Here is a 288,358-nt window from a genome sequence, read left to right on the forward strand (position 1 = left end):
CTTGGGTTGTGAGCATTTAGTGCCTGCTTGGTCTGTAGTGGGAGCAAATGGATAAGGTAGGACAAGGCCAAAGAGAGGTAGGGTTTAGTCTGGCAATGGGGTTACATTACACTGCAGTAGCAGCCCTGGTAGATGGCAGGAAGAGAGGGAGGAACGGAGCCCGATCAGCATGTGACACCTCACCACACCTCACTAGATCTGCCTATGTTGAAGCCACTCATCTGCTCATGAGGATGAGGCACCTAGGCAGTTAGAGATCTTCTATTACTGAGATGGTGAATGAGTCTTGAGAAGATGATCATGAATGGGATTTCTTAATCGGGCTGTTTCTTCTGAATACTCCCCTTTACAAGACACTAGGGAGTGCTGCTGTGGGTGAATAATGGTTCAATGGAACATTTTGAAATAGGGGTGCGTGTTCTTTCGCCTTCTAAAAGGTCACCAATGGCTTCAGATACAAACTGTGAGATTGAGTTTGACCTACCATTTCGATTGACCTCGCTTACATTTGTGACAGGCATTTCTTCACTCCAAGCATGATTGTCCCTTTGGCCCCTTTTGTTCTCCCAGAGGGATGTCTGGGGCCTCCCTCTCTCTGCAAACAGCTGCTTTCCACTTGTGTCGACCTCACAAGGACAACCAGGACTTTTTCACCCTGCTGCTACCCTTGTGCTGTCCTGTCCTCCTTGCCTGGAGAATGACTTGGCTCTCAGCAGCCTGGTGTCTAGTGTGTCATGGTTAACAAATCCCTGACCACACAAGGCCCCTTCTAGGACTCTCAGGATAACCCAGGGCAGTTAGGTACCATTCAAACTAAAATAAATACAAGTCACTTACCCAAAGATACACTGGGGAATTTAATATATAGAGAACCTTTCTTTTGCTACTTTTTGTTGCCAGCTTTGCAAGTTATTTTCCTGTTGACAAAGTGGCCCAGCAGGAGTGCCATCGAAATTACTACACTGACAGACCCTACAGAACAATGCAAACACTCCAATAATGTTGTTGCGCAGAGGAAGGGGTAGTCTCACACAGACATCTATTTTTACTTGGAATCACCCATTTCCATTATGTAAGGGGGTGGGGTTAGCCTACACCTTGTTGCATTGCACTTTGGCCCTAAACCCATTGTGTAGTTCTCCATGCTCTTCTCGGTTGTTCGACTAACCCCTTTGACACGTTTTACTATTGTATAGAATGAGGAAGAGTGAGTCCCATAGTGAAGACTTGCTGCCAGCCACAATTCTTTGTTTTAGCCAGTTTTATGAGTTGTAGAAAAACAATTTTCCACAACAGCTATTTTAATCCATTTTAATATTTACAGATATAAATCCGGGAAGATCTTTTCTTCAAAACACCACCACAGGCACCTACAACTACCCACCACCCCAACAATATTTCACAGGAACTGCTTTTTCTAGATTACAGCAATACCTTTCCACAAATGTGTCCCTTTGCATCAAGTGATCATACCTTTAGACAAATCCTTTGCATCTTTCCTTTTTATCTATCCCCAATCCTGCGGATGTCAAATTTGAAAAATTCTCACAATACGAGGGTTGTGTGGTAGTCAAACACGTAAATGTGTAAAGACAAGAAAATGGAAAGACCAATTGTCATCCGGGCCTAAGGAAGAAGTCTGTGTTTTCTTCAAATTACAGAGACTTGGACAGTGATTCTGACAAGTCATTTAAATTTATTCTGACATGCTAAAGGGAATAAATTACATTTTTTATAGAATGTCCAGCTGTAAAATAGCTAAAGCTGGGTCAGGGGGATTATTAGGGAGGGGGAGAAACAGTTACTAGTGTGCATCTGTCTTGACTAAAGGCTGAGAGAAATCCAAATTATTCTTCCCTCAAGACTCAAAAGTATACAGAAATTAAACCCTCCAAAACTTTCTTCGCAATAACAAATAATGAAAATTAGGGAAAAAAGGTCACTACTCTAAGCAGCAGCGAAATTTAGTTGGAGAGAAATAATATTTTACAAGAGGATCTGCTTCCTCGCAGGAAGAAGAAACAAAAACACCCTTCCCCTAAAATGATCAATTCAATACAGGGAAAGACAACTCTATAAAACTGAAGGGGAAAAAAGTAGGTTCTGATTCTTTAAAAAAAAGTGTATATATATGTATGTATATAAAAATGATAACCGAAGGGTGGGTGGTGTGAGGTCCTCTCAAAAACGGAACATTGATGCCATCCAAAGCAACTCAATGAATAAAAAATAATAAAAACACGACATTTGTCGATTGACATTAACATCTTCAAAAATAAAAATAATTTGCGTCATTTTTTTAAAAATAAGCAATTTCCAAACAGGTTTAGTCAAGTGGTGCCTAATTTATAATGAATATGCTTTTGTGGAGTTGATCTTTTTTATTCATTGTTTGAGACTTCAGAATACCAAGTACAATATAGTTAATGCAGCGTTCTAAAGAGGAACCTAGTAGTCACTAGAATTGTTTTCATCTTCACATTTGAAGCTCTTCTAGCACATATCAGCAGGCAGAATCTTAATTACCCTTTTTATGAAAAGAAACTAAATAAATCCAATGTTTGCTTAGTAAATACCCAGGATTCATTCATAACAAAGAACAGTTTCCGTTTACATCTTTCATTTTGCTTGAAAATGAGGGAAAAAAAGTTGAAGAGAAAATTGTTGTTTCAAAATGTTCAATCTGACTGACGTGTGTCTGGGTCGTGCCACGCTCAGTGACTGAGGGAATGGGGACAAAGCTGCTCTGACAGGGGGCCATGAGGTGAGGCAGGCACCCGAGCAGCAGCTCAGAGGGAGAAAGTATCAAGGGGAAAGTATTGCAATGTGCACAATAACATCCACAGTGAGCCAACCATGTCTTATTTTCAGTTTTGAAGAAACACACACCAAAAAAAAAAAAATCTTCAGGGACAGGACAATAGAGACGGCTACAGCTTCGTAAAATTCCATACCAAGCCGGCTTTCTGTGTGGATATAGTATATACATACCAATATATAGATATATGCAGAGCATGTTATCTATATAGAGCAATTACATATATAGTATATGGAACGAAAGTTCTTTAACAGGAAAAAGGGTTGTCCACAATGCCTGGCAGGCTCTGGTGAATTTGATCCTGGAATCCGGGGTGTGATTGGAAGGCAAATCCTGCTACGGCCACTCGTCTTCATTTCTTTGTCTTACTGCTCAGAAACCTGCAAGAGAAACGAGAAGAGAGAGAGAGAGAGACAGAGACAAGAGGCCATAGGTTACACATCAAGTCGAACGGGTTATCTTCATCAAAAAAAGGGTTGAGCGACTATCAACAAGGCCAAGTAAATGACGGCAGTTTTCCAGCCCTGTAATAAAAAAGTGCCCAGTCATCAGTCCCGCTCTGCAGCAAGCTCGGCCCCACTGCTGCAGAGTGCCTGAGACGGGGAATCAAACATTTACTCTGAGACTCCTGTAATGAAGACATTCACCACCACCTTAAAAAGGTTCACAACTAGTGCAGGAGACAACAGCAGCTGTGTAGTGTACCGGGAGTGGGTATAGACAGAAAGACAAGTGGAAAGCGAATAAGGAAACAATGAGTCTTGTGAAAAAAATCTACTTTTAAAGGGCGTAGTTCAACCGAGATAACAAAAACACTTCTAAAAAGACAAACGGGGATGTGATCTGCCTGTGTGAGTCAACCTCCCATCATGCTTCAAGTAATCTTTACAGACAGCCATTACCCAATGACATGTATTCCCTCTCCATAGCCACACCCATGCAGCTCAGCAGCTGGCCTTTAGAGGCGCCAATCCAAAGGATAGGAACATGGGCAGAACAGGATTAGGTAACACTAAAATGTGTGAGGATTCCTCACTCTTTCTCATGGGCTTTGACAATCTTTTGTCTTCCTCAAGCAAGCCTTCACACCTTGATGATGCGTTCCGAGACTCACTGAGTGGGTTTAGATAACTGCAGCTCAAGTCTGGACATGATCTCGTCAGATCTGAGTGATATGAGAAGAATTTGACATGAACGCTCCTGAGTCACCTCCAGCTACAGCAATTCTCTCCGATGTGGTAGGATTCAAAGGAAAGGTGCAGTTTCGCTGCAGGCATTTTACATGGGAGTGTGTTCAGAGAGCCATCAGAGGATCTATCCGTCGGAGAAATAAGCAAAAGTAATGGTTCTGAATTACACATGAAAATCTCTGGACCTTTCGCTTATTTAATGGACGTCAATGTGAGTCGTTGGTTCAATGACAAAATATAACACACGGATATGAAGGAGGAGATCCCTGCCGTTTCAAGTGTCCATATTTCATTTTGTTGGGAGTGGAGGGGCCAGCTGATGTAACAGACCAGTCACACTCACAGGGGTGAAAGGGCAGCTCAATTCTCCATATGCGAGCTATTAATAGAACACGCCTCTTCTAATACAGCAAATATCCTTTAGGAGATTTCACAGCAACATGACGATGACATTTAGGCCCTACACAGACACTAAAATGACCATGTGATGATCGATATGCTTCAAAGAGTAAAGGCCTGGGTCAATGGAGTATGCTATGAGCGTTAGCTACTTGCGTTTGCCTGATTATATCAACGTGGCATGCTCTAAACAACTATCATATAATACGAGGCAATGGAGCAATAGAGGGCTGAAACGCAAACTTGCATTAACAAGGTTTCCATTGTTACAAGGCTAACAGTGGCCAAGTCAAATTGGTATCCAAGAAACCCAGCAAGTTCTTTCAAGCTCCAATACGCCGGAGCTTGACTATTTAAATTCCTGGCTGTGGCTACTCAGCACCCTTCACTTGCAGTGTTATCTTAAAGGGACAGAGAGTAGCAGAGAACAAATAACCGTCACCAGACCTTAGAAAGAGATGTCCTTTTGTATATTTTATAGCTTTGCTTGTGAGCAGGGGGTCCCTTTAACAAAAGGTCCTTTTTATTTTTTATTAAAAAAAAAAAAAAAAATCTGTTACGTAGGGAAAACTTTGATCTCGCCACCCCTGCAGGGAAGGCACATAAGCAGCGCTCAACTGTGCGCATGGAGTACACATACTAAAACAGACATAGTGCACAAAGGATTAGACCAATACCACGTCATCAGAAAATCCTATTTATAAACTAGCCTCTTCACAGCACTTGTTCACTGCCATCATTGTGTGATGTGCCTTGAAAGAGAGGGGAAGAGAAAGGAGGGCAGACAGAGTGTCCTCCTGCTTTGATTTCATATTCATATTTAATGGCTTTCAAAGCTCTTCTCGGCAGAGCGGAGACCGAACACCGTCATTAGTCGTGCCCGGAGAGGGGCAGAAGATGATTTGCCTGACATCATGGAGAAAGCATCTCATACAAGAAAAACTATAACCATCAGTAAACCCACCTAAACCAAATCCTGCCTTGTTTGGGACAGGATTTGACCAACAATACGTCACACAAAATGGTAGCCTCTCTGCTAAGTCAGAGGGGCTGGCGTGCTGGGGAAGAGCAGGACTGATACACTGAGCCCTCTCGGGGGCGCCATCCGTGTCATGTCACCAACATACATCAGGCCTCCCCCCCCCCCCCCCCTCTCCAATTAACCTGCACTCAACCCCCAAAAACATTTTTTGGTCTAATAATAAATACTTAATCCACATAGCTCAGATGATAACCATTGTGTATTGAGGACTTAATTCAGCCCTGCCTAAGCCGTCTGAACCAAGCTGGCACACATGGACTAATACACATGGAACGGAGGGAGGGCTTCATTAGAGTCCTCCATGCAGTGTGTGGATAAACGCATGGTGTGTGCGGAGCAGTGAGGTCTGATGAAGCCAATGCAACAGATATTATTAGTGGTGGTTTTAAGTAATAGGGGGTTGGCATTGACTTGAAGTAAACGTGCCTTTTACTACTAAATCTAATACAGGTCAGGTAGTTGGTATCCAACAAGGCCGCCCTGCAATTTCATGCCAGAGATTACAAATCTAAATGGGCTACAGCCTAATCCCTGTGGAAATCCTAGTCGTCACCTGATGAAAACAGCTTCAGGTTTTTTGAAAAATTGGTTTGACTCCTCCACCATCAACCCTGGGCACCCGGGATACCCTCTACGAGAGGGAGGGGGGCGACTGGAATTAAAAGAGGTCATTCAAGAGTCACATCACATGAGCACTAAAATTACACATGAAAACAGACAGCAATTTATTAACCATTGCACCAACATGTATGAAACCTTTATTGGTATGTGGTTAGAATCTCACTCCTGCTCAACCAAGTATTTTAGAGCATTCCAATAAAGATTAACAAGTGTTAGATCCAGGAACAATGATTGCGAGAAAGAGTGAATCATACACCCCATTAAGAGAAGGGGTTCATTCAAAAGAGCGAAATCACTATGATTTTAACATCCAAAGAAGATGATAAAGCCACCCCTTTGTCCCAGAGAAGAATAAAGACATTTGGGTACAAAGTTAGTAGTCAAATTTCCCAAGGACGTCTTTGCATCTGCAAGACAGACCAATTGAATTTCTCTTTATCTTTTGGGGGCCTCCTCGAACTAACACTTTTTTTCTCTCATTAATCTGGTGGGAGAGAATGTTCCAAATCCACTTGTTTTTTAGGTTTTTTTACCACTTTGAAGGGGGAACGAAAATGAAAGCAATTGGTGTCTCCATTTTTGCACTCCAAACGTCGCTTGGCTTTTTGCTACTAACCTTTCATGTTACTCTTGGGTTTGTCAGTTTGCTTGCCTGTAGGAGTTTGTGCCTGTTGCCCCTGTCCCCCTGAGGACGCGGCCTGCTGTGCTGCTTTCTGCTTCAGCATTGTCCAGTCAAACGTGTAGTCGTACTGGTGGTTCAGGGTCCTGGACAAGCACACAAACACGTTCAGACATTGTCACACAGCTCTGCTTTATTAAAAATACCTCTTTACTGTTAAGGCTGAATTTGTTTTCAGCCTTAACATACATGAAAGCAGACAGACGACATGCAAAACATAGGACGAACTGCTGTAGGCATTTATTTTTATTTTTTAAAGAACACTTCACTATTAACATTAGTACAATCTGTTATTAACACAACGTTGTTCTGCATTGTGTGTCAACACTGAGAAGAAGAAAAAACATGACTTGGTGTGTGTGTTTCAGCTCCCTTGGGGACAGAGGTAAGAGGTTGAGAAATGATGAGCACCTGAAGAGAATGCGGAACAGCTGACGCAGGTACATGTAGTCAGGCGCCTCCTCAAACCGCAGCCCACGGCAGTAGTTCAGGTACATGGCAAACTCTGCGGGGAAACCCTGAAAACAAGAGTAGGAGATTGAATGTTATCTACTTATCCATTTTTTCAACTGTTTCGGTTATTATACATTACAATGACAGTCAGCGCCTAATCAATTTCTTTACGATGTGTTTTGGTAAAATGAGGGCAATTACTGACAGAAAAAAAATTGTGAGGTTACACAAGTCACTCCACAGCCTAATGCAAGGCTTGAGCATGCACTCACAGCCAGCTACTTAAGTATTTTAATGACCAATGGCCACTATGCTTTCAGTTCCAAGGCTATGCATAACAGCCACTATTTAAAGACTGGATTAGATTAGCACCTCCAGCCACCATATCTCTGCTCTTGTACACAGAGAGAAAGCCTTCACCCGTTACAAGGCACATACTTCACTTGCTGATGTGGCCACTCGTGGACTCCAGTAATCTCTAGACTTCCATAGTATCTACCGTTCTGTCCCTGTGACCCTGACTAAAAATAGCGGCATGGCGTGTCGCAGAGTTCATCAATTTAACACAGTGGAATCCCTTTACACAGCTGATTGAAATTATCAAAAGCTTGATGATTAGTTGATCATTTGAAATCAGCGGTATAGTGCTAGGGCAAAAACATGCACCCCTTGGGGTCCTGAGGATCGAGTTTGGGAAACACTGTTCTATGGTTTCACACGCTCACCTTACACAACACCTCGACTGGAGTCGACATCTTCTTCTCGCTAATCTTCTCGTACTTCTGTTTCTTTGTGGCAGCCTGTGGAACATGTGGGCGAGAAATGAAAATGTTGTGCACCACAGTTTAACACTACCCTTTGCAGTTTTCCTTCACCCCCGGCGAGATCAGTGGCCCATAACATAACAGAATAAGGAATTTGTTTGGCCTGATGTGATTTGTAGCACTGAAAGAGCCACCTGAGGGAAATATTGGGCCATTAGAGAAAGTTGCGTTACTCTGTAATAGACTACTCATGGGTCAAGTGTGTGTACACAAGTGGTGTTTCACGACCTAATCCATCTCGCTAGGCCGGGCAATTGGGGCTGTATGCATGTAAAGAAAGGCTTGGTGCTGAAGGTAATTCAGAAAGCATTCATACCCCTTAACTTATTCCACATTTTGTTTTTATTAACCCTCATTCTACCAGGTAAGTTGTGTTACAGCCTGAACTCAAAATATATATCTCACCCATCTACACACAATACCCCATAATGACAAGGTGAACAAGTTTCTCTGCTAATTTATTACAAATGAAATACAGAAATCTCATTTACATAAGTATTCAAACCTCGGAGTCAATACTTTGCAAAGGTGTTTTTACACCTTTGGCAGCAATTACAGCGGAGTCTTTCTGGATAGATCCCTAAAAGCTTTCCACCCCTGGATTGTACATTTGCACATTATTCTTAAGCTCTGTCAAATTAGTTGTTGATCATTGATGGACAACCATTTCAGGTCTTACCATAGATTTTCAAGTAGATTTAAATGCAAACTAACTTGGCCAATCCAGAACATTCACTGCCTTCTTTTTAAGCAACTCCAGTGTAGATTTGACCTTGTGCTTTAGGTTTTGTCCTGCAGAAAAACATTTATCTCTCTGTGATGGAAAGCAAACTAATCCAGGTACTCCTCTAGGATTTTGCCTGTGCATCGCTCCATTCCTTTTCTTATCCACAGTCCTTATTACAAGCATACCCAAAACATGATGCAACACCACTATACTTGGAAATATGGAGTGTGTCACTCAATGTGTTGTATTGGATTTACCCAAAACATAACACTTTGTTTTCATCTACCAATAGGTGCCCTTCTTCCGAGGCATTGGAAAACATCCCTGGTCTTGGTGGTTGAATCTGTGTTTGAAATTCACTGCTTGACAGAGAGACCTTACAGATGATTGTATGTGTGGGGTACAGAGATTAGGTAGTCATTCACAAATCATGCTAAACACTTATTGCACACAGATTCCATGTAACTTGTGAAACACATTTTGCCTCCTTAACTTATTTAGGCTAACCATAACAAAAGGGGTACTTATTGACCCAAGACATTTCAGCTTTTCGTTATACTGAACAAAAATACAAAACAACAATTTTACTGAGCTGGGGTTCATAAGGAAATCAGTCAATTGAAATAAATTGGGCCCTAATCTATGGACATGACTGGGCAGGGGCACCCACTTGGGTACTCCCCCCCCCCCAAAATTGGCTTTATTGCTGACAGAAATACTCCTCAGTTTACTCAGCTGTCCGAGTGGCTGGTCTAAGATGCTCCCGCAGGTGAAGAAGTAAGATGGAGGTCCTGGGCTGGCATGGTTACACATGGTCTGTGATTGTGAGGCTGTTTGGAAGTACTGACAAATTCCCTAAGCAATGGAGGTGGCTTATGGTAGAGAAATGTAGATCAAATTCTCTGGCAACAACTCTGGTGGACATTCCTGCAGTTAGCATGCCAATTTCATGCTCCCTCAACTTCAGACATCTGTGGCACTGTGTTGTGTATCAAAACTGCACACTTCAGAGTGGCCTTTAATTGTCCCCAGCACAAGGTGCACATGTGTAATGATCATGCTGTTTATCAGCTTCTTGATAATCCATCCACCTGACAAGTGTGGCATATCTTGGCAAAAGAGAACTGCTCACTAACAGGGAAACAAACACATTTGTGCAGAAAATAATATTTTTGTGCATACAGAACATTTGGGATCTTTTAATTTCAGCCCATGAAACATGGACCAACACCTTACATATTGCGTTTATATTTTTGTTCAGTGTAATTTGTTCAAATTTCTAAAAACATGGGGTATTGTATGTAGGCCAGTGACAAAAAAAAGCATTTTAATTTTAGATTGAGGCTCCCGAATGGCGCAGCGGTCTAAGGCACTGCATCTCAGCGCAAAAGGCGTCACTGCAGTCCCTGGTTCGAATCCAGGCTGCGTCACATGATTGGGAGTCAGCCGTGATTGGGAGTCCCATAAGGTGGCACACAATTGGCCCAGCATCGTCCGGGTTTGGCCCAGGTAGGCCGTCATTGTAAAGAATACTGTTCTTAACTGACTTGCCTAATTTAATAAATGTTAAATAAAAAATAAAGCTGTACCAAAATGTGTAAAAAGTCAAGCGGTATGAATACTTTCTGAAGGCACTGGACCTAACACCTTGCCGAGGACTTGAGTTTCAAGCACTAGTACTGCAGGCTGCTGTTACATGTAAATTAGACAAAGGACAGGCCTTTTGTACCCCATTTAACCCTGCTCGTTGTAAATTAAGAGCCTCACTCACACTGATTTTTGCCATGTCAGAAAGGGCAAAGGTGCATTAGGTTGTAAACGCAAGTCTAGGTAAAGAGCATAAAACTGTACATTCGAGGCACCCCATTTCTCTGCAGGATATATGCATTTAAAAATAAGGTAGCTCTGGGAAGTAGCTGACCTCAAGGAACACTACAACTTGAATGGGAAGTTAGGGATAATCTACTAGTAAGACTCACTAACAAGCTACCCTGCAATGCACGAGGCACATCACACAATGTTAAATTGATTCCCTGAAGTTGTCAGAGGACAAAACTACTTAAACCATTCAGCTTGAGTAAAAAATGAATCCAATGTGAAGTCATGAAAATGGTAAAGCGGCTGAAATTGATGTTATGAGACAGGTGGGGGAAAAAATGCAAAAGAAAAAAGCCTAGTAGCAGGAGGAGGAAAAGCTGTGGCGAGTGAATTAAATATTAACCACCTATTTAGTGGACAGGGGGCCCTAGAGTACCTGCCTGGCCTACCTTTAGTCCCTGCCAGGGCAGGCTGGTTCTGTTGAAATACATCAGGACGTATCCTAGCGACTCCATGTCATCTCGGCGACTGGAAAGAAAGACATTTGGCATTCAGTACATGTACAGAGCTAATACATCTCGGTTGGTTTAAGCGCAACACATTTCACATTCATCTCAATGCCTTTTGTAACAGCTGATCTGTACCAACTTCCAGACCACTGACACCATTTTACTGGTCAAGTTGAATTACGAGATGCCAAGAGGGTGGGGTGTCTATCCTGTTAAAGTGCTTTAACACAAATTTTGTTTTAGGGGCACGGCTCAGTGAAGCAGCCACATGCTTTGTGTTTTTTCATATCCCAAGTGAATGCTTAAAATGACAACATGAAAACATAAAAAGCTTGTTTAAACAAGGGAACTATAGGATTTCTAACCATGTTAAATTCTATTATCACAAAAGGCAATGTTCGCAATGAATCAAGATTTTATGAAAATTACTGCAAGCTTAGGTTGCGGCAATGCCATAATGGTATGTCAAAAGATAAAGTAGGGGGAAAACATCTCCAGTTGACTTAATTGCTTACATTACAGCTCAATCCAGAGCAATGTGGATAAGGGGAACAAGATTGATCTGGCTAAATTACATGGCCCCATTGGTCAAAACTGGGAAGTGCAGCTGTTGGTGGCAGCTAGATTCTAGTGACCAATGGGACTAGGTTGACCATCATGAGAACAAGTCCTTCGAGAGCCACTCTGCAGTCTCAGCAGGAACAAACAAAAGCGCCTTCACACCACAAAAAAAAAAACAATGGGTGGATACCGATATAAGTGGGGAAAGAGACCCATTAACCAACATAATAAGTCCTAGGAACCTAGCCACTGTGGCCTATAAGTGTACAAACGAGGAAGATTAGAGAATATCCAGCGAAGGCTGAAATATATTACTGTGTGCTGAACTGTTCTTACCTCTGCTCGATTCCCAGATGTGCGTTGATGCTGGCATAGCGAGCTGTGCCTGTGAGGTTTTTGTCTTCTCTGTAGGGTATGTGCTGTCGTGTCCGGTTGTCCCGGTATTTTTTGGCCAGACCAAAGTCAATGAGGAACAACTGTAAAAAGGGGGGGGGGAAGAGAAAAATAAAAAATACAACACATTTTAAAGTTATCCTGATTCAGAGGAGCAGTTGACAAAATTGGAGGCTGGAGCTGTGAGAGACCATGGGTCTATTCTTCCAATTTCCTGCTTTGCCTGGTGTACCATTTGACTAGAAAAGCAGCCATTCTCAAGGCCCCTCATTGTTATCTATGAAAACAATGCTGGCCATATGACGGCAGGATCAGGAAAACACCCAGGGGTCAAAGTCTGAGGCAAATGGAATTTCTGCAGGAAACTCAAGAACGTTTCTCCCTGCCTACTAACAGGGTTGTTGAAAGTGTCGGCCTTCAAAGTCTGTCTTGGATCGGAATGACATCTAAATTTGTGGACTGCCTGCCATACTACTCCACTCTACTGCCCACGCACAACTGCAGGTTGCAGTCCCTGAGAAAATGCCTCGCCCAACAGAAGTGTTTCACTGAGGCAGCACTGACTGACGGCTGCAGTCGTATTGAAACGGATCCACTCAGCCATGCCTCTGCTTGCTTGGCTCAGCCAGGGATTCAAACATTTCCTGTTGTCAAGACAAATAGCTACGCCAACCGTAAAATGTTATTTGGACGCTTCCATCTGAAGTCTGGTCGGGAGAAAAGGCAGCTCCACACACAAGAGTCCACTTGCTGCAAACTAACAATCACTTTACCACGTTATTCATTAACGTGAGCCTTTTTCTTCCGTGCTGAGGTACCTTTTGTTCAATAGGAAGTTTATTGCAGGCAGAATGGAACATTTGAGAGTCGATAAATACACAATGTAGCAAGGCGAGTGGCATATTCCAGCTTTCATAGAACAAAAGCATGGGAGCTTCCATTAAACCTACATCGTTTAAACAGTTACCTTGCAAAAAAATACTTAGGAGCTCATCTCACAGGCCAATGACCTTCAAAATACATACATGTTGGTATCAGCTCTAACATGCCGAGTCATTGCGCTTCCTTGGATTTTGGTTCCTACTGGTCCAATTGTTGTCAACATACTGAAACATGAATCTTAAGCACAGCCATATTGACTCAACAGGCCCATCCTAACAAACCAAACTGTGAAACAAAGTAGCACAAATCTAGATACTTTTAAAGCTAAGTCAAAGTATGCATCATCATTTTCTGACTGAGGGTTCTGGTTATGCAAAGCCATACTAGTAATTAGCCTTCAAGCACAGTCTAGTTCTCTTCCAACTTGATATTGAACTGTAGGTCTGCGAGCACACAACCTAACCCCACCCATCTGCCGCGCAGGTCCTCATTCAGGCTTTTCAGGGCCTGTATTTCCAAACACTCCTTTTTTTCTGCTCATTGTGCCTCTGGCTTCTGGCCAACAGTTGGCCAGGCTAGGCAGCCTGTGAAGTCAGCAGCAGTCTCTTAACAGGCAGCTGGTTCAGACCAGCTCGAATGCTGCCACATAGCCCTCTGTTCCAGAGCAACTGGCAATCACCACAGCACAATTTTCACAGCCACATGGCCCAGTTATCCCTTCTCTGTAATGCCAAGGTGCAAGTCATATAAACCAAGTAGCTACAGTTGTACTGAGCAGACAGAAAATCTTTAGGAACTTGAAAAATTGCCGTGATCTCACCTCAATTTTAGCTGGTTTTGGCCAGCACGGTCACTTGAAATGGACACACTAGTCATAAGGGTTAGTGACTGATATTTTCCTTGGTTGAGTATTCTAAAACCCAGAAGGTGATGATAATTTGGGAAACGAAAAAGATAAAATAATCGTGTGTATAGCAGGCACTAAAAACTCAGTGAAACAGCTCCAAGGAAATGGAAAAGCATCCAAAATATTAATTAGCGCCATGACCACTTCAAATGAGAGAGCGTGTCCCTTCCCCCCAAAAAATATAGAAAATCTAGAAAATTCAACAGCATCTCCGCTACTAGTCACCATGTCCTTTATCCACCTACTCTCAGATCCCTACAATCTGGATTTGGTGTTAAAACCTCTTATGGCTGAGATCCCCGTACAGGGATCAACATCAGGGGAAATTTCAGAGTGACAACTAAAAATATGACGTCGTAACATTAAACATTCTTGAAAATGCAAGTGTCTTACATCCTTCAAAAGATTAGAATCTTGGTAATCAAACTACATTTTCCGATTTAAAATAGCTGTTACAGAGAACAAATACCATGCTTTTGTTTGAGAAGAGCGATCAACAAAAATATTTTCCGCCATGACAGTTAACACAGTCACATCTGAAGGTAAAATTATGATTTACATTCTGATATGTTGCTCTTATTTCTCTTCCTGAGGGTCCCAGTGATCAAATGAAGTGCCGTTTTCTTTGATAAAATCCATAGCCTAAATCAAAACATTTTGTAAACCGTTTGTGCCGTGAATTCCATCTCTATCAATTTTTTACGGCGCATTCGACGTAATTACACACAGTAGACAATTGTTTATCTAGTCATGGTTGATTTCAGTGCATTCCTCTGGATGTTTGCAACACAGCGGGGAGTATGTTTGCGGGGAGTATTGACCGAAGTGAACTGATTTGAAGACAACGAGCAATGACTTCATTGCGCACCAATTATTTTAGCGAAGCTTCGTTGATTGACTGTATTTCTGCCCAATGACCACTGATCTTCTTGAAATCTAGCTGGGTAGATAGCCAATGAGCTGAGGTAAACACCAGTATGTTATGGGTTGGACCACCATTCCTTGTTTGTAAAGGCACGCGTAACGAACTCCATTCTCGCCTTGACTATCAGAGGAGTTGCAGTTGTTACGCACAGCAGTATTTTGGAAAGTAGTATTTTCAACGATTTCATTGAAGACATCATGGCGAATAAATCAGGAAAAGCGAAGTCCAAGTCTACAGATTTGCACCAGATTATAGAAGAGATTGATCCGGAAACAGATAAGATTTTTTGTTTGAGGAATCTTTGAGTGTTATGATTCAAACAGGAGCTGAGGAGCTGTTTCATCAAGGACAGGACGTACTTCTGGACGGGTAAGTGCTAATGCCGTTTCATGAAATAAATATATATTTATATTTTTTTTGCCAAAAAAAATCATTTGCAATTTGCAATGAAATGTGTGTTTGTTTGGGTGTGTGTGTGTGTGTATGTATATATACAGTGGGGCAAAAAAAGTATTTAGTCAGCCACTAATTGTGCAAGTTCTCCATCTTAAAAAGATGAGCGAGGGAGGCCTGTAATTTTCATCATAGGTACACTTCAACTATGACAGACAAAATAAGAAAAAAAAAAATCAGAAAATCATATTGTAGGATTTTTAATGAATTTATTTGCAAATTATGAGGGTGGTATGAAGGCCCGACATCCACAGGTGGGGGTTGTGCTTTACAGACCAACACCGTGCAGTACGTTTGGCATTTGCCAGAGAACACCAAGATTGGCAAATTCGCAACTAGCGCCCTGTGCTCTTCACAGATGAAAGCAGGTTCACACTGAGCACGTGACAGACGTGACAGAGTCTGGAGACGCCGTGGAGAACATTCTGCTGCCTGCAACATCCTCCAGCATGACCGGTTTGGCGGTGGGTCAGTCATGGTGTGGGGTGGCATTTCTTTGGGGGGCCGCACAGTCCTCCATGTGCTCACCAGAGGCCGCCTGACTGCCATTAGGTACCGAGATGAGATCCTCAGACCCCTTGTGAGACCATATGCTGGTGCGGTTGGCCCTGGGTTCCTCCTAATGCAAGACAATGCTAGACCTCATGTACTGGAGTGTGTCAGCAGTTCCTGCAAGAGGAAGGCATTGATGCTATGGACTGGCCCGACCGTTCCCCAGACCTGAATCCAATTGAGCACATCTGGGACATCATGCCTCGCTCCATCCAACAACGCCACGTTGCACCACAGACTGTCCATGAGTTGGCGGATGCTTTAGTCCAGGTCTGGGAGGAGATCCCTCAGGAGACCATCCGCCACCTCATCAGGAGCATGCCCAGGCGTTGTAGGGAGGTCATACAGGCAAGTGGAGGCCACACACACTACTGAGCCTCATTTTGACTTGTTTTAAGGATATTACATCAAAGTTGGATCAGCCTGTAGTGTGGTTTTCCACTTTAATTTTGAGTGTGACTCCAAATCCAGACCTCCTTGGGTTGATAAATTTGATTTCCATTGATAGTTTTTGTGATTTTGTTGTCAGCACCTTCAACTATGTAAAGAAAAAAGTATTTAATAAGAATATTTTATTCATTCAGATCTAGGATGTGTTATTTTAGTGTTCCCTTTATTTTTTTGAGCAGTGTATATTCCATGTCAGATGTATATATTTTCAATTTTTTTTATTCAAATGGAATGGAGTAGAACAGCAAACACACACACATGGCCACTGTGTCTGCTACTCCTCACCCTTTCCATATGAAATAGCCATTGGGTGCTTTTCGGGGGAGGGCAGTTGAATGGAACAGCACTTCACCTTAGTGACTGTTCCCTCTGCTCTATACAATACATATCTGTTTATTTTATGTGATGATAAAAAAATATATTTGTATGAGCCTTTTATGTTTTCTTTCACAGTGATAGCGACTCCGACTGGGAGCCCCCGGTGCCAAGCTGCCCGCTCTACCTCTGCCCCCTCTACTCCTGCCTCCAGTGGTGCCACAGTTCAGTTCATATGCCACAGTTCATTACTGCAGGCATGACTGTGCCTCAGGGCCAAAAGGGCACAGCATGGAGGCGTCGTTGTGTTCTGTGTCGCATGACCTGCACCACTTGTTCAGTTTGCCTCTGCTTTACATCAGAAAGAGACTGCTGTGGGACATGGCACAGGCAGCAAAATATTGTGTAGAGGACTTCCAAAGGGTCTACTGTTTTTATTTATTTATTTTTTCTAAGAATTTTATATATTTTTTTGTGTGTTAGAATTGCCTTTTGATATGTTGTATATAGTTATTTGCACTGCTGTATATAGTTATAGGTCATTTCACCAATTCGGCCACTTGGTTACATTTAGGCAACTTGTGTGGGACACCTGGGTGACTTCATGCTAAATGTCATGTAGCTCACCCATTCCTGAAGTTATCCGTCTGAAACTTTGCACACCTAGTTTCCCTCTTGTGTTATCCATCAAAATTATCTCCAGTATCCTATTCTAGTACATGTGAAAGATGATGCTACAACAATAAAAAACAGAAAACATATGCTCTTTCTTTCTCTTTTCTTCCACCAGATCTACTGCGTTATATTCTCCTACATTCAATTAACATTTCCACAAACTTCAGAATGTTTCCATTCAAATAATACCAAGAATATGCATATTCTTGCCTCTGGGGCTGAGCTACAGGCAGTTAGATTAGGGTATGTCTTCAGGCGGAAATTGCATCCCTTGAGAACAAGGGATGCAGCCATAATTAATCTCTAGATCTGTTTAGCATGTGTGTCTGGTTTAATGCCAATACAGTGGTCATAAAATATTGACCAAATCAAATAAATAAAAAGTAGTAGTACTGCTTCTAAATGGTGTAAAAAAAAAAGGTAAAGTTTAAAAAGTAAAAAAAAAAAAAAAAAAGTCAGAATTTGGGGGAGTATTAAGAGGCGGTTGTGGTTTCAGACCTGGTTTAATCCTGAGAAAGATGGGTCCTGAGAAGAACTAACAGCCAAGCTTCTTTTCCTCTTCCCCACTGGAGATTCTAAACACTGAACAAACAATAGAGGGTGCAGTGCATCAAACAGGATAGCTGACAACCCCACAAGGCCAGCGCAGACAGGCAACACCAAGGCTCAGAAAAAGAACGGGAGGAGAGGTAGGAAAATGGGAGGGGGAGAGAAAGCCCAAGGCCATCCTTTGTCCACCAGCAAGCATATGAGCTAAAATCAGAGAGGAGTCAGACTATGGGAGGACTTCCTAGAGGAGTCAGCCTGGGCTTAGTTGCAAGCCAGTATTTAGGCTAAGCAGATGGGGGGGGATGGGGGGGGGGTTCCTGCAGAATATACAGTCCACACTGCCACACCAATTTCATTCAGAGGCAGAACTGAAGACAATATAACTGCCAAATCCCTAAGTTATTTTATCTTGCTAAAAAAAGCAAACACTTATTTCCAAACCTGTTTCACGATTTTGACTTTGCAGTGGCTTTTTGATATTGCAGCATTTAACGCTAGCAGTGCCACACCAGTGCTTTTTACAATAATCATTAAACAAATTTGGAGTAACAGTCTGTCTGGGTACAGAACACAATATGCAGTTGACTTACTGGCACAACTAGGGTTAAAAGAGGAGGGAAATAATTAAGGCCATTCCCTAAAATGGGCACTCATTTAACAATGTGTGAAAAAGCTTTGAGAAAAAAAGAAAAAAAACGCAGCCACCCAACCCCACTACCTCCTTGAGATCTCACAGGAAGCAATGACTCAAATAATTGTTTAAAAAGTTTATTCTGATGGCTTGGAAACGGTGGAAACCTTCAGTAAGGAAGAGGGTAGAATACTTTGGAAAAGCCCAATCTGGCAATGAGCAGCTCTACAGCGCAAAACAGAGGAAAGGCGTGCAGTCAGAAAGGAGCATGAATTCATCTGCATGGGGTAGATTTAGCATAGCTGCGAGAGACGCATGACAGGACAGCCTTTGTGATAGTGGCTCTTAGATTCCAATAGAGCAGCCTAAGACAAAGCAACAAAACAAGCAATTAGTTTACAATGATGCCAAGCTGAGTATCACTCTCCAAACCATAGGGAAAAAACTATTGTTGGTGAGGTGTACACTTGCAATCTATTAAAGAGTGTGTGGGAGGGGGGGTGGGGTTAAAGATAAACTATTGCTCTTTACTCTACTGTTAGTCAAATGTTAGATTTAGATCAATGGCGCTATGTCCAAATGAAGACTACTTCATAAACACACTAACTGAATTAAAGGCTTTTGGGTACAATAAGCACCATTGTAGAAGAGCAGGTTGGAAGCAGAATGCAGAGTGAGTTCAGGTGAAGAGAAAGGCAGTTGATTTAAACATCAAGAGGATAGAGTGGGGTTCGCAAAAGCTACTGCTCTGCCATGTCTTCCCATCCATTGAGTTCAGTGCACATCCTACGCAAGACTTCTCGGGCTTGGGTGTCAGAGCTTGCAGTCCAAAAGGATTGTATGTGCACCTATATAAATGTTGGTGGAGTTTAGTAAAAAAAAAAATGTTAAAAATAAAAATAAAGTGACAATTTCATGTGTATGTAAAAAAAATAAAAAAAAAATAAAAAAAAGAAGCTTGAGGCTGGCATTCACACAGACACACAATGGTAAACACTTATTCCAGACAGCACTGCCAGAAATGGTAATACAGGCTTCAACGCTCGAGTACCCAAAAGGTACTGCTTCGTTTTGATTAGACTAGCCTGTCGCTGACTGATAAGTTTATATCACATAACACTAACAACCTCCACAGTTCACGTGGACAGGTATGTGGTGAAACACACGCATTCCTGCTTTAACTTTGCCAAATGTTGCCTGTCTGCAAGGGCTCAAAATAGTAAGTTATTTAAAAACAAAATACAAATCAGGCAACTTGAATACAGTTGGTATATGAAAAAAGAATCACAAAAACGCCTTAATTATTTTCTGCAAGGGGGAAAAGAATAATTGAGATTACACATCATGCCTTTTTTTTGTCTTACTAACACCCGTCTATGATCTGAAAGAGATCCACAACTATAAGAAACCTGAGGGCTTGTATTACCTGGTCGTAAAAGCACCTTATGTGTCTACCAAAACCATTCCATCCTTAACATCTGGACTAAACCAACCACAAACAATTAGCCTTAAAATGTCCATTACCAAGGACACGTAGCCTATTCAAAGAAAATAAATCACATGATTTGCCTCACTGAGGATTATATTTTCTACAAAAGAATACTTGGCACCACCAAAGCGTACAAAAACAAGATCATTTGGGCTACTTGTATCACTTCACACAGTTGTATAAAACAAAGGCACTAACTAGGTCAGAGATTGTCAACATAATGCATCTCAGGACGGGGAAACTGCTGTAAGCTTACCTTGTTACAGTGACGGCCAATACCCATTAAAAAGTTGTCTGGCTTGATATCTCTGTGAATGAAGTTCTTTGTGTGCACATACTCGATTCTGCTGATCATCTGTGGAGCAAAAAACAGCAACCTCTCAAATGTTGTCTTGAAACTTTGGGTTTACATAAGATTTTTAGTCATTCTCCCTTTTGCAGCCAAAAAATGTGTTTTGGGTTAATCTTATTAAAAAAATGTAAAAAGCAAACAGACAAAGGGGCCACAGTGAAAGATAAGGAGCAATGATGAAACCAAGCCTTACTTGGTCTGCGAGCATTAGTACAGTTTTCATGGTGAACCGGCGCGAGCAGAAGTTGAAGAGGTCTTCCAGACTGGGTCCCAGCAGGTCCATCACTAGGACATTGTAGTCCTTTTCTTGGCCATACCACCTGCAAGACAGCACCAGCCACATGTCAATATTCATGCTAACCCATAACAAAAGTTTAAAAAAAAATGTTTTACCTTTATTTAACTAGGCAAGTCAGTTAAAGAACAAATTCTTATTTTCAATGACGGCCTAGGAACAGTGGGTTAATTGCCTGTTCAGGGGCAGAACGACAGATTTGTACCTTGTCAGCTCGGGGATTTGAACTTGCCACCTTCCGGTTACTAGTCCAACGCTCTAACCACTAGGATACCCTGCCGCCCCAGTTACGTAAACTGTACATAGTAGTTTAATAGGCCTACGCAACATAAAAGGTAATGCAATGTGTGTGGTCATAGGTCAATACCATAGCCAAACATTTTGTGGAGAGTGGAGTTTAGCAATTAGGCCTAACCAAAAGCATGGCTTTATTCACAGATGACCAGCATTTTCTGGTTAAAGAGCATAGGGTTCATCATAACCCCATCACAACCCCTGAACAAGCATTTCGCTACACTCGCATTAACATCTGCTAACCATGTGTATGTGACAAATAAATTTGATTTGATTTTAAACTCTTGTGAATTACAGAGGGAGGCTTAATTTATCATTAACAGGGTGGTTTCATTTCTCATGCGGGGCCTGGTGCTAGTTAACTTCTTGAATGTAGGGGGCAGGATTTTCGTTTTTGGCAAAAAAAAAAAAAAAAAAATACCCATTTGAAACTGCCTATTTCTCAGGCCCAAAAACTAGAATATGCATATAATTGTCAGATTAGGATAGAAAACACTCTAGTTTCCAAAACTGTCAAAACATTGTGAGTATAACAGAACTGATATTGCAGGCGAAAACCTGAGGAAAATCAAACCAGGAAGTGGCGTTTTTACTGAGAGCTCTCTGTTCCATTGGATGCCTTGCCTCCATTTAAAGGGATATCAACCAGATTCATTTTCCTATGGCTTCCTCAAGGTGTTAGTCTTCAGACATAGTTTCAGGCTTTTATTTTGAAAAATGAGCGAGAAAGAACTTCGCGTCAGTGGATAGCTGGGTGTTCGCAGAGTTTTGCTAGCGCAACAGAGTGGGGGCAGCCATTGTCTCTCCCTCTCCTATTGAAAAAGCGACAGTCCCGGTTGATATACTATCGATTATATATTTTAAAAACAACTTGAGGATTCATTAGAAAAAACACTTGACATGTTTGTGGACATTACGGATAACTATTTGGAATTTGTCTGTGATGTCGTGACCGCTCGAGCCTGTGGATTTCTGAACATAACGCGCCAAACAAATGGAGGTATTTTGGATATAAAAATAATCTTTATGGAACAAAAGGAACATTTGTGTAACTGGGAGTCTCGTGTGTGCAAACATCCGAAGATCAAAGGTAAGCGATTGAATCTATTGCTTTTGACTTTCGTGACCAATCTACTTGGCTGCTAGTGTTTGTAATATTTTGTCTACTAAGAGAGATGTTCTTACATAAACGCTTGTTATGCTTTCACCGAAAAGCTGTATTGAAATCTGACACCAGGTGGATTAACAACAAGCTAAGCTGTGTTTTGCTATATTGCACTTGTGATTTCATGAAAATTAAATATTTTTAGTAATTTAATTTGAATTTGGCACGCTGCAGTTCAGCGGGTGTTGATGAAAATGATCCCGCTAAAGGTATGGGTGCGTCAAGAAGTTAAAGAGTAATCAAATGTAATCCTCACAGCTCTGCCATTAGAGGTCAGGGGGATTCCCAACACCTCTCCAGTACACTGCCAGACCAGCAGCCGCCAGGCAACCATCTTGTCCAAGAATCCAAACAGAGGTATTGTAGGGGAACGACTATATGCACAAAAGTATGTGGACACCTCTTCAAATTAGTGGATTGGGTTATTTCAGCTACACCAGTTGCACACAGGTGTATAAATATCAAGCACAGTCATGCAATCTCAAAAGACAAATTTGGCATTCCAATGGCCTTACTGAAGAGCTCAGTGTCTTTCAACATGGCACCATCATAGGATGCCACCTTTCCAACTAGTCAGTTTGTCAAATTTCTGCCCTGCTCAACTGTAAGTGCTGTTATTGTGAAGTGGAAACGTCTAGGAGCAACAACGGCTCAGCCGAACAGTGTTAAGCCACACAAGGTCACAGAACAGGACCACGTAAAGCACGTAGAAATCGTCTGTCCTTGGTAGCAACACTCACTACAGCGTTCCAAACTGCCTCTGAAAGCAACGCCAGCACTAGAAGTTGGTTGGAAGTTTCACGAAATGAGTTGCCATGGCAGAGCAGCCGCACACAAGCCTAAGATCACCATACACAATGCCAAACATCGGCTGGAGTGGCATAAAACTTGCCGCCATTGGACTGTGAAGCAGTGGAAACGTGTTCTCTGGAGTGATGAATCACGCGTCACCATCTGGCAGCCCAATAGACAAATCTGGGTTTGGCGGATGCCAGGAGAACACTTCCTGCATAGTGCAAAGCACAAAGTTTGGTGTTGGAGGAATAATGGTCTGTGGCTGTTTTTCATGGTTCGAGCTAGGCCCCTTAGTTCCAGTGAAGGGAAATCTTTACGGTACAGCCTACATTGACATTCTAACCAGTGGTTCCCAAACTTGTTTTTTTCTCTTCAAACATTCAACCTTCAGCTGCGTACCCCCTCTAGCACCAGGGTCAGTGCACTCAAATGTTTGCTTTTTTGTTGCGATCGTAAGCCTGCAACACACACACACTACACAGTTAAACATAAGAGTAAGTGTCACAAAACAGCTCGAGGGAAGTGACAAAGAGCTCTTATAGGACCAGAGCACAAATAATAAATCAATACTTTTGCTCTTTATTCAACCATCTAACATATAAAACCGTATTTGTTCATTGAAAATTGTGAATAACTCACCACAGGTTAATGAGAAGGGTGTGATTGAAAGGATGCATATAACTGAAATGTTGGGTTGTATTGGAGAGAGTCTCAGTCTTAAATAATTTTCCACACAGTCTGTGCCTGTATTTCGTTTTCATGATAGTGAGGGCTGAGAATCCACTCTCACATAGGTACGCGGTTGCAAAGGGCATCAGTGTCTTAACTTCTCTAGGATAGGGGGCAGCATTTGGAATTTTGGATGAAAAGCATGCCCAAATTCAACTGCCTGCTACTCATCCCCAGAAGATATGCATATTATTAGAAGATTTGGATAGAAAACACTGGAGTTTCTAAAACTGTTTGAATCATGTCTATGTATAACAGAACTTATGTAGCAGGCGAAACCAGATTTTTTTAAGTTTTAATTTTTTAGGTCACCCTGTTTTCATTGAGTTTTCATTGGGAATCCAGATGTCTAAGGGACTTGCTTGCAGTTCCTACCGCTTCCACTGGATGCCACCAGTCTTTAGAAATTGGTTGAGGTTATTCCATTGTGTAATGAAGTACGGCAATCTTGAAAAAGTGTAATGTGTACTGTTTGATAGAGGCGCAAGACCAGAAAGCATGCTTGAGTTTGTCTTCCTGTATTGAACACAGATCATCCAGTCTTCAATTTTATAGATTATTTGCGTTTAAAAAATGCCTAAAGTTGTATTACAAAAGTAGTTTGAAATGTTTTGGCAAAGTTTACAGGTAACTTGATATTTTGTAGTGACGTTGGTCAAGTTGGAACCAGTGTTTTTCTGGATCAAACGTGCCAAATAAATGAACATTTTGGATATATATGGACGGAATTAATCAAACAAAAAGGACCATTTGTGAGGTTTATGGGACATATTTGAGTGCCAACAAAAGCTAGTCAAAGGCATGATTTATATATATTTTTCTGCGTTTTGTGTCGCGCCTGCAGGGTTGAAATGTTCTCTTTTGTTTACTATGCTCAGATAATAGCATTGTTTTCTTTCGCCGAAAAGCCTTTTCGAAATCTGACATGTTGGCTGGATTCACAACGCGTGTAGCTTTCATTTGGTATCTATCTTACATGTGTGATTTCATGAAAGTTAGATTTTTATAGGAACTTATTTGAATTTGGCGCTCTGCATTTTCTCTGGCTTTTGGCCAAGTGGGACGCTAGCGTCCCACATATCCCAGAGGTTAACAGCGTGATTTGCCAAGGCAGGATACTCTGAGCGTAGCCCAATCCAGAAATCTGGCAGTGGCTTCTGATTAAATTCAATTTTCACAGAACCGCTTGTTGCAATTTCGATGAGGCTCTCTTGTTCAGATATCGGTAAGTGGACTGGAGGGAGGGCATGATCATCCGTTCCGGGAAAGTAAATGCGTAATTGCGCACAACTCACTCCGGTGCTTCGCTATATCACATTTGACATCGTCAGTAAGCTTGAGTTCATTTGCAAAAATGATTTTTTTTTATTATTATCATACAATGGAAAGACCTGTGTGTTGTCCTTGTTAATGCAGACAGAAAAGAGCTCCAACTTCTTAATCATAACCTCAATTTTGTCCCGCACATTGAATATAGTGGGAAAGTCCCTGTAATCTTAGATTCAGATCATTCAGGTGAGAAAAAACATCACCCAGATAGGCCAGTCGTGTGAGAAACTTGTCACCATGAAAGCGGTCAGACAGGTGAAAATGGTGAGTAAAGAAAACTTTAAGCTCGTCTCAATTTATTTTTTTATTTTTTTAAACGTGTCAATACTTTGCCCCTTAATCAGCGCACTTCTGTAGGTTGTAAAAGCGTTACAAGGTCACCGCCCACATCATTGCATAGTGCAAAAATACACAAGAGGTCAGGGGCCCTGCTTTAACAAAGTTACCAATTTTCACTGAGTGCCCAAAACGTCTTTAACCTCTAGCGACGAGCAATCCCGTATCCGGGAGCGTAATCATAGCCTCAAGCTCATTACCATAACGCAACGTTTCCTATTCATGAAAATCGCAAATGAAATGAAATTAATATATTCAAACACAAGCTTAGCCTTTTGTTAACAACACTGTCATCTCAGATTTTCAAAATATGCTTTTCAACCAAAGCTACACAAGCATTTGTGTAAGAGTATTGATAGCCTAGCATAGCATTAAGCCTAGCATTCAGCAGGCAACATTTTCACAAAAACAAGAAAAGCATTCAAATAAAATAATTTACCTTTGAAGAACTTCGGATGTTTTCAATGACGAGAATCTTAGTTAGATAGCAAATGTTCATTTTTTCCAAAAATATTATTTGTGTAGACGAAATAGCTCCGTTTTGTTCATCACGTTTGGCTAAGAAAAAGACCGGAAAATGCAGTCACTTACAACGCCAAACTTTTTTCCAAATTAGCTCCATAATATCGACAGAAACATGGCAAACGTTGTTTAGAATCAATCCTCAAGGTGTTTTTCACATATCTATTCGATAATCTATCAGTGGTGGCAGTTGGCTTCTCATCAGAAGCAAACGGAAAAATACTGCAGCTGGAGATTACGCAATAATTGCAACAGAGGACACCAAGCGACCACCTGGTAGATGTAGTCTCTTATGGTTAATCTTCCAACGATATGCCTACAAATACGTCACAATGCTGTCGACACCTTGGGGAAGCGACAGAAAGCCTAAGCTCATTCGTGGCCCATTCACAGCCATATAAGGAGTCATTGGCATGAGGCGGTTTCAAAAAATGCAGCACTTCCTGATTGGATTTTTCTGTTTTTTTTCTGTAACATCAGTTCTGTGGCACTCACAGACAGTTTTGGAAACGTCAGAGTGTTTTCTTTCCAAAGCTGTCAATTATATGCATAGTCGAGCATCTTTTCGTGACAAAATATCTTGTTTAAAACGGGAAGGTTTTTCATCCCAAAATTAAAATAGCGCCCCCTATATCCAAGAAGTTAAAGCTGTCAGGCATTCCCTTGGAAGCAAGAGCCTCTCGGTGGATGCTACAGTGTACCCAAGTGGCGTCGGGAGCAACTGCTTGCACGCACATTACCACTGAACTAGGTCTCCCTGTCATGGCTTTTGCGCCATCAGCAGGATTCTACAGCGCAAGTATTTCATTCGCATTTGCCCATAAAAATAGATGTGTGAATCTGGAAAAAAAATTACAAGTAAAGATTACCTACCGTAATCCATTTCTACCCCGCTGCTAATTGTTTAAAAACTACAAGTCTCACATTTCTAAGCGGCATGCGCCAATCACAGTATTGTTCTGTGATGACGCAGTCCAGTCAAAGTGAGAGAAAGTCTATAAGTTAACGTGCAGACATCACTAAAAATGAGGCCCATTCAATTTTACTTAAGCGAAAAAGAGACAAGGAGAAAGAGGAATGCTGCGAGGGGGATTCACAAGGTTCAACTAATGAAACTTCTTCACAACGTTAGCGACGCTGCCGTGACCCCCGCTGTCACGTCAACAGCCTTGGAGTCAAGTGCTGCTGTCTGAGGAGAAGAGGCAGCTGAAAAATAAAGAAACATTGCATACTTCATTTGCGAAAGAAGGACCTTTCGTCAAATTTGGGCTGCTAATCAGACTACACCACAAAAATGGAGTTGACATTAATCCCACATACGCCAATGATGTGCGGAGATGATCAGTCAAATTGCTGACATAATAAGAGAGCCTGTCAGCGAAGCTGAAAGCCACAAAGTATCTTGCCGTTCTAATAAATGGAGACACTGATATATCCAACACCAAATGCGAGATTGTCTACGTGCACTTGTTGGAGGATGGCACGCCAGTCAAACTCCTAGTCGGACAACAGACCCTTGAGCACTCCCTTGCCATTCCTAAGTTGTTTCTTTTATAGCCTTTAATCTTGTATAAAGTTTAATCATTAATCATAATGAGATAGAATTTAGTTTGTCAGAATTACTTTTGTATAATATTTGTGTGTGTGTGTTGTCATTCAAGGTGTTTTGATGATTCAAGGCCACATTTGGTGCTGTTTTCCCAGAGGATGGAGGGTCATGGATAAAGAAGTGCATCTCCTTCAGGGCAGATGGTGCCTCCATGAGCATGGGCCACTGTGGGGGAGTGATTTCCCACTTGCAGAGAGCATATAATCCCAATCCACTGTATGCAACAGAATGTATTAGGTTTGTAACTATGATTTTGTTTTATTTGCTAGCAGAGAATGCTAAATACTGTGTGTGCGCGCGCTAAGTGTTGGAAAGGTAAATACCACAGAATTATTGTTTTCTGTTGACACAAGAGACAGGGGGGGAAGACGGTGAATTGTTTGGAAGATTGTTCTGACTTTCACAGGCTAGAGCTGGCAATACTGACCATTCAGAAGAAAGAGCCAATGGTTTCTGTCGTGTACAATCTTCTGAAGTGATAAGTCTTCTATCAGATTCAGCTGTAATTCCAAACAGGGAACTCTATGTTCTCGGGCAAGAGCTCAGTGTGGATATTTACACACTGTCTAGCAACAAGGGAACTCCCTGGATCCCCCATGCCCACAAAGTGTTCCTGTGGCATGGACAAGACAAGGACCTTGTCTTGTTTGAGGAGCAATCCTCACCCTGTAAGGGAATGACCTGAACCTCCCCCAAGCCACATCTGAGTTGAGGAAGACAGTGACCAGACTGGAAGCACTAAAGCTTAGGGCAAAGGCAGGAGGCATGCTGGAGAAGATCCAGATCACGCTTGCTCAGCAGCAGGGTGATGAGAGGAGATTCCAGGTGTGTTAGGATGAGAGCTTGTTAGGTTGTAAGAGAAATCAATTATTAAAATTGATGATTGAGAGATTCTCAATGTGAGAATCAATGTATTTGTTGCCCAAATAAACAGAGTTGAGGTTAAGGAGGGAAATGCAGTGGAGGGGTCTTCAAAAATATATATGGGAGAGAGACATACATTTCATGGTGTTGGTATGTGTACGTGTCTCTGTGTGTGTTATTTCTGTTAAAGGGAATAACACTGAAGGGGAATCTAAAAGGCTTCACAGACCTCACCAATCCCCAGCTGAAGCAGCACAGAGGCGGCCATCAACATCAGCGTGGATGATCTCAAAGCCAGGTTTGGTGGTTTGCTTAAGGACGAGGGTGTCCAGACCCCAGTTGAGTCTTTCAGAGTGTTAAACCCTGACACATGGCCAGAAGACCAGGCCAGCCTTCTTACCTTTGGCAATCGTGTCGCAGACCTGATGAGGCATTTCAAGGAGCCTCTAGAAAAGGTAAGAATTTATTTGACACTGCATTGCCATATGAGACAATGTTATGTTTGCATATTTGCAAACTCACTTGCTCTGTTCAATCCTGCCGATCGGGTTGCAACATGGCTCCAATCCAGGATGAGCAGCAGGGGCTGAAAATCTTGGTCAGCCACAATTTCAAGGACAAATCCTACAAAGTGTTTGAGCTAGTAATGTATGAATATTTATCTTAAATTCGCAATTACATAGCCAATGAATGAATGAATGAATGAATGAATGAATGAATGAGTATATATATATAACAACTTTAGATTTCACCCATCTCATTCTCGAATGGTTTAGACTGTTTGGAAGTTATTTTCCTCCTGCTTTGACCCGTGCAGTGCAGGTAGAAAAAGCAATTGCTGTGCCCGAAATTATCAACTTTACCCAGTATTTCAAAAATTGACCTTATACACTGATTGTTTAAAGCAAAACTAACAAAACTATTGCTGATGGTGAAACAGAACATTTAAAATAAAATCTAATGTAGCCTAAAAGTTAACAGCGCATTTGATTACAATGACCAAGCAAATGACAGTTGCGATTCCAATAATAATATTGCTTAAGCCATTAAACATTTGAATGCTGAAGGTGACATGCGGCCTACCACTCGTTTGAACAGCGCACGAAGCCGCTCACTGTTTTACTAGGCTACTGATATTGCCTGGGTTGTTCAGCATGCAAAATTACTTGATCAATGACTCACAGTTACATGCCTAGTTCGACACTTAAGGAGAGGACGCATCAGTTGTCACAAAACACAAGGAAAATTAAATTTGGGAAGGTAGAAAGTAAAAACCTGAAGGGGGGGGAAGTGAATCGGTGATTCGTAAATTTTTGAACTATTTTCGGACCGATGCGTGCTACATCCATCTTACAAATTTGAACCGGGAACTGATGCCAATCAGTGAATCGTTACATCCCTATTATCTGGAAGAAAAAAAATCTTCATTACATCAATCAGTGGGTACATTGTTCAGCAAACTACCATCACGTGCACTACAAAAACACAGCTAAACAACCTCTTACTGGTGAGCACTGGAATTAAAAAGGGTAACTACACCCAAAAATCAAAATCACGTTCTTCCCAGTCCTCAAGTTGTCTCCTGGTGTGGTTTAAGCATTTTTGCAGACTTAGAAAAACAACTTAGATGCTATAAAAATAAACTTAGATTGAGAGCGAAAACCTGAACGGGGTACACGGAAACCTAAGCAAGCGGAATTTAAGGAATAACTAACAGTCAAGCTAAAAAATAAAACCGATTAGGGCCCTGCAAGAGTCCACACTGCCATTTTTCTGCTCTGACAGATCTTTTGGAATTAGCTGAGGCAGGGCTTGACAATAATCTTTTTAGCCACTTGTCCTTAGGACAAGTAGGGTTGATTTTTCACTTGTCCAACAATTAAAAATGGACTAACAACTTTGACATTGTAGGATTTCCAGACACCACTTTAGAAAATAAAATGCATTAGGCCTACTATCTTTACCATAGAGCATCAGACAAAAACGTAGGCTAAACTCTGCCTATTTATTGGCTTCATATATATATATATATATATATATACATACACACAAGCATGTCTTTAAATACAACAATGCCCTTTAAGGCTCTCCTGGAGGATAGTTGGCCACCCTTGGTAGCCTATTGAATATTGCAACATCGAAATCCATTTTATGTCTTCATAAAATAGTTCAAAAACAGATCATTGGACAGTTCTGGGACAACAGATGCAAAATTCATACAACCACTGCACATAATTATTATATATATTTTTTAATTACCATTGAAGTTGATGTAACAGACTGTTTAGCTTAAAATGTTGCTAAAATATATATATTTTCACATTATAAGCTCAATGTGCATATGGCTGTAGGCTATGCGGGAATGTTCCAAAACCTAAGGCCTAAATGTTTAAATAATAATTCCCTCAACATATCTATGGTCTTACCTTGGCTACTTAGAAACAAAGTAATACAGTCTTCATAAAATGACAAATGGTCCAAGTTTTAAACAATTAAGTTAATGGTTAAATAGTTTCAAAATGGTGACCGCCTCCGCTCAGATTCAAAGTGGGTGATGTGCTATGCGCAACAGGCACCGACAGTCCTTCACTCGCCGGTCTTGTGACCATCTGAACAACCCGTGCCTCGAGTATGTCGACAGAATCAAGCATTTAGACGTTCATGTTAATCATCCTTCATTATTGGTTGTCAAACACGATTGGCGTTTATAGCCTATATTTGGTCTGAATTTTGGCCACATTTTCTTGTGCCTCCCCTATGCCAGCATTGGTTTGGACATGAGGCTGTAGCCAATATGCATATCTACACTTTGACATGTAGGCATTATTTATGTACATGAAAAATGTATTTAAATATTAATCTAATATTGGCCTCTCTGATACAATTCTTAGAGTAATAATAGGTTGATGTAATTTTTTTGTACTTCATTTGGACAATCCAAATCTATATTTCTTGTTTCTTTCACTTGTTCCAGCCAAGAGGACAAGCGTTAATGTCGAGCAAGTGTGAGAGTGTTGTAAGTGTGTTGGTCAACAGCACGATTTCAAAAGACCACCATGATGGCAGCAGAGCAAATGTACCTTGAATAAAGCAAACAGTTCCAAACTCTGCACTTCAAAACCCTTATACACCCCCCTGGACACAGCCTCCCAAGCACATGAGTAACAGCCAACATGTGGCTGCCAAAAAGTATGGTGATAAAATGTGGTAGGCCTATGTAAAGCTCTAGAGGTGGGTAGATCAACAATTCCATGTTGGAATATTCCAGGTCATAGCCAATTCAAATACAGAACAATTTAAAACATGCCAATCTTCAGAACACAAAACAGGAAAAACTCAATATTCTGATAAACCATGTACCTTGACATGTTGATGGTGTGCTGCTACATTTGAGCAACATGGAGAAAGTCAGAGAAAAAAATAGACTATACAAAGAACCCTGGCAGACAACTCTTTACTCAAACCATATAAAATAGTACAGACAATGTGTATGCCATCTAGGCTACACATTAAACTACAGTCAATTAGAGTCCAGGCACAATAAGCAATCCTCTAGTTGAATACTGTTCATAAAAACTGCTCAGGCAAACACATTACAGGAAACTACAGGCCTCAGACCAATTTCCTCTTTTAGGGAGGCCAACAGCATGCTGCTCAAAAACAAAAACAGGAGAAATACGGGCATAATATCAGTAGATACCAAAGCTTAAGAGACCCAATCCAACATGTAACTACAAAAAGGGACTCAATTAAGGAAAGAAACAAGAGACATGTCCTTAACGAATAGATGGGCCCTGTATTTTTTGAAGGTGGAATTAATAAAAGAGCAAGGTTTCAATCTCAATGGACCCAAGAGAGAATGCACAAGCACAAGACTTCCCTTTCTGTTGATTATAACACAGCCATACAATTGCAACAGGCAGTGTGGGGTAGGTGGGGCTTGTTCAGCAGGTTCTTCTGGCTTTGAAAAAGTTGAGCTCTTGTAATCTCCCTGCTTGGTCCTACAGTAACAACCGTTTCAAAAATTCTAACACAGCTCAATTCAAAATCGCACTTTACAGCATGTGACAATACTCACTTGGCCGCAAATTCTATACTGCCCTGCACATTAATGCAAGATTAATAAAATGTAACAAGTATTCTTTAAATGCCTGTGTAACTCCCAGTCTCTGCTAGAGGGACCAGCTGATCACCACTGCTTTCATTCATGCAAATTCAAAATCCCCCTCCTTACCTGCCAACAGTCAAGGGCTCCATGACTGGAGTTACCAAACAAAACGGGTCTATAAGGTATGTAGCTAACTCACAGAGTGCAGCTCTAGAGTCCAGGTTACCAGTAAGCCACCATGCCAAGGTCCACACTTAACCAGCATGGCTACCACAGCATTCTGCAGCAATACACCATCCTATCTGGTTTGCGCTTAGTGGGACTATAATTTGTTTTTCAACAGGACAATGACCCAACACACCTCCCTCCAGGCTGTGTAATGGCTATTTGACCAAGAAGGAGAGTGAAGGAGTGCTGCATCAGATGACCTGGACTCCAGTCACCCAACCACAACCCATTTGAGATGGTTTGGGATGAGTTGGACTGCAGAGTGAAGGAAAAGCAGCTAACAAGTTCTCCGCATATGTGGGAACTCCAACACCGTTGGAAAAGCATTCCTCATGAAGCTGGTTGAGAGAATGCAATGAGTGTGCAAAGCTGTCATCAAGACAAAGGGTGGCTACTCAAGAATCTCAAATATATTTTTATTTGTTGAACACTTTTTTGGTTACATGTATCCTTGTATTATTTCATAGTTTTGATGTCTTCACTATCATTTCTACAATGTAGAAAATAGTCAAAAATAAAGACCCTGGAATGAGTAGGTGTCCCCCCCCCCCCCCCCGGAGCTGGTTGGAGTCTCCCCTTTCGAAATTGGTGACAGTTTGCAGAGCCAACTGTTCGGTCAGGACAGTCAGTTGTTAGAAGAGACGTTACAGTATACTAACACACAGATGGCATTTGGATACATTTCCAGTGGACTTTATCTGTTGGTCTTTTATTTTTTTACTAAAGTGAAAGTTGTTTGCACAAACTCACTAGGCAGTAATAGAATGGAATTGTTTTCATGTCAATAACTTGGCTCACCACCACATAAAACCTGAGGTCAATTAAGTGGTGCCAGTTCTCCAGAATGTTTGCAGAACCCTCAGGCGAGTTCCATAACAGGAATGGCCCCAAGCGCAGAACTAGACAGGTGCACCAGCCACATGCTGATGATGTACCTGAAAACAAACAACCGGCTATGACTGTACAGAGGAAGCGTGAAGCACCCTCTTATACAACCCCCTTTCTTATTTATCCAGGCAGTCCACAGGGTACACCACCACAAAGCAAACCTAACCTGCCCACAAAGGCTTTGATTAAACTACATAACCAAGGAAGTAAGCTGTGAAACTAGCCTGCGTACTTATTGCGCTAGTATCTAAGGGCGTTAGCATGTCCTATTCAGAAATTCTCTTTACCTTATTGCTTAATCACCAAAGCTGTCTTGCTCATTTAGGGCAGTGTTCCCTTACTCATTACAAGGTTAATACCCAGGGCAGGAAACTGGAGAGGTTAGCAGATACAATTGTGTGGCAAAATGTCTACCGCACATGTTTCAGTAGTGCATAAATAGTTAGAAGCCCCTACATCACTATGGCATGGTGTGAGTTCACGTGGGAGAAAATTGATCCAGAAGGATCATGGCAGGGCCAGTAGTCCCATCTTTCTTCCATTAAATCATTGAAGCAGCCAAGCCTAATGACCAGCACCACTGTGACAGTCCAGCTTAAATCAGAGCATTAGCTATTCAGTATTAAATATCATTGACTGCCATTACTCACATATCAAAACAAATAGGCACGAAACTTAAAACGCGATTGTTTATTTGTTCAGAAGCTTTGACTACTTAATGAATTCACACATTAGTAATAGTATCCTTATGTAATTTTCCAAGTCAAATGCGAACAAGTGGTGTATTTTGTCACAACACCCTAAATTCACATAATAAATGACATCTAAACAAAATACATAACACTTATAGTAACGTTACTAATCCTTTCAACATATTTATTATCAAATATGGTTCCCAACTCAGTTCTACTGTTTTAAAAGTGCACATCCAGTTTACAGCCAGCCTCGATTCTAAATTCAGTGTCTGTGAACCAAGTCATTACCAAAGTCTCACTCTTCAATGGCCTTGTAAACGACAAAACCTAAAATAAAATACTTAAAAGGTGTTTGACGTTATGAAGTCACCTTGAGGAGACAAAACCACTAGGCCCAGATAGTTGTTTTCGCAAGCGCTGAGCCGCCATTTTCTAACAGGGTAGGAAGACATGTTGGAACAAACAAAAGAGGAGCGGCCATTTCCAACCACGAATTTTTGATTGCATGATCATTTCTTAAAAGCTGAAACAGTGAACAACCCTACATGGTTCATGGCGGATGTTGCGTTCGAATAATCTTAACGGTAAAAAGTAAATGTGCAACGTTTCCATAAGCAAAGACCAAGGAAAGCATTGCCAGCTAACGTTAGTTATACGAGCTAGCTTGTAGCTCCAGCTGGCATTTGGTAAAGTAAACTAGAAATGTGTTTGCAGGCAAGATGTAACTTTGTACAAATGTTAGACAAATATGACTCATTTTCACATACATCTCAAATATTAAACTGTGTTCAAAATACATTTACGTGTATATTACCTTATGTGTGGGATTCCAACTCCTCCTTGTAAGATTTTGTACAGTTTGCTTTCATATAACAACTGTGGGTGTCTGGCTTTCTGAGATTCCAATTTTACAGCTACCTCCTGCAATACAAAATTATCAGTTATGTAGCTTAGTACAATCTATCCAAGTTACTTTGCAGTAGCCTAATTGGCTAACTAAATAAAGATGTATTAATGCCATCCTAATTTACTATGCTAAAATAACGTTATTTACACGGTTTGCTGTAACCAATATCTACTATCTTAGATGACAGTTGGCTAGCTAGGCTAACGTAGCTATCATTCAGCATCGTTGAACAACATTTCAACAAGGCAAGTTGAAGCTAGCTAAACAATCTAATGGGGTGTATTCATGCGGCCAATTCTGTTGCAAAACGTTTAGCAACAGAATCCGTTTATCCCAAACGGAAAACTTTTGCAACGAAAACTAGATTTTCTAATGGACAAATACACATTAATTACTCCCCGTTTCGGTTGGTTCTTAAACGGTAAACCTTTCCCGTACGAATATACCCCTGTTAAATCTCGGTTAGTCAGCTAGGCTGTTGATTGACAGAGCTAAACGGTTAGCTAGTTAACATTAACAGTTACCCACTTGGTCAAATTTATATTTGAATGTTTTTTTACCTCTCCATTTGTGATGTTGATCGCCAGGTATATGTCACCAAATGACCCAGATCCAATTTTTCTGACAAGCTTGTATTTCCCACCGACAATAAATTCGGCTTTAGAGCCGCTGCTGCTTGCCATATCCTCAAAATCACGAGCAACTCCTGATCAGTTTAAAATAGGATTTTCTGGGACTGCGCCGTCGGTTTCCCTTCTCGGCCAGCTCGTTATCAGAACATACACAGAAGTCCTGGCTGCTCGTGGGCGATGTACTTGAAACAATGTAACGTTAGCCAGCTAGCTAGAACAGTGTTTCTTTTCAGGCGTTATTCGCTAGCTAGCTAGTAAAAAATATTGGAAAAAATAAAACCAACACATCACGAAAAAGGGAACACGATTCTTCTGAAAACACCCCTAACGTGCCTAGTATGTCCGTCGCCCAGTGCCTCGGGAAAGCTAGCTAACGTTAGCCCACTAAGCTATCGGACACCAGTGGAACTGCGAAATTCCGTTCGATCTGTTTGAACCACCTCCGCAAGAGGGGCAATATTCTTCTTGTTTGTCAAATTTCCGAAGCTACCTACAATTTGGATGTGATTCTCCTTTCTTCGTATAATATTTCAGGACAATCAGGGGTCGCTGCTTTCCGTCAAAGCGCAACCCAATCACTCCGCCATCTTCTTGTCACTACTTTTGATTCCACCGTCCGTCTCGAGGTGATTAGCTAGCTAGCTTCTGGGAGCGAGCGCAGAAGCAGAGACGAACGTTGACGTAAACGGTTAGTTCTTCTTCATTTGGGGGATTGGATTGGCGGATCGCATTCAGCTTTAGGTGCTTACACCGCCACCTACTGTACTGTACTGGACTGTGAGGCCAGTCACGGCTCACCTTACCTATGTACATAACATTCCGGTAAAAACAAAACTGGGAAAAAAGAAAAGTACCCTGCCAACTATTAGCCCTCAGTAAAAAACAAAACACCACCCCATTCCACTGAACATCCCATTCGGGGCGGCAGGGTAGCCTAGTGGTTAGAGCGTTGGACTAGTAACCGGAAGGTTGCGAGTTCAAACCCCCGAGCTGACAAGGCACAAATCAGTCGTTCTGCCCCTGAACAGGCACTGTTCCTAGGCCGTCATTGAAAATAAGAATTTGTTCTTAACTGACTTGCCTGGTTAAATAAAGGTAAAATAAAAATAAAAATGTTACTCCAGGCCAACCGGTCTGGGAGGACAGAACACTACCACTCAACACCCCCTGCAGCTCTTCTGCAGTAAAACCTCACAGTCCCAAGTACTTCTCACACTATTTTCTATAACTTACGTCCCGTGTCTGCTGTACAGTTGACAACCATGCTAAGAAACCAGTGGAGGCTGCTGAGGGGAGGACGGCTCATAATAATGTCTGGAACGGAGCAAATTAAATAGCATCAAACACATGGTGTATTTGATACCATTCCGCTCCAGCCATTAGTACAAGCCCGTTCTCCCCAATTAAAGTGCCACCAACCTCCTGTGTAAGAAACCTACCTTACTGAAGCATATATTATTATTATTATTATTTCTTTTGGTCCATCGACCATTTCGAATCTCACCATACCTTCTCTGCTATGCAATCTGGTTTCAGAGCTGGTCATGGGTGCACCTCAGCCACGCTCAAGGTCCTAAACGATATCTTAACTGCCATCGATAAGAAACATTACTGTGCAGCCGTATTCATTGATCTGGCCAAGGCTTTCGACTCTGTCAATCACCACATCCTCATCGGCAGACTCGACAGCCTTGGTTTCTCAAATGATTGCCTCGCCTGGTTCACCAACTACTTCTCTGATAGAGTTCAGTGTGTCAAATCGGAGGGTCTGCTGTCCGGACCTCTGGCAGTCTCTATGGGGGTGCCACAGGGTTCAATTCTTGGTTCGACTCTCTTCTCTGTATACATCAATGAGGTCGCTCTTGCTGCTGGTGAGTCTCTGATCCACCTCTACGCAGACGACACCATTCTATATACTTCTGGCCCTTCTTTGGACACTGTGTTAACAACCCTCCAGGCAAGCTTCAATGCCATACAACTCTCCTTCCGTGGCCTCCAATTGCTCTTAAATACAAGTAAAACTAAATGCATGCTCTTCAACCGATCTCTACCTGCACCTACCCGCCTGTCCAACATCACTACTCTGGGCGGCTCTGACTTAGAATACGTGGACAACTACAAATACTTAGGTGTCTGGTTAGACTGTAAACTCTCCTTCCAGACCCATATCAAACATCTCCAATCCAAAGATAAATCTAGAATTGGCTTCCTATTACGCAACAAAGCATCCTTCACTCATGCTGCCAAACATACCCTTGTAAAACTGACCATCCTACCAATCCTCGACTTTGGCGATGTCATTTACAAAATAGCCTCCAATACCCTACTCAACAAATTGGATGCAGTCTATCACAGTGCAATTCGTTTTGTCACCAAAGCCCCATATACTACCCACCATTGCGACCTGTACGCTCTCGTTGGCTGGCCCTCGCTTCATACTCGTCGCCAAACCCACTGGCTCCATGTCATCTACAAGACCCTGCTAGGTAAAGTCCCCCCTTATCTCAGCTCGCTGGTCACCATAGCATCTCCCACCTGTAGCACACGCTCCAGCAGGTATATCTCTCCAGTCACCCCCAAAACCAATTATTTCTTTGGCCGCCTCTCCTTCCAGTTCTCTGCTGCCAATGACTGGAACGAACTACAAAAATCTCTGAAACTGGAAACACTTATCTCCCTCACTAGCTTTAAGCACCAACTGTCAGAGCAGCTCACAGATTACTGCACCTGTACATAGCCCACCTATAATTTAGCCTAAACAACTACCTCTTTCCCTACTGTATTTAATTAATTTATTAATTTATTTTGCTCCTTTGCACCCCATTATTTTTATTTCTACTTTGCACATTCTTCCATTGCAAATCTACCATTCCAGTGTTTTATTTGCTATATTGTATTTACTTTGCCACCATGGCCTTTTTTTGCCTTTACCTCCCTTCTCACCTCATTTGCTCACATCGTATATAGACTTGTTTATACTGTATTATTTGTATGTTTGTTTTACTCCATGTGTAACTCTGTGTCGTTGTATCTGTCGAACTGCTTTGCTTTATCTTGGCCAGGTCGCAATTGTAAATGAGAACTTGTTCTCAACTTGCCTACCTGGTTGAATAAAGGTGAAATAAAATAAAATAAATAAATAAATTGGTCTCTGCCTTCTCAATGGGCAAGTAAGTGTTGCATGGCCGGTGCCCCAAGTGGCCGTAGTTTACACATTTTAGACCATTCCATTGGTCCTCGGGCCATGCAATCGGGCATGCAAAACAAACTGGCACAGTGAATTTGCACTTGTGAAATCGAGGTTTGCCCAGCAAGTGGACATGAGTCAATAAAAAAACATTTACCGTATTATAACTATCGTTGCATGAAATAGGGAAAATATTCAAGTTCAATGTATGTATTGTAACTAGTGTGCAAGCTAGCAAGTAGTTTCCACTGATGTTTTCAGATCAAAAGCAGCACTCTCTATCTACCTTTTAATCTAGGCCCCCATATCAAATCGGAGAGTATATCATCATATCCGTGTTGCAATTTTGATAACAGTTGTTTTGACATAGGCTAACGACGTAGTTGTAATAAGTGTCACTGATGTTACAGTGGTTCACTGGTGCCATCTATTACCTCACTGAGTCGCAGCCTATAAATATGTTTTGTGAAAGAAAAATAAATGCAAATTTGACCCAAGAAATCCTCCCTCTTAACTCTTTGATAACATACCAACATTCATTGAACAAGCCTGCCCCCAAAGTCGTCTGATAATAAAACAAATCAGAGGAAGAAAGCCTGCTGCATGTGACCTGTTGTAAAGATGCCTTAGAAATGAATAATCTACAGTACATACTAAGCCTACTCGGATTCGTCTGTTCATTCTAAAATATACACTACCATCTTATTCAATTGAAAATGTACAAAGTCTTCTGAGACTTGGTTTTCTATCTAATGGAGTCATTTGTGGATGCAAATTTTAATTTAGGGACTACAAATGACATTGACAAAGGATAACTGACATGCTGCATTGTTACTCTCTCAAAGCACAAATTACCTCTTCAGGAAGCAAGTCCAACTTTTTCCAGTCATTCAAGTCTCTCATTATCTACTGCTGAACTGTCGTTCACTTTGGTAGTTTGTAGTAAAACTGGGGTTTGTATATACAGACACAATAGAAAAATACTTATTATTCAGAAATATGTATATCCTATTTTGACAACGTGAATTGAAAAAGGGAAGATGTATATTCCATGTTAGTTTTGTAGCAGAGATTAAATAAGCATTGAGCAAATGAAAACAGAACACATACACAAGAACACAAACTGCAGTACTTTTTAGTGAGGAAGCAACCGAATAGATTGGAAAACATCAACATTGGCCTCTACTGGCCAACTCACTGCTCTGCGGCAAAACTCTGTGGCAATTATAAACAAACCAGTTGGGAGGAGAGATGGAGAGATGGAGAGGTGGGAGAAGTGGTATTTGACCGACAGGTCCCAAAAGCCCCAATTAAAAAAGACAGCCTCAAGACTAGATGACAAGGGAAACACAAATCTGCAGACTCACAAGCTCCAAGCCATATCTTCACAGAGACCATGAAGCTGACAATACTGCTCTGCTCTACCATGCTTCTCTCTCTCTCTGGTGAGTGCCATTATCATAACCAACTAGCAACAGCACTTACAAGCTGTTGTAACATGTTTTTTACATTGAATATTTCACTTATTCTGTACTTAGATCAATGAGGTTTTGGGGATTATCAGGCAACTCTTCAAATGTTAATAGCGTTGTGCTAGTTCAATTGGTTACAAGCTCTTGGGCGATTGTGGGGGAAACTCAGCCATGAGCTGCCCAGTGACACGAGCCTGGAGGATGAGCAAAATGCCTTCTATGCCATGCATGAGAGCACCAGCTGTGCCGGAAGACTGTGTGATCACAGTCTCCATAGCTGATGTGAGTAAGATCTATAAAAAGGTTAACGTTCACAAGGCAGCAGGGCCAGACGGATTACCAGGATGCATACTCAGAGCATGCGCTGACCGGCTGGTACGCGTCTTCGCTGAAATGTTCAACTTTTCCCTGAACCAGTCTGTAATACAGTACTTACATGTTTCAAGCAGATCACCATACTTCTGTGCCCAAGAACGCCATGGTAACCTGTAATAATGACTATCACCCCGTAAAACTCACATCTGTTTCCATGAAATGCTTTGAAAGGCTGGTCATGGCTTACATCAACCACCATCATCCCAGACACCCTGGACCCACACCAATTCACATAGCGCCCCGATAGGTCCTCAGATTAATCTCTATTGCACTCCACATGGCCCTCTCCAACCTGGATAAGAGAAGGACCTACGTGAGAATGCTGTTCACTGACTACATCTCAGCGTTCAACACCATAGTGCACTCCAAGCTCACCTCTAAGCTAAGGACCCTAGGACTGTGGTAGGCTGGATCACAGACGACAATGAGACAGCCTCCAGGGAGGAGGTGCGAGACCTGCAAGGGGGTGCCAGGACAACAACCTCTCCCTCAACGTCAGCAAGACAAAGGAGTTGATCATTGACTACAGGAAACGGAGGGCCGAGCACGCCCCCATTCACATCGACAGGGGTGTAGCAGAGCAGGTCGAGAGCTTCAAGTTCTTTGGTGTCCACATCACTAAGGATCTATCATGGTCCACACACACCAACACAGTCGTGAGGAGGGCACGACAACACCTCTTCCCCTTGAGGAGTCTGGAAAGATTTGGCATGGGCCCTCAGATCCTCAAAGTTCCTACAGCTGCACGATTGAGAGCATCTTGACTGGCTGCATCACTGCTTGGTATGGCAACTCCTTGGCATCTGACCGCAAAGCGCTACAGAGGGTTGTGCGTATGGCCCAGTACATTGCTGGGGTCGAGCTGCCTGCCATCCAGGACCTCTATACCAGGCGTTGTCAGCCATCCGTCATAGACTGTTCTCTCTGCTAACGCACAGCAAGCAGGACCGATGCAAGTCTGGAACCAACAGGACCCTGAACAGCTTTTACCTCCAAGCCATAAGACTGCTAACTAGTTATTTAAATACTTAACCTAATAGCTTCCCAAACTATCTGTATTGATAGTTTTTGCACGTTTTTTTGACCCATCACATTCACTGCTGCTACTGTTTATCATCTATCCTGTTGCCTAGTCACTTTATTCCTAGTTTTATGTACATATACTATATATACAAAAGTATATGGACATCCCTTCAAATTAGAGGATTTGGCTATTTCAGCCACACCCGTTGCTCATAGGTGTATAAAATTGAGCACACAGCCATGCAATCTCCACAGACAAGCATTGGCAATAGACTTTGGCAGTGACTTTCAAGATGGCACCATCATAGGATGTCACCTTTCCAACAAGTCAGTTCATAACATTTCTGCCCTGCTAGAGTTTCCCCGGTGATATGTAAGTGCTGTTATTGTGAAGTGGAAACCTCTGGGTGCAAAAATGGCTCAGTCGCAAAGTGGTAGGCCACACAAGCTCACGGAACGAGACTTCCAAGTGCTGGTGTGCGTAGCATGTAAAAATCAGCTGTCCTCGTTCGGAACAGTCACTACCGAGTTCCAAACTGCCCATGGAAGCAGCGTCAGCACAATAACTGTTAGTCGGAAGCTTCAAGAAATGGGTTTCCATGGCCGAGCAGCTAAACAGAAGCCTAAGATCATCATGTGCAATGCCAAGCGTTGGCTGGAGTGGTGTAAAGCTTGCCACCATTGGACTCTGGAGTAGTGTAAACGTGTTCTCTGGAGTGATGAATCACCCTTCACCATCTGGCAGTCTGACAGACAGATCTGGATTTGGCAGATGCGAGGAAAACACTACCTGCCTGAATGCACACTGCCAACTGCAAAGTTTGGTGGAGGAGGAATAACAATCTGGGGCTGTTTTTCATGGTTTGGGCTAGGCCCTTTAGGTCTAGTGAAGGGAAATGGTAACGTTACAGCATACAGTGAGTGATATTGTAGACGATTCTGTACTTCCGACTTTGTTGCAACAGTTTGGGGAAGGCCCCTCCCTGTTTCAGCATAACAATGCCCATGTGCACAATACAAGGTCCATACAGAAATGGTTTGTTGAGATCGGTGTGGAAGAACTTGACTGTCCTGCACAGAACCCTGACCTCAACCCCATTGAACACTTTTGGGATTAATTGGAATGCCGACTGCCATCCAGGCCTAATCGTCTAACGTCATTGCCTGACCTTACTAATGCTCTTGTTCCAACATCTAGTGGAAAGCCTTCCCAGAAGAATAGAGGCTGTTATAGCCGCAAAGTGGGGACCAACTCCATATTAATGCCCATGATTTTGGAATGAAGTTCGACGAGCAGGTGTCCACATACTTTCTGTAGTGTATCTACCTCAATTACCTCGTACCCCTGCAAATTGACTCGGTACAGGTACCGGTGTACATGGCCAAGATATCGTGACTCATTGTGTATTTATTATTGCGTGTTATTTCTTTTCTTTTATATCTCTATTTTCTTTCTCTCTGCATTACTGTTGTTTATGAAGCATGTGACAATCTGAATGTAATAATGAACTGTAGTCTATAAGCAAGTGATCACAGATCAATTATGTTAAGGATACCTACATTTAGAATAGGATACCCAGTTTAAGAGCCCACACAAATGACAAGTCAGAGCAACAACAAAAGAATACGAGGTGATATTATTTTGTCTACCCATGCATTTCTGTCTAGACTTCCTAAGGCTTTTATTAAGCTGACTGTGGGAGAGTTCATTGTGTAGGGATATATGTCACAGGACACTGGTGATAATAGGGATAACATAGTCTGAGACCCCATGCCAGTAACCCCAAGAAAAAATGATTGCCAAGATAGATACCTTGACATTGGGATTATAGGCATGTACTTCACTGTCTGTATCATCATTGAGGTACAAGATAAAACATTGAGGAGGTTCAACCAGGAACAATAAGAAGTGATTTTTCAGGTGATATTCTCTCTTGTCACGAGCACATCTGGAAAACTATAAGGTCTTTAAAGAAGTAGAATGTGATCTCTTGTTTAAAAGATCAATAACAAAAACGCATCTGTTCACAGTTGTTCAGCAACATTCATCTGAACAATCAGCCAACCTTTTATCCATACTGAAGGGAAAAAGTGAAAACCCTTTTCTTTCTTCTTCAATTGTACAGTTTTCACCACTAAGTGAGACCCCCACAGCCTGGGTGAGATACATTAGGAAAGAGTTACTCTATGGAAACAATGTCTTTACAATATATATATGAGGGTGTGTGTGTAAAAAGCACTATTAAAGTAATGACTGCTCTTCCCCTCCCTAAAATAGCCCCAGTACGAGGTGTACGAAGGCAGCAAGTGCTCCAGAGAGTTTGATACTGTGTGTGGAAGCGATGGCCACATTTACACCACTGAGTGTGTGCTGTGTTGGAAGAACAAGAATACAATAAAATAGTATTGTTGTGTACGCATATTTTGCAGATGTTATTGTGGGTGCAGCGAAATTATTATGTACATCTCCACCTCATAGATGTCACGTTCTGACCTTAGTTCCTTTGTTTTTGGTATTTGTCTTAGTATGGTCAGGGCGTGAGTTGGGGTGGGCAGTCTATGTTTGTTTTTCTATGTTGGTTTTTGAGTTCGGCCTAGTATGGTTCTCAATCAGAGGAAGCTGTCAATTGTTGTCCCTGATTGAGAATCATACTTAGGTAGCCTGGGTTTCACTTTTGGTTTGTGGGTGTTTGTTTCAGTGTGAGTGTTTGGGCCACACGGTACTGTTTCGCTTTGTTCACATCATGTAATTGTTTTGTTCCAGTGTTCAGTTTATTTATTAGAAAGACATGAACACTTACCACGCTGCACCTTGGTCCTCCTCTCTATCTCCAGACGACATCCGTTACAATGGATTGCACCAGATTTGCCAGTTCTTGCTGTGAGATGTTACCCCACTCTTCCACCAAGGCACCTGCAAGTTCTCAGACATTTCTGGGGGGGAATGGCCCTAGCCCTCACCCTCCAATCCAACAGGTCCCAGACATGCTCAATGGGATTGAGCTCTTCGCTGGCCATGGCAGAACACTGACATTCCTGTCTTGAAGGAAATCACGCACAGAACAAGCAGTATGGCTGGTGGCATTGTTATGCTGGAGGGTCATGTCAGGATGAGCCTGCAGGAAGGGTACCACATGAGGAAGGAGGATGTCTTCCCTGTAACGCACAGCATTGATTGCCTGCAATGACAACAAGCTCAGTCCGATGATGCTGTGACACACTGCCCCAGACTGTGGCGGACCCTCCACCTCCAAATCGATCCCGCTCCAGAGTACAGGCCTCGGTGTAACACTCATTCCTTTGACGATAAACGTGAATCCGACCATCACCCCTGGTGAGACAAAACCGCAAATCGTCAGTGAAGAGCACTTTTTGCCATGCCTGTCTGGTCCAGCGACCATGGGTTTGTGCCCACAGACAATGTGGTTGCCGGTGATATCTGGTGAGGACCTGCCTTACAAATCAAATCAAATCAAATGTATTTATATAGCCCTTCGTACATCAGCTGATATCTCAAAGTGCTGTACAGAAACCCAGCCTAAAACCCCAAACAGCAAGCAATGCAGGTGTAGAAGCACGGTGGCTAGGAAAAACTCCCTAGAAAGGCCAAAACCTAGGAAGAAACCTAGAGAGGAACCAGGCCTTGTGGGGTGGCCAGTCCTCTTCTGGCTGTGCCGGGTGGAGATTATAACAGAACATGGCCAAGATGTTCAAATGTTCATAAATGACCAGCATAGTCGAATAATAATAAGGCAGAACAGTTGAAACTGGAGCAGCAGCACAGTCAGGTGGACTGGGGACAGCAAGGAGTCATCATGTCAGGTAGTCCTGGGGCATGGTCCTAGGGCTCAGGTCCTCCGAGAGAGAGAAAGAAAGAGAGAAGGAGAGAATTAGAGAACGCACACTTAGATTCACACAGGACACCGAATAGGACAGGAGAAGTACTCCAGATATAACAAACTGACCCTAGCCCCCCGACACATAAACTACTGCAGCATAAATACTGGAGGCTGAGACAGGAGGGGTCAGGAGACACTGTGGCCCCATCCGAAGACACCCCCGGACAGGGCCAAACAGGAAGGATATAACCCCACCCACTTTGCCAAAGCACAGCCCCCACACCACTAGAGGCCTACAAGCCCTCAGTCCAGCCTCTCTCAGCTTATTGCGGACAGGCTGAGCACTGATGGAGGGATTGTGAGTTCCTAGTGTAACTCGGGCAGTTGTTGTTGCCATCCTGTATCTGTCCCGCAGATGTCAGGTTCGGATGTACCGATCCTGTGCAGGTGTTGTTACACATGGTCTGCCACTGTGACAACAATCAGCTGTTCGTCCTGTCTCCCTTAGGCGTCTCACAGTACAGACATGGCAATTTATTGCCCTGGCCACATCTGCAGTCCTCATGTCTCCTTGCATTATGCCTAAGGCACGTTCAAACAGATGAGCAGGGACCCTGGACATCTTTCTTTTGGTGTTTTTCAGAGTCAGTAGAAAGGCCTCTTTAGTATCCTAAGTTTTCATAACTGTGACCTTAATTGCCTAAGCTGTTAGTGTCTCAACGACCGTTCCACAAGTGCATGTTCATTAATTGTTTATGGTTCATTGAACAAGCATTGGAAACAGTGTTTAAACCCTTTACAATGAACATCTGTTAAGTTATTTGTATTTTTACCAATTATCTTTGAAAAAGTTGTTTTGTTGTTTTTTTGCTGAGTTTATATACTGTATTTATATAATGGTGTGTATTGACAGTATATGGATAGATAAGGTGTGTACAGCAGTAGTTATATAGGATGAGCCTTGACTAGAATACACATATGAAGTGTGTAAAACAGTATGTAAACATTATTAAAGTGACCAGTGTTCAATGACTATGTACCTAGGGCAACAGTCTCTAAGAAGTAGGGTAGAGTAGCAGGTGATAGCCGGCTAGTAACAGTGACTAAGGATCAGGGCAGGGTACTGGGCGGAGGCCGGCTAGTGGTGACTATTTAACAATCTGAGTGTGTAATGGAGGTGGAAGCTGTTTTTCAGTCTCTTGGTCCCAGCTTTGATACACCTATACTGTCTCAGCCTTCTAGATGGTAGCGGGGTGAACAGGCCATGGCTCAGGTGAGAGGTCCTTGATGATCTTCTTGGCCTTCCTGTGACACCAGGTGCTCTAGATGTCCTGGGGGGCAGGCAGTGTGGCCCCAGAGATGCGCTGGGCTGAACGCACCATCATTTGGAGAGCTTTACAGTTGCGGACGGTGCAATTGCCATACCAGGCGATGATACAGCCTGACAGGATGCACTGAATGTTGCATCTGTAGAAGTTCTTGAGGGTCTTAGTGGGCAAGCCAAATTTCTTCAGCGTCCTGAGCGTTGTTAGTGCCTTCTTCACCACACTGTCTGTGTGAAAGGACCATTTCAGGTTGTCAGTGGTGTGCACTGCGAGGAATTTGAAGCTTTTCACCCTTACCACTGTGGCCCTGTCATGCTCTCTCTGCTGTCTCCTGAAGTCCAAAATCAGCTCCTTTGTTTTGTTGACGTTGAGGTTATTTTCCTGGCACCACTCCGCCAGGGCCCTCACCTCCTCCCTGTAGGCTGTCTCGTCGTTGTTGGTAATCAGGTCTACCACTGTTGTGTCGTCTGCAAACTTGATAATTGAGTTGGAGACGTGCATGGCCACGCAATCATGGGTGAACAGGTAGTACAGGAGGGAGCTGATCACCCACCCTTGTGGGGCCCACATGTTGAGGATCAGCGTGGCAGAGGTGTTGTTGGTGCAAAGACAGGAAAGTGATCAAATTATTTGATATCTATATTTCATCAATATTTATTGTTAGATTGGGGTCGTCGAGCTCAACAACTCAACTCTGTTACATGAAATAAAGATAAGTAATAGTATTCTAATTTCTTAATTTCATGCATGCCATGTGGTCTCCCGTTCTTCACCAAATGAGGAGCTTTGGCCATTTTGAGTTTTCCACTCAACCCTGGTACTTGTTTGATCATAACAGGGTTGTGAGACTGTGACAGAGTTGAGTATGTCAAGTTATCCAATTATTCAAAATCATTATTATTGTTTATCTTCATTCTTATAACCACATGCATAATTGACGGTAATGTTGTCAATTTTAAGAATATACAGTAGTCCATGTGTATAAGCCTACTAGAGTCGTCACTGGAGGGAGCATTTTATTCTTGTCAATCAACATTTCTGCTTGGAACTTCACATCTCAGTCTAAAGTAATTGCCCTGAAAGTCTTTAAAGGTGGATATGCCATCTGATATATTGTGATGGATGCTGCAGGTGCTCAACTCAATTGCAAGTACTTCAACACATAGCATTTCAATTTCAGCAAGAAGTGACCAAATGCTGCGCCACAGATAGCCAGTGAAGGAAGGATACAACCACAGCCACTGGAAATCCAGTGGGCAAGTCCAGGGCTGCTTGGGCTGTGGTTTAGGCTCAGATACGACAAAGACCTAAACTACAGGTCAAACATTTTAGAAACACCTACTCATTCTAGGGTTTTAATGTATTTTTACAATTTTTTACATTGCTGAATAATAGTGAAGACATCAAGACCATGAAATAACACATATGGAATCATTCAGGAACCAAAAAAGTGATATTCTTCAAATAGCCACCATTTGCCTTGATGACAGCTTTGCACACTCTTGGCATTCTCTCAACCAGCTTCACCTGGAATAATTTTCCTGAGCATTTGATGGCTGCTTTTCCTTCACTCTGAGGTCCGACTCATCCCAAACCATATCAATTGGGTTGAGTTCGGGTGATTGTGATGGCGAGGTCTTCTGGTGCAGCACTCCATCACTCTCTTTCTTGGTAAAATAGCCCTTACACAGCCTGGAGGTGTGTTGGGTCATTGTCCTGTTGAAAAACAAATGATAGTCCCACTAAGCTCAAAACAGATAGCATTCTGCAGCGATATGCCATCCTGTGGTAGCCATGCTGGTTAAGTGTGCATTGAATTTTAAATAAATCACAGTGTCACCAGCAAAGCACGCACATACCATAACATCTCCTCCTCCATGCTTCACGGTGGGAAATACACATGCGGATATCATCCGTTCACCCACACCGCGTCTCACAAAGACACAGCGGTTGGAACCAAAAATCTCTAATTTGGACCTCAGACCAAAGGACAAATTTCCACTGGTCTAATGTCCATTGCTCATGTTTCTTGGCCCAAGCAAGTCTCTTCTTATTGGTGCCCTATAGTAGTGGTTTCTTTTCAGCAATTTAACCACAAAGGCCTGATTCACAGAGTCTCTTCTGAACAGTTGAGATGTGTCGGTTACTTGAACTCTGTGAAGCATTTATTTGGGCTGCAATTTCTGAGGCTGGTAACTCTAATGAACTTATCCTCTGCAGCAGAGACCCAGCAGACTCTGGGTCTTCCATTCCTGTCGCGGTCCTTACGAGAGCCAGTTTCAACATAGCGCTCGATGGTTTTTGCGACTGCACTTGAAGAAACTTTCAAAGTTCTTGACATTTTCTGAATTGACTGACCTTCATGTAATGATGACCTTCAAGTAATGATGGACTGTCGTTTCTCTTTGCTTATTTGAGCTCCACTTGCCATAATATGGACTTTTAACAAATAGGGCTATCTTCTGTTTTACCCCCCCCCCCCCCACCTTGTCACAACACAACCGATTGGCTCAAATGCATTAAGGAAAGAAATTCCACAAATTAACTTAGGGCGACACACCTGTTAATTGAAATGCATTCCAGGTGACTATCTCGTGAAGCTGGTTGAGAGAATGCCAAGAGTGTGCCAAGCTGTCAAGGTAAAGTGGCACCTTTGAAGAATCTCACATATGAAATAGATTGATTTGTTTAACAGTTTTTTGGTTACTGTCTTCACTATTATTCTACAATGTAGAAAATAGTAAAAATAACGAAAAAAACCCTGGCATGAGTAGGTGTGTCCAAACTTTTGACCGGTACTGTATGGAAGTATAAAGCACAAGGATATTTACCTTCTGTAAATACATTTGATAGGTATAACTGGAACAATTATATCCTACTATAGGCTATACATGTCCTGTTATGGGCTAAAGATGTAAGTATAAAGCACAAGGGTGAGATTATTTACTTACTGTAAATAGTTTCTGAAAGAGAATAATTCCTTATAGAATATCAAAGATTGATGCAGTCATTGAGCCACTTCAGTCACTAGCAAAAACTGGCAAAGTGGAGACAGACAAAACAGTAAGGTTGGGCATTACATGAATAAGAAAATATTAACCAGAAACATGTACAAATAAGATGGCGCAGGTGCACCTTGAATCAATGACACTGACCTCCCAACTTCACCACAGTTTTGGTGAGGCAACTTTGTTCTAAAAACAGATAAGGAGATGTGCCTCTTACACACCCATCGTATCTACTGACAGTGGCTAGATATTTTGTAGGGTTTGTACAAAAAAATGTTTTAAGTCTCAGTTAAAGGCAGATTATTAGCAGTGCCTTTACCCAATGGATTTATTCTTATCAAACAAGTACACAAAATACATAGTAAACACATAACTTAGACATCAGTTAAGACATTTCAAATCATTAGAATAAATTGTGTGTATTTGAAAGCTAGACTCAATATTATGCTCAATAATTCTCAGAGTTTCTGTTTACCATTTTACATTCAATCATGCTTTTTGGAATTGAAGTTGCCACATTTGAACCTTCTATTTTAAGCAGTTGATAGAACACATATCTTTTTGACAGGCTCAAACACAAGAAAGCCTTGGTCAAGCATGCAGGCATGTGTGAGGCACAAGAATTCTCTCTGGATGCCTTTCCTTCCTGCCGGAATGATGCAGTGCAATGAAGAGTATCACTGACTGGACATTGGCTTTCCAAATCAGTGGAAACCCTTAAACTAATAAAATAACGAAACATGAACCTGTAGTCTCTCATGAAACCCCATAGGGAAGTATGGAAATAGCTCCGATTTCATTACTGCTTACAGCAGGCACTGACTAGGCACACTAGTATCACAGTGGACAATCCACTAACAAGATAGATGGAGCACACTGAACAAGGAACACAAATGCCATATAAGGAGAAATACTGTCTTTTAGCCCAGCTGAATGCATTCCTCAGGGAGGACTGGAAAGCCTTATTTTGAGACACAAGCCAAGGCATGATGCATCACAGATGCAGAAAAAAAGGTGTAAGGAAGGCTAAGCAACCGAAAGGCAACCTTGTGATTTGCAAATGTGTGAACTAGAAGCACAAGCATTTCGCTACGCTCGCATTAACATCTGCTAACCATGTGTATGTGACAAATAAAATTTGATTTGACCCTATCACACAGCCGCAAAACTCGAACGCATTTCTGTAATCCTACATTCTCGTTTTTTTAATTGTCCTTTGATAAGGGTTTTCACCCAGCCCTATACTTGTTTCAGTTTCAGCACCACTGTCTCCAACAGAGCCAGGATCTCCCCAAAGTATCCATCCTCGTCACCGAGGACCTGCTCTGTGAGCACCAGCTCCTGGTACTGCTCCTGTAGGGCGCTGAGGGAGGAAGACAGGGCGTAATCCTTTCGATACTGAGTCTGGCAGTGAGGCATCATGGCCAGGATAGTTCTCAGGGCCTTTTCCTTCCAGTCGTGCTCTGGGGAGGCCAACAGTTCAGGTACCAGACTGCACCAGCCTTGCTCTGCCAAAAGTGGCTGGAGGGAGACCTGCGCATACTGCCGCAAACGCTCATTGTGAGATGCATCTGGGATGGGGTCAAGTCCAGTCTGAGAGATCAGCTCCTAGAATAGAGAATGCCATTCATATACATTTGATTTCACAAGACTAGCCTTGTATTATTGGCAAGGTTTTCGTAAAGAGCACCCCTCACCTTTTCGTTGATCATATCATAGAGTATGGTTACAATCCTCACACGGACAGCCCCACCTCCAGATGCTCGGAAAATATCCCCCAACACTTGCAGCCCACCCAGCTTCAGGAAGTGGCTTTGGGCAAAGGGGCAGTGACGTAGCAAACAGGCCAGAGCAAACAACGCCTGTATACAGGCAAACATTAGCCTTAGTTAAGTGCCAGGAAGAGAATGATTATTTACAAGTGATTGTCAGAGCTAAATTCTGTTCAGATTCTAAAACGTATTTGTAGACAGATGTGATGAAACCTTGCAGCATTAAATTGAAAGCCATCGAGTGTCTCTGCTAAAGACGGGACTATTAATCCTGCTAGATATACTGGACTGATTCTAAAATAAAAATGTATTATGAGTGAATTTTATAATGTGGGAACAGGACTTGCCCTCTTTTTAACAGACATGGGTCGTGGAGTGGCAAGTAACATTAACAGCTTCTGAAGGGTACCACTTTCAACTGCCTCCACCTGCACCACCGGGTTACTACAAAGAAGACAGTGAATGATAATGTTACTGACCACATACACACAAATACAAACAAAAACAGGCTGTCTTTTGGCTGGTATTTAGAATTCGACAGTTGGAATGGGTTAATGAAGACTGCTATACCTTGATAGAGCTGATCCCAGAACGAAAGAAGCACTCTCTTGAAGTCGATAGTCTGTGCTGTTCAATGCATCAACCACAAGCTTCAACCCTCCCCTAGATGCCAGGTTATGTGCATTGTCCACCTGACAAGACATAACAAGAAAGGAAACCGTAATTATAACTCCATTACTAGAATCAAATGAAAGTTATTTTGTGTGTTTATGTTAACCTATGTAAAAGAGGTGTTGTTTCTCCTCCCCGACTATTAGTATATACAAAAACATCCCATGCTTGGGGGGCCTCACCTGATGAACAAGGTACTCTAAGTCATGTAGAGCTTTAACCTTCTCTTCCACAGTGGCGTTAGAGCTGTTGAATTGGGACACCAGTCTACTCATAATCTGGAAGTCTGACTCCATCAGCATGTCTAGCCTGACCATGTCTTTTTTCAGCTCATCCATGGTATGAAACTGGGCCCTGAGAGCCTCCTGAACACATACACACAGGTTTGGGACCAAGATAACAATCAAAGACAGATGGGATCACAGATGCATTAGGCTCTTATCACAGCCGCTTGTTTCCACTGTGGTAAGAAACTACAGATCCATCAAATCAGGGCAAACCGTCTCTTCTTTGTCACTGGTTTTGGGATCCACTCCTTCTTTGATATTTTTCAAAGCCTTCTTCAGCTCCACAGCACTGACAGATGGGCCCTGTGTGTTCTCCTTCCCCTGTCTGACTCACAGAGAGCAAAGACTGTAGTGAGTTTGATGTAATCTCAAGCAAACATAGTAGTGTGTGTGTGTGGCCATCTAACGTACAATAGCTATATGGCAACATTTTTAGATGGTGTTTCATATGGTTGATATACAAATTTCAATAGGATCCTCAACTCATACCTTTGTCCATCTATCTGGTATTTGAGAGTCTGGTGTTCCCCAAGTTTGACCTCCCTCTGTCCAGTCTGGAGGTTGAGCCTTACTTGAGAGCCCCTTGGGACCCCATGACCTGAACAATGCCAAAATTGTACAGTGAATACCTTTGATTCTGCCATAGACCTTAATCTCCAGTACACTACCATGTAATAAAGGCACATGTGCGTTTCTGCTTTAGCAATCACCTGGTTTGAGAGTCTTCCACTTATCTGTTGGATGGAACACATCCAAATCCTCAGAATCTCCCTCTTCCACGTGGGCATCCTCCTCACCCTCCAGGCTGGCCTCAGGGCTCTCCACAACAGTCAGAGCGGAGGGAGACTATAGGGCAACGGGTATTGTATCACTCTTGTACAGGCTTATCATAATCAGCTAGGCTACACAAACTGTTTTACATTGTATTTATTAAGTAGTATAACAATTAGTATAGGTCAATAATTATTTAATTCATCATTACTCACCTTTTCGCTGAGAACATGGACGAATTGACAAATGAATACTAAGAGCATGAGTGCTACCTTCAGTCTGGTAGATTGACGTCCTCTTCTCCGGCATCCGATCAACATACTGGCTGTAGGCTAGCTAACACAACTCATGTATTAGTGGCAATATTGATATGACACAGCAAAGGGTAACCAATACAATTCACGAGTACTTCGACGCACTGCACTATTTATTTACCCAACTGCACCATTCCAGATGTCAGCATGGACGTATAACGTTGATGCGCCCAGAGATACTTTTGAGGAGATGGGAAACTCTATTGGATTCGCATTAATGTCCATTTTGCACAATGCATTCTGGGACAAGGCAAGTAAATGGGAGTCAATTGGGTGCTAGCTCAAAAACCCAACATTAGCATGAATTTAGTGATCAAGAACTACAAAATTACAAGATTAGTCGACTCATACCCTGATTTTGAGAAGAGATTGCGAGACGATTGGCTTAACAACCAAGTGACGCAGGATGACAACGTAAACGCGATTGGTCGACAGTCTGCTTGGTGGGGCGGCTCCCATTCATTGTCCGATGGGATTCCTATCTTTCGCTAATATCTCACATACTTTTCAGTAACTAGACCACTCCCACAGTACTTGTCTAGTACTTGTCTTCACGACCGGGAGCCAATCATATTTAAAAGCATGTACCTTGTATTCAAATTATATGCAATCGGATTGGCTAATGGCGATCCCCCTTATGATCCCTGTGAAGCAATTACATTACATTTCTCATAGGGTTTTTTTCCTTTAGTCCGTCCTCGCTCCTCCGTGACCCGGAAACCGTGGTCGATGAGTGTTTCAAATTCCTTAGTTGGCAAATGTAGAAAGTCCTCCCCTCCTCGATAGTCGTCTGATGGCGAGGAAGCATAAGTGTATCCTATCTGGGGACGGGCTCTTTTCTCGCCACTTCGATACAAAGTGATTTTCGAAGTATCTTAGGAGAACATACTCAGTCCCCTAACTTGCTACGTTAATTGGCCTAACCTGTTGAGTAAATTGAGCAAATTTGATTGAGAAATGGCCATAGACATCCTATTGATGGTGCGTTCAAGACAACTGGGAACTCTGAAAAAAACGAGGTCATGACGTCATGGATCTTCAAGTCAGAAATTCAGAGCTCTTGAAAGATGCCAGAGTTTCTGACTTGGATTTTCGAGTTGGATGACAGTTCAAAAAGATTTTTCCCAGGCGGTACGAGTTTTATTTCAGAATTCCTGTTGTTTTGAATGCACTAAGGTCGAAAGTAAGAGATTTCCGAGTTCCCAGATGTTTTGAACATGGCATCAGAACTTGGAGAAAAAAATGAGGTTAAGTCATCATGTCAGTGCCCTTCAGATCAAAAAGTTGGAGCTCTAGAAAGATTTTATGTTATTTTAATGGACAAAGAATTTGCTTTTCTTTCAAAAACAAGGACATTTCTAACTGACCCCAAACTTTTGAAAGGTTGTGTATAAAAGAAAACCCTGAAATATCACATTTACATAAATATTCAGACCCTTTACTCAGTGCTTTGTTGAAGCACCGTAGACAGTGATTAGAGCCTTGAGTGTTCTTGACTATGACGCTACAAGCCAGAGTTGGGACCAAGTAATTGTTTTACAAGTCACAAGTAAGTCTCAAGTCTTAGCACTCAAGTCCCAAGTAAAGACAGGCAAGTCCGAGTCAAGTCTCAAGTCAAGACCGTCAAGTTTCAAGTCAAGTCTCAAGTCCTAAACTTTGAGTTTCGAGTCCTAAACAAGTCAATGTGCTCTTCACCTAATGTAATACCATATATTTTTAACAAGAGTAATAGTTAGTATATTACATTTACTCAAATCATGAATGCTTTTAAAAATGTCTATATTTTTATTACTTTCCAAATAAACTTTATATTTCCATGGAAATATATGGTAGTCATGAGAAAGACCACCCCAATAGTGATCGACTATCGAGGATCGCAATCGGGCGATGTAGGCTTGTACACACGCACACACATGCACACACACTCTCTCTCTCTCTGTGGTTACAGTAGACAAACATATGTCAATGGTTTTAGGAACAGCAGTAACATCAGGCAGGATTTAGGCTACCAACTGCTGTCGGCTATATTAGCCACGACTTAGCATTCTTTGTGCAGCTTCAAATGTCGAACAAAGTTGGAAATTGTCTGTAAATTTCTTCCCGCATGTTTTGCAAGTTGCAATCCATTTTTTGTTGATACAGCGTCGTCTTTACATCCGAAAATAATAATTTGGGGTATCATCTTTCCAAGGTCTTCATCTGAATTCCCCCCGCCGACGTTCCTCTGCACTGCCACGCACAACTTTTTCTCAGCTGGCACAATTTGATTGGCTGCTGTCCGATTCAAACTGTAATCCATTAAATGAAGAGTAGATGCGCTTGCACACTTTTTTTAATAGCATCATTTTTAATATTTGGGCTTGGCGAGGGTATCAAGTCAGGTCGAGTCATAAGGCTCAAGTCCAAGTCAAGTCACGAGTCATTGATGTTAAAGGCAAAGTCAAGTTGCAAGTCATCATATTTGTGACTCGAATCTGACTCGCTACAAGCTTGGCACATCTGTATTTGAGGAGTTTCTCTAATTCTTCTCTGCAGATCCTCTCAAGCTCTGTCAGGTTGGTCAGGTTGGACAGCACAGCTATTTTCAGTTCGATCCAGAGATGTTCGATTGGGTTCAAGCCCGGGCTCTGGCTGGGCCACTCTAGGACATTCAGAGACTTGTCCAAAAGCCACCCCTGCATTATTTTGGCTGTGTGCTTAGGGTTGTTGTCCTGTTGGAAGGTGAACCTTCGCCCCAGTCTGAGGTCCCGAGCGCTCGCTCTGGATCAGGTTTTCATTAAGGATCTCTCTGTACTTTTCTCCATTCATCTTTCTCTCGATCTTCATCTTTTCTCCCAGTCCCTGCTGCTGAAAAACATCCCCACAGCATGATGCTGCCACCACCATGCTTCCCTGTAGGGATGGTGCCAGGTTTCTTTCAGACGTGACACTTCGCATTCAGGCCAAAGAGTTATATCTTGGTTTCATCAGACCAGAGAATCTTGTTTCTCATGGTCTGAGAGTCCTTTAGGTGCCTTTGGGCAAACTCTAAGCGGGCTGTCATGTGCCTTTTACTAAAAAGTGGCTTCCATTTGGCTATTCTACCATATATGACTGATTGGTGGAGTGCTGCAGAAATGGTTGTCCTTCTGGAAGGTTCTCCTATCTCCACAGAGGAACTCTGGAGTTATGTCAGAGTGACCATCGGGTTCTTGGTCACCTCCCTGACCAAGGCCATTCTCCCCCGATTGCTCAGTTTGGCCGGGCGGCCAGCTCTAGGAAGAGTCTCAGTGGTTCCAAACATATTCCATTTAAGAATGACGGAGGCCACTATGTTCTTGGGGACCTTCAATGCTGCAGACATTTTTTTGGTACCCTTCTCCAGATATGTGCCTCAGCCAATCCAGTCTCAGAGCTCCAAGGACAATCCCTTCAACCTCATTGCTTGGTTTTTGCTCTGACATGCACGCTGGGACCTTATATAGACAGATGTGTGCCTTTCCAAATCACGTCCAATCATTTGAATTTACCACAAGTGGACTCCAATCAAGTTGTAGAAACATCTCAAGGATGATCAATGGAAACAGGATGCACCTGAGCTCAATTTTGAGTCTCATAGCAAAAAGTGAATACTTATGTAGGCAAAAAAACAGTTTTCAAGTTTTCATTATGGGTATTGTGTTAAGATTGATGAGGAAAAACATGTATTTAATACATTTTAGAATAAGGCTGTAACGTAACAAAATGTGGAAAACGTCAAGGGGTCTGAATACTTTCCGAATGCACTATATCTCCCATTATGGTGTCTGTGAGCGCACAGGCAGCACCCAATGATGAACAGTACCACTCAAAAGTTTGGACACACCTACTCATTCAAGGGTTTTTCTTTATTTTTACAATTTGTCTGCATTGTAGAATAATAGTGAAGACATCAAGACTATGAAATAGCACATATGGAATCACGTAGTAACCAAAAAAAAGTGTTAAACAATTCTAAATATATTTTAGATTATTCAAAGTTGCCACCCTTTGCCTTGATGACAGCTTTGCACACTCTTGGCATTCTCTCAACCAGCTTCATGAGGTAGTCACCTGGAATGCTTATCCAACAGTCTTGAAGGAGTTCCCACATGTGCTGAACACTTGTTGGCTGCTTTTCCTTCACTCTGCTGTCCAACTTATACCAAACCATCTCAATTGGGTTGAGGTTGGGGGATTGTGGTTATCTGATGCAGCACTCCATCACTCTCCTTCTTGATCAAATAGCTCTTACACAGCCTGGAGATGTGTTGGGTCACTGTCCTGTTGAAAAACAAACGATAGTCCCACTAAGCGCAAACCAGATGGGCTGGCGTATCGCTGCAAAAGGCTGTGGTAGCCACACTGATACAAGTGTGCCTTGAATTCGAACTAAATCACTGACAGTGTCACCAGCTAAGCACCCCCACACCTCCTACTCCATGCTTCATGGTGGGAACCACACATACAGATATAATTTGTTCACTGTGAGATGCAGAGTAAGTGATGCGGCGGTTGGAACCAAAAATTTCAGACGAAAGGACACATTTCCACCGGTCTAATGTCTTTTGCTTGTGTTTCTTGGCCCAAGCAAGTCTCTTCTTATTATTGGTGTCCTTTCGTAGTGGTTTCTTTGCAGCAATTCGACCATGAAGGCCTGATTCAGTCTCCTCTGAACAGTTGATGTTGAGATGTGTCTGTTACTTGAATTCTGTGAAGCATTTATTTCGGCTGCAATCTGAGGTGCAGCGAATGGCCGATTTTTGAGGCTGGTAACTCTAATGAACTTATCCTCTGCAGCAGAGGTAACTCTGGGTCTTCCTTTCCTGTGGCGATCCTCATGAGAGTCAGTTTCATCATAGCGCTTGATGTTTTTTGCGACTGCACTTGAAGAAACTTTCGAAGTTCTTGAAATTTTCCGGATTGACTGACCTTCATATAATGATAGACTGTCATTATATTTGAGCTCTTCTTGCCATAATATGGACTTGGTCTTTTACCAAATAAGGCTATCTTGTCACAAAACAAATGATTGCCTCAAACGCATTAAGGAAAGAAATTCCACAAATTAACATTTAACAAGGCACACCTGTTAATTGAAATGCATTCAAGGTGACAAACTCATTAATCTGGTTGAGAGAATGCCAAGAGTGTGCAAAGCTGTCAAGGTAAAGTGGCACCTTTGAAGAATCTCAAATATAAAATAGTAAAAATAAATTAAAACTCTTGAATGAGTAGGTGTCCAAAACTTTGACTGGTACTGTATATTAACCCTGGATTGCTGGTAAAAACAAATGTTGACATTTATAAATGCATTTCTATAGATTCCATTTAAAAAAAAATTAACAATGGTGGGGAAGTATCAAGATGGAGGCAAGGCGGTTTCAAACAGCACCACTTTAGTCTGTGTTTATCAATCATTGGTAGCGCCATTGAGGCCATCTCCATTTCAGTGGTCCATTTTCTTCTACTTCTATAAATTGGCAAACAAACTTAAAGGGTGCCACCTAGTGTTTGAGCAGGTATAAAGCTAAGGCTGGCGATTTACTGCCACCTACAGAATGGAATGTTGCCACCTAGTGTTTGAACAGGTATAAAGCTAAGGCTGGCGATTTACTGCCACCTACAGTATGGAATGTTGCCACCTAGTGTTTGAACAGGTATAAAGCTAAGGCTGGCGATTTACTGCCACCTACAGTATGGAATGTTTTCTCACGACTATAATTATTTGTCTAACCCCTCCTGATGGAATCATGTGATCCGTCAACGCATAGAAATGTCTCACCCAGTTGAGTACTTTAAAATGGTGAATGCAATTTTATACCCATAAAATGCATACATGTATGACCTTTGACCCCCCCAGTGGGACCATAGAGATGTCATTATCATATTTTCTTGTGTGTTGTATACTGAAGTTAATAACACATCAATAGCTTGTTTTGAGAAGATTGCCATCTTATAACAATTCATACCATCAAGCCAGTTGGCCCAACTAAGCGCATAGCTGCCATAACATTAACCACATTTAGCAACCTCCGATAAGCGGTTATCATACGAAAATGTAACCTACAAACACAGACCTCATAGAAAATCTTTTGCCAAATTTCACATTGGTCCACTCTGGGGTGGCACTCTGGCCCATAATATTTTAAACTAAAAAAGCCCAGACTAATTTGATACAATTCATATCTCCTGACCAATTCTGTAATTTAAACACTATTAGAATAGAAGATCATTTATCAGACGGAAATCCAGATTGTCTTACTTTTATTAATGTATTAACAAACATTTTAAATATACTCTGTTAGTATTTGATTGAAGGAATATAAAAAGTGTAGACTTCAGTCTACTGCTGAGCACATTGGTTTTCCAGTGTTTTCTGCGAGGAAACATGGATGACTTGAGATTTCAGCCGTTTCTTGTCATCCCTTCTGTTCTCTTCACCTTCTTTCTCCATCTCCAGCTCCTCAGTCATGGTTTTACAGTCAGCTGATGGAGACCTAAAAGGCAAACCATTCCATTTGTGTGAAGGTGTTGCTAAATCCAAAGCCATACAGATGACATTTACAACCCAGTTGTTATCATTTCTAGTAAAATATAAAGGATTCATTTACAAAGACATTTTCTAGGCCTACGTGGTGTGGTACACCAGTCAATCAATCCTTTTAGACCTAAACTGTTTACCTTAACTCTACATGTTTTATTACATTTCAAAAAGTGCAAAGACAAGGATCAACATAGTTGAAACTGTTCCTACTGGCAGCAGACTGTAAACCATTGTTAGTACCTACATTTACATGCATCAAATACATGGAAAGGAAGATCAACACACTGACTCATGGTACAGTAAGTTACAACTGTGTTCCGCTAACAGCAATTCTAGCCTTGATCCAGGCAGTCAGCCTTGTTGGAAAAATGTCACAGAAAGTATAATACTATTCCCTGTGACAGCCCTCCCAAAAGGCAAGGGAAGGGTAGGCAATGGTGGACTAGTGGTGAGAGCCCAAACAAAGCCCAGGAAGAGGAAGACGACAAAGAAACTGAAGTTGACACAGTAAAAGAGACAGGAGTCTGAAGGACCATGGGGACACTGACCTGGGGGGGTTGGGGATAGTGGTTGGGGGCTCCTCGCAGATGCGCACACACTTGCTGTCTCGGGTCAAGGTAGAGTCAGGCTTGGGGTTGTTGGGGGGCTGCAGAGGGGCAACGGTGAGCCTCTCCTCTGTAAAAGGGTGGGCCTCTGCTTCCATTTCTTCTTTCATGTGCTTGGGGAGCTCCAGTACCATGGGCTCCTCTTTCTTCACCTCTGGAATGTCTACAGGGAGCTTCTCGCGCTTGCGCTTCTGAATATGTTTTCTATTCACCTCTAAAGACAACATAAAATAGATTTTTATCTCTTACCTAATGTCACATTTTTTAAATATGCAAGTTATCACTGCAACTGTGACCAAGTGAAACGTCACGATATAGGCTAATTTACCATTGGGCTCATATTTCAACCGGAGCTCTTCCACTTTGACTTGCAGCTTGATGTTGTCACTCTGGCTCTGTTTGTGGGCCCTCTCTGCACTGAAAAGCTTCCTCTCCAGCTCCAGTGCTCTTTGACTCTCAGAGAGTGACTTCATCCTTTGCATAGACAACTCATCCCCCAGTCGCTCTGCATCCTTCCTACACACACACAAATCAAACACTGATGCAGGTACGACAGTTCTAATCTCAACATTTGTAAGCCAAACCTTAAATGTGGAATGTTTATGGGCAAACTGAAGGTCATCACCCACCCAGCATGTAAATACTGACTGTGCCCTAAATCAAGCGATAACTCACACAGAGTTCGAAAGTTGCATTTTCAGAAGGTCAGTGTAGTATGTCCCATCCCCACTGTCTGTTTCCACCGGGGCTGAAGGGGGCTGTGCCTTCCATGTCATCTGCATAGACACAGTAACCAACAATTGTGACAACTGCACAACATTCACTTCATACGGTGTGAATCTGTTGCCTTATAACATGTTGTAGTGTACAGGATTTTAGTTGAAATGACAACAAACAAGAGGCCTTCACCTCCACTTTCTCCAGGCGACGTAGTTTTATAACAAGGGCTTGAATCTCACTGTTCTTCTCTGAGAGCATCGATTGCAGGCGCTCCAGCTGGGCAGGATCTGCTCTAGAGCCTTGCAGTTGCACGAGTGTGGCTATCTGAACCTGGAGGATCATGCATGAGGGAAATGCACATTAATGAATCCCAAGTCTAACTCGGATCAGTCTCACATTGTTTTAACTCAATCACCTAATGACATACAAAAACTTTTTTTAAATTGTCTTTAATCGTACCTTCATACGATGGAGCTGTTGTTTGGAGAAGGCATGCTGCTTCTGAAGGGATTGGTGCTGTACTTTCATACTGATCAGCTGTCTCTCCATCTCTGCTCGTTTGTCTTCAAGCTAAAAATAAATCAAGAGGCTCTATAACACAGAACGGGGAGGAGGGTGCACACCCCCAGCCACAGGGCCACAGTGGAGAGGGTCAAGAGCTTCAAGTTCCTCGGTGTCCACATCAAGAGGACTTAACAAGGCCCTCTGACACCAGAAGTCGTGAAGAAGGCACGGCAACACCTCTTCTCCTTTGGGAGGCTGAAACGATCTGTCATGGCCCCTTAGATCCTCAGCAACTATTACAGCTGCATCATTGAGAGCATCGTGACTGGTTTTATCACCGTTTGGTATGGCAACTGCACCGCCCGCCCCAGAAAGCCCTACAGAGGCATCACTGGGGGTGAGGTCCCAGCCATCTAGGAAGTACATGCCAGGCGGTGTCTGAGAAAGGCCTGAAAATTTGACATGGACTGTTCTCAGTGTTCCCGTCCTGCAGGCGGTACCAGCTCAGACAAACACTCCTAAAAAGCTTCTATCCCCTGACCATAAGACTTAAATGGCTAACAACTACTACCTTCCCTCTCTCAGACTATCCACACTGACTCTAGGGCAATCCACAGGTCTCTCAGACAACCTTCACTACTGGTAAAATGACTTAGGATTACATTACTCCTTTACACTGATGTCCATTGATTAACATTTATCCTGCTACTGGTCACTATTACTATTGTTTACACGTATATATTACCACTAGTATACAGTTGAAGTCGGAAGTTTACATACACTTCGGTTGGGGTCATTAAAACTCATTTTTCAACCATTCCACAAATGTCTTGTTAACAAACTATAGCTTTGGCAAGTCAGGACATTTACTTTGTGCAAGGCACAAGTCATTTTTCCAACAATTGTTTACAGACAGATTATTTCACTGTATCACAATTCCAGTGGGTCAGAAGTTTACATACACTAAGTTGACTGTGCCTTTAAACAGCTTGGAAAATTCCATAAAATTATAGCATGGCTTTGGAAGCTTCTGATAGGCTAATTGACATCAATTGGAGGTGTACCTAAGGATGTATTTCAAGGCCTACCTTCAAACTCAGTGCCTCTTTGCTTGACATCATGGGAGAATCAAAAGAAATCAGACCCCAGAAAAAAAAAAAAATGGTAGACCTCCACAAGTCTGGTTCATCATAGGGAGCATTTTCCAAACGCCTGACTGTATCACACTCATCTGTACAAACAATAGTACGCAAGTATAAACACCATGGTACCACGCAGCCGTCATACCGCTCAGGAAAGAGACGCGTTCTGTCTCCTAGAGATGAACGTACTTCGGTGTGAAAAGTGCAAATCAATCCCAGAACAGCAGCAAAGGACCTTGTGAAGATGCTGGAGGAAACAGGTACAAAAGTATCTGTAAAATGAGTCCAATATCGACATAACCTGAAAGGCCGCTCAGTAAGGAAGAAGCCACTGCTTCAAAACCATCATAAAAGCGCCAGATTACGGTTTGCAACTGCACATGGGGACAAAGATTGTACTTTTTGGAGAAATGTCCTCTGGTCTGATGAAACAAAAATAGGACTGTTTGGCCATAATGACTATCGTTATGTTTGGAGGGAAAAGGGGAAGGCTTGCAAGCCGAAGAACACCATCCCAACCGTGAAGCGCGAAGGTGGCAGCATCATGTTGTGGATTCTGCTTTGCTGCAGGAGGGACTGGTCCACTTCACAAAATAGAAGGCATCACAAGGAAGAAAATTATGTGGATATATTGAAGCATTGTGGATGTATTGAAACAACATCTCAAGACATCAGTCAGGAAGTTAAAGCTTGGTCGCAAATGGGTTTTCCAAATGGACAATGACCACAAGCATACTTCCAAAGTTGTGGCAAAATGGCTTAAGGACAACAAAATCAAGGTATTGGAGTGGCCATCACAAAGCCCTGACCTCAATCCCATAGAAAATGTGTGGGCAGAACTGAAAAAGCGTGTGCGAGCAAGGAGGCCTACAAACCTGACTCAGTTACAAAATTCACCCAACTTATTGTGGGAAGCTTGTGGAAGGCTACCTGAAACATTTGACCCAAGTTAAACAATTTCAAGGCAATGCTACCAAATACTAATTGAGTGAATGTAAACTTCTGACCCACTGGGAATGTGATGAAAGTGGTGATCCTAACTGACTTACTAAGACAGGGAATTTTTACTAGGATTAAATGTCAGGAATTGTGAAAAACTGAGTTTAAATGTATTTGGCTAAGGTGTATGTAAACTTCAGACTTCAACTGTAGCCATAGGTATTTATATATTCCTGCTACCAGTCCCTTTTCCAGCCCTATTCCTACTACCAGTCACATCGTATGTATAAACCCACCTCAACAACTCCAGCACAATGAAAAACGTACTGACACTACTGTATATATTCTTGCACTCTCATTGTATTTAACCCTCATCGTAGTCCTTGAGGTTTTTAATAATAATAATAATAATAATAATAATAATAATTATTATTATTATTATTATTATTATTATTATTATTATTATTATTATTATTATTGTTGGGAAAGAGCTCGCAAGGTAAGAATTTCACTGTACTGTTTTACACGTGTTGTCTCCTGTGCATGTGGCGAAAACTTTTAAATACATTCAAAGACGCTACGGAGACAGATGGCAATGTAGCACCTACCTCTCCAAATAAAGAATTTCCCTTGCTGTTGGGATCTTGTGCCTGTTGCAACAGCTGATCCAGTTGAATCTGGAGATCTTGGTTGGCCTCTCGGGCTTTCTAAAGCAAAAAAAAAGGAAAAGACATTAGTTTCCTTAGCATGAATGACTAGTGCAATGTATGCATGATATACACAACCTAAACTGCTGAAGATTATGATCTTTACCTCCAAGGTGTTGAAACAGGAGACAGCTTCTCTCTCACACTCTTCTTTCTCCTCACTGATTCTCTCCAGTTGACGTTGAAGGTTTGTGTTAGTCAGCTCCAGCTGCTGCTCTTTGTACTGGGCCTCCTGAAGTGCCAGCTCCAAGGTAGCCTGAGAGGACACATGCAATCATTGTCGACTGAGATTTAAATCAGCTAAAAGTAAACAAAGCAGAGTCTTTATGGGCCTATACTAATCTCCCGTGTACAGATGCATGTCACATCGGATGAAATCGGAGTTGGGCTGGGCCTGATATAGAATAAATTAGCTCCTCCCCTGCCACTCAAACAACAATGATGAGATCACTTCTTCCACTCTGACAAGCGGTTATTTTACTGTAATAGAGAAGTTTTTATTTCTATTGATACCCTTTTTAAATGTCTTAACTTCAAGTTGCGCACAGAGCAGACTACTAAAACGGGAGTATCAATGAACATTGATTCAGTGTTCATAACAATTTAACTGCTCTGCCTTGTTGATTGGCTAGATGCAAGTTGGCTAAACTTGAAATATAAAGATAGCTATAGAGATATACTGACTACTCATTAGCACGTGGGCTTGTGCTTGAGAGATTCTTTTTGATACCGGTGTTCATTTTCTATATTGCCGGCAACAAGAAGTGAATGTGCATTATGCAGGGTTCTGGTTAAACTTGTAAGAAAAAGGGCATTTTCAGACAGATTTAAAAACCAGATCTGGGGTTATTGCAAAAAAAGCAGGTTAAACTAATTTGATGAATTACATTTAGTTAGGCTTATGGACGGCTTAATTTAGCCTAGGTATAATTTCACAAACCATGAATTCATTAGATTATTGCTGACTGTTTGAAATGCATTATATTTTACAGCAAAGCTTAGAGACAATATTTCTACAAAAATACACACAAATTATTTTTTTAGAATTAAAAAAGAAATCAAATTGAGATCTGATTTTTAGGACATGTCACCCAGCTGTGGAGCGTAGCATCTGTCAGACTGCGGGATCAGACAACTAAGGAGCTTTTTTCCACTTTGCAGATTTTTTCGATAACGATAATTTAGCCAAAACATGATTACGCAGGTGTTCGCATCTTTCACATTTTGGAAGAGAGGGTATATTTGGCCAACAACTTGACCAAAACTTCCATTTAGGGGGTGGAGACTTTGCTAATCTTGGTAGTATCTTCTCATACATCTGACTCCAGAACTTAATTGAGCATCTGATGCAATATTTTAGTACTGGGCTCCTGAGATTATGTCTTTACAGACAGTGTGGTAGGGTACTCACCTTAGCAGCCTCAAGCTCCATCCTCTCCACCTGCAATTCCATCATCTCTGTGGACAGGGTTTCATGAGTCCGCTCTGTGACAAATCGTAGCTCCTCCATCTTGATGCTCAGGGTCTCTGTCTGGAGCTCCAGTTTATGCCTCAACTGCTTCTCACTCAGCCGCACCTCATCCAGTTCAGATCTCATTCTCTCCATCTACAGCCAACCAAAGATATCCCATTCACTACATTGACTGGGCACACATAGTATTGTCAAGAAATAAGTATTGTGTCAAAGGCAACAACTCCTAATTAAGTATGTTATTAGCAGCGATGACTTCAATGTGCATAATTCCACACAAAATAAGTACCTTTGCATCAGTGGTGTAAAGTACTTAAGTAAAAATACTTTAAAGCACTACAAAAGTCGTTTTTTGGGGTATCTGTACTTTACTATTATATTTTTGACTACTTTTACTTCCCTACATTTCTTAAGAAAATATTGTACTTTTAACTACATACATTTTCCTTGACACCCAAAAGTATTAGTTACACTTTGAATGCTTAGCAGGACAGGAAAACAGTCAAAATCACACTTCTCACCCGGCAGACTCAATAAACATAATTTACAAACAAAGAATTTGTATCTGAGTGCCCCTGGCTTTCCATAAAATGAAAACAAGAAAATGGTGCCATCTGGTTTGCTTAATATCATTATTTACACTTATATACTTAAGTATATTTTAAACCAAATACTTTTACTCAAGTATAATTTTACTTGAGTCATTTTCTATTAAAGGTATCAGGACTTTTACTCAAGTATGAGAGTTGGGTACTTTTTCCACCACTGCTTTGCATGCTATTTTTTCCCTTGCCTAGATTCAGCATATCCCCCAGTCAATGGTGTACAGGTAATCAAAACCACAATGGCTCCCCAACCGTGTTCTTGCACTCATTGAGCTCCATAGCATGATTCCTCTCCAGCTGGGATTCATGTTGCTCCCACTGCAGCCTCTGTTGGCTCTTGATCGAGTCGTGGTCAGAGCGCAAGCTGTCCAGCACACGGCTTTTCAGCGCCACTTCCCGCTGCAGGGAGTATTTCTCCTGCTCCAGGGCCTGAGAAAAGACACACAAGAGATTCATACCTCAAACATCAACCCACTCCATCTACGTTCTCATCCAAACCCTGCTCAACATTACTGTAATATCAGTTGTAACAAGATTAATTTCATAAAATATAAGGATGATTAGTAGTTGTTATGGGCAGCAGTTGTCTTATGTTGTAATGAGTTAAACTGCTACTGTCATAGCCTAGCCATCAACTGTCATGAAGACAGCAGTCTTTAGAGATGTCAGTCATTGCCCAGTGTGAATGATCACCTCCACAGCGTTGGTCATCTCTATCCGCTGCTCCTCCAGTTTGTTCTGTAGATCCAGCTGCCCATCCAGCAGCTGAAGGCCATATTGGCCTGCTTTCTGCAGCGCATCATCTGCTTCCTTCAACTTGCGTTGTAGTCGCTGGATCTCATCGTCTCCTGAAGTACACATCTTTCACAATTGAGGGGGGAGTAAAAGGGAGAGAAACTTAACTGGAGCACTTATTGAGATTGTGGGACACCCATTTACGCCCAGCGATGGTTCATATGGGGTTAGGTGGAATAGTTATTCAATTATGTAAAGAATGTGGCTACTCAGTGACCATATCTGATTAAATGAACACAACAAACAAGGATGAGAAATATAGCTATTTGCCTAATGGTGGAATAAAGTCCAACCCTGAACTAAACCTAGTTGAAAACAATGGATAAAGACTAACTAACTACTGTTCCACAACTTGGACTCGGTAATTAGGTCCTATTCAGTAGGCACGAAACGGGATAAAACAATTGTATACACGCAACGTTGTGTGTTTGCTTTTGCTAGTGAACAATACAGCATACGACTGATAAACACTAACATTAGCCAGCTTTTTCCTCCTGATATGAGCTAGCTAAGTACGTTAGATAAACTTGCACGACATAGTACTAAAAAAGTACTATAAACTTGCACGAAACTAGTACTATAAACTTGCACGACATACTGTTGATTACACAAATACAGTTACCCTCGGAAATGTGATCGTAAGAGGATAACTAGCAAGCGATTGTAAAATTACTTTTCATATTTAGCTAGCTGGTAAGCATACCTTGCCACCATGCAGTCAAAAGGGAACAGAACCACCACAACTAAAATCTTCGTTGTTTTCGACCGCTTACACAAGACGATTTGAATTCTCCTGCAACCCAATGACTGTTCAATGGGCTGACGTCAGAGTTTGGACATCCCAAGAAATGCGTTTATACTTTCTGGCCAGCCAAATATCGCGAGCGATAATGAGATGTCTGTTGGTCTGCCTTTATACAAGGGCGTGGTGACCAATGCAGTGTTGCCAATTTAGCGACTTGGTCGCTTAATTTAGCGAGTATTCAGACCCCTCTTAGCGACACATTTTCAAAAAAGCGACTAGCCACCCCCGTACCAAAGCACTCACAGACGCACCAGTTAGAGCAGGAAATGTTCACCCCTTTGTGCCCAGTGCCCAGACTGCAAATGAATAGCGCATGCCGGAAGTCGCATCTGGCTGACCCCGCCCTGGCTTACATTCAGGTTGGGATGTAAATGTAAAAAACTAAATTAAAAAAAGTAACTCCGCCAGTGTCTCTTTTGAGTCACTTTTGCCGGTCCCAAGCCAGGATAAAGGAGGAGGGTTGGAATTGTGACATTAAAAAAAACAAGAATCGACAGAAGAAAGTTAATTTGTAGTTCTAAACATATTTACAGTGTTTTTTACTCACTTTTTGTCTGTCCCACAGCATCCATCACAATTACATGCACATGGCCAATTATGCAAATTTGGCGATTACGTCATTAAGCGACTTCTAGTGACTTTTAGGACAGCCAATAGCTACTTTCCTTACTGAAGAGTTGGCAACACTGGACCAATGTTCCCTCTAACAGTGTTGCCAAGTTTTCAGTTTTCCCACGATTTGGCTACTTTCGCGGGTGATGTCGCGGGTTCGAGGTTTTTGGGCTATTTCATAGTTGCACCGCGGCCGAAAGGCATATCTCTTAAAAATATATATATTTCAATGTGACCTGATGCTGTCAGGCAGTGGTGCAGGTTGTTTCTGAGTGAGTGGTAGGGCCTCCCAGTAGTATGGTGTGTGATAAGTACCATAATTAAGCCTCGAGAAGCTACTGATACCTCTCACCATGTCAACTAACTCTTCCTAGTGCCATAAAATAAAGTCATGAATTAACATGAACTGTATGGGGAAGGTGTCAAACTGCTGGACGCGTTCACGTCACGTAGACATAGTGTAACGTTTGCTTGTAAGTTTATTATGAAAGATCTTACCATGAACGCCTTACAAACGTCTACATATACATGATGTTGTACAAAATATTTTTCATTGCCAGAGTAATCTAATCAATTTAATTTGTCGATTCAGCTAAAATAGGTACAGTGGGGCAAAAAAGTATTTAGTCAGCCACCAATTGTGCAAGTTCTCCCATTTAAAAAGATGAGAGAGGCCTGTAATTTTCATCATAGGTACACTTCAACTATGACAGACAAAATGAGAAGAAAAAAAATCCAGAAAAATCACATTGTAGGATTTTTAATTAATTTATTTGCAAATTCTGGTGGAAAATAAGTATTTGGTCACCTACAAGCAAGCAACTTTCTTCTGTCGATTCCTGTCAATTCCAACCCTCCTCCTTTATCCTGGCTTGGGACCGGCAAAAGTGACCCAAAAGAAACACTGGCTGAGTTACTTCGTTTTTTAATTACGTTTTTTACATTTACATCCCAACCTGAATGTAAGCCAGGGCGGGGTCAGCCAGCTGCGACTTCCGGCATGCGCTATTCATTTGAAGTCTAAATTGGCAACACTGCATTGGTCACCACGCCCTTGTATAAAGGCAGACCAACAGACATCTCATTATCGCTCGCGATATTTGGCTGGCCAGAAAGTATAAACGTATTTTTTGGGATGTCCAAACTCTGACGTCAGCCCATTGAACAGTCATTGGGCTGCAGGAGAATTCAAATCGTCTCGTGTAAGCGGTCGAAAACAACGAAGATTTTAATTGTGGTGGTTCTGTTCCCCTTTGACTGCATGGTGGCAAGGTATGCTTACTAGCTAGCTAAATATGAAAAGTAATTTTACAATCGCTTGCTAGTTATCCTCTTACGATCACATTTCCGAGGGTAACTGTATTTGTGTAATCAACAGTTAGAGTGCAACTTACGTTATCTAGCTAGTACTATGTCGTGCAAGTTTATTTAACGGACTTAGCTAGCTCATATCAGGAGGAAAAAGCTGGCTAATGTTAGTGTTTATCAGTCGTATGCTGTATTGTTCACTAGCAAAAGCAAACACACAACGTTGCGTGTATACAATTGTTTTATCCCGTTTCGTGCCTACTGAATAGGACCTAATTACCGAGTCCAAGTTGTGGAACAGTAGTTAGTTAGTCTTTATCCATTGTTTTCAACTAGGTTTAGTTCAGGGTTGGACTTTATTCCACCATTAGGCAAATAGCTATATTTGTCATCCTTGTTTGTTGTGTTCATTTAATCAGATATGATCACTGAGTAGCCACATTCTTTACATAATTGAATAACTATTCCACCTAAACCCATATGAACCATCGCTGGGCATAAATGGGTGTCCCACAATCTCAATAAGTGCTCCAGTTAAGTTTCTCTCCCTTTTACTCCCCCCTCAATTGTGGAAGATGTGTACTTCAGGAGACGATGAGATCCAGCGACTACAACGCAAGTTGAAGGAAGCAGATGATGCGCTGCAGAAAGCAGGCCAGTATGGCCTTCAGCTGCTGGATGGGCAGCTGGATCTACAGAACAAACTGGAGGAGCAGCGGGTAGAGATGACCAACGCTGTGGAGGTGATCATTCACACTGGGCAATGACTGACATCTCTAAAGACTGCTGTCTTCATGACCGTTGATGAATAGGCTATGACCGTAGCAGTTTAACTCATTACAACATAAGACAACTGCTGCCCATGACAACTACTAATCATCCTTATATTTTATGACATGAATCTTGTTACAACTGATATTACAGTAATGTTGAGCAGGGTTTGGATGAGAATGCAGATGGAGTGGGTTGATGTATGAGGTATGAATCTCTTGTGTGTCTTTTCTCAGGCCCTGGAGCAGGAGAAATACTCCCTGCAGCGGGAAGTGGCGCTGAAAAGCCGTGTGCTGGACAGCTTGCGCTCTGACCACGACTCGATCAAGAGCCAACAGAGGCTGCAGTGGGAGCAACATGAATCCCAGCTGGAGAGGAATCATGCTATGGAGCTCAATGAGTGCAAGAACACGGTTGGGGAGCCATTGTGGTTTTGATTACCTGTACACCATTGACTGGGGGATATGCTGAATCTAGGCAAGGGAAAAAATAGCATGCAAAGCAGTGGTGGAAAAAGTACCCAACTCTCATACTTGAGTAAAAGTCCTGATACCTTTAATAGAAAATGACTCAAGTAAAATTATACTTGAGTAAAAGTATTTGGTTTAAAATATACTTAAGTATATAAGTGTAAATAATGATATTAAGCAAACCAGATGGCACCATTTTCTTGTTTTCATTTTATGGAAAGCCAGGGGCACTCAGATACAAATTCTTTGTTTGTAAATTATGTTTATTGAGTCTGCCGGGTGAGAAGTGTGATTTTGACTGTTTTCCTGTCCTGCTAAGCATTCAAAGTGTAACTAATACTTTTGGGTGTCAAGGAAAATGTATGTAGTTAAAAGTACAATATTTTCTTAAGAAATGTAGGGAAGTAAAAGTAGTCAAAAATATAATAGTAAAGTACAGATACCCCAAAAAACGACTTTTGTAGTGCTTTAAAGTATTTTTACTTAAGTACTTTACACCACTGATGCAAAGGTACTTATTTTGTGTGGAATTATGCACATTGAAGTCATCGCTGCTAATAACATACTTAATTAGGAGTTGTTGCCTTTGACACAATACTTATTTCTTGACAATACTATGTGTGCCCAGTCAATGTAGTGAATGGGATATCTTTGGTTGGCTGTAGATGGAGAGAATGAGATCTGAACTGGATGAGGTGCGGCTGAGTGAGAAGCAGTTGAGGCATAAACTGGAGCTCCAGACAGAGACCCTGAGCATCAAGATGGAGGAGCTACGATTTGTCACAGAGCGGACTCATGAAACCCTGTCCACAGAGATGATGGAATTGCAGGTGGAGAGGATGGAGCTTGAGGCTGCTAAGGTGAGTACCCTACCACACTGTCTGTAAAGACATAATCTCAGGAGCCCAGTACTAAAATATTGCATCAGATGCTCAATTAAGTTCTGGAGTCAGATGTATGAGAAGATACTACCAAGATTAGCAAAGTCTCCACCCCCTAAATGGAAGTTTTGGTCAAGTTGTTGGCCAAATATACCCTCTCTTCCAAAATGTGAAAGATGCGAACACCTGCGTAATCATGTTTTGGCTAAATTATCGTTATCGAAAAAATCTGCAAAGTGGAAAAAAGCTCCTTAGTTGTCTGATCCCGCAGTCTGACAGATGCTACGCTCCACAGCTGGGTGACATGTCCTAAAAATCAGATCTCAATTTGATTTCTTTTTTAATTCTAAAAAAATAATTTGTGTGTATTTTTGTAGAAATATTGTCTCTAAGCTTTGCTGTAAAATATAATGCATTTCAAACAGTCAGCAATAATCTAATGAATTCATGGTTTGTGAAATTATACCTAGGCTAAATTAAGCCGTCCATAAGCCTAACTAAATGTAATTCATCAAATTAGTTTAACCTGCTTTTTTTGCAATAACCCCAGATCTGGTTTTTAAATCTGTCTGAAAATGCCCTTTTTCTTACAAGTTTAACCAGAACCCTGCATAATGCACATTCACTTCTTGTTGCCGGCAATATAGAAAATGAACACCGGTATCAAAAAGAATCTCTCAAGCACAAGCCCACGTGCTAATGAGTAGTCAGTATATCTCTATAGCTATCTTTATATTTCAAGTTTAGCCAACTTGCATCTAGCCAATCAACAAGGCAGAGCAGTTAAATTGTTATGAACACTGAATCAATGTTCATTGATACTCCCGTTTTAGTAGTCTGCTCTGTGCGCAACTTGAAGTTAAGACATTTAAAAAGGGTATCAATAGAAATAAAAACTTCTCTATTACAGTAAAATAACCGCTTGTCAGAGTGGAAGAAGTGATCTCATCATTGTTGTTTGAGTGGCAGGGGAGGAGCTAATTTATTCTATATCAGGCCCAGCCCAACTCCGATTTCATCCGATGTGACATGCATCTGTACACGGGAGATTAGTATAGGCCCATAAAGACTCTGCTTTGTTTACTTTTAGCTGATTTAAATCTCAGTCGACAATGATTGCATGTGTCCTCTCAGGCTACCTTGGAGCTGGCACTTCAGGAGGCCCAGTACAAAGAGCAGCAGCTGGAGCTGACTAACACAAACCTTCAACGTCAACTGGAGAGAATCAGTGAGGAGAAAGAAGAGTGTGAGAGAGAAGCTGTCTCCTGTTTCAACACCTTGGAGGTAAAGATCATAATCTTCAGCAGTTTAGGTTGTGTATATCATGCATACATTGCACTAGTCATTCATGCTAAGGAAACTAATGTCTTTTCCTTTTTTTTTGCTTTAGAAAGCCCGAGAGGCCAACCAAGATCTCCAGATTCAACTGGATCAGCTGTTGCAACAGGCACAAGATCCCAACAGCAAGGGAAATTCTTTATTTGGAGAGGTAGGTGCTACATTGCCATCTGTCTCCGTAGCGTCTTTGAATGTATTTAAAAGTTTTCGCCACATGCACAGGAGACAACACGTGTAAAACAGTACAGTGAAATTCTTACCTTGCGAGCTCTTTCCCAACAATAATAATAATAATAATAATAATAATAATAATAATAATAATAATAATAATAATAATTATTATTATTATTATTATTATTATTATTAAAAACCTCAAGGACTACGATGAGGGTTAAATACAATGAGAGTGCAAGAATATATACAGTAGTGTCAGTACGTTTTTCATTGTGCTGGAGTTGTTGAGGTGGGTTTATACATACGATGTGACTGGTAGTAGGAATAGGGCTGGAAAAGGGACTGGTAGCAGGAATATATAAATACCTATGGCTACAGTTGAAGTCTGAAGTTTACATACACCTTAGCCAAATACATTTAAACTCAGTTTTTCACAATTCCTGACATTTAATCCTAGTAAAAATTCCCTGTCTTAGTAAGTCAGTTAGGATCACCACTTTCATCACATTCCCAGTGGGTCAGAAGTTTACATTCACTCAATTAGTATTTGGTAGCATTGCCTTGAAATTGTTTAACTTGGGTCAAATGTTTCAGGTAGCCTTCCACAAGCTTCCCACAATAAGTTGGGTGAATTTTGTAACTGAGTCAGGTTTGTAGGCCTCCTTGCTCGCACACGCTTTTTCAGTTCTGCCCACACATTTTCTATGGGATTGAGGTCAGGGCTTTGTGATGGCCACTCCAATACCTTGATTTTGTTGTCCTTAAGCCATTTTGCCACAACTTTGGAAGTATGCTTGTGGTCATTGTCCATTTGGAAAACCCATTTGCGACCAAGCTTTAACTTCCTGACTGATGTCTTGAGATGTTGTTTCAATACATCCACAATGCTTCAATATATCCACATAATTTTCTTCCTTGTGATGCCTTCTATTTTGTGAAGTGGACCAGTCCCTCCTGCAGCAAAGCAGAATCCACAACATGATGCTGCCACCTTCGCGCTTCACGGTTGGGATGGTGTTCTTCGGCTTGCAAGCCTTCCCCTTTTCCCTCCAAACATAACGATAGTCATTATGGCCAAACAGTCCTATTTTTGTTTCATCAGACCAGAGGACATTTCTCCAAAAAGTACAATCTTTGTCCCCATGTGCAGTTGCAAACCGTAATCTGGCGCTTTTATGATGGTTTTGAAGCAGTGGCTTCTTCCTTACTGAGCGGCCTTTCAGGTTATGTCGATATTGGACTCATTTTACAGATACTTTTGTACCTGTTTCCTCCAGCATCTTCACAAGGTCCTTTGCTGCTGTTCTGGGATTGATTTGCACTTTTCACACCGAAGTACGTTCATCTCTAGGAGACAGAACGCGTCTCTTTCCTGAGCGGTATGACGGCTGCGTGGTACCATGGTGTTTATACTTGCGTACTATTGTTTGTACAGATGAGTGTGATACAGTCAGGCGTTTGGAAAATGCTCCCTATGATGAACCAGACTTGTGGAGGTCTACCATTTTTTTTTTTTTCTGGGGTCTGATTTCTTTTGATTCTCCCATGATGTCAAGCAAAGAGGCACTGAGTTTGAAGGTAGGCCTTGAAATACATCCTTAGGTACACCTCCAATTGATGTCAATTAGCCTATCAGAAGCTTCCAAAGCCATGCTATAATTTTATGGAATTTTCCAAGCTGTTTAAAGGCACAGTCAACTTAGTGTATGTAAACTTCTGACCCACTGGAATTGTGATACAGTGAAATAATCTGTCTGTAAACAATTGTTGGAAAAATGACTTGTGCCTTGCACAAAGTAAATGTCCTGACTTGCCAAAGCTATAGTTTGTTAACAAGACATTTGTGGAATGGTTGAAAAATGAGTTTTAATGACCCCAACCGAAGTGTATGTAAACTTCCGACTTCAACTGTATACTAGTGGTAATATATACGTGTAAACAATAGTAATAGTGACCAGTAGCAGGATAAATGTTAATCAATGGACATCAGTGTAAAGGAGTAATGTAATCCTAAGTCATTTTACCAGTAGTGAAGGTTGTCTGAGAGACCTGTGGATTGCCCTAGAGTCAGTGTGGATAGTCTGAGAGAGGGAAGGTAGTAGTTGTTAGCCATTTAAGTCTTATGGTCAGGGGATAGAAGCTTTTTAGGAGTGTTTGTCTGAGCTGGTACCGCCTGCAGGACGGGAACACTGAGAACAGTCCATGTCAAATTTTCAGGCCTTTCTCAGACACCGCCTGGCATGTACTTCCTAGATGGCTGGGACCTCACCCCCAGTGATGCCTCTGTAGGGCTTTCTGGGGCGGGCGGTGCAGTTGCCATACCAAACGGTGATAAAACCAGTCACGATGCTCTCAATGATGCAGCTGTAATAGTTGCTGAGGATCTAAGGGGCCATGACAGATCGTTTCAGCCTCCCAAAGGAGAAGAGGTGTTGCCGTGCCTTCTTCACGACTTCTGGTGTCAGAGGGCCTTGTTAAGTCCTCTTGATGTGGACACCGAGGAACTTGAAGCTCTTGACCCTCTCCACTGTGGCCCTGTGGCTGGGGGTGTGCACCCTCCTCCCCGTTCTGTGTTATAGAGCCTCTTGATTTATTTTTAGCTTGAAGACAAACGAGCAGAGATGGAGAGACAGCTGATCAGTATGAAAGTACAGCACCAATCCCTTCAGAAGCAGCATGCCTTCTCCAAACAACAGCTCCATCGTATGAAGGTACGATTAAAGACAATTTAAAAAAAGTTTTTGTATGTCATTAGGTGATTGAGTTAAAACAATGTGAGACTGATCCGAGTTAGACTTGGGATTCATTAATGTGCATTTCCCTCATGCATGATCCTCCAGGTTCAGATAGCCACACTCGTGCAACTGCAAGGCTCTAGAGCAGATCCTGCCCAGCTGGAGCGCCTGCAATCGATGCTCTCAGAGAAGAACAGTGAGATTCAAGCCCTTGTTATAAAACTACGTCGCCTGGAGAAAGTGGAGGTGAAGGCCTCTTGTTTGTTGTCATTTCAACTAAAATCCTGTACACTACAACATGTTATAAGGCAACAGATTCACACCGTATGAAGTGAATGTTGTGCAGTTGTCACAATTGTTGGTTACTGTGTCTATGCAGATGACATGGAAGGCACAGCCCCCTTCAGCCCCGGTGGAAACAGACAGTGGGGATGGGACATACTACACTGACCTTCTGAAAATGCAACTTTCGAACTCTGTGTGAGTTATCGCTTGATTTAGGGCACAGTCAGTATTTACATGCTGGGTGGGTGATGACCTTCAGTTTGCCCATAAACATTCCACATTTAAGGTTTGGCTTACAAATGTTGAGATTAGAACTGTCGTACCTGCATCAGTGTTTGATTTGTGTGTGTGTAGGAAGGATGCAGAGCGACTGGGGGATGAGTTGTCTATGCAAAGGATGAAGTCACTCTCTGAGAGTCAAAGAGCACTGGAGCTGGAGAGGAAGCTTTTCAGTGCAGAGAGGGCCCACAAACAGAGCCAGAGTGACAACATCAAGCTGCAAGTCAAAGTGGAAGAGCTCCGGTTGAAATATGAGCCCAATGGTAAATTAGCCTATATCGTGACGTTTCACTTGGTCACAGTTGCAGTGATAACTTGCATATTTAAAAAATGTGACATTAGGTAAGAGATAAAAATCTATTTTATGTTGTCTTTAGAGGTGAATAGAAAACATATTCAGAAGCGCAAGCGCGAGAAGCTCCCTGTAGACATTCCAGAGGTGAAGAAAGAGGAGCCCATGGTACTGGAGCTCCCCAAGCACATGAAAGAAGAAATGGAAGCAGAGGCCCACCCTTTTACAGAGGAGAGGCTCACCGTTGCCCCTCTGCAGCCCCCCAACAACCCCAAGCCTGACTCTACCTTGACCCGAGACAGCAAGTGTGTGCGCATCTGCGAGGAGCCCCCAACCACTATCCCCAACCCCCCCAGGTCAGTGTCCCCATGGTCCTTCAGACTCCTGTCTCTTTTACTGTGTCAACTTCAGTTTCTTTGTCGTCTTCCTCTTCCTGGGCTTTGTTTGGGCTCTCACCACTAGTCCACCATTGCCTACCCTTCCCTTGCCTTTTGGGAGGGCTGTCACAGGGAATAGTATTATACTTTCTGTGACATTTTTCCAACAAGGCTGACTGCCTGGATCAAGGCTAGAATTGCTGTTAGCGGAACACAGTTGTAACTTACTGTACCATGAGTCAGTGTGTTGATCTTCCTTTCCATGTATTTGATGCATGTAAATGTAGGTACTAACAATGGTTTACAGTCTGCTGCCAGTAGGAACAGTTTCAACTATGTTGATCCTTGTCTTTGCACTTTTTGAAATGTAATAAAACATGTAGAGTTAAGGTAAACAGTTTAGGTCTAAAAGGATTGATTGACTGGTGTACCACACCACGTAGGCCTAGAAAATGTCTTTGTAAATGAATCCTTTATATTTTACTAGAAATGATAACAACTGGGTTGTAAATGTCATCTGTATGGCTTTGGATTTAGCAACACCTTCACACAAATGGAATGGTTTGCCTTTTAGGTCTCCATCAGCTGACTGTAAAACCATGACTGAGGAGCTGGAGATGGAGAAAGAAGGTGAAGAGAACAGAAGGGATGACAAGAAACGGCTGAAATCTCAAGTCATCCATGTTTCCTCGCAGAAAACACTGGAAAACCAATGTGCTCAGCAGTAGACTGAAGTCTACACTTTTTATATTCCTTCAATCAAATACTAACAGAGTATATTTAAAATGTTTGTTAATACATTAATAAAAGTAAGACAATCTGGATTTCCGTCTGATAAATGATCTTCTATTCTAATAGTGTTTAAATTACAGAATTGGTCAGGAGATATGAATTGTATCAAATTAGTCTGGGCTTTTTTAGTTTAAAATATTATGGGCCAGAGTGCCACCCCAGAGTGGACCAATGTGAAATTTGGCAAAAGATTTTCTATGAGGTCTGTGTTTGTAGGTTACATTTTCGTATGATAACCGCTTATCGGAGGTTGCTAAATGTGGTTAATGTTATGGCAGCTATGCGCTTAGTTGGGCCAACTGGCTTGATGGTATGAATTGTTATAAGATGGCAATCTTCTCAAAACAAGCTATTGATGTGTTATTAACTTCAGTATACAACACACAAGAAAATATGATAATGACATCTCTATGGTCCCACTGGGGGGGTCAAAGGTCATACATGTATGCATTTTATGGGTATAAAATTGCATTCACCATTTTAAAGTACTCAACTGGGTGAGACATTTCTATGCGTTGACGGATCACATGATTCCATCAGGAGGGGTTAGACAAATAATTATAGTCGTGAGAAAACATTCCATACTGTAGGTGGCAGTAAATCGCCAGCCTTAGCTTTATACCTGTTCAAACACTAGGTGGCAACATTCCATACTGTAGGTGGCAGTAAATCGCCAGCCTTAGCTTTATACCTGTTCAAACACTAGGTGGCAACATTCCATTCTGTAGGTGGCAGTAAATCGCCAGCCTTAGCTTTATACCTGCTCAAACACTAGGTGGCACCCTTTAAGTTTGTTTGCCAATTTATAGAAGTAGAAGAAAATGGACCACTGAAATGGAGATGGCCTCAATGGCGCTACCAATGATTGATAAACACAGACTAAAGTGGTGCTGTTTGAAACCGCCTTGCCTCCATCTTGATACTTCCCCACCATTGTTAATTTTTTTTTAAATGGAATCTATAGAAATGCATTTATAAATGTCAACATTTGTTTTTACCAGCAATCCAGGGTTAATATACAGTACCAGTCAAAGTTTTGGACACCTACTCATTCAAGAGTTTTAATTTATTTTTACTATTTTATATTTGAGATTCTTCAAAGGTGCCACTTTACCTTGACAGCTTTGCACACTCTTGGCATTCTCTCAACCAGATTAATGAGTTTGTCACCTTGAATGCATTTCAATTAACAGGTGTGCCTTGTTAAATGTTAATTTGTGGAATTTCTTTCCTTAATGCGTTTGAGGCAATCATTTGTTTTGTGACAAGATAGCCTTATTTGGTAAAAGACCAAGTCCATATTATGGCAAGAAGAGCTCAAATATAATGACAGTCTATCATTATATGAAGGTCAGTCAATCCGGAAAATTTCAAGAACTTCGAAAGTTTCTTCAAGTGCAGTCGCAAAAAACATCAAGCGCTATGATGAAACTGACTCTCATGAGGATCGCCACAGGAAAGGAAGACCCAGAGTTACCTCTGCTGCAGAGGATAAGTTCATTAGAGTTACCAGCCTCAAAAATCGGCCATTCGCTGCACCTCAGATTGCAGCCGAAATAAATGCTTCACAGAATTCAAGTAACAGACACATCTCAACATCAACTGTTCAGAGGAGACTGAATCAGGCCTTCATGGTCGAATTGCTGCAAAGAAACCACTACGAAAGGACACCAATAATAAGAAGAGACTTGCTTGGGCCAAGAAACACAAGCAAAAGACATTAGACCGGTGGAAATGTGTCCTTTCGTCTGAAATTTTTGGTTCCAACCGCCGCATCACTTACTCTGCATCTCACAGTGAACAAATTATATCTGTATGTGTGGTTCCCACCATGAAGCATGGAGTAGGAGGTGTGGGGGTGCTTAGCTGGTGACACTGTCAGTGATTTAGTTCGAATTCAAGGCACACTTGTATCAGTGTGGCTACCACAGCCTTTTGCAGCGATACGCCAGCCCATCTGGTTTGCGCTTAGTGGGACTATCGTTTGTTTTTCAACAGGACAGTGACCCAACACATCTCCAGGCTGTGTAAGAGCTATTTGATCAAGAAGGAGAGTGATGGAGTGCTGCATCAGATAACCACAATCCCCCAACCTCAACCCAATTGAGATGGTTTGGTATAAGTTGGACAGCAGAGTGAAGGAAAAGCAGCCAACAAGTGTTCAGCACATGTGGGAACTCCTTCAAGACTGTTGGATAAGCATTCCAGGTGACTACCTCATGAAGCTGGTTGAGAGAATGCCAAGAGTGTGCAAAGCTGTCATCAAGGCAAAGGGTGGCAACTTTGAATAATCTAAAATATATTTAGAATTGTTTAACACTTTTTTTGGTTACTACGTGATTCCTAATGTGCTATTTCATAGTCTTGATGTCTTCACTATTATTCTACAATGCAGACAAATTGTAAAAATAAAGAAAAACCCTTGAATGAGTAGGTGTGTCCAAACTTTTGAGTGGTACTGTTCATCATTGGGTGCTGCCTGTGCGCTCACAGACACCATAATGGGAGATATAGTGCATTCGGAAAGTATTCAGACCCCTTGACGTTTTCCACATTTTGTTACGTTACAGCCTTATTCTAAAATGTATTAAATACATGTTTTTCCTCATCAATCTTAACACAATACCCATAATGAAAACTTGAAAACTGTTTTTTTGCCTACATAAGTATTCACTTTTTGCTATGAGACTCAAAATTGATCTCAGGTGCATCCTGTTTCCATTGATCATCCTTGAGATGTTTCTACAACTTGATTGGAGTCCACTTGTGGTAAATTCAAATGATTGGACGTGATTTGGAAAGGCACACATCTGTCTATATAAGGTCCCAGCGTGCATGTCAGAGCAAAAACCAAGCAATGAGGTTGAAGGGATTGTCCTTGGAGCTCTGAGACTGGATTGGCTGAGGCACATATCTGGAGAAGGGTACCAAAAAAATGTCTGCAGCATTGAAGGTCCCCAAGAACATAGTGGTCTCCGTCATTCTTAAATGGAATATGTTTGGAACCACCGAGACTCTTCCTAGAGCTGGCCGCCCGGCCAAACTGAGCAATCGGGGGAGAAGGGCCTTGGTCAGGGAGGTGACCAAGAACCCGATGGTCACTCTGACATAACTCCAGAGTTCCTCTGTGGAGATAGGAGAACCTTCCAGAAGGACAACCATTTCTGCAGCACTCCACCAATCAGTCCTATATGGTAGAATAGCCAGATGGAAGCCACTTTTTAGTAAAAGGCACATGACAGCCTGCTTAGAGTTTGCCCAAAGGCACCTAAAGGACTCTCAGACCATGAGAAACAAGATTCTCTGGTCTGATGAAACCAAGATATAACTCTTTGGCCTGAATGCGAAGTGTCACGTCTGAAAGAAACCTGGCACCATCCCTACATAATCTAAAACTGCAATGATGCTGTTCCTGATGTAAATTGATAAGACTGATGTATTTGCACAATAACAGAGGTATCGTCTGTGATCAGCGCCTCAGACAATGGCATGGTATCACCCTATGCTGCTGCTCATTTGTGTTTGAATGGGGGAGGACCCCACTCTCTGGAGATGTGAAAATGTCTTTACCCGGGCAATCAAGACTTGTAGTGCCACCAGTGTTCAAACTATTATTTTCACTGATCACAGGTAAGCAGCCTTCATCATGTACATTGTCGTCTTGAGGTTTATTGAATGTCCCTGCTGGTCCCATATTCCTGAAAGAAACAGGCCTCTGGCAAACAATTGTGGCAAGTCTTCGGGCAATTCAAGTGCAAATTAGTTTAGTGGCAAATAAATTGCAGAAACTTATGAACAACTGGCAAACAATTCTGCAAACTTGTGGCAGACATTGTACTGTTTGCTGAAAATTTGTTGCAGACTCATTATGAATATGCAAATTACATCAGGTTTTTGTTTACTTTGTATATTAACTTGCTTCTCACAAAGTACACTAAACTAAATGTACTAAATATACTAAATAAACTAAACAGCATGTATTAAATATCTTAACAGATCGAAATAAATCCAATACAATTTGAAATTAAAAGAGCAAAGACTGAATATTTCCTAGCTAAATTGTTTATTTAATATTTTTATGTATACTGAACATTAATATAAACACAACATGTAAAGTGTTGCTCCCATGTTTCATGACCTGAAATAAAATATCCCAGACATTTTCTATACACAGGAAAAAGCTTATTTCTCTCAAATGTTGTGAACAAATGTGTTTCATCCCTGTTAGTGAGCATTTCTCCTTGCCTTTGACATGTTTCTATCCCTTAAAATTGCCTGTATTAATTGCATCATAAAATGATACCCCAAGCCAGTTTCCAACAAGCTGAATGGAGGGGTTGGTTGTTTAGCAACAAAACTGATGCGTGTACAACTATGGGGCAAAACAGGCATGGTTGGCTTACATTGTTGACAATGTAAACTATATTTTGTCTCCATGTATGTTTATTGAAAACAGAAATAAATGTGCACAATGAGCACTTTTTGTCTCTCAAATACATCAGTAATGTTGTTGGTTAGCTAGCTAGTGATTTTTGCCATACTAGCATAGACGACATCAGTCAAAACATCTCAAAACAAGACATAGTATCAACAAGATAAAACTAGCTGAAATGAGACACCTACGATTCGAGAGGTTGTCAGTCGACGGGTTGACTGACAACGTCACAAAAAATTATGCGGCGCATTGATGTGGCCAGAAGCTGTGCCTTGTTATGATTCTGAATCTTTCTGAACAGTCAAGTCACTAGCAACAAGGACTGTTGCCCTGGTTTTGTCTTGTTCTTACCATTTCCTTGTTTTGAGGTGTTTTGACTGATGTCATGTAAATGCTAATATGGCAAAAATTCGCTAGCTAGCTAACGTGGAGATGGAGATGTGAAAATGTCTTTACCTGGGCAATCAAGACTTGTAGTGCCACCAGTGTTCAAACTATTATTTTCACTTATCACAGGTAAGCAGCCTTCATCATCACATTAATATAAACACAACATGTAAAGTGTTGCTCCCATATTTCATGACCTGAAATAAAATATCCCAGACATTTTCTATACACAGGAAAAAGCTTATTTCTCTCAAATTTTGTGAACAAATGTGTTTCATCCCTGTTAGTGAGCATTTCTCTTTTGCCAAGACAATCCATCCACCTGACAGGTGTGGCATATCAAGAAGCTGCTTAAACAGCATGATCATTACACAGGTGCACCTTGTGCTGGGGACAATAAAAGGCCACTCTAAAATGTGCAGTTTTGACACACAACACAATGCCACAGATGTCTCAAGTTTTGAGGGAGGAATGTCAACCAGAGTTGTTGCAGGAATGTCCACAAGAGCTGTTGCCAGACAATTTAATGTGATTTACTATACCATGAAGCCGGCTCCAACTTCATTTTTGAGAATTTGGGAGTATGTCCAACCAGCCTCACAACCACAGACCATGTGTATGGCGACGTGTGGGCGAGCGGTTTGCTGATGTTAACGTTGTGAACCGGGTGCCCCATGGTGGCGGTGGGCTATTGCATGGACAGGCATAATCTAGGGACAATGAGCACAATTTCATTTTATCAATGGCAATTTGAATGCACAGAGATACCGTGATGAGATCCTTAGGCCCATTGTCGTGTCATTCATCCGCCACCATCACCTCATGTTTCAGCATGATATTGCATGGCCCCATGTCGCAATGATCTGTACACAATTCCTGGAAGCTGAAAATATCCCAGTTTTTCCATGGTCTGCATACTCACCAGACATGTCACCTATTGAGCATGTGTGGGATGCTCTGGGTTAACATGTATGACATGTCCAGCAACTTCGCACAGCCATTGAAGAGGAATGGGACAACATTCCACAGGCCACAATCAACAGCCTGATCAACTATGCGAAAGAGATGTGTCGGGCTGCATGAAGCAAATGGTGAAAAAACCAGATACTGACTGCCTTTATTTAAAGGTATCTGTGACCAACAGATTCATATCTGTAGGGCCTAATTTATTTATTTGAATTGACTGATTTGCTTTTATGAACTGTAACTCAGTAAAATATTTTAAATTGTTGTATGTTGAGTTTATATTTTAGTTCAGTGCAGCTACAACATTTACAATGCCTTTGGAAAGTATTCACACCCTTTTACTTTTTCCACGTTTTGTTGTGTTACAGCCTGAACTAAAAATGTATTAAATTTAGATTTATTTATTTTTTTTGTCACTTGCCTACACACAATACCCCATAATATCAAAGTGGAATTATGTTTCTAAACATTTTTACAAATTAATTAAAAAGAAAAAGCTGAAATGTCTTGGGTCAATAAGTATTCAACCCCTTTGTTATGGCAAGCCTAAATAAGTTCAGGAGTAAAAATGTGCTCATAAGGGAATTTCACCCTGTGGGAATCTGGGCTTGTTTTCATCATGTCTGAGTCATTTCTAGGACAGTGACATGTGTTTTACACATAATTGCCCAATAGGAAGTTTCATGGACTCATTCTGTGTGCAATAATAGTGTTTAGCATGATTTTTGAATGACCATCTTGTACCGCACACATACAATTATCCTTAAGGACCCTCAGTCGGGCAGTGGATTTTAATCACAGATTCATCCACAAAGACCAAGGAGGTTTTCCAATGCCTCTCAAAGAAGGCAACCTACAGTATAGGTGGATCTGTAAAAATAACAGATATTGAATACCCCTTTGAGCATGGTGAAGTTATTAATTACACTTTGGAAGGTGTATCAATACACCCAGTCACTACAAAGATAACTCAGTTGCCGGAGAGGAAGGAAACTGCTCAGGGATTTCACCATGAGGCCAACGGTGACTTTAAAACAGTTACAGAGTTTACTGGCTGTGGTAGCAGAAAACTGAGGATGGACCAACAACATTGTAGTTACTCCACAATACTAACCTAATTGACAGAGTGAAAAGAAGAAAGCCTGTTCAGAAAACAAATATTCCAAAACGTGCGTCCTGTTTGCAAAAAGGCACTAAAGTAATACTTCAAAGAATGTGGCAAAGCAATTAACTTTTGGTCCTGAAGACAAAAGTGTTATGTTTGGGGAAAATCCAATACTGTGAAGGCAGATGCTGGGAGACGAGAAGCAAGTACAGGGAGTGCAGATTTAATGGATAAATGGACATATAACAAAACAAGAACAGCGTCTGGACAGGGGGAACAAAACAAGGGGGAGTGGGAGCAGGCGTGACAAATACAGCACATTATTGAGTACCACTCTCCACATTTTCAAGCATAGTGGTGGCTGCAGCATGTTATGGATATGCTTGGAATTTGTTAAGGACTGGGGTGTTTTTCAGGATAAAAAATAAAAGGAATGGAGCTAAGCACAGGCAAAATCCTAGAGGAAAACCTGGTTCAGTTTGTTTTCCACCAGACACTAGGAGATGAGTTCACCTGTCAGCAAGACAATAACCTAAAACACAAGGCCAAATCTACACTGGAGTTGCTTACCAAGAAGACAGTGAATGTTTCTGAGTGGCCGAGATACAGTTTTGACTTAAATCTACTTGAAAATCTACGGTAAGACCTGAAAATGGTTGTCTAGAAATGATCAACAATCAATTTCACAGAGCTTGAAGAATTTTCAAAAGAAAAATAGGCAAATGTTGTACAATCCAGATGTAGAAAGCTCTTAAAGATTTTCAGAGAAAGACTCACAGCTGTATTCACTGCCAGAAGTTCTGACTCGGGTGTGAATACTTATGTAAATTAGATATTTATGTTTTCATTTTTATTAAATTAGCACCATTTTCAAAAAATATGTTTTCACTTGGTCATTATGGGGTATTGTGTGTAGATGGGTGAGAAAAACAATTATTTAATCCATTTTGAATTTAGGCTTTAACACAATAAAATGTAGAACGGTCATGAATACTTTCTGAATGCACTGTACATGAGAGAAATGTAAACACTATAGGGATGTTGACCGTAGGATGTTTAAACGTGCAACTACAAAGTGATAACTGAGCAATGAGCTTTCAACCAATGAATGACCAATTCATGTTTAAAAGAGAATGAACAACATTTAAATAATTAAAACAACAAAAACAAAATCAAACCCAGTTCAGAACTATTGCCTTTTTGAGTAAACTTTGGAAGTCGTCCAAAGCTTGTTGAGTACATGCACTGTAACAATCAGAAAACACCACATTAGGAAACTGAAACAATTGCAGAAAACATGTTATATTTTGGCATCTTAAAAGGTAGACTAATGGGCGGGTTTGGCTTTGGAAAAACGGGGTCAGCTGTTACAAAGTTGCCTTGATGTTGCTATGCTTCTCACTGAAATTGGCATTCTATATATTTTTCAGCAAGGAAACTGCCTTTTGTAAATGCCATATCAACAAAAAAATTTAAATAGCATAAACTGGGACTTACATGCTGACCAGACCGGACACGTCGCATGCACGAGCGTCGCAAAATAAATGTAGAAATCTATGTTATTCAATTATTGCACCCACACTGCTCACGCGCGCCAACGTGTGTCTGTGATGCCAAGTCCTGCCTCTCCCATCTCCTCATTGGTTTATAGAAGCAAGTACCCACGTGCCATCTCCTCATTGGTTATACCCATGTTGGTGATTGAAAGATCAAACACTCCCTAAAATACTGAAGTGAGCAAGCCCTTCTAAACGACCTGGCCCGGGTATCCTGGCAGGATATTTACCTCATCCCGTCAGTAGAGGATGCCTGGTTATACTTAAAAAGTGCCTTCCTCACCATCTTAAATAAGCACGCACCATTCAAAATATTTAGAACCAGGAAAAGATATAGCCCTTGATTCTCTCCAGACCTGACTGCCATTGACCAGCACAAAAACATCATGTGGCGTTCTTTATTAGCATCGAATAGCCCCCAATATACACAGGCAGTTAGGAAAGCAAATGCTATCTTTTTCAAGCAGAAATTTGCATCCTGTAGTACAAACTCCCAACATTTCTGGGACACTGTAAAGTCCATGGAGAAAAAGAGCACCTCCTCACAGCTGCCCACTGCACTGAGGCTAAGAAACACTGTCACCACCAATAAATCCACTATAATTGAGAAATTCAATAAGCATTTTTCTACGGCTGGCCTTGCTTTCCAACTGGCTACCCCTACCCCGGCCAACAGCCCTGCACCCCACACAGCAACTCGCCCAAGCTTCCCCCATTTTTCCTTCAACAAATCCAGATAGCTGATGTTCTGAAAGAGCTGCAAAATCTGGACCCCTACAAATCATCCGGGCTAGACAATTTTAACCCTCTCTTTCTAAAATTACTGGCCGAAATTGTCGCAACCCCTATTACTAGCCTGTTCAACCTCTCTTTCGTATCGTCTGAGATTCCTAAAGTTTGGAAAGCAGCCGCGGTCATCCCCCTCTTCAAAGGGGGAGACACTCTAAACCCAAACTGTTACAGACCTATATCCATCCTGCCCTGCCTTCCAAAGTCTTCGAAAGCCAAGTTAACAAACAGATCAACGACCATTTCGAATCCCACCGTACCTTCTCCGCTATGAAATCTGGTTTCAGAGCTGGTCATGGGTGCACCTCAGCCACACTCAAGGTCCTAAACGATATCATAACTGCCATCGATAAGAGACAATACCGTGCAGCCGTATTCATCGACCTGGCCAACTACTTCTCTGATAGAGTTCAATGGGTGAAATCTTGCAGTCTCTATGGGGGCACCCCCATCAATCCAGTTGAATATTCTACCTCCTACCCCCAAAAGATCAAGCTTGATTAGCAACCCCTCCTTGTTCTTTTGGCCTTCCTGACCTCTGCTTTGACACAGAGCACTGAGTCCATAGTTCCCCTCCCCTTCCTGAAACCCACTCTGATGTGATGATACTACCCCTGTGCTCTCCAGGAAGTAAATGAATCTCTCCATAATGATATGTTCCATAATCTTACATAAATGGGATGCTATGGGTTTTGGCGATAGGTTGTTGGCCTTGTTGGGTCTTTGCCTGGCTTCCAGATTGACACCACTATTGCCTCCTTCCAGCTGCCCGGGTAGCTTCCCCTCCTCCCACATTCTGTTATACAGACCCAATACCTTATCAATTCTACAAGGTTCAATAGATTCTGTTCTCCCAGGTGTGTCAATGTGTAATTGTCTTGACAACGCATTGCTGGCGATATGGAATTGTTTGACTTGTTCAAATATAGATACAATTACAATATTTACATTGAACACTGTCTTTTAAAACATATTGTATTTTTATTCTAGGAGTTAGGATTGCTGTTGTAACCAACATACAGTCATTGAGCCAACCCGACATGCTAAACAATGTATTGATTTGGTGCTAATGGGTTGATCACCAGACACTTTCACATGCATCTCTGGGTGTGACCTAACCTTTGTGAAACATGTCTAGTGATTACATCCCCTGTTGTGGTGGAACATCCCCTTTTGTGGTGGAAATGCACCTGAATATTCAGTCTGTCACCTCAAACTGAAACCACGTAAAACCTTCCAAGTTCATGCAATCCACTAAAGCTCAGACTATAGTGACTACAGGACTAAACACTAAAACATTTAATATAAAAGAAACATTTAAAAGTAAAAGTAGCACACAAACCTCACATATAAGAACAAAACCAATGTTTACCCTGTATCGCATGGTCAACTGGATTCAGTCTTTGCAAATGTACTGTACTAATGTAATGTACTGAAGGCTTATTATTACAGGGTTCTCCCCAAAGAATGTAAGATGTGGCTGCGCAAGTATGTAAAAAAAAATAAAATTGTGGCTTGTCGTTCTCTGCAAGAAAGACATATTCAAAACAGTCTCTGGGACAGTTGTGGGACAATAGATCCCAAATTCATACAACCACTGTACATAAAAAAAAAAACATAACAAGCATTGAGGCTGATGCATCAGATCAGAACGTTTAACTTAAAATGTTGATAAACTATTATTTATTCACATAATAAGCACAGCAATGGGCACATGGCGCACAATTGGGCCAGTGTAGTCCGGGTTAGGAGAGGGTTTGGCCGACTGGGATGTCCTTGTCCCAGTGTGTCAAGAAGCAGTGCGGCTTGGCAGGGTCCTGTTTCAGAGGATGCATGGCTCTCGACCTTTGCCTCTCCCGAGTCCGTGCGAAAGCTGGGACAAAACTGGAACTACCAATTGGATATCACGAAATTAGGGAGAAAATGGGGTAAAAAGTTAAAAAATAAATAATACAAAGTAAAATAGCTTCAAAATGCTGACTGCCTCTGCTCAGATTTCAAGGTGGGTGATGGAACAGTAGGCCACATATTTAAAGGTAGATTTAGTAGGCCTAATACGGAACCCAAACCGGCTGCGCGTGTGCGCCATCGTGCACTATCGTGCATAAATTTATTTTGTCCCCCTACACCAAACGCGATCACGACACGCAGGTTAAAATATCAAAACTAACTCTGAACCAATTACATTAATTTGGGGACAGGTCGAAAAGCATTAAACATGTATGGCAATTTAGCTAGTTAGCTTGCACTTGCTAGCTAATTTGTCCTATTTAGCTAGCTTGCTGTTGCTAGCTAATTTGTCCTGGGATATAAACATTGAGTTGTTATTTTACCTGAAATGCACAAGGTCCTCTACTTCGACAATGAATCCACACATGAAACGGCCAACCATATCGTTTCTAGTCATCTCTCCTGCATCCAGGCTTTTTCATCTTTGAACTTATATAGTGACTGGCATCTACAATTTTACCACGACAACCGGCAAAACATTTCATCTTTCAATCACCAACGTGGGTATAACCAATGAGGAGATGGCACGTGGGTACCTGCTTCTATAAACCAATGAGGAGATGGGAGAGGCAGGACTTGGCATCACAGACACTCGTTGGCGCGTGCGAGCAGTGTGGGTGCAATAATTGAATAACATAGATTTCTACATTTATTTTGCGACGCTCGCGCATGCAACGTGTCCGGTCTGGTCAGCATGTAAGTCCCAGTTTATGCTATTTAAATTTTTTTGTTGATATCGCATTTACAAAAGGCAGTTTCCTTGCTGAAAAATATATAGAATGCCAATTTCAGTGAGAAGCATAGCAACATCAAGGCAACTTTGTAACAGCTGACCCCGTTTTTCCAAAGCCAAACCCGCCCATTAGCCGCTGAGTCTACCTTTTAAGATGCAAAAATAGAACATGTTTTCTGCAATTGTTTCAGTTTCCTAATGTTGTGTTTTCTGATTGTTCCAGTGCATGTACTCAACAAGCTTTGGACGACTTCCAAAGTTTACTCAAAAAGGCAATAGTTCTGGGCCTCCCGGGTGGCGCAGTGGTTAAGGGTGCTGTACTGCAGCGCCAGCTGTGCCATCAGAGTCCCTGGGTTCGCGCCCAGGCTCTGTTGTAACCGGCCGCGACCGGGAGGTCTGTGGGGCGACGCACAATTGGCCTAGCGTCGTCCGGGTTAGGGAGGGATTGGTCGGTAGGGATCTCCTTGTCTCATCGCACACCAGCGACTCCTGTGGCGGGCTGGGCGCAGTGCGCGCTAGCCAAGGTTGCCAGGTGTAGTAGTTGCACGTTTAAACATCCTACGGTCAACATCCCTATAGTGTTTACATTTCTCTCATGTACAGTGCATTCAGAAAGTATTCATGACCGTTCTAAATGTTATTGTGTTAAAGCCTAAATTCAAAATGGATTAAATAATTGTTTTTCTCACCCATCTACACACAATACCCCATAATGACCAAGTGAAAACATATTTTTTGAAAATGGTGCTAATTTAATAAAAATGAAAACATAAATATCTAATTTACATAAGTATTCACACCCGAGTCAGAACCTCTGGCAGTGAATACAGCTGTGAGTCTTTCTCTGAAAATCTTGGGGTTGAATACTTATTGACCCAAGACATTTCAGCTTTTTCTTTTGAATTAATTTGTAAAAATGTTTAGAAACATAATTCCACTTTGATATTATGGGGTATTGTGTGTAGGCCAGTGACAAAAAAAAAAGAATAATCTAAATTTAATACATTTTTAGTTCAGGCTGTAACACATATTTTCAGCTTCCAGGAATTGTGTACAGATCATTGCGACATGGGGCCATGCAATATCATGCTGAAACATGAGGTGATGGTGGCGGATGAATGGCACGACAATGGGCCTAAGGATCTCATCACGGTATCTCTGTGCATTCAAATTGCCATTGATAAAATGCAATTGTGCTCATTGTCCCTAGATTATGCCTGTCCATGCCATAGCCCACCGCCACCATGGGGCACCCGGTTCACAACGTTAACATCAGCAAACCGCTCGCCCACACGTCGCCATACACATGGTCTGTGGTTGTGAGGCTGGTTGGACATACTCCCAAATTCTCAAAAATTAAGTTGGAGGCAGCTTCATGGTATAGAAAATCACATTAAATTATCTGGCAACAGCTCTTGTGGACATTCCTGCAACAACTCTGGTTGACATTTCTCCCTCAAAACTTGAGACATCTGTGGCATTGTGTTGTGTGTCAAAACTGCACATTTTAGAGTGGCCTTTTATTGTCCCCAGCACAAGGTGCACCTGTGTAATGATCATGCTGTTTAAGCAGCTTCTTGATATGCCACACCTGTCAGGTGGATGGATTGTCTTGGCAAAAGAGAAATGCTCACTAATAGGGATGAAACACATTTGTTCACAAAATTTGAGAGAAATAAGCTTTTTCCTGTGAATAGAAAATGTCTGGGATATTTTATTTCAGGTCATGAAACATGGGAGCAACACTTTACATGTTGTGTTTATATTAATGTTCAGCATACATTAAATAAACAAAAATATTAAATAAACAATTTAGCTCGGAAATATTCAGTCTTTGCTCTTTTAATTTAAAATTGTATTGGATTTATTTGTATCTGTTAAGAGATTTAATACATGCTGTTTAGTTTATTTAGTACATTTAGTACATATTTAGTACATTTAGTTTAGTGTACTTCGTAAGAAGCAAGTTAATATACAAAGTAAACAAAAACCTGATGTAATTTGCATATTCATAATGAGTCTGCTGCAAATTTTCAGCAAACAGTACAATGTCTGCCACAAGTTTTGCAGAATTGATTGCCAGGTGTTCATAAGTTTCTGCAATCTATTTGCCACAAAACTCATTTGCACTTGAATTGGCCAAATTTGCCAAAGACTTGCCACAATTGTTTGCCAGAGGCCTGTTTCTTTCAGGAATATGGGATCAGCAGGGACATTCAATAAACCTCAAGACGACAATGTACATGATGAAGGCTGCTTACCTGTGATCAGTGAAAATAATAGTTTGAACACTGGTGGCACTACAAGTCTTGATTGCCCGGGTAAAGACATTTTCACATCTCCAGAGAGTGGGGTCCTCCCCCATTCAAACACAAATGAGCAGCAGCATAGGGTGATACCATGCCATTGTCTGAGGCGCTGATCTGTTTTTGTGCAAATACATCAGTCTTTCCAATTTACATCAGGAACAGCATCATTGCAGTTTTAGATTATGTAGATGTTTTGACTGATGTCGTCTATGCTAATATGGCAAAAATCACTAGCTAGCTAACCAACAACATTACTGATGTATTTGAGAGACAAAAAGTGCTCATTGTGCACATTTATTTCTGTTTTCAATAAACATTGGATACAAAATATAGTTTACATTGTCAACAATGTAAGCCAACCATGTCTGTTTTGCCCCATAGTTGTGCACGCATCAGTTTTGTTGCTAAACAACCAACCCCTCCATTCAGCTTGTTGGAAACTGGCTTGGGGTATCATTTTATGATGTAATTAATACAGGCAATTTTAAGGGATAGAAACATGGAGGGGAATGGCCCTAAAAATTGTCAAAGACTCCAGCCACCCTAGTCATAGACTGTTCTCTCTGCTACCGCACGGCAAGTGGTACCGGAGCACCAAGTCTAGGTCCAAAAGCCCCTGACTAGGGTGGCTGGACATCTAATCAAAGGGCTACCCAGGCCCCTGTTTTACGCTGCTGCTACTCTTTGTTTATAATCTATGCATAGTCACTTTAACTCTACCTACATGTACATATTACCTCAATTACATCGACTAACCGGTGACCAGCACATTGACTCTGTACCGGTACCCCCTGTATATAGCCTTGCTTGTTATTTTACTGCTGCTGTTTAATTATTTATTACTTTTATTTTCTAATTTTTTTTAACTTATCTATTTTTTACGTAACACTTATTTTTTTCTTAAATCATTGTTGGTTAATAAGGGCTTGTAAGTAGGCACTTCACTGTAAGGTCTACACCTGCTGTATTTGGCGAATGTGACAAATAAAACGTGATTTGATTCAATTGAATGATAGGTATAAATTCGCAAAATCACAATAAAGTGAACGAAGTTAGTCACACATAAAAAAAAGGATACTAACTACAACAGAAACATACTCTTAATTTTCAAAACGACTTTCCAACCCACACAAGAACAAAATATAATCTGTTTATTCACGAGGGTCAACTGGGGACTAAGGGGCTGCGGGAAATACACTAATCTGTCATGCATATGAATTACCTTGGCGCTAGTACTTTGGCGATTGATTTAATCTACAGATCACATAATCTCTGCGCAGCGTTTACTACATAGTGACCATCCTGAACAAACCCAATGTAAGGGGGCGTAACAGTGTTGCTGTAGTATGACGTCACTATAACGTCGGTATAAATACGGCCTGGATTCTATTTATTGACTCCACCTCTAAGCATTGCCTGTGCTTTTTTTTTTGTTTCTGTAGCGCAACGCGGTCGTTCCTGACGAAAATGGATAACTCCTCTCAACTTTGCAAACTTTTTGTTGGTGGATTGAACGTAGATACCGACGATGATGGGCTCCGCAAGCATTTTGAGCAGTACGGTCAACTGACCGACTGCGTTGTAGTTGTGAATAAGCAGCTACAGAGGTCCCGCTGTTTTGGCTTTGTAACCTACTCGAGCGCTGAGGAGGCAGATGCAGCAATGGCGGCAAGGCCACATGTCGTTGATGGCACCAACGTGGAGTTGAAAAGAGCGGTCGCTCGTGAAGATGCCGGTAAACCCGAGGCACTCGCCAAGGTCAAGAAAATATTCATCGGGGGACTGAAAGACGACATCGAAGATGAACATCTGAATGAGTATTTTTCCCAGTTCGGCGAGATCGAGAAGGCCGAAGTTATCGCAGAGAAGGAAACCGGAAAGAAAAGAGGTTTTGGTTTTGTTCACTTCACAGATAACGATTCGGCCGATAAGGCAGTGGTACTTAAGTTCCACAACATCAATGGGCACAAGGTGGAGGTGAAGAAAGCCCTCACAAAGCAGGAGATGCAAGCTACGGGCCGTGGCGGAAGGGGAGGAAGAGGCATGAGAGGAGGACAAAATGGCTTCGGAGGCGGCAGAGGTGGTTACGACAGCTACGGGGGTGGTTTCGGTGGGGGCTACGGGGGCAGTGCTGGTGGCTATGGCGGTGGCTACGGAAGTGGAGGCTACGGCGGTGCCTATGGGGGAGGCGCAAGCTACGGAGGTGGTTACGGCGACCAGATGGGAGGCTATGGTGGCGGCAATGGCTACAGTGACTTTGGCAGTGGGTACAGCCAGCAGTCCTCCGGTTATGGGCCCATGAAAGGCGGCACCAACTACGCTGGTAGGAGCCCTGCTCCCTACGCCCCCCGAGGCGGTGCAGGTGGCTACAGCAGAGGAGCGTATGGCGGCTACTAAACCGGTGGCTACGCTACGACAGACTATTTGAAAATACATCTCCACACATACCCGTCTGATCTTCAAACCGTACTCAAAATTCAGTCCACGGGCATTTGGCAAATGCGGACACTGTGACACCAAATCATTGAAGACCTCGAAACCAAACAGGTAGGAAGATCACTTCCCAGAACCTGATTTGCACGTCCAGCTCTTGCTATAGGACACGTTCGATTGCTAAATTCATTTATGTTCCAAGATGAGGGCGTGTAGCTGTCGTTAGTTGACCTGCTTTTTATTTTACGTATGCGTACATTCGTGTTTAGGTTAGTTACAGTTTGTTTTGATACTATACTTTCTCTTATCTCCATTTTAGCAAGTAGTAAGGAAATTCCCATGGATCTAGTCTAGAGGATTGGGACGCATGTGCTATATAATTGGATTTATTAGCTGACTATGTAAATGTGTATTCTGTCCACTAGCCTATAGGTTGTTGGGTACGCGTATTTGGTGGGCCGGATCCAGTTTAAACGTTTAATTTTCTTGCCAAAATGTTTTGTAAGTTAACGAAGTACGTCAGTAATTTCCCCACACAGAGCGTTCAGCTATGAGCTGACCGTTCCTTTAATTTACTACATAAATCTCATGTATATTGTATAATCTGTCTGAACATCAAACTACAATTGTTAAGCATTGGTATGCATATGTATGTTCATTTGAAATAAAGAGTTAAACAAATTTAGCTAGTTTTTATTCATTTTACTAGGATGCCATAAGTCCACTTCTGATATTGGTTATATTATGTGATATATTTGATCTTTAGTAGCTTCATGGCATTTCTTCCATTACACTTCCTGGGTGAAGGATCAGTTTTCCCATGGCCAATGCATGAAGGCGTTGTAGGTTTGCAATAACATTGTTCCATGTTACCAGGCGTTTTGAATATTGTGGACCTGGGGGCTCATTTTCTTTGATTCCTGCATTTAGGTGTTCATACTGTTATCCAAGTACGCCAAAATAGCAGTATCAGTTTGACTTTATACAGGAACCCCGTGCAATACCTGGGGTCGATTGTCATAGGATTCTGAAATATCTCTTTAGGATCACATCCAGCAAACTAGGTATGTAAATCAACCTGTCTTTACTGTGTTGGTCAAGTATTCAGATATGGTACTGAAATGTACTCGATGTCACCTATTTATAGTTCTTGCATTTATCCATAGTCGCTCTTATTTTGCCCTGTGCATCTTAGTTTACATGTTTACTGCACGCATTTGGTCCTAAATCTAAAATTAGGCTGAAGCGATTAAGTGCACATTCTACATTAATGAATCTATAAACTGGCACGTTAGGCATACCTCATGGCATAATGCTTTAACTGCAGTGTCTCATTCTTTACTCTTCCCCTCTCCGCCAGGTAGCCATGGAAACCAATCTGGCAACGACTTGGCTACATCAAGACCGGTGGTGGGGGGCACAGCTAAAGCTGTCCCACTGCCGCAGGTGATTTGGAATACCAGGACCTTATGCCCATATAAAATCGGGTTGCAGTGGCCAGCAGCTATCTACTTGTGTCAAGTCAATCTAGGTGGTTGGTGTAATTGACTTCTTTGGTTCTCTTACCCTTTGTAGGAAGACTGGGTGTGAATGTTCGATCGTGTACTATGGAAAACTGGACACTGCATTGTTGCCCTTCAAACCAGTTGGTTTGAAGAACATTGTGTTGAATGGGAGTTACAGCCTAGGGCTTGCACTCTTTACTCAAATGTTTGCAAATAACAATTAGTTACTCTAAACTTGTTAATTCAAGTTAGCTTCTCCATATTTTAGAGAAGGTAGCCAATTTGCTTTGAGCATTTCTTTCCACGTATTGTTCCTTTGCAGCTGACCATGTTTAGTAATGTTTGCAATAAAATGAGTACCTATTGTGATATTGTCTAGTCCCTGACAATTCTCAGCCCTAATGCGGGTATGCCATTAATGGGGCAGGTTCAGATTTTCTAATGTACAGTACCAGTCAAGTTTGGACATACTCATTCAAGCATTTAATTTGACTTTTCTGTATTGTTGGAATAATGGCGTTGACAAACTATGAAATATGTCATTAAGTGTACAATGACTCAATTTATATTTTAGCTTCAAAGTAGCCATCCTCCGCCTTGACATTTGTGTACTCCAGGCATTCAACAAGCTTCATGAATGCTTTCCCAACAGTCTTGAAGTTTGAACATATGCTGAGCAAGTGCTGCTCTTCCTTCACTCTGCAGTCCAATTCATCCCAAACCAACTCAATTGGTTTGAGGTCAGGTGATCTGATGCATCACTCAATCGTTCTCCTTGGTCAAATGGCCCTTAAACAGTCTGGAGGTGTGTTGGTCATTGTCCTGTTGAAAAGCAATTGAATTCTGAAATCCCCAGGAAAGCACCACACCACCTTCATGGCGGAAACCACTTGTGCAGCAGGTGGAATAAAAATGGACTCAGACCAAAGGACAGGTTTCCACTGGTCTAATGTCCATTGCTCTTTCACGCAAGTCTCTTATTGGTATTCCTTTTTTCCTTTGCAGCAATTGGACCAGGTAGGCTTGTCTGAACTCAAACATTTTATTTGGGTTGCAATTTGATGCTGGTAACAACGTATCCTCCACAGCAGAGGTAACTCAGTCTTTCCCGTGGCGGTCCTCAGAGCCAGTTTCATCAGTGCTTCGTTTTATGTTTTTTCTTTGCTTACTGTAACAGACTGTCTTACTATGGCTATTTTCTGTATACCACCCCTACCATGTCACAACACAACTGATTGGCTCAAATGCATTAAGGAAATAAATTCCACCTGTTACTTGAAATGCATTCCAGGTGACACCAAGCTGATTGAGAGAATGCCAAGTGTGCAAAGCTCTAAAGGCAAAGGTTGGTTTCTTAATCTAAAATGTATTTAGATTTTTTTTAAACACTTTGGTTACATGATTCCATGTGTCATTTCAGTTTTGATGTTTTCATTATTCTACAATGTAAAAAAATAAATAGCTGGAATGAGGTGTGTCCACGCCAAGGTTGTATGGCAAGATTGCATATAGAAATCGGTGTGTTGCACAACATTTATTCAGGAGTGCCCACTTTCTGACAATTGAATGTGCAATGCCTGGACACTGGAATGAAGTGTTGGGGTATACTACAAAGCAGGATCAAGAACATAGCTAGACGAATTTAAAATATATTTTTAAGAAATGTGCTTGGAATAGGCATTGTCTTTTTGGTTCATCAAACAAGTCAATTGACAAATTAGAAAAACTGCTATTTGAATGGAATAACCAATCAGGACTGGTGATTTATTTTACCAATCCTACGTCAGACGTCATTGCGTCAGCGGTCGCTGCATTCAAAGAGGGATACGATTTTGTCAGGGTAAATTGTATTTGCTCCATAACAACTCGGCTAGTAATCATGACGAACCAACTTTGTAAGCTGTTTGTCGGTGGATTGAACGTCGAGACTACAGACGATGGACTTCGGCAACATTTCGAGCAGTACGGCCAGTTAACTGACTGCGTAGTGGTCCAGAACCAGCAGCTACAAAGGTCCCGGTGCTTCGGCTTTGTAACCTACTCAAGCGGGGAGGAGGCCGATGCAGCCATGGCCGCCAGGCCACATGTCGTCGATGGTACCAACGTGGAGTTAAAAAGGGCGGTTGCACGGGAAGATGCCGGTAGGCCAGAGGCACTCGCCAAAGTTAAAAAAATATTTATCGGTGGGTTGAAAGACGACATAGAAGACGACCATTTGAATGATTATTTCTCTCAATTCGGGGCAATTGAGAAGGCCGAAGTAATCAGTGACAAACAGACTCTCAAAAAAAGAGGATTTGGCTTTGTCTATTTTGAAGATAATGACTCTGCCGACAAAGCAGTGGTGCTGAAGTTCCACACAATCAATGGGCACAAAGTGGAGGTGAAGAAGGCCCTCACCAAGCAAGAGATGCAGTCAGCCGGTGGTCGGGGAAGAGGCGGGCGAGGAATGAGAGGGTCTCAAAATGGCTACGACGGCGGAAGAGGTGGCGGCTACGGCAACTATGGCGGTAATTATGGAGGAAATGATGGCGGCTACGGCAATGGAGGTGGTTACGGTAACCAAGGGGGATACGGAGGAGGTTATGGAGATCAAATGGGGAGCAGTTATGGTGGGAACGGTTATAATGACTTTGGCGAAGATTACGGACAGCAGTCCTCCGGCTATGGTGCAATGAAAGGTGGTAATTATTCAGGCAGGAGCGCAGCACCGTACTCCCGTGGAGGCGCCAGTGGTTATGGCAGGGGTGGATATGGTGGTTATTAGACACCGTTGGCCACATTTGACCCAATAATTTGAAATGTTCTGATTTTCTGATTCAATGACCTGCATTTACACACGGGTCAGAGTTGCCCATTTCTTTGTTGCTACTATTTTCTTAATTAAAGTACTCGTGCCCCTCGCCCACCCTGATGTACCCTCCCCCTCCACCCGGACTCACCATTGGCCCTACTAAAGACATGGACACATTATTACCAATTCAACTTTCTGACTTGTCAATGTAGTGTAGTGATTCCTTTTCGATATTTTTTAAATTTAATTGTAGTTAACGTCGCTGCTTCCAAGACTTTGGTATGATACTGTATGTCATTAGTACCAGCCAGGTTAATAACAAGACATATTGCTTTAGCAACATGAAACTCAGGGGTATTAATGGATTTGAAAGCAGTCTTAGTGTATGCTTGTGTTTTTAAGATTATAATATTTAATGTCAAAGTATTAAGTACTTATGGTTATTGTATTATTATACTTTTTATGGTTACCTCAATGCTTTTCTCCATCCAAGATGTGCTGTTCAATACCTTGCAAAGCAATGCATTTTTGTGGAATGTTACTTAAATATTAGTTGGCTATTGAGCCTAACTCTCTTGGCTGTATTAAAGTTTTTAATGTTTGAAAGCAATCAGCGCTTATTGTCAATTTTAACCATTCTGACCTCTTGTTTCAAAAGAGAATCAAGTTAAACCTTCAGATCATTCAGCATCACAGTTCTATCATGAGGTAGTTGCATACCCTACTAACATACTATCACTGGTTACTTTCTTGTTCAGGAATGGACTAATCTGGGACTGCTATGTGGCCAACAGGCATGCATTTTTATTTTAGGCCCTCTATCATTTCCTGTGTTACGCCAATACCAAAAAGCTTTCTTGCTAATATTGTAAGCCTTTTTTAAATCACATTTTCAATGAAGGTGATTCTTGGTTTATAATCAGATATATATATTTTTAACGGGACAAGGATTTTGCAGATAACAACATATCCCATGTCAATAGACACATGTCTGACACTGGTTTGTTTTGATAATGGCAGTGAGTATTGTGATTTTTCTCCAGTACATCTGCTTTACAGTCAATCAACACTCCCATTTTTTTTGTTGCACAGGTAGCCAAAAAAAACCTGCTCCATACCATTACATATAATTGTAGGTTGTCCTTTTCAAATTACATGACAGGCCTGATTTTTTTATTTTATTTATTTAGAATATTCCAATTTACCAATGTGCACAAATATTAGGTCTGTGGTTATGGAAATGTATAAAATGTCAGCATTTACCTGTTTTGCTGTCAAAATGATAATTTTGTACTATAATAGGCCAAATATACCAACAATTTACAATAGCTTGCCAGTATGAGACCTGTACTCATTACGTCAACCCCAACCATCTGTCTCCCTCGGTGATCTATACATCTGACATTTTAGGCACCGGGAGAAGCACCGTCAAATCAGTGTTGACATAGCATAATCAAAGCGAGATACTAGAGACGTAAAATCAACTCTGCAAGCTCTTTGTTGGTGGACTAAATGATTACACCACTGACAATGGCCTTTGTAAACCATTTGAACAGTATGGCGAGCTCACAGATTGTGTAGTTATTCAGAACCTGCAACTACTGCGGTCTGGTTTTGTAACTGCTAGTGCTGTGGAGGCAGACACTGCAATGTCCGCGCGGGCTCATGCCCTGGTTTTCAACAATGTTGAACAGAAAAGTACAGTGGCACGTGAAGATGCGGGAGACCCTGGCAAACATTAAGAAACATTTATCGGTGGTTAAAGAAGCTACAGAGGATGAACTTCTGGACGAGTACTTTCAGTTCGACACTATCGAGAAGGCCGAGGTTATTATCAATAATCAAACTGGTAAGAAGAGGGATTTGTTTTTCAAAGATACTGATTATGCCGACTAAGCAGTTGTTCTTTAGTTCCACACCATTAATGGCCATAAAGTTGAGGTGAAAAAGCCCTCACCAAGCAAGAAATGCAGGCTGCTGGAACCCCGTGGCGGGAGGGAAGCAAGGTCTCAAAATGGATATGTCGGTGGCTATGGCAACTAGTGTGGGGGTGCATCAAATCTCACTCAAAGCAGTCCCATCCCCCTAGTAACTGCTGGAAAAAGTACCCAATTGTCATACTTGAGTAAAAGTGAAGATGCCTTTAAAAGAAAATGACTCAAGTGAAAGTCACAGAGTAAAATACTACTTGAGTAAAAGTCAAAGTATTTGGTTTTAAATGTACTTAAGAATCAAAAGTAAATGCAATCACTAAAATATACTTAAATTAAAAGTAAAAGTATAAATAATTTCAAATTCCTTACTAAGCAAACCACACAGTGTTTTCTTAATTTATAAAAAAATAAATAATTATGGATAGCCAGGGGCACACTTCAACACTCAGACATAATTTACAAATGAAACATTTGTGTTTAGTGAGTGTCAGATGAGGCAGAAAGGATGACCTTGGATTTTCTCTTGATAAGTGTGTGAATTAGATCATTATCCTGTCCTGCTAAGCATTCAAAATATAACAAGTACTTTTGGGTGTCAGGGAAAATGTAAGGAGTAAAAAGTACATCATTTTCTTTAGGAATGTAGTGGAGTAAAAGTTGTTAAATAAATAGTAAAGTACAGATACACCCCAAAACTGCTTTTGTAGTGATTTAAAGTATTTTTTACTTAAGTACTTTACACCACTGCCTAGTAAAAATTAACTCTTAATAACATTGTTCCGACCAAACATTCTATAATGGCACAAGAGTGACTGAATACTGAGCCCAAGTGTTTCAGACAGGAAAGTTACTACAGTATTCACTATTTAAAGCTGGCCTAAATAGGTAGCTAGAGTTACTTTGGCCATCTAGCAACTAACTACAGATACTCTTGGAGGCAGATGTCTCTACCTTCATAACTACAGTGTATTCTGACCCCTTGACTTTTTCCACATTGTTACGTTAGTCCTATTCTAAAATGGATAAAATATATATTTTTTGTCATCAATCTACCTACAATACGCCATAATGACAAAGCGAAAACAGGTTTTTAGAAATGTTAGCTAATTTTATAACATATTTACATAAGTATCAGGCCCTTTGCTATGAGACCCTTTGCTATTGATCTCAGGTGCATCCTGTTATCATTGAAAATCCTTGATGTTTCTACAACTTGATTGGAGTCCACCTGTGGTAAATTCAATTGATTGGACATGATTTGGAAAGGCACACACCTGTCTATAAAAGGTCCCACAGTTGAGAGTGCATGTCAGAGCAAAAACTAAGCCACGAGGTCAAAGGAATTGCCCGTAGAGCTCCGAGACAGGATTGTGTTGAGGCACCGATCTGGGGAAGGGTATCAACAAATTTCAGCAGTATTGAAGGTCCCCAAAAACATAGGCCTCCATCATTCTTAAATGGAAGATGTTTGGAACCATCAAGAATCTTCCTAGAGCTGTCCGCCAGGCCAAACTGAGCAATCAGGGAGAAGAGCTTGGTTAGGGAGATGACCAAGAACCCGATCACTCTGACAGAGCTCCAGAGTTCCTCTGTGGAGATGGAAGAACCTTCCAGAAGGACAACCTATGCAGTACTCCACCAATCAGGCTTTTATGGTAGATTGGCCAGATGGAAGCCACTCCTCAGTAAAAGGCACATGACTGCCCGCTTAGAGTATGCCTAAAGGACTCAGACCATGAGAAACAAGATTCTCTGGTCTGATGAAACCAATATTGAACTCTTTGGTCTCAATGCCAAGTGTCACGTTTGAAGGAAACTTGGCACAATACTTACTATTCAAGATCAAGGGAAAGATGAACAGAGCAAAGTACAGAGAGATCCTTAATGAAAACCTACTCCAGAGAGCTCAGGACCTCAGACTGGGGCGAAGGTTCACCTTCCAACAGGTCAACGACCCTAATCACACAGCCGAGACAGCGCAAGAGTGGCTTTGAGACAACGCAAGAGTGGCTTTGAGACAAGTCTCTGAATGTCCTTGAGTTGCCCAGCCAGAGCCCGGACTTGAACCTGGTCGAACATCTCTGGAAGGGACCTGAAAATAGCTGTGCAGCGACGCTCTCCATCCAACCTGACCGAGCTTGAGAGGATCTGCAGAGAAGAATGGGAGAAACTCCCCAAATACAGGTGTGCCAAGCTTGAAGCATCATACCCCAAAAGACTTGAGGCTGTAATCGCAGCCAAAGGTGCTTCAACAAAGTACTGAGTAAAGGGTCTGAATACTTAGGTAAATGTGATATTTCAGTATTTTTTTATACAGTTGCAAAAAATGTCAAACCGATTTTGCTTCGTCAATATGGGGTAGTGTGTGTAGACTGAGGGGGGGACAAAACAGTTTAATCAATTTTATAATAAGGCTGTAACAAAACAAAATGTAGAAAAAGTCACAGGGTCTGAATACCTTCAGAATGCCCAGTAAATTTCTAGACAGCGGTCTTCATGCCCATAGCAACTACAGAGCACTAGAAGGCAGATGTCTTCACTCCAAAATGTCTCATAACTTAGGTCTAAATGTCCATTGTCCACAAGTAATAGGACTACTCCTTTGGACTATTTTGTTTTGAGCAGTGGAGGACTGCAGTTTTGTATTTTGCCCAGATGTTATTGAAATTAAGTTAAATAGCCAAGTCTCTTTGCTTGTTAGTGCATTTTTTTTTCTTTAGGTAATGTGTTGTAAGTAAATTGCATTTTGTTTTAAATATTTGGATTTAAGTTGGCGTGTTATTAATATGGGACCCCATGTTTGACTGACTAGCCATGTAGTCAATTGCAGTGAACTTGATTTTAGTCATTTCCTGCATCTAATTAATTAATAGGCAACTGAAGTTATATTGGCCATAAAATATATTATTACTTGCCCCGACACTATACCAAAGTATATGATCAAATTTGCCCAATAGTGTTTGGTCTCAAAGGAACGTCTCAATGCAGTATTTAGGCTGTAAGGACTAGGTCATACTTTTTAAGTATTCTAGGTTCACTGCTGCTGTTCCCGAAATGTAGGCTATTTGTTTTAGTTTGATTTGTTATTCCCATTTAGTTTATATGTTAATAAATAATTGTATCATTAGTATGGTTATTATGCTATAGTTGTTACCATGAACATTGTCTCACTTCTCAACTACTTCAAATTCTGATAACAGATTTTTATCTAAGCGTTCCAGTTGTTCTATTTGACAGTAGAACCACAAAGGAATTCAGTAACAAGGCAAGAAATATTATGTGAACCCTTTGGAATTACCTGGATTTCTGCAAAAAATGTATCCTCATCAAATTTGATCTGATCTCCATCTAAGTCACAACAATAAACACACATAGTGTCTCCAAAAGCTAATTTGGAGTCAGGAGTCCGCTAACCTGGAGTCCAATCAATGAGACGACATTGGAGATGTTGGTTAGAGCTGCCTTGACCTATAGAAAAACTCACAAAATTTGAGTTTGCTATTCACAAGAAGCATTGACCGATGTGAACCATGTCTCGAACAAAACACCAAAGATTAAGAATGGTTGACTTGCATAAAGCTGGAAAGGGTTACAAAAGTATCTCTAAAAGCCTTGGATGTTCATCAGTCCACGGTAAGACAAATTGTCTATAAATGGAGAAAGTTCAGCACTGTTGCTACTCTCCCTAGGAGTGTTCCATTCTGCAAAGATGACTGCAAGAGCACAGCGCAGAATGCTCAAGGAGGTTAAGAAGAATCCTATAGTGTCAGCTAAAGACTTACAGAAATCTCTGGAACATGCTAACATCTCTACGACACGTAAAACACTAAACAAGAATGGTGTTCATGGGAGGACGCCACGGAAGAAGCCACTGCTGTCCAAAAACAACTTAGCAAAAGTGCACCTGGATATTCCACAGCGCTACTGGCAAAATGTTCTGTGGACAGCTGAAACTACAGTTGAGTTTTTTGGAAGGAACACACAGCACTATGTATGGAGAAAAAAAAGGCACAGCACACCAACATAAAAACCTAATCCCAATTGTAAAGTATGGTGGAGGGAGCACCATGGTTTGCGGCTGCTTTGCTGCCTCAGGGCCTGGACAGCTTGCCATCATCAACGGAAAGATGAATTCCCAAGTTTATCAAGACATTTTTCAGGAGAATGATAGGCTTTCTGTCCACCAATTAAAGCTCAACAGAAGTTGGGTGATGCAACAGGACAATGACCCAAAACACAGAAGTAAATCAACAACAGAATGGCCTCAACAGAAGAAAATATGCCTTCTGGAGTGGCCCAGTCAGAGTCCTGACCTCAACCCGATTTTGAGATGCTGTGGCATGACCTCGAGAGCAGTTCACTCCAGACATCCCAAGAATATTGCTGAAATGAAACAGTTTTGTAAAGAGGAATGGTCCAAAAAATACCTTATTTGGTACTTTGAATTAAATCATGTATAACTTAGGGTATGAAACAACAGTAAGTAACCTGCTGTGGTACGGAAAACGTAATCAGGGTTTGTACTTTTAAGCACCTTGAAATTAATTCCTAGATTTTACTGAATGTATACTTTATTCTTATTTTCTACCAACTCTTGTTTTGATAGCTATTCAAGGCAAACTATTTTATATTCAATCAATCAGATTTGGTAGAGTAATGAATAGACTATTTTGTATATCTTTCAACATATACGTATTACCTCCAGAATGTCTTATTTCTTCATAAAAGGAATTATTGAGCTCTGTTCCAACACCCTTAGTGAACAAATAGGCTGGAGATACCTAAACTGTATCCTCTACGTCATGGGAATCTCCATGGTACTCCGAGCTGTAGAATCCCAGCTGAAAGTCCATAGGATATGCTTCCATAAGACATCAGGTTTGTTACAATACTTTATACACAAGACATTATTACATAACATCAATATTTGATCTTTAACATGGAGTCCCATTGAGGGGTTAAGCTCTGTACTACAGTCAGGTTTTCACATGTTGGTCAAACATGCATGCATCTGAACAATAGCTCAACAGTCCACTAATTCCAGATAAATAAGTAAATCCATTATATTCGTACTTTCTGGAAATTGGTGTCTTCAGCTCTTATCTTAACAGTGTAAATACAACAACCTAAAAATTCAAGCTTGGATGTGATTCTGGACCTTTTTTGTTTGATAATTATAACCCATAGCCATTTTAGACAGGAGCTTGGAGTTCCTGACACATTAGTCCAGATTTTCTTTTTCCAAAAAAGTAAAGAGAACCGCGTATTATTTGCAAGGTTTGACGCTTCAGTTATTTGCCGTACATAAAGTATCCCTTCCCTCACCAACTCAGTGTTTTGCCTGTGTTCTGCTTTTGTTATCAACCATTTTACATTGGAAAGTCAATTAGTCCTGTTCTAACAGCTTCTATAGTTTTGCCCTAGGCCTAGTCTTGCATCTAAAAGTATTTTCCATAGTAGCTTAGGTTCATTTTGGTTAAATGACTGGTTCAATTTATTTTTGAAGGATTGGCTGTACACAATACATCACACACTTGACAGGTACTTGTCCTGCATTCTACCCCCCTTCCATGACGAGTTGTGATTAGTAATTATAACCACATGGCCCTTGTTCAAACATGCGTCATTGAAATATTCCTGGGCCTATTTCACTTCACTGAGAAACACATTTTTGCCTGTCTGGATGACAATTTCTAAGATGTTATTTTCTTCCACAGAATGGATAGATGACACATTCTTCTTCATAAATCCTGCTGGTTGATGAGGATCTCAAGGGATTGATTGGATCAAGATGAGGAAAGTTCCTATAAGGAGGGAAACCCTGTTTATGGCACTGGAACGGCTATGGTGACTTTACTTTTTGTACTCATTTACTTATTAGAGGAATTCTATTTACATACATGTAATTGGATATGACCTACACAATTATATTCATTCAGTGTTTATTTTCAGTCAAGGAACTTCTGTATGTTTTTGTCTTCAGCCTAAGGAGGGCAGCATTTCTTTGCTGATAAATGGTGAATGACTATCTGGTTTAAAATGTTAAATTGCCAGTGGATAGTAACTGGATACTGCATGGCTTTTAGAAATTGTTTTAATGGTGATCTAATCCAAAAAAAATTGACAGGTGTGACCCTGGACTGTGCTGATCCAGCTCCAGTGGTCCTGTCATTACAGGATGAAGAATGTCTGTGAAAAATGCGGGTGTTTTGAAGGACCTCTGGCCTAATATCCACCTGTTAGGAAGGTTGAAACTTTCAATGAATCATTAAGATATGTATCCTTGTTTTGTATTCCAGTTTGTGGAATCACATACTGCTTGTTCTGTACTGTTATATTTGTTTGTGGATTCAGTAAATATATTTTGTTTTAAACCTATAGCTACATTCTTCATTCTTTTCAAATGTAAAGCTATGTTTTGTGTGTGAGCTAATTGTATTGTAATGTAGGATGCATGCTGTTTTAAGCAACCTTGAAACAACGATGACTTAAAAAAAAAAAGAAAAGTGAAACACATTAGGCCTACATTCTCACATTTCAAATTCACTGTCACAGACCCTCCTCACACTTCTAGCCCTAAATAAGCTTCCACACATTTTTGCTAGCTAAAACTTTGGGCGATAACTATTTTGAATAGCCTAATGTTAACTCACATGTAATTAGTTCATACATCAATATTCTATATTATGTTGATATATTACCACGTTATCTAATTGATGGCTTGCTAGTTTGTAATCGACAACGAACATTGCTTGATTGGATCCTTCTTCATCGTCCTGACACGCCGTAACCTAGCAACGCGGGAGCAAGGAGAACCAAGATTTTCCTCCGGTGGAACAAAGCTTTGTCGATTGAAAATGGGGCAGGATGAAGCAGCAGTGACTGGGAAACACATTCTCTAGCCTTTCTTGCTCAGTCAGAAAATAACACATTTTGTTAATAGTTTAGGGTAGAAAGTAAATAAGCAGTAACCATGACAAGATGTCTGCTTATTAGCTAGGTTTATTTGTCAGCTAATGAATAAGTGTAGATTCGATAAGCCACCTCATGCAGTGAGTGTTGTGTTGGACTTTGAACGATTCATTTTGTGCATGGGCCCGTAGCCAACCCCGGTACAACTCATGCAGCATATCTGATATCATGGACTGTGCAACGTTGGGGTAAGTTGTCAGAGGAGTCATGATGTAAGTGTAGTCTTCCGATGAATACCGTACAGCTGTTGTCGGATATAACTTGCCAGTTGATTTATAGAGATTTGGCATTTTCCATGAATAGCTGGCTAACTTGCTAGCTAACTACTGTACTGCACGCATTTTTATGCCGATGTAGCTAGCTAACATTAGCAAGCTAAGCGAACAGCGTGAACAAAAAGCAATCCCAGGACAGCTGTACCTATCTTCTAGTTTGTCAATAAGGGTAACACATACTTATTATATCGTGGTACTAGTAACCAAGTCATAGTTAAAGATAATAACTGCCAAATTAGCTAGCTAGGTAACTAACGACCAACACATCAGCTGCTAGTAACGTTACTGTACTCTGTGTTAGCACACAGTACAGGCGTTAGCCACCTAGAAACTGTAGCCACTGTACTGAAGCATACGTTACTATACGTTGTCCTTTAAAATATATTTTGCTCAGTTATTGAGCAGTGAGAACCCAGCATTATCTTTTGAAATTACAGTTGTATTTTGTTAATGCTATCTTTGTACAAGCTGGGGTGACGATAGTTGACTAAACTCCACGGTGAAGGAAGTTTCTGATGACTAGCTCCGACCACATCGATTCGCCCAGTCAATACTTCAAAAAAAATTAAATTATGAAACGACTACCGTGTACATAGGTTTGTGCTCTGTAGTTGTGAGCCTTTTTGTTTGCTGAAATCTCTACTTTTTCAATAAACCTTAAACAAATACAACTACCGACTGTTTCCTTGTTGAGATTTAATTGGAAATTGCGCGGAGTTGCCATTTTACAGCAATGAGCAAACAGTCGGTGGGTGTATTTGATTCACGTTTATTGAAAAGTGTGGATTTCAGGAAACAAAGAAAGGAACACAACTACAGAGTACAAACATAGGTAGCCGTTTCACATACATACATACATACAAACACACACACAACCGGTCAAAAGTTTTAGAACACCTATTCATTCAAGGGTTTCTTGGAAATTTCTCGCATGAAATAGCCTTAATTTCTCAGAACAAGAATAGACTGACGAGTTTCAGAAGAAGGTACTTTGTTTCTGGCCATTTTGAGCCTGTAATTGAACCCACAAATGCAGATGCTCCAGATACTCAACTAGTCTAAAGAAGGCCAGTTTTATTGTTTCTTTAATCAGAACAACAGTTTTCAGCTGTGCTAACATAACTGAAAAAGGGTTTTCTAATGGTCAATTAGCCTTTTTAAAAACGATAAACTTGGATTAGCTAACGCAATGTGCCATTGGAACACAGGAGTGATAGTTGCTGATAATGGGCCTATGTAGATATTCCATAAAAAAATCTGCCGTTTACAGCTACAATAGTCATTTACAACATTAACAATGTCTACACTGTATTTCTGATCAATTTGATGTTATTTTAATGGACAAAAAATGTGCTTTTCTTTCGAAAACTAGGACATTTCTAATTGACCCCAAACTTTTGAACGGTGTGTGTTTGTGTGTGTATTGAATTTGGGCGAATCGATGTAGTCAGAGCTAGATTCCACAAAGCCAGGTCTCTGCTCCACTCCTTCACCATGGTGTGGAGTTTAATCCACTAGGGTTATGACTTGAGGTTAATGATCTTTGAGCTATCCTAGCTAGGTAAGTCTATTTATGTCCAGTTTATCCCTGACCAGTCAAGAATCTAGTGTCCAGCAGCCAACCTGTGACTCCGAGGAGGATGCAGTGGATGCAGGGATGCACACCTTCAACCACACCCATATGAGAAAGGCTTTTCAGCTGATGAATGACTTAAGGAGGTGGGTTGGTTTCACCCTTGCCAGGACACAGATGAGTAAATTTCTTAAATACACTAAAGTCTGGAAATGGACCTCTCTAATCCTCTTCAAGCCAGAATGTTGAATACAATTAGATTTGATACCGTGGGAGCGGATAGCGCTGTTGGCTAGAGCACACCTATAGCCTACACGATGAGATTATTATGGACAAAAGAGCGAGAATTTTTATTTGTCAAATGGCAGCCAAGCATCGATGATCATGTCACCAGAGAAAGACCCTCAATACTTATTGGAAAGGAGCATCAAGCTCATCACCTTGCACTTTCACCACCCTGTGAAGTTCATTATAACTTATTTCATCTTCAAGTTTTAATGTCACATGCAAAAGTACAGTGAAAAGCTTTTCTTGCGAGCTCTAAAACCAACAATGAAGTAATCATAATTTATTTCTGTAGCCTGAAGCCTAAGAAACTGCATGCTTTCCTTCCCAACGAGTCATAGTGGGAGGACCACACAACATGTCATTGCGTGACTACAAGTTTACTTTGATATGATGGTTATTATATCAATATTTGCTCATAAAAGCACTTCCACCTACATTTCCCACCTTCTCTAGCTTATTTTCTTTTGTCAACATTTGGAAAGTTTACCAAAACATTTTATGTTTCCATCAGGCTTGTCATGACATTTTTGATCTGACACATACTTTACTCGCATAAAAAGGTTGGATGGAAACCTGGTTAGTGAGTAAGACACAAGTAATCCAAAGACATTGTTAAAACCCACCCACGGAACCCCCACTTTTTTAAACTAGGCATGTCAGTTAAGAACAAATTCTTATTTACAATGACGGCCTTCCCCGGCCAAACCTGGACGATGCTGGGCCAATTGTGCGCCGCACTATGGGACTCCCAATCACGGCTGGATGTTGTTGGTGTCGGATTGGCGTAGGGTCTGTTTCTAAGTACAGAATCGATTTCAGAACAATTTGAGATGGTGGGTGTCATGCAAAGCGTGGTGTTCTTTTGTTTTATCTAGTTCCATAGTATCCCCTTTTTCCATCATTGAAAATAAGTATTGTAATGTGTTGATAATTTAACCCAGATAATATAACTCATTATACACATTAATAGCCTACACATTATACTTAACAGCCTATTCTTGGCATCGAGTAGCCTACTGTGCAATTACCTAATACAATGACCTTGGCACACAGCGGGAGCATTTATACATCCAGTTGACAGTTAATAAGAAATCATCAGTATGATGATTGTTGAAAACGCCGTTCATCAACAGCCAACCTTTCGGATCTTTTGTGTTTACAGTAAGAAAATGCTGTGCGACGTTCTTTTGGTGGCGGGAAACATAGAGGTGCCAGCTCACAAGTTGGTGCTAGCCTCCTGCAGCCCCTACTTCTGTGCCATGTTCACAGGTATTATTACACTTCATATAGTTCAAGGTAAATAGTGTAGTGTATGCATTTGTGTGTATAGATTACATTTGTCATCATTGTGAAAGTAATGGGTCAAGTGAAAAATGTTGTGAAAGTGAGGCCCGCTTTATTGCAACAGTGAGATGATTGTTTTCCTCTTGTCACATAAAACCTTCTCAAGTGGTTTCTCTCACTATGTGTGTGGTGGACAGGGGACATGAGTGAGAGCAAAGCCCAGCAGGTGGAGATCAGGGATGTGGATGGCCAGACACTTAGGAAGCTGGTGGACTATATCTATACAGCTGAGATTGAAGTAACAGAGAACAACGTTCAGGTGAGCTACAGCGTCCCCATCTGTGTCTCAACCAAGTTAAACTGAGTACAGCATTGGATTCCATGGATCCTTTCATGTTGCCTTTGTATTCCTTCATTGGACTCTTCAAATTTACTGGCTGTTTAAGTGGCATAGAATTGTCTCCACCTACCCGGGCCTTTCCCTTTCTCCTGCGTTGACAGTCTGCTCCTTCCTTGCTGGTGAGGCCAGTGTTTCAGCAGGCAGGGTATTTCCTGTTATTATTAGCTCAGGAAATGTGCATGGAGCGAGGGGAAATCCTCTGTGTTTGCAACATGCCTGCTTAGACGTGTGTGTGTGTTTTAGAATGGCATCCAAGTCTCGTCATAAGACTGGATAATTTTTCATTGTGTGTGTGTGGTGCTACAGTACTTTCTGTGTGGGCTCTCTCAGAATGTGTGAACCACAGCTGCGTAAAACACCCACTATAATAGTCAACCTGTAGCTCCCTGTTCAGACCTAAGGGCAACAGGCAAAAACATGAATAATCACAGGGCTTTTCAAAGAAGAGCCGAGCTAAGTGACCTAGTTTCTATGTGTTTGCACTGCGTGGGGATGTGGGCAAATGGGAGCGCTGGGCTGCCTGTTAAAGCACACAATAGTACCAACAGACTGGCAGGATGGAGGCTAATAAACCAGAGAAGCCAAATGGCTCCTTTAGAATTGACCAACATATACCACCAGTACATATTATTCCAGTTGTCTGGTTAAAGTCTGAGAAACAGCCAGGGATGCAGAGTTCTCCTGTAATCCCTGCTGTCCTTGTTTTGTGGTTTTCCCAGTTTAAGCCCTTATCCTAGTAAATATTTGTCTGTTTCCGGCCCTTTGTCCATTCTGAGTCTGGCCTCTGTTTCGGTTGCCTTCTAGTTTGGTATTAACTCTAACACTGGAATTAAATTGGAATGAGTCTGCCTCCAAAATATTCTTCAAACCGTTCAATAATATTAAAATCCTCTGAGTTCTAAATAAAGAGATTTGCTTGGCATTAGAAAAACAAGCACAATGAAATTTGTTCCCTGCTACTGTGTATTCTATTAGTTGTCCTGATGATTGTGTCTTTTATGGGCTGCTCTCTCTTTTCTCTCTCTCCCTTTTGTGGGTTGCTTAGATGTCTGTTATGTCTATAGTGTCTCCTGCTCTGTGTTCTGACCTAAGGTGTGTCTCTGTAGGTACTCCTGCCTGCAGCCAGTCTCCTGCAGCTGATGGACGTGAGGCAGGTGTGCTGTGAGTTCCTGCAGAGCCAGCTGCACTCCACCAACTGTCTGGGCATTCGAGCCTTTGCTGACCTCCACACATGCACACAGCTCCTCAACCAGTCCCATGCCTATGCTGGTGAGTGGACTCCCACCTCACTTCTAGGATTCAACAGGCAGAGCATGTGGGAATTAGGGGAGGGGATGGAGAAACTGGCCTCTGTCTTGGTCAGAAGGAAGTTAAAAAGCAAACTGCAGAAGGGTTGTGGCAAAACCAGAATCTCAATACTCGATTTTCCATGGCAAAAATTAAACCGTGGCGCAGACCAAACTCTTTGGATCTTCAAAAACTTGCTTTATGTCAAATATTGTGTGCTGTAGCTTGAAAACTGGAACTGGATGACAACATAATGATGTTTGTTTCCCGCTTCAGGTTTTCTTTCCTTGCCATACTTCTTTTATTGTATTGTGATACTGGTTTCGTCGTAACCCTATACTGTACAAAGTTGACATTTATGATAGGCTACTTTCTACCACTGTAATCTAATCCTCGGGCGGGCCGCCTAAGCTTTTTTTCCGGTCACCTAAGTCCAAATTGTAATTTTATTATAATTTAAAAATATATATTTTCGGGATGGAAAAATGGTTTCAGAGGACTCAAAGGACTAAAATCAGATAATGGACCTATATATATTTTTTATAATATAATTTTTGAGAACCAACAATCACCAAAATAAAAGCTAGATGGGGAGAACTGAAAATTCAAAAAACAATGAATTTATCAGTATTCATTTTGTTATTATGTTTGAGCAGAAGAACATAGCATTATCCATGGCAAAATGCATAGAATTGCAGGAAACTAGCTTTAAAATGGCAACATTTTCTCTCAGTTGCATGGCAAAATGTGTAGAATTGTAGGAAATTCGCTTTAAAACTGCAATTCGCTTTAAAACGGCTAAATATCTTATCAGCTCCATGGAGAAACTTGTGGAATTTCAAAAAATTCTCTACAGTGCCAAGAATGGGGGCTCTAAAATCTTTGCCGACGGCCGACCACGCTCATTGCCATGCCCCCCTACCACGCCCTCTGCCACGCCCACCACCACACCCATTTTTTATCCAGACAAAAACCTTTGGAAGTTCTTGATTAAGACTACTGTTAGAAGATATTACCCTTGTCCTGTTTTGCATGGACAGTCTTCTTCTAAAGGCCAGTATCCCAGCTAGCTGTCAAGACTGAGTATATCAAATTTGACCTTACATTGTGGAGACGTGGTAAACTACTGGAGCTTGCTGGCCATATGCTGATGACCTTTGTCATTTCTCAGGGGTGTAACATTCTGTGAGAAGCCTAGTTGTGTTGCTTAACCATATGCTTGTGTTTGTTTAACAGAGCAGCATTTCTCAGAGGTGATGCTGGGAGAGGAGTTCATGGGCCTGTCTCTACAGCAGGTGTGCAGTCTAATCTCCAGCGACAAACTCACCGTGTCCACAGAGGAGAAGGTCAGCCACCAGAACATCCCAAACTTCCCTCTGATTCTGTTCTGTTCAGTCACACACTGCAGGCTCCTATCCTATCCTATCCTATCCTATGAAGAGTACTTCACTTCCAATTACTATGCAAGACAAGTGCATTCCAGGAACTCCACTATCTGTGCTATGAATTAGCTCAGGCTCTCAAGCTCTCTCCTCCTGGTCTTATTCAGACGACACTCACCATAACAACAGACTCCTCATGACTCACTCCTGCTGTAGTAGAGGACAGCCATCTCACAAACAGCCTGATCCCCGTCCCAGAGTGACTTACCATAGAGGGAGAGAGAGCTGCTTCTGCCAGTGCTGACCAACCCACTCCAGGCCTCATGCTCCACTTGCTAATGTGCATACAAAGCAAAGCCAACCCAGACGTACACACCAACATGACACCAGCCCTGTTTCTAATGTCTCTGCCCCTGTCTCCTGTCTCTTCAATCACGGTTCTGATCCTATCTATCTTCAGGGAACGGAGCAGGTTGGATGAGCTAGAGAGAGAGAGCGAGAGATATGGCAGATGGCTGTCTGTCTGTGTGTTCAGATAGAGGGGAGTCACAGCACCGGTTAGATCCAGTTCTTGTCCTCCCCCGTAAATGTAATTAACTCTGTGTTCTCTCTCTCAGGTGTTTGAGGCCATGGTTGCATGGATAAAACACAACAAGGAAGCTCGTCTGGAGCACATGCCAAAGCTGATGGAGCACGTTCGTTTGCCACTACTGTCCAGAGATTACCTGGTGCAGGTGGGTCACACTCATCACCACCATTCATCTTGTTTTTTCACGTAGCATTAATAATGAATCAAGCTCCCAAATTCTCCAGCATAGAAATCATACTGTGAGATGTGAAAACCGGTGTATATGTTTTATTCCAGATGGTGAACTTGAAAATATTGTACACATTGTGCTTGTTTCATGTGGCTCTATTGTCTTCCTGTCTGCACTTTGTGTGTGCTCACTGTGCTGTGTCCGTGGAGTAGATAGTGGAGGAGGAGGCCTTGATCAAAAACAACAACATCTGCAAGGACTTCCTGATAGAGGCCATGAAGTACCACCTCCTGCCCTCTGATCAGCGCCACCTGATCAAGACTGACCGTACACGCCCACGCACGCCTATCAGCCTGCCCAAGGTCAGACAACACACACATGCGCGCATACACACACACGTACAGACACACACACACTGTTATTTATACACACACTGTTACACACACTGTTACATGTAGCTAAATAGGAGCCCTCTTGTTGCGTGTGTGTTAGGTGATGATAGTGGTGGGTGGTCAGGCTCCTAAAGCCATCCGCAGTGTGGAGTGCTATGACTTCAAGGAGGACCGCTGGTACCAGGTTGCTGACCTGCCATCCAGACGCTGTCGAGCAGGTAAACACACTCTGGTCTCTACTACCTCTGAAATTACACACTCCCCTCTGACTTTTCTGGTCTGCTGGGGAAACCTAAAAGCCTTTTATTGCAAGGCTATTCAACTATTGTATTATGGGGGCCAGATTGGAAGAAGGTTATTTACAGGGACATTTTCTACATGGGATTACTCTTCCTAAAACCGGTATAAAAACAATGCATTATAATTATGGATTATAATCTTATAAAGCACTTTTATTTAAATAAAATAAAAATTAACTTTAAGTGCTTCAAGATTTGCCTAATTTTGTGCATCAAATTGCTTAAACAATGGAACGCATTTGTACTTATAACGTAGTTGACCTGGATCACATGAATTCTTTTTTACTTTCCTGTTCGTTTTACGTACATAACTTCATCTTTTGTTTTCATTTACACACAGAAACCTTTTATGCACAGCATATCTCAGTTGACAAGTTTTTGTGGAGAAGGCTCTCTCCCAGCGCATCAGTAGAGAACAGGTTCCTGTAACAAACTGCACCAGCTCAATGGGGACTTCAACTCATCAAATCTCATTGCAAAGTTAGCTTTCAGTTTGTCTAAAAATGTTGACATTGATCTGTACTGATGATGACTGAATATAGTTGCGCAGTGTAGAGAAATGTAGTGTTTTTTGGGGGCTAAAATCAGAGGAGAAAATAAACTACTTTATATAGAGAAATAAATTTGTTTTTTTTCAGTCATGTGAATAACTGTTTTATCCCTCCCCTGTAGTCCCAAATGAAGTCCATTCAATTGAATGAAGATGTCACTGAAAACCCCCCCATCTGATACGAACTCCTCATCCATCATTTGCTAGATATGTGTTGGCTTTCTTGTGGCGGCAATCATGGAGAAAAGCAAATATCTCCTGCCTAAGCTCACATTTTTTGTAATAAAAAAAAAGAACCTTTGTTTAACTAGGTAAGTCAGTTAAGAACAAATTCTAATTTACAATGCCTGCCTACCCCGGCTAAACCCGGAAGACGCTGGGCCAATTGGGCGCCGCCCTATGGGACCCCAATCACGGCCGGATGTGATACAGCCTGGTTAGGCTGCTCTCATAGGCTGCTCTCTTGAGAATTATTACCTTTTGATGCAAGAAACCTCTTTTTTCCCCCACAGTAGAGCGAAACATTCATATAGTGTTAACTAAAATGAAAAGCTGTGGAACATTGAATGAAGTTTAATGTCATACTTCTCTGCTCAGGCTCATATTTCTTCTGTGCGGCAATCCGAGGGGAGCCGCGCACACGCCCGCAGTTTAGAGGGAACATTGGCCATAACTGAGTCCATCGTGTTTTTTAACTCACTGCTGATTTAAGTGCAAAGCTCGTTCTGGTGTATCAGGCAGTGTAGTGATCTCATCTGCGGTGAAAGAGCAGATAGGCGGGCAGACAGACCCTGTACCCCTGTTAGCAGTTCTTATTGGCTGTAACTGCTATGTTGGATGATATTGATTGACAGCACTTAATGGGCGGGACTACAGGAAAACAAAGGTTACGTATGTAATTACGGTTACGTGAGCTATTAGATCACTCCAATATGGTATCCTTCCGCTCGGCAGGGTACATTCTGTTTAAGAATTTCAGATTAGTCACATGTACTGGGTAGTGCTGTGGCTGGCCCCCTTAAACAGCTGCCGCCGCACTACTCCCTCCTCGTGTCCTTTTCTAGACGCCGTAGATCACCGACAAGAGGATTAGAGTGATCCAATAGCTTGCATATCCGTGGTTAGATATGTAACCTTCGTTATGTAGCACTATATTGGACACTCCAATCTGGTATCACAATGCCATATTAATCGGTGAACTAGGCATGGCCAGACGAGCAAAATCCCGTAGGACTGAGCTCAGGGCAGTCATGGTTGCCGTGTGCCTCTATCCCCCTCCAGCGAAGTGGAGGCAACACCCAACATCCATCCCGACCTGTTTGCGGCAGCAACATTGACTTGATAGTACCTAGCAAAAGTGCTGGATGCCCATCTGGCCAAATACACTTTGAAAGTAGATGACGCTCGACCCGCATCTAGCAGTGATTGTAAAAAGTGTAAAACCGTTTGTACATCACACCCTCACACCAAGTACAGAATATGCCCCACCGCATTTGATATGACGCGTTAGTGGAGGAAGCCCTGGCATTCTGCAACTTGTTAACCACTTTGTCCTGAATGACTAGACTTTCCCAATTTACGCCTCTCAGGGGCCAAGCCCAAAGCTGAAGGCTGCGTGTGTCTGGGTGCCAGAGGGTCCCTCGAGCCTGAGAGAGCAGGTCGGGTCTCAGCAGCAGCTGCCGTTGGATCCCAGAGAGGAGGGACGACAGGAGGCTGAACCATGGTCGTCTCGGGAGCATCTTGAACTTGAGCTCCTTTAAACATTTGTTGAGGCCGCGCAGGTCCAGGATCGTCCGAAAGCTTTTTCGGCACTATGAAATACCTGGAGTAGAACGCACCCAGCCGTTCTAGTGGCTCTACCTTCTTGATTGTGTCCTTGCTCAGAAGCGAGGCTATCTCCAACCGGCGTGCCACAAGGTGACCCAGATGCCCCTGTAGGAGGGCGTTCGGCATTAGAACTGGAGTTTGTATGCCCCCAGGACTGTGCCCAGTACCCAGGGAGACTCCACCTAAATCTCCCAGTTTGCCCTTTGGGCCTGGGTGAGACGGCCGGGGCCCATCCTTCTTAGCCGCATGCCGCTGCTTGTAAGGGTGGTCACGACTCCTGTCCTTGTGGTGTAAAACGCTGGTTCCCATTTCCCTGCCCCTGCTGTCTCAGTGGGGGAGGAGGGTGGCCAAGAAGTTGCTGGAGCCCTCTGCACATCCTGCCCTGTCTTCCAGCTCCTTCGAGGGGCGGTGGTGGTAGGGAGCCCAGTTACCAAGAACTCCTGCAAAGTCTCTCTATTTTTACGCAGTTTTGTAGTCTGCTTGATGATGTTGTTGGCCCCTGGCCCAAAGGTGGAACCTGGAGTGAAGGGGAGCTCCAAGAATGTTTTCTGAACTGGCGGTGGCAGTTTAGATTCTGTCAGCCAAAGATGGCGGTGTGAAGTCATCACTGAAGCCGAAGCCTTGCCGTTGGCACATACCATGTCTGTCTGGAGTAGCCTTGACACCTCTGTGACCTCCTTAAGCTCATCACGAACCCCTGGGATGCGAGGGATCAGCAGGGCAAGGTATGATTGCAGCATCGTAGCCGCGTTTACGAGGTGCACCATGATGGAGAGGGTACCGAAAGTGCTTTGCAGCCGTTCATCACTTACTCTTTCTGGTCCTGGTTTGAGGCGAGGCACCTTGCCAATGATCTCCTTGTCAGGGAGGCTGGGGGCAGATGGGGATAAGGAGCTGCTCAGATGGTGCTTCTTCCAGGGCGATAGCCACTCTTGCTAAAAGCTCCTGTGTTGCTTCCTTCACCACCGGGGGTGCCTCTGTAGCAGTGTTCCCAGCTACAAATGGCGCTGTGGACTGGGTCGATCCCTGATGTGCTCGGAACACTGAAGCACTGTCACCCAACTCCAACTCGTCTGTAGCGCGGAGAGAGAGGGCATCGTCGCCGTCATCACCCCCCCCATAAAGCATTCTTTTTGCCGTACGTTTGAGGCAGATCAACTCCTCAGCCGTACTAAGTTTGAAGGGGGCCCCCAAAGTGGCCAAAGGGGTGCTGCCGCGACGACTCATCACCTCAGAGGGGGGAATATGGTCTTCAGATGGGTAGTACTGTACTGGGGCCCTCATCCCCTCCAGGCATGTGTTCTCCAAAGGAGGTGCAGAACAAACAACTGTTGGGTTCTCTAACCACTCTCCGTGCGTGATCTAACCCAAGACAGGTCATGCAGGCAGAGTGTGCTTCCCCGTAGGCAGGGGTACCCCACATCTCTCACAATGAAACACAATAATAGTTATTTTGTTTCTCTGTGAAAGTGAAGCCAACCTTGGGATATTACTATGTCTCTATACTGTGCAATACTGTATAAGTCAGATACTATAGACCTACAGTACCAGCCTTAGTGTATGAGACTGAAGGAAAGGAGACGTGAATTGGGTATGAACTGCCTGATCGTGGGAGGAGGGGCAGAGCACACAAACTCACACGTTAGCTCAATCTTTGCTTATATAGTGCATTTGGAAAGTATTCAGACCCCTTGACTTTTTCCACATTTTATTACGTTACAGCCTTATTCTAAAATGTATTAAAGAAATGTTTTGCCTGATAAATCTACACACAATACCCTATAATGACGAAGCGAAAACAGGTTTTAAATGTTTTAAATTTAATATATTAAAAATAAAAAACAGAAATAGCTTATTTACATAGGTATTCAGACCCTTTGCTTTGAGACTCGAAATTGAGCTCAGGTGCTTCCTGTTTCCATTGATCATCCTTGAGATGTTTCAACAACTTGATTGGAGTCAACCTGTGGTAAATTCAATTGATTGGACATGATTTGGAAAGGCACACACCTGTCCCACAGTTGAGAGTGCATGTCAGAGCAAAAACCAAGCCTTGTGGCCAAAGGAATTGTCCTTGGTGCTCTGAGACAGGATTGTGTCGGCACAGATCTGGGGAAGGGTACCAAAACATTTCTGCAGCATTGAAGGTCCCCAAGAACACAGTGGCCTCCATCATTGCCTGGCCGAACTGAGCAATCTGGGGAGAAGGGCCTTGGTTAGGGAGGTGACGAAGAACACGATAGTCACTCTGACAGAGCTCCAGAGTTCCTCTGTGGAGATGGGAGAATTTTCCAGAAGGACAACGATCTTTGCAGCACTCCACCAATCAGGGCTTTATGGTAGAGTGGCCAGACGGAAGCTGCTCCTCAGTAAAAGGCACATGACAGCCTGCTTGGAGTTTTCCAAAAGGCTCTTAAAGGACTCTGATCATGAGAAACAAGATTCTCTAGTCTGATGGAACCAAGATTGAACTCTTTGGCCTGAAAGCCAAGTGTAAAGTCTGGAGGAAACCTGGCACCATCCCTACGGTGAAGCATGGTGGTTGCAGCATCATGCTGTGGGGATATTTTTCAGCTGCAGGGATTTGGGAGACTAGTCAGGATCGAGGGAAAGATGAACGGAGCAAGTACAAACTCTGCTCCAGAGCACTCAGGACCTCGGACTGGGGTGCAGGTTCACCTTCCAACAGGACAACAACCCTAAGGAGACAGTCAAGACAACTCAGGATTGGCTTCGAGACAAGTCTTTGAATGTCCTTGAGTGGCCCGGCTAGAGACCGGACGTGAACTCGATTGAACATCTCTGGAGAGACCTGAAAATAGCTGTGCAGCGATGCTCCCAATCCCAACCTGAGCTTGAGAGGATCTGCAGAGAAGAATGTGAGAAACTTCCCAAATACAGGTGTGCCAAGCTTGTAGCGTCATACCCAAGAAGACTCGAGGCTGTAATCGCTGCCAAAGGTGCTTCAACAAAGTTCTGAGTAAAGGTCTGAATACTTATGTTAATGTGATATTTCAGTTTAGAATATTTTATATATTTGCTAAAATGTATAAAAATATATTTTTGCTTTGGTATTGTGTGTAGACTGATGAGGGAAAAAAATGTTTTCATACATTCTAGAATAATGTAATGTAACAAAATGTGGAAAAAGTCAAGGGGTCTGAATACTTTCCGAATGCACTGTACGTGTGAGTCGGCTGTAACTCACGCCACGTTAGTTTATACGTGGGGGTGTTGTCAGGATGTTAAGAGTGTGCTTAGTCCTGCAGTGGTCTCCTCTTGTTAAGCTAGCTACTGCATAGTTAGTTCACTGTGGAACACACAAGAGTCTAGGCAAGATGGCTGCTCCCTGTGAGGGAGAAGTGTGGTGTACCTAGGGACACGTGACTCATTCTCCGGGGAGAACTGCAAGCCCGCCAGAGCGAAACATACACAGACTCCCGATCCTGCGGGGTTAGGTGTGGTCCCCAAGCCCGAAGGCTCCACCGGGAGGGTTCCAGTGGACAGACAAGACACAGAAAACTAGGACAAACCCTCAGCTCCATAATACTGGTTGACCAAACCGGGTGTCGCCTAGGTTGGTACAGTAGTTGCTCCAAAATAAACCTAAATAGAAACTGGTAATTGTGCACGACTTCGGTATTACTTACTAAAGCTGTTGTTACACTAAGGTTTTTATTTTATTTAGTTAGGATTATTTTGCTCTTACTGTAGTAGTGTAGGCTGCTCCTGACCGGTCACGCTGTACAGCTCCTGAGTCGCGCAACGGTCTAAGACACTGCATAGCAGTGCAAGCTGTGTTGCTACAGATGCTGGTTCAATACCCGTGCCATTCTTGTCCAGTAGACTCATGCTGTAGTTTTTTGGTTTCTGACCCTCTAAAAACTGAAATAAATTATTCCAAATAATAAGTTAGTAACAATGTCTCACCCCATGTTCAAGAATGGCCTTTTTCTTGCTCATTTTATGTTATTTGAAAATGAAATCATCTCCAAAATATTGTTATTTTTTAAACAAAGCGATTTATTATCATTCGTTTAGAATTTTATAAAAGCTCATTGGACATTCACACAGATATATTATTAACCATGTTATTAGCAGGACAATATATATTGGTCATGGCTCCCGAGTGGCGCACAATGGGATTGCCTTGCAGTTCTCCAGCTGTATCCACTGAAAGCCCGCAAGGTTCAAGGCACGAGGGCAGATGGCACGGGATGGGCCGCAGAGCCGGGCCATCCTGGCAACACTTTAAGGGGCATTGCACTAATAATGGCACTGACTAGGGAAACGTTCCCGCTGTTCTTTTCTTAGTGCCAGTCTGCACGTTCAAACTATAACAGTGTAACTAATAATGGCATTTTTATGCTTTCGTTAATAAAATAATTATAAAAATATTATTTCAAAATGCCGATGTTTATTTAGTGGATCCATAAGAAAATACTATGGGAATAAATATCACTGAATTACAGAAATATCCTCCAGTGCTCTAAATATATTATTGGCAGAGACGTCATAATTTTTCAATATACTGTAGGCCTACCGTAGGCAACTTGAGTCTCATCAGTGTTGAGTAATGTGGTGTAGGTCTTATTTATTTAAAGAGCATATTGAAGTTAGAAGCAATAGGATTTGAAGCAATAGCCTACAACTATTCTTTGCAATGTTATGCACTGCTCTGAGACCAGCATGGGGACTGGTCTTGATAAATCAATTAGATTTTTATTTTCACTGAATCTCTGTTTGGGTATTGGTTAGACTTGAATTAGGATATTATAGTGTGACCTTTTATTTAACTAGGCAAGTCGGTTAAGAACAAATTCTTATTTACAGGGACAGCCTATTCCTTCCTCCCCGTCAGAGAATTGAACCCCGATCTCCCGCATGCCCACATGATATGAGGATTCTTTAGCTAAATAGCCCAGTACTGTACACCCAACCATCACGTTGTACAACGCCATATTTTCCATTCCATCCTGACGGAAACACAGAGGGTTTTTCTTGGTAAAGGAACACCATAATATTAATCTAATTAATTAAGCAACATTTCTTAATCAGTCCCATATACTATATTCTTACAAAAAAAGGTTTTAAATTCTCCAGTACAGCCACTATTGAAGGCTATCAAATGCTTTTCAAAGATGCCCTCTGGTGGTCAAACTAGCATTAACTAGCATTAATGGTACCAGTGGTTCACACTTAAATAACGTGCCATAGAATTCTGCGGCACTATGCCGCAGTACGCTGCAACTTTTAAAGGATGAACCACTGTCACAAGTAAAGTCTTAAGGCTAGGGGGCATTATTTTGACGTCCGGATAAAAAGTGTGCCCAAAGTAAACTGCCTGTTACTAGGATAAAGTAAACTGCCTGTTACTAAGCTAGGATATGCATATAATTAGATAGATAGATTTGGATAGAAAACACTCTAAAGTTTCTAAAACTGTTAAAATAATGTCTGTGAGTATAACAGAACTGATTTGGCAGGCGAAACCCCGAGGACAAACCATCCAGGGGAAAATAAAAAATTGAGGTCATAGGATTTCCCAATAGTTTTCTATGGGAAACCCTATTTATGAGAAACCTGGTTGCAGTTCCCATGGCTTCCACTAGATGTCAACAGTCTTTAGAAATTGGTCAATGTTTTTCTTTTGAGAAATGAAGAAGTAGTGCTATTCATTCCATGTGTCACTCTGAAGGTCCCTACTATTTTGGTGTGCGTGAACAGGAACGTGCTCCGTGTTATTTTTCTTCGGTATTGGAAACAGATTATCCCGTCTTGAATTTGATCAATTATTTACTTTTTAGGATACCTGAGGTTGGATTTGGAACGTTTTTTGAAATGTTTGGACCAAGTTTATAGGTAACTTATTAGATACTTTGTAGTTATGTTGGGTGAGTTGGAACCGGTGTATTTCTGAATTAAACGCGCCAAATAAATTGACATTTTGGGGAGATAAAAAAGGAATTTATCGAACAAAACGACCATTCATTGTGTCACTGAGACATTTGGGATTGCAAAAAGAAGAAGATCTTCAAAGGTAAGGCATTTATTATATAGTTATTTCTGACTTTTGTGTCGCACCTTTGTGTCGCAAATGATTTTCATGTGCTTGTATGCGGGGCGCTGTCCTCAGATAATCGCATGGTCTGCTTTCGCCGTAAAGCCTTTTTGAAAACTGACACAGCGGCTGGAAGAAGTTAAGCTTTATTTTGATGTATTACACTTATATTTTCGTGAATGTTGAATATTGATATTCCTGTAGTTTGAATTTGGCGCCCTGCAATTTCACTGGATGTTGTCAAATCGATCCTGCTAACGGGATTGGCGCGTGAAGGGATCACTAAGAGGCTAAATACAAGGACAAAACCCAAACGAGATGGCACAAGCCAAACTGAGTGGGGGGACTACAAAGCACCTTGATGGAGAGGCTAGCTACTCCAAGTTATTGAATAGCTGTGGGTATACTTCTGCCCTTATAGACTCTAACATAGAGCCCTTACCAAGCTAATCATCTTTGTAATGAGCCGAGAAAAGGAAGAGGTGGGAGTAGTGCGGCGGCAGCTATTTAAGGGGGTCACCCGCAGCACTACCCGGTTCACGGGACTAATCTGAAATTCTTACTCAGAATGTATCCTGCCGAGCAGAAGGATACAATATTAGAGTAATCCAATATAGTGATGTATAACAGATTCTCCCATTTGGAGAATATTGAACTAGGGCTTTTTTTGGAACTAAACATGGCCCTTTTCTCATTGATCAATTCTGAACATGAATAAAAAATAATCAAAGGGCCATTCTAAATTGATAAATGGACCAGATCTGGCCCACGGGCCGCCAATTGAATAGGCCTGCTTTAATGTATGCACTAATAGACAGGGATAAGAGATTTATGCCAATATCTTTCTCTCTTTCTCTCTATCAGGTGTGGTGTTCATGGCAGGGAGGGTGTACGCGGTGGGAGGCTTCAACGGCTCGTTGCGAGTCAGGACGGTGGATGTGTATGACGGGGTGAGGGACCAGTGGACTACAGTTCCCAGCATGCAAGAGCGACGCAGCACCCTTGGGTCGGCCGTGCTGGGGGACCTGCTCTATGCCGTGGGGGGCTTCGACGGGAGCACAGGTACCTATTCTTACCCCCCCCCCCCCCCCCTTTTTTTTTTTTTTGTCACCACTGTCCCAAGATTTGTGTGTTTTCTAAGTGTTCCAGCAGGCCTTTGAGGGGCAGCGGAGTGTGTTACAGTGCGACTAAATGGAGCAGGGCGCAGTAGTGCCTCCAGAATGAATGTCTAGATTGTATGGTTAGACACAGTGGTGATGTCACCCCAACCGCATCTGATTATACTGATACACTGGAGCAGAGAGCATTAGTGTTGGGCCTCATTTCATTTGAGTATTGTGTCCTGCTTTCAGTACATTAGAGCTTTCTCCTCTCCCTCCCTCTCCCTCCTTCCCTCCCTCCATCTCAGGCCTGTCATCAGTGGAGGCCTACAACTACAAGACCAATGAGTGGATGTTTGTTGCTCCCATGAACACGAGACGCAGCAGCGTCGGAGTGGGAGTGGTAGATGGTAAGAGAAGAACAGTGTGTGTGTATCAACAGTGCTATTTGTGAACTTCTCAATTTGTCTGTCTACAGTATATCAGTGTGTGTGAGTGCTTCAGTGTCTATATAGAGCTTCTGTGTGTATCTGTGCTTGTGTATTTATCAGTGGGGGTGTTGTGTTTCTGGCAGTGGGTTCAGCATCTCTTTGTACGTGTTCCTTGTTGTATTCCTCAGTGGGTGTGTGTTGTGTTGTACAGGGAAGCTGTATGCGGTGGGCGGCTACGATGGGGCGTCGCGCCAGTGTCTCAGCACGGTGGAGGAGTACAACCCAGTCAGTAACCAGTGGGGCTACATGGCTGACATGAGCACCAGACGTAGCGGAGCAGGTACAGACCAGACCTCAGCATCAACAACCCTCTCTTGTCCTCCTCACAGACACAACAGTAGCTTCTGTCTCGAGAAGTATGCAGTGCCACCTCTCAGTGGCCTACATACACACTGCACTCCACAGGAGGCATCTCATATTAATGGCTGGAAGGGAGCGAATGGATTGACATCAAACACGTGTTTTGATGTATTTGATACAATTCAAGCCATTACCATGAGCCCATCCTCCCCAATTAAGGTGCCACCAACCTCTTGTGCTACCCTCGCATCGTCAGTGTCCACAGAGAAAACATAAGCCATGGGAGTGTTGTGACTATAAGTCCAGGGAATCTATGGAATGTGTAATGGAGCTGTACGATATGTGGTATAGGGTTGTATGTATTAGAGGTTAACCGATTTATGAGTTTTCAACGCCGATACCGATTATTGGAGGACCCAAAAAAGCCGATACCGATTAATCGGCAGATTTTTATATATATATTTGTAATAATGACAATTACAACAATACTGGATGAACATTTTAATTTTAACTTAATATAATACCTAAATAAAATCAATTTAGTCTCAAATAAATAATGAAACATGTTCAATTTGGTTTAAATAATGCAAAAACACAGTGTTGGAGAAGAAAGTAAAAGTGCAATATGTGCCCAAAAAAAAGCTACCGTTTAAGTTCCTTGCTCAGAACATGAGAACGTATGAAAGCTACTGCTTCCTTTTAACATGAGTCTTCAATATTCCCAGTTACGAAGTTTTAGGTTGTAGTTATAGCAATTATAGGACTATTTCTCTATACCATTTATATTTCATATACCTTTGACTATTGGATGTTCTTATAGGCACTATGGTATTGCCAGCCTAATCTCGGGAGTTGATAGGCTTGAAGTCATTAACAGCGCAATGCTTGAAGCACAGGGAAGAGCTGCTGGCAAACGCAGGAAAGTGCTGTTTGAATGAATGCTTATGAGCCAGCTGCTGCCTACCACCGTTCAGTCAGACTGCTCTATCAAATATCAAATCATAGACTTAATTATAATATAATAAACAGACAGAAATACGAGCCTTGGGTCATTAATATGGTAAAACCCGGAAAATATAATTTTGAAAACAAAACATTTATTCTTTCAGTGAAATACAGAACCGTTCCGTATTTTATCTAACGGGTGGCATCCCTAAGTCTAAATATTGCTGTTATATTGCACAACCTTCAATGTTATGTCATTATTATGTAAAATTCTGGCAAATGAATTACTGTCTTTGTTAGGAGGAAATGGTTGTCACATAGTGTGCAATGAGCCAGGTGGCCCAATCTGTTGCATATACCCTGACTCTGCTTGCACAGAGCGCAAGAGAAGTGACACAATTTCCCTAGTTAAAATAGATTAATGTTAGCAGGCAATATTAACTAAATATGCAGGTTTAAAAATATATATTTGTGTATTGATTTTAAGAAAGGCATTGGTGTTTATGGTTAGGTACACATTGGTGCAACGACAGTGCTTTTTTTCACGAATGTGCTTGTTAAATCATCACCCGTTTGGCGAAGTAGGCTGTGATTCGATGATAAATTAACATGCACCGCATTGATTATATCCAACGCAGGACAAGCTAGATAAACTAGTAATATCATCAACCATGTGTAGTTAACTAGTGATTATGTTAAGATTGATAGTTTTTTTGTAAGATAAGTTAATGCTAGCTAGCACCTTACCTTGGCTTCTTGCTGCACTCGCGTAACAGGTGGTCAGCCTGCCACGCAGTCTCCTCGTGGAGTGCAATGTAATCGGTGTCCAAAAATGCAGATTACTGATTGTTACGAAAACTTGAAATCGGCCCTAATTAATCGATCATGCCGATTAATTATATATATATATATATATATATATATATATATATATATATATGGGACACAATCATGAAGTGGAACGACATTTATTGGATATTTCAAACTTTTTTAACAAATCAAAAACTGAAAAATTGGGCGTGCAAAATTATTCAGCCCCTTTACTTTCAGTGCAGCAAACTCTCTCCAGAAGTTCAGTGAGGATCTCTGAATGATCCAATGTTTACCTAAATGACTAATGATGATAAATACAATCCACCTGTGTGTAATCAAGTCTCCGTGTAAATGCACCTGCACTGTGATCTCAGAGGTCCGTTAAAAGCGTAGAGAGCATCATGAAGAACAAGGAACACACCAGGCAGGTCCGAGATACTGTTGTGAAGAAGTTTAAAGCCGGATTTGGATACAAAAAGATTTCCCAAGCTTTAAACATCCCAAGGAGCACTGTGCAAGCGATAATAAATCAAATCAAATCAAATTTTATTTGTCACACATACACATGGTTAGCAGATGTTAATGCGAGTGTAGCGAAATGCTTGTGCTTCTAGTTCCGACAATGCAGTAATAACCAACAAGTAATCTAACTAACAATTCCAAAACTACTGTCTTATACACAGTGTAAGGGGATAAAGAATATGTACATAAAGATATATGGATGAGTGATGGTACAGAGCAGCATAGGCAAGATACAGTAGATGGTATCGAGTACAGTATATACATATGAGATGAGTATGTAAACAAAGTGGCATAGTTAAAGTGGCCAGTGATACATGTATTACATAAGGATGCAGTAGATGATATAGAGTACAGTATATACGTATACATATGAGATGAATAATGTAGGGTATGTAAACATTATATTAGGTAGCATTGTTTAAAGTGGCTAGTGATATATTTTACTTTATTGATTCATTTCCCATCAATTCCCATTATTAAAGTGGCTGGAGTTGAGTCAATGTGTTGGCAGCAGCCACGCAATGTTAGTGATGGCTGTTTAACAGTCTGATGGCCTTGAAAGCGAAGCTGTTTTTCAGTCTCTCGGTCCCAGCTTTGATGCACCTGTACTGACCTCGCCTTCTGGATGATAGCGGGGTGAACAGGCAGTGGCTCGGGTGGTTGTTGTCCTTGATGATCTTTATGGCCTTCCTGTAACATCGGGTGGTGTAGGTGTCCTGGAGGGCAGGTAGTTTGCCCCCGGTGATGCGTTGTGCAGACCTCACTACCCTCTGGAGAGCCTTACGGTTGTGGGCGGAGCAGTTGCCGTACCAGGCGGTGATACAGCCCGCCAGGATGCTCTCGATTGTGCATCTGTAGAAGTTTGTGAGTGCTTTTGGTGACAAGCCGAATTTCTTCAGCCTCCTGAGGTTGAAGAGGCGCTGCTGCGCCTTCTTCACGATGCTGTCTGTGTGAGTGGACCAATTCAGTTTGTCTGTGATGTGTATGCCGAGGAACTTAAAACTTACTACCCTCTCCACTACTGTTCCATCGATGTGGATAGGGGGGTGTTCCCTCTGCTGTTTCCTGAAGTCCACAATCATCTCCTTAGTTTTGTTGAGTGTGAGGTTATTTTCCTGACACCACACTCCGAGGGCCCTCACCTCCTCCCTGTAGGCCGTCTCGTCGTTGTTGGTAATCAAGCCTACCACTGTTGTGTCGTCCGCAAACTTGATGATTGAGTTGGAGGCGTGCGTGGCCACGCAGTCGTGGGTGAACAGGAGAGGGCTCAGAACGCACCCTTGTGGGGCCCCAGTGTTGAGGATCAGCGGGGTGGAGATGTTGTTGCCTACCCTCACCACCTGGGGGTGGCCCGTCAGGAAGTCCAGTACCCAGTTGCACAGGGCGGGGTTGAGACCCAGGGTCTCGAGCTTGATGATGAGCTTGGAGGGTACTATGGTGTTGAATGCCGAGCTGTAGTCGATGAACAGCATTCTCACATAGGTATTCCTCTTGTCCAGATGGGTTAGGGCAGTGTGCAGTGTGGTTGAGATTGCATCGTCTGTGGACCTATTTGGGCGGTAAGCAAATTGGAGTGGGTCTAGGGTGTCAGGTAGGGTGGAGGTGATATGGTCCTTGACTAGTCTATCAAAGCACTTCATGATGACGGAAGTAAGGTAGTCGTTTAGCTCAGTTACCTTAGCTTTCTTGGGAACAGGAACAATGGTGGCCCTCTTGAAGCATGTGGGAACAGCAGACTGGTATAGGGATTGATTGAATATGTCCGTAAACACACCGGCCAGCTGGTCTGCGCATGCTCTGAGGGCGCGGCTGGGGATGCCGTCTGGGCCTGCAGCCTTGCGAGGGTTAACACGTTTAAATGTTTTACTCACCTCGGCTGCAGTGAAGGAGAGTCCGCATGTTTTCGTTGCAGGCCGTGTCAGTGGCACTGTATTGTCCTCAAAAAGTTATTTAGTCTGCCTGGGAGCAAGACATCCTGGTCCGTGACTGGGCTGGTTTTCTTCTTGTAGTCCGTGATTGACTGTAGACCCTGCCACATACCTCTTGTGTCTGAGCCGTTGAATTGAGATTCTACTTTGTCTCTATACTGACGCTTAGCTTGTTTGATAGCCTTGCGGAGGGAATAGCTGCACTGTTTGTATTCGGTCATGTTACCAGTCACCTTGCCCTGATTAAAAGCAGTGGTTCGCACTTTCAGTTTCACGCGAATGCTGCCATCAATCCACGGTTTCTGGTTAGGGAATGTTTTAATCGTTGCTATGGGAATGACATCTTCAACGCACGTTCTAATGAACTCGCACACCGAATCAGCGTATTCGTCAATGTTGTTATCTGACGCAATACGAAACATATCCCAGTCCACGAGATGGAAGCAGTCTTGGAGTGTGGAATCAGCTTGGTCGGACTCAGCGTGGGAGCTTCTTGTTTTAGTTTCTGTCTGTAGGCAGGGATCAGCAAAATGGAGTCATGGTCAGCTTTTCCGAAAGGAGGGCGGGGCAGGGCCTTATATGCGTTGCGGAAGTTAGAATAACAATGATCCAAGGTTTTTCCAGCCCTGGTTGCGCAATCGATATGCTGATACAATTTAGGGAGTCTTGTTTTCAGACTAGCCTTGTTAAAATCCCCAGCTATAATGAATGCAGCCTCAGGATGTATGGATTCCAGTTTACAAAGAGTCAAATAATGTTCGTTCAGAGCCATCGATGTGTCTGCTTGGGGGGGAATATATACGGCTGTGATTATAATCGAAGAGAATTCTCTTGGTAGATAATGCGGTCGACATTTGATTGTGAGGAATTCTAAATCGGGTGAACAGAAGGATTTGAGTTCCTGTATGTTTCTGTGATCACACCACGTCTCGTTAGCCATAAGGCATACGCCCCCGCCCCTCTTCTTACCAGAAAGATGTTTGTTTCTGTCGGCGCGATGCGTGGAGAAACCCGCTGGCTGCACCGCCTCCGATAGCGTCTCTCCAGTGAGCCATGTTTCCGTGAAGCAAAGAACGTTACAGTCTCTGATGTCCCTCTGGAATGCTACCCTTGCTCGGATTTCATCAACCTTGTTGTCAAGAGACTGGACATTGGCGAGAAGAATGCTAGGGAGTGGTGCACGATGTGCCCGTCTCCGGAGTCTGACCAGAAGACCGCCTCGTTTCCCTCTTTTACGGAGTCGTTTTTTTGGGTCGCCGGCTGGGATCCATTCCGTTGTCCTGGTTGAAAGGCAGAACACAGAATCCGCTTCACGAAAATCATATTCTTGGTTGTACTGATGGTGAGTTGACGCTGATCTTATATTCAGTAGTTCTTCTCGACTGTATGTAATGAAACCTAAGATGACCTGGGGTACTAATGTAAGAAATAACACGTAAAAAAACAAAAAACTGCATAGTTTCCTAGGAACACGAAGCGAGGCGGCCATCTCTGTCGGCGCCATGGCAACGATATATATAATATTGAAATGGAAGGAGTATCAGAACACTGCAAATCTACCAAGACCTGGCCGTCCCTCTAAACTTTCAGCTCATACAAGGAGAAGACTGATCAGAGATGCAGCCAAGAGGCCCATGATCACTCTGGATGAACTGCAGAGATCTACAGCTGAGGTGGGAGACTCTGTCCATAGGACAACAATCAGTCGTATATTGCACAAATCTGGCCTTTATGGAAGAGTGGCAAGAAGAAAGCCATTACTTAAAGATATCCATAAAAAGTGTCCTTTGAAGTTTGCCACAAGCCACCTGGGAGACACACCAAACATGTGGAAGAAGGTGCTCTGGTCAGATGAAACCAAAATTGAACTTTTTGGCAACAATGCAAAACGTTATGTTTGGCGTAAAAGCAACACAGCTCATCACCCTGAACACACCATCCCCACTGTCAAACATGGTGGTGGCAGCATCATGGTTTGGGCCTGCTTTTCTTCAGCAGGGACAGGGAAGATGGTTAAAATTGATGGGAAGATGGATGGAGCCAAATACAGGACCATTCTGGAAGAAAACCTGATGGAGTCTGCAAAAGACCTGAGACTGGGACGGAGATTTGTCTTCCAACAAGACAATGATCCAAAACATAAAGCAAAATCTACAATGGAATGGTTCAAAAATAAACATATCCAGGTGTTAGAATGGCCAAGTCAAAGTCCAGACCTGAATCCAATCGAGAATCTGTGGAAAGAACTGAAAACTGCTGTTCACAAATGCTCTCCATCCAAACTCACTGAGCTCGAGCTGTTTTGCAAGGAGGAATGGGAAAAAATTTCAGTCTCTCGATGTGCAAAACTGACATACCCCAAGCGACTTACAGCTGTAATCACAGCAAAAGGTGGCGTTACAAAGTATTAACTTAATGGTGCTGAATAATTTTGCACGCCCAATTTTTCAGTTTTTGATTTGTTAAAAAAGTTTGAAATATCCAATAAATGTCGTTCCACTTCATGATTGTGTCCCACTTGTTGTTGATTCTTCACAAAAAAATACAGTTTTATATCTTTATGTTTGAAGCCTGAAATGTGGCAAAAGGTCGCAAAGTTCAAGGGGGCCGAATACTTTCGCAAGGCACTGTATATATATATATACTGCTCAAAAAAATAAAGGGAATGTAACTCCAAGTTAATCACACTTCTGTGAAATCAAACTGTCCACTGATTGACCATAAATTTCACATGCTGTTGTGCAAATGGAATAGACAACAGGTGGAAATTATAGGCAATTGGCAAGACACCCCCAATAAAGGAGTGGTTCTGCAGGTGGTGACTACAGACCACTTCTCAGTTAATATGCTTCCTGGCTGATCTTTTGGTTACTCTTGAATGCTGGCGGTGCTTTCACTCTAGTGGTAGCATGAGACGGAGTCTACAACCCACACAAGTGGCTCAGGTAGTGCAGCTCATCCAGGATGGCACATCAATGCAAGCTGTGGCAAGAAGGTTTGCTGTGTCTGTCAGCGTAGTGTCCAGAGCATGGAGGCGCTACCAGGAGACAGGCCAGTACATCAGGAGACGTGGAGGAGGCCGTAGGAGGGCAACAACCCAGCAGCAGGACCATTACCTCCGCCTTTGTGCAAGGAGGAGCACGAGGAGCACTGCCAGAGCCCTGCAAAATTACCTCCAGCCGGCCACAAATGTGCATGTGTCTGCTCAAATGGTCAGAAACAGACTCCATGAGGGTGGTATGAGGGCCCGACGTCCACAGGTGGGGGTTGTGCTTACAGCCCAACACCGTGCAGGACGTTTGGCATTTGCCAGAGAACACCAAGATTGGCAAATTCGCCACTGGCGCCCTGTGCTCTTCACAGATGAAAGCAGGTTCACACTGAGCACATGTGACAGACGTGACAGTCTGGAGACGCCGTGGAGAACGTTCTGCTGCCTGCAACATCCTCCAGCATGACCGGTTTGGCGGTGGGTCAGTCATGGTGTGGGGTGGCATTTCTTTGAGGGGCCGCACAGCCCTCCATGTGCTCGCCAGAGGTAGCCTGACTGCCATTAGGTACCGAGATGAGATCCTCAGACCCCTTGTGAGACCATATGCTGGTGCGGTTGGCCCTGGGTTCCTCCTAATGCAAGACGATGCTAGACCTCATGTGGCTGGAGTGTGTCAGCAGTTCCTGCAAGAGGAAGGCATTGATGCTATGGACTGGCCCGCCCGTTCCCCAGACCTGAATCCAATTGAGCACATCTGGGACATCATGTCTCGCTCCATCCACCAACGCCACGTTGCACCACAGACTGTCCAGGAGTTGGCGGATGCTTTAGTCCAGGTCTGGGAGGAGATCCCTCAGGAGACCATCCGCCACCTCATCAGGAGCATGTCCAGGCGTTGTAGGGAGCTCATACAGGCAAGTGGAGGCCACACACACTACTGAGCCTCATTTTGACTTGTTTTAAGGACATTACATTAAAGTTGGATCAGCCTGTAGTGTGGTTTTCCACTTTAATTTTGAGTGCGACTCCAAATCCAGACCTCCATGGGTTGATAAATTTGATTTCCATTGATAATTTTTGTGTGATTTTGTTGTCAGCACATTCAACTATGTAAAGACAAGAGTATTTAATAAGAACATTTCATTCATTCAGATCTAGGGTGTGTTATTTTAGTGTTCCCATTATTTTTTTGAACAGTGTGTGTGTGTGTATGTGTATATATATATATATATATATATATATATATATATATATATATATATATATATATATATATATATATATATATATATATATATATATGTGTGTGTATGTACAGTTGAAGTTGGAAGTTTACATACACTTAAGTTGGAGTCATATAAACTAATTTTTCAACCACTCCACAAATTTCTTGTTAACAAACTATAGTTTTGGCAAGTGGTTAGGACATCTACTTTGTGCGTGACATAAGTCATTTTTCCAACAATTGTTTACAGACAGATTATTTCACTTTATCACAATTCCAGTGGGTCCAAGTTTACATAACCTAAGTTGACTGTGCCTTCAAACAGCTTGGAAAATTCCAGAAAATGATGTCATGGCTTTAGAAGCTTCTGATAGGCTAATTGACATCAATTGTAGGTGTACCTATGGATGTATTTCAAGATCAACCTTAAACGCAGTGCCTCTTTGCTTGACATCATGGGAAAATCAAAAAAAATCAGTCAAGACCTCAGAAACTAAATTATAGACCTCCACAAATCTGGTTCATCCTCATTCTTAAAATAAAGTAACGTTTACATACACCTTAGCCAAATACATTTAAACTCATTTTTTCATCATTCCTGACATTTAATCCTAGTAAAAATTCCCTGTTTTAGTGTATGTAAACTTCTGACCCACTGGAATTGTGATAAAGTGAATTATAAGTGAAATAATCTGTCTGAAATAATTCGTAACAATCGGTGTGTGTTTATGTATGCATGCATGCATACTCAGCAAAAAAATAAGTCCTCTCACTGTCAACTGCTTTTATTTTCAGTATTTTAACATGCATAAATATTTGTATGAACATAACAAGTTTCAACAACTGAGACATAAACTGAACAAGTTCCACAGACATGTGACTAACAGAAATGGAATAATGTGTCCCTGAACAAAAGCGGGGTCAAAATCAAAAGTAACAGTCAGTATCTGGTGTGGCCACCAGCTGCATTATGTACTGCAGTGCATCTCCACCTCATGGACTGCACCAGATTTGCCAGTTCTTGCTGTGAGATGTTACCCCACTCTTCCACCAAGGCACCTGCAAGTTCCCGGACATTTCTGGGGGGAATGGGCCTAACCCTCACCCTCCGATCCAACAGGTCCCAGACATGCTCAATGGGATTGAGATCCGGGCTCTTCGCAGGCCATGGCAGAACATTGACATTCCTGTCTTGCAGGAAATCACACACAGAATGAGCAGTATGGCTGGTGGCATTGTCATGGTGGAGGGTTATGTCAGGATGAGTCTGCAGGAAGGGTACCACATGAGTGAGGAGGATGTCTTCCCTGTAATGCACTGCGTTGAGATTTCCTGCAATGACAACAAGCTCAGTCCAATGATGTTGTGACACACCGCCCTAGACCATGACGGACCCTCCACCTCCAAATAGATCCCGTTCCAGAGTACAGGCCTCGGTGTAACGCTCATTCCTTCGACGATAAATGCGAATTGGACCATTACCTCCGGTTGAGACAAAACCTTGACTCGTCAGTGAAGAGCCCTTTTTGCCAGTCCTGTCTGGTCCAGCGAGGGTGGGTTTGTGCCCATAGGCAACGTTGTTGCCGGTGATGTCTGGTGAGGACCTGCCTTGCAACAGGCCTACAAACCCTCAGTCCAGCCTCTCTCTGCTTATTGCGGACAGTCTGAGCATTGATGGAGGGATTGTGCGTTCCTGGTATAACTCGGGCAGTTGTTGTTGCCAACCTATACCTGTCCCGCAGGTGTGATGTTCGGATGTATTGATCCTGTGCAGGTGTTGTTACACGTGGTCTGCCACTGCGAGAACGATCAGCTGTCCGTCTTGTCTCCCTGTAGCATTGTCTTAGGCGTCTCACAGTACAGACATTGCAATTTTTTGCCCTGGCCACATCTGCAGTCCTTATGCCTCCTTGCAGCATGCCTAAGGCACGTTCACGCAGATGAGCAGGGACCCTGGGCATCTTTCTTTTGGTGTTTTCAGAGTCAGTAGAAAGGCCTCTTTGGTGTCCTAAGTTTTCATAACTGTGACCTTAATTGCCACCCGTTCCACAGGTGCATGTTCGTTAATTGTTTATGGTTCATCGAACAAGCATGGGGAACAGTGTTTAAACCCTTTGCAATAAAGATCTGTGGAGTTATTTGGATTTTTACCAATTATCTTTGAAAGACAGGGTCTTGAAAAAGAGACGTTTATTTTTTTGCTGAGTGTATGTGTGTGTGGTATGTATGTGTGTGTGTGTGGTATGTATGTGTATGTATACATACATTTATGTATACATTCATACATACATGCATGCATACATACATGCATGCATACATACATACATACATACATACATACATACATACATACATACATACATACATACATACATACATACATACATACATACATACATACATACATACATACATGCATGCATTCAGTTGAAGTCGGAAGTTTACACACATCTTAGCCAAATACATTTAAACTCAGTCCTGACATTTAATCCTAGTAAGAATTCCCTGTCTTAGGTCAGTTAGAATCGTCAGTTTATTTTAAGAATGTGAAATGTCAGAATAATTGTAGAGTGCATGATTTATTTAATCTTTTATTTCTTTCATCACATCCTCAGTGGGTCAGAAGTTTGCATACACTCAATTATTATTTGGTAGCATTGCCTTTAAATTGTTTAACTTGGGTCAAACTTTTCGGGTAGCCTTCCTTCCACAAGCTTCCCACAATAAGTTGGTTGATTCTGGCCCATTCCTCCTGACAGAGCTGGTGTAATTGAGTCAGGTTTGTAGACCTCCTTGCTCGCACACGCCTTTTCAGTTCTATCCACAAATTTTCTATAGGATTGAGGTAAGGACTTTGTGATGGCCACTCCAATACCTTGACTTTGTTGTCCTTAAGCCATTTTGCCACAACTTTGGAAGTATGCTTGTGGTCATTGTCCATTTGGAAGACCCATTTGCGACCACAATTTAACTTCCTGACTGATATTTTGAGATGTTGCTTCAATATATCCACATAAGTTTCCTACCTCATGATGCCATATATTTTGTGAAGTGTACCAGTCCCTCCTGCAGCAAAGCACCCCCACAACATGATGCTGCCACTTCCGTGCTTGACGGTGGGGATGGTGTTCTTCTGCTTGCAAGCCTCCCCCTTTTCCTCCAAACATAACGATGGTCATTATGGCCAAACAGTTCTATTTTTGTTTCCTCAGACCAGAGGATATTTCTCCCAAAAGTACGATTTTTTTTGTCCACGTACAGTTGCAAACTGTAGTCTGGCATTTTTATGGTGGTTTTGGAGCAGTGGCATCTTCCTCGCTGAGCGGCCTTTCAGGTTATGTCGATATAGGACTCGTTTTACTGTGGATATAGATAGTTTTGTGCCTGTTTCCTCCAGCATCTTCACAATGTCCTTTTCTGTTGTTCTGGGATTGATTTGCACTTTTTGCACCAAACTACGTTCTTCTCTAGGAGACAGAACGCGTCTCCTTCCTGAGCGGTATGACGGCTGCGTGGTCCCATGGTGTTTAATATTTGCATACTATTGTTTGTACAGATGAATGTGGTACCTCCAGGTGTTTGGAAATTGCTCCCAAGGACAAACCAGACTTGTGGAGGTCTACAATTTTTTTTTCTGAGGTCTTGTCTGATTTCTTTTGATTTTCCCATGATGTCAAGCAAAGAGGCACTGAGTTTGAAGGTAGGCATTGAAATACATCCACAGGTACACCTCCAATTGACTCAAATGATGTCAATTAGCATACCAGAGGCTTCTAAAGCTATGCCATAATTTTCTGGAATTTTCCAAGCTGTTTAAAAGCTCAGTCAACTTAGTGTATGTAAACTTTTGACCCACTACTCTCTGTCTCTCTCTCTTACTCTCTCTCTTACTGTCTCTGTCTCTCTCTCAAGTGTTTTTATTTTTTCTGTTTTCTACATTGTAGAATAATATTGAAGACGTCAACACTATGAAATAACACATATGGAATCATGCAGTAACCGAATTTGAGATTCTTCAAAGTAGCTACCCTTTGCCCTGTTGACAGCTTCACACTCTTGGCATTCTCTCAAGCAGCTTCATGAGGTAGTCACCTGGAATGCATTTCAATTAACAGGTGTGCCTTGTTAATTTGTAGAATTTTTTTCCCTTAATGCATTTGAACTTTTGACTGGTACTGTGTGTGTGCATATGAGTTATAATGGGCTTTTAGACCTCAACTAACCTCACACAGTAACATTTACTACCTACAGAGATTCCTGGAAATAGGAAATGTCTTGTAAATCATTTTCTCTTGCGATGGTAGCTGTGCGTCTCTCTCTTTTTCAAGAGCGCCGTTGTGTATTTTCCCTCTCGTTTTGGTAACTTTGGTATTGTGAGAGGGTCTCTGTGTCTCTCAGTCAATGTTGTTGGGAATGTGAATGAGTCTCCTGTGCTCATTGTGCAGTCTGCTCAGCTGGGCAGAGGACGTAGCACCAACACAATGCAGCCCCTTGATCCCTGGTGATGCTGCCTGGGTTCATCCAGGACTACACTGCTAACTAACTAGCTGGCAGCAGGAGCAGTGAGGGAACAGCACCACCATATCAATACCTACAACTCAATATTCACCCAAACTGGTTTTAATGTTTAATGTAACAAGCAATGTTTTCCCTGCATGAGCATATGTTAAGGTTGGGCGATCTTACAATATCGACGATAATTGACAGCCATCTTCGATGGCGACGACATCGTTATGTTCAATAAGTACGTTATATAGCCTACAGAACACAAGAGCCAGACAGAGCGAAGAATTCCACCAAAGCAGCTCCGAATGTCTAGTCAGAAAATATTGTTTCTCTGTTGGATGCATGGGCATTAGGCTATAGCCTAAACATTTTAAAGCATTTTTTGTTAATAACAGAGACTCCTTAACTATATTGACTAGCTGCTTAATGAAAAATGTAGCCTATATTCTCTTCTCTCTCAATTCGATAGGCTATATGAATATGACAGAAGGCTACACTTCATCGTTTTATGCATGAATTTCCCCCGATCAAACAATGAATCTAATGGAGTTCTAAGTTATTTGAATAGCCTAAAAACACAAGGTAGCCAGGGGACGAATAATGAGAGAGAAAAAGCTATATCAGTAGCCTGTAGAAAAACCGAATGACAAGTTCAATCAAATTGAAGCTTATTAAGAAAGAAGTGATCCGTGCGGGCCCGGGAAAAACCCTCCATGTGAGGTTGAAAACAAAATGGCCAATAAATCATCCTCCTACTAGGCATATCATACAAGTTACAGTTATGAACAGTAGCTTATAGTCTAAATATTCTAACCCACGAAGGTGTTGTCCTAAAGTTGTGGCTTTCAAGAGTAACAAGAATGAAAGTCTCTATAGCATAGGCTATTCTCAATCATAGCTTTATGAGAGAGAGAACAAACCATATTGTTTATTTTTCTATTATTTTATGAGGCAAATAAAGCAATTATTATCCAGTTCTGAAGACGGTAGACTACTTCTATCCAGCCCATGATGGAGACCTATAACCTAGCTCACTACGGATAGTCACTACTCCACCAGGTGCGCCCCACACACACACACACACACACACACACACACAAACTCTGTTCTTCTCCACCAGAAAGGAATGTTAGAAAAGATTTGCTTGTGCTTAGCCTCTGCCCAGGCTTTCATCATAAACTGATTCGTCCAGTTGCATTTGTATGCATCACAATTTTGTATGGGTACATAATCACGATAGGACAACCCTGTATACAGCGATCTAAACCGAATGAGCACTGAAATGAGATTACTGCCATAGAGGTAGAGGGTGCTGTTCACAAGAGAACTACTGGAGCTGATACTTAGCTCCAGCTTGCGGGTTATTCATGGACTACAGTAATGGCCGGCGAACATCTGTAGCGTGTTTATGTGTGAAGAGATCTAACTAGACGTGTGTTCGTGTGTTTGTGATGGTGTTTGTAGGTGTTGGGGTGCTGAGCGGGCAGCTGTATGCGGCGGGGGGCCACGACGGGCCCCTGGTGAGGAAGAGTGTGGAGGTGTACGATCCCCCTAGTAACACCTGGAAACAAGTGTGCGACATGAACATGTGTCGGAGGAACGCCGGTAAGTAGCCTAACACACACACACACACACACACACACACTAGAGACCATGAAATGCAGAATATTTGGCCATAGTGTGTGTGCGTGTCTCTAACCTCTCCCCCGTGTTCGTGCAGGAGTGTGCGCCATAAACGGCCTGCTGTATGTGATCGGAGGAGACGACGGCTCGTGTAACCTCTCCTCAGTGGAGTATTACAACCCTGCCACAGACAAGTGGAGCCTCATCCCCACCAACATGAGCAACGGCCGAAGCTATGCAGGTAACCTTTCACCTTTGACCTTTCATACCCCCTATTCAAATGCTTGTCCATGCATCCAAACTCGGGACCTTCTGATCTGAAGAATTAAGTCCTCTGTTATCTCCCCGTACAGGTGTATCCGTCATAGACAAGCCTTTATGACTATCAGCCCCCGACTACAGGACCCCACAGCCACACGCAGCAGCCAAAGGGAGCCACTCTGATGCGCACACGGACGTCTGATTTCACGGTCAACTCCTTGAAGCAACACTAGCTTGACAGGTGGCTCTGAGCATGAGCCTGGGCTGCCATAGAAAGAGAGGAGGAGAGGGAGAAAGAGAGCGGGGGGAACATTGGCTTCCATGGTCAAAGTGACCCCAAGACTCAACAATGCTGCCTGAAGCAGAGTGTCTTAAGACTGGATGCCAATGTGTTGGGCCAAGCAGGGCTGGAAGGAGACTGTTGTCCTGCAGACTCACAGGGGCCAATTTAGCTAGATTAGTATTAGGAGGGCCACACTCTCCTCATACTCCTTTACAACTGAACAGAGAGGGAGAATAAACTGGCCTTTTTTTAAAGGGATAGACTAAATGAGCTATGACCAAGAAGAAGGTTGTTGATTGGCCGAGGAAACGACACTGTGGCCAACAGAGGCCTCTCAAACCAACCATGGGCTCTTGCTATGCCATGTCGTGTTACTGCTGTAGAAATGCACGGATGATCATCAGGTCAGTCAGTCAGTCTGTCTGTTCTCTACTGGAGAGCCATGGGTGGACTGCAGACTCCAGGGTGCTGCCCACAGGCTCTCTCACTGTCTGCAGCCTGAGTGGGTCCTCTCTTTTAAATACCACCTGAGATAATTGTCGGAGGAACTCAAGACAGACTTGGAGGACCAACCTGGACCAGCATTCACCGGGAGCCACATGCCTCAAATGCATACCATTTCCAATTTGGAATCGATCATGTTTTTTTCCCTCATATTGGAATTGGGCACAATGGGGGACCATGTTAATGTGGTGTTTTAAATGCACTGTAGATACATATTTGCAAAGTGATAAGCCAATATGCTGTCAGTCTTGACTTGGCTTACTTGATGTGCCATAATGCTCTCTCATACTGTATTTGAGTGTTTGTTTGCAAACCTTTTGTATCTGAAGGATATGTGCCAAATTGACACAAAAACATTAGACAATGGACATCATGTCCAAGAATGAATGCAATAGCACTTTTTTTGTATTGTATAAAGCTAATTTCCTGTAACATAACCAAAAGACTACTGTACAACTTCTGCATCAGGCACGATAATTATGGTTAACATTATTCCAAGCTCAACACATCTTTTACCAGGGTTGGGTTCAATTTCATTTTAGCTCTCATCAATTCAGGAAGTTAATTTTAAATTCAGTTTATGAATTGGAAATGTGAAATTAGAATAAACTAAGGCACTTTTCAATGAATCGCTTGACTTGAAATGGAATTGACCCCTACTGTCTTTTTCTACTCCTCGCATATACTATCATTTTGTTCAGAGATTCTGGTATTTCTGATTGAAATTACTCTATTTACTGCACAATCCATAGGTTTACTATGGTTGTACTTAGCCACACCAGAGCGATGTTGAAATATGCAGGACATAGGCAACTTGTATAATATTAAGTATATTATATCAAGATCGGTGAACTATTTTCTAAAGTTTCTTTTATTGTGGATATTAAATTATAGTAAATATCATTTTTAATGAGCATTTGTTGTGTGTACTATGGCCACCTAGAATCCCTTTGAGCATTTTTCTTCTCGCATGTTCAAGAAGTGGATACATGGTTACCGTGGGTACATTGATCATTATAATGTATAGAACATCCGCCTCTCATCATAACATATAACCTAACCAGGCTTTTTAATTCACTTGGACTATGCAGCTGACTATGTGAGCCACCATTGTAAGATGGCATTAAGAGGGTGGATGAGAGAAGATGTATTTGTGACATCTTTTTATTTTATTTAACCAGGCAAGTCAGTTCAGAACAACTTCTTATTTACAATTACATCTGTTGTCAGGGAATGCCATTAACAGCCATGTTCGTGGCCTTGTACATTAGATTTCAGGCCACTCGTGACCCGGAATGTAGGGATAATCTCTCCATTGGTGGTAATGATAAAACTTAAAACATTTCTACTAGCTTGTCACACATCACTGACAATTCCAGACTGCATCCTCCTTAACTTCTCACAGCTGAGTCACAGGGTCCCATGTTTGAGCTGGACCACTCAGGGATCTGCACTGAGCCAGCCTAAGGACACCAGCCTAGATCTACAGACCATGAGTGTCCAAAACCCTGCATGGACCGACTGTGTCCATTCCGCCTGACAGTCTTCATATGCCTTCGGCTGCTCAGTTTATGACTGACAAAAATGGCCTTTCATTTTAAGTGGGGCCTTGAATCATTGTCTGTGCTGAACATGAACACAAGACTGGTAGGGACTGTGCGTTAGTATAAATAGCTATATGAATTAAAACATATGGATTTGGTGTCATTCTTTTTATGATATATAATTCAACAATGATATATGTATCCATTAAAAGAGCATGGCACACTAGCATGTTGAAACACCAAAGTTGTGTGCTCCATCCCCACAGGGATCAAATATACATACTAGGGTTAGGGTTAGAGCAGTCTTTGTAATTGTATTTTAAAATCATCGCTGTATATCTAATAAATCACTGTTTATTAAAATAACTCCATTTATATGTATTTTCCTGAGCCTCCTTTGGCCCCTTAAAATGCTCAGTCTGATTGTGTGGGTGTTAGGAAACAAATTTGAAGATACTTACATACACAGCCCTGATTGGCTGGTAGGATGGTCTAGAACCCACCCTCTTACCCAGACGACCAGTCATTGTTCTTTTATAATCAAATCACATTTTTAAGTTATGATTGTGGGCCAAAAGTTCCATCACACCTGAACAGGCTGAAATTCCAGGCTTAAAAAAAAAAAACAGTTCTTACACAAAAAGGGTATTATCATTGTTTGCGCAATTTCAGTGTTATTTCAACCCCATAATGTGTACATATCATAAATTAGGGTCAGGGAGGGTTGAGCTGGGGTGTGGACATGACGTTAGGGTTATGGCTAAGTTTAGGGTCAGGGTTCACGTCCTGTGTGGACATACATTTAAGGTTAGGTTTGAGGATATGAAACGTGGGTTAGGGTTAACTTTTGCAGTTGGTAGTTTGAGCTGGGGTGGATTCATTACGTCAGTTCTGTTGCAAAAAGTTTACAACAGAAACTGTTTACTCCAAATGGAAAACTAATTTCTATTGGACAAATTCAGCTAAGTCCCTTCCTGTTTTGTTCCATTTGCTGTTCGCTTCTTAAATGGTAAACAGTTTTCATTGCAAGTGGTAATGAATACACCACAGCTATTGACCATCTAGGCAGACTCTTCAAAGAAAGAGGCCCTCTCAAACTTTCATATAATCTCATAATTTTGTTTTGAAAGTGTTGCTCACGAGCCAAAAGTGGTCCCCGTTTGTGTACTACATGTTTTAATTTTGCAATTCATTTATGTTATGAATTTATTGCGCTTAAGCTCCCGAAGGCATGTTTTAAGCGTTACCAAAGCTCTTCATAAAGTGTGGTGTTACCTAAGTGTTAGTGTTGGCTGTGAACACTAGAGGGCAGCAGTAACAAAACGAAAAATACATGGCCATGCTCATTCTAGAAGTGTGTGAAAGCCAGGCAATGAAATATGTTTTTTGGGGGCTCAGGGAATCATTGACCATTCACTAAATCTTGTTAAAGATGCACATAATAAAGCCTAAAGATGGTCTGCTGATCAACATGTGCTATGGCAATTCAGGTGCCCATGAAGATGGATTTATGTGTATAGGGTGTAATATATCACTGTTTGGGTTTGTTCCAACTGCGGCTTCGCGTGCTGACCTCTGTTCTTTGCAGATTCAGGATTTTTTTTCTACTCTTATTCTGCCGGGTCATGGTCAGCCCGCCCTCACAACCATCTCTGTCCTCCATGAAAACGCATTCACCAGACTCAACTGCAAACCACCTAGCTAGTTATTGCATGCATACTGGGCGATATTGGGTGCAGTATACTTTGACATACATGAGCTATATTGACTTGTATTTCAATTGTGCATCTGGTTTAAGTAACCTTTCCCATTAGTTTGAAGACAACTTCAGCATGAGGCATGTAAATTACAAGATTTGTATATATTTTTTAAATTTCATTTTAATATACATTATTACTGATTGTACTTTATTATAATGTGTAAATGAAGGAAAACAAGCATTCACAAAAACATTTATATATATATTTATATATATATATATATATTTATATATATATATATATATATATATATATATTTATATATATATATATATATTTATATATATATATATATATATATATATTTATATATATATATATATATATATATATATATATATATTTATATTTATATATATATATATATATATATATATATATTTATATATATATATATATATATATATATATATATATTTATATATATATATTTATATATATATATATATATATATATATATATATATATATATATATATATATATATATATATATATATATATATAGATGTAAAACACAGCTCCACATACAGATAGGGAGGCTCTGTGAGCCAGTGGCTGATCGGCTAGTCAGTTGATGCAACCTGCCACCGGCTCCATGGGCCAGAAAAACAAACATGCGTGGGATGGCATGGGGCTATGAACAGGGTCAGTGTACATCCCTGTGGGCTTCACATGATTTTTACCACTTGTTGCAGGCACAACACAAAATGAGAGTTAAAAAAGCCCTTAAATTTGACATGGAAATAAAAAAAATTATCGACCAATTTCACATTTATTTTCTTTTAAAATAATACAAATTGGAATGTTTGGTCCAAATATACCTCGATCATTGTCACCACATTGATAATCTCTTCTCATTTGGTTAAAGCAGTGCCCCAGAAAACATTATGGTGACAACAAGTGGTAAAAATGCTGGTTTAGCAGACAGAAAACTGAGTCGCGTTGGAACTCTCACAGCAGTTAGTCAAGTGACAGTTTCATGGGTTGGTCTGCAAGGTAAAAAAAAAAAAAAAACAGCAGACCAAGTTAGTCCCATTAATATAGATTAAACATTAATCAGCCAATATACTCAGAAAATGCACATCGTGGGTTAACAAGGCCCCACATTCCATTGATGCTCATTTATTGCTTCATCTTCATGGCACAAAAATAGAAACAATACAAATCTTTGCCATGCAAGCGAACTACTGAGACTAGCTTATACAAAACAAAAACACAGCAGATTATTAGCCAATACAGAGGTACTACACTGTATAGATGTATTAGTGAGGGGCACATTTTTTAAAATACACAATAATGGTAATAAAAAACACATTCTCAAGTTTGAACATCACAGAAATTGAAACAAGGGGCCAAATGTGTTAGAAATAATTTAAATTCTGACATTCATCCTTCAGATATAAGTAGTGCTTCTAAAACAAGGAACAAATAGACAAACAAAACAAGGGCTGCATTCTCAGAATGCTGTGCAAATAACTTCTAGAACCTCCCCACACTGTCCACCCATACATACACCACACCCTGCCAACTCAAACAAAGGTTACATGACTTGGTTTTGACCCAGTGAGGGACCAAGGCAAAACTCTTGGTTCAGCGCAAACATCCTTCAGGCAAAATTAGATTCTCTATATTCTTGGTGTGTTGGTCTGACTGACAATATACTCCATTATTCCACCTCCTGAAGCAGATGCAGATCCTTACAGTTGGTGCCACTGATGGTGCCTTCCCATTCCGAAACAAGCAAACAGCATTAATTCCCCTCCCCACCCTAATGTGCAGAGACATTTAGTCTAAAACATCAAATGTTTTTTTGTATTTTATTGCCAGGACTAGAACTAGTCAACTGAACAGACGAAAGGTCGTTGCTCCACTCGACAAAACCAAGCAGGAGTTTTCAAGTCCAGAGAGCTTCTGAAGGATAGTGATGTAATGCTGCCACTGGGCTGCCTGCTAGTTTAGCTAGGGGTCAAAGGCTAGGATCAATGACCATTAAGGAGTGGCAGGCGACAGCACTCCGAGGCGGCATTATGCCGACAGACCAGACGCACCTCATTCCAAATATGCAAAACTTGGACTCTGTTGTTATTGTATGTGACCTTTATATTGAAGCCCAGAAGAGCTTTCGGGCTCTAGAGACATCAATACGTTGACCCTTGACGTAAATTGTCAGGGGTCAAGGTGCTGTTGGTTCTGCTTGGCCGTGGTAAAGCCTTCTCAGAGCCCTGTGGTCAGACAACTTCCCCAGGACCTGACAATGACCTGGCTCTACATTGCCTGGTCAAACACTCTGGCTCACTATGGGACATATCCCATAATGAAAAATAGACGTTTACCAACCAACCAACACCCAGCGAGAGAGAGACCCTTAGCACCAGAGAAAACATGTACAGCAATAGCCTGACATTGTGTGACTCTAGATTGAAGGAATGTAGCTCTTTTGCAGTGGGTCAGTGATTGCTAACCAAGGACACATTGAACTTTTGGTGCAACAACATACAGTAGCTAGACGTTGTGACAAGTTGTTACAAGCCAGGAAGTCAGCTGATCCTGTCCTCGGCTCGATTTGGGAACTTCCCTTTGAGACACCGTCCTGCGTACTGAAGTGGAACCTTAGACGAAGACGCCTAGTTCACCTCACACTGGACATGGGATGCATGACAACTCTTTTAGCTGCTGTTCACATTCCCCAGTGACTAAAAGGAGATTATGACATGAGGACTGTTTGTCATCTTAACCTGGGCACAGGGCTGACCGGACCTCCAGACTGACTGGCAGCCAAATGGCGATAACTTATCTATGGCTGTCCTCAAGAAGCCGGATGGTCCACCCGACCACTGTCCATCAGCACACACACACACACACACCACTGGGGGTTAAATACTGGCTGTGTGGCAGTAGGGTGTTGGTCAACATACCCGGTTGTATAACTGGGCACCTGGGAGTGTCTGTCTGCCATACTAAGAAGTGGTCCACTGACTGTAGGATGGAACGCTAGTTTAAAGTCCATTGAACAGGGCTAGGAACCGTCCATCACGCCCTAACATCGCCATATGCTGTATTTAGCATAATACTGATGAGGTTGAAACTACCTTAGCTTTAATCTCACAACCCATCCACCACCCCCATTCTGGACACCTTGCACAAAGAGCCACTCCGCAACTGAACTTTAACACGTAGAAAACAAAAATATCGATTGAAAATAAGTCAAGCAGTCTAGCTTTATTGCCAGAAAATGGAGACGGTTAAGGTACAGGAACACTAAGTGATACACCTAACTGGCTGTCCTGCCCACCTGGTGTGCCAAAACTCCTTTCAGTGACGACTGATGATCCAAATATTTGAAAAAAAAACTAAGAGAAAGGAACAGCACAACCAGTCCCAGCTGATAAAACTCACTCTAGTTTCCATTGTGGCAAAGGGAATGGAACACCACACTAACTCAGTAAGATTATTTTCAAACCCAAGAAGGAATTACTCTCCATTCAAGAAAAACAACATACTTTAACATAGAAACATTTGTGTGTACATATTGATTTACAAGAACACACACACAGTAATGATTTTTTTTCTCTCTCTCCCAAAAACTCACTCAGACCAAACACAAAAGCGTCCCAGTGTTGAAGGATGAAGATGGAGTTCGGGCAACTGAATCCATGCGAGTCTGAATGTCTGAAAAAGGATGACCAGTCTCCTCGCTCCAAGGGAGGGAGAGTTCAGTTTGTTACGTCTAAACAGGTGGCCAGGTGACTAAAATGTGCTACAAAACAGAGCTCCTGTCCTCTCCAATATGATTTCTCAGTATGAGAAACTACCGTATATGAAAAGTTCAGGGGGGGGCTACAAGAAAAACAAAACTAATGAGGAAAGGGGGAACTCCTCCGAATGAAACTGACAGAAAGAAGTTTAAAAAAAAAAGGTGTGTGTTGAGTCTTGACTGGTGGAATGAAGATGTGACTCTTCTCCCTCAGAGTCCCCAGTGAGGACCCCTTGACTGTACATGAGCTGGCGGTGGTAGTAACAGATGGGTTGTGGTGGTGAGACAGCGGCGGGACATGTGGCTGACATGCCTTCCCTCAGCGGTGCAGGTAGGGGGAGGGGTATGGGCCATGTAGGGGTGACATGTATGCCCGGGGTGAGGCAGTTGACCCTCTGTGTCCGGTGGGATGAAGGGAGGGAAGCAGGGTGAACGCTCCCTCTCTAGATGGACTTGGACGAGTCCTGCTTGCTGATGAGCACCTCCAGCAGACGCAGTTTGGCCTTGATCCGTTTATACTCTTTGTATTCATCCATCATGGGGAGCCTGTCCTCCTTCTGGACATTCCTGTAGAGGGAGAGCGAGAAGGTCTGAGACACCAGTTGGATACGGGCCCGTTCACTGCATCCCAATGGGTTGCACAATCATAAACAAAACAAGCAGTTGTTCTAAATAAGTTAGGATCAAACAGGGCTCCTGTCTGAGACCACTCAACCAATCATCTCAAGCTCTTCCTCTGTCACCAAGACTGTTGTTGACGCAGGTGCTAAAGCTTCAGCACCACTGTTAGTAGGACTGTGTATGTGTACCAACCTGCCGTTCTGCTGGTAGAACTCGTCTTCAAACTCGCGGATAGTCTTCCTCAACTTCTTCTTCTCTGCCCGGGTCTTCCACAGCTGCTCCAGGAGCTCGGGCCTATGGGATAGAGAAGGTCTACATTAGCGCACTATGTGAGGTGGCCTCATATCAAAACAGGAAGTCAGTGTGAGTTCAGGGACAGGAAATGACCTGGCAGTGGCCCTGTGTGGGCATGGAAGCAGGTCAAACTGTGGCCGGGGCATACCGAGACCAGATTACAGAGGTCAGGTTAGGTTAGGACCTAGGGTCATGGCACCTGAACCAGCCCTGCTGCCTGGGCTTAGAGCAGGCCTGGCAGCTCTCTCTGCTGCTTGCCCGGGGCTATGAGCTGGCTAACCAGATTACTGCTTTATCCTGCTTGAGCTCCTAAGACCAGCGACTGTAGTAGATATGAACCCTGTTCCAGGTGCTTTAAATAGACGTCATATGACGGCCAGAACCCATTTAACCTCCACGGCCGAACGCGTTTCAGTTGTGTTAATGTGTAGCAAACATGGCAGAGTTACACTGGTTACTGTATTAAGATTATTGAGGAGGCTGTTGTGAATTGAGTGTAGTGGATGTTTGCGAATGTGTCTGTGCTCACATGGACGAGGCGTTGGAGCTGGACAGTCGCAGGTCCAGGGCCAGTTTCCCGGAGGTCTCCTCCATCTTGGGCCTGACCAGGCTGTCTCTGTCTCTCTGGGAGCTGGTCTGGGGCTGGCACACTGGGTCTAGAGCCATGATCACCTCCGACCCTGAACTCTGGACCTCCTCGGCTATAGCCTCCTCCTCGCCCTCATCCTCCTCCTCGATTTCGTCGCAGAAGTGGGCCGTCTCGCCCTCGATGATGGGCTGCAGGGTCTGGTTGCGTCTTTTGCTGGAGGGGGAAGCGATGATGGGGGTGATGCTGACGCGGGTGAGCATCTGCTTGACCAGACGGTAGCGGTCGTACAGCGGTTTGACCACCAGCCTCTCCTCTCTGGTCACAGGTCGGCCGTGTAGTCCCTCGTAGTGCAGGAGGTTCTTCTGTAGGACCGTCTTCTCACACGAAAGCTCCTCCTTGGTCATTTTCTACATGGAGAGAAAGGAAACATTAGCAATTGGCACAATATTGATTGACGCTTGTAAATGTATGTCTGAGGACAGGACTCATTGGATTGTACAGCTGTAGGGTTCTATTCCAAGTGTCTCTACGGCCTCACTAAGACTACGGTCTCACCTTGATGTCCTCTGGCCAGCCGTCCTCCTCTCTCTTGCCCTTGACGCGGCGCTGGATGAGGTCCAGGGTCTCCTCTTTGGTGGGCCGGTGGCCCTTGGCTTCTTCAACAACCTCGTGGACTGCCAGGGTGGAACCAAAGCTCTTGGGCAAGGTGTTGCTGCGTGGCCGTGTCTGAGGAGTCAGCTCAGCCTCTTTGTGTTTGGCATCTGGGGGGGGGGAGAGAAAAGACGTGAGGGTGACTGAGGAACAGAGAGGTTAGTTCACATAGTTGAAAGTGGGCATGCAGGTGCTTGATGGGCTGTTATTGCAGCTGCCATGAGTCCTCACGTCTGTCTGTCTGCCAGAGACCCGAAAAGGGGGATAGCCCTGACGACCAACCACAGACCCACACAAACATGCCAAACTACTACAGGTCTTGTCTGAAACCACAGCAGAGGATGAATGAACAGCAAATGAAACAAACCAGTCTGTCTGCACGGAGGTATTTCTGCAACGTCAAAAAGGGATGTTCAAGGACCACGTCCATTCAAGGAATCCAGCTTTCACACTTTGGCTAGACTCCCACCCACAAAGATGTTCACCGCAGAATTCACACCCAAATAACAACACTACAGAGTACATGACATACTGCCAAACCCCTGAGACTGTGGGATATGCTTCTGTATGACCAGTGGAGCGCATCAAACAGAGAGAGACAGCGAGAGAAAGACACAGAGACAGAGAAAGAGACAGCGAGAGAAAGAGACAGAGAAAGAAACAGAGAAAGAGACAGCGAGAGAAAGAGACAGAGAAAGAGACAGAGAGAGAGAGAGAGAGAGAGAGACAGAGAGAGAGACAGAGAGAGAGAGAGAGACAGAGAGAGAGACAGAGAGAGATACAGAGAGAGAGACAGAGAGAGAGACAGAGAGAGACAGAGAGAGAGACAGAGAGAGAGACAGAGAGAGAGACAGAGAGAGAGACAGAGAGAGAGACAGAGAGAGAGACAGAGAGAGAGACAGAGACGGAGAGAGAGAGACAGAGACGGAGAGACAGAGAGAGAGACAGAGAGAGAGAGACAGACAGAGACAGACAGAGACAGACAGAGACAGACAGAGACAGACAGAGACAGAGAGAGAGAGAAAGAGAGAGAGACACAGAGAGAGAGAGTAAGAGAGAGCGAGAAAGAGACAGAAAGAGACAGAGAGACACAGAGAGACACAGAGAGACAGACAGAGAGAGAAAGAGACACCGAGAGAGAGAAAGAGAAAGAGAGAGAGAGAGCGAGAGAGACAGACAACACACAAGAGTAATAGAGGTAGAGAAAAAGAGAAAGCGAGAGGAAAACAGAGCTATAAGAAGAGAGAAAGAAGAGGCAGAGAGAGAGTCTACCTGCAGTTCAAACTTAACAAGTTGGAAGTGTTTTTGGTTTCTACTTACTGCTGTTAGAGTGTACTTACATAGGTAGGGTGCCTGTCTACAGGCAGTGAGGGGGCGTGCAAGTGTAAAATGGGATGTGTTCGGGGCGGAGGAGGGGTGGTGACGTCTGTATGACTGAAGCACCGCCTGGTGCCTCAGGGACCCTTTGGGAAAGAGATGTGGTCTTCCTGCCGATGAGGGACGTCCGTTTTTTTTTTATTTTAAAGAAGAGAGAGAAACTTATTCGGCTTTGCATCTCCTGATTGGGGGGGCGTTCATATGGAATGGATATAGATGGGTGGAGGGGGTGGGGGGACTTTCACAAATGGACCAACACAGTGAAGGAAGGCCACATGTGAGAGCCACGGTTGGTGTGTACTCTAACACGCATGCATGCAGTGATGTGAGACTGACCCAGCTCTGCCACGACTGGGCAGTCAGGCGAGCAGGTGGGTCAGGGCAGGACCAGGCTGCCCAGGGGAGGAACAGGATGGCACACAGAAGTTCACCCGCCCCGCCGAGCCCACCCCATCCCCGTCATGGAACCAAGCACCCTCCCACTCCCCCTAACGTGACCATACAGACACAGAGACTGCTCTTACCTTTTAACTGTTTGCGGATTTTGGTGAGGTCTGTCATCCACTTGAGGACCTTTGGGTTAGCTGCTCTATCTCCATGAGACGGCTTGGGGAAGTGGAGGACAGTGAATAGAAGCATCCGAGTCTAATGGTGAAGTATGACACTAGCAACACTAACTACTCAATATTTCTTAACACTAACTTGTTCCTCATATTGAAGCATTTTTCTTACCTTGTAGTTCCTCTCGTTCTCAAACTGTTCCTCAAATTGTTTGATCTTCTTCTTGAGGCTCTGTAGTTTTTTGGTGAGCTGGTGGGAGACCGAGTCGTTCCTCAAACCACTCTCTTTGGAACTGAAGGAGGCACGGCGAGGCCTAGATGAGGGGGACACAACGATGGAGGCAAGTGAGAGAGGAGGTGGTTGACCTGCACCTGCAGTCTCAATGCAAAACCCCATCTATGCTCTACATACAGTGTGTAAAGCACATATCCTCCTTGAAACACTGCTTATACCGGAATCATAACGAAGAATCGTAATGAGCCATAGGCAATCTGTTCATCAGCTAGAATAACTAAACAGGAAAACATCAAAGCTGCCTGTCATGTCTGTACAAATTACCATTCCTGATTTGTCAGTGTGTGTGTGGTCTCACCTCCCCAGGGAGTGGTGGGCTTTGGTGGGCGAGGTTGCGTCGGGGTCGGAGTGCTGCAGGAACCGTTGGCTGTGGCCAAAGTCCAGGAACCGGCGGGCCATGAGGGGGTGAGCGTCCTCCTCGTGGGGCGAGGGCACCATGCGCCCCGCCAGGGGGGACAGCTGGGCCTCGCCAGAGTCACTCTCGTCCTGCCATGACTTGTAGGCTGGCACTGGGTCTGGCCGGGACACAAAGATAAACACAGGTGAGTCTCGGAACGTAACATGAGTCATTGGTTAAGTTGGAGAAAAATGTTACCATTGCCAGCACTGTAGCTCCAGGATCTAAAGAGACAGGACACAAACACACAGATATACAGATAATGTCCCGGGATAGGGCCAGGGAAAGCACACTGTCATTCTGGACACATCTAGAGACAGGAGAGAGAAGGATGGAGAGTTGGAAGACAGCAGCAAAACACTTGTGGCCTGGTGCATCATTTGGCACTTATAACGTGCACATAAATTGAATTACTGAGGGTGGAGTTTGGGGGATTTTCAGCAAGCGGAAGTGGTGCACTGACACACATGAGGCAGTGAAGGGTCAACACTGGAGCAGGTGTGGGGCAGGAGGTGGTTTACTCTATGGGGCTAACGGGCCTTCCTCTCTGGAACTCTAAGATACTGGTGAGGTGTGATGAACTTGACTGACTCATTGTGTGATTAACAACAAAGAGAGTCAGCTAGCCCTAAGTGGGTCGCCCGGGAGGGAGATCGAGCGAGGGCGAGCTCTCTGGATTAGTCTCTCTGAAGGCCTGGATTACTAAAGAGAGGGAAGATGAGGGAGGAAGAGGGAGGGATGAATGAATGAATGATCTCCTACTTACCATGGCCTCTCGCTTGCAGGTGCATACAGTGCCTTCAGAAAGTATTCAGACCCCTTGACTTTTTCCACATTTTGTTAGGTTACAGTCTTATTCTACAATTGATTAAATAGTTCTTTCCCCCTCATCAAATTACACACAATACTCCATAATGACAAAGCAAGAACAGGTTTTTAGAAATGTTTGCAAATTAATACAACAGTTAAAACTGAAATACTACATTTACATAAGTATTCAGATCCTTTACTCAGTACTTTGTTGAAGCACCTTTGGCAGCGATTATAGTCTTGAGTCTTCTTTGCTATGACGCTACAAGCTTGGCACACCTGCATTTGGGGAGTTTCTCCCATTCTTCTCTGCAGATCCTCTCAAGCTCGGTGAGGTTGGATAGGGAGCATCGCTGCACAACTATTTCAGGTCTCTCCAGAGATGTTTGATCGGGTTCAGGTCCGAGCTCTTGCTGGGCCACTCAAGGACATTCAGAGACTTGTCCCGAAGCCACTCCTGCATTGTCTTGGCTGTATGCTTAGGGTCGTTGTCCTGTTTGAAGGTGAATATTCGCACCAGTCTGAGGTCCTGATCGCTCTGGAGCAGGTTTTCATCCAGGATCTCTCTGTACTTTGCTCCGTTCATCTTTGACTCGATCCTGACTAATTTCCCAGTCCCTGCCGCTGAAAAACATACCCATAGTATAATGCTGCCACCACCATGATTCATCGTAGGGATGGTGCCAGGTTTCCTCCAGACAGGACACTTAGCATTTAGGCCAAAGAGTTCAATCTTGGTTTCATCAGACCAAAGAACCTTGCTGAGCTCAATTTCGAGTCTCAAAGGGTCTGAATACTTACGTAAATAAGGTATCCGTTTTTTATTTTTTAATACATTTGCAAAAATGTCTAAAAACCTGTTTTTGCTTTGTCAGTATGGGGTATTGTGTGTAGATTGCTGAGCAAAGTGTTTTATTGAATCCATTTTAGAATATGGCTGTAACGTAGCAAAACGTGGAACAATTCAAGGGGTCTGAATACATCCCGAAGGCACTGTACATGTGAAGTCTATGAGGGGGAGATGGTTTAGGGATGGTGCTAATGCAGTATGGAGGGAGGGAGAGGGATATAGCAGAGAACACCGCCGTGAGCCGAGGTTTGAGGCAACCAGCTGGAGCTTAAGCTACTTTCTAACACACTTTCATACCTAGCTACCACAACCCATCATTCAAATCATTTGCATCCAGGTTTACTTGAAAATGCATTTTGATTCGTTTCAACTAACTTCACTCTATCACTATCCTAACTGTCCCCTGTGGAACATTGGTCTATAAAGCACAAAACAACAATGGTAAGAAAGTTACCTTCCCACTGGTTGTGGGGGAAGATGCGGCTGAGTTGGAGGTGGTGCGAGCTGGCAGGGTGGTAGGGGTACCCCATGGCCTCTGTGTTGGGGTTCTGGTCACACTCATCAGAGTCCTGGATGGAGAGAGTGTGTGAGAGAGGGAGAGAGATAAATAGGAGGGTTAGGCAGTGTTCAATACACATTAGTCATGTGAAGAAGAAAGGAAGGGGTTGTCAGACACTTACACAGGTGATGAGATCGGCCTGGTCCATCTTGTCACAGGATTGGCTTTCTTGCCTGCAACAAGAGAGAGAGAGGGAGAGACATGAGTACTGGCCGGTTTGAAATGCGTTTTTGCTATGGCTATTGAACACAACGCATTATGCACAATGCATCATAGTGACCATTGATCAGCTGACTGACGACTACCGACAGGCTTTTGTGCGTGTACGCTTGCTTCATTTTGACCCCAAAGATGAGCTGAGGGAGGACAAAACCCTATCCAACTGATTAGAATAGACAGCGTGTCAAGTGTCCTCCACTCAGCAGCACAAGAAAGTCTCATCAACAGAAGAACGCCTCACCACAGCAAAGTCAAACTTTTCAAAGCCATGCTATTGCTGTTTGTGTTGTACATAACTAAACAAAACAGCAACAAAATCCCCAAGTCCCGATTAGCATACAACAGTATGATTAGCTTGTTTCATTGAATGCCAGCCATCAGCCTTCTCTGGGAAGGCAGGAAATAAACTAGACAGCAAAGCCTGGCATTTAAGCAGTTGAGGTAATTGTGCTGTGTAGCAATACTGTTAAACGGTTTAAAGCCAACCTGGCAGTGTTGATATTGTTCTCTGCATCTACAAGAGCCTCTGCGGCATCCAGGTCCATTCCAGAACTCTCCTCCAGGATGGCGCCTTGGGAGTCACAATCCTCGACCTCCTAGGAGAAAAACACGCAGAAACAACATATCAAGTATTAGATTGACCTAATTTCTTGATCACAATTGACTCATTGAAGAGCATCCACTTGCCAAGCATAAAAAACAACATGAAACAGTACCCTGGAACAGACTATCAAACGGAGGCTGCATCAACAGCAAACATAAAAAATAAATTTACATTTTTTTTTTATATTTTATTTAGTTATATTGAGACGCTAGCTTGAATTCCTGGAGGGCGGCCTCTTTTTTTTTACAAAGTAGGTGGAGATGGACCTGGTTGAACTGCATACAGTGTATGTATGTATGTATGTATGTATGTATGTATGAGAGGGGTGGGAGGAGTGTTTGAGGTATGAACAGATGTTGCTGTCATTCTTTGGGGGCAAGCAGACTATTTAAAAAGAGGGTGACCCAATTCATAGAGGGTCCCACCTCTGGGCTGAGGGGCCGTGGAGCCCAGCCAGCAGCCAGGTCTGTGGTGGTGAAGAATTGGAGGAGAGGGTGGGCAGATGTCAGCGGAAACTAGCTGCCATTTTATCTAACGTTCAGCCAGCCTCTATCCAAGGTTACTAGCCAGGAGAGCTATCCCCAATCCATGACCTGTAATTTTATGCTATATAGGCTAAATCTGATTCTGTGTAGGATATCTAAAGTTCATGGAATTGTCTCTTATCGCTTATCTATGATGATGTTATCAAGATGGACTGGCTGTGCTCGGGGAGAACAGAAGACAGTCTGTATCTGACAAGGTTTCCCTTGTCCCCCACCACCTCGGCCCTCCAAAGAGAATGACATCTTTGTTATGGGTCACACAAAATGTCACACAAAACCTTGTAATAAAGTGATAGCCCCTATTCAGCGACAGGGCTCGGTATGGTAAATGTTCAATATTCTGTTTACGGCCAGAGCTTGTGGAGTTGTTTGTCTGGGATGTGTGTGTCGCTCTCCAGTGACCTGGAGTGACTGACTGACTGTATAACGGACCTGTTGGGCCTGTGGGCTGTGTTCAGAGTGGCGCTCTGTCTCTGGGGCTGACAGGGGACTGCTTGCGGGGCCCTCCTTACTCGTACACGGGCCCTCCTCTCCATGGCCATCAAATGGCCCTGGCCCCGTCACCTGCTTTTCACTGGGGCCCGCACTGTGGAAACCAAACAAGTCATTAACTAAGCAACTATCAGCATTGCACGCTGTCAACTGCGGTAACATGAACTTTCTGGAGCTGCCTGCCACCCAGTGTTAGGCAACAGTGTGGGTGACAAGGGAACGCATGTTAGTGTGTGTTGCTAAAGTGAGTATGTTCGTATGAACATGGATACATGTACATGTGTGAAAATATTTGCATCGTGTATGGGCATTATGTAGTAGTAGTAGTAGTAGTAGTAGTGTGAGATTGAGCACAAGTGTGTGTGTTCACTGCTCACCCTTGGCACTCATAGCTGCTGATCTCCTGGTCGATGGAGCTCTTGAGGTCAAAGAAGTGCTGTTCCACCGCGGCGCGGATGGTCCGCTCTATAATGCTGCGGAAACAACACAGGCACAACGTATTAACTTCTGTTGCCAAAGTAAGAACCCTCTGAATCCATCTAATAAGAAACATTAGCAGCGGCGTTAAACCGCTCGGCGACCCATTTCCTGCTCTCTGGCACGTTTAATAAGGTCAAGCAGGGAACTCTGACTAAAAAAGGGAACAGCCCTGTGCTCTAGAGTCCTGAGATACATAAATCCAGCACTATCTGAACTGAGCACCAAAACTCCCTTCTCATTTAGCTGTCCTGAACTCTACTGTATTCTTTGGCTTCTGAAGTTTAAACCCACGGATAAAGGCTTAGCTTTAGTGAACAAACACGGGACTGTGTAGTCTAAAATCTAGCTGGAAACTATAGCCTAGTGAATGCATTACTAGTCCTGAAGCTAGCCACCAGCTATAGCTAATACATAAGATTTACTATGCCTGAAGCTAGCCACCAGCTATAGCTAATGCATTACTAGCCCTGAAGTCAGCCACCAGCTAAAGCATTAGGCTACTACTCCTGGAGCTAGCCACCAGCTGTTGTACATTGCGCAAGCCTCCTTGAAGCTACAGTACAGTGGCGACCAGTCAACAGCATCACTCGCCCCTTCTCTACACCCACAGAGGAACCAGAGAAGGCTTGTCATGTGATGGATGTGCTCAAGTCTCAATGTTTTGTGACGCAAACGGTTTGGTGATGGGTTGACATGGCTTGCTCCTCCCCCTCCCGTTCCCTTCAACTCCTCCTTAGTGGATTAGCAATCAGTTTTTATCTATGTCTTTGAAAATTCCATTCTAACCAGAAAGCGGTTTACACTTTTTGGGATCCTTTGATTTCACACTTGATTTAGTTCATTAAGGTATGGCAGAAATTGTATTTTTTGGGGGACGTTGTAGCTAAGTACTTACTCTGCAGATCCTGGAAGAACGCTGATGGGGGAGATGTGTGAACTGAGAGGAAACAGAAAGCAACATTAGAACATCATGTACCACCTACTCGCTTTCGTCCTCCCTGGTCAACCAGGACCTTCCCTTCTCTGAGTGTATTCCATTGGAAACTCTGAGCAGTGGAGTGACCCATCAGGTCATGGCCTCAGTTCAGCTGGGTCCTAATCTGGGCCTGTTATGCAGCAGTTCTACCTAAGGAGGGAAAGTACATCCAACGGTCCGGGTATCAAGTGAGTTCACACACCTCTAGAGAGTACTGCATGAGAGCACGCACACACGCATGTTCTTTCCTTATGTCACTCAATTCACGCCTCTCAATAGCTACTCCCAGGCGCCGCCAAGGGTGTGCAGTGGGCGGGCACACAGGATGGGCTGGCGGGTAGGCAAAGCCCCATTTACTGTAAATAGCGTCCCCTTTCTGTACCCGCCACACAAAAACAGGGACCATTCCATTGATGTGGGCAAATGTCAAAACAGGACACAGCCTGCCTCTCATCAGGCAGTGCCGTTGCTTGTGACAGGAAGAAGGGGCCGGTTGATTCAGCAGTCTGCGCTTGTCCGCCTCATAAACAATGCCAGGAATCTGTGCTTGCATAACGCACTGGCCCTGCTGGTTATCCCGCTGCTGTTAACGCCCGTGTTGGGTTTAGCGGTCTCCTTTGGGGGGGGAGGGCAACTAACAGGGCACCTCGGGGGGACTGGCGCTCGAAAAGGTTGATATTGACAAGGTAGGTCAACTCCTCACGCAAGCAACACAAACAAACACGCGCAAAGTTGAACTGTAGTATGGTGTTGGCCTATTCCTGTCAACAGTTCCATCCACCAGTGTATAGTTAGACTCATCCTAACTATTAACCAGCTAAACCTGGGAGATGGCTGCTACCTAGAGACCGTCTAGCCGGCCCTATCTTATGCTATCCCACTGGGCCCTTAGTGGTTTCAAAGCTGTAGCTTAACTGACAGTAGGGAATATCAGACTCAGACCCGCCATAGAATGTTAGAACGTGTGGTCCATCTCCAGTATCGCTTTTCACAGCCAAGGCCCAACAGGACCTACATATGCCAATAGGATTCAGAGTGCTCCCTATCTAGTGTTAAAGATACATCCCTTTGGCTCACACGTCAGTATCTACATCTGCCCAGCAGCTCAAATCACATCAATAGCACCTTAATTATTTACACGTCACCCCTCCCCCTCTTCTTGTTTACTGAGAAAAAGGCAGCGCTTGGATTCCGCACTGACTGACATTGTGTCCTTGAAGAGCTGTAAAGAGCCGTACAGTGAGATAGTGCAGTAAGAGGCATTAAACACTGAAGCCTCAGGCTGTCAGACAACACACAGGCCAGACGCCCAGACGCCCACCATCACACCTCCTGTTCTGACAGTTAAGTTAAACATACAGCTCGACCCTGTGAGAAGAGTCACGTAAAAGTTCCAGCACACCTCCACATTGATGCCTGCATTTGGACTTTAGCCAGTGAAATTGCCAGTATGGATCAATAGAGAAAGTCAACTCTCTATTTGTCTACCAATTTTAGATGACATAACACCATTCCATCTCACCGACTCCAAGGTAGTAGTCATTTTAGTGTCAGCAATGTTCTGTAAGTCGAACCTTCTCGCTCTGCCTTGGAAACAATGAGAGCGCACTGTTGAATGTGGCCACACACAGGCCAGCGAGCACAGCACAGGGATATCTGTTACTGCATATCTCCCTCTCAAACACTCTGGGTTATTCTATTACTTGTTCTGAATCAGATCAGACTCACTCAGATCAGGCCTGATTCCCAGGCTGTGGAGAAATCAGTTTGTGTGACTAGACTGTACACCAGCCAAGGTTTTTGGAGTCAGAGACAAAAAAAAAGCTTTATCAGCTTTTAAAAAGCCCTGGAGTGCCTCACGCAATCGGCTAACCTAATGAGGTGGAATAACCGTACCAGCTTTGCCAAAGTGATTTGGATAAGGAGGAATGTCATATAATCTGCCACATAGCTCTTTGTAGTATGGTGACCTGACCTCAGGTCAAAGGGCTCTAGTGGTAGGTCAGACCAGTGTTTTCCTTTCAAAATAGAGGTAGCTTAACAGCGTCTGGCCTAGTCACGTCATGGAGAACCATGGTATGACAGATAGGGATATAATTGCAGTAAGATGAATCATAAGGGAACTGCTGATGCCTATTGTGGACTTCTGGTCCACTGACTAAGGCGGTTACTTAACAGTCCGTATTTCCTTCCACTAATAAGGTTACTTAACAGTGCCGGATGAAGAGATGTCCTAGGATACCACAGCCTGGTAACACCGACAGGAGTTCAGTAAGGTAGCTAGCTGAGGACCTACTGATGTCTATTGCTGTTCTAATGAGAGATCAGTGAGTGACCTGCTACCCAACTAAAAGATCACCAGAGGCAAAGCTCCAGGAAACCGCGAGCTTCCTCCAACTCCGCAATTTAGCTTCATCATCCCATAGTCAGCTGTCATATGAACACATACTGTAAACACACACACACAGTCCTGCTATTAGTATGAGTGGCTGAGTCGCAGCAGTAGAAGAGGTAGCCAGGTAGTTGTGATTCAGCAGAGTTGCTCTGCTCAGCACTGCGTCTGTAGGTTATGTCCTGGTTCTGGCAGAGAGTAGCGCCGCAGTGTGCTTGCCATACATCACAGTTTCAGCGGGTACTTCAAGAAAAGCCCACACACTCTCTACCAGGCATCACTCTTCAGCTCGTAAACACCTGTTTTACCCTTGATACACAATCTCTGTGTATTAAAGCTAAACGTGTCGGTTGCGCAGACTAGCATCCTCCCGTGAGATTTGTAGAATTAGTCAGTCAATCTTAAACACCCCTCCCCCCGTGATGTAATACGAACCCTTAACAAGTTCATCCGTAAAGGTTAACCGGTCATGACCCATCAGAGATACCACGGGGCTGCATTAAGTTATCATAAAACATTATACGCCACAAATAGCCTCGCATCCCCACATACTGAATACATCTCAAAAATTTAACATGACAATGTACACACACTGTTACAATCCCCCTCTCACCTTTCCCAACCTCCCCCTCCCCATGGCTTTACCTGAGCAGCAGAATTTCACACGCCATTTTCACCGGTTGTCGGTTCAGCTTGGTTAGTCGTGTTGTTTTGTTTATCAAGCCTGACGTTTTTTTGGTGGGTTCTCTGGTTATCCAGACTGAGCACTTATTGGTGATAAAGTCTGTATGAGAAGGTCGAAGAGCAAAACCTGACTCCCTGGGTACATATTGTGGAGAGCTTTGTCCACAGCTGGCTTGCTGCGTCGTGTTGGGCTCGGGACTCTCTGCTGAAAAGTGCTGCAGTAAACAATCCAGAACCCTGCTCAAATACAGGGCTGCTTGACGCAACCGGGCAACCAACACCGCTGGCCAATCACCTGACCCGAAGGGGGCAGGCTTCTCCAACCAACGGCCAGTAAAAACTGACTATAACACAGCAGCCCCCCCCCCGCCCCCCCCTGTCATCCACTGGCTTTTATATAACCTGCACATCACCCCTGTCTGCTTGGTACCCACTGACATCCTATTCAATCATAGCCCAATGACTGGGCTGGCTCACTGACAGGGCTGGCTCTTTAATAGCTCTGACTGGAGCTCACCTAGGGGGACAGGGTGGCTACTGGCCACACCCACACACTGAATCACAGGCCCTCTTTAGCAGTTTACTTCTGCTCGCTCAAATCTATGTTTGTCTCTGAGTGAACACACACACACACACACACACACACACACACAGTTACACATCACATAGTCCTGTGACCTTACTCAGGATGTGTCTGAAATGAAGATGACAGTTCAGTGAGTGCCATGTGTTCTGAGAATGCTTCACTGTGTCCACTAGCAGGAAGCGGGTCAGGTTTGCTCTTAATCCTATCTTGCTTGACCCATTTATCATTGCCACAATTAAGTTGCGATAAAAGTAATCTTTCCTGGGTGGAAAGTGTGTCAGAACTCCTAGGAATGTAAGATGAGAAGCCTGTCCAAGTACTGTGGCTGAGAACTGATAATATATGTTGTGTTTGTTATCTAGGTCGCATAGACATCATACTCCAAGCAGTGTAGTACCTGCCTATCAGAGCAATATATGCGAAATACAGTATATGGTGCCGGTGCCTATAGCCTTGACAAATCAGGTAGTGAGATGAGGTAATAAGGTTGTGAGGGGGCAGTAAGAAATAACTAAGATGCGAAGGGGATGGGAGGTAGCTGAGAGCAGTGGACATAAAATGATCAGCTACTTAAAATAAAGCAAGGAGTGGATCCCAATACCAGGAGTGGGTATATGGGATAGAAGTAGTAGGAGGCACTTGTTTTGATGGGCACAGGCCACGTTAACCATGTAAACATCTGGCTGTGTGTCCATGATGAGTGCTGGGCTATCACTCAACCGCCCTCATGAAAGAGACAGCAAGAGTTCCGTTGACACATAAGAGCGGCAGGTTTCTGTGGCATGCAGTGGCCTGAAAGCCCTCATAAATAATGTCCACAGGCTCTTCAGGACAGGTCTGGTTGGAGAAGATGGACTATGACAAGGAGAACAGGTTGGACCCAGGGGCTGTTGATCCTCTGGTTCTGACGCAGTCCCAAATGGCACCCTAGTCCCTATATAGGTGGTCCCTGGTCAAAATGTGTGCACTCTAGGGAAAAGGGTGACATTTGGGACAAAGCCACTGGCTAGGTTTACAGGTCTGCCTGGTCTGGTAGTGTTGTGAGGGAAGGCACGCAGGCTGACACTCATGAGTTGGAGAGGTGAAAGGGTGAGAGAAGGAGGACAGGTGGAGGGTAGGAGGGAGGTCTGTGACCCTGCTTTCCCTCCTCAGACAGTCATTATGGAGCAAACACCTGTTCACACATTCCCCTGTCTCAAACCTCGCCAAACAGCGTGTCTCTAGGACGCTAGTCTTCATCACTGGAGTTTATTTTTGTGCCCCATGAAAGACTTTCCATGGAGCAGGGAACAGGATGTATGATGGACGGTCCAACAGGTTTATATTTAGATTTGATGGGAGCTGTCGCTGGCAGGCTTAATGGCTATCAAGGCTCGGCACAAACAAGTCAGCAAAGCCTGCACTTTCTCCCTCTGACTAGGGTTGCAGAGGGAGGATAGATTACTGGAAACTTTAGAAGTTCACCAGTAAACTACCAAAATGTTAGTATCTTTCAAAGATGTTATGTAATAAAGTGTAGGTCCAAAATGCTCCTGAACAGCTTCTAACCCCAAGACTGCTGAACAATTTATTAAAATGGCCATCCGGACAATTTACATTGCAACCTCCCCCCCCCCCTTTCATTTTCACACTGCTGCTACTCGCGGTTTATCTATGCAGTCACACTTTACCCTTACCTACATGTACAAATTACCTCAACTAACCTGTACCCCCGCACATTGACTCGGCACCCCCTCTATATAGCCTTGTTATTTTTTACTTTGTGTTCCTTTTTAGTACATTTTTTACTTTAGTTTATTCAGTAAATATTTTCTTAATTTCTTGAACTGCATTGTTGGTAAGGGCTTTTAAGTAAGCATTTCACGGTATGGTCTACATCTGTTGTATTCAGCGCATGTGATCAATACACATTTGATTTTACATCTAGTAGCCCTTTTGGGAACTTCAGATTATCACAGGTGTCTAATTATCTCTGGCCCTGTGTGGCATTATTATGTCAAATATATTACAATTAAATAAAATGAAAAAGCTGCAAAACATTATTCTAAATATAAACCATCAACTTAGTGAATAGCATTGGTGTTTAACATGAGGGTTTAAGCAAATTATTCTTTATATACAGTACCAATCAGAAGTTTGGACACACCTACTCATTCAATGCTTTTTATTTTTTACTATTTTCTACATTGTAGAATAATAGTGAAGACATCAAAACTATGAACTAACACATATGGAACCATGTAGTAACCAAAAAAGTGTTGAACAAATCAAAATATATTTTATATTTGAGATTCTTCAAAGTAGCCACCCCTGGCCTTGATGACAGCTTTGCACACTCTTGGCATACTCTCAACCAGCTTCATGAGGTAGTCCCCTGGAATTCATTTCAATTAACAGGTGTGCCTTGTTTTAAAGTTCATTTGTGGAATTTCTTTCCTTCTTAATGCAATCAGTTGTGTTGTGAAAAGGTAGGTGTGGTATACAGAAGATAGCTCAAATAAGTAAAGAGAAATGACAGTCCATCATTACTTTAAGACATGAAGGTCAGTCAACTTTGAACATTTCTTCAAGTGCAATTGCAAAAACCATCAAGCACCATGATGAAACTGACTGTCATCAGGACCGCCAAAGGAAAGGAAGACCGAGTTACCTCTGCTGCAGAGGATAAGTTCATTTGTTACCAGTCTTAGAAAATGCAGCCCAAATAAATGCTTCACAGAGTTCAAGAAACAGACATCTCAAAATCAACTGTTCAGAGGAGAATCAGGCCTTCATAGTCGAATTGCTGCAAAGAAACCCTTACTAAAGGACACCAATAATAATAATAATAATAATAATAATAATAATAATGAGACTTGCTTAGGACAAGAAACACGAGCAATGGACATTAGACCAGTGAAAATCTGTCCTTTGGTCTGATGAGTCCAAATTTTAGATTTTTGGTTCCAACCACCGTGTCTTTGTGAGACGCAGAGTAGCTGAACAGATCGCTGCATGTGTGGTTCCCACCGTGGTGTGACGGTGCTTTGCTGGTGACACAGTCAGCAATCTATTGAGACTTCACGGCATACTTAACCACCATGGCTACCACAGCAATACACCATCCCATCTGGTTTGTGCTTAGTGGGACCATCATTTGTTTTTCAACAGGACAATGACCTAACACACCTTCAGGCTATATGAGGGCTATTTGACCAAGAAGGTGAGTGAAGGAGTGCTGCATCAGATGACCTGGCCTCCACAATCCCCCGACCTCAACCCCATTGAGATGGTTGGGGATGACTTGGAACGCAGAGTGAAGAAAAAGCAGCCAACAAGTGCTCAGCATATGTGGGAACTCCTTCAAGACAGTTGGAAAAGCATTCCAGGTGAAGCTGGTTGAGAGAATGCCAAGAGTGTGCAAAGCTGTCTTCAAGACAAAGGATGGTTACTATGAAGAATCTCATATATTTCAAAAATGTAAACACTTTTTTGGTTACTACATGATTCTTAGTAAAAAATAGTAAAAATAAAGAAAAATCCTTTAATGAGTAGGTGTGTCCAAACTTTTGACTGGTACTGTATATGAATAATTTAATTCAAGTATAGTTGACCAAAATTACAAAAGATTCTGGTAAATTACCGGTAGCTTTGCAACCCTATCAATGACCGAACCACATCGTACATGACCAATCAAGTGTTATTGTTGATCAATGACTACCTTCATGATTTCATAAGCAAGTGCGTCTACCAAAGAATAAAAAAAAAATACAAGATTTAAGACATTTATAAAATTACATAATACCACAAATTCCATCAAAGGCAGAGCTGTAACTGCATAATCCCCGGCATCACAGCAATAGTTGTGGGGATACAGGCAGCTGCCAATTCTGTTGGTTGCCATTTAATCTCTGTTAATTTCAGTGCTTGCCCCAACTCCACCCTTCTATCTACATGAGTCTGGGACTGGGCCCTAATTCTGCAGCAGCTGCCACCCAAAGCCTTTCCCTATCCCCCCCAAGCGGGTAAAGTGTTGGGCCGGTTCAAATCACCCAAGCCGACAAGGTAAACAAATATGCCAATGTGCCCTTGAGGAAGGCACTTAGCTCTAATTGCTCCTGTAAGTCACTCTGGATAAGAGTGTCTGCTAAATGACAAAAATGTAAATGTAAAGTCCAGCTACCACCCAAATCCCCTTAACCTTTACAGAACGACCAGGACAAGCACATATATTGTATTCGGAAAGTATTCAGACCTCTTGACTTATTCCATATTTTGTTACGTTTCAGACAAATCCTTAAATTGAATAAACACATTTTTTTCCCCTCAGCAATCTACACATAATACCCGAAAGTCACTCTGACATAGTTCTCCCATATCCACAGAGAACTCTGGAGCCATCTCTGCAGCACTCGACCAGTCAGGGCTTTTTGGTAGAGTGGCCAGACGGAAGCCACTCCTCAGTACAAGGCACATGACAGCCTGCTTGGAGTTTTCCAAAAGGCACCTAAAGGACTCTGACCATGAGAAACAGGATTCTCTGGTCTGATGAAACCAAGATTGAACTCTTTGGCCTGAATGCCAAGCGTCACGTCTGGTGGAAATCTGGCACCATCCCTATAGCGAAGCATGGGGGTGGCAGCATCATGCCATGGGGATGTTTTTCAGCGGCAGTGACTGGAAGACCAGTCTGGATCGGGGGAAAGATGAACGGAGCAAATTACAGAGAAATCCTTGGTGAAAATCAGCTCCAGAGTGCTCAGACTGAGGTGAAGGTTCACTTTTCAACAGGGCAATGACCCAAAGTACACAGCCAAGACAACGCAGGAGTTGCTTCCGGACAAGTCTCTGAATGTCCTTGAGTGGCCCAGCCAGAGCCTGGACTTGAACCCGATCAAACATCTCTGGAGGGACCTGAAAATAGCTGTGCAGCGATGCACCCCATCCAACCTGACAGAGCTTGAGAGGATCTGCAGAGAAGAATGTGAGAAACTCCCCAAATACAGGTGTGCCAAGCTTGTAGCATCATACCCAAGAAGACTGGAGGCTGTAATCGCTGCCAAAAGTGCTTCAACAAAGTACTGCGTAAAAGGTCTGAGAACTTAAGTAAATTTGATGTTTTTATTTTTTTATAAATTTGCTAAAAATTCTTTAAAAAAATAGTTTTTGCTTTGTCATTATGGGTATTGTGTGTAGATTGATGAGGTGGGAAAAAAAACAATTTAATCAATTTCAGAACATAACAAATTGTGGAAAAATTCAAGGGGTCTGAATATTTTCCCAAAGCACTGTACATACACCCCTACAGTTCATGTCTGACTCCTTGGTGACATGATTCAGAAGCCGGAGGCACAGAGTGAGAGGTCAAGTTAGCCGAAAAGGGCCTTCTCGGTCCTTGTTTGGCATACCATAAAGTGTTAAACACTGCAGCAGTAGGGTCCATGGGAAAACAATAGCCCAGAAGCGAGTGCCAACCCACTAGTGTCATAGTTGTTTTTCAACTCCCATGTGGGTCCAAATCAAGTCTATTGTGTGTATGGTTTGGGAAACAACCAGTAAAGACTGGTAACAAATACAGTGAGATCCAAATGTATTGGGACAGTGACATCTGTTGTTGTTTTGGCTCTGTACTCTAGCACTATGGAGTTCAAATTATACAATGACTATGAGGTTAAAGTGCAGACTTTCTGTACTTAGTCCACCCATTTTAGGGGACCAAAAGTATTGGGAAAGATTCACTTATATGTAATGTTCTCTCAAATATTTTGGGGCATTGAGCAAATGTTTGGTCTTGTGAGCATACACGTGAGAATTGTGTTCCCTTACAGTTTTAGACAGTAGCTAATAGGCTATTGTGGCTATTTGAGCATAATGTGAGCCTACCAACAAAACCAATGGAGCAAATCCCATAACATTTTCACATGGAAATAGCTTTTGATTTCTATCATATAGCCTACCGTGGCCTATATGTGGTGTTCAATGCAGGCCTACGTTGCATGAGACTCTTAAAAGTTCTTACATTATGAAGGGCTTGACATTAATTCATTTTTTACTTGATTTATAACACCATGGGCCAAATAGGTGACTGTAAATTGTATTGTATGATGCAAGAAACCACTTTACAAAATACAATTTATAATTGTTAGCATACAGAGAATGACAATATTCAAGCCTGTCTCAAAATACAACACTGCCCCTTTAATTAAGACATTAGCTTTTTACCTGACTGGCTTTTCAAAGACAGCTTGAAATGTAGCCTACACATTTTATGTTCTTGTAAGAAGCACTAACTCCCCATTGCTGACTTATACTTATAAGTGGGCTAGTAACTCGCTAACTAGCAAAGAATATCAACAAATGTGCACACGTGTGGCTCTGCGCTCTGAACTGATCTCCGTTGCTCTCTGGCTCTTCACATTGTGTTTAGAAACATTCCATTCTTATTTATTTACAATAAAAAAGTGACTCCAAAATAACAATACATTATTTACCATTCATTTAAAATTGGGCAAAAATAAATCGGAAACAGCAAATGCATCCAACAAGTTTGTAGTCACAAGCTTGATGTAATCATTGCATGCTAGGAATATGGGACCAAACTAAAGTTGACTACTTTAATACACAAGTGAATTTGTCTCAATACTTTAGGTACCAGAAAATAGGGGGGACTATGTACCAAAAGTGCTTCCTAAACAGTTCACCCAATATGGATGAAAATTCCCTTCAAATTAAAGCTGACAGTCTGTACTTTAACCTCGTAGTTATTGTATAATTTCAAATCCAAAGTGCTGGAGTAGAGACAAAACTGTCACAGTCCCAATACTTTTAGAGCTCACTGTATGTGTGGTGTGCTGTGGGGTGTGTCACTGTCTCAAGCCTTTCTAGCCATGTAGACTATTTCCCCCTGCCATGGTGCATGTGGCTGTCTGTTTGTGTGGATTAGGGATTAATGGGTTTAATCACCTTAACCCTTTACACTGGTGAGAATGGGCCTATATGGATAGGGCTACATTTAAATGTTTCTTACAGAAAAAATATATAAAGCATATGTATATCCATGGTAGCAATTGAAAGGGAACAGTTAGGAGATTACGGAAAATTATTAGACAAAAACGTGAGGACTACAGTTCACCTGACAACTGTATCCAAACATTACACGGTTGATTTTATGTGCAATTTACTGTACTTATTGCCGCATTTGTTGATACCAACATCTGAAAATACTCTGGATACATTCAGTAAAATTCTAAGAATATTAATGGAAAATATGGCACAGTGGAGCAAAAAAGTATTTAGTCAGCCACCAATTGTGCAATTTCTCCCACTTAAAAAGATGAGAGGCCTGTAATTTTCATTACAGATACACTTCAACTATGACAGACAAAATGAGGAAAAGAAATCCAGAAAATCACAATGTAGGATTTTTAATTAATTTATTTGCAAATTATGGTGGAAAATAAGTATTTGGTCAATAACAAAAGTTTCTCAATACTTTGTTATATACCCTTTGTTGGCAATGACAGAGGTCAAACGTTTTCTGTAAGTCTTCACAAGGTTTTCACACACTGTGGCTGGTATTTTGACCCATTCCTCCATCTAAAGCAGTGATGTTTTGGGACTGTTGCTGGGCAACAGGGACTTTCAACTCCCTCCAAAGATTTTCTATGGGGTTGAGATCTGGAGACTGGCTAGGCCACTCCAGGACCTTGAAATGCTTCTTACGAAGCCACTCCTTTGTTGCCCGGGCGGTGTGTTTGGGATCATGCTGAAAGACCCAGCCACGTTTCATCTTCAATGCCCTTGCTGATGGAAGGAGGTTTTCACTCAAAAATCTCACGATACATGGCCCCATTCATTCTTTCCTTTACACGGATCAGTCGTCCTGGTCCCTTTGCAGAAAAACAGCCCCAAAGCATGATGTTTCCACCCCCATGCTTCACAGTAGGTATGGTGTTCTTTGAATGCAACTCAGCATTCTTTGCCCTCCAAACACAACGAGTTGAATTTTTACCAAAAAGTTATATTTTGGTTTGATCTGACCATATGACATTCTTCCAATCTTCTTCTGGATCATTCAAATGCTCTCTAGCAAACTTCAGACGGGCTTGGACATGTACTGGCTTAAGCAGGGGGACACGTCTGGCACTGAGTCCCTGGCAGCGTAGTGTGTTACTGATGGTAGGCTTTGTTACTTTGGTCCCAGCTCTCTGCAGGTCATTCACTAGGTCCCCCCGTGTGGTTCTGGGATTTATGCTCACCGTTCTTGTGATCATTTTGACCCCACGGGGTGAGATCTTGCGTGGATCCCCAGATCGAGGGAGATTATCAGTGGTCTTGTATGTCTTCCATTTCCTAATAATTGCTCCCACAGTTATTTCTTCAAACCAAGCTGCTTACCTATTGCAGATTCAGTCTTCCCAGCCTGGTGCAGGTCTACAATTTTGTTTCTGGTGTCCTTTGGCAGCTCTTTGGTCTTGGCCATAGTGGAGTTTGGAGTGTGACTGTTTGAGGTTGTGGACAGGTGTCTTTTATACTGATAACAAGTTCAAACAGGTGCCATTAATACAGGTAACGAGTGGAGGACAGCCTCTTAAACAAGAAGTTACAGGTCTGTGAGAGCCAGAAATCTTCCTTGTTTGTAGGTGACCAAATACTTATTTTCCACCATCATTTGCAAATAAATTCATAAACAATCCTACAATGTGATTTTCTGGATTTTTTTCTCTTATTTTGTCTGTCATAGTGTACCTATGATGAAAATCACAGGCCTCTCTCATCTTTTTAGGTGGGAGAACCTGCACAATTGGTGGCTGACTAAATACTTTTTTGCCCCACTGTAGGTGCAACATAAAGATAAATTATAAGGTTTGAGTGAAAGGACTAACTGGGATGTCAGTGGCCACACACACACACACACACACACCTCTCCAAAGCGTGCACAGTTCCTAAGTAATTTCAATGCACTTTTACTCCTAGTTCTTCTTCTCCTGCGCCGTTGATGAGCTAAAGCAAGCACACTTGTAGTCGTTTTGGTTGGAACACAACACTGCATCCCCGCCATCAAAAAAAGTGTTGTTTACGAAATCCCAAAACGGTCCATTCTAAATCTCAATCTGGGTCAGGTGGGCATCAACCGATAGTAATTTTGATGCGCATAGAAAGGAGTCATGAGCGCATTCAGGTGCGTGTGACGCGGCAAATTTTCTTCACAATAAACAAACATAAGCTCGTTCTGTTCAGAACAACCCAGGGTATGACAGCATGTCATCTTGTAACGGTACATCAAACATAGTGATCATAAACGTTGACAATGTATATGACAGTTTTATTCTATGGAAATTGCACATTTGGACTAAAGGGTGTTTGGCTTACTTGTATGACATCAACGCAGTATTTATTATAATCCTCAACGTCTCACTTAAAAAATACTAATACATTTCACATGCTGTTGTGCAAATGGAATAGACAACAGGTGGAAATTATAGGCAATTAGCAAGACACCCCCAATAAAGGAGTGGTTGTGCAGGTGGTGACCATAGACCACTTCTCAGTTCCTATGCTTCCTGGCTGATGTTTTGGTCACTTTTGAATGCTGGCGGTGGGTGCTTTCACTCTAGTGGTAGCATGAGGCGGAGTCTACAACCCACACAAGTGGCTCAGGTAGTGCAGCTCATCCAGGATGGCACATCAATGCGAGCTGTGGCAAGAAGGTTTGCTGTGTCTGTCAGCGTAGTGTCCAGAGCATGGAGGTGCTACTAGGAGACAGACCAGTATATCAGGAGACGTGGAGGAGGCCGTAGGAGGGCAACAACCCAGCAGCAGGACTGCTACCTCCGCCTTTGTGCAAGAAGGAGCAGGAGGAGCACTGCCAGAGCCCTGCAAAATGACCTACAGCAGGCCACAAATGTGCATGTGTCTGCTCAAACGGTCAGAAACAGACTCCATGAGGGTGGTATGAGGGCCCGACATCCACAGGTGGGGGTTGTGCTTACAGCCCAACACCGTGCAGGACGTTTGGCATTTGCCAGAGAACACCAAGATTGGCAAATTTGCCACTGGCGCCCTGTGCTCTTCACAGATGAAAGCAGGTTCACACTGAGCACATGTGACAGACGTGACAGAGTCTGGAGACGCCGTGGAGAAGGTTCTGCTGCCTGCAACATCCTCCAGCATGACCGGTTTGGCGGTGGGTCAGTCATGGTGTGGGGTGGCATTTCTTTGGGGGGCCTCCATGTGCTCACCAGAGGTAGCCTGACTGCCATTAGGTACCGAGATGAGATCCTCAGACCCCTTGTGAGACCATATGCTGGTGCGGTTGGCCCTGGGTTCCTCCTAATGCAAGACAATGCTAGACCTCATGTGGCTGGAGTGTGTCAGCAGTTCCTGCAAGAGGAAGGCATTGATGCTATGGACTGGCCCACCCGTTCCCCAGACCTGAATCCAATTGAGCACATCTGGGACATCATGTCTCGCTCCATCCACCAACAGACTGTCCAGGAGTTGGCGGATGCTTTAGTCCAGGTCTGGGAGGAGATCCCTCAGGAGACCATCCACCACCTCATCAGGAGCATGCCCAGGCGTTGTAGGGAGGTCATACAGGCACGTGGAGGCCACACACACTACTGAGCCTCCTTTTGACTTGTTTTAAGGACATTACATCGAAGTTGGATCAGCCTGTAGTGTGGTTTTCCACTTGAATTTTGAGTGTGACTCCAAATCCAGACCTCCATGGGTTGATAAATTTGATTTCCATTGATCATTTTTGTGTGATTTTGTTGTCAGCTCATTCAACTATGTAAAGAAAAAAGTTCAGATCTAGGATGTGTTATTTTAGTGTTCCCTTTATTTTTTTGAGCAGTGTATGTTCCCTCATCTCAGCCATATGCGTGAATGTTCCAAAATGCTATTACGGGAGAACACCATTCTCAAACTCGCACCTGATGCGAGCAGTTTTTATAATTTGTCAGATGGCAGATGGACATACAGCCTAATGGTAGAAACTTAGAAAAAGAGGGAATATCTGATGATGCAACAATAGGATTGTGCCTTACTGCCTTTGGACGTTAGAATAAGAAATGTTGGTTTAAATGGCATATCAGAAAATCATAGCTTTTTTTCTATGGTTGGATTTTGGCTGTAGGCTATTAAAAGCAAGGTAAGATTGTTTGAAACCTGGACAACCTATGATATTGCTGGCTAGGCATCGCATTTGTAATTATTTTGGTTAATATAAATGTATAATATTAGACTTTCATTCCAATGTTGGGCAAATAGGCCTACTAGAATGCACATTTTACTTTCTTCCAGCCTGTTTGCGGCCTGCCGGCCCGGAGCGGAGCGGAGGTTTTGTGTGCTGGGAGTTGCTGTGGCATTTGCATTGTCTGTAGGCTATGGCTAGCTATTATGGTATTCTTGAGAATATGGCTGTATCTCCCTGACCTAAACCGAATGCACACTGTAAAATGTGCAATGTATTTCTGCCTCGCGCCGCAACACTGCCTGTCATGGCGCTGTGCGTGCGCATGTGAAGAGCAGAGTGACAAGATTCATTTTTAGAAGTGATGGATGCGCAAAGGCATAAAAGTTTGTTTAAATTACAGAATGCTGTGATATTTTGGTTAAAAGACTCAAGTCACAGAAAATGAAATTAAACAATATACCACATTACTTCTTACTAGTACTACATGTATTGTTTTAGAAACATTTCAAAGTATGCTCATCTGTTTTTTTGCATTTTGTTGGTGTGATTTTTAGCAACAACAAAAAATATTTTGCTGGTAAAAAAAATCTGAATGGCTGTTAGATTTAGCCAAATGTAGGTAGATTTTGGCATTGTCAGGCTGGGGAACACATGCATTCTTTATTGTATTTTGTTGTGTTGTGTTTAAATGGGGCAGCTGGTGGTGTAATGGAATGTCTAAGTTTATTCAGTAATCAGTTCACAATAACATTCTTTTCTCCAATATATTGTATGCATGTGGTTATCATGTTCAATTAATAAATTATAATTATTAATAATGTAATGGGTGTTTGTTTACATTAAGATGCAAAAAGGGGTTTGTAATATAGACTGTATTTATCGGTCTCCGAAATAAACCAATTCCTTTAAAAGCACTGCAAATGATCTAGATCAATGCTGGCATATCAAAACATTAAAAAAATTAATATGTTTAATAAAAAAATATGGGACGGTTCAAGTTCAGTTTGGGACAGTTGAAATTGCACTTTGGCATGGTACTGGGTGATGAAAAAAAGTTAGTTGCAAACCCTGTAGCCACTGCGTTCCAATGTAGGCGTTTATCAGTGCACAAAGGCAGAGCCACCCAAACCCACTCTGATAGAGGCAGAGCTTTACAGCTCTGTTTCGATTTAAACAGGAAGCTACACCACCAACAATCTAGGGAAAAAAGTTCCTAAGCAAAAGCGGAACATCTAGAGGCCTATGGGGCGGCAGGGTAGCCTAGTGGTTAGAGCGTTGGACTAGTAACCGGAAGGTTGCAAGTTCAAACCCCCGAGCTGACAAGGTACAAATCTGTTGTTCTGCCCCTGAACAGTTAACCCACTGTTCCTCGGTTGTCATTGAAAATAAGAATTTGTTCTCAACTGACTTGCCTAGTTAAATAAAGATTTTTAAAAAATGCTCTAAATTGGAGGCTGACTTGGATCTTTATGTTAAGTATTTTGTTTACTTTGCATTAGTTAATCTGTACTTCTTGAAACAATCCAGGAGTACAATGAGTCACTCTTAAATCCCTATTGTTCTTCATGCTCATATAATCTAATCAAAGTTTGTCACGTGCGCTGAATACAACATTTGTAGACCTTAAATGCTTACTTACAGGCTCTAACCAATAGTGCAAAAAAGGTTAGGTAAATAGGTAAATAAAGAAATAAAAACAACAGTAAAAAGACAGTGAAAAATAACAGTAGCGAGGCTATAAAAGTAGCGAGGCTACATACAGACACCGGTTAGTCAGGCTGATTGAGGTAGTATGTACATGTAGATATGGTTAAAGTAACTATGCATATATATGATGGACAGAGTAGCAGTAGCGTAAAAGAGGGGTTGGTGTAGCTTCCTGTAATGTCTGTGTTGAACAGTATGCTCAGAATGTGGAGGAGTGTGGCCATAAAAAGAGACAATTGTGTAAAGGAATGACAGACTCGCTCCTCTGAAATTGTTCTCCATTAATACGATTTAAGCAGCCTGTCATACCAGACCTGTCTGACATTTAGCTGCTGTGGTGGAGCTCTCAATAGCCCTGTTGGCGCTCTGCTGAGATCAAAGTGGGTGCAGGTGCACTGGAACTAAACAAATAGAGGCGAGGAGGAGATGAGATCAACAGAAAGACTTAGATTATCTTTCATGTCTAGACCTCCGGACTTTTGAAGGGAGACACTCATCCGTTTAGTAGAGTGGAGATCAGCACAGCTTTTACATGGCTACCTGGTCCTGAACTAGCACCATTTTGCTCAGTACATTGAATGAGAAAAAAACGTTATGATCTAATGCACTATTTTGCTCAGTGTATAGAAAATTGGGGTCAGGAGCCCACGTGGAGTCACCCGACTGAAAAATAGTTACGATCACGGTGGGAAATGAACACCCGCCAAATGCAGGTAGATTTAGGCATTGTTAGGTAAGCAATGTCTATTTCAACAACCAAAACATTTGGGAATAGTACAAATTTAAATAAAGCCAAAGCCCAGATGTAAAAGTTGGTCGAGTTGGCTAGTTACATCGTTTTGTTGTTTTTCAATATTAGTTGGGTTTGCTTCAAATGTCTGCTGCTACGGAAGAAACGGTGATTTGCATGTCTGACAGAGACGGCGTGCCCCTTTACCATGGTAACGGCCCGCCCCTTAAAGTGGCAGCAGAATTTTTTTGTCTTCCCTAAAACATTTATTCATTAACTTTAAGTAATTTCTTATCATTAAAACAGTTAAATATTATTTTTTTTTATCCTAAATGTCAAATGATTTACTCCTTGTAAAAAAATTCAGCATAGAGCCCTGAACGTTTTCCACCATGATTGCTATCACTAGTCGGCTAACACCCGGTTACGCAATCCTGCACTTTAGAGAATGCTTCCCTGTATACAGAGACATGGAATCACTGGTCACTTTAACAATGGAACATCAGTCACTTTAATAATGTTTACATACTGCTTTACCCATTACATATGTATATACTGTATTATATTCTACTGTATTTTAGTCAATGCCACTCCGACATTGCTCGTCCTAATATTTATATATTTCTTAACATTCTTTTACTTTTAGATTGGTGTGTATTGTTGTGAATTAGTTAGATACTACTGCACTGTTGGACCTAGGAACACAAGCATTTCGCTACACCCTTAATAACATCTGCTAAATGTGTGTATGTGTCCAATAAAATTTGATATGTAATAATAAATAAGCCGTTTCACTCAGCATTTTGTGGAAATTGTGATTCCAATTATGTAATACTCATGTGAGCTGACCCAATGACATTATACTATAAGAGATCTTTATGGCTTAACCCAGATACAAGAACATAGCTGTGGTGGAGCAGGCAGCTTGGTTGGAATGTGACATACATTCCCTGGATATGATCGATTAAATATTTTATTTTGAATAATTTTCTACCATGTCAGTTGTCCTGACTTGGCACTGGAAAAAAAAAAAAGTATAGAGCCCTGGCGCTAATGTAAAGTAACTGTTCATAAAAAAAGTTGTATTTCTTATCAAGCAAAATAGTTATTTATCACGATACACATCGCCCAGCTGTAGTACAGATGAATCATTGATAAATCGCACATGAACTGCCCCTTTCAATTTTTAGTGTATTTATTCCTAATTGTCTACGCTTGATATATTTTTGTATACCCAGAGCAGCAAACCAAATTACCCCATGAGGATCATAAAGTCAATCATCAACTTATCTTACCTTGAAGAGGGAGTGACCTGCGTGTTACTGTGTTGGGGGGATTCGGAGGTGGAAGGGGGGCCTTCCTCGCCCTCGCCGTCCTGGGGCAGCTCCTCACATGCCTCTAATTTCTCATCGTCCAGGAGCTCAGTGATCTGCAAGGGAGAGTGATGGGTCAGGGGACATTTTAGAAGTAGGCTAGGAGGTTTAAGTATCATCATACATGACACCTCTGACAGGACACTGAGTGAGCTATACCATCACAAACTGTGCACCCAGACAACATTATGTAATACAGCGTTAGGGGCTGACCCCAATTAGTCGACTGGTTGATTGTTCGGTCAACCTAGATTTTTTTAGTCAAGCAGTAGCAAATAAAGAAACACAGATACAAATATACACACACACACACACACTCAGCAAAAAAAGAAACGTCCTCTCACTGTCAACTACGTTTATTTTCAGTAAACTTAACATGTTGAATCTTATGTTCATACAAATATTTACACAACAGACAAACTGAACAAGTTCCACAAACATGTGACTAACAGAAATTTAATAATGTGTCCCTGAACAAAGTGGGGGGGGGGTGTCAAAATAAAAAGTAACAGTCAGTATCTGGTGTGGCCACCAGCTGCATGAAGTACTGCAGTGCATCTCCTCCTCATGGACTGGACCAGATTTTGCCCCACTCTTCCACCAAGGCACCTGCAAGTTCTCAGACATTTCTGGGGGGGAATGGCCCTCGCCCTCACCCTCCGATCCAACAGGTCCCAGACTTGCTCAATGGGATTGAGATCCAGGCTCTTCGCTGGTCATGGCAGAACACAGATATTCCTGTCTTGCAGGAAATCATGCACAGAACGAGCAGTATGGCTGGTGGCATTGTCAGGCTGGAGGGTCATGTTAGGATGAGCCTGCAGGAAGAGTACCACATGAGGGAGGAGCGTGTCTTCCCTGTAACGCACAGCATTGAGATTTCCTGCAATGACAACAAACTCAGTTCGATGATGCTGTGACACACCGCCCCAGACCATGACGGACCCTCCACCTCCCCGTCCAGAATACAGGCCTCGGTGTAACGCTCATTCAATCCAATCATCACCCCTGGTGAGACAAAACCGCGACTCGTCAGTGAAAAGCACTTTTTGCCAGTCCTGTCTGGTCCAGTCAAGGTGGGTTTGTGCCCATAGGCGACGCTGTTGCCGGTGAGGTCTGGTGTGAACCTGCCTTACAACAGGCCTACATACAAGCCCTCAGTTCAGCCTCTCTCTGCCTATTGTAGACAGTCTAAGCACTGATGGAGGGATTGTGTGTTCCTGGTGTAACTGGGCAGTTGTTGTTGCCATCCTGTACCTGTACCGCAGGTGTGATGTACAGATCCTGTGCAGGTGTTGTTACACGTGGTCTGCCACTGCGAGGATGATCAGCTGTCCGTCCTGTCTCCCTGTAGCACAGTCTCAGGCATCTCACAGTACGAACATTGCAATTTATTTCCCTGGCCACATCTGCAGTCCTCATGCCTCCTTGCAGCATGCCTAAGGCACATTCATGCCAATGAGCAGGGACCCTGGGCATCTTTCTTTTGCTGTTTTTCAGTCAGTAGAAAGGCCTCTTTCGAGTCCTAAGTTTTCATAACTGTGACCTTAATTGTCTACCACCTGTAAGATGTTAACTAGTGATCCCTTCCTGCGCCAATCCCGTTAACGGGATTGATTTGACAACACCCAGTGAAATAGCAGCGCACCAAATTCAAAAAACAGAAATACTCATAATAATAATTCATAAATCATACAAGTGTTATACACCGGTTTAAAGATGAACTTCTTATTAATCCAGCCACAGTGTCAGATTTCAAAAAGGCTTTACGGTGAAAGCAAACCATGCTATTATCTGAGGATAGCACCCCATCAAACATACACATGGAAATCATAATTCAACCCGCCAGGCACAACACAAAAGTCAGAAATAACATAATTCATGCCTTACCTTTGAAGATCTTCTTCTGTTGGCACTTCATATGTCCATTAAACATCACAAGTGGTCCTTTTGAACAATAAATTAACTCGTTAGATATCCAAAATGTCCATTTATTTGGCGCGTATGATTCAGAAAATACACCGGTTCCAACTCCCACAACATGACTACTACACATTATATAATTAGTTACCTGTAAACTTGATCCAAACATCTCAAACAACATTCCTAATTCAACTTTAGGTATTTTTAAATGTAAATAAATCGGTAAAATTTAAGATGGAATAAACTGCGTTCAATACCAGAGGAAAACAAAATGGAGCGTGCTTTCAGGTCGCGCGCCTCAACCACAACAGTACACTTTACTCGACCCTCGTTCTGGACAGCCCTACTTCTTCATTTCTCAAAGGATACTCACAGACATCATTCAAACAGTTTTAGAAACTTCTAATATGCATATCCTAGCTTCTGGGCCTGAGTAGCAGGCAGTTTACTTTGGGCACGCTTTTCATCCGGACGTGAAAATACCACCCCCTAGCCTTAAGAAGTAAGTGTCTTAACCGTTCCACAGGTGCATGTTCATTAATTGTTTATGGTTCATTGAACAAGCGTGGGAAACAGTGTTTAAACCCTTTACAATGAAGATCTGTGAAGTTATTTGGATTTTTACCAATTATCTTTGAAAAACAGGGTCCTGAAAAATGGACATTTCTTTTTTTACTGAGTTGTGTGTATGTGTGTATGTGTGTATGTATGTATGTATGTATGTATGTATCTATGTATGTATGTATGTATGTATGTATGTATGTATGTGTGTATACAGTGGGGCAAAAAAGTATTTAGTCAGCCACCAATTGTGCAAGTTCTCCAACTTAAAAAGATGAGGCCTGTAATTTTCATAATATTATATGGAAGCACACACACATACACACAGATTAGTTCACTGAGATGGGTGTACGGGCGTACGCACGCACGCACGCACGCATGCATACACACATACATTCAACCTCTTAAAAGAACTAATCCATTATAGAGGACCAGACAAAGCCGATTTATGCTTTATCCAAAAATGTGGTGGGAGGCTCCATATGGAGGGGGTGACAATTGCGGAGAGGCCAAATTGAGCTCAGTACCGCATCGCCATGCACCTCCCATATGTTGTAACAATGCGGAGGGCTCTGTATAGCTCCGCATTGACACGATTGGGGGGCGGTAGATCCTGTATAAACACAAACTCACTTCCTTGACAACTCCCCTCACAACAAACAGCTCTGTAATGCGCAAGTATGAATGCCCTGACTTCTGCAGAGCCATGTCATCGTAAATGCAACAAAATCATACAAAAATTAAATCAATGGAAATCAAATTTATCAACCCATGGAGGTCTGGATTTGGAGTCACACTCAAAATCAAAGTGGAAAACCAAACTACAGGCTGATCCAACTTTGATGTAATGTCCTTAAAACAAGTCAAAATGAGGCTCAGTAGTGTGTGTGGCCTCCATGTGCCTGTATGACCTCCCTACAACGCCTGGGGATGCTCCTGATGAGGTGGCGGAAGGTCTCCTTAGGGATCTCCTCCCAGACCTGGACTAAAGCATCCGCCAACTCCTAGACAGTCTGTGGTGCAACGTGGCGTTGGTGGATGGAGCGAGACATGATGTCCCAGATGTGTTCAATTGGATTCAGGTCTGGGGAACGGGCGGGCCAGTCCATAGCATCAATGCCTTCCTCTTGCAGGAACTGCTGACACACTCCAGCCACATGAGGTCTAGCATTGTCTTGCATTAGGAGGAACCCAGGGCCAACCGCACCAGCATATGGTCTCACAAGGGGTCTGAGGATGTCATCCCGGTACCTAATGGCAGTCAGGCTACCTCTGGCGAGCACATGGAGGGCTGTGCGGCCCCCCAAAGAAATGCCACCCCACACCATGACTGACCCACCGCCAAACCGGTCATGCTGGAGGATGTTGCAGGCAGCAGAACGTTCTCCACGGCGTCACCAGACTCTGTCACGTCTATCACATGTGCTCAGTGTGAACCTGCTTTCATCTGTGAAGAGCACAGGGTGCCAGTGGCAAATTTGCCAATCTTGGTGTTCTCTGGCAAATGCCAAACGTCCTGCACGGTGTTGGGCTGTAGGCACAACCCCCACCTGTGGACGTCAGGCCCTCATACCACCCTCATGGAGTCTGTTTCTGACCGTTTGAGCAAACACACGGAGGTAGCGGTCCTGCTGCTAGGTTGTTGCCCTCCTACGGCCTCCTCCATGTCTCCTGATGTACTGGCCTGTCCCCTGGTAGCACCTCCATGCTCTGGACACTACGCTGACAGACACAGCAAACCTTCTTGCCACAGCTTGCATTGATGTGCCATCCTGGATGAGCTGCACTACCTGAGCCACTTGTGTGGGTTGTAGACTCCGTCTCATGCTACCACTAGAGTGAAAGCACCGCCAGCATTCAAAAGTGACCAAAACATCAGCCAGGAAACATAGGAACTGAGAAGTGGTCTGTGGTCACCACCTGCAGAACCACTCCTTTATTGGGGGTGTCTTGCTAATTACCTATAATTTCCACCTGTTGTCTATTCCATTTGCACAACAGCATATGACATTTATTGTCAATCAGTGTTGCTTCCTAAGTGGACAGTTTGATTTCACAGAAGTGTGATTGACTTGGAGTTACATTGTGTTGTTTAAGTGTTCCCTTTATTTTTTTGAGCAGTGTATACATATTTTTTCCTTCAGGATATTTTCTACTTTTATTTGTTGGCTTCATGTAGGCCATTTTGACAGTTGGCAATAGAAGTTACTTTAGGTTTGTATCATTTCAATTTAGATACATTTTTTATTAACCACATGACAAAGATTGAGATAGGAAGACGTTATTATAAAATAAACTGTTCCATGAAAATGTACATATGAAAACCATAACTGGCACTCAGATTGGTAGAAATGGTAAGATAAATTGGCATTGCTATTACCGGCAACTTCAGGAGAGTAATGGCAGAATCTGAAAAAGCCAGCAGGAGCGGGAGGAGAATGCTTGGGTCAGGTTGAGTTATGAGTCTTCTCTCAAACAGTAAGTTTAAAGCATCAGACAAGCTCAATTAATTTAGTCAATTTTATTAAAACACATAGGGTATGTCTATATACCGGTATGGAAAAATCCACATTGGTCGAAAGTACAGACAACTTTTCAGTCAACCAAGATTTGTTTGTTGTTATTTTCGGGGACTGCCCTTTACAGTGGGGTCCGGAATGATTGGATCCCTTGAAGATGGGCAACAAAGGTATAAAATAAATACAAATAATGAGCTTTCGAAATAACAATGCATATGCAGAAAATTCCTCCTCCTATACTCCCCTGCTCTAAAATCAAATTGTATTTGTCACATGCGCCAAACAGGCGGTATAGACCTTACTGTGAAATTCTTACCAGCCCATAACTCTATTTTCTTGACTGGATTGTTGGTTAAGAAAATATTTACTAAATAAACTCAAGTAAAAAATAAAAACAATAAAAATATTATTAACAATAATGAGGCTAGAGTATATACAGGGGGTAAATGTGCTGGGGTACAGGTTAGTTGAGGTAAAATTGTACATGTAGGTAGGGGTAAAGTGATTATGCATAGATAATAAACAGCGAGTAGCTGTTGGGGGGGGGGGGGGGGGGGGGGAAGACAACGCAAATAGACCGGGTGACCATTTCATTAAATTGTTCAGCAGTATATAGGTCCTGGATGGCAGGAAGCTTGGCCCCAGGGATGTAATGCGCAGTACGCACGACCCTATGTAGCGCTTCACACAGGACCCAAACCGGCTGCGCGCGTGATCGTGCATAAATTTTATTTGTCCCTCTACACCAAACACGATCACGACACACAGGTTAAAATATCAAAACAAACTCTGAACCAATGACATTAATTTGGGGACAGGTCGAAAAGCTTTAAACATTTATGGAAATGTAGCTAGTTAGCTTGCACATGCTAGCTAATTTGTCCTATTTAGCTAGCTTACTGTTGCTAGCTAATTTGTCCTGGGATATAAACACTAGGTTGTTAATTTACCTGAAATACACAAGGACCTCTACTCCGACAATTAAGCCATACATAAAACGGTCAACCAAATCGTTTCTAGTCATCTATCCTCCTTCCAAGGTTTTTCCATCTTTGAACTTATATGGTGATTGGCATCTAAACTTTCATAGTATTACCAGGACAACCGGCAACACAGTTAGTCTTTCAATCACCCACATGGGTATAACCAATGAGGAGATGGCACGTGGGTACCTGCTTCTAAACCAATGAAGAGATGGGAGAGGCAGGACTTGCAGCGCGATCTGCGTCAGAAATAGGAATGACTTTTAGCCATTGGTAACGCAGATGCTCGTTGACACACGCGAGCAGTGTGGGTGCAATAATTGAATAACAGATTCCTGAATGTATTTTGTGACGCGTAGTCAGGGTATTACGGTCAGATGCTGCGCAGTTGCCATACCAGGTGGTGATGCAACCAGTCAGGATGAAACTGGCTCTCATGAGGACCACCACAGGAAAGGAAAACCCAGAGTTCTCTGTTGCAGAGGATAAGTTCATTAGAGTTAACTGCACCTCATATTGCAGCCCAAATAAATGCTTCACAGAGTTCAAGTAACAGACATCTCAATATCAACTGTTCAGAGACTACGTGAATCAGGACTTCATTGGAAAATTGCTGCAAAGAAGGACACGAAGAAGATACTTTCTTGGGCCAAGAAACATAAGCAATGGACATTAGACCAGTGGAAATCTGTCCTTTGGTCTGATGAGTCCAAATTTGAGATGTTTAGCTCCAACCACCCTGTCTTTGTCATACACAAAGTAGGTGAACGGATGATCTCCGCATGTGTGGTTCCCACTGTGAAGCATGGAGGAGGAGGTGTGATGGTGCTTTGCTGGTGACACTCAGTGATTTATTTAGAATTCAAGGTACACTTAACCAGCATGGCTACCACAGCATTCTGCAGCGATACGCCATCCCATCTGGTTTGAGCTTAGTGGGACTATAATTTGTTTTTCAACGGGACAATGACCCAACATCTCCAGACTGTGTAAGGGCTATTTGACCAAGGAGGAGAGTGAAGGAGTGCTGCAATCAGATGACCTGGCCTCCACAATCACCCGACCTCAAACCAATTGAGATGGTTTGGGATGAGTAGGACTGCAGAGTGAAGGAAGAGCAGGCAACAAGTGCTCAGCATATGTGGGAACTCTTTCAAGACTGTTGGAAAAGCATTCCATGTGAAGCTGGTTGAGCGAATGCCAAATGTGTGCAAAGCGGTCATCAAGGAAAAAGATGGCTACTTTGAAGAAACTAAAATATACAATATTTGGTTACTACATGATTCCATAGGTGTTACTTTATAGTTTTAATATCTTCATTATTATTCTACAATGCAGAAAATCATAAAAATAAAAAACCTTTGAATGAGTAGATGTGTCCAAACATTTGACTAGTACTCTATACAGTCTGCAAACAAAGCAAGCATCTCTTATGCAGGACAGGTCATGTGGGCTCAGATGTTTTCTATGTACAGTGTACACACAGAGAGACTATAAACACCAAGACATCTGTTACAATTACCAATTAGTGGTTGCTGCTGTACATTTTCAGCCAGGCTGGCTGTTCCTTGAATAGGTCCTATTGAATCAGTGGTGTTGACATCCCTTGAAATGTACCTAGCGTTAGACGTTGACACTGCAGTCGGTGCAGTAAGTGCAGAGCCTGCTGCTAATATGGTGGGAGGTATATTACATTGTACAAGATGTTCCATAAAGATCTAAAGATAGATCACACCATTCATCACCTTGGCTGAAAATTGTTCCATGCCCTATGTTTAATGTTATAATTGCAAGGAGAGAGAGACTCGGTGGGGTAACCTAACAGAATAGGAATGATTCCTAATAGATATTCTGTCTGTGTCTTTGCCTGCATTTACAGAGGCAGCCCAATTTGGCTCTTTTCTTTCACTAAGGTCTTGATTAATCAGATCAGCTCTGAAAAAGATCTGATGTGATTGGCCAAAAAAGTTCAGGATTCAGCTGCCTGTGTAAACACAGCATAAGACACCACATTCCCCCCTCCTAGTCTGAGATGTTTCAGAACCCATAAACGCTGAGTTACTCTCTCTCTCCCCCTCTCGCCAACCGCATCTGCTGCTGCCATGTCACAGCCACATTGCCATGGCAACAGCTCACTGACACCACTGATTGCATTTCAGGGTCTTGTCCCTCATTGTGTATGCAGATGGTTTTGAGTAATGGTTGTGTGTTGTCATGGCAGCGGTGTCTGTCCGCTGTCTGTAGTATAGCAACAGAAAGAGCCCAGGGGAGAGGATTCTCACACTGTTCTAACGGATTAACGGACACATTTATCCACATCAACAAAGCCCAGAACATTGAGCACTTCTCCAAAGGTTAAATATACTGAAGATATCTGAGCAGAAAAAGAGCTCACACTTAAAAAAAGGTCTCTAGCAGATGAATGGGGAGTCATAGTAACCTTCACATTTTACAACACAAGGGCCTGACAGCTGTAAATGGTCACAATGTGTTACAGAGACCATGGAACTTTCTGTATCATCTCCACAAGCTTTTCATAAACCGCAGGGTGCGGACAATGATTATTACGCATTGACAATTACCTAGAACCATTTCCCATGTCAAATTCAGATGTAGAAAGGCTTGATTCTACTCATTTTTTGTGGATTGTTTCCTCAAAAGTTCAGAATATTTTTCTCAAACACATGGAACATTTATCCAAAATATTAAGTCATAGGCTAATCAATGTTTACATCTACAGTGCCTTCAGAAAGTATTCATACCCCTTGACTTACTACACATTTTTTTGTGATATAACCTAAATTCTAAATGGATTAACTGTATTTTCTCACCTGTCTACACACAATACCCCATAATGACAAAAGTGAAAACTGTTTTTAAAAATGTTTGCACATTTATTGAAAATGAAATACAGAAATCTCAATTCCATAAGTATTCACACCCCTGAGTAAATACTTTGTAGAAGCACCTTTGGCAGCGATTACAGCTGTGAGTCTTTCTGGGTAAGTCTCTAAGAGCTTTCCACACCTGGTTTGTGCAACATTTGCCCATTATTCAAGCGCAGTCAAATTGGTTGTTGATCATTGCTAGACAACCATTTTAAGGTGTTGCCATGGATTTTCAAAACTAACTCAGCCACTCAGGAACATTCACTGTCTTTAGCAAATCTACTGTAGATTTGGCCTTTTATGTTTTAATCTCCTAGTGTCTGGTGGAAATCAGACAACTAGGTTCTCTCCTGTGCTTAGCGCCATTCCGCTTATTTTTTAATCCTGAAAAAAACTCACCAGTCCATAGCGAATACAAACACTCATAACATGACGCAGCCACCACTATGCATGACAATATGGAGAGTGGTACTCAGTAATATGTTGTATAGGATTTGGCCCAAACATAACACTTTGTATTCAGGACAAAAAGTTATTTGTTTGGCCACGTTTTGCAGTATTACTAGTGCCTTGTTGCAAACAGGCTCCCTTCTTTTCACTCTGTCAATTAGGTTAGTATTGTTGAGTAACTACAATGTTGTTGATCCATCCTCAGAGTTTAATGGCTGTGATAGGAAAAAACTATTTTAAAGTCACCATGGTGAAATCCCTGAAAAGGTTTCCTTCCTCTCCGGCAACCGAGTTAGGAAGGACGCCTGTATCTTTGTAGTGACTATTATTGAACACAGGAGGAGTCCATGCAACTTAAGCACATTTTTACTCCAGAACTTACTTAGACTTGCCATAACAAAAGGGTTGAATACTTATTGACTCAAGACATTTCAGCTTTTTTTTTATTTGTAAACTTCTCTAAAAACATAATAACACTTCGACATTATGTGGTATTGTCTGTAGGCCAGTGACAAAAAAAATCTACATTTAATTAATTTTAAATTCAGGCTGTAACAAAAAAAAATTGAAAAAAGTCAACGGGTGTGAATACCTTCTGAAGGCACTGTATATCTTAAACAAGGAGGAAGCCATGCGTTCATATTATGTAATCTTGGTTAACCCAGAACTAAGGTCTTGTGTAATTGGTCAGACGCTCGATTAAGTTATGAGTCCATACGTGTTCAATTAAAGAGTCACCCATTTTGAATGATAGTTTTTGTGGATCTCTGAGCAATGTTCTATAGATTCCCAGGGTCAATTAATTTGGGTCTCAGATATTGCAGTTCAGCAGGCAGAAATTTGGCCAGTATGACGTAGCATTGAGATATATAGCCTGTCTCACTACACGAAGTTAAAAGGAATGCAACTTTTAGTTTGTGAAAAAATCATACAAGTCAGATTTCATAAGCCATTGATCATATTTTTTGTGATACCAGTACCTCTGGAAATGTGTAATTTAACAGAGGGTATAACACATTTCTCCCATTTGTCTGCCTCTCAGTCCAGGGTGCATTGCATGGTGCCATTGTGAATGTCAAACTCCACGCTGAGGCACATCAATTTGCAGGTTGAACATGGTGAGATTGACTCCTAAATTGGCAGTGCAGTTTGTTTAGGCGATATTAAAAGATACTTAGCTACTTCACATGCTTATAATGACTTTGGTATTATTGTGTGCAGCTACGTTTGCTAGCAAGTTACCTAGCTAGCCAGCCAGTCCATAGAGAGCATTGCGGGTTTTGTAGTTAACTTTAGCTGTAACAGATTTCCACAACGATTCACACATTTTGCTCCCAACCTTATTATACAAAACAAAACTTTTGTTGACAAAATAAATTGTTCTCACATAGTGTTATGTAACACTGTAAATTATAGGAATTAGTGGTTTGGAGAGAACTTTAAGAGAACAAAGTGCCAACCTCTCTTTGCCAAGTTACAGGCAAGCCAAATGTCCCCTCCCGGAACCAATGCTGCTCGTTATCTTACGCATCCCGTTGTATCATGACAGATATACGATACCATTTATGTTTCCGTAGTCTGTCCATGAAAGATGATTACGTAACAGTATCTGCTGACTTCATCTAATTCCACCATGCCTGAAATTGTCATCAAACAGAACAGAAAGTACCAAGCAGGGAGCTCAAGAGGTGGAAAACATTGTTTCACAGTCACCTGTTACTATGAATAGGACACCTCAGAGTTTGACTAGTGAATGTGATTTCTAATATCCTAGGCTGTCGGGTAAATCCATTTGAGTTCAATCACTTTTTGACAGCATCCCTTTGGATTTAAACAAAACTTTCCAGACATTTTTGCCCATGGAAGTGGTCAGAGTGCCAAAACATTCACTGGAAATGATAAAAGGTTGGAGTTTGAAATCATTTAAAACGCTTACAAACAACAGAGTTGTCAAACTATTTTGTAAAATCACATAAGCTACAACCACATATTCACATTTTGTAACTTAGACCCTACTTTATATCGGAGGTTTCTGTGTTGTACCCTCCATCAGTTGAGACATGCTCTTAAATACAGGGTAGGTGTACTTTCAAAGTCATAGAAATTAGAGCCGGGACGATACCAGTATTACAATATTTGTTCCATGGAAAAATGAAAACACATAGCAGATCTAACTATTAGGTCCTTTAAAAACCAGCTGTCTGTAAAATATTGTGTGCTATTGCATGGAAAATAAACAAATGTGACTGCAATGACCACATAATGATGTTTGTTTACAACATTAGGGCTTTTTTTTGTGAAATCCGCCTCATGTTTTGGTTTTCTTGCCGCGATAGTAACGAATATCACAATACCGGTATCGTCCCTGCCCGAATAGAAATAGAATGGACTGATCCCTTCAGACCACTGCCACTTAGCTGATACACCATTGAAATTGAAATGTTCAATTCTAATTACTACCACAAAAGATGGCTGCCGGTCAATTTAATTGGACATGTCTATTCTATATATATGGTACTTCAGAAAGTATTCATCCCTCATGTTGTGTTACAGTCCAAAATCTAATTGGATTCAATATTTCCCCTCACCCATCTACACACAATACCCCATAATGAAAGTGAAAGCATGTTCTTAGAAATCTTTGCAAATGTATTGAAAATTAAATACAGAAATCTAATTTGCATAAGTATCCACACCTCTGAATCAATACTTAGTAGATGCACCTTTGGTGGCAAATACAGCTTTGAGTCTTGGGTAGGTCTATCAGCTTTACACGTTTGGATTTTCTCCCATTCTCCCTTGCGGATTTCCTCAAGCTTTGTTAAGTTAGATCGGCAGTGCACAGAATTCTTCAAGTCTTTCCACAGATTTTCAATGGAATTCAAGTCTGGGCGACTTCCACACTCTTGTTCTGAAGCCATTCCAGAATTTCATTCGCTTTATGCTTGGGGGCCATTATCCTGTTGGAACGTAAATCTTCACCCTCATTCTAAGGTCATTTGCACTCTGAAACAGATTCTCAATCAAGGATTTGCATGCGCTTGGCTACATTCCCTGTTCCCTCTATCCTTACTAGTCTACCAGTCCCTGCCCATGGAAAGCATCTCCATAGTATAATGCTGCCACCAGCATGCTTCACGGTGGACACAGACATAGTGCTTTTCATTCAGGCCAAAGAGTTCAACGTTTGTCTCATCAGACCACTGAATATTTTTGCCTTATGCGCTCAGTCGATCACGTGCCTTGTTCTTAGGAGAAGCTTTTGTCTGGCCATCCAGATTGGTGAGGTGCTGTACAGACTATTGTCCTTCTGACAGGTTCTCCCATCTCAGCCAAGGAACTCCGTAGTTCTGTCAGTGGTCAATGGGTTCTTGTTCACCTCGCCAACCAAGGTCCTTCTTGCCAGGTTTCTCAGTTTGATCGGACACCCAGCTCTAGGCAGAGTCTGGGAAGTTCCATATGTTTTCCATTTCCCAATGGAGATCACTGTGCTCTTGGAAACTTTCAAAACTGTAGAAATTGTTTCATACCCTTCCCCAGATATGGCTCATCACAATTCTCTCTCAGAGATCTACGGCAGTTCCTCAGACTTCATGGTATAGTTTCTGCTCTGACATGTACGGTCAATTATGGGACCTTATATAGACAGGTGTTTTTCTAAATATTGTCCAAACAATTGAAATGGCCACAGGTGTACTCCAATCAAGTTGTAGTACCATCAAGGATGATCAAAGGAAATTGAATGCACCGGAGCTCAATTTGGGGAGTCATAGCAAAGGGGAGTGAATACTTATGTAATTGAGATATTTCTTTATTTTAAAAAATTATACATTTTGTTTTCACTTTGTCTTTATGGGGTGTGTGTAGATGGTTGAGAATTGTTTTAATTTAAATCCATTTAGAATTCAGTCTGTAAAAACAAAATGTGGAATAAGTCATGGAGGTATGAATACTTTATGAAGTAACTGTACAGTGTTTATATGATTTCAATAGGTTTCCTATAGAGGATTGACAGTATCATTTACAACATTCAAACATTCTCTGATGTGTGGACCTCCATCTTTGTGGTACCATTTGAAAGTAGAAATGTCTATTTGATTCCCATTTTAGTACATTTATCAGCCAAAACATGACACCCACCCTGTATTCAAGAGCATGTGTCTCAACCGATGGCGGGCACAAGACAATAACTCCAGTTGTAAAATTGGGTCAAAGCTCCGACATATGCAAATATGAAGAAAATAATAATCATCATTTACTGTAAAAAAATCGAATACAAAAATCTAATACAACCCTGTTTGTACGCTTTCAATTACAGCAATCTCAAACGTTTATCTTTTCCAGTGATGAAGACATGGATGTCTCCTGGTGTGGTGGTGTATACAAAATAGGTAAACACTGAGCACATTTCTTTCTTGAATGTTTTGGCATTCAGGTACAAAGAGAGAGAGAGAAAAAAAACACAAAAAAAAACTGTCGGGGGAGGTTCTCTTCTGCACTGTTCAACTAACCCAGTAAAATGTGAAGTTGAGATGGAGTGTCACCTTGTTACCGCCCAAAAGCGAAAGTCGTATCACAGGCTCTTTCCATTTCCCCTGAAAACCGGATGCACACCATTTCTTCTGTCCCCGCTGAGGTTGGCTAAAGGATGAAATGTTTCAGAAAGAGGGCTCTGTGTTAGCCACTCAGCCCGAGCAAGTCTGCCCGCTCGCTAAGGACCAGTGGGTAGAGACAGCAAGGGGAGGAACAAAAGGGCATAACCTTGGCTAGGGCTAGCGCAGGGGCTCCCAAACTTTTTCCACTCGGGGGCCCCTCACGTCTATTTCTATGGCACTGTTCATGACAAACTGTTCACACCCCTCTTGGTGGTGGAGAGAATTTTGCAGGTGTAATGCTAATTTCCTGTAATTCTACACATTTTGTCATGGGGTTCAAAGTTTTTGCAGTTTTAAAGCTAATTGTCTTGCACTTCTATACATTTTTCCATGTCTAATGTGTATTCATGTGATATTTGAGTGACAAATAAATTACAACAATATCTATGGGCAAAAAATATACAAAAAAGTTAGTTGACATGGGCTAGTTGATCTGGACATTTTTGACAAGATATAAATAGCTTAAAGGTATGCAATGACTAACATGACAAGAGGAACTGATGATGCACGACCCAATTTTGAAATTGCACCTTGTGCATTCATTGTTTTATTTTGTTTAGACTACTGCAATGCTCTACTTTCCAGCTACCCGGTTAGAGCACTAAATGAACTTCAGTTAGTGCTAAAAACGGCTGCTAGAATCTTGACTAGAACCAACAAATATTACTCCAGTGCTAGCCTCTCTACACTGGCTTTCTGTAAGGCTAGGGCTGATTTCAAGGTTTTACTGCTGACCTACAAAGCATTGCATGGGCTTGCTCCTATCTATCTTACTGATTTCGTCCTGCCATACATACCTACACGTACGCTACGGTCACAAGACGCAGGCCTTGTCTCAACCTCTAAGTCTTTATTGAAGACTAATCTCTTCAGTAGGTCCTATGATTGAGTGTAGTCTGGCCAAGGGGTGTGAAGGTGAATGGAAAGGCACTGGAGCGACGAACCACCCTTGCCTGGCCGGTTCCCCTCTCCACTGGGATTCTCTGCCTCTAACCCTATTATGGCGGCTGAGTCACTGGGTTACTGGGGCTCTTCCATGCCGTCCCTTGGACGGGTGCGTATACTTGAGTGGGTTGAGTCTCTGACGTGATCTTCCTGCCCGGGTTGGCGCCCCTCCTCGGGTTCGTGCTGTGGGGGAGATCTTCGTGGGCTATTCTCGGCCTTGTCTCAGGGTAGTAGGTTGGTGGTTGAAGATATCCCTCTAGTGGTGTGAGGGCTGTGCTTTGGCAAATTGTGTGGGGGAGTTTATATCCTGCCTGGTTGGCCCTGTCCGGGGGTATATTCGGACAGGGCCACAGTGTCTCCCAACCCCTCCTGTCTCAGCCGCCAGTAATTATGCTGCAATAGTTTGTGTCGGGGGCTAGGGTCAGTCTTATATCTAGAGTGTTTCTCCTGTCTTATCCTGTGTGAATTTAAGTACACTCCCTCTAATTCTCTCTTTCTCTTCTCTCTGAGGACCTGAGCCCTAGGACCATGCCTCAAGACTACCTGGCGTGGTGACTCCTTGCCGTCCCCAGTCCACCTGGTCGTGCTGCTGTCCAGTTTCAACTGTTCTGCCTGCAGCTATGGAACCCTGAACTGTTCACCGGACGTGCTACTCTCTACCGCACCTCAACTCTGAATGCTCAGATATGAAAAGCCAACTGACATTTCCTCATGAGGTGCTGACCTGTTGCACCCTCTTACAACCACTGTGATTATTATTTGACCCTGCTGGTCATCTATGAACGTTTGAACATCTTGGCCATGTACTGTTATAATCTACACCCGGCACAGCCAGAAGAGGACTGGCCACCCCTCAGAGCCTGGTTCTTCTCTAGGTTTCTGCCTTTCTAGCGAGTTTTTTCCTAGCTATCATGCTTCTACATCTGCATTGCTTACCATTTGGGGTTTTAGGCTGGGTTTCTGTATAGCACTTTGTGATATCGGTTGATTGATTGGAGGTCGAGCCTTATATTTTATTTTCTAATATACAATTGAATAGAGGAGAGCATAATATTCACTCAAATTCCCCTGCCTTCGGTTTCACTCTTGCAAGAGCGGGTATGCGGTTTTCTCAGTTACATTTTTCCAGGTTTACATTTTTTTAAAGCTTCGCTCTCTAAAAAAAACAAAACTTTATTTTATAGAAAAAACAAAATGTGGATATTCTAAGTCCACAACAATGATTAAACCACATCAGACCACTGAGGTCTGGGAAAAATAAAGACAATTCGATTTTTGGTTGCAGCTACCCTTTAATGCAAGTGCACACCAGCATGAGACCGTTGTTTGGTTAGCGATGTTTCTTTAGCGCTCATGTGATTGCAGTGTTTGCATCAATTCAGTGGCCAATTGTGTTGCAAATGATAATTTCATTCTGCCAGGCATAGGCTACTTTGTAGTTAATATTTAATTGAGAAGGCTTTTGGAAAAGTATTTCCCACTATACTAGAAGGTTATGAATAGCATCATCGCTAAAAGGCTACACAAAGTGGTGCATTTCTGTGCCGTTTCAGAAAGTTGCAGGAAAATACTAATCATTTTGTTGAGGTCTTATGATTAACTTGGGCAAATTCATGATCTTTCTAATGAATTCAATACATTTAGTTGAATTCCTACTAAGTTTTAATTTCTGGATTCCGTGATTCCGTCTGCAGCGCTGACTTTATAGGGCACCCACAGGTGCCATATGCCTTGCCTGTAAAAAAAATAAAATAAAAAAAGCCCTATCCCAGGCTAAAGTAGAGCAGCTTCATCAGAATGGGCCAGAGAAAGGTATCTTATGTAGAACAGGCCTGGAGGGAGACGATGGGTAACGGCAATGTCCCCATCACAACCAGCCACTCCAGCAGCAGAGTAGGGAGAAGCTGAGGAGAGAAGCTGGTAGGGAACCTGAGATTTATGCCTGGATTAATTACCAGGGACCCTTGTGAGCTGTCAAGTGCTCCTCCGCTACCCTGGCTCAACTCCAACTGGGTTGCTGTTTCCTTCTCCAATTAGCTGCCTACCTTCATCACTTCCTATCCTACTCCACAGCAGTACAACACTGAACCTCATCGACCCTGCAGAGCTTCCTCAGAATAGGAGGACCCTGCCTTATTCAGATGAGTGTCACTGTGCAACAGGATGACCTTTCCTAGAAACACAGCTCAGTCCCTCGCAGTTATGACTAGCCCAACCTTGCCTCAAGGCTACTACTACTCCTGATTAAATGCAGTGAAACTGAAGGCAAGGAAGCACTTCCCCCACTCCCTATGGTCTCTGGTCAGGCAGGATGGAATAGGCACTGCTGGCTGCCTGACTGTGCGGTGTGAGTGACTTAAGACTGACTCTCCAGGCTAACACTCCTTGAGGTCCGTTGGGAAACCCAGACGTCCCCGGAGATGGCCGCAGGTGTCGGTTCCACAGCTACGTCACCATGGTTATGTAAACACAGCGGTTACACATTATTTCTTCATACAGAACAGAAAGCCATTCCTGAACAGCATTTCCCTGAACTATTTGGTCACAAAACAGAGGGAGAAGAGTCATATGGAAGGAATGTGGCTTATCAGTCAGTTTCCTGTGTAAGAGTGACTGCCTCTGGAACGCAAATATGCGGCCGCAATTGAGAATTAGGTCCAGATTTGAGAGGGTGCAGCAGCACATCTGCCTAACGCTGATCTGAAGACTGCTGTGTGTGTGTGTGTGTGTGTATGTGTGTGTCGGGGAGCCATGGCTGAGAGGAGCTCATATACACCCAATTTACCACAAAATGTTGAGAACTTCTGGAGCAACCATTGCTACTTCATAAAGGCAGGCAGATGTAATTCAGAAGCCATTTCTCAGGCTCAGGACCATGACTGAACACTTGCTACCGACACACATCTTGGCATCTCCATGGGAGTAGAAGGCTATTATAAAAAAGGCATGCAGACAATAAAGGGAACTTCAACTCCACCCCAAAGCCTCTTTACTTTCTCTATTCTCTCAAAAGTTGTCTTTGGCTTGGGGCGGAAAAACTATCCCCAACATTTGACTGCTTTGAATAAACAACACTGCAGTAATTCCATAATCTCCATTACTTAATCTCAATTTTTTTCCATGGCAGTACCAGAGTGGCTGGAATAATGTTAAAACTCTACTTCCTCATTACGGAAATTCAAATGAACATATTTTCAATCAACACATGCATGGCGGAATGGAGTTAATTATTATGTTAGGTAATAACAACCAAAGACCATTATACCTTGACGTACAGGCTCCCTACCTCCAAGCATTCAGCCTTTAACCCATGCAGCAGGGTGAGTGAGGTTTTACAGTGCATTTGGAGAGTATTCAGACCCCTTTCCACATTTTGTTAAGTTACAGCCTTATTCTAAATAGTATTACATAATTTTCCCCCTCAATCTACACACAATACCCCATAATGACAAAGCAAGAACAGGTTTGAAAATGTTTGCTAATTTATAACAAAAAAAAATTTATCACAAGAAGGCTCTGGCTGGGCCACTCAGACTTGTCCTGATCCACTCGAGTTGTCTTGGCTGTGTGGTTAGGGTCGTTGTCCTGTTGGAAGGTAAACCGTCGCCCCTGTCTGAGGTCCTCAGCGCTCTGGAGCAGGTTTTTATCAAAGATCTCTCTGTACTTTGCTCAGTTCATCTTTCCCTCGATCCTGACTAGTCTCCCAGTGCCTGCCGCTGAAAAACACCCGACAGTATGATGCTGCCACCACAATGCTTCACCATAGGGATGGTGCCAGGTTTCTTCCAGACGTGACACTCGAAATTCTGGCCAAATAGTTCAATCTTGGTTTCATCAGACCAGAGAATCTTGTTTCTCAGGCTGAGAGTTTGTTAGTGGTGCCAGGCCACTAACAAAAAGGCCTGATTGGTGGAGTGCTGTAGAGCGTGGTCCTTCTGGATGATAGCTCCAGAGTTCCTCTGTGGCGATGGGAGTATGTCAGAGTGACCATCGGGTTCTTGGTCAGCTCCCTGACCAAGGCCCTTCACCCCCGAATGCTCAGTGTGGCGGGGCAGCCAGGTCTAGGAAGTCTTGGTGGTTCCAAACTTCTTCCATTTAAGAATGATGGTGGCCACTGTGTTCTTGGGAGAAATTTAATGCTACAGAAATGTTTTGGTACCCTTCCTTAGATCTGTGCCGACACAATCCTGTCTCGGAAAATTCCTTCGATCTCATGGCTTGCACAGTCAACTGTGGGACCATTATATACATTACATACACACACACACACAAAAATGTCTACAAACATTTTAACTTTGTCATTATGGGGTATTGTGTGTAGATTGATGAGGGAAAAATGTATACATTTTAGAATGAGGCTGTAATGTAACAAATTGTGGAAAAAGGGAAGGGGTCTGAATACTTCAAATGCTCTGCTCTCTTGGGTAAATAAATGAAACTAGCTCCAGTAGACAAATAATTTTGAGTGTGAACTATATAACTGTACTGTATTATATGGACCAGAATTACACACATTATTCAAACCATGATAAAGCAGGGAGAAAACATGCGATTCTGTTGCAGTTACAAGTATCAAATGAATTTGATTTTGAAATATATTTTTGTATAGTTAGAAGGCTGACGCATATATAGCACCAGTTAAGACTCTGGACACACTTACTCATTCCTTTATCTTTACTATGTTCTACATTGTAGAATAATAGTGAAGACATTAAACTGTGAAATAAAATAAAGATTCATGTAGTAAAAAAAAAGAATTGAATCAAAATGTATTTCATATATGAAATTCTTCAAAATAGCCACCCTTTACCTTGATGACACTCTTGGAATTCCCTCAACCAGCTTAACAAGGTAATCATCTGGAATTTGTGGAATTTCTTTCCTTCTAAATGCGTTTGAGCCAATCAGTTGTTGTGTGACAAGGTAGGGGCTGACAAGGTAAAAGATCAGTCCATCAAGGTCAATCAATCCGGAACATTTTAAGAACTTTGTAAGTTTCTTCAAGTGCAGTCGCAAAAACCATCGAGCGCTATGATGAAACTGGCTCTCATGAGGGCCAATACAGAAAAGGAAGACCCAGAGTTATCCTCTGCAGCAGAGCTAAGGTCAAAATAAATGCTTCAGAGTAAAAGTAACAGACATCAACTGCTCAGAGGAGACTGCCTGAATTGGGCCTTCATGGTCAGATTTCTGCAAAGAAACCACTACTAAAAGAACACCAATAAGAAGGGGCTTGGCTGGGCCAAGAAACACAAGCAATGGACATTAGACCGGTGGAAATCTGACCTTTGGTCTGACGAGTCAAATTTGTGAGACCGGATGAACGGATGATCTCTGCATGTGTGGTTCCCACCATGAAGCATGGAGGTGGTGTTGTGATGGTGCTTTGCTGGTGACACCGTTGTGATTTATTTAGAATTCAAGGTACACTTAACCATCATGGCTAACACATTCTGCAGCGATACGCCATCCCATCTGGTTTGCACGGGTTGGACAATTTGTATTTCAACAGGACAATGACCCAACATCTCCAGGCTGTGTAAGGGCTATTTGACCAAGGAGGAGAGTGAAGGAGTGCTGTATCAGATGACCTGGCCTCCACAATCACCCGACCTCAACCCAATTGACATGGTTTGGGATGAGTTGGACCACAGAGTAAAGTAAAAACAGCCAAGTGCTCAGCATATGTGGGAAATCCTTCAAGACCGTTGGAAAAGCATTCCAAGTGAAGCTGGTTGAGAGAATGCCAATAGTGTGCAAAGCTGTCAAGACAAAGGGTGGCTACTTTGAAGAATCTAAAACACAGTTGAAGTCGGAAGTTTACATACTGATTTTAAATGTATTTGGCTAAGGTGTTTCACAATTTCTGACATTTAATCCTAGTAAAAATTCCCTGTCTTAGGTCAGTTATGATCACCACTTTATTTTAAGAATGTGACATGTCAGAATAATAGTAGAGTGCATTATTTATTTCAGCTTTTATTTATTTCATCACATTTCCAGTGGGTCAGAAGTTTGCACTCAATTAGTATTTGGTAGCATTGCCTTTGTATTGTTTAACTTGGGTCAAACGTATTTGGTAGCCTTCCACAAGCTTCCCACAATAAGTTGGGTGAATGTTGGCCCATTCCTCCTGACAGAGCTGGTGTAACTGAGTCAGGTTTGTAGGCCTCCTTGCTCGCACACGCTTTTTCAGTTCTGCCCACAAATCTTCTATGGGATTGAGGTCAGGGCTTTGTGATGGCCATTCCAATACCTTGACTTTGTTGTCCTTAAGCTATTTTGCCACAACTTTGGAAGTATGCTTGGGGTCATTGTCCATTTGGAAGACCCATGTGACCAAGCTTTAACTTCCTGACTGATGTCTTGAGATGTTTCAATACATCCATAATTTTCCTACCTCATGATGCCATCTATTTTGTGAAGTGCACCAGTCCCTCCTGCAGCAATGCACCCCCCCCCCCCCCCCCAACATGATGCTGCTACCCCCGTGCTTCACGGTTGGGATGGTGTTCGTCAGATTGCAAGCATCCCCCTTTTTCCTCCAAACATAACGATGTCATTACGGCCAAACAGTTCCATTTTTGTTTCATCAGACCACAGGGCATTTCTCCAAAAATGTACGATCTTTGTCCCCATGTGCAGTAGCAAACCGTAGTCTGGCTTTTTTATGGCGGTTTTAGAGCAGTGGCTTCTTCCTTGCTGAGCTGCCTTTCAGGTTATGTCGATACAGGACTCGTTTTACTGTGGATATAGATACTTTTGTACTCATTTCCTCCAGCATCTTGACACGGTCCTTTGCTGTTGTTTTCAGATTGATTTGCACTTTCGCACCAAAGTGCGTTCATCTCTAGGAGACAGAACGCGTCTCCTTCCTGAGTGGTATGACAGCTGCGTGGTCCCATGGTGTTTATACTTGCGTACCATTGTTTGTACAGATGAACGTGGCATCTTCAGGCGTTTGGAAATTGCTCCCAAGGATGAACCAGACTTGTGGAGGTCCACAATAATTTTTCTGAGGTCTAAGCTGATTTATTTTGATTTTCCCATGATGTCAAGCAAAGAGGCGCCAAGTTTGAAGGTAGGCCTTGAAATACATCCACAGGTACACCTCCAATTGACTCAAATTATGTCAATTAGCCTATCAGAAGCTTCTAAAGCCAGGACATCATTTTCTGGAATTTTCCAAGCTGTTTCAACTTAGTGTATGTAAACTTATGACCCAATCCAATTGTGATACAGTGAATTATAAGTGAAATAATCTGGTCTGTAAACAATTGTTGGAAAAATTACTTGTGTCATGCAAAGTAGATGTTCTAACAGACTTGCCAAAACTATAATTTTGGAGTAATGACTCCAACCTAAGTGTATGTCAACTTCCGACTTCAACTGTATATTTTATTTGTTTAACACTTTTGGTTACTACATGATTCCATGTGTTATTTCATAGATTTGATGTCTTCACTATTAAATTCTACAATGTAGAAAACGGTAAAAATAAATTAAACCCTTAAATGAGTAGGCGTGTCCAAATTTGACTGGTACTGTATAACTTTCAGAATATTTCCCTTAATGTTATTAGCCTACCTCCTCTCTCACGATTGTTGCTTCATTCCTTCCTCGCTTTCAACAGGTAAATGAAATAAGTTTTGTTGCCTTTATTTTCATCATTCTAATGACATCCTTGAATAATGCAGGACTAGATTCAGAAGGCTTTCACTTCTCTTCACGAAGATTGAAGTCTGAATAAATAACTGCTATAGCCTACCACCATCGCGCGTTCGCTCTTCTTTCAAACTACCTGTAAGTTCTATTGGCTGCTGTATATAACATTTAGTAAACAAGAGCTTGCGTCCCTCTTCAAATAGTCTACTGGTATGAGAAATGCTAAAACAAATAATGTCCAGCAAACTATTCTAGTCTAGCTTTTCCTGCATGGGACTCCAAGAGCTAAGGAGTGCTTTTTAAGGGGAGAGGCCAGCGGAGCACAGGTGCGCGCATATTGCACAAGACACAGAGGCTATAAGTTAGAAGCTTATTATGCATAACCCATCATTAGCTACATATAAGGCTAACACTGCATTGAAATGAATTACCTGAAAGAGGTAGGCTAGGACATCTATATATGGGGCTATATATTAATCTAGAACAGGATTATCACTGATTTAAAGCATTGATATTGGAGTGAAAAGGTTGTTTTTTTTAACCTGCAGCTGAAATGTAATAAAATAATCCTTACAATTAAAAAAATAAGGTGATCCCCGAAAGCCAGATGGAGATGGGTAAATTAGATGCAAATTCTGTCTTTATAGTACTGTAGCATAGACAAGGCTGCAGCAAATTCATGCCTCCAGGTCACAAGAAAAGAAAGTTACCACGAGATACAGTAGGTCTACATGCACTGTGAACTGCGCGCCATACTGAGATGGGTGGTCTGTCCCCACCCTGAGCGTTGATTCATCATGCAGAGGCAGTAGAGAAGCCAGATTTAGACATTGCATATAATTTAACAGTTCCATTTTACGCCATGCTGTTCATATAATGTATTATTATTTACTGGTTTCAAGCAGTTATTTATCCCGGGAAAAGGGAGTGGAAATCTCAATCATCGGTTTCCCGCAATTCAACCCTACTGTAGAAATGCTGCCCCAAAAGAGGGATTGAATGTTAGCAAAAATCAGTTTCGTAGATCAGCAGCCTGTTTCTCGGCTACATCGTAATGTTGGGTCAGCAGAGTGCAGCAGCAACTGATTTGGGAGGCTAATACAGTACCTAGCTAGATAGCCTTTGGTGGAAGCACAAAGCATTGTGTGTGCAGCACAATGTAGCTGGTTGGTTAGCAGCATCCCATTTGTTTTATATGAAATGTGACTGGCTGAGCTAGCAAGTTTATACTAGCTTTCAAGCACATTGAAAATCTTGAGAAATACTGCTTGTTGAAGTACAAAACTCCTTTGCTAGATATAAAATGGCACGACTAAGATTTCTTCACAAAAAAAAAAACAAAAAAAAAACATTGACAGTTATTGTTTTAGCTTAGATTAATTCAGACTGTTTAGAGGCAGAAATTGGGTTCGGCAGATGATGTAACCTAGGTAATATTTTTTAAATGTTATGACAACACGTTGTGGCCAAACTACTTCTGATCTATCCCAATACTGTTTGCGAAATACGAGATAGATAAGCGCAGGCAGAATCAACATGCTGACGCAAGACAATGGCCCAGAATAGAACATCTCTAGAGGGGAGAATAGGAGTGTCCTTACCTGTTCATTGATGGAGCTGTAGTCGGTGGTGGAAACGTCATCATCCTCCGAGTCAAAGAACTCCTCCTGATTCTCCAGCAGCTCCGCCAGAATGCGGCTAACTGACTCCTGCTCCTTCAGATCCTCCACGTCCGTGTCTAAACTAAGGTTAGAAGATATGACCTCAGATCAGCTGTTATCATAAACACACATCCGTGTCGGAACTACAATATACAGACAAGAAACGACCTTAGATCAGCTTTATCACTACCATCCCACCTTACAATAAAGTCACTCATTGCATATTTAAGTTTAACTTTAGTCTGAGTAATCTGACTACATATCAGATGACTAAGAACTGGTGCTAGTAAGTACACAAAGATAAAAAATTCATATTCAATAATTAGACTCTGGCATTGACAGAACAGCTGTTCTCTCCCTTAAGTCAACATAACACGGCTGTTTTCAGAGCATTGGCCACAGACACTCATCTAGAAGATTCTCTTACTATTATTACGCAAAGCAACCCCTCACGTGGCTGCATACATGTCTAAGCTTGATCACCAGGGTGTTATACATTTCATGATATAAATGAACATGTTACCAAATATAATTTCTGTTCTATAAGCACTTATACAGCACCATCTCCTGTGAGAATTCCAGCAACGTGAGATTGCCATTATGCAGGTATGTACACGTAAAACAAAAGTGAACGCCAAGTACTAAAGGCCTGTGGAGGTATGGGTGTATGGATAGGCGAGGTGCAGTGTTGTTGGCCTTACTGGAAGATGTCTGGTCCGAATACCGCGGCGAGGGCGCCGACGCTCCAGCTTTCCTCCTGGAGCGAGGCTACGCTGGACAGGAAGCGGCACAGGAAGCGCAGCAGGCTGTAGTTAACCTGAGGCAGCTGCTGGAGGAAGTACTTCATGTTGCGGGCGAGCTCTTCCTCGCTGCTGTAGTCTGGACAACACACAACAGGGGATTGGAGATAGATGGTGCCAAGGGAAAGAAAGTAGTAAGAGAGTCAGATGAGAGAGAGAGAAAATGGAAAAAGATGAGAAGGAATTATGTGTAGCGCCTGTATAGGGGGTACAGGTCAGACAAAACAGAAACCGAGGAGGAGGATGAAGAGGAGGAGAATAATAATGATGAAAATGAGGATGACTAAGATGAGCTTACCTTGGTAGAGCTGCAGGATGTGGGACTGCATGCCTGCAGGGATGATGGGCTCTGGGAGCTCCTGCAGGAAGAGACGCAGCAGGCTGACGGCAGAGGCCAGGTCAGCCTCCTTCTCCAGGTCCACCTCCTCCCCAGAGTCATAGCGCTGCCGCAGCCACTCCACCCGCTCCGCGTTACCATTGACTAGGAACAGCCCCTCCAAATCCAGACGCCCTGAGAGCAACAGAGACAAAGAGGACAGCAGTCAATCACTTGCTGTCTGCTAAACAGTTATATATGAATGACTCCTCTCTGTGAGCATATCCATGAGGACTGTGAGTACAGCTTTCACTTTGAGTAGAATGGCTACATTAATTTCTCAAACAGATTCCACACTGATTTTAGTACATTAAACTGATCAAGTTGAAGGCCTAATTTCTCAAATTTGTTCAGTTGTACTATAATTTGTGCAGTTGTACTAACAGCTCAATCACAGGGCATATTACATGTAAGGGAGGAAGGAATGTTATTTTACCCACAATAGATTTGGTAAACGCAACCAAAAATGGAATTGCCATGGAAACGCGTGGGGGGGAGGGTCATGGGGGAAAAGTCTTATTGCCCCTCAGCAAAATTAGCCTACATTTAGGCTATTGTTTATTTCACACTAGGTTGAGGTCAAATCAGAACATAATGCTTGCATGGATGTCAACCCCAACACATGCTAACAACTGACTACCACCACCCATTTCTGTATGCTAGCTATACTAACCAGCTTATACGAATGTGAGTTTGCATTTAGCGGTCACTTCTAAACCTGAAAAGGGACAACTTCTAAATGTTGTGCAGTTAAAACAGCCAAATATCCAAATAGGATATACAAGTAAACATATTGTGGGCCTGTTACAATACATAAATCATGACAGATGAGGAATATCCACTGTGTTAGATCAGATTTGTTGAATGTGCGCCAATCTGGTCTGCATTCCATTGACTTCTTTACCACATCTATCCCATTCAATGTGCGTTGGTTGGTCGTGCAAGTGGGAGGGGGGTGATACTATACACATATACACAAGGAAGTCTCCCAACCAGGAAGAAGAGTACACCATCATGTCATTCCGCAACTCTGGTTTCAGATCTGCAACTAGGATTTGTTCAAAGTGAGCTGCCTGATTAAGGAAAACAGTGGGTGGGCGGTAGCTGTAAGGCAGAACACCCTGGTATGTGCCATGGACCCCCACCCCCCCTTCCCTCCATGCCCACCCTAACCCCACTGGGGCTACAGCAGCAGCTCGCTGGCCTGGGCCCCTGCTGCAGCTTACAGAGGTCTCATTAAGTCACAATTATGGCATCCCGTTCTGAGTGCAAACAGACAGATCAAAGTATTTTCAATGCCTGATTAACTTCTGGACTGCACAATTATCATTAATACGGCAGCAGGGGAATGAAAGGTGGTGTGTTTGGGGGGGGGGTGTAGTGTATTACATAACCATTCAATGTCTGCTTGATGTCACATTCAGTTGACTGGAGATATACCTGGAAATGAATCAAGTTGAAACGAAGGAGGAAGTGAAAATCCCTGTCATTGAAATAAGAACTAAATAGATGTTTATGCCTCTGGAGTTGCAGCTTATGCCAGTGTAGGATTGACTAGCTCTTTTTCCCCCTGCACCAAAACTTTCAGTAGAAAGGAGTCTAAAATGTTACGCAATGGAGGAAGCACATCTTTTTGATCGCAGTGCGTTTAGAGTTCAGCGTATCAAAGAGAGGATCTCTCCAAACAACATATTTGGTTTATCGTGATTCAACAAGTAGTCTTGGTTGACTGCAACTGTTCTTTTCTGCTCGTCTTAAGCCACGCTCACTTGTTCGACTTTTTAATTTTATTTAAACTAGGCAAGAACTAATTCTTACAATGACGGCCTACCCCGGCCAAACCCTAACGACGCCGGGCCAGTTGTGCGCTGCCCTATGGGACTCCCAATCACGTCCGGTTGTGATACAGCCTGGAATCGAACCAGGGTCTGTAGTGACGCCTCTAGCACTGAGATGCAGTGGCTTAGACTGGGTGGGAAAACTGTCTCAATGGCCACGTTGGGAATTCTAAATTCACACAGACTCATTTGTCAGTCAAAATCAAGTTGCAACCCAGAAAATGAGCAGTTAATTAAAAATATAGGTCCGTTACTACATACTTCCTATCTAGTTTCAGATATTCCATTGTGGCCTGGAGTACAAAAACGTTATACATAATTTTTTACGTCCATGGGCCGTGGTTTGCACCCCCGTGGGCTAGGCTACATAGAACATGAACAGATTTTTACAAATGATAAAAATGCACACAATCATTTAATCTCTCTCTATACATCTATATCTATAAATAATCTCTGCTTTGATGTAGAACAAGTAGAAGCATCTCCAGTGGGGTTTCATACAGGAAACTGAAATTATGACAGGTAAAAGGTAATCTCTCTCTAAAGTACCTGGAGGAGCTGTCAAAACAAGCCACAACTATATAAAGCAAGACACAGTGGAAGAGTAATGGGATTTACTGAGCACGTAAAAAGATACTAAGGTAAATGTGATGCTCAAAGAGATGAATCATTTGCCAGAGAGAGAGTGCGCGTGTGTATTTTTTAGGTCCCATTCATGCAGCTCTCCTGTGTCGCACTCAGTAGATAGGCACAACTCTAAATAAGTTATTAGACAAGGCCTTCCGTTTGTTATCTAAGGAATACCTCTGCAGTTAGAAATGCAGTGCGTGTGTGCCACTCACCATGCTCCTCGATGTACTCTACGATGTGCCTGACCAGTAGGGGGACCTCCTGGCCTGGCTGGCCGCTCTGCTGCACCACATCTAGGGGAACCCCAAAAACCCTGGCTGGTGTCAGGGAGTCGCTGGGGGAAGGTGAGAGGCTCTTCCTCATCGCTTCCACAGCCGAGCTGTTTTCGAAGGTCTGGACACCCGCCAGAGCCAAACCACACAGAGGAGAGACAGATACACTGTCACAGGCTGTGCTCTTCATCCGATATACATATACAAAACAAACACACACACACACACACACAAGGCAGACGGTGGGGCAGGTCCCAGCATTATACAGATGAAATCTGACTAAATCTAATCGGGCCCTGTCTGACCCTCCCTGCCTGTGCAGCTATCAGGCCCAGCTAGCTCGGAGCAAGAGGGTTATGTAAGTATAGTGAGAGTCAACTGCAAGTGTGTCTGACAGCCATCAGAACAGGCATGTTTACCCTGCTAATAGGAGCAGGTACCTGGGCTTGGAGCACTAGCTACGCTCCATTTCAGTGACAGACTTCAATGATCTGTGCCCTATTAGACAAACACACACTGACCAGGCTAGCGGACCTCTCTAAAGATCAGCTCTGCTACAGGTCAGCCAGGGGCATATTAGGCTGTGAAAACAAATACCAATCCATCCAGACACCAATTACTGACTGCAGATTTAAAAATCACAGGAGTGTGTTGTCGGTTGTGTTGGAATGATTCACACTCCAAATGGCTTGCCATTTGTTATAGTAAACATGTTCAGGACCAGCATATTACATCAATGTTAAATGTACAGAAATGGAAATGGATTAGATTTTTAGGCTGCAATTTGACCTGTGTGTTGTTTATGTTGCTGTACTCACCGTTTAGCACTTAAAACACCCAGTAGTTCACCTTATCTTCAGCACCACTCACTAGCAGTGAATCAAATGGTCATCTATGGCTGCTTCAGGCTATGGCAAAAGATGAGCCTGTAGTTCCTCATTGACAGACCGCGAATCCTGATCAGGACTTCAGTAGCTAAGCTGCAGGGGAGAAAGGAACAAAAGTGTTGGAAAGAAGTTGCTTAGGCTCTGAAACCACAAGGCCACAATGACCACTTAATTGCCAAGAGCTGATCCACATTAAAAACAGCAAAACATGCTTATTATAGGAACTAACGAGTGGCGCAGTGGTCTAAGGCACTGCATTGCAGTTGCTAGCTGTGCCACTAGAGATTCTGGTTCGAGTCCAGGCTCTATCGCAACCGGCCGCGACCGGGAGACCCATGGGGCGGCGCACAATTGGCCCAGCGTCGTCCGGGGTAAGGGAGAGTTTGGCCGGCAAGGGGTGTCCTTCTCCCATCGCTCTCTAGCGACTCCAGTGGTGGGCCGGGCGCATGCACATTGACACAGTTGCCAGGTGTGCAGTGCTTCCTCCGACATGTTGTGTGGCCGGCATCCGGGTTAAGAAGAAAATTGTGTCAAGAAGCAGTGTGGCTTAGTTGGGTCGTGTTTCGGAGGATGTAACAGGAGTTCCAGCGATGAGACAAGACTAACTACCAATTGGATACCATGAAAATTGGGGAGAAAAAGGGGTAAATGTAAAAAATACATGCTTATTATTACTGCACGTAGCCTAGTTCAAATGAAATGTAGTTCATCATTTGGAAAAACACCAATATTTCCATCAGATATACAATAGTAGTGATGGGGCGGGGATCTATACAGTTACCCTCTGGATATTATTTGACAATATCGCAATATTATTTTTGCACTAGTTGGCTGTACCAAAACTCAAGTAATTCAAAGCCTTATTGCCTATCTTTTTAAGTTAGAGAGCCAATTTGTTTTTCAGCACTTATTTCCACGACGGATCAAAACTTGTTTGGTCGTGGCTTTCTTGTCCCTATGCAGAAGACATACACTACATAACCAAAAGTATGTGGACACCTGCTCAAACATCTCATTCCAAAATCATGGCATTAATATGGAGTTGGTTCCCCTTTTGATGCTACAACAGCCTCCACTCTTCTGGGAAGGCTTTCCACTAGATGTTGGAACATTGCTGCAGGGGACTTGCTTCCATTCAGCCACAAGAGTATTAGTAAGGTCAGGCACTGATGTTGGGTGATTTGGCCTGGCTCACAGTCGGCATTCCAATTCATCCCAAAGGTGTTCGATGGGAGTGAGGTCAGGGTTCTGTGCAGGCCAGTCAAGTTCTTCCACACCAATCAAAAAACTATTTCTGTATGGACCTTGCTTTGTGCACGGGGGCATTGTCATGCTGAAACAGGAAAGGGCCTTCCCCAAACTGTTGCCACAAAGTCGGAAGCACAGAATCATCTAGAACATCATTGTATGCTGTACAGTTAAGATTTCCCTTCACTGGAACTAAGTGGCCTAGCTCCAACCATGAAAAACAGCCGAGACCATTATTCATCTTCTACCAAACTTTACAGTTGGCACTATGCAGTCAGGCAGGTATCGTTCTCCTAGCATCCACCAAACCCAGATTAGTCAGTCGGACTGCCATATGGTGAAATGTGATTCATCACTCCAGAGAACACGTTTCCACTACTCCAGAGTCCAATGGGGGGGGGGGCAAGCTTTACACCACTCCAGTCGCCGCTTGGCTTTGTGCATGGTGATCTTAGACTTGTGTGCGGCTGCTCGGCCATGGAAACCCATTTCATGAAGCCACAGGCAGTTTGGAACTCAGAAGTGAGTATTACAAAAGATGACTAACGATTTTAACGCGCCATGCGCTTCAGCACTCGGCGGTCCCGATCTGATAGCTTGTGTGGTCTGCCACTTTGCGGCTGAGCCATTGTTGCTCCTAGACGTTTCCACATCACAATAACAGTGCTTACAGTTGACCGGGGCAGCTCTAGCAGGGCAGACATTGGATGAAATGACTTGTTGGAAAGGTCCTATGACGGTGCCACATTGAAGGTCACTGAGCTCTTCAGTAAGTCCATTCTACTGCCAATGTTTATCTATGGAGATTGCGTGGCAGTGTGTTCCATTATATACGCCTGTCAGCAACGAATGTGGCTGAAATAGCCGAATCCAGTAATTTGAAGGGGTGTCCACATACATTTTGGAAATATGTGTGTCATTCTCAACTTTTGGACACGACTGCATGTCCAAAAGTTGAGAATGACACAAATATGTCCAAAAAGTTTGCTGCTCCACTGTCTTTAGATATTTTTGTCAGATGTTACTATGGAATACTGAAGTATAATAAGTAGAATTAATCATTTCATAAGTGTCAAAGGCTTTTATTGACAATTACATGAAGTTGATTCAAAGAGCCAATATTTGCAGTGTTGACCCTTCTTTTTCAAGACCTCTGCAATCCGCCCTGGCATGCTGTCACTGGGCCACATCCTGACTGATGGCAGCCCATTCTTGCATATTCAATGCTTGGAGTTTGTCAGAATTTGTGGCTTTTTGTTTGTCCACCCGCCTCTTGAGAATTGACCACAAGTTCTCAATGGGATTAAGGTCTGGGGAGTTTCCTGGCCATGGACCCAAAAATCGATGTTTTGTTCCACAAGCCACTTAGTTATCACTTTTGCCTTATGGCAAGGTGCTCCATCATGCTGGAAAAGGTTTTGTTCATCACCAAACTGTTCCTGGATGGTTGGGAGAAGTTGCTCTCGGAGAATGTGTTGGTACCATTCTTGTTTTCTGGGGATTCAGTTCATTAGCATGGAAAAGAGGGACTTTGCAATTAATTGCAATTCATCTGATCGCTTAATAACATTCTTGCGTATACGCAAATTGCCATCATACAAACTGAGGCAGCCGACTTTGTGAAAAATTTGTATTGTGTCATTCTCAAAACTTTTGGCAAAGACTGTAGATACAAAATTATGTTGAGCAATGTGTTTGGAACTTCGAAAAGCAGTATAAAACTGCAATACATATCGTATCGGCCCCTAAATATTGTGATAATATATTGTGAGGTCCCTGGCAATTCCCAGCCCTATACAATACATTAAGATATTCAAATGATCCCACAGAAAGCTTACAGTGTTGGCATGCTAGAGAATACCTTAATACAGACATTTCATCCAGAAGCTATCCACATGCATGGGGTGTGAGAGACATGACAGCTATGTTAGAGCCCAGTGGTGCAAGGATTCTTCCAAATTAGGCTAGTGTAAGCTAGATGGTGGAACTTGAAGCTGTGCTTACTGGCCTGTCATGGCCTCCCAAATGAGTCCACCAGCTCAGGAATCATGAAGAAAAACAAAGTTGCGAAAACTGCCAATGCCTGTTGGCTAAGTAAGGGAGTTGCCTTCTCAAGGGAGAGAGTGGGGTGTTAAAATATTAACAGACTAGGCTGTACTTAAGAATGGAGCGTTGTTAAGTGCACTGTGCAGTAATGTCTTTATAAGACCGATCTATGAGGCATAAATTAGGCTAGCTTCACACTAAAAACAGTTCAATGCAGACGTTTTTTATCCTGTTTGGAATAGGGGGCAGCATTTTCACTTATGGATGAAAAGCGTGCCCAGAGTAAACTGCCTCCTACTCAGTCCCAGATGCTAATATATGCATATTATTAGTAGTATTGGATAGAAAACACTGAAGTTTCTAAAACTGTTTGAATGATGTCTGTGAGTATAACAGAACTCATATGGCAGGCGAAAACCTGAGAAAAATCCAACCAGGAAGTGGGAAATCTGAGGTTTGTAGTTTTTCAAAGCTTGGCCTACCGAATACAGTGTCTATGGGGTCAAATTACACTTCCCAAGGCTTCCACTAGATGTCAACTGTCTTTAGAAACTTGTTTCAGGCTTCTACTATAAAGGAGGGGGGGAATGGGAGCTCTTTGAGTCAGTGGTCTGGCAGACTGTCAGACTTTTGACGTGCGATCACGAGAGAGGTAGCTCTCATTCCATTGCTTTTCTACAGACAATGGAATTCTCCGATTGTAACATTTTTGAAGTTTTATGTTAAAAACATCCTAAAGATTGATTCCATACATCGTTTGACATGTTTCTACGAACTGTAAAGGAACTTTGACTGTCTGGACCTTGTGCTCGTGCCTCATGAAGATGGATTACTGGGCTGAATTCGCTAACAACAAGTGGCTATTTGGACATAAATGGACTATATGGAAAAAATCAAACATTTATTGTCGAACTGGGATTCCATGGAGTGCATTCTGATGAAGATCAAAGGTAAGTGAATATTTATAATGCTATTTCTGACTTCAGTTGACTCCAACACAGCAGATATTTCTTTGGCTGGATTGGGCTCTGAGCGCCGTACTCAGATTATGCTTTTTCCGTAAAGTTTTTTTGAAATCTGATACAGCAGCTGCATTAAGGAGAAGTATATATTTTATCAATGTTTATTGAGTATTTCTGGGATTTGATGTGCCTATCTGCAAAATCACCGGATGTTTTGGAAGCAAAATATTACTGCACGTAACGTGCCAATGTAAACAGCTTTTTGGATACAAATATGCACATTATCGAACAAAACATACATTTATTGTGTAACATGATGTCCTATGAGTGTCATCTGATGAAGATCAAAGGTTAGTGATTCATTTGATCTATATTTCTGCATTTTGTGACTCCTATCTTTGGCTGTAAAAATGGCTGTGTGTGTTTGTGACTTGTCTCTGACCTAACAAAATCATATGTTGTGCTTTCGCTGTAAAGCCTTTTTGAAATCAGACACGATTGGTAGATTAACAAGAAGTTTCTTTAATTTGGTGTATTGGACTTGTTAATGTGTGAAAGTTACATATTTCAAAATATTTTTAAATTTCGCATACTGCCCTTTCAGCGGAATGTTAGCCATAAGAAGTTCTTAACATCATAATTTCTGGGTAACAATTAAGTACCTTACTGTGATTAATTTAAAACAAAGCTGTCAAAAAGAAACAAAAATAGCCTATTAGCAAAGGTTTGAAACTCTTAGTCTTATTGAGAGCACTAATTTACCACCCGGTGATGTCACCAGGAAGGCCAAGACTCCATCCAAACAAAATAGGCTGAAATTTCAGGCTGTCTTTTCAAAAAAGCTCTAAGAGTAAAAAGGAATTATCAGCATTCAAAATTGTACAGTATTATTCCAACTGCATAGTGTGGAAATATATATAAAACACAGAAGAAGAAAAAATGATATATTCAGGTTGATGACTGCACTGGGCCTTTAAGAAACACAAATGAAGTCCCCACTCCCAGCTCGAGTCACACTGCTTCATGGTGTGACGGTCATTCTCACCTTCCAAAGGGATGCGATTAGACGTCATGCTACTATATTTTCCGTGTTCTGACCCAGGCTGCACAATTCCTGTGCACACGCCCACCTAAATCAGAGGACTGTTTCAAATTCATCTCACTATGAAAATGGAATTTCCTATCATGGAGTCAGTCCTTGCCACCCACCATGTTCCGCAACAAATGACCTACATTCAATATGAAAGTAATTTCTACAAGATGACGATGAATCGCTTGCCCCTGGCCTCTTTTTGGTGGAAAACTCAAAGAAACCCTCTTGTTCTGTACATGAAACTAGTGCAGCTCCTCAATTACTTTGCATCCCTCTTGACAAAGGGCACTTTTGTGCTCATGAGAAGCCCTACTTCTACTGTCTTACCAACCACTTAATTTCACTGCCTTGTTGAGTGTCTGCATCACAAAATACCACACTATTCCCTGCATCACAAAATACCACACTATTCCCTATGTAGTGCACTTCTTTTGATCAGGGACTATAGGGTTGTGCACTATATAAGGTGCGCTTTGGGATGCACCCTTTGTCACCAGCCACTCAATGTGGTATTTTTACAACATACCATTTCCAGTACAATCTCCAATAAGCATGGTCTTCTTAATCAGATTGCTTTGAATTAGGCGAGGGTCACAGACAGACTTGAAATAATAGGAAGATGGGCACAACGGGTAAGAAGCAAGGACAAAATGTTCCCAAATCCCCCTGTACTTGGCTTTCATGGACAGAATGGGCCAGTCTATCTTAATCCCACATATCATGCGTGACAATCTTTTCATCCACAATGTCAGCCATTGTTAGGGGAGGGAGAGGAGCCCAGACAGAACAATCAGTCAATGAGGTGGTGCATTGTTCCTGTCCGGTTCTGCATTTCATCTGCCAAGCCTAGCAGCAGTCCTCTCACTTATGCTTTGCTTTTTCAACAATTAAATCACCACCAATGCTAATGACATATCCGCAATTGGAGGGGGGGAAAGCAATTTCCTAAATCTTTCCACTTAATCTGCATAAATCCTGGGAGTTTGAAAGGTTATGGTTATTGGAGAAGCTTGCATGACTCCATTGGGACTTGAGTTCCCTTACATTACTCTGAAAGAGAGGTCTGCGAAGGACTGATTTACTCAACCTCCCGCCTGCACCCCCCAGCTTACTGTCTGACTCCCACCCGCTACCGCAAGAACTGGTCCTGAACCCAACCACAGTCCACAATGTTAATTTAGACATGTGAAGCAGCTCACTTGGCAGCAATCACTGCCATTTTGTGCCCTATAGGCAATATTAAAATGTGAAAAAATAACCTACCGAATACAGTGGCAAGAAAAAGTATGTGAACCCTTTGGAAATACCTGGATTTCTGAATAAATTGGTCATAAAATTTGATTGTCTATTGTTGTGACCTACATGAAGATCCAAACACAGTTTCCTTAAACTAACAAACAATTATATGTTTTCATGTCTTTATAGAACACACTGTTTAAACATTTACAGTGCAAGGTGGGGAAGGTATGTGAACCCTTGGATTTAATAACTGGTTGACCCTCTGGCCGCAATAACCTCAACCAAACGTTTTCCGTAGTTGCGGATCAGACCTGCACAATGGTCAGGAGGAATTTTGGACCATTCCTCTTTACAAAACTGTTTCAGTTCAGCAATATCCTTGGGATGTCTGCTGTAAAGTATAGATAAACTTGGGAATTCATTTTTCCGTCAATGATAGCAAGCTGTCCAGGCACTGAGGCAGCCCCAAACCATGATGCTCCCTCCACCATACTTTAAAGTTGGGATGAGGCTTTTATGTTGGTGTGCCTTTTCTCTTCAGTGTGGTGTTCCTTCCAAACAACTAAACTGTAGTTTCATCTGTCCACAGAATATTTTGCCAGTAGCGTTGTGGAAAATCCAGGTGCACTTTTGCAAACTTCCGACATGCAGCATTGTTTTTTTTGACAGCAGTGTCTTCTTCCGTGGTGTCCTCCAATGAACACCATGCTTGTTTAGTGTTTTACGTATCGTAGACTCGTCAGTGATGTTAGCATGTTCCAGAGATTTCTGTAAGTATTTAACTGACACTCTAGGATTCTTCTTAACCTCATTGAGCATTCTGTGCTGTGCTGTGCTGTGCTCTTGCAGTCATCTTTGCAGGACGTCCACTCCCAGGGAGAGTAGCAACAGTTCTGAACTTTCTCCTTTTATAGACAATTTGTCAATGCTTTTAGAGGTACTTTTGTAACCCTTTCCAGCTTTATTCAAGTCAACAATTCTTAATTTTAGGTCTTCTGAGATCTTTTGTTCGAGGCATGGTTCACATCGGGCAATGCTTCTTGTGTAAAGCAAACTCAAATTTTGTGAGTGTTTTATAGGGCAAGGCAGCTCTAACCAACATCTCCAATCTGGTCTCATTGATTGGACTCAAGGTTAGCCGACTCCTGACTCCAATTAGCTTTTGGAGACACTATGTGTGTTTGTTGTTGACTTAGATGGAGATCAGATCAAATTTGATGACCAATTTAAGTAGAAATCCAGGTAATTCAATGGGTTCACATACTTTTTCTTGCCACTGTAGGTTAAATTACCATTTGTTTTCAACAGTTTATCTTCGATTTAATTTAAAATATTGCGATATGCCTGGCTAGGTTTCTCCGCTTTTCACTGACAGTCGCAACTCAACAATCATCTATTTGGTATTTGCCGTGCGCGCAGCTCAAATTGCGTGCCTTTCCGACTGTAGGTTGTGAGATTTTAAACAATTCACAGCTTTTTTACCTTTTAAAGAAGCTAAATGATCCTCTATGGCCAAATCATGCTTTCTGGTGTATTAGCCTATTTTGAATGATTTTATTTATTTCTGTATAGACCGGAGTAAGCTAATTAGGCTATATAATTTTGCCAATTTAATTACATTTACACAGAAAAAATATATAAAACGCAACATGCAGAAATTTAAGATTTTACTGAGTTACAGATAAGGAAATCAGTCAATTGAAATCAATAAATTAGGCCCTAATCTATGGATTTTGGATGACTGGGAATAGTCAGTATCTGTATCAGTCAGTATCTGGTGTGACCACCATTTGCCTCATGCAGCGCAACACATCTCCTTCACATAGGGTTTATTGTGGCCGTTGTAATGTTGTCACATGCCTCTATGGCTGTGCGAAGTTGCTGGATATTGGCGGGAACTCCCGAACATGCTTAAAGGGTGACATATCTGGTGAGTGTGCAGGCTATAGCAGAACTGGATCATTTTCAGCTTCCAGGAACTGTGTACGGATCCTTGTGACGTGGGGCCGTGCAATATCATGCTGAAACATGAGGTGATGGCGGTGGATAAGTGGCACAAGAATGGGCCTCAGGATTTCACAAGTTCTATCTGTGATGGTTTCTCACAGTTTGTGCATAAATTCATCAGTTACGCAAATCCAGTTTCATCAGCTGTCTGGGTGGCTGGTCTCAGACGATCCCACAGTTGAAAAAGACGGATGTGGAGGTCCTGGGCTGGCATGGTTACACGTGGTCTGAGGTTGAGGCCGGTTGGATGTATTGTGCCAGATTCTCTAAAAAGGACATTGGCGGCGGCTTATGGTAAAGAAATGAACATTACATTTTCTGGCAACATCTCTGGTGGACATTCCTGCAGTAAGAATACAAAATCGCATGCTTCCTCAAAACTTGAGACATCTGTGGCATGGTGTTGTGTGACAACTGCATATTTTAGCATGGCCTTTGATTGTCCTCAGCACAAGGTGTACCTGTGTAATGGTCATGCTGTTTAATATGCTACACCTGTCAAGTGGAGGGATTGTCTTAGCAAAGGCGAAATGTTCACCAACAGGAATGTAAACAAATTTGTACACAACATTTGTGAGAAAAACGCTGTGTGTGTGTGTGGAACATTTCTGGGATCTTTTATTTAAGCTCATGAAACCAACACTTGTTGTGTTCATATTTTTTGTTCAGTATACTTTGGAGAAAGCTTAGCTTCCTCTAGCCTTATGGACTCACCACCTATGTATTCCATCTTTAAAATTGTTCAGTGGAATTTGGTAAAAATGACATGCCGTTGCATCCGAGTTGCATGTTCTGTTAAGATGAATTACCATAAACTAAAATGTGATTTCTGCATTCTGAGAACCGTGGGTGGACGCCCTAATCAGGTTACACAACCAATTGGTCCAGTAAATTTCTTAAAATGTTTGGTCAATTTTAATGCTGACTGTCAAGTTTCTGTCACCACATTTTCCTAACAGAAACCCTGCAATCTAGTAAACTACAGCCTAAATCATATTTATTAAGTACATTTCCTTGGAGGAACTGCCCCATGCATAGGCAGCCTACTCTCTTTCATTGAGACCGGACATACGAGGCCTACTTGATCTTGCATGCACGTATGCCCAACTAGGGGAGGAGAAGTAGGCTACTTAACTTGAAGAGAATTGAAAGTGTGAATGCAACAAATGTTTTTTATTAAATTTTTTATAGAGTGTTTCGGTGGCCGTGTGTTGAAAGCAAGTAGAGAGCTCAATAGAGACTATGTATTCCAACTAAAAACACACAAGTAATTGACTTTCACCTCGACAGACTTTCTACTGTAGGTCTGAGGTGACTGCCTCACCTAACCTCTAAAGGCGTCTGCATGCTTCCCATCCAAAACAGTTCGGAACAGTTTGTGTGTATATTACCACAAACATTTTGGTCTTCGGCAAAGGGGTTTTTCGGCTGATCGTGGACACTACATTTTTTCAGAAGCAAGCTGAAATTCATTAGCCAAAGGTCATTGGTTAACAGTAGGGATTCTTCAATAAAAAAATTATTCAACCTTTATTTAACTAGGCAAGTCAATTAAGAACAAATTCTTATTTACAATGAAAGCCTACCATTGCCAAACCCTAGGGTGATTCAATGATAGTTTTCATGCACATTTTTTCACTTTCAAATTACTGCACCAAACATCTAAGAGGTAAAGTTGCGCAACTAAGCAAAAACGGCATTTTTGCGCAAACAGCAAAAATGACAGATTTCTTGAGCTATCTTAGATTCATTCTGACTATTTTGAGGGAGTGTATACTGGCTATGGCGTCTCAAGATGGAAAAACAGTACTATTGACGCTTTTCTCTCGTTTTTCAAGCAAATATCTTAAGGGAGTATGCGAGCACACTCATTCAGTTAGGTGCCAGCCAAAATTAAGCATGTGGAAGCCTTAAGTGGCACTGGCAAGTAAAGATAATAGGAGAGGTAGATATGTTGACACCACTGAGAAACAGATTTCACAACAGGGCAGTATGATATTGACTGGAGGGAAGAGAGGAAAAGGATATAGGCTAGGAGCAGACAGAGACAACATCTGCAGAGTCAACACTACCTCTGAGTTGAACCTAATGCTAGTCCTGATGGTTGAACTCATTGACCTTAATTAGAAAATAGGCCATTGGCGATAAGTTAAGTGCTAATAATATGGGTAGAAAGAGAAAATAGGGGGTAGTAGTAGGGGATAGGAGATGCTGTGCTACTCTTGCCTTTGACACAGCAGTTGCCTGAGCATCCCATGGGACTGATTCCTTAACTAGATCTCTTTAGGGGACAGGAATGAGAAGGGCTTGTTATTTAACCAAAGGCCAGGGTGGCAGAGAGAAAAAGGTCATAGTTATCTCAGTAAATCAGCACCTATTCATAAGTTACAGTTTACAGCACTGATGTAGCCTAAATTTATACAGGGTGCCAATTTATTGTTCTGTAGATAACATACTAAGTTAGAATATGGAACAGATAATCAGTTACGACCTAGGTGTGAAATGTCTGTCACAATGCCATTTTACTGTCTGAGCATGGGCAGACCTAACCATGTATTGTGCATTTGCATACATGTTCCATCTTGGATACTGATGTCAGCTGTTTGAAGGCTTGAGGTGTGGGTGTAGGCTTGAAATGCCTGCAACTTAGCAGAGTTGGCTCGCTTGCCTTAGACAATGACATTCTGATTATGGTTTTAACGTAGATTTTATCACCTCTGTACCAGCGCAAAACAAGAATCCTATGCTTTGTTTCAAGGAACAGTCCTTCAGCATTCTCAAAAGATTGTTGTGTGTGTGTGTGTGTGTGTGGGGGGGGGGGGAGATAAACAGACCTAGTTCATGGGGGGGTGAATAATGGCTGATAATGAGAGTTGATATTTGAGAGCTATGAATAGAGGCAATGAATAACTAATGCATGGCTTAGCACATAGCAACTTAAACAACAGCAGGTCAAAAGAGAGAAATTCTTGTAAAAATATAATATCTTCAGAGAAATTAGCCTTACCTCGCCTGAGCCCACTACAACCAAGACAATGAAAAAAAATGCACATCAGAATGACTTTGCAAACTGAAGATCCCTCCTTTGCCGCTCAAAGGAAGTAACAACTGATTTATAACAAGGGTAGTGCCTCACAGAAATGAGTCATCTTGACAAAAACCTCACTGGGCAGATCAAAGACTGGAATGATACAATGGAGGAAGACAGGTTTGTGTCATCAATGTTGTGAGGCCCATTGTTTAGCAATAACCACGAAGGGTAAAGCTTCAGAACGTTGGAAAACTTCACTTACATGTTCATTTCAAGCAAAGCACATGCTATATTTGTAGGTGTAAATCATATTAATGCCATCTTAACTGGCTGTATAATACATCCTTTACTACAGCCCTACTAATATCCAACTTGAAGAATGTATTTTCTGTACTAGAAATATTTAGCTAGCTAGCTGCCCATTGTTAGCTGGTTGGATGGGCAGCTAAGCAGGTTGGTATTGCATTGCTAGCCAGCATTGAAGATCGACAAACAAAGCAAAAAAATTATGCAGGCTAGATAACACTGCTTTCAACCTTACCTAGAAGGGTTATGATACGAATGTCTCATTCAAAAATAGTTAGCCAACTAGCAGTCTTTGGGTTGCTTGAATGTCGACACATTCAAAATGCTCAACAGCTAGTAGCAACTTGATCCAGTCCTAGCCTCCAGAAATACACTGCAGTGGAGAATAAGCAAAGCAAAAACTCGATAATGTTCTTGGTCTCTCCCCGGCTAAAAAAAAATCTTAGTCAACTGAAAGTAGTCAGTTTGACCGCAGTGCGTTTAGAGTTCAGCGTATCAAAGAGAGGATCTCTCCAAACAACATATTTGGTTTATCGTGATTCAACAAGTAGTCTTGGTTGACTGCAACTGTTATTTTCTGCTCGTCTTAAGCCACGCTCACTTGTTCGGCTTTTTCAAAAATAAATAGGTTTTAACCTTTATTTAACTAGGCAAGTCAGTTAAGAACAAATTCTTATTTACAATGATGGCCTACCCAGGCCAAACCCTAACACGGACAACGCTGGGCCAAATGTGCTGTGACAGCCTGGAATCGAACCAGGGTCTGTAGTGACTCCTCTAGCACTGAGATGCAGTGCCTTAGACCGCTGCACCACTCTGGAAAAAAGAGCTTGGGAGCTCTGCTGAGCTTGTCTGATGCTTTAAGCACTGCTATTCAAAATTAAGACAAATTACTAGAGGGCACCAGAGATCAATAGGCTAATCAGAAGATAAAAACCTGTTCCTGACCCTGCTAGTCTTTGCAGATTCTGCCATTAAGTCCCTGAAGTTGCTGGTAATAGGCCACACCATGGGTCAGCAACCTTTTCAATATGGAGAGCCACGTTATCGTACCATTTCAACTGATCTGCGTGCCAGGTATGATTTTCATATGCACATTTGTGGCACAATTTAAAATGTATAATAAAGTCTTCATATCTCAAAATCAATGTCATGATAATCAAAATGATATCTAAATAAAAATGATACAAATCTAAAAGTAGCTTCTATTGCAAATATGTAAAAATTTCCTAAATAAAGCAAACAGAAGCCCACAGGTAGAAAATATCCTGAAAAAAATGAATATCCTATAAAATCACAAAGGCTATTTGCAAAACTGTATAAAAAAAAATAATAATTCTGGTCCCTCAAGGGTATCCTGTCCCAGTGAGCTCCAGACAGACATACACTGCTGTAAGGTATTTTGTGCAGGGGATAAGAAGTAATCAAGGTAGGCCTATTTTATGATGTTTCCGTTTGATCAGAGCATGCCATATTTCCCCCCTTTCATGCTGAGTGGTTGAAAGATTACAAGAGAGCTTGAAAGATTACAATGATGAACTATTATCATTCTAAATGGATGTAAAAACAGAGACTTTGTTTACCTGCCGTTCGAGGTGAAGACAAATTAACTTTGAAAAGCTCCAGTGATGGCGAGTTAAGGCAAATCAGAAAGAGTATTAGATCCCCAAATGGGCACATTTATAGGCCTACATTTGTGCGCAGGCCAGGTAGACTAGTCCTACTTCTATATGCGTAATCAGGTGTCCTTACTCACGATTGACAGGAGCGCTCCAAACAAAAGACAAAGAATTAATTTGACAACTCTTAAATGGAAATAAATAAACCAAAACTTAGTGTAGCCTAGGTTGTGCGCTCTGCAAACAACGGGTCCACTCCTACAATAACAACGGTAAGACTATAGAAAACACAAGGTTTTCTAGAAATATTTAAGCAATTTAATGCGGCACTAAAATGAATGCATTTCAATGAGAAATTCCTTTTTCTTTACCCTTTGTGGGTGTAGCCGAATCTGTTGCTAGCGTAGTAATTGTCCATAATTTTCTACATGGAGGATTTTAAACTCATTTCCTGAATTGACAAAACATTTCAACTGAATTCGCCCCTAAGAGTATCCAAGAAGCATTGGGTCGGGTGCCAAATAGGAGACTTTACTCCCAAGCTCATTTGGAGCCTATCAGTCCTGAAAGTTTGCTTTGCTGTGCTTTTTACGCCCTCTGACCTTGAGTGCGTACATACAGTGGGAAACTGATCTTGTGCCTTCAACTCCACTGCGCTCTCCACTCAATCAACAGGAAAACAAACTCAGCTCAATATAGCCTTTGGCAGACGGTGCTTCACCACAGCATGTTAATCGTGTGCTTACAAACCACTCCCCTGCCTACAGACATTAGATAATATCAAACATTACTTCAGGTTCTAACATTTCACTAATAAGGATATACAATAATAAAAAATACAAAAAAGTATTTAAATCGATCTAGTTATCACATGACACAATATAGGAAAATGTTTCACTCAATAAAAACTGATAGAGATTCACAAGACAGGCAAAAACAGTTATGTAGAGGGGATAATTCATACTGGTGCACCAACTGTCTCAGGACTGTCCAATGTCCATCTAAGCTGCCAGGGATGGCGATGGAAAGGAGAGCCTAATCCAACACCAGGAGGAGAGCTCACCAAGCAGAGAAATCCCCTGGCCTGATGGACAGCTGGTTTAGGCTGTGGTAATCTGAACAGACACACATTCAGCAGGTTTAAAGGGCAGGACACCTCAATGCATCTGCTGCAAGCATCCAGTCACAAGATAGACCTGTACCCCATAGTGGGGCCTAGGTCTATCTTGTGATCGGATTCTTACTGGACATAGGCATAGGCCTACCCAGGGGCTCCAAGAAGCCAAGTTATTCTAGCGCCCGCCTTTTTCTGTTTAGAGAACCTCTGGGGTTAGCCCGGTTCATTTAATTCTGCTGCGAACACATCGGTTTCTGGCCTTTTGGACGTCCTGTCCTAGGCTCATCTGACCAGATTTGGTTATGCTTGGCCCGTTTGCGTCACAAAACAATCCTCTAGCAACAACAATCTCACATGGCAGGAGGCTGTGCACTCGAGTGACTTTATTTTCCTTTCCTGACATTCCCTCAAATGCTAAGGTACCATTAAAAGCTTGCCTGCAGATAAAACTCATTAACTATCTGTCTGACATAGAAGTAATTGAAGAGAGAGGAGATGACATTCAGTAACGTAGCAGGCAGCTAAACATTCTGGTATTCATTTTAAAACAATTAAAAAAAGATTAGGCCTAAATGTAATACAGTAGTTTGTAGAATCTAAGTCAATAGCACCAGCGTGGACATGGCCTAGTTATAGCTCTCCATCATCAGAGCATCACTGCTGCTGACCTTCGGATCCCACATATTTGCAGTACTTCACAATCTCAAGCTGGTGTTAGCTTTATTGAGGTGGGCCATTTTCATTCAGCTTGGCATTGATTAAGCCGAATAAAATGGAATTGCAGAGGACAACAATGCATTTTAATCACAATATTATTGTTGGATGAGGGAGACAGACTTGTTGCTTTTGCATTGCAAACTATTCTTAGAGATCATTCCATCATATTTCAGGCATCCACCATGCAATAAATAAGCTTGGTGTTTTTCTTTAGAGGCCATGTCAGAAGTTAATCAGACGTATAAAGAAAATAGCCAAATTAAAAACTCAATCACACATAGAAAAAAAAAAAGTGTCAACCCAGAACAAGAAAAGCATAAAATTAGCATGCAACTGTGGCACTGTTGATGGTGACCACTGAATATGCTTTAGCTAGTTAAATAACATGCATTGCTAGATGAAGAACAGGCAGCACCTTTGTGTGTGAATTTTATATACTTTTTAAAAATTCGGCTAATCAAAAAAAAATAAACAGGTGTGGATTGTTCTCCATCCATCCTCTCCTGATTCAGACTATACCAATTTCATGGCATCCTTGGTTCAATAGCTACTGACGAGAGAAAACCGAATATCCAATATAAAACAACCTTGAAAGTACCTACCAGCTCTCTAAAAAGTCGGGTAAACAATACTACTATGTTTTATAACGTATAACTAGCTTTATTCCTGTGGCTGTGTGTGTCTAAAATTTCAAGCAGCTAAAGGACAAACCTCACAGACAACCGTCATTCTATTCAACGTTCTGGTTTGAAAAGGAAAGAACATTTACACGGTTTTGTAGCTATTCATTTCAGGCTGTTTACATAACAATGTGTGTATTACAGTCTGATTAAGACTTGCCAATTCACTGTAACGTTTACTAAATTGCAATAGAAAAATAAACTATTGAATAAGCATTTGTGAGAAAACGAAAATGCTAATTGTGGTCATGTCTAACATTCGTATTAGCTAACACGAAACCGAAATTAAACCAATCTCTGGCAGGATTGACCGTGGAAAGCTAGCTAGCTTTCTGGTTAGCATATACTAAATTGTAGCAGGCTAACTGGCAGAAACTGCTTTTCACCTAGTTAACGTTAGCTAGCATCAAATTCTTGGCAATGGGTTAAATTAAAACAAATGAACATCGCTAGTAGGCGTTTTAGCACATTCATACCCATCAGCCTGCGGACGTGACTCCAGAATAATGCAATTATTTAGTCAAACAAAAACACCTGAACAAATAATTAGGAAATGTTAGCATGCTAACAATGTTAGCTAAACTGGCGAGCAAATGTTGTGAACCTACCAGATTAAATCCAACAGGAACGGAGAGCGATGACCATCAATTACCGTTTTGAGTTTTTAAATTGAGGTCTTACCGGACGACAAATTTTATCAAAATGAAACAGATAGTAGCAAAACAAACAATTGGTAACATAGCTAGCTATTTGAAAACAATTCGGTTCCCGTTTGTTGAAATTCAGATACCGTTTGTAGTTCGTTGCTATAACGTCTCAGCTCACACCCACAAGAGATGAAGCTGCCAAATTTTGTCCCCGCCTCTCCCATTGCTCGGGGTTGTATTAATTGGGCACCAAACTTAATCAAACATACTAAAACAGGGAGGGACTTTATGGAATTGTCCAATAAAAATAGCTTATTTTCGTGTTCCGTCGAAAAATGTTTGAAACGTTTTTCTACGTTGTGTTCTAATGAATACCACCAGTAAAGCAAGCGGAAAACTTCCTCATCCATCCACATCGCATCTCACATCTCTAGAAGCAAGAATGTCAGATACAGTAGCAGTTTATGATATAGCATATTATATAATCGCTAGCTACATGTTGCCATTACATATTATGAAGAGACAGTCACAGTGCAGACAGCTAGATGTTTCATTAGAAATGTTTTCAAGGTAAAATTACATAAATTCAAGTGGTTTACAAACAACCTTCCATGTGAATAAATACTCAAGTATCACCTTGTCTATACAATCGCAGCAGTTCACAAATCATGTTGATTAAATTAAAACATGGCTTGAAAAGAATGATTAAAACATACATAGCATGAACATGTTGGCTACTGCTCATTCCCCTTTTTGGCTAAATTATTTGACTTTTCAGACTGTTCCAACCTGAATATCGTGGATAAATTTATTCAAAATTATTTAAAATGTTCAAACAACGATGACTTTATCTGATACGATGCATCTTGGATTTGAAATTTGGGACTGTCCATAATGATCGAAAAGAAAGAGTTTGTGCGCCATCTACTGGGAGAAATACTACAGATTGTTTTTGCTGTTGTGGCTCTTGCTCGATAACAAGGATGTGATGTGATAGCTAGAACGAGCTGTGGCTCAAAGCAGACAACTAAACGTTTTTAGTCAGACATTCGCGTTTGCCGTATAGAGTTCAAATATCTAGCCAATACATCTTCAATTGAATAACACTGCGTGTAAGGTGCTTGTCAGAACTGCAACGATTTTACACTTTCGTAAGTATAAACTAGTAGTAGTCATTGCTCTTGCTCGAGAGAACAAATTCTGGATGATTCGATACGTCATCGTCTCACTGGCTTGTTCTCTGGAGAGCTTTCATTGGCTATTGCTGATCGCCGTTCTCAAATCTTGCTGTTGCATATCTCACACTACAAGAGCATCGCTGATTTTGTGCGGGAAAAAATCAAGCATGCTTGAAAATATCGGGATGTCTGTGACTGCTCAAAAGACGGGATCAAAAGCTCTCAGATGGCGTCTCTTTGAGCCGCTCACATTAAACGATCGACGATGACGGCCGAGCGTCCCGAGTAGGAAACAACATGTGTATTTTGTGTCTGATCTCAAAAACATGTCTGGGACTGTTAAATCGGGGACAAAATCGGGTAGTGTACAGCAGCTTTTAGACAACCATCATCTTTCTATGACAAAATATATTCTTCATCAGTGTCTCTATCAGAGGTAAACGGCCAAACGTGTTTAATTTTTGTTGTTGTTTTTGTTTTATTGGTGGCCACAGTGTTACATGTAGTGTTTGTGATGCAGACATTTCTGCATTTCTCAAATCAAAATCAAATCACATTTTATTGGTCCATACATATGTTTAGCAGATGTTATTGCAGGTGCAGTGAAATGCTTGTGTTTCTAGCTCCAACAGTGCAGTAATATCTCACAATACACACAAATGTAAAAGTAAAAACATGGAATTAAGAAATATTAAGATGAGCAATGTTGGAGTATGGAGTATATATATATATATATATATACAGTACCAGTCAAAAGTTTGGGACAATCCTACTCATTCCATAGTTTTTCTTTATTTTGACTATTTTCTACGTTGTAGAATAATAGTGAAGACATCAAAACTATGAAATAACACATGGAATCATGTAGTAACCAAAAAAACAGCTTCACCTGGAATGCTTTTCCAACAGTCTTGAAGGAGTTCCCACATATGCTGAGCATTTGTTGGCTGCTTTACCATCACTCTGCGTTACAACTCGTCCCAAACCATCTCAATTTTGTTGAGGTCGGGGATTGTGGAGGCCAGGTCAGCTGATGCAGCACGCCATCACTCTCCTTGTTGGTCAAATGGCCATTGCATAGCCTGGAGGTGTGTTTGGTCATTGTCCTGTTGAAAAACAATTGATAGTCCAACTAAGCACAAACCAGATGGGATGGCATATTGCTGCAGAATGCTGTGGTAGCCATGGTGGTTAAGTGTGCTTTGAATTCTAAATGAATCACAGACAGTGTCACCAGAAAAGCACCATCACACCTCCATGCTTCACAGTGGGAACCACACATGCGGAGATCATCTGTTCACCTACTCTGCATCTCACAAAGACACAGCGGTTGGAACCAAAAATCTCAAATTTGGACTCAAAGGACAGATTTTCACCGGTCTAATGTCTATTGCTTGTGTTTCTTGGCCCAAGCAAGTCTTTTCTTATTATTGGTGTCTTTAGTAGTGGTTTCTTTGCAGCAATTCGACCATGAATGACCCAAACTGCTACAGACCTATATCTATCCTACCCTGCCTTTCTAAGGTCTTCGAATATATATAAATAAATATCTTGATTTAGTAATTAAGATAAAATATCAAGGAAACAATGAAAGGGCTGTTTTCAGACAGTTTATTTTATTGCTGTGCTTGTTGATTCACACTCCTTGGAATATTTTGAATGTGTGCTTGGTGAGTCAGTCCAAACACAGATACGTAACATTTGTTACCGAATGAACATTTAAATAGCAAAACAGTAACACAATAAATTACACTAGAAAGTCTTAGAAGAATTCTCACAAAAAGAATACAACATTTGTATGTATATATTAAACAAGAGGAATGCACATTCTTTGAAGAAAATGTATATTGAGCATTCTGTTTGGTGAAATAAAAAGTCAACTGTCATTGTAGCAACGTATATCAATAGCTTACAAAACAGTCACACCTTTTCAAAGGTCATCATTCAAAAAGTGTTGGATAATATCATGCTCTATAATTAAACACTTATGAAACAATTTCATGATTGAATGTCTTGATTCTTATGAGGGTTACAATGAGATATTTCTTAAAAATGTTTATTTTCCATAGGTAATGATGAAGACTTTTTTCTAAAATTAAACATGTTGATGAACTCTAGTCTTCGTAGAATTACACCATAAGAAAACATCAGGACAAGGATACAAATGAGAGTAAATGGGAAACGTATAATACCATTGCTGTTTACAATTGTTCATATCAGGTACAGAAAATATATGTCTTACAAGATCTAAATGAACAGGTTGACTTTATATACTGCTCATAATAAACTACAACTTAATGATTGCATATGGGAATGGCATGGCACCAATGAAATCTAAAATGACTACACATTGACCTGGGTGTGTTTTTCTTGTGTCCAATTTCTCTTCTTTGAATGGACTCAAATTTACAAAATTATTGACATACATTTGGGTGCTTGGTCTGAGTAATTCATAATTCCCTTCATCACATTCCCTACACATGTATACAGTATGCTGTGTTTAACACTTCTGGAAGCACACCAAGATACAGAAGTACCAGTATACAATAACAAGAATACCATGACCCCTTTATGTTACAAGACATCAACCTACAATAGACCTTGGAACAAACAGATGGTTCAAGGGCAAACATCTCCTATCCAAAAAACAACATGGGCCAGATTCATCAAGGACCTTTCTCACAGCATTTCCTCCATGATCCTATTCCACTGGTAAACAGCCTTGAACGTTGGCATTGGAGAAATACTACCATTATTACAGTTGAAATGACTTAAGTGAGTAACAATAATTAGCCTGATGGCCAACTAAAACGGCACCAGCAAACTAGAAATCTCTTATATGCGTGATAAATCTCATTCCAAGACGAAGTACTGATTGCTCGGAGATTATGTCTTGTACTTCATAAAAACAGTCTTATTAATGGCGTTTTTTTCCACTTCTTCCCCTTTGTGCACATAATCCATGGTTTAAGCTTCATACACCCTGCTAAGAGAGAAGGGAACATGTTGTTAAATACAGCCAAATATACAGTACATGATTACTTAGCTATATAGATTCCTATAACCATACTTTCCATAGCGGGAGAAGCTACACGGACACACCTGGTGCCCAAATTGATGACGCATATCGCATTGTGAGAGTCGACGAATGGATTCGGTTGAGTCTGTTCAGTCAAATGTGTGTGTAAGATGTATGTAATATATATATATATATATATATATATATATATATATATATATATATATATATATATATATATATATATATATATATAATATATGTAATATATGTGTGTGTAATATATAAATACATTTTAAAAATGTTTTTTAAGTAGCTAGACATTAATGCCATAGTTTTGTGTGAAAATCACTACAATAAATGTGCCTTAGCTGTCACCCTTGCCTCTAGTACAAACTGTTCAGTCTATCCATATTACCGCTTCATCTTATTCTTTGTATTTCTATGGCAGATTCGCAGCTACAATTTATGGAAAACACTTGGAGATAATAGATGGCGAAGTGCAAGATAGTGGTTTTCCCAACCCATCTGTGGTGAAGTTTTCCCTAAATGCTTATGACAAATTCAGCTCCAGAACCAGCCATAGCCTAGCCAGCTTACTAATATTTTGAATATGCTGTAGCAACAGAGATCATTAGCTAGGTAGATAAGGTTAGCATGTTAGCTAGCTACACTGACAGCTGTCAGTTACTTATTGTTCTTCCTCCACTCAATGTGGAAATCACCACAACGTTCCCACCCCCAATTCGTGAATATGTATTAACAGCCTGTATCATTCGTCGGAGGTAGAACCTAAACAAGAATTTCAGCTATAGGATAGAAATTACATCGAAATACAGACGGTAATTGCCCTCTAGTGGGGGCCATTCAAATCATGGAGTGGGATGACCTCTCACCTATGCTTATCCTTCCAGATCCGGAACCACTTGACCAGGTTTTTGGTACTCTGCAGTTTAGGGTGCAGACAGTACTCCTGACCTTTGAAGCGCGCCACGTTCTCCATGGTGACACTGACGAACAAAAGGAAAGAGTGTAAGAGAAACCAGCTAATCCACATTACTGCATGAACAGGCTTTAAAAACAGCACTGGGTATACATGATCTCGGAGCCTGGCTAGATGAACCCATTGACATTCAGAGCAGCAGTTGGAGAGACCGTCTGTATGGCATTTTTGAGCCAGCCGTGACATGTGCTGTGTGTTGTGCTCAGAGCTCTGCAGGGGCTTCTCAAATCAATCTCTTATAGTTTGTCTGCTTCTTAATTAATTATTCACCTGCCCAGCCAACAGAGGCCTTGGATAATTTCTAACTCTTGGTTGGAGTTGGAGGCACTGCTGTGACAGTGGAGGTGGCCCCGCAGAATGTTAAATTCTGAGACGTGAGCCATGCCAGCCAACAGAGAGAAGGGGCACTGTTTCCGGAGCCTGCTGAGTCTCATTTTTCACTTAGGTCAGTGGCCAGCAGCCACTATTTTATGCAAATAGACCAGCTTTAACTGTTTGGTGTTCAACTAAAATGTATCACATTGGCCCCAGGATATAAGATCAGTTTAGTGGTCCAAGGAGCCAACAAATCTGTTGGATGGACCCTAAGGCCTTTTGATAAAATCAAGAACAATGTAATGTAATCCATGACAGCGGGACAAAAAAACATTTGAATTCATGGTTTGGGAACACATCTATGCAATACCTCAAGTGAACTACAGATGGCGAAAGAGTATGTGATTTTTTTTTTTTTTTTTTTTTTACAAAAGTAAGCACCCACTTCCACTGAAAATGACTAAAACGTGAGATCAGCATCTACTTTGGACAGGGAAAGCAACAGTATTCAACTCCATTTTGAACCCCCAAAAAGAGTTAGAAAGTCACTCATATCTGAAGAGGTAAAGTCCATATTGGATGCCTATTGATTTCTCCACCGGAGCAGCATCTGCTGTCAAACTGGGAAAGCTGTTCTGACTGTGGCATCTGGTGGAAATCACACATTTCCTGGTTGCAAAAATTCTACACAGTTCGCTCAATTTCAGTTTGTGTGAGACAACAAGCACTGAATAGTGTAGGGAATCATTGTACCATCTAAATCTCAGTGAAATATATGTTTAATAACAATAAATATAGTTTTTACAGCTGTTTGAAGCAGGTGGACAAAAAAACCTCAACTTTCATTTTGGTCTACCGGCTTCTAACAGATGTAAAAACAGTATGTTTTTGTTATCGGAAGTTATATTTCACAGTGATTTAGATGGTACAATGATTCCCTACACTATTCGGTGCTTGTTTTCTCACATAAACTGGAGCAAAAAGTGTAGAATTTTTGCAACCATGAAATGACAGTGATTTCCACTAGACAACAGCCGTAAAGTCCATCGGGAGAAATCAATAGGCAAATATCACAGCCAATCACAACACTGGCAGGTAAGTAATACTGTGAAACACTATCATGCCACTATTAGTACTAGATATACACTATTCAAATTCCCAAAAATACTAAGTGTTACACCTTTAAGCTAATAGGTTCTAAAAATATCAGTTCAGATTCCATATAAATATATGAATAGGTCAATCAGCTGCTTTGTTATAGTATGAGATTAGAAAATTAGAGTGAATATTTATTAAAAAGTTTGTGCATTTGGTAAACAAACTGAATAGCACAAGGAGTGACTGACATCTGAGACAAGAGGACAAAAAGAGAAAGCAGGATAGACATGATTCACAGAAATGACTCACAATATCATCTTCTCTTGGCAGAAAGGATGTTTGGGTTTGATCTCCAGCTTTTGCACATCCTTGTAGCGAATCTTTGGCCCTTTTCTTGTGCACCTGCACTTGTAGGCTGTAAAAAAAATATATAAAACAGACATTAAAATTACAATAAAATTGAGGTCAAATGAACACGTTGGTCTGAACGTTTAACCATCAGTAGATCTATATTTTCTAATGAGAATAACGGATCAGTTATGACTTTCGACTTCACACAGTGTCAGGCGTAGTTCTTAACCTGTATGAAAAACGAACAAAGAGAACGAGAACGATTGAATAGGACTGTAATTGTAAAACATTCAACTTTATTATTGTCTCCACTGTAAATCAAGGCTTGTGGATTCACACCGCCACTGGGACTGTTTAACACGCATGCAGGTGGTCAGGTGAACCGCTGTAGCAGGCTCATGCTTACTTTGAAACGTGTGACCCACATCTTCAATGCTCCCTCATCAAAAGTCTCCAATTCCTCAACACCGGGCATTACAATTCTCATCAACCACGCGAACCAGACAAATCAGATAAAGAGCAACGCATAAAATGCTAACAACCATCATTAATTTGGTGAAATGTAAAACCTTTAAAATGATAACATTTATACAACGTCGCCTGGCTTCAGACTGTGGCTGAGTGGTTAACGCAATAAAAACGAACAAAGCGACAATTGTACAAAACAAAAACAGTAATATAACTGTTATGAACAACAATAGCCTATACGGTTGCCAAAACGGAGTAGATTTGGAGATTACAGGAGCATACATTACAGGAGCAATTCGGCTGCACGTTTTTTTTTGTTGACTCATTACCATTAGATTAACATGTTTAAAGGCTGAACACATACTATTTCCGATAAGTTTCAATAGGGTCTGGCTCCTTCACATAAGTTTTACATTGCTCAAATATAAATATATATTTACCTTCTGTGTGGAGGGAATATAAGGCAATAACTAACAAAAGCAACGCTGCTGTTGTACAACGATGCATCTCGTCTGCTGCTAAGGAACCTCAAATTCGGACCTCCCGGCAGGTTACCCCAACGAAACCTCACTCAATCGACAAGATCTTGGTATTCGCCCTTTAATTTGAGGAGATGACAAGAGAAACAATGTTTGATTTCTATTCTTCCGAATACTCTTGAGTTTTCACCAACTCCGTAGGTCCAGAGAGCTCAGATCAGAAACGTCATTCGGACTTCACGCTGCTTGCCGTCTTTCCCAATATGTTGTTGAGCAGCAGCTTTTAAAAACCCTCTCTGTCCCATCTCATTACCATGCACAGCGAGCCAACGAATCAAACACTTGTACAAGAGAAGTGGGATACATAAAAGAGAGGGTAATATAAGGGGAAGAACCCTAAAGGATTGGAAAGTTTAGATACCAGTTGATTAGAGTTACTATGCTGATTATCAAAGTTGCCTGGGACAGATCGCAATTTACTCAAATATTCTAACAATGTAAGATCATTTGTGCATAGCCCAGACATTGTCTCTGATTTTCAAACATTTATATTCAGGCTATTCAGATTAATTGAATCTCCTGACTTCAGACCCTAGACATGGCATGATTGTGGGAAAACGTCGTATAATCACAGTGGTGGTGAAATAAATATTACATTGGCACCATCTCCGGACTTTCTGGCAACTTAGGCACTTCAGAGGTATTGTTTAAGTTCTTGAGAATCAGACACTGACACATCTGGAAGTAATATGATTGATGGAGGGGGACCTTTAAATAGAAATGGATGGGAATACATTTGTACTCAATTAATTGTCACCATTCTGTTTTCTTCCACAAGGTAAAACAATAGAGCGCTGTTGTATTTGAGAATCTATCAAAAACAAAATTATTGTTTTCAAAAGAGGATTTTAAAGTCAACTCACTGAAGCCATGGTTCTTATAAAGTCCTAATGAAAAGTGACAGACTGTAGACGTGTTGGCAGATTGTGTCTTGGTTGTAATTATTATTATTATTGTTATTATTTTTTATATATGAATATTTTTTGAATCAAAGTTATTTGGAACATTTGTGGATGAACAATGTTAGTAGGGTGACATTAATGAATGCACCCATTGGTTATTTGCAGATTACCATGCAGAGTAGTTCCTTGTAAAAGATTGTTATGAGCAGAACATTTTACCCCACCCATTCATGCTACAATAATTTTGGGAACAAAAAGCCTTCATCAGAATATACCCTTTTGCTCTTCAGCCAATCCTCTCCTCCCATCTTTCATCACTCATACCAGCCTCCCTCTTTATTCTCTCAAAAGCTGTGTGTAAAGTAAAAAGTGAGCAAATGAAATGTGAAGCAAACCTTACGTCATTCTTTGCAATCATAATGTAACATTTGCCCTGTTTGACTTGATGCTGATCACAACGTGAAGACGTTGATGAAGATGGATTCCAATCAATTGGATAAGTCCAAATCAATTAAAGTTGATGTTTGTTGACCTGGTTCATGCATCTCCAAAGAAGGTAGTGATATCTACTCCATCCATTCAGGATGGATTTGAAGGGAAAATGAGGTTGTAAGTCGGTGGGTTGTTATTCAGTTTGTTATCCCAAAAGTAAAATATGTCAAATACTACAGAACATTCAACAGAGCATCAGTTGAGCACTTTAGTTGATTAATCAAAATTATTTCTGCTCCAAAAATAGCTGTGTTTACATTTATCGGTTACACAAGGTGCACAACTGTTTATGAAATTATAAACTCCCTATCTCATAGGAACACACCTGTATTGTGTCTGTGTGCTTTTAGTACACTTGGCAATGGCCTATCCCAGATCAAATTCACAGCCCTAAGTAAACTTTATCCCAAAGTCAAACATTTAGTTCTATTCTCTGTCTTCCACTGGATGCGGTGTTGGGACTGATGGAGGGGCCCTGCCAGAGATAGCCTAAATGCAGCCCTTCGTCTGCCAAGAGACGGTCATGCCATGAAACCCAAACAGATCAGCCAAGCAACGGTTCAACGCTCTGGGCTCTCAGCAGCAGCAGCAGCAGCAGCAGCAGCAACACCACTAAATAAGGAGGCAACCCGCACACAGCATTGTCATATGATGTGTCTCAAATTGCACCCTATTCTTTACATAGTGCACTACTTTTGACCAGAACCCAAGTAGCTCACTATATAGGGAATAGTGTACCCATTTGGGAGGCAGACAGTCTCTCTGACCTGGGGAGTTGGAAGGCAAGGCGGGGAGATATGGGGGGGATGGGTTCTGTCTCTCCAAACATTTGTTGTTCCAGTGAAGGCAACGATTTATCAAGCCTACACAGTCCATCTCGACCACAGACACCTGCTTGCTGACCGCAAAAAAACACATTGGTTCACATTGATCACTGACAGACTCCCCTGTCAGGCTTCCACTGGGACAGCACCAAGGCCTACATGTGTGACATCATATGAGCCTGTGACCTTCTGAGTCATTTTGAGGAAACACAATCAACTCCTGAAGAGGAGAGCTGTCGGATACTCATCATGTCTGATCCTGGTGATGGAGCCTCACTGATATACAGGGTCTGTCTCCTGGCGGCCCAATCAAAGTTGGCTATGTGGGTTGAGCCGCCTCAGACATCATTGAGTTGATATATGCTATGTGACTTATGCTGGCTCTCACCCCCCATGGATGACTTCTGTGATGACTGAAGCTCATTTACTGCATTTCTACACAATAAAACAAGTAAAAAATCAAATTGACTCCAGACATTATTACCTTGGCTGCTGTAACTTCATTCACCTCAGTCAACAGGGGACTTAACATTTTACAAACACATGTCATACAGCAATTAGCTGCTATGCACTATCTCAACACCAGGATCAAAAACTCTAATTTAGTTTCATGTCAAGTTAAATATCATTTACCTAGCCATTTACAGCCATCTTCCTCTGCACTGTTTTGCGCTGTTCACTGCATAGCTGCTTCGAAGCACCATCCATAGTCCTAAAGCCAGCCAGCTGGGCAAACAGCCCTGCTCTGAGCCTACCGCATGGTCCTAAAGTCAGCCACTAATACTGCTACGCTGCATTTCCCTTTTAATCTTGATTGGAATGATTTGTTGGTGTTGAGCTAGGGCCATACCCAATTGACCCCCTGGCTGCTAGCCTACATTAATTTATACGGTGCAGTGTGAGTCCTGGGAGATATGAGTGAAATCAGCATCATGGCTGTGGCAGTGTGGACATTGGCAGGCGAATAAAGACGTTGGAGCCCCGTTCTAATTGGCCTGGGCCAGGAAGGGCCATAGATCATCCTGTCTGCGTCTCAAATGGCACCTTTAGGGCCAATAGGGCTCTGGTCAAAAGTAGTGCACTATAAAGAGAATAGGTTGCCATTTGAGATGCAAACCCTGTCTGTCGGGGGAATTAGGGAGCAGGCCCTTGACTCTGCGTGATAGCCTTGTCCTCTACTGTGATTGGGACATTAGTTACCCTGGTGCCCAATATAGTCCAACAGGAGCCGGCCTGGTCATGCACCACACAGTGATAAGAAAGGCACGGTTCTGCCTGGCAGCTAAAGGCACGCAAATCAGAGAGATGGGGTAGAAAAAGAGTGAATGATCATCTGTGAAGATAGAACATAATACTGGCTTGTGTTCTAAATTAGACTATATTAGAACAGGATATAATTAGATAACATGTAATTGTGTATTTTTTTATTTTTTTTTATTTTTATTGAACCTTTATTTATCCAGGTAGGCTAGTTGAGAACAAGTTCTCATTTACAACTGCGACCTGGCCAAGATAAAGCCAAGCAGTGCGTCACAAACAACAACACAGAGTTACACATGGAATAAACAAACACACAGTAAATAATACAATAGAAAAAGTCTATATACAGTGTGTGCAAATGAGGTAGGATAAGGGATGTAAGGCAATAAATAGGCCATATTACAATATAGCAATTAAACATTGGAGTGATAGATGTGCAGAAGATGAATGTGCAAGTAGAGATACTGGGGTGCAAAGGAGCTAAATAAATAAAATAAATAACAGTATGGGGATGAGGTAGTTGGATGGGCTATTTATAGATGGGCTATGTACAGGTGCAGTGATCTGTGAGCTGCTCTGACAGCTGGTGGTTAAAGTTAGTGAGGGAGATATGAGTCTCCAGCTTCAGTGATTTTTGCAGTTCGTTCCAGTCATTCAAATCAAATCAAATCAAATGCATTTATATAGCCCTTCGTACATCAGCTGATATCTCAAAGTGCTGTACAGAAACCCAGCCTAAAACCCCAAACAGCAAGCAATGCAGGTGTAGAAGCATGGTGGCTAGGAAAATGGGGCATGGTCCTAGGGCTCAGGTCCTCCGAGAGAGAGAAAGAAAGAGAGAAAGAGAGAATTAGAGAGAGCACACTTAAATTCACACAGGACACCGAATAGGACAGGAGAAGTACTCCAGATATAACAAACTGACCCTAGTCCCCCGACACATAAACTACTGCAGCATAAATACTGGAGTCTGAGACAGGAGGGGTCAGGAGACACTGTGGCCCCATCCGAGGACACCCCCGGACAGGGCCAAACAGGAAGGATATAACCCCACCCACTTTGCCAAAGCACAGCCCCCACACCACTAGAGGGATATCTTCAACTACCAACTTACCATCCAGAGACAAGGCAGCAGAGAACTGGAAGGAAAGGCGGCCATAGTAGGATTTGGCTTTGGGGGTGACCAGTGAAATATACCTGCTGGATTGTGTGCTACGGGTGGGTGCTGCTATGGTGACCAGTGAGTTGAGATAAGGCGGGGCTTTACCTAGCAAAGACTTATAGATGACCTGGAGCCAGTGGGTTTGGCGACGAATATGATTTTATGGACCACAAAATGATTTAATTGCAATTTGATTTTACATGCATTTATTTTGTTTATTGTGTTACATATTTGTACAAAACATTAGGAACACCAACCTAATATTGAGTTGCAACCTGTCTTGCCATTGGAACAGCCTCAAGTCTGGGCATGGACTCCACAAGGTGTTGAAAGCATTCCACATGGTTGCTGGCACATTTTGACTCCAGTGCTTCCCACAGTTGTGTCAAGATGGATGGATGTCCTTTGGGTGGTGGACCATTCTTGATACACTTGGGAAACTGTTGAGCGTGAAAAACTCAGCAGCGTTGCAGTTCTTGACAAACTTAAACCGGTCCGCTTGGAACATACTACCATTCCCCGTTCAAAAGCACTTAAATCTTTTGTCTTGCCCATCCATTCACCCTCTGAATGGCGCACATACACAATCCATATCTCAATTGTCTCAAGGCTTAAAAATCCTTCATCTACACTGATTGAAGTGGATTTAAGGTGACATCAATAAGGGATCATAGCTTTCACCTGGATTCACCTGGTCAGTCTATGTCATGGAAAGAGCAGGCATTCCTAATGTTTTGTACACTCAGTGTATAGGTCCCATCAAACTGAAGCCATTAAAAGTAATAGCGGATGCTTGGGTGAATCACTGTCAGTCTGGGAAACTAAACTGAGGAAGTTCAGTTGAGGCAGGCCCAGCTTCAGGATGATATACCTGAGGGGGAATTTTAAATCCATGTGGGAAGCACAACTAGTATTGCCTTTGAGCTCCAATAAAACAAGGTAGATTGGTCCTACTAATGTTCAAATGTATAAAAATGTATATGAAATGTAGCCGTACACATCAACAGCCATTGTTTTATAGAATAACACAAAAAATGTTTGTTCCCCACTACTACATACAAGTGTACGTGCCTACCAACACGCACAGATCAGCTCAACAGAATGAGCACCACTAGGCTATCAAAGTATATAAATATATACTTTTTTTGGGGTCACTGTGTTTTCCAATGCTTTTCTATGAGAAACCGGATATATTAGGGCCCAGATTGTAGTTCCTATGGCTTTCACTAGATGTCAACAGTTTTTTTTTCTTTTGAGAAATGAAGAAGTAGTGCTGTTCTTTGAACATGTCACACTGAAGGTCTCTAGTCTTTTGGTGCGCGTGAACAGCAGCGCCCTCCGTGTTGTTTTTCTTCGGTATTGGAAACTGTTTATCCCGTCTTAAATTTTATCGATTATTTACATTTTAGGATACCTGAGGTTGGATTAGGAACGTTGTTTGAAATGTTTGGATCAAGTTTACAGGTAACTTATTAGATACTTTGTAGTCATGTTGGAACCGGTGTATTTCTGAATCAAAAGTGCCAAATAAATGGACATTTTGGGGATATAAAGAAGGAATTTATCGAACAAAACAACCATTCATTGTGTCACTGAGACATTTGGGATTGCAAAAAGAAGAAGATGTTCAAAGGTAAGGCATTTATTATATCGTTATTTCTGACTTTTGTGTCGCACCTGCCTGGTTGGAAAATGATTTTCATGTGCTTGTATGCGGGGCGCTGTCCTCAGATAATCGCATGGTCTGCTTTCGCCGTAAAGCCTTTTTGAAATCTGACACAGCGGCTGGATTAACAAGAAGTTAAGCTTTATTTTGATGTTTTATACTTATATTTTTCTGAATGTTGAATATGGATATTTCTGTAGTTTGAATTTGGCGCCCTGCAATTTCACTGGATGTTGTCAAATCGATCCCGCTAACGGGAATTTCACATTAAGGGATCACTAAGAGGTTTTAAGAATCACAGATAAATCTAAAAGACACATTGAAGTAAAAAGCAAAGGACTAAACTATACAGTACATTATATTCAAAAATGAGCCAAACAACCGGTAGGCGTACATGCGAAAAAAACAATGAATAAAAAAGGGCCATAAAGGTTGTAGCTTTCCATTTTGAAGAGTTGCAGCCTCCTCGATGCTTCTCATGAGAAGTTAATAATTCTATTCTCCTTCCTGGCGAAATGTACTTGTCAGGTCCCTCTTAAATGCCAGCTGGACAAGCTGGGCTTTTTGTTGATGTAGCATGCTCTGTGTTCAGAGTCTGTGTTCACTGAGTATGTTGTTCAGGGTGGAGAACGAATTTTCACACATTGCTGTAGATGCCCCGAAAATTATAATAATGTTTCAGCATTGTCAGCACAGACAGCATTGTTGACAAAGGGCCTCTGTATCTTTGAAGAACACTGAGTGGGGTCCATTTGTTGTTGCTGGCTGTGGTGTCGATTTCACTTTCCAAGAACGTGCGAGGCTGCGAGCCACAATAAACTATGCTTCCATTGGATCAGTTTTTGTTAGATTCAACAGGTCGTCAGGCGCTAGTGTGTGGGGTAACGGAGGTGCTTGTGCTTGTTATGACGTTACCCTCGTGCTGCTGGTGCTAGGCCCTGGCTCTTCTCGATCTTGTTGGTCAGCAGGCAGTCTGGGGGATGGGTGGGCATTCGATTTGATGCTAGGCTCCTCAACCTTGGTGGTTGGGCCTGCTGCAGACTGGTCTGTGAGCTTGGCATCCCTCTCGACATGGTGGTCCTCAGATTTTTTGCTGTTGGCAGTGTTCAGCCATTTTCGGATATCCATGCTGCTGAAAGCTTAGCCAACTAACTATAATTATTATTACCAAAATGTAATGAATCTAGTACCTACTAGCTAGCCTGTTGTTAGCTGTAGCTGTCTGCAAAAGTGAACAACTTTCCCCCCTCTCTGTTAGAAAAAGAAACCTGCCCCTCGATCCAATGAGCTTCCTAAACAAAGTAATGAAGGCGGTACCTTATGATATTGCATGGCTAGGTGTCAAATCAGAATGCATTTTTGGATTTTAACTACTAAATATGACATTATTACTTCCCCCACCCCTCCTCAGATCATATAGCCTTTGTCCAGATCTGTGCTACTGGCAGGACCAGCAGTGCTACATTGGCAAAACCGAGAAGGGAAATTCATATGCCATTTGTTATGTTGATGGGGAAACAAAACTGGGGTGGCACACATTCTATCTGGGGGGTCCATGCCCGGCTTTGACACCCTGTTAGAGACGGCACTGAATGGAAGATTCCACTATTGACGTGTCCATACAGAATTAAAATGTCAGGCAGATGTTGACAGTTAATTGCTGGCAATGAAGAAGCTCAGGTGATGGAAGTGTGTGTGAGTCAGATGGCCTTAGGCCTGTGGTTATGGGTGGTTGTCAGATGCCCTGTTTTCACCACATGAGTCCTACCACCAGAGAAATGTAGTTAGTTCAGAACACTGTTGAAGAACTCTCAACATTGACCAGATCACAGTTTTATTGATGATAAAATAAGCATTGTTTCAATTCCAGTAGCTAACAACTGTCGAACAAGATTGTGCACAACCATTTCAAGGTTTTGTAATTCTCAAATCCTGAAAATAACCTGTATTAACCTGAAACATTTGTGTAATATTCGGTAAATCTTTATTTTAAGGTACATATATCAGGCAATAAGTTTACACGTATGTATATACAGTACTCATTCAAAGGTTTTTTATTTTTAAAAATGTTCTACATTGTAGATAAATAATGAAGACATTAAAACTATGAAATAACAGATATGGAATCATGTAGTAACCAACAATGTGTCAAACAAATCAAAATATATTTAATATTTATATTCTTCAAAGTAGCTACCCTTTGCCTTGATGAAAGCTTGGCACACCCTTGCCATTCTCTCAACCAGCTTCACCTGGAATGCTTTTCCTACAGTCTTGAAGGAGTTCCCACATGCTGAGCACTTGTTGGCTGCATTTCCTTCACTCTGTGGTCCAACCCATCCCAAACCCTCCTAATTGGGTTGAGGTCGGGTGATTGTGGAGGCCAGGTCATCTGATGCAGCACTCCATCACTCTCCTTGGTGAAATAGCCCTTACACCGCCTGGAGGTGTGTTGGGTCATTGTCCTGTTGAAAAACAAATGATACTCCCACTAAGCGCAAACCAGATGGGATGGCGTATCGCTGCCGAATGCTGTGGTAGCAATGCTGGTTAAGTGTGCTTTGAATTCTAAATCAATCACAGACAGTGTCACCAGCAAAGCACCCCCACACCATCACACCTCCTTCTCCATGCTTCAAGGTGGGAAACACACATGCGGCAATCATCCGTTCACCTACTCTGTGTCTCACAAAGAAACAGCTTGGAACCAAAAATCTAAAATTTGGACTCATCAGACCAAAGTACAGATTTCCACCGGTCTAATGTCCATTGCCCGTGTTTCTTGGCCCAAGCAAGTCTCTGTTTCTTATTGGTGTCCTTTAGTAGTGGTTTCTTTGCAGCCATTTGACCATGAAGGCCTGATTCACACAGTCTCCTCTGAACAGTTTATTTTGAGATGTGTCTGTTACTTGAACTCTGTGAAGCAGTTATTTGGGCTGCAATTTCTGAGGCTGGCAAATCTAATGAACTTATACTCTGCAGCAGAGGTAACTCTGGGTCTTCCTATCCTGTCACGATCCTATTGAGACTCAGTTTCATCATAGCGCTTGATGGTTTTTGCGACTGCACTTGAAGCAACTTTCAAAGTTCTTGACATTTTTGGGATTAACTGACCTTCATGTCTTAAAGTAATGATGGACTGTCATTTCTCTTTGCTTATTTGAGCTGTTCTTGCCATAATATAGACTTGGTCTTTTACCAATAGGGCTATCTTCTGTATACCACACCTACCTTGTCACAACACAGCTGATTGGCTCAAAACGCATTAAGAAGGAAATAAATTCTACAAATGAACTTTTAACAAGGCACACCTGTTAATTGAAATGCATTCCAAGTGATATGTTATTCAAACATTATAAGTCACGTAGTAGTGGCCAATCCTTAATATCCTAATTATTAGCTTTAATAAAGGCATATTTATAGTTAATAATTATCAAGTTACAAAATAAACAGACTCTTAGTAAACTGTCTCAATGTGGGATTAATAAGGTACCTCAATAGGTGTTCCCTACTCAGAACTGACCATATTTTTACTTATATCATTTTTTTTCCAGAAATTACCTCATTGGCACACCTCCCCTCATATGCCATACAGCCACCATGCAAGTAAAACATTTGACGTATACAACTAGCAACTATACTTTCATGTACACTGAGTGGACAAAACATTAAGAACTCTTTTCATCACATATTTAACATGACTTACAGTGTTTGAATAACAAATCACTTGAACTGAAAAACATATAAACGCAACATGCAGCAATTTCAACAATTTTACTGAGTTACAGTTCATAATAAGGAAATTAGTCAATTGAAATAAATGCATTAGGCCCTGATCTATGGATTTCACATGATTGGGCAGGGGCGCAGTCATGGGTGGGCCTAGGAGGGCATAGGCCTACACACTTGGGAGCCAGGCCCATCCCCTGGGGAGCCAGGCCCAGGCCCAGCCAATCAGAATTAGTTTTCCCCCACAAAAGGACTTTATTACAGGCAGAAATACTCCTCAGTTTCATCAGCTGCCCGGGTGGCTGGTCTCAAATAATCCCGCAGGTGAAGAAGCCAGATGTGGAGGTCCTGGGCTGGCCTGGTTACATGTGGTCTGTAGTTGTGAGGCCGGTTGAACGTACTGCCAAATTCCCTAAAACAACGTTGGAGGCAGCTTATGGTAGAGAAATGAACATATAATGATCTGCAAACAGCTCTGGTGGACATTCCTGCAGTCAGCATGCCAATTGCATACTCCCTCAAAACATGAGGAATCTGTGGCATTGAGTTCTGTGACAAAACTGCACATTTTAGTGTGGCCTTTTATTGTCCCCAGCACAAGGTGCACCTGTGTATTGACCATGCTATTTAAGCAGCTTCTTGATATGCCACACCTGTCAGGTGGATTAATTATCTTGGCAAAGGAGAAATGCTCACTAACAGGGATGTGAACACATTTGTGCACCAAATTTGAGAGAAATAAGCTTTTTGTGCATATGGAACATTTTTGGGATCTTTTATTTCAGCTCATGAAACATGGGACCAACACTTTACATGTTTGTTGCATTTATATTTTTGTTCAGTATAATTAAGGCATAATATATGGATAATAAGACATAACAAAGCCATATAAGCTACTTATATAGATGTTTATATACTAACAAATTAGTGGCCAATATATGTGTACCTGAAAATAAAGTGTCACTTAATATTACATGCATATGAGCAGTGTAAAGATTCCGCATGAGAGTATAGATTGTATGTCTGAACCAGGTCAGTAACAGTGGAAAGAACGTAAGCAGACCATAATGTCCTTTGTATATGATTTGCACTGTCACATAAAATAGTTATCTTAATAAACTCTTTCAACTCTCTAACAAAACAGTTTATCTTAGCGAGAACCATTTAAAATCCTTTTAACTAAATGCTCCCACATCTCATTCAACACATAAACAGAAGGAGGCATTAGGAAGTACCAGAAACCCGCAGCAGTGTTGATCTGTTCTATGCTACAGTACACCAGGCAGACGACAGACTGCACAGTCGTGGCCAAAAGTTTTGAGAATGACACAAATATTAATTTTCTCAAAGTCTGCTACCTCAGTTTGTATGATGGAAATGTACATGTACGCCAGAATGTTATGAAGTGATCAGATAAACTGCAATTAATTGCAAAGTCCCTCTTTGCCATGCAAATCAACTGAATCCCCCAAAAACATTTCCACTGCATTTCAGCCCTGCCACAATAGGACCAGCTGACATCTTGTCAGTGATTCTGTCGTTAACACAGGTGTGAGTGTTAACGAGAACAAGGCTAGAGATCACTCTGTCATGCTGATTGAGTTCGAATAACAGACTGGAAGCTTCAAAAGGAGGGTGGTCCTATGGAATCGTTGTTCTTCCTCTCTCAATCATGGTTACCTGCTAGGAAACACGTGCCGTCATCATTGCTTTGCACAAAAAGGGCTTCACAGGCAAGGATATTGCTGCCAGTAAGATTGCACCTAAATCAACCATTTATCGGATCATCAAGAACTTCAAGGAGAGCGGTTCAATTGTTGTGAAGAAGGCTTCAGGGCACCCAAGAAAGTCCAGCAAGCGCCAGGACCGTCTCCTAAAGTTGATTCAGCTGCGAGACGGGACACCACCAGTACAGAGCTTGCTCAGGAATGGCAGCAGGCAGGTGTGAGTACATCTGCACGCACAGTGGTATGAACACTTTTGGAGGATGGCCTGGTGTCAAGAAGGGCAGCAAAGAAGCCACTTCTCTCCAGGAAAAATATCAGGGGTAGACTGATATTCTGAAAAAGGTACAGGGATTGGACTGCTGAGGACTGGGGTAAAGTCATTTTCTTTGATGAATCCCTTTTCTGATCGTTTGGGGCATCAGGAAAAAAGCTTGTCAAAAAAAGACAAGGTGAGCGCTACCATCCGTCCTGTGTCATACCAACAGTAAAGCATCCTGAGACCATTCATGTGTGGGGTTGCTTCTCAGCCAAGGGAGTGGGCTCACTCACAATTTTGCCTAATAACACAGCCATGAATAAAGAATGGTACCAACACATCCTCAGAGAGCAACTTCTCCCAACCATCCAGGAACAGTTTGGTGACAAACAATGCCTTTTCCAGCATGATGGAGCACCTTGCCATAAGGCAAAAGTGATAACTAAGTGGCACGGGGAACAAAACATCGATATTTTGGGTCCATGGCCAGGAAACTCCCCAGACCTTAATCCCATTGAGAACTTGTGGTCAATTCTCAAGAGGAGGGTGGACAAACAAAACCCCACAAATTCTGACAAACTCCAAGAATTGATTATGCAAGAATGGGCTGCCATCAGTCAGGATGTTGCCCAGAAGTTAATTGACAGCATGCCAGAAGGGTCAAAACCGCAAATATTGACTCTTTGCATCAACTTCATGTAATTGTCAAGAAAAGCCTTTGACACTTATGAAATGCTTGTAATTATACTTCAGTATTCCATAGTAACATCTGACAAAAGACACTAAAGACACTGAAGCAGCAAACTTTGTGGAAATTAATATTTGTTTAATTCTCAAAACGTTTGGCCACGACTGTACACATGCCGTGCCTTATGCCTCAGTAGATTTACAAACATAATTCTCATCATTAATGTGGCTGGGTTTTGGTGAGTGGGTTAATGCGTGATGAGAAGGACACTCACAAAGAATGTTATGTAAGTTATAGCTTATAGCAGCACATTTTTGCCAAGGATTTGTACTATTTTGAGGTTTTCTAAATGAGCAGGTTGGTTGTTGAGGTTATGCAAGGAACCCTGATATAAAGTGCAATTCTTAAAACATACAGTGCAGTCCACATTTATCAGCTTACATATTTAGCTGAAATTGTAAATGCATCAAATATATACTTCATGGAACTCTGTAGTCAATGTTTACTTGAATTATATAAACTTTACATAAAATCCACAAAGGAAATAGATACTTGATAACTTTTTATTTTATTTAGCTTTTTGTTTTAGTTAGTTTTTTCCAGATCCAGAGGCAGGGTCAGTCAGATTGGCTTGGGTTGAAAAAGTCAGCTTCCTCAGGCTCCAGGTTTGTTCATGTAAGTAAAAGAATCCAGGGCTGAATGTCATCCTGCCATGTCCCTGTACTTCTTATCATCAGGCTGTCAACAAGTCCCAGATGGATGGTGATAACAGATTCAGGCAGCAGGAAGAACATTCTGTGGTATGTACAAAGAGAACACATGGAACATTTCTCTGGTATGTTCATAGGGATGTGTCCTTATCTGGAATGCCAAGTAGTTTTATCACCTGGGCTACTTTTTTATGTGTTTTTACTACTTTTACTGGTGTTTTGGGATTTTACTCTGTGATGCATTCCAGAATTAGGAACATTCCAGAATCATTCATGTCACTGAGAGAACCCCTTTGGCCCTCTGGAATATAACCAACACTTGTAAGACAGTAAGTGACTTGTGGTAGGAAGGACGTCATCTTAGTCCACTTGATCCTCCAAAACACATTCAAGTGATTAATGCAGCACCAAATCAGAGGTGAACTTTTTCTCAGGGTCCATTTCATTGTTTTTCCTGAACATGATTAATCTGTAAGTGTTTGTGTCAAGAATGAGAGAGGTGGTTTATTTGAACTGTGTGGTGGGGGAGTGATGTAAATCCAGTGGCACGATAAACCCATCTCCGTTGGAAACCTGCTGTCCAAACAGAGAGCTCTGGGTCCGTCAGAAAAGATGAAGGGAGCAGAGTAATTGACAGAGCGGAGAACAATGGGAAGGAATGGAGGCAGGGTGAGATTAGTGAAGGAGGCTCGTGGGAAAATAAAGCCCTGCAGGTTTCCGCTGTCACTGAGGCTGCCAGGCCAGAACCAGAACATCATCACACCACAATGTAAATAAACAGCCGTTTAAATAACCTGATTAACCCCACGAGGCCCAACGCCTCCCCGCATTATCTCCATACCACTGATGCTCTCAGGCTGCATGTGAAATGGCTATGGGCTCTGGTCAAAGTAATGCATTATGTAGGGCATAGGTTACCACTATGACTCAATGTCTGTCTACACTGGGATTTTGGCACCCTCGGTCATAGCAACATCTATCACTCCTTTCTCTCAATAAGACCAACGTGTAGTCTATCTGTCTGTATCTTCTCTGGCACAGAGTCTGTCTTAGTATTTAGATCGGAGTAATTTTGGAGCTATTACATACAGTATGTGTGAATCACTTATCTTGGGTGTTCATCAAATAATCAACTGTTGCAAGAACAGCTGTGTCAATGTTTCTGAAGGATGATTTATTCTCAGAATATGAAAATTGCTGAATACTCAGAAACTATCTTCTTCAAAGTGATTAGGTTTCATAGATACAGTACATTCGGAAAGTATTCAGACCCTTTGACTTTTTCCACATTTTGTTACGTAACAGCCTTATTCTAAAATTGATTAAAAAATATATATAATTAAAAAAATATTTATATATATCTATATATATATATATATATAATATAAAAATAAAAAATGAATAAATATATATATATACAGTGCCTTGCGAAAGTATTCGGCCCCCTTGAACTTTGCGACCTTTTGCCACATTTCAGGCTTCAAACATAAAGATATAAAACTGTATTTTTTTGTGAAGAATCAACAACAAGTAGGACACAATCATGAAGTGGAACGACATTTATTGGATATTTCAAACTTTTTTAACAAATCAAAACTGAAAAATTGGGCGTGCAAAATTATTCAGCCCCTTTACTTTCAGTGCAGCAAACTCTCTCCAGAAGTTCAGTGAGGATCTCTGAATGATCCAATGTTGACCTAAATGACTAATGATGATAAATACAATCCACCTGTGTGTAATCAAGTCTCCGTATAAATGCACCTGCACTGTGATAGTCTCAGAGGTCCGTTAAAAGCGCAGAGAGCATCATGAAGAACAAGGAACACACCAGGCAGGTCCGAGATACTGTTGTGAAGAAGTTTAAAGCCGGATTTGGATACAAAAAGATTTCCCAAGCTTTAAACATCCCAAGGAGCACTGTGCAAGCGATAATATTGAAATGGAAGGAGTATCAGACCACTGCAAATCTACCAAGACCTGGCCGTCCCTCTAAACTTTCAGCTCATACAAGGAGAAGACTGATCAGAGATGCAGCCAAGAGGCCCATGATCACTCTGGATGAACTGCAGAGATCTACAGCTGAGGTGGGAGACTCTGTCCATAGGACAACAATCAGTCGTATATTGCACAAATCTGGCCTTTATGGAAGAGTGGCAAGAAGAAAGCCATTTCTTAAAGATATCCATAAAAAGTGTCGTTTAAAGTTTGCCACAAGCCACCTGGGAGACACACCAAACATGTGGAAGAAGGTGCTCTGGTCAGATGAAACCAAAATTGAACTTTTTGGCAACAATGCAAAACGTTATGTTTGGCGTAAAAGCAACACAGCTGAACACACCATCCCCACTGTCAAACATGGTGGTGGCAGCATCATGGTTTGGGCCTGCTTTTCTTCAGCAGGGACAGGGAAGATGGTTAAAATTGATGGGAAGATGGATGGAGCCAAATACAGGACCATTCTGGAAGAAAACCTGATGGAGTCTGCAAAAGACCTGAGACTGGGACGGAGATTTGTCTTCCAACAAGACAATGATCCAAAACATAAAGCAAAATCTACAATGGAATGGTTCAAAAATAAACATATCCAGGTGTTAGAATGGCCAAGTCAAAGTCCAGACCTGAATCCAATCGAGAATCTGTGGAAAGAACTGAAAACTGCTGTTCACAAATGCTCTCCATCCAACCTCACTGAGCTCGAGCTGTTTTGCAAGGAGGAATGGGAAAAAATGTCAGTCTCTCGATGTGCAAAACTGATAGAGACATACCCCAAGCGACTTACAGCTGTAATCGCAGCAAAAGGTGGCGCTACAAAGTATTAACTTAAGGGGGCTGAATAATTTTGCACGCCCAATTTTTCAGTTTTTGATTTGCTAAAAAAGTTTGAAATATCCAATAAATGTCGTTCCACTTCATGATTGTGTCCCACTTGTTGTTGATTCTTCACAAAAAAATACAGTTTTATATCTTTATGTTTGAAGCTTGAAATGTGGCAAAAGGTCGCAAAGTTCAAAAGGTCGCAAAGTTCAATATATATATATATCATCAATCTACACACAATACCCCATAATGATAAAGCAATAACAGGTATTTAGAATTTCTGAAAATTTGTAAAAATACAAAAAATGAAATACTACATTTACATAAGTATTCAGACCCTTTACTCAATATTTTGTTGAAGCACCTTTGGCAGTGATTACAGCCTCGAGTCTTCTTGGGAATGATGCTACAAGCTTGGCACACCTGTATTTGGAGAGTTTCTCCCATTCTTCTCTGCAGATCCTCTCAAGCTCTGTCAGGTTGGATGGGGAGCGTCGCTGCACATCTATTTTCAGGTCTCTCCAGAGATGTTTGAACGGGTTCAAGTCCTGGCTCTGGCTGGGCCACTCAAGGACATTCAGAGACTTGTCCCAAAGCCACTCCTGCGTTGTCTTGGCTGTGTGTTTCGGGTCGTTGTCCTGTTGTAAAGTGAAGCATCGCCCCATTCTGAGGTCCTGAGCGCTCTGGAGCAGGTTTTCTTCAAGGATCTCTCTGTACTTTGCTCCGATCATCTTTCCATCGATCCTTACTAGTCTCCCAGTCCCTGCCGCTGAAAAATATCCCCACAGCATGATTCTGCCACCACCATGCTTCACCTTAGAGATGGTGTCATGTTTCCTCCAGATATGACACTTGGCATTCAGATCAAAGAGTTTAATCTTGGTTCCATCAGACCAGAGAATCATGTTTCTCATGGTCTGAGAGCCCTTTAGGTGAGTTTTGGCAAACTCTAAGTGGGCTGTCACGTGCATTTTTACTGAGTAGTGGCTTCCGTCTGGTGTACTATACCATAAAGGTCTTATTGGTGGAGTGCTGCAGAGATGATTGTCCTTCTGGAAGGTTCTCCCATCTCCACAGAGGAACTCTGGAGCTCTGTCAGAGTGACCATTGGCTTCTAGGTCACCTCCCTGACCAAGGCCCTTCTCCCCTGATTTCTCAGTTTGACCAGGCAGCCAGCTCTAGGAAGAGTTTTGGTGGTTCTAAACATCTTCCATTTAAGAATGATGGAGGCCACTGTGTTCTTGTGGACCTTCAATGCTGCAGAAATGTTTTGGTACCCTTCCTCATATCTGTGCCACGACACAATCCTGTCTCAGAGCTCTACAGAAGATTCCTTCCACCTCATTGCTTGCTTTTTGCTCTGACATGCACGGTCAACTGTGGGACCTTATATAGACTGGTGTGTGCTTTTCCAAAGCATGACCAATCAATTTAATATACTACAGATGGACTCCTATCAAGTTGTAGAAACATCTCAAAGATGATTAATGCAAACAGGATGCACCTGAGCTCAATTTCGAGTCTCATAGCAATGGGTCGGAATACTTATGTAAATAATTTTCAAAAATGTCTATAAACCTGTTTTAGCATTGTCATTATGGGGTATTGTGTGTAGACTGATGAAGGAAAAACATGTATTTAATACATTTTAGAATAAGGCTGTAACGTAACAAAATGTGGAAAAAGTCAAGGGGCCTGAATACTTTCCGAATGCACTGTACCTTACAAAACGTAGGGACGTGGAACAGAAAACCAGTCAGTATCTAGTGTGATCACCATTTGCAACATGCAGCGCGACACATCTCCTTCACATAGGGTTGATCAGGCTGTTGATTGTGGCCTGTGTAATGTTGTCCCATGCCTCTTCTATGGCTGTGCGAAGTTGCTGGATATTGGCTGGAACTGGAACGTCAATCCAGAGCATCCCAAACATGCTCAATGGGTGACATGTCTTGTGAGTTTGCAAGCCGTAGAAGAACTGGGACATTTTTAGCTTACAGGAATTGTGTACAGATCCTTGCGACATGGGGCCATGCAATATCATGCTTAAACGTGAGGTGAGTGAGGTGAATGGCACGACAATGGGCCTCAGGATCTCATCACGGTATCTCTGTGCATTCAAATTGTCATTAATAAAATGCAATTGTGTTAGTTGTCTGTAGCTTATGCCTGCCCATACCATTACCTCACCGCCACCATGGGGCACTCTGTTCACAACGTTGACATCAGCAAGTGATTGTGAGGCCGGTTGGACGTACTGCCAAATTCTCTAAAATGGCATTGTGGCTTATGGTAGAAAAATTAACATTCCATTTTCTGGCAAGAGCTCTGTCGGACATTCCTGCAGTCAGCATGCCAATGGCACACTGTGGCATTGTGTTGTGTGACAAAACTGCACCTTTTAGAGTGGCCTTTTATTGTCCCCATCACAAGGTGCACCTGTGTTATGATCATGCTGTTTAATCAGCTTCTTGATATGCCACACCTGTCAGGTGGATGGATTATCTTGGCAAAGGATAAAAGCTCACTAACAGGGATGTAAGTAAACACATGTGTGCACAGAATTTGAGAGAAATACGTTTTTGTGTTTATGGCACATTCATGGGATCTTTTATTTCAGCTCATGAAACATGGGACCAACACTTTACATGTTGTGTTTATATTTTTGTTCAGTATGTATGTGGCATGCATCAGAGACACTATCACTTGACTTTTTCGGAACTGGATTCTCCTCGCAAGTCTTATATTTCTTGGCCTTTGACTTTACTAATAGCCTAGACCACCGCTCCACTCACTAGTGTATACGTTCACCATAAGCACAGTCACAAACAGTCTAAACTGACCTTATTATTAATGTAGACCTTAAACATATAAAACATATAAAACATATAAAACATAACATGTAAGTCAGTATGATTTTGATTTCCTATGTTTCCTGCAGAAGCATTGCTAAATTAGTGTAAAGTAGTGTTATTTATCACAAAAAAACATTGTAATCAGCCCAAATAGATATAAAAGGATTGTACAGAAGTCATTCTTAACCTAGAGTAACGCATTATTCAAAGAATCACAGAAAATGTCACACAGCTTACACCTTCAGCTGACCAAGAACAAATACCTGCAAGAATATCGTCTTAAAACAAAACAAATACTGCTCAGGGTGCAGATGATTTGAGCTCAGGCATAAAATCAGACACCTTTCTCGTTGATTTAAGCTCAACCTCGGCTAGGCCTGGGTGACCAATCCAGCGTCCAAGCAACTGCTATTGACCTGCTGTGGAAACTATTTGTGAAAGAGACACAAGGTCCAAGACAAGCCGGCACTCAGTGGGTAGGGTATTTTTTCATCGCTCATAATGGCTGCTTTGTACACACATTATCTACCGGCTTGGAGAACCCTACTTGGAATGGCAGGCACGGGGGAAAGCTGATGCCTATTGGCGTAATTGCTCCAACATCAGCAGGCTGCAGTCTTGGACTGGACACAGCCACAACTGTTGCATAAGCCAGGAGGAACAGGCCATTTTGCATTTCAGAGCAGGCATCTGAGCCTCCATCTTTATATTTACATTTGAGTCATTTAGCAGATGCTCTTATCCAGAGCAACTTATAGTCAGATCTTGACTCCATCTCCATCCTGCCATTAATCAGATTCAGATAGCAGAGATGTCATGGAATGAGTCAGTAAAACTGACTCTGAAAAAAACCTGAAACTGAGTAATACCTCTTTCTGTGAGATAAATCCATAAATTATGGCAAACGTTATTTTGGGTTCCATTGTTGCACTTGACTCTTGGTTATTATGACTCAGACATTATGAAAGGATATACTGTAGAAGAGAAGTTCAGCCCCTGAATCGTTTCCCACTCGGCACAAACTGGTTGAATCAATGTTGTTTCAAGGTAATGTGTTAACGTATTGTGACATGGAATCTACGTGGAAAATACACTTGATTTGAAAAAAGTCATAATTTAAAGTTCATTTAAAGTGTGACTCTGAGATGCTGGCCTTCTAGGCAGAGTTCTTCTGTCCAGTGTCTGTGTTATTTTGCCCATCTTAATCTTTTTTTCTTATTGGCCAGTCTGAGATATGGCTTTTTCTTTGCAACTCTGCCTAGAAGGCCAGCATCCCGGAGTCGCCTCTTCACTTTTGACGTTGAGACTGGTGTTTTGCGGGGCCTATTTAATGAAGCTGCCAGTTGAGGACTTGTGAGGCATCTGTTTCTCAAGCTAGACACTCTAATGTACTTGTACTCTTGTTCAGTTGTGCACCGGGGCCTCCCACTCCTCTTTCTATTCTGGTTAGAGGCAGTTTGCGCTGCACTGTGAAGGGAGTAGTACATAGAATTGTACGAGATCTTCAGTTTCTTGGCAATTTCTCTCATGGAATAGCCTTCATTTCTCAGAACAAGAATAGACTGACGAGTTTCAAAATAAAATCATTTTGAGCCTGTACTCGAGCGCACAAATGCTGACGCTCCAGATACTCAACTAGTCTCAAGAAGGCCAGTTGTATTGCTTCTTTAATCATCACAACAGTTTTCAGCTGTGCTAACATAATTGCAAAATGTTTTCTAATGATCAATTAGCCTTTAAAAATGATACACTTGGATTAGCTAACACAATGTGCCATTGGAACACAGGAGCGATGGTTGCTGGTAATGGGCCTCTGTACGCCTACGTAGATATTCCATAAAAAATCTGCCGTTTCCAGCTACAATAGTAATTTACAACATTAACAATGTCTTCACTGTATTTCTGATCAATTTGATGTTATTTTAATGGACAAAAAATAGCTTTTCTTTCAAAAACTAGGACATTTCTAAGTGACCCCAAACTTTTGAACGATAGTGTATATATGTAATAGTGTAACAGCATTTATTCAACATTAAAATTAGTAACACATCCGTGGCCATATTTTAAGGTTACTTTAACTATAAATGTCTTCTAATGTAATCATAGAAAGCATGTTCAAGATAGCTTGCAAAGGTTGCAGGTCTGTAGAGATCTTCACAATTGCTATAATAATCTGAGCAGAATCTCGAACAGCATTGATCACTTTCACTATGTAATCTCAACTGCAGACCAGGTCATTTAGTTGTGCAATTGGATGAAGCACAGTGAGAACACATTTAGTTGTTGTATTGATACAGAACATCTGACACTCTATTCCCATTTGAACTTTGTTGTGCTTTTAAATGGTTGAAAGCGCAATGATAACACATTCAGATGACAACTAAACCAAAAATCAGACATTGTTTTCCCACCAAACTTCTGGCTGTCTTTTTGAGTGGGTGAATAAAGGTTGAAATCTCATTGATCAACGTCTCAACCAAATGTTACACACATTTTCGCGTTGAAATGACTCGGTGTGCCCAGTGAGTTGTCCTCCCCCTTCGTGTACAGAAATGACCAGTTTGTTTTAGGGTGGAAATTAAACAAAGCTAAATCCATCAAGGAATCCTTTATGTCCCCCAGAAATATTCAGTGACGTACTTTATATCCGACTGTCCCACTCAATATGCATATTTGTACATGACACACTTCTGGAGCCTCAGTAGGATCATCGGGCTCCCACGCCTAGACGTAAGGGACATTTACATTCCTTTGTCATTAAACTTCCCCACATGAATATTTGGAAACTGACAATGAGATTTTTACAGGAAAGACTACAAGAGGTCCTTCCACAAAAAATGGTTAGGGAAACTGACATCTATAGATCTTGCTCTCTGAGAAATGATGGAATGATTATCATGGGTAGATAGTCTTATATTCCCAGAAGTCAAGTCAATAATTACCTCTACTGTAATGTAATCCTCTTACCAACGGGACAGGGATTAATTTCCCTAAGATTACCAGAAATGTGCTGAGGTTTTGTTGTGCCTTGTCTTTCTAGAATCAGGGAAAACAAAAGACTACTGGCACATGGATCTGAAATGTCAGCCCGCAATGGAAAGATTGGTGTGTTCTGTAAAAACATGGGCTTCTGCAAAGGTGACAATACTTTGTAAGTTTATGACATAAAACATTCTCATTGTTTTATATTGACTTGAAATCACTGGCTTGAAATACTTTACAAGTCAGTGCACTGAGAGTCGTCCCAAAGTGAGAGTGTGTCGCTGTTTGAATGGAAGCCTGAAGTACATACAGTGCCTTCGGAAAGTACTCACACCCGTTCCACATTTTGTTGTTAAAGCCTGAATTCAATTTAAAAAAATTACCCATCTACACCCAATACACACCCCTGAGTCAATACTTTGTTGAAGCACCTTTGATGGCACTTACAGCTATGAGTCTTTTTGGTTAAGTCTCTAAGAGTTTTGCACACCTGGATTATTCTATATTTGCCCATTATTCTTTTTAAAATTATTCAACATCTGTCAAGTTGATTGTTGATCTTAGCTAGACAGCCATTTTCCAGTCTTGCCATCGATTTTCAAGAAAATGTAAGTAACGACTGTTATCTTGGTAACTCCAGTGTAGATTTGGCCTCGTATTTTAGGTTATTGTTCTGCTGAAATGTGAATTAGTCTCCCAGTGTCTGTTGGAAAGCAGACTGAAACAGGTTTTCCTCTAGGATTTTGTCTGTGCTTAACTCTTTTCTGTTTCTTTTTATCAGAAAAAAGTCCTTAGCCCTTGCCGATGACAGGCATAACCATAACATAATGCAGCCATCACCATGCTTGAAAATATGAAGAGTGATACTCAGTGATGTGTTGTGTTGTATTTGCCCCAATCATAACGCTTTTTTATTCAGGACAAAAAGTTTTTTATTCAGGACAAAAAGTTTTGCAGTGTTACTTAAGTGCCTTGTTGCAAACAGAATGCATGTTTTGGAATCTGTTTTATTCTGTACAGGTCTCCTTCTTTTATCTCTGTCATTTAGGTTAGTATTGTGGAGTAACTACAATGTTGTTGATACATCCTCAGTTTTCTTATTTCACAACCATTTTAAACTCTGTAACTGTTTTTAATTCACCATTGGCCTCATGGGGAAATCCCTGAGCAGTTTCCTTCCTCTCTAGGAAGGACACCTGTATCTTTGTAGTGACTTGGTGTCACGCCTGCTCCCGCTCTTCCCCCCGGCTCCTCAGCATTGCGTACTCCTGCCATCATAATTACGCTCACCTGCTTTTCCCCCCGTCATGCGCATCAGCGATTATTGGACTCACCTGGACTCAATCGCCTCTGGCATTACCTGCGCTATATCTGTATGGTTCCCCACTTGGCAATTCTGCATTGATTGTCTTATGTCCTTGTGCTGACGCTGTTCCTGTCTTGTTTTATGTCTGTTCCTGATTGAATGTTTGATTCCCCGTATCTACTTCTCATCCCCGGCGTTGGTCCTTACAGAATGCAGAAGCCATCATACGAAGCATCAAGGAGTGCTGACATTCCGATTTGTGGTGACGTCGGGTCTGGGGCCCGACACCAATAGAACCAGGGGTGCCTAAGCCAGCTCTTCGGGCTGTCACGCCCTAGCTGGCTCGAGAGGATTCTTGCCCCAATTGGCTCAGAAGGCGCCCATCCCACATCAGGCCTCAGCCGGATCTTCAGGTTTTTACGCCCAGCCGGCTTGTCAGGCTGCAACGCCTCAGCAGGATCATCGGGCTCCCACGCCTCAGCGGGATCAACAGGCCTTCATGCCTCAGTCGAATCGTCAGGCTCCTATGCCTCAGCCGGCTCGCCAGGCTCTCACGCCTCTGCCGGTTCGTCAGGGTTTCATGCCCAGCCAGGCTGGTCTAGCGCCCGTGCCTCGACCGGCCCATCAGGCTTGCCCAGGTGGAACAATGGGTGGCACCCCTAGAGGGGGGGTACTATCACGCCTGGTCCAGCTCTTCCCCCCTGGCACTCGAGTGCGGCAGGCTCCCCAGCATTGCGCACTCCTGCCATCATCATTACGCACACCTTCCTTCTCCCCGTCAAGCGCATCAGCGATTATTGGACTCACCTGGACTCAATCACCTCTGTCATTACCTCAACTATATCTGTCTGGTTCCCTGCTCTGTTCCCTGCTTCTGCATTAATTGTCTTATGTCTTTGTATACCCTTATGCTGAGTCTGATCCTGTCTTGTTTTATGTCTGTTCCTGATTGAATGTTTGACTCCCCGTACCTGCTTCTCATCCTCGGCGTCAGTCCTTACAGACTGGGTGTATTTATACACCATCCAAAGCCTAATTAATAACTTTGCCATGCTCAAAGCGATATTCGGTATGCCAATCGGTGCCCGGTGTGAGGCATGGACAAATCTCCCTGGTCTTTATTTGTTGAATCTGTGCTTGAAATTCACTACACAATTGAGGGATCTTACATATAATTGTATGTGTGGGGTACAGAAATGGGATACAACACCTCTGTCACGCTGATCCCCAACACGGGGAAGCCACAGTGGTGCGTGCTAACACATGCATTTCGCTACTCCAGCAATAACTTCTGTTAAACACGTGTATGTGACAAATACAATTTGATTTGATTTGCTCAGCCCCCTCCTGTACTCCCTGTTCACCCATGATTGAGTGGCCATGCACGTCTCCAACACAATCATCAAGTTTGCAGACTACACAACAGTGGTAGGCCTGATTTACCAAATCAAATTTTATTTGTCACATACACATGGTTAGCAGATGTTAATGCGAGTGCAGCGAAATGCTATTGCTTCTAGTTCCGACCATGCAGAAATATCTAACAAGCAATATAACCTAACAATTTCACAACAACTATCTTATACACACAAGTGTAATGATCATACATCGTACATGATCATCTCCTTTGTTTTGTTGACATTGAGTGTGAGGTTATTTTCCTGACACCACACTCCGAGGGCCCTCACCTCCTCCCTTTAGGCTGTCTTGTCATTGTTGGTAATCAAGCCTACCACTGTAGTGTCGTCTGCAAACTTGATGATTGAGTTGGAGGCGTGCATGGCCACGCAGTCGTGGGTGAACAGGGAGTACAGGAGAGGGCTGAGAACGCACCCTTGTTGGGACCCAGTGTTGAGGATCAGCGGGGTGGAGATGTTGTTACCTACCTTCACCACCTGGGGGCAGCCCGTCAGGAAGTCCAGGACCCAGTTACACAGGGCAGGGTCGAGACCCAGGGTCTCGAGCTTGATGACGAGTTTGGAGGGCACTATGGTGTTAAATGCCGAGCTGTAGTCGATGAACAGCATTCTTACATAGGTATTCCTCTTGTCCAGATGGGTTAGGGCAGTGTGCAGTGTGATGGCGATTGCATCGTCTGTGTACCTATTGGGGAGGTAAGCAAATTGGAGTGGGTCTAGGGTGTCAGGTAGGGTGTTATGGTGGAGGTGTTATGGTCCTTGACTAGTCTCTCAGAGCACTTCATGATGACGGAAGTGAGTGCTACAGGGCAGTAGTTATTTAGCTCAGTTACCTTAGCTTTCTTGTGATCAGGAACAATGGTCGCCCTCTTGAAGCATGTTGGAACAGCAGACTGGGATAGAGATTGATTAAATATGTCCGTAAACACACCAGCCAGCTGGTCTGCGCATGCTCTGAAAACGCAGCCGGGGATGTCGTCTGGGCCTGCAGCCTTGCGAGGGTTAACACATTTAAATGTTTTACACACGTTAGCTACAGTGAAGGAGAGCCCGCAGGTTTTGGTAGCGGGCCATATTAGTGGCACTGTATTGTCCTCAAAGCGAGCAAAAAAGTTGTTTAGTCTGTCTGGGAGCAAGACATCGTGGTCCGCGACGGGGCTGGGTTTTCTTTTGTAGTCCATGATTGACTGTAGACCCTGCCACATACCTCTCGTGTCTGAACCGTTGAATTGTGACTCCACTTTGTCTCTATACTGACGCTTAGCTTGTTTGATTACCTTGCGGAGAGAATAGCTACACTGTTTGTATTCGGTCATGTTTCCTGTCACCTTGTCCTGGTTAAAAGCAGTGGTTCGCGCTTTCAGTTTTGTGCGAATGCTGCCATCAATCCACGGTTTCTGGTTGGGGAATGTTTTAATAGACGCTGTGGGTACAACATCACCGATGCACTTGCTAATAAACTTGCTCACCGAATCAGCGTATTCGTCAATGTTGTTGTTCGCCGCAATGCGGAACATATCCCAGTCCACGTGATTGAAGCAATCTTGAAGTGTGGAATCCGATTGGTCGGACCAGCGCTGAACAGACCTGAGCGCGGGTGCTTCCTGTTTTAGTTTCTGTCTATAGGCTAGGAGCAACAAAATGGAGTCATGGTCAGCTTTGCCAAAGGGAAGGCGGGGGAGGGCCTTATATGCGTCGCAGAAGTTAGAATAACAGTTATCTAGGATTTTACCAGCCCTGGTAGCACAATTGATATGCTGATAGAATTTGGGGAGCCTTGTTTTCAGATTAGCCTTGTGAAAATCCCCAGCTACAATGAATGCATCCTCAGGATAAGTCGTTTCCAGTTTACATAGAGTCGAATGAAGTTCTTTCAGGGCCGTCGATGTGTCTACTTGGGGGGAATATACACGACTGTGATTATGATCGAAGAGAATTCTCTTGGTAGATAATATTGTCGGCATTTGATTGTGAGGAATTCTAAGTCAGGTGAACAAAAGGACTTGAGTTCCTGTATGTTGTTATGATCACACCACGTCTCGTTAATCATAAAGCATACACCCCCGCCCTTCTTCTGTCGGCCTGATGCGTGAAGAAACCAGGTGGCTGTACCGACTCAGATAGCGTGTCTCGAGTGAGCCATGTTTCCAATAATTACGAGACAGCTTACAGGGAGGAGGTCAGGGCCCTGGCAGAGTGGTGCCAGAAAATAACCTCTCCCTCAACATGAACAAAATGAAGGTGCTTATCGTGGACTTCAGGAGACAGCAGAGAGAGTATGACCCTAAACACATTGATTGAGTCGCAGTGGAGAGGGTGAAAAGCTTCAAATTCCTCAGCGTGCACATCACTGACAGCCTGAAATGGTCCATCCACACAAACAGTGTGGTGAAGAAGGTGCAACAGCGCCTCTTCAACCTCAGGAGGCTGAAGTCATTTGTCTTGGCCCCTAAGACACTCATGAACTTCTATAGAAGCACCAATGATAATATCCTGTCACGCTGTATAACCGACTGGTACGGCAATTTCACAGTCAGCAACCGCAGGGCTATCCAGAGGGTGATACTGTAAGCCCAACACATTACCGGAGGCACACATCCGGTATCACAGGAAGGCCAAGAAGATCATCAAGGAACTTGGTGCATCAATGTGCATCAATGCTGGCACAGAGACTGAAAAACAGCTTCTACAGGCCATCAGACTGTTAAACAATCACCACTGCCCGAGTGCTTAATTTGTGAATTGGGAGGTGCCAGAACAAAATGTGAGCCGAGAGGGGGGTGACCTCGGGGGCTCTGAGGTACCGTAACACATGATTAAAAAAAATCCCCTTTATAATAAAGCATCACGTGCATTATCATTGCTTTTGCATGCTTACATGTAGCAGTAGAGTAGAGACGCTTGCATAAGTTGCACACATGAGGAGGTTTCAAGCCCACGGTCAGGGAAAATGTTGCAATTCTACATCATTTTAGATGTCTGGAGACTTCAGCAGAGTCTTTAATACCTATAAATGGTCGAAATGACAGGCTACTTTGACACTGACAAACTGAGAATCTGAGATGAATAAAAACCATCAATAGCCTAGGCTTAGAGAAACATACATATTATACAATATGGAGGAGGAAATTATAGTCCTAAAAAAGCTTTCCAGTTTTACATCAATGCGCAGCTCACTCTCAGGCGATGGCCGATGCGCTCGTACCAAAAGCCTATCTCTGTCACGGTCGTCCTCCTCTTCATCTGAAGAGGAGAGGCAAAAAGGATCAGAGGACCAATATGCGGCGTGTTAAATGTCCATGGTAAATCTTTAATAAAGAAAGACTGAACACTATACAAAAGAGTAACAAAAACAATAAACCAAATTCGACCGTGAAGCTACAAAATGAGACCTGTGCTGACACAAGCCACTAACATAGACAATCACCCACAAACAAACAGTGCAACCCAGGCTACCTAAGTATGATTCTCAATCAGAGACAACTAATGACACCTGCCTCTGATTGAGAACCATACTAGGCCGAAACAAAGAAATGCCCCAAAGCATAGAAAAACAAACATAGACTGCCCACCCAACTCACGCCCTGACCATACTAAATAAATACAAAACAAAGGAAATAAAGGTCAGAACGTGACAGTCTCTCTCTTATTTGACTTTCTAAAACAAATGCTCTTTGCTCAATAGGCCTATTTGGAAGTTGATAACATATTTGGTAGCCTACAGACAGATTAGTCTTCTCTTTTCAGCAGTAGCCATTTGCTTTCCAATCTGTGTTTTCCCTCAATTGTATTTGAAATATTGCAAAAGGCCTGTTTTGTCTGCATAGTGTTCACTGACAGATTTGCTGCGCATTTCTGACTATAGCGATGACTTGTGAATGGGCTACACACAATCTACAGCTAGGCTATTTTTTTTAACAAGCTATTGATCCTTTGTGGCTAAATTATAGGCCTAATCCTGGTGTAATAGTCTGAATTATTATTATTTTTTCTTTCTGAACAGACAGCAGTAATTCTATAACTTTGGCAAATACAATTCAATTTCTCAGCACCCTTCCCTCGGCTATGAATCTATAAGGAAATAAATAATGAAGTGCAACGCTGAAGAGATAAGAGTTGCAGGCTAATGTCTATCAGGGCAGAGAGAGGGAGAGAGATCATAGAAAGTGAATCTCATTCTAATTCTGTCAGAGATAGAGGCAAGCTTCTCTCTCTCACCACAGCAATGACCACGTGTTGGTCTAAAGCAGGACTATTCAATTGGTGGCCCGCAGGCCAGATCCGTCCTGTTTATTAATTTAGACTGGCCCTTTAATCAATTCTGAACATTGATAAAGGATCTGTAAAAAAAATCCCCGCCAAAATCCAACATTCAGTGCCAAAATGACAAGCACTAGTGTGGTTGTCTCTAGTGTGGTTGTCTCTAGTGTGGTTGTCTCTAGTGTGGTTGTCTATAGTGTGGTTGTCTATAGTGTGGTTGTCTCTAGTGTGGTTGTCTCTAGTGTGGTTGTCTCTAGTGTGGTTGTCTATAGTGTGGTTGTCTATAGTGTGGTTGTCTCTAGTGTGGTTGTCTCTAGTGTGGTTGTCTCTAGTGTGGTTGTCTATAGTGTGGTTGTCTCTAGTGTGGTTGTCTCTAGTGTGGTTGTCTCTAGTGTGGTTGTCTCTAGTGTGGTTGTCTCTAGTGTGGTTGTCTATAGTGTGGTTGTCTATAGTGTGGTTGTCTCTAGTGTGGTTGTCTCTAGTGTGGTTGTCTCTAGTGTGGTTGTCTATAGTGTGGTTGTCTCTAGTGTGGTTGTCTCTAGTGTGGTTGTCTCTAGTGTGGTTGTCTATAGTGTGGTTGTCTCTAGTGTGGTTGTCTCTAGTGTGGTTGTCTATAGTGTGGTTGTCTATAGTGTGGTTGTCTATGGGTTTTCTAGCATTTTTTTATGCGTTTCTAGCGCCTATATGGCATGTTGATTCTTTTTTCTTCATATGAATTTGGCTCTAGCGTTTGAGCGGTTTAAGCTAAAAAATATTATGACCCCATTCCTGAAAGCTATGCCTCTCAAGATGCTGACAATAACTTGTTAGAAGGGAGTGTGACAAAAATAATGAACCTAATGACTGAGGGAAATTAATTCAAAGCATACTTCCTTCAGACTGGAATTTGGCATTCCCTGATTTGACTTATCTTTGTGTTATTCATTGAGATGTTTAGTTTTCAGATAATTTTTTTTAAATAAAAAAAGGTGTGCGAGTGTTGTGCCTTTTCCTTTTCAATGATTGGAAATGTTTTTCGTTGCATGTTGGTTGAGCACCCTCCACTTCTTTCCTAATTACTTCTAGCAACATTTCATTTGAAGAAAAGTGCTTTATTGGTGCGTGTGTGTGTGTGTGCGTTGCTTTTTTATACAGTTCTTCCGAAAAAATAATTGCTTGTGGAAAATGGCCCCTTTAAGAATATAGTTGAATAGCCCTGGTCTATAGGCTACAATGTTGCACAAACCATAAACCTGGGCCGGCCCAACACAAATCAATTCTTAGAATATCAGGAAGGTTTTCACATGATGTTTTTTAGGGGGCAGGAGAATTACAGAGGCAACTTGAATTAAGTCGGATTGATTTCATTATAATTTTGACATTTCGATTTTTGGTACTGGAGCCTGGCAAATGGGTTCCAAAACGAAACTGTCCAAAACTGAGAGGTGCCTGTTCCGGCAATATCCGGCTAAAATCAAGCACTGCCCTGCCCTGAACTTAGCCACTGTTACTATGTGGCTATCACCCGGTATTCTACCTTGCACCTTAGAGACTGCTTCCCTATGTACATAGTCATAGTCTTTAATAATGTTTACATACTGTTTTACCCACTTTATATGTATATACTGTATTCTAGTCAAGGCTATAGAACTACTGCTGTACTCACCTTTCCAAATAAAATTAAATCAAACATAAAGTTCCTTCAGAAAGTTCCTTTTTCCACATTTTGTTGTGTTACAGAAATGTTCTGTCACTGATCTACACACAATACTCCATAATGTGAAAGTGGAAATATGTTTTCTTTTTTTCTTAATAAACAATGAAAAGTTGAAATGTCTTGAGTCAATAAGTATTCAACCCCTTTTGTTATGGCAAGTCTAAGTAAGTTCTGGAGTAAAAATGTGCTTAACAAGTCACATGATAACAGAGCATGGATTTTTAAATGACTACACCATCTTTGTACCCAACACATACAATTATCTGTAAGGTCCCTCAGTCGAGCAGTACATTTCAAGCACAGATTCAACCACAAAGACCAGGGAGCTTATCCAATAGCAGATAGTTAAAAAAAAAAAAAGGCAGACATTGAATATCCCTTTGACCATGATGCAGTTATGATTTACACCTAGTCACTACAAATATACAGGGGATTAAAACATGAACATGAGTTTAATGGCTGTGATAGGAGAAAACTGAGGATGGATCAACAGCATTGTAATTACTCCACAATACTAACATAAATGACAGAGTGAAACGAAGGAAGCCTGTACAGAATATAAATAGTCCAAACATTCATCCTGTTTGCAATAAGGCATTAAAGTAATACAGCAAAAAAAACATTTGTCCTGAATACAAAGCGTTATATTTGGATCAAATAGAACAACACATCACTATTCTTGTAACGTTGTGCGCTGGGAATCGGGAAACAAGTTCAGGGTGTGAGTGTTTTAATAAATAAACACAACATATTACAAAATAAGAAACACGAACAACGCACAGACATGACACAGGAACAGAAACAATAACACCTGGGGAAGGAACCAAAGGGAGTGACATATATAGGGAAGGTAATCAGGGAAGTGATGGAGTCCAGGTGAGTCTGATGCCGCGCAGGTGCACGTAACACAGGTGACAGGTGTGCACCATAACGAGCAGCCTGGTGACCTAGAGGCCGGAGAGGGAGCACACGTGACAGTACTCCCTCCCCGACGCGAGGCCCCAGCCGTAGGACACCGACCAAAATGACAATCCCGGGGATCAGGAGCGGACCGGGCTCCTCTGCTGAGGTGCGGGGAACCTGTCAGTCTGGCTAAGATGCGGGAGCATGGCGACTTAGAGCGCCAGAGAGAGCATACGTGACGGTCCACCCTCCCAGGCGTGTTCGGCTCCAGCCGCAGGACTCCAACCAAAGGTACGATCCCGGGGATCAGGAGTGGACCGGTCACCCCTACTGATGCGCGGGAACCTGTTGCCAGCTGGAGCGGGGGAACCTGACAGACCGGCTGAGGCAGGGAGCCTGGCGAACTGGCGAAGGCATGAAAGTCTGACAAGCCGGTGGAAGCAGGGGAGCCTGACAATCCGTCTGAGGCATGAGAGCCTGACGAGCCGACGGAGGCAGGGGAGCCTGACAATCCGGAAGAGGCATGAAAGTCTGACGAGCCGACGGAGGCAGGGGAGCCTGACAATCCGTCTAAGGCATGAAAGTCTGACGAGCCGACGGAGGCAGGGGAGCCTGACAATCCGGAAGAGGCATGAGAGCCTGACGAGCCGGCGGAGGCAGGGCAGCCTGACGATCTGTCTGAGGCATGAGAGCCTGACGAGCCGGTGGAAGCAGGGGAGCCTGACAATCAGGCAGAGGCATGAGAGCCTGACGAGCCGACGGAGGCAGGGCAGCCTGGCGATCTGTCTGAGGCATGAGAGCCTGTAGCAACTCCCAGACCCAACGTCATTCCCACCGAAACAAAAAAAAGAAACACTCCCTGATGCTTCCCTTAGGTGAGCCGTTATTCTGTGACGATGTGCACTGAGAGTCGGGAAGCATGTTCAGGGAGTGATTGTTTAAATAAATAAACACAACATAATACAAAATGAGAAATGCAAACAACGCACAGACATGACACAGGAATAGAAACAATAATGCCAGGGGAAGGAACCAAAGGGAGTGACATATCGGAAGGTAATCAGGGAAGTGATGGAGTCTGATGTCACGCAGGGGCGCGTAATGATTGTAACAGGTGTGCGCCATAACGAGCAGCCTGGTGACCTAGCAGCCTGGTGACCTTGAGGCTGGAGAGGGAGCACACATGACAATTCTTCATATTTTCAAGCAAGGTGGTGGCTGCATCGTGTTATGGGTATGCTTGTCATCGGCAAGAACAAGGGAGTTTTTTAGGATAAAAATAAACAGAATAGAGCTATGTACAGACAGAATCCTAGAGGAAGATCTGGTTCAGTCTGGTTTCCAGTGAGAGATATTCACCTTTCAGCAAGACAATAACCTAAAACACAAGGCCAAATATACACTGGAGTTGCTTACTAAGATGACATTGAATGTCCCTGAGTTGCCTAGTTACAGTTTTGACTTAAATCGGCTTGAAACTCTATGGCAAGACTTGGAAATGGCTGTCTAGCAATGATGAACAACTTGACACAGCTTGAAGAATTTAAAAATAATAATGTGCAAATATTTTACTGTCCAGGTGTGCAAAGCTCTTAGAGACTTACCCAGAAAGACTCATCACTGTAATTGCTGCCAAAGGGGATTCTAACACTCATTGGTGTGACTACTCATGTAATATTTCTGTATTTCATTTTCAATAAATGTAGTTTTTCAGTCTCTCGGTCCCAGCTTTGATGCACCTGCACTTTGATGGTAGCATGGTGAACTGCCTGCTGCTCAGTTGGCTAAGGTCCCTGAAGAAATTCCTGGTCTTCTTTTGACACCGGGTGCTGTAGATGTCCTGGAAGGCAGGCAGTGTGCCCCCGGTGATGCATTGGGCTGACCACACCACCCTCTGGAGAGCCCTGTGGTTGTGGACGGTACAGTTGCTGTACCAGGGGGTGATAAAGCCAGACATGATGCTCTCAATGGTGCATCAGTAGAAGTTTGTGAGGGTTTTCGGGGCCAAGATTAATTTCTTCACCCTCCTGAGGTTGAAGAGGAGCTGCTGCGCCATCTTCCCCACACTGTCTATGTGGGATGGACCTGGTTGTCAGTGATGTGCACTCTGAGATACTTGAAGCTTTTCAACCTCTCCACTGCGGCTCCATGAACTTGGATGGGGGCGTGCTCCCTCTGCTGTCTCCTGAAGTCCACGATCAGCTCCTTCGTTTTGTTGACATTGAGGGAGAGGTTATTTTCCTGGCACCACTCTGCCAGGGCCCTTACCACCTTCCTGTAGGCTGTCTCGTCATTGTTGGCATTCAGGCCTACCACTGTTGTGTTGTCTGCAAACTTGAGGATTGAGTTGGAGATGTGCGGGCAGCATGGCCATGCAGTCATGGGAGTACAGGAAGGGGCTTAACACACCCTTGTAGGGCCCCTGTGATGAGGATCAGCATAACGAAGATGTTGTTGCTTACCTTCACCACCTGGGGTAGGCTTTTCAGGAAGTCCAGGACCCAGTTGCACAGGGCGGGGTTCAGACCCAGGACACCAAGCTTAGTGATGAGCTTGGTGGGTTTGGTTTTGAAGGCTGAGCTGTAGTTGATGAACAGCATTCTTACATAGGTATTCCTCTTGTCCAGATGGGATGGGGAAGTATGCAGTGCGATGGCGATTGCGTCAATTGGGATCTGTTGGGGCAGTATGCAAATTGTAGTGGGTCCAGGGTGTCAGGTAGTGACCAATTTTTGTATATATTTTTGGCTATTAAACAACTAATTGACTGATATTGTTTCAATTACTTAGTTTTTCTTTTTGGTGAGCCCAACGCGCCATCTATTTTGGGGATTTGTGTGTATTGTTAGGTACTGTTAGGTATTGCTGCACTGTTGGAGCTAGAAACATAAACATTTCGTTGCACCCGCGATAACATAAATATGTGTACACAACCAATAAAATGTTATTTCATTTGACGATGACATAAGAAACCACCACATGCACCTGGAATAAACAACATTTAGTTTGAACTTATTATTGTCTGTCTGTGTTATCAGAGGGAAGAACGTCAACGAGGCACTTGAAAAGAGGCTAGCTAGAAGCATTGAGTCCAGGACAGCCATCATTAGGCAAACAGGGGGGATACACCACTGATCCACTTAATAAAGATCTTATTACAGCTGTGGACAGGGCTAGCAGGTAGCCTAGTGGTTAGAGTATTGGGCCAGTAACTGAAAGGTTGCTAGATTGAATTCCGCTAGCTGACAAGGTAAAAATCTGTCGTTCTGCCCCTGAACAAGGCAGTTAATCCACTGTTCCTAGGCTGGCATTGTAAATACACATTTGTTCTTAACTTACTTGCCTGGATAAATATTGTTCCAATGAGCCCAGACAAAGAGGACAGCATTTACAGTAAAAAGAGAGGAGAAGCAGTCAGAGAGGATGGGACCAAAAAGTACATTTTGTTGTCTAACTGCAATTGCTCAGCAGGAAAGTAATACAAAGGGTGGGTGCTCATTTTTCAGAGACAAATAATGTACTCTGTCTGTTCCCACTTCCGACAATTCAAAGGGTAAAGAGAACGTGTACAATTAGTGGAGTTAGTGTTTGTGTTTACTGCACTGTTGTGCAACAACATTGCTTCCACCTCTGTTTGATTGAAGAAACCAATATTGTAAACCTGGGATTACAGATGATACCAGGAGCCATGACTTTAGTTAGTTTGCTTTTCATCTACCAAAATGACTGAAATCTGCGTGGGATGTTCTTTTGCTCCTGTGTTTTGTCAGAAAATAAAGTTTCCAAATGTAAAACACATTTGAAAAATCTATTTGACAAACTTCAAAGCTGTTTCACCTGTGACAACCTTTATGTGACACACAAAGACACCTTTCTGACTCTTTCTTTGTCTCCTAGTAACAGTGTTTACCATAAACATGCCGAGACATGCCTCTGAATCCACTGAAACACAGTAATGTAGGACAAACCCTGACAACACAATTATACAGCGAGTGGGACCAGAACATTCCATTAATCTAGAGAGGGGTGATGGTGGTGGTGGAGTTGAAGGAGAGTGGTGGTGGTGATGGTGTGTGTATCCACCCCTTCCTGCACACTATTAGGTGGTTGGATCCTAGCTACTGTCCCCCAGTATGAGGCTAATTAATGTCTGTTTGGCGCCATGAGGCGTCTGACAATGTTGCCTCCGACACACAACGATGGGGAGAAAAAAGTAGAGCAGGGTGACAGAGCTAGCCTCCGTTTTTCTCTTTCTCTTTATTCTCTCTCTATCCCTCCCTACCTCCCTCTCTTGCTCTCTCTCTCTCTCTCTCTCTCTCTCTCTCAGGCACGCTCATCAGCCTCTCTCCTGTACCCCGTCCCTCTCTTTGGCCCTGAGCCCATTGACCTAACAAATCCACATCCACTTCCTTTTTCTTCTCCTCTCCTTCTCCCAAAAAGGCTCCAGCTCCCCTTTCATCTGAGTCTACGGCAGTGGCTCCCATGGGACACAATCACAACTCACATGATATTGATAGAATCTATTTAGAATTATGTATGCCCTACTGAGATGGATGGCAATAGCATTCATTCACAGGCAATTTGGTCTTTGTTTTGAGATTCTTTCCTACAGTATTGTTGTTTGACTGCAAGGGTGGATTGAGTGGATCTGGGTGGATTGAGTGGATCTGGGTGGATTGAGGATTGTTGTTTGTTAACAGCTGCAGTTGAAGTTGGTCCCGTGTCTTCTGGAGCTGTGCTGGACATAAACTGCTATGAGTTTATGAACCAAACGAAAGTCAACACTCCAGCAAGGACACTACTCTGTCTTTGACAGAGAGGACCACTTGATGTGTATACTAGCCTGATGGAGTGTTTGATGCCCCCTTTCAACTGCCAAATGAGTTGGCTTGAAAAAGGAGATCTTGAAATAATGGCACTTTATGTTGTCAAAGGGAACTGAGCTGGTACTAGTTCCCATCGTTGGATACTGCGAAAATACTGTCATGTCATGTTCGGTTGATTAGGCCAGAATTAATTAAACTGGAAGTACTTTACCCTTGTTGTTGTAAAGTCTATATTTCTATATAAAGCCATCTTCTACCCTCATAGTCTATCTTTTCTGGCACCATAAAACGATAGGTAATCTAATGTCTCACGATACATTCCATCATACATTCTGACCATATAATGACTTTGTAACTGACTCAGTAGTACCCAAAGATTTTTCTTCAAAGTTGCATTCCTCAAGTTCAGAGGAATTCTGTTTTTGTTGTTTACAGTGCTGTTCCTGAGGCTTATGTTTCATATTTCCGTATAAAAGAGATGCTCAACTTAGATAACATGGAAGAGTTAACCTCAGCTGTACAGTACGTTGGAAATGAGACTGGTTGCTGCCTGTGCTGCAGTCCTTCAGAACATGAAATGGAATGTTTCAGCATGTTTGGAGGGAAAGGAAAGTTGTTTATTTGACTAAGAGGTAGTTGTGCAACATGTCATTTCAGGGAACCAGGCTAAAGCAGTGGTGTTTAGACATAGGCGGGAGGTTAAGTCTGTAAACAAGGTACTGAAAGTAATTACATACTGTATTCAGCAATAGGGTGAGGCTACAGACCCTGGGGCTAAGCTAAACTTTCCCTTCAACCCTCCAATCTAGTTAAAACACACTTTGATTGCTGGTTGCACATTCTGACTATGTCAGAAGGATTTATTTCTTTAAAGATTTAATAAAAATTCCATATTTGATTGAAAATAAATTGGCACACAAGGCAGAGACCAAACTGCTCCACTACTGATGGTCCAAAGCCTGTTTGGCAGCTTACCTTTAGTTCCCGTTCTATTGTTGTTCTCCAAGTTATTTTGGGGCGTCCATGTTTGCGCCTTCCTACTATAGTCCACCTAAGCACTGTTGTGGAAAACACACTGAATTACATTTGGCTAAAGGCTTTAGTCTATCTTGGGGCAGCAAGAGCAGGAGTACTTTTAAACCAGATAGTACAGTAGCTCTGATGCTAATCATGATCATACCTGTATGACATGAGACATATGATGTAAAATGAATTCCTGTGTAAGCTGACAAAATACAATCTCATCTCATCATCTATGGGTGGTTGTTATGGGTGGTTATGAAAACCTAACTGTGGTGTAGTGAATACTGCAAGCTCAGACACATCGGTTGGATTGTCAAACGTTTGCCTGCCGACGGTACTTAGCACCTCTGAACAGAGTGTCTGTAAATAAAATCAAACTTTAATTACTGGGCCGTACGCACTACCCTCTGTAGCGCTAGCTACCTAATGTTAGCATATTCGCTATGCTAACTAAGGACTCAGAAGCTAACACAGGCAGCTCTTTCATGGAAACTAGCTAATTCCTTGTGATGTAATCATGATTTCAATACAATGTTTTAATTTTTAATTTAACCTTTATTTAACTAGGCAAGTCAGTTAAGAACAAATTCTTATTTACAATGGCAGCCTACCAAAAGGCAAAAGGCCTCCTGCAGTGACGGGTGCCTTGGGGAGAAAAAAAAAATGCAATATAAATATTGGAAAAAAACACACATTGCAACAAGAGAGACAACACAACACTACATAAAGAGAGATCTAAGACAACAACATACCAAGGCAGCAACATATGACAACACAGCACAGTAGCAACACAACATAACAACAACATGGTAGCAGCACAAAATGTTAGCAGCACAAAACATGGTACAAACACTATTGGGCACAGACAACAGCACAAAGGGCAAGAAGGTAGAGACAACATTACATCACACAAAGCAGCCACAACTGTCAGTAAGAGTGTCCATGATTGAGTCTTTGAATAAAAAGATTGAGATAAAACTGTCCAGTTTGATTGTTTGTTGCAGCTCGTTCCAGTCTCTAGCTGCAGCAAACTGAAAAGATGAGCAACCCAGGGATGTGTGTGCTTTGGGGTCCTTTAACAGAATGTGACTGGCAGAACAAGTGTTGTATGTGGAGGATGAGGGCTGCAGTAGATATCTCAGATAGGGGGGCGTGAGGCCAAAGAGGGTTTTATAAATAAGCATCAATTAGTGAGTCTTGCGACGGGTATACAGAGATGAATAGTTTACAGAGGAGTATAGAGTGCAGTGATGTGTCCTAAAAGGAGCATTGGTGGTAAAGAACATCTAGCCGCTCGAGAGCACCCTTACCTGCCGATCTATAAATGATGTCTCCGTAATATACCATGGGTAGGATGGTCATCTGAATCAGGGTTCGTTTGGCAGATGGGGTGAAAGAGGAGCAATTACGATAGAGGAAACAAAGTCTAGATTTTACTTTAGCCTGCAGCTTTGATATGTGCTGAGAGAAGGACAGTGCACCGTCTAGCCATACTCCCAAGTACCTGTATGAGGTGACTAGCTCAAGCTCTAAACCCTCAGAGGTAGTAATAACACCTGTGGGAAGAGAGGCATTCTTCTTACCAAACCACATGACCTTTGTTTTGTAGGTGTTCAGAACAAGGTTAAGGGTAGAGAAAGCTTGTTGGACACTAAGAAAGCTTTGTTGTAGAGCATTTAACACAAAATCCGGGGAGGGGCCATCTGAGTATAAGACTGTATCATCTGCATTTAAATGGATGAGAGAGCTTCCTACTACCTGAACTATGTTGTTGATGTAAATTGAGAAGAGCGTGGGGCCTAGGATTGAGCTTTGGAGTACTCCCTTGGTGACAGGCAGTGGCTGAGACAGCAGATTTTCTGACTTTATACACTGCACTCTTTGAGATAGGTAGTTAGCAAACCAGGCCAAAGACCCCTCGAATACATCAATACTCCTTAGCCAGCCCACAAGAATGGAATGGTCTACCGTATCAAAAGCTTTGGCCAAGTCAATAAAAATAGCAGTACAATATTGCTTAGAATCAAGGGCAATGGTGACATCATTGAGGACCTTTAAGGTTGCAAGGACACATCCACAACCGGAGCAGAAACCAGATTGCATACCCGAGAGAATACTATAGACATCAATAAAGCCAGTCAGTTGATTAGTGACAGGTTTTTCCAACACTTTTGATAAACAGGGCAAAATAGAAATAGGCCTATAACAGTTAGGATCAGCTTGATCTCCCCATTTAAATAAAGGACGATCTGTGGCTGCCTTCCAAGCAGTGGGAACATCCCCAGAAAGGAGACAGGTTAAAAAGGTTGGAGATGGGCTTGGCGATGATAGGGGCAGCAACCTTACCCAGATGTTTTTTTAGGGTCAAGTTTAAGGAGCTCCTTTAGTACCTCGGACTCAGTGACTGCCTGCAGGGAGAAACTTTGTAGCGGGGCAAGGGAGAAAGAGGGAGAAGCATCGGGGATAGTTGCGTTAGAAGGGGTTGGAGATGAGGAAATGTTGGACGGGCAGGGAGGCATGGCTGAGTCAAATAGGAATCCTGACCTAATGAAGTGGTGATTAAAGAACTCAGCCATGTGCTTCTTGTCAGTAACAACCACATCATCAACATTAAGGGACATGGGCAACTGTGAGGAGGAGGGTTTATTCTCCAGGTCTTGAACCGTTTTCCAGAACTTCTTGGGGTTAGACCCACAGAGAGAGAATTGCTCCTTAAAGTAACTAACTTTGTCCTTCCGGATAGCCTGAGCGCATGTATTTCTCATTCGCCTGAACGAGAGCCAGTCAGCCTGAGTATGCTTGTGCCGAGCCTTTCACCAACGCAACTCGAGGTGGAGTAACTCTGCAAGATCACGGTCGAACCAGGGGCTGAACCTGTTTTTAATTCTAATTTTCTTTATGGGGGCGTGTTTGTTAACAATACCATTGAAAATATCAAAAAAGAAGCTCCAAGTGTCTTCAACAGAGGGGATCAAGCATATTCTCTACTAGCTACAATGGTTAGCTAGCTTGGAGGAAGTACTTCGTGTTGTGTGTAATGCATCTGTGCACTTAGCTAACTACCATTCCATAGCCTACATTGCATATGAAGTGTGACTGGCTCATCCGTGGATGTACGGAGAAAATTGCCAAAAAATTTTGTGCTCTCTGATTGGCTCCAAGTCAAGTTGTTGGCCACTGATGAGCATTGTGATTCTATAAGTAGAAACGATAGGTTTGTCACTACCAGATCGGCACGCAGCAGGTACCGCTTTTGTTCTAGCAAGAGAAGGAATGGCCTCCCTCTGTGGTAAGTACCTATCCGCTGTCTATCGGCAGTAAGATTCTCTGTGTGTTTCATGCTTACAGAATGGGGTCACAGCGCCTCTCCCCCCTCTGGTCTGGTATTTGACCTCATTAGTTGCAGGCCTCCCTCAGGTAGGAGAGACATTTGCCAAAGAGCACAGAGCACTGTGCCCAGTCATAACCAGCACACCTCTCCCATCCCCCCTCCAACCCCACACTGATGGGAACAGTGTCTCCAAGGAGCCAGGGCAGAAGTCTTCAGGGCGCTGGTGTACATCAATACTAATGCATTCCAGTTTCGCATGATAAAGTACAATGGGCCCGTCTCAACAATCCGCGACTGTGATTAAGCTGTGCTTACTAATGTGGGATTTCAGAAACATGATACCCATGCCATGATACCAACATGATACCCATGCCATATTACCCATGATACCAACATGATACACGTGTGATTAAAGAGGGAGTATGTGGGGAGAAAGACATGTGCCAACCAAGGAGAAAAATTGCATACCTTTTACAAGCAATATCACAACGAGTGTAATATTAGATATACTAGTATATGATCCAAGACAAAGCCCACATACATATGGTTATGATGATGTGTATCTATTAAGACGGGTTTCTTTAAAAAAAAAAAGTGTGTTGTTTAAAGACCATGCTGAGTAGCACATGCGCATCAAATGACACAAATCCTTTTGGCTGCCATTTGGGCTGGTTAAGAACTTGTGAATATGTTTACACTGACAAATAAGGTAGAAATCCATACATAAAAATAAAACAATTCAAGGAATCAATGTTGATTTTTTTGAATTTTCTGCGTTAGTTTTATGATTACGTGAAGGCCTTGTTGTGAATGACCCTATAGACCAGGCCTGCTATAGACGTACTAAATACACTGGCACTAGGACAAGCCAGGCCAGGTGTACATGAACAGGAAGCCTGTCTTACACTCTAATCAGGTTAACAGCAGCACTTCACACCTGCTGGATTCCCCCATCAATATGGAACAGCCAGGCTTCAAATGACGGGCGTGCCCAGGGGTGATGGCTCGCTGCTTTGGCACTCCCTCCTGATACCTCACCAGGGTACCACCTGTGTGTTGGAATATTAATGTGGATGTGGACACCCCCCAAAAATTGTTGAAGAGATCAAAGTTGATTCAGTCCACTGCTTTGCCTGCTGCCCCAAGAGTCCCAGTGTAATTTGTGTGTTCAGTATACAACATTACCCTACAGCATTCCTGTTGACAAGACCAAGGAGAGGTGAAAAACGACTGTGTATAATCACAACTAGATGTCATCAGTCATAACTGGAGCAGGCCCAACTTGATACAATATAGCATACAGTGTATGTACAGTATACCTTCATATACAGCATGCACCAACTAAGGCAGTACAGGCATTTGCCATGTAAGCTTATGAGCTGCATGAGTGCCCATACAACAGGTGTGGTATTGTTCTTTTTTCCAGTCCGTTACATTCCCTACTTGTTATACTGAGCATGATCTGTACAATCTGCACAATACATGATCTGTACAATCTGCACAATACATGATCTGGAAAAAAATAACAAGGTAGCAAAGAATTGTACCACTCTGATATTGCTCAGGTAGTCTTCACTGCTTAATCCTCACTGGCTAACCCTATGGAACCTCAGCTTTTGAATGTGTAAGGAGGTTAACGTGCTATTTCCAGGCTGTCGGCACGCTAAGCTATTAACCAGACATGTTTTAATACCTCATCATAGAGAGGCCAAGTTATCTTCAAAGATGTTTGAAAGTAAACCAGCGCCTCTGGTGTCTCATTGGAGAGAGGAGCTGTAGAGGTTTATCTGGGTTGGTTGGTTATGTCAGGGTGAGGCTCTTCAACCCCTAATACCTGCATCATGCCAGACTCCCAAGGAAAAAGACACGGACAACTCATCAATACATTTACACCCTGAAAAATGCCTCTGAGATACAGACCATCTGGTGTGGGATGGAAAAGAGAGAAGGAAAGGGAGGTAGAGGGAAGGAGAGAGGGAGGGAAGACGGTGGAATTAGTAAGTGTGCGTTTACATGGGAGTTTTTCCATGTGGGGAGCAGAAGAGCGAAGACCACAAGTATGATGCTGCTGCTTAGTGAATATCCTCCTACCTCCTCCACTCAACAGAGTGACAGGTTTACGATATGACAGGACAGATGGCAAACTCGGAAGACCACCAGGGAAGATAGCCAAAGACAAACCAATCAGCCCGGACGCACAAAATCCAATACACATCAAGCATACCATTTCTCCTCTTTACACAGCCACAGAATGACCTCTAAATCCAAAGTGTCTTGTATACAGTTTAAAAGAAAACAACCAATATACACTGAGGGTTCAAAATATTAAGAACTCCTTCCTAATATTGAGTTGCACCCACTCACCCTTTCTACCCCCTTTCCATGTACTCTACAATGTGTCGAAATCATTCCACAGGGATGCTGGCACACATACAGTGCCTTGCGAAAGTATTTGGCCCTCTTGAACTTTGCGACCTTTTGCCACATTTCAGGCTTCAAACATAAAGATATAAATCTGTATTTTTTTGTGAAGAATCAACAACAAGTGGGACACAATCATGAAGTGGAACGACATTTATTGGATATTTCAAACTTTTTTAACAAATCAAAAACTGAAAAATTGGGCGTGCAAAATTATTCAGCCCCCTTAAGTTAATACTTTGTAGCGCCACCTTTTGCTGCGATTACAGCTGTAAGTCGCTTGGGGTATGTCTCTATCAGTTTTGCACATCGAGAGACTGACATTCTTTCCCATTCCTCCTTGCAAAACAGCTCGAGCTCAGTGAGGTTGGATGGAGAGCATTTGTGAACAGCAGTTTTCAGTTCTTTCCACAGATTCTCGATTGGATTCAGGTCTGGACTTTGACTTGGCCATTCTAACACCTGGATATGTTTATTTTTGAACCATTCCATTGTAGATTTTGCTCTATGTTTTGGATCATTGTCTTGTTGGAAGACAAATCTCCGTCCCAGTCTCAGGTCTTTTGCAGACTCCATCAGGTTTTCTTCCAGAATGGTCCTGTATTTGGATCCATCCATCTTCCCATCAATTTTAACCATCTTCCCTGTCCCTGCTGAAGAAAAACAGGCCCAAACCATGATGCTGCCACCACCATGTTTGACAGTGGGGATGGTGTGTTCAGCTGTGTTGCTTTTACGCCAAACATAACGTTTTGCATTGTTGCCAAAAAGTTCAATTTCGGTTTCATCTGACCAGAGCACCTTCTTCCACATGTTTGGTGTGTCTCCCAGGTGGCTTGTGGCAAACTTTAAACGACACTTTTTATGGATATCTTTAAGAAATGGCTTTCTTCTTGCCACTCTTCCATAAAGGCCAGATTTGTGCAATATACGACTGATTGTTGTCCTATGGACAGAGTCTCCCACCTCAGCTGTAGATCTCTGCAGTTCATCCAGAGTGATCATGGGCCTCTTGGCTGCATCTCTGATCAGTCTTCTCCTTGTATGAGCTGAAAGTTTAGAGGGACGGCCAGGTCTTGGTAGATTTGCAGTGGTCTGATACTCCTTCCATTTCAATATGATCACTTGCACAGTGCTCCTTGGGATGTTTAAAGCTTGGGAAGTCTTTTTGTATACAAATCCGGCTTTAAACTTCTTCACAACAGTATCTCGGACCTACCTGGTGTGTTCCTTGTTCTTCATGATGCTCTCTGCGCTTTTAACGGACCTCTGAGACTATCACAGTGCAGGTGCATTTATACAGAGATTTGATTACACACAGGTGGATTGTATTTATCATCATTAGTCATTTAGGTCAACATTGGATCATTCAAAGATCCTCACTGAACTTCTGGAGAGAGTTTGCTGCACTGAAAGTAAAGGGGCTGAATAATTTTGCACGCCCAATTTTTCAGTTTTTGATTTGTTAAAAAGTTTGAAATATCCAATAAATGTTGTTCCACTTCATGACTGTGTCCCACTTGTTGTTGATTCTTCACAAAAAAATACAGTTTTATATCTTTATGTTTGAAGCCTGAAATGTGGCAAAAGGTCGCAAAGTTCAAGGGGGCCGAATACTTTCGCAAGGCACTGTACATAGTCAATGTCTCAATTGTCTCAAGGTTTAAAAATCCTTCTTTAACCTGTCTCCTCCCCTTCATCTACCCCGATTGAAGTGGATTTAACAAGTGACATCAATAAGGGATCATAGCGTTGAAATGGATGTACCTGGTCAGTCTATGTCATGGAAATGTTTTGTAGACTCAATGTATATAGCCAATATAACCATCCACCCATAAGGTGGCTAGCTCACTCACCAAGCCATTTTTCATCCTTTGTGTTAACATTCTTGTCTTGGCTTTTGGCAATATCCTGACTACCAGGCAGTTCCTCTTTGTGTAAGTAGAACTAATGGCAATCCTTTGACATTAATCTGGTCTCGTTTAGAGTTCTCGCCTGGCTAATTATCCCCCTGGTATGGAGTTTATTAGGTGCTTTGTTCTCTGTGTGTTTGCCTGATAAATGCACCGGAGAAGCATTCACAGGGTCGTCCAGATGGCTCTGCCTGGGGGCATACAGAGACTTCTGAGAGAGCCCTTTCTTTCTCCTCACCCCAAATCCTCTACACTTTCCTATCTTCACTCCAACCTCTCTCTTTTCATTTCTTTCACTTTCAAACTGCTCTCTCTTTTCTTCTACTACACTACCAGTCTCCTCTCGCCTTCAACTCCTCTCTCCCCTAGCTCCACATGCCTCTCTTTTCCAGCTTCTCTCTCATCACATCTCCTATATCCTCCAACGCTCTCCTTTTCCTGTCTCATATCTCCTCTCTCCTCCAACTCTCATCCAACTCGTCGTCTCCTCACTTCAGCTCTTCTCTCATCACAGCTCCTGTCTCCTTCAGGTTCTCCCTCCTCCATCTTCACAGCTACAGTTTCCTAGCTACCTTCCAAATGTGCACAGGTTTAGGGGACTCAACAAAAAAAAACGCAAGAGGGCTAGTACACTAGTGTCTAGTTTGAGAAACAGATGCTTCACAAGTCCTCAACTGGCAGCTTCATTAAATAGTACCTGCAAAACACCAGTCCCTGTTGTATTCAGCACGTGACTAATACAATTTGATTTGATTGAATAAAATTGGATTTGAATTGATTAATGGCCTTATACAGCTCGTTGAGTGCGGTTTTAGTGCCAACATCTGTTTGTGGTGGTAAATAGACGGCTACGAAAAATATAAATGCAAACTCTCTCGGTAGATAGTGTGGTCTACAGCTTGTCATGAGGTACTCTAGCTCTTGCGAGCAATTTTGAGACTACCTTAATATTGGACATTGCGCACCAGCTGTTATTGACAAATAGACACACACCCCTCCCCTCGTCTTACCGGACATAGCTGCTCTGTCCTGCCGATGGAAGGAAAACCCAGTCAACTGTATATTATCTGTGTCGTTGTTCAGCCACGACTCCGTGAAACATAAGATATTACAGTTTTTGATATCCCGTTGGTAGGGTAGCCTCGAACGGAGCTCATCCAGTTTATTCTCCAGTGACTGTATGTTGGCCAGTAGAATGGATGGTAGAGACGAGTTACCCACTTGCTGACAAATTCTTACGAGACACCCTGATCACTGCCCCCTGTATTTCCTTATTTTTTTCATGCGAATGACAAGGATTTAGGCCTTGTCTGGGAGCAACATTATATCCTTCACGTCAGACTCATTAAAGAAAAAATCTTTGTCCAGTTTGAGGTGAGTAAATCGCTGTTCTGATATCAGAACCTCTTTTCGGCATTAATATTGTGTACAAAATAGGTTACAAACAATGCAAAAAAACAGACAAAAGAGCAGAGTTAGTTAGGAGCCCATAAAATGTCAGCCATCCCCACTGGCGCCATTCTTTTCTGGAACAGAAGGTTACATAAGACAGAAGGTTATTTAAGGCAAAAACTAAAGTAGTATGGTTGGTTGGGGTGAATGGGTGGACGTATAAGGTGTAAATTTAGCAACCCAAAGGTTGTGTGTTTGAATCTCATTACGGACAACTTTAGAATTTTAGCAACAACTTACTACTTTTTTAGCTACTTTGCAAATACTTAGCATGTTAGCTAACCCTTCTCCTAACCCTAACCCTAACCTTAACCCTTTAACCTAACTCCTAACCCTAACCTTAGCGTTAGCATTAGCCACCTAGCTAACGTTAACATGTCATACATTTTGCAAATTCGTAACATATTGTACAAATTGCAATTCATAACGTATTATACATATTATAATTCATAACATATCATACGAAATGGATGATGGACATCCACAAATTAATACATACCATAAAATGTAACATATCATACCATTTGGAGTGTCTCAGATTTACATTTACTATGTTACGTCTACCTCTGAGTCCAGGTTGCCGCAACTTAGAAATATGAATGTGAATGAAAATGAATTCCTCTGAAGTGACTGCCTGGAGCTCTTCTCCTAAAGAGTTATGTAATTAACCAACGGACAGCCTCAGTATGTTAATGAAGCACTCTAAATGACTTTTTTTAATGTCATACAGTAGATCTTCATGGTATTATTCCATAGGTGTATACCTGAGTGTCCAGGTACCAAACCTTGATTTGATTCTCCATTGACAACAAACAATACTCTTTTTTCTTGGAAACAAAACCACAACACTAGAACCTTAATCTCTTCATGCGCTCACATGGACGCATATTCCTTTTAGTGTTGGTGCCTTTTGTGTTTTGGACAATATTTGGATATTTTTCTATTAAACCATGTGGAAGTATCTACTCACAAAACTTTACAATCTGTAAAGTTGTCAATTAATGTTATGTATACAGTAACAATTCCAGGGACTTTGAAAGATAGATACTGGTAACAAGCAGTTGCATGGGTGACCTGTTGTGTGTTCGCTGCTTTGGCTAAATCAAAGGTTAGCAGTGACTCAGGTCACTCAGTGACAATGGCGGCCTCCTTCCTCAATGGAGGGAAGGAAGTAAGGAGGGAAGGAGGAAGCCCACCTGTTCTCAGTGAGGCAGGACCATAGCCAGGAAAACACAGCAGATGAAGGGGTGCTGAGTCACTGCCCCAAGTCAACACAGACAGACGACACAGGATAACTGGGGGTGTAATGAGGGCCAAATTCATTCTGCTGGACCACAGAGGGTTAGGGAAGGTCACAGAAGTAGAAAGAGTCAAAGTAGACTAAGATCTTGCTAAGGAGAAAGGAAGGAGTCAGTGAAGAGATACTGACGTCAAACCAAGCATAATATCTTGATAGTGTATAATTCCAAAATATGGCTTTTGACCCAAAAAACTGTTACATGTTTGTTTAGCATTAATTCTATCAACAATGTATGTTATGTCTCTTAACGTATCATTTGAGGACTCCACACCCACACGCAGACGCACACACACACACACACACACACACACACGAGTGTATGTTGTGTTCTGACAAGTCTCTCTACCTACCTGGGTGTGTGTGTGAGGCTCTTGTCTGGTGAGAACAGGTATAACAGCGCTCTAAGCGCTCTATACATGCATGTGGCTGCAGTAGTTGTGCTGGGAAATTGGATTGGCACTGATGAGCAAATCTGCCACAGTGACAATTAGCTGGAGTGACACTTACTGTACGCAATGGCTCATTAAGAGGGAGTTGTGCTATTGTCTTCTAGTTAAATACGGTCTTCTCTAGAAACATGAGAAACTACTTTTACTTTACCTGCACTTGGCTTGCACTCAATTCATCATAAATGATTACTCAACTGCTTACGTGGAAAGGTCATTTAAAATAGAGGATCGACTGGCGATTGTGTGGAAAATTGGGGCTATTTTTCTCTCTCTCACTGACAGGTTTATTTTTATACTCGAAAAAAATAGATGCCTTGGCACTATGGTTGTCCTCATTTCCCCACATCTTTTCAATGACAGCCTGGGTTGCTGGCCATACCCACATGATATAATACTACGGTACTTACTATATAGAATTGTATAGTATACTGTAGAGTAAATACTACAGCACACTACAGAATACTATAGGTGAGAAAACTACATGCCATGTGTAAAACATGTATTGTGTTTCCTACAGATTAAAGAAAAGAGAAGAAGCTCTGAACTATCTGTTCAGAACTCAGTCCTACCTACCTACCTACAGGTTATGGAAAATTTGCTATTTTGTCCAGTAGGTGTCACACCCTGATCTGGTTCACCTGTCTTTGTGATTGTCTCCAACCCCCTCCAGGTGTCGCCCATCTTCCGCATTATTCCCTGTGTATTTATACCTGTGTTCTCTGTTTGTCTGTTGCCAGTTTGTCTTGTTTGTCAAGCCTACCAGCATTTTTGTGTCAACTCCTGCTTTTCCCCAGTCTCTCTTTTCTTGTCTTCCTGGTTTTTGATGCTTTCCAACCCTTGTCTTCCTGGTTCCTAACCTTGTACCCACCTGCCTGACCACTCTGCCTGACCCTGATCCTGCCTGCCGTCCTGTACCTTTGCCCCACCTCTGGATTACCAACCTCTGCCTAATCTGACCCTGAGCCTGCCTACCGTCCTGTACCTTTGCCTCTGTTGATGTAATAAACATTGTTACTTCGACACGGTCTGCATCTGGGTCTTACCTTGATACCCGATAGTAGGTTTCCTCAAGGTTTCCTCAACCACACATTTTACAGTAATGTCTGCAAAAACACTACAGTAGATTCTACAGAATACTAAAGTGTGCAAAAACACTACAGTAAATACTACAGTATACTACAGTCTGCAAAAACACTACAGTAATTACTATAGTTGTAACGTTCGTCGTCTTCCTCTGATGAGGATTAAGAGAGATCGGACCAATTTGCAGCGTGGTAAGTGTCCATTTTAATAAGACAAACTGAACACTACAAAAATACTAAATAACAAAGTGAAACAAATGAAACGGTCCCGTGTGGTAACAAACACTAACACGGAAAATAATAATCACCCACAACTCAAAAGTGAAACCAGGCTACCTAAATATGGTTCTCAATCAGGGACAACGATTAACAGCTGCCTCTGATTGAGAACCATACTAGACCAAACACAGAAATCACGAAACATAGAAAAAGGAACATAGACAACCCACCCAACTCACGCCTTGACCATACTAAAACAAAGACATAATAAAAGAACTAAGGTCAGAACGTGACAATAGTTTATACAACGGGCGGGTCTAATCCTGAATGCTGATTGGTTAAAACCGCTTTCCAACTGGTGTCTATTCCACAAGTTACCACCGGCTAAATCTATGACGTTAAAATGCCTATTTACTCTGTTCCATCTGACTGAGCAATCCACTGTCTCATCAGCCCAGCCATATCCACTATAAAAAGCATTTAGACATGATCCCACATTTCTTTTTGACAAAAATGTGTTTTTCAACAGCGAAGAATTATATAAACCTTGCTGTCTGTCTCTCCGACATTTGCAACATAGTTTCAATATTCAAATTGGATCTCCAGCTGTCCCAAAGTAACGAATGTGTTGGGAGTTGGGATGAGACAGACAGGCAGCATTTCTCAGCCAGTCTAAATCGTCAATCAGTTGGCATCATTTTTATGGATATATACAAAGAAATGTCAATTGAAAAAGGGTACAACAAAATAAGTGCAGCTAGTTTGCAGTCTTTCCAGCTTCAGTGATTGGTTGGCTGTGTTGTTGGCTATCATCTGTGTCCTGGCGAGTGAGCAAATGTTCTATGTCAGGCGAAATCGTGCCTCATTAGCTCAATGGTATGGATGTATCCAAATAAATGTCACTAGAAAACAGCTTAAACAAATGCAAATGCGGCTACTTTGCTGTTATTCTGGCTGCTTTTTGACGTGACTGTAAATTATCCATAGTTGGTTAGCTAGCAAGCAAGGGATAAGAACGCTGCCAGCCAGTATGGCAATGGAACATTTAGTATGAACGACTGGGTCGCGTCCATAGATACAGAACAAAAAGACTGAATGACTGGGTAGCGTCTCTAGCAACCGAACAACCACCCAGCTTGGGTAGCAACCCTAAATTTGTGTCAGGATTATATCTTGTAGAAAGATAAAATAATAAACGTATCAAAATAATGTTTTTCTTGAAAAGACGTCAATCATTATTTGAATATGTTGGTAACCCGTTAATGCCCTCGAAGCCTGTGTTTGGAGGATATATTGGCCTCGACTTTGTCTCGGGCCTAACAACACTCGTGCCAATATATCCTCCAAACATCGGCTACAAACACATCACTGAAATATAGTACATTCTTTTTACTACAGTATTTATACTTTAGTAAACTGTAAATACTACAGTATACTACAGTCATGTCCGCAACACTACAGTTAATACTACAGTATTGTCAGCAAAAACACAACAGTGAATACTGCAGGAAAGTCCGCCAAAACATTACAATGAATACTATAGTATTTATACCATATTATACTATAGTAGTTTTGGGGGGGGGGGGGGGGGGTTCTGCCATCCATATAGCGAATATGGCTCTGAACCATGCCCAAGTCCAAATGTCTCTCTCTCTGAGACACCCTCAAAATACTGAATAAAACATAGAACATGAGCACAAGAAAATAATAAAATATATAAAAGAGCACAATAAATGTAGGAGCTGCATTGTAGGATCATCTCCTAGGGGAGCTGTGTCTCGGGTGCACTAAATGATGTTGTTTTCTAATCAAGCTTTAATAGCTTTCTTTCTCATCTTGGTGAGCAGATGGTCAGAAGGTGGGCGGCGCTCCTCGGGGATTAGGGGATAAATCAGAGAGAATGATGGGGGAACCAATGACCTGCTAGGAGATGTGTGCTGTGGTAGTGGGGTCACACACTCAGAGAGGTCAGCATGTCCTTGAGTTGGCTGGTGGGGGGGTGGTGGGCTGCCAGGATACCAGCCCCCCTGTTTCCCCTCTCTTAGCCTCTTAGGGGAAATACATTTCACTGGATCGTGAAACAAAAGGAAAATATAACAGTGACAATGACAAGGGACAATACATCCTCGGTCAAAGACAATCATTTGTGACTCTGGATGGTAAAGAAATTGGCATTTTTATGTAAGGAAGGATTCAGCCACGTGACGTAAAGCTAGTTTTACGTTCGACTTTATGTTGCAGGGTCCGGTGATATAGTTTGTTGGCCTTGACATTGTAATTCTATCGACCAATGCTAGTTAGATTTACTCCTCTCAGTCCTCTCCTGACAGAGGTCAAATTTAGAGTCTTCAAGATGCTCCGAGACGCTGTGTAACTAATCTGACAAGACAGCGATCAGAGGGACGGAGCAGCCGCCTCTTGGCAGCTGTGATTATCGAGAAGACAGTGAGGGATTAGAAAACATTTGAAAAAAACTCTTTCACCCGGGCTGCTTTGGATGACTGATATAGATAGGGATCGCAGTCATCCCAGAAAAATACACTCACATGTCATTGGGAATTAAGATGAGGAGAGGGAATGATAGGAAGAGGGAATATAACCTTTGGCTGGAGAAGATTGCAGCTACAGTATAAGGGACATGGTGGAGGAATGTGATTAGTGCTAAAGCAGACCTACAAATTACTGTAAATGTCATAAAGCGCTCGCTAGGCTAGCTGGCGACCAACTGGATCTCAGGTGCTATCTACTGCATGGTTAGAACAGGGTTGATGGTGCGCATTCCCCTTTACTGTTATTGTTATTGACCATAATCACCTTTTACCAGGGACGTATTCGAACATGTAGACTCTTAATCTAAAACGGTGCTCTTCTGCTTGACCATCCATTTTTTTGCTGTTGGCTATTAGAGGAAGAATCACGACGGGCAGCAGATACTGTAGAACAGGAGTGTCAAACAAATTTTGTCCCCGCTGGCTGCATTCGGTCTTCACCGAGGTCTGGATGGCTGCACTTAAAATGTCTTATATTTCCTTGCTGTCAAAATTGGCAAAAGATTGTCCTCTATCCACCGCGTTTGTAATTTTTTATGCTGTCTGGCTTTAGTTTCAATGACGGTTAGCAAGCTGGACAGAGTGAATAGGCTGTAAATGTAGGTCCATTATCATTTCTACACATTTTGGATTTAATTGCAGTCGTATCAAGGTCAATTGAGATCACCCCCCCCCCCCCCAAATATACAGTGCTTTCAGAAAGTATTTACACTGTAGTGGGTGATAAGTCAGGCGCAGGAAGCAGAGAGTTCAGGGTAGTGCTAACTTTTAATGCACAACAACGGTGAACATACGCCAACCAAAGCAAATGCCCCAAACACGGGGGACTTAAACAGTCCAGCAAACAACCCAAACACATGGAAAAACCGTGACACACAGACGTGTACACATGTACATCGAACAATCCCGCACAGGTGGCCTGCTGGTAAATAAAGCCCAGCCAATCAGCCTAAAACAAACACAGGTAAACCAATAAACAGAAAAGGGGAAAAGGGATCAGTGGCAACTCGTAGGCCGGTGGCGACGACCGCCGAGCGCCACCCGAACAGGAAGGGGAGCCACCTTCGGTAGGAGTCGTGACATACACCCCTTGAGTTTTTCCACATTTTGTGTTACAGCCTGAATTTGAAATGGATTAAATTTGATTTTGTACCACTGATCTAGACACAATACCCCACAATGTCAAAGTGGAATTTTGTTATTTAAAAATGAAACAATTCTAAGCTGAAATGTCTTGAGTCAATAAGTTTTTACTCAAGACATGGGGTGGCAGGTAGCCTAGCAGTTAGAGCATTGGGCCAGTAAGGTGGGTGGATCGAATCCCTGAGCTGAAAAGGTAAAAATACGTCGTTCTGCCCCTGAACAAGGCAGGTAACCCACTGTTCCTAGGCTGTCTTTGTAAATAAGTTGTATTTAACTGAATTTCCAAGTTACATGAAGGTACAACCAAAAAACATGCAACCCCTTTGTTGTGGCAAGCCTGTTCAGGAGTAGAAATGTGCTTAACAAGTCACTTAATAAGTTGCATGGATTCATTCTGTGTTTAATAATAGTGGTTAACATTATTTTTTGAATGATTATCCTATCTCTTTACACCACACATACAATTACAGTGCCTTGCGAAAGTATTCGGCCCCCTTGAACTTTGCGACCTTTTGCCACATTTCAGGCTTCAAACATAAAGATATAAAACTGTATTTTTTTGTGAAGAATCAACAACAAGTGGGACACAATCATGAAGTGGAATGACATTTATTGGATATTTCAAACTTTTTTAACAAATCAAAAACTGAAAAATTGGGCGTGCAAAATGATTCAGCCCCTTTACTTTCAGTGCAGCAAACTCTCTCCAGAAGTTCAGTGAGGATCTCTGAATGATCCAATGTTGACCTAAATGACTAATGATGATAAATACAATCCGCCTGTGTGTAATCAAGTCTCCGTATAAATGCACCTGCACTGTGATAGTCTCAGAGGTCCGTCAAAAGCGCAGAGAGCATCATGAAGAACAAGGAACACACCAGGCAGGTCCGAGATACTGTTGTGAAGAAGTTTAAAGCCGGATTTGGATACAAAAAGATTTCCCAAGCTTTAAACATCCCAAGGAGCACTGTGCAAGTGATACTATTGAAATGGAAGGAGTATCAGACCACTGCAAATCTACCAAGACCTGGCCGTCCCTCTAAACTTTCAGCTCATACAAGGAGAAGACTGATCAGAGATGCAGCCAAGAGGCCCATGATCACTCTGGATGAACTGCAGAGATCTACAGCTGAGGTGGGAGACTCTGTCCATAGGACAACAATCAGTCGTATATTGCACAAATCTGGCCTTTATGGAAGAGTGGCAAGAAGAAAGCCATTTCTTAAAGATATCCATAAAAAGTGTCGTTTAAAGTTTGCCACAAGCCACCTGGGAGACACACCAAACATGTGGAAGAAGGTGCTCTGGTCAGATGAAACCAAAATTGAACTTTTTGGCAACAATGCAAAATGTTATGTTTGGCGTAAAAGCAACACAGCTCATCACCCTGAACACACCATCCCCACTGTCAAACATGGTGGTGGCAGCATCATGGTTTGGGCCTGCTTTTCTTCAGCAGGGACAGGGAAGATGGTTCAAATTGATGGGAAGATGGATGGAGCCAAATACAGGACCATTCTGGAAGAAAACCTGATGGAGTCTGCAAAAGACCTGAGACTGGGACAGAGATTTGTCTTCCAACAAGACAATGATCCAAAACATAAAGCAAAATCTACAATGGAATGGTTCAAAAATAAACATATCCAGGTGTTAGAATGGCCAAGTCAAAGTCCAGACCTGAATCCAATCGAGAATCTGTGGAAAGAACTGAAAACTGCTGTTCACAAATGCTCTCCATCCAACCTCACTGAGCTCGAGCTGTTTTGCAAGGAGGAATGGGAAAAAATGTCAGTCTCTCGATGTGCAAAACTGATAGAGACATACCCCAAGCGACTTACAGCTGTAATCGCAGCAAAAGGTGGCGCTACAAAGTATTAACTTAAGGGGGCTGAATAATTTTGCACGCCCAATTTTTCAGTTTTCGATTTGTTAAAAAAGTTTGAAATATCCAATAAATGTCGTTCCACTTCATGATTGTGTCCCACTTGTTGTTGATTCTTCACAAAAAAATACAGTTTTATATCTTTATGTTTGAAGCCTGAAATGTGGCAAAAGGTCGCAAAGTTCAAGGGGGCCGAATACTTTTGCAAGGCACTGTATATAGTAATTACTGTATTGCTTTTGCAGACTGTAGTATGCAATATAGTAATTACTGTAGTGTTGCGGACTGTAGTATATATTATAGTAATAATTAGGACTGTAGTAATTACAGGTACAAAAAATCTAATATATAAAGATAACCCTGACCTATGCGTCCAACCCTTCCAAACCACCCCCACACCCCAAAGAATGCATGCCTCCCACCCCTTCCCGTCCCACCCAGCAACCTAGGTTGATAATCAGTCTGTAATGGTCCTGTGTGTAGCTGGTGTAGAGAGTCAGGCGCAGGACAGCAGATATGAGTAATCAACGTACTTTACTCAAAATATACGAAATAGAAAGCAATATAGCGAGCCCACAATAACGGACTGATTTACAATGAACAATCACTCACAAACAAACATGGGGAACAGAGGGTTAAATAATAAACAGGTAATTGGGAGAGTGACAACAGGTGTGTAAGACAATGACAAAACAAATGGAAAATGAAAAGTGGATCGGCGGTGGCTAGAAGGCCGGTGACGTCGA

At 42.3% G+C, this 288,358-nt stretch overlaps 9 protein-coding genes and 1 pseudogene across 32 annotated transcripts; 5 read left to right on the forward strand and 5 right to left on the reverse strand.

Annotated features, from left to right (window-relative positions):
• Positions 1-1,297: 1,297 nt before the first annotated feature.
• csnk1a1 (casein kinase 1, alpha 1) lies at positions 1,298-36,218 on the reverse strand. Of its 8 annotated transcripts, none has more exons than XM_036942692.2 (12): positions 35,539-36,218; positions 34,886-34,992; positions 20,408-20,534; positions 20,119-20,217; positions 17,692-17,775; positions 11,978-12,117; positions 11,021-11,099; positions 7,928-8,002; positions 7,161-7,267; positions 6,723-6,835; positions 6,003-6,101; positions 1,298-3,198 (listed from the first exon to the last, which is right to left on the reverse strand). In XM_036942692.2, the coding sequence occupies exons 1-11, from the start codon at positions 35,659-35,661 to the stop codon at positions 6,055-6,057; spliced, it is 1,101 nt and encodes a 366-aa protein (XP_036798587.1). In that variant the 5' UTR covers positions 35,662-36,218; the 3' UTR covers positions 1,298-3,198; positions 6,003-6,054. The 8 variants fall into 8 exon arrangements, with proteins under 8 accessions (XP_036798587.1, XP_036798584.1, XP_090054287.1 ...); XM_036942689.2 differs by having other exon boundaries at positions 6,687-6,835; XM_090198161.1 differs by lacking the exon at positions 17,692-17,775.
• Positions 36,219-50,128: 13,910 nt separating this feature from the next.
• Positions 50,129-54,649, reverse strand: sil1 (SIL1 nucleotide exchange factor). Of its 2 annotated transcripts, none has more exons than XM_021560827.3 (9): positions 53,557-54,649; positions 53,281-53,416; positions 53,060-53,168; positions 52,784-52,895; positions 52,466-52,648; positions 52,182-52,303; positions 51,959-52,055; positions 51,537-51,701; positions 50,129-51,447 (listed from the first exon to the last, which is right to left on the reverse strand). In XM_021560827.3, exons 1-9 carry the CDS (start codon positions 53,659-53,661, stop codon positions 51,079-51,081), a joined length of 1,398 nt encoding a protein of 465 aa, XP_021416502.1. In that variant the 5' UTR covers positions 53,662-54,649; the 3' UTR covers positions 50,129-51,078. The 2 variants fall into 2 exon arrangements, with proteins under 2 accessions (XP_021416502.1, XP_090054289.1); XM_090198163.1 differs by having other exon boundaries at positions 53,614-53,902.
• A 5,253-nt stretch (positions 54,650-59,902) lies between these two features.
• Positions 59,903-69,401, reverse strand: LOC110488569 (protein Spindly). 3 transcript variants are annotated; one of them, XM_036942699.2, is made up of 12 exons: positions 69,040-69,401; positions 67,586-67,753; positions 67,145-67,321; positions 66,228-66,422; positions 64,923-65,072; positions 64,718-64,816; positions 61,984-62,094; positions 61,714-61,854; positions 61,480-61,580; positions 61,133-61,320; positions 60,748-61,018; positions 59,903-60,152 (listed from the first exon to the last, which is right to left on the reverse strand). In XM_036942699.2, exons 1-12 carry the CDS (start codon positions 69,058-69,060, stop codon positions 59,999-60,001), a joined length of 1,776 nt encoding a protein of 591 aa, XP_036798594.1. In that variant the 5' UTR covers positions 69,061-69,401; the 3' UTR covers positions 59,903-59,998. The 3 variants fall into 3 exon arrangements, with proteins under 3 accessions (XP_036798594.1, XP_036798596.1, XP_036798595.1); XM_036942701.2 differs by lacking the exon at positions 69,040-69,401 and adding an exon at positions 68,744-68,838; XM_036942700.2 differs by lacking the exon at positions 69,040-69,401 and adding an exon at positions 68,391-68,823.
• A 536-nt stretch (positions 69,402-69,937) lies between these two features.
• On the forward strand, positions 69,938-78,838 carry LOC110513958 (protein Spindly). The gene is made up of 12 exons (XM_036942702.2): positions 69,938-70,376; positions 70,988-71,155; positions 71,420-71,596; positions 72,319-72,513; positions 73,669-73,818; positions 73,925-74,023; positions 76,647-76,757; positions 76,887-77,027; positions 77,161-77,261; positions 77,421-77,608; positions 77,723-77,993; positions 78,589-78,838. The coding sequence occupies exons 2-12, from the start codon at positions 70,988-70,990 to the stop codon at positions 78,740-78,742; spliced, it is 1,755 nt and encodes a 584-aa protein (XP_036798597.2). The 5' UTR covers positions 69,938-70,376; the 3' UTR covers positions 78,743-78,838.
• Positions 78,839-93,942: 15,104 nt separating this feature from the next.
• Positions 93,943-100,438, forward strand: LOC110488571 (heterogeneous nuclear ribonucleoprotein A0). 2 transcript variants are annotated; one of them, XM_090198164.1, is made up of 2 exons: positions 93,943-95,643; positions 96,890-100,438. In XM_090198164.1, exon 1 carries the CDS (start codon positions 94,564-94,566, stop codon positions 95,491-95,493), a length of 930 nt encoding a protein of 309 aa, XP_090054290.1. In that variant the 5' UTR covers positions 93,943-94,563; the 3' UTR covers positions 95,494-95,643; positions 96,890-100,438. The 2 variants fall into 2 exon arrangements, with proteins under 2 accessions (XP_090054290.1, XP_090054291.1); XM_090198165.1 differs by having other exon boundaries at positions 96,894-97,403.
• Positions 98,811-108,140, forward strand: roa0 (Heterogeneous nuclear ribonucleoprotein A0). 2 transcript variants are annotated; one of them, XR_002468294.3, is made up of 3 exons: positions 98,811-99,544; positions 107,480-107,609; positions 107,890-108,140. XR_002468294.3 is itself a non-coding variant. In NM_001165161.1 (2 exon segments), coding segments are annotated over 2 exon segments (675 nt in total). In that variant the 5' UTR covers positions 98,845-98,913; the 3' UTR covers positions 107,524-108,139.
• LOC110489346 (heterogeneous nuclear ribonucleoprotein A0-like) lies at positions 101,310-101,995 on the forward strand (annotated as a pseudogene).
• A 410-nt stretch (positions 108,141-108,550) lies between the features above and the next one.
• On the forward strand, positions 108,551-144,513 carry klhl3 (kelch-like family member 3). 2 transcript variants are annotated; one of them, XM_036942705.2, is made up of 15 exons: positions 108,551-108,922; positions 110,606-110,728; positions 112,033-112,139; positions 112,352-112,473; positions 113,661-113,823; positions 115,078-115,187; positions 115,841-115,957; positions 116,194-116,343; positions 116,474-116,591; positions 125,975-126,172; positions 126,519-126,620; positions 126,853-126,981; positions 141,397-141,537; positions 141,653-141,796; positions 141,909-144,513. In XM_036942705.2, exons 1-15 carry the CDS (start codon positions 108,903-108,905, stop codon positions 141,935-141,937), a joined length of 1,773 nt encoding a protein of 590 aa, XP_036798600.1. In that variant the 5' UTR covers positions 108,551-108,902; the 3' UTR covers positions 141,938-144,513. The 2 variants fall into 2 exon arrangements, with proteins under 2 accessions (XP_036798600.1, XP_090054298.1); XM_090198172.1 differs by lacking the exons at positions 125,975-126,172; positions 126,519-126,620; positions 126,853-126,981; ... (1 more) ...; positions 141,653-141,796; positions 141,909-144,513 and adding an exon at positions 117,013-117,298 and having other exon boundaries at positions 108,559-108,922.
• A 2,473-nt stretch (positions 144,514-146,986) lies between these two features.
• Positions 146,987-224,633, reverse strand: LOC110488572 (protein FAM13B). Of its 10 annotated transcripts, none has more exons than XM_021560836.3 (21): positions 224,360-224,611; positions 207,618-207,779; positions 206,740-206,920; positions 203,982-204,194; positions 203,585-203,762; positions 202,824-202,965; positions 178,556-178,689; positions 159,902-159,943; positions 158,904-158,999; positions 158,467-158,620; positions 157,372-157,481; positions 156,788-156,839; positions 156,562-156,676; positions 154,349-154,565; positions 153,928-154,069; positions 153,720-153,801; positions 153,159-153,305; positions 151,723-151,928; positions 151,108-151,574; positions 150,477-150,578; positions 146,987-150,230 (listed from the first exon to the last, which is right to left on the reverse strand). In XM_021560836.3, exons 3-21 carry the CDS (start codon positions 206,888-206,890, stop codon positions 150,107-150,109), a joined length of 2,874 nt encoding a protein of 957 aa, XP_021416511.3. In that variant the 5' UTR covers positions 206,891-206,920; positions 207,618-207,779; positions 224,360-224,611; the 3' UTR covers positions 146,987-150,106. The 10 variants fall into 10 exon arrangements, with proteins under 10 accessions (XP_021416511.3, XP_036798598.2, XP_021416514.3 ...); XM_036942703.2 differs by having other exon boundaries at positions 206,740-206,983; positions 224,360-224,587; XM_021560839.3 differs by lacking the exon at positions 153,159-153,305 and having other exon boundaries at positions 224,360-224,633.
• Positions 224,634-227,173: 2,540 nt separating this feature from the next.
• On the reverse strand, positions 227,174-232,645 carry LOC110488575 (C-X-C motif chemokine 14). Of its 2 annotated transcripts, none has more exons than XM_021560841.3 (4): positions 232,271-232,645; positions 231,321-231,426; positions 229,492-229,605; positions 227,174-228,562 (listed from the first exon to the last, which is right to left on the reverse strand). In XM_021560841.3, exons 1-4 carry the CDS (start codon positions 232,335-232,337, stop codon positions 228,544-228,546), a joined length of 306 nt encoding a protein of 101 aa, XP_021416516.1. In that variant the 5' UTR covers positions 232,338-232,645; the 3' UTR covers positions 227,174-228,543. The 2 variants fall into 2 exon arrangements, with proteins under 2 accessions (XP_021416516.1, XP_021416517.1); XM_021560842.3 differs by having other exon boundaries at positions 227,174-228,559; positions 232,271-232,607.
• Positions 232,646-288,358: the final 55,713 nt, after the last annotated feature.

Source organism: Oncorhynchus mykiss, chromosome 14 (genome assembly GCF_057628025.1).
Source record: "Oncorhynchus mykiss isolate SJ-2025 chromosome 14, ASM5762802v1, whole genome shotgun sequence".
Taxonomy (NCBI): domain Eukaryota; kingdom Metazoa; phylum Chordata; class Actinopteri; order Salmoniformes; family Salmonidae; genus Oncorhynchus; species Oncorhynchus mykiss.

Coding starts and splice junctions, on each gene's coding strand:
- csnk1a1 (XM_036942689.2), bottom strand. CDS start 35,661: ATGGCAAGCAGCAGCGGCTCTAAAGCCGAATTTATTGTCGGTGGGAAA. Junction 34,993..35,538: donor TCAACATCACAAATGGAGAG/GTAAAAAAACAT, acceptor TTTGTATTGCAG/GAGGTAGCTGTAAAATTGGA. Junction 6,102..6,686: donor ACCCAAGAGTAACATGAAAG/GTTAGTAGCAAA, acceptor TTTTAATTCCAG/TCGCCCCCCTCCCTCTCGTA.
- sil1 (XM_021560827.3), bottom strand. CDS start 53,661: ATGTTGATCGGATGCCGGAGAAGAGGACGTCAATCTACCAGACTGAAG. Junction 52,896..53,059: donor TACCAGATAGATGGACAAAG/GTATGAGTTGAG, acceptor TCTGTGAGTCAG/ACAGGGGAAGGAGAACACAC. Junction 51,702..51,958: donor CCATGTCTGTTAAAAAGAGG/GCAAGTCCTGTT, acceptor GCCTGTATACAG/GCGTTGTTTGCTCTGGCCTG.
- LOC110488569 (XM_036942699.2), bottom strand. CDS start 69,060: ATGCTGTGGGACAGACAAAAA. Junction 66,423..67,144: donor TCAATGAGTGCAAGAACACG/GTTGGGGAGCCA, acceptor GGTTGGCTGTAG/ATGGAGAGAATGAGATCTGA. Junction 60,153..60,747: donor ACTATCCCCAACCCCCCCAG/GTCAGTGTCCCC, acceptor TTTGCCTTTTAG/GTCTCCATCAGCTGACTGTA.
- LOC110513958 (XM_036942702.2), top strand. CDS start 70,988: ATGTGTACTTCAGGAGACGATGAGATCCAGCGACTACAACGCAAGTTG. Junction 71,156..71,419: donor AGATGACCAACGCTGTGGAG/GTGATCATTCAC, acceptor GTCTTTTCTCAG/GCCCTGGAGCAGGAGAAATA. Junction 77,262..77,420: donor ATGCAACTTTCGAACTCTGT/GTGAGTTATCGC, acceptor GTGTGTGTGTAG/GAAGGATGCAGAGCGACTGG.
- LOC110488571 (XM_090198164.1), top strand. CDS start 94,564: ATGGATAACTCCTCTCAACTTTGCAAACTTTTTGTTGGTGGATTGAAC.
- klhl3 (XM_036942705.2), top strand. CDS start 108,903: ATGGACTGTGCAACGTTGGG. Junction 116,592..125,974: donor ATCCAGACGCTGTCGAGCAG/GTAAACACACTC, acceptor TCTCTCTATCAG/GTGTGGTGTTCATGGCAGGG. Junction 141,538..141,652: donor CATGTGTCGGAGGAACGCCG/GTAAGTAGCCTA, acceptor GTGTTCGTGCAG/GAGTGTGCGCCATAAACGGC.
- LOC110488572 (XM_021560836.3), bottom strand. CDS start 206,890: ATGAGGAAGAGCCTCTCACCTTCCCCCAGCGACTCCCTGACACCAGCC. Junction 156,840..157,371: donor AACAATATCAACACTGCCAG/GTTGGCTTTAAA, acceptor CTCTTGTTGCAG/GCAAGAAAGCCAATCCTGTG. Junction 154,566..156,561: donor CCCCCACAACCAGTGGGAAG/GTAACTTTCTTA, acceptor TGTCCCGGCCAG/ACCCAGTGCCAGCCTACAAG.
- LOC110488575 (XM_021560841.3), bottom strand. CDS start 232,337: ATGCATCGTTGTACAACAGCAGCGTTGCTTTTGTTAGTTATTGCCTTA. Junction 231,427..232,270: donor ATATTCCCTCCACACAGAAG/GTAAATATATAT, acceptor TTTTTTTTACAG/CCTACAAGTGCAGGTGCACA. Junction 229,606..231,320: donor TGCCAAGAGAAGATGATATT/GTGAGTCATTTC, acceptor TTTGTTCGTCAG/TGTCACCATGGAGAACGTGG.